This window comes from Petromyzon marinus, chromosome 51, assembly GCF_048934315.1.
Source record: "Petromyzon marinus isolate PM22_M1 ecotype Great Lakes invasive population chromosome 51, UKy_Petmar_22M1.pri1.0, whole genome shotgun sequence".
NCBI lineage: Eukaryota > Metazoa > Chordata > Hyperoartia > Petromyzontiformes > Petromyzontidae > Petromyzon > Petromyzon marinus.
The window spans coordinates 7625388-7913745 of record NC_133717.1 but is presented as its reverse complement, the minus strand read 5'-3'; the positions used below and the strand labels follow the sequence as shown (position 1 = coordinate 7913745).

The window sequence follows — 288358 nt, the reverse complement described above, 5'->3', positions numbered from 1 at the left end:
GAGCTTTAGTACCCGGCTTCGCCCGACACTTGGATTCTTGTCTTGGAGTAATCCACGGCCTACGCGGAGGTGGGGGGGGGGTGCGTGACGTCAGCAGGGACACTGCGTGACGCTGCCGCATGCGAGTGACATCACAGATGTGACGTCACCGCTCACTTGCCGTGCAAAATATATCCATTATTGCGCCCCCCCCCCCCCCCCAAAAAAATATACAAAAGTATTTTTATACTTTTTGCATTGTGTACAGTCTGGAAGCTACCCACATGCCAAATTTCAAATTTGTTGCATGTCGGGAAGTATGCTAAACATTTTGAACAGACACACACATTCACAAATGTCCATTTCATATACGGTATTTAGATACCGCAGCCACTGCCCGCTCACGTGCGCGGGATTCACGCCAGCGGTGGAGGACGAGGGGAGGGGCGGTGATGTCATCACGCACGAACCCGGCTCAACGCTGTGGGATGCGGGTGACGTCATCGCAGCGACGTCACAGACGCTCGCTTGCTCGTGCGCGTCAACCAGCCAGCCAGGAATCCAGGCAGGAATCCAGCCAGGAAACCTGTGGGGGTTTTCTTTTTCTCATACAGTATGACATGCTTCTCTTAATGCAGCCAATAAAAAAATACTTCTGGTTCAGCTTCATCATCACAAGCAGCCGTGGCCTATCAACTGCTGGATGAAATGGGAGAGGGGTGGGGGTGGTGGAGAGGGGACGTCGGGAATGGGTAACGGGGCGATGACGTGGCCGAGTAGGAGCGCGTCCACCGCTTACGTTGTACGTGTGTATGATGTATGTTGTAAGCATGTTGTATGTATGTTGAACTTATTTTGCACCATTCGCAGCCAACCGTGCTAATCGGAGGTGCGGATGAATGAAAGGAAAGGAAACACAAAAAGCAGTTCTAAAGAAATTAGTTTTCAATCGAGATGATTTAAAAGTGCAGAGCTCCCAGTGTTTTCCTAATGTTATTGCTGAATTCACGGTTCTAGTCCATGGGCCACCCTGATTAATACCGTGGGAGTATTACGCCGTCTGCTCCAGAGTGGATATCAAAGATGCCGTGACATTGATATTATTATTCTCAAGAATAAGGCCATTGAGTAAGTCACGCTCCAAATTTGGCAAATTGGAAAATATATATTTTACCCGCAAAATGACTTAATTTGGAATCTACATCGCAAGCATCGCCCCCCCCCCCCCCCGCCTACTGCAACAAAAACTTGGCAGGACCCTCCTGAAAAAGAGCCAAGAGACTCATCGAGTCTTCCCTGTGCCAACAAGTGAAATGATAAAACAATACACCAAAAAAATAATGGTGCATTGTGTGGCTCATCCATCCTCCCTCTCCAAAGACAAAGATCCCCCGCATAGCCTTGGCACACTTCTGGGGACAAGTGCTGTTAGCGAGCACTTATGAAGGCCGGCAACAGCACACGAAGGGGGTGGGTGGACAGCACCCCACGCCCGAACGCCTTTGTCTCCCGAGTGGCGATGTTTACACACGGCACCGGGTTGTTATTTGAGGCTGACTCGACCTAGAGGGAGGAAGCCCAGGACCGGTTCAGATCATCGTCACTGGTGTTTGGTGGCCGTGAGCGAGAATCGAATATCCGATCCGCTGGCCCCTAGCGCGGCGCCGCTGACTACTACACCACCGCTCCCCCGTCCTCGACACAGGCACGTTAAGCAAAAAAACAAGAGTTTGATGAAAAGTTGGACGCTGTTGTTAAAAGTTGTTCTTAAATAACCCCCCCCCGTGTAACTTTACTTTGCTCTGGGCACCCCCCTCCACGCCCCCCCCCCTCCAGCCCCCCTCCACGCCCCTCCCCCCCCGTCCACCCCCTGTGCTCACCGGAGTCAGATTTTGAAAGAAAGAAAATAAATTATGGCATTGTGAGCGTGTTACGCCGCCTATTAATCAACATTTTGCTCTTTCGGGCATTACATATATAATAGAAGCTATTAGTCTGTAATTGTCCAGATGCTGCCCATTAGAAACAAGAGGGCACTTCTTCCCAGATGCAAGTCAGGTGCTGCCTGCGTCTGGAAGGAGGGCGGTAGGGGAGGGGGTGCCGGGGGGTAGGGGAGCGGGGGGGGGTCGAGGGGCGGGGCGGCGGGGGATCGAGGGGCGGGGGATCGAGGGGCGGGGTGTGGAATCAACACAATTATTTTTTATTTGACCAAACACAGGCCGAAAAAAAAATAAACCAGCACACTGCTTTGAGCTCCGATCGGAGGAGGTCACCGTGCACGTTTCAAGTACAATGTTAATGTGCCGTTAACCCCGCCACCACCCGACACAGCCAATTATTAAGGTTTGTTGCGTAAAACATAATCGTGCCAAATTTTAGTTGCGACTTCACCACCGTCGTGTGCGTTAGAGTGTAAACCCGCGACGCTTACGATTTCAGTACCGTGACGAATCGCTGGTGTTTACAACGACCGGCTTCATCAGACGATGTGTCAGAATTTTGTTTAACGCGACAAACCTTAACTAATTGGCTGTGTCGCCTGGTTTAGCGACACATTTATATTAACGCGATCTAACCCCACCTAAAAAAAAAAACTTTTTTCCGGATAATACTGGTCGCGAAAGCCTTCTACTACTGCTACTACTTTATATATATAAAAAAAATCTCACACTACGTGACTTTACCGAAAGCACCAAAGGGTATGGATTCCTGAAGTCACGAAAGTTTCAAATTAAGATTTGCTACTACTTGTTAAACTTAAGTATGGCTTTGCCCCTCCACTTCCCCCCCCCCTTTAAGTTCCCTCTGGGCTCTCAGCATCGTGGCAACAGACGACCGATCCACTCGGAATCCCCGCCACACACCCCCCCCCCCTCCACCTCCCCCAGGGCACTTCTGAAAAAATCATTTCGGAAAAAAAATATCTATACAGCTCAGGGAGCCTTACCTGGTAATATTTAAAAAAATGTAATTGGTAATAAAAAAAATACGGCGATTCCCCCCCTCCCTGCCCCCCGAGTGATAAGCGGTTGGACCCCGTAGAAGCGGATAATCAAATATGTGAATGCCAAAAAGAAACCGAAAAAAAACACCCCCAATAATCTTCATCATCATTATCATCATCATCATCATCGTCATAACAGAATAAACAGTGCAGGCTGTGAAAAATAATCCCGCAAGTTTCTCAGACGTCAAACTAAATCTGCGTAAATAACAAAAACCCCCCCAAAAAGTGCAAAGCGCGCAAGCTGTTTTCGCATTGAGCGATAAAAGAAACCCATCAGCGCAACCGCACCAGCGTTGTCCACACGTCTGCACGGTTCGCCATCCATCAGCAGTAAACTTCTTGAGCAAATGTGACCGAGTTGACTCCACCGCTGGGCATCTCAGAGGAAAGCCATCGAGGAGACTTGGCGAGTTTGGACCGTGCCATCTCATGGCGCGTCTCCTCGTCTGTGCGGAGGGAGAAGGATGCAGGGGTGAGAGAACTGCTGAACCCGGCTTCGTCCTCCTTGCCTGCTCGTCAGCACCGTCCTGACAATCAAAGGCTCACTCACGGCCGCAAAGTCTACCTCTGGAACCCTTACACGCAGGGCCCTCACTGCCACAACGTGGAACCCATTGGCTCGGCTTATAACAACAACAACAATAATCGCATCTGTAAATGACGATAAAACCCCATGGTAGCAGAACCGGAATGGCACACGTTGCAGTGAACATTTCTACGCGTGCTCGGCAAACCGGTAACCGTTTACCAACAGCGGTTTTTTTTGTTCGTGCGGTTACCGGTTTTTGAAAAAAATTCAAACCCGTGATTTTAGGAGCGTTTCTTTTAACCCACTTTTAAAAAAAAACATTGCGAAGGCATCGCTTCTGCTCACCTGTGGGGGTGGAGGTGGGGGCAAGGTTGACGACGTCACGCCACCTGTGTGTACGTCTGGAGGAGTTGCTTCACAGTTCTTACCGACTGCCTGGTGCGGCGTCAGCCGTGGAGGCGGAGAGATGAGTGCGGCTCGTGGGGCAGAGCAATGCCAGACGGATTTGTTTGTTACATTACCACACGGCCGTGCGAAATTACCACGACTTTGGGAAGAGGCCATCACACAGCAGTGGATAGATCATGGCTGATGATTGCGATGATGATGACAGCGATTGTCGGAAAGCGGGTGCGAGAGGATGCGAGGTGCATCGATTCGCCATCTATTGAATACAGGTGTTCCCATATGCTGGGCGCAAAGAGCCGATAATGATGATTGATGATGGATAATGATGATGGATGGTGATGGCTGATGATGATGATGATGGATGGTAATGAATGATGATGGCGATGATTATGATGAATGAGCGTGATGCTTTTTCACTGCTCTGGTTGCATCTACTCATGTGAGTTTGCTCCCGCACCAACACTGAAGTCACCACGGGAAGACAACGCTGCCTTAGAGCAGTGGTCTTCACTGATGTTCAGACGCTACGGGGGGGAGGGGTTCGGCACTTTCGTCGATGAGACATCATCAGTGGGAGGGCCGCCACACATGATTTGAAACCATTGGGCAGCACGATGATGATGATGATGGGGGTGTTGTCACTCTTTGTGTATTGTCGGGAGCCGCACTAAAGGCCCCTTGCAATGAAGAACAATGGGATAGAGTGTGACGTCTTGCAATGAAGAACAATTGGATAGAGTGTGACGTTTTGCAATGAAGAACAATGGGATAGAGTGTGACGTCTTGCAATGAAGAACAATGGAATAGAGTGTTACCCCCTTGCAATGAAGAACAATGGGATAGAGTGTTACCCCTTGCAATGAAGAACAATGGGATAGAGTGTGACGTCTTGCAATGAATAACAATGGAATAGAGTGTTACCCCTTGCCATGAATAACAATGGGATAGAGTGTAACCCCTTGCCATGAAGAACAATGGGATAGAGTGTTACCCCTTGCAATGAAGAACAATGGGATAGAGTGTTACCCCTTGCAATGAAGAACAATGGGATAAAGTGTTACCCTTGCAATGTATAACAATGGGACAGAGTGTTACCCCCTTGCCATGAAGAACAATGGGACAGAGTGTTGCCCCCTTGCCATGAAGAACAATTGGATAAAATGTTACCCCTTGCAATGTAGAACAATGGGATAGAGTGTTACCCCTTGCAATGAAGAACAAGGGATAGAGTGTTAGCCCTTGCAATGTAGAACAATGGAATAGAGTGTTACCCCTTGCAATGAAGAACAGTGGGATAGAGTGTGACGTCTTGCAACGAAGAACAATGGGATAGAGTGTTACCCCTTGCAATGAAGAACAATGGGATAGAGTGTTAACCCTTGCAATGTAGAACAATGGAATAGAGTGTTACCCCTTGCAATGAAGAACAATGGGATAGAGTGTGACGTCTTGCAATGAAGAACAATGGGATAGAGTGTTACCCCTTGCCATGAAGAACAATGGGATAGAGTGTTACCCCTTGCCGTGAAGAACAATGGGATAGAGTGTTACCCCCTTGCAATGAAGAACAATGGGATAGAGTGTTACCCCTTGCAATGAAGAACAATGGGATAGAGTGTTACCCCCTTGCAATGAAGAACAATAGGATAGAGTGTTACCCCTTGAAATGTAGAACAATGGGATAGTGTTACCCCTTGCAATGTAGAACAATGGGATAGAGTGTTACCCCTTGCAATGTAGAACAATGGGAGACAGTGTTACCCCCTTGCCATGAAGAACAATGGGATAGAGTGTTACCCCCTTGCAATGAAGAACAATAGGATAGAGTGTTACCCCTTGAAATGTAGAACAATGGGATAGTGTTACCCCTTGCAATGTAGAACAATGGGATAGAGTGTTACCCCTTGCAATATAGAACAATGGGAGAGAGTGTTACCCCCTTGCCATGAAGAACAATGGGATAGAGTGTTACCCCTTGCAATGAAGAACAATTGGATAGAGTGTTACCCCTTGCAATGTAGAACAATGGGATAGAGTGTTACCCCTTGCCATGAAGAACAATGGGATAGAGTGTTACCCCTTGCAATGAAGAACAATGGGATAGTGTCACCCCCTTGCAATGTAGACACTGCGTTAGTGTCTCTCACACACGACTCTTTCCAAATCGCAAGTCACGTTTGCCATCCATAGCTAAGATGAAGGCCGGCACGGCACACGAGGGGGTGGGTGGCCAGCACCACGCCGCACCCGCTTGCATCTCCCCAGCCGCCTGAATCTCCCCAGCCACCTGAATCTCCCCAGCCACCTGAATCTCCCCACCCGCCTGAATCTCCCCAGCCACCTGAATCTCCCCACCCGCCTGTATCTCCCCACCCGCCTGTATCTCCCCAGCCACCTGAATCTCCCCAACCACCTGAATCTCCCCAGCCACCTGAATCTCCCCAGCCACCTGAATCTCCCCAGCCACCTGTATCTCCCCAGCCACCTGAATCTCCCCACCCACCTGAATCTCCCCAGCCACCTGTATCTCCCCAGCCACCTGAATCTCCCCAGCCACCTGAATCTCCCCAACCACCTGAATCTCCCCAGCCACCTGAATCTCCCCAGCCACCTGAATCTCCCCAGCCACCTGTATCTCCCCAGCCGCCTGTATCTCCCCACCCGCCTGTATCTCCCCAGCCGCCTGTATCTCCCCAGCCGCCTGAATCTCCCCACCCACCTGAATCTCCCCACCCGCCTGTAGCTCCCCAGCCGCCTGCATCTCCCCAGCCGCCTGTATCTCCCCACCCGCCTGTAGCTCCCCAGCCGCCTGCATCTCCCCAGCCGCCTGTATCTCCCCAGCGGCGATGTTTACACACCGCGCCAGGTACTCATTTCAGGCTGAGTCGACCGAGAGGGAGGAGGCCCATGACCGGTTTAGATAATCGTTGGCCGTGAGCGGGAATTGAACCCTGATCGCCGGGTTCATAGCGAAGCGCGACAACCGCTACACTACCGCTCCCCACACAAAATGTCACACACACACGCACAATCTCACAAATACACATCTCACACAATTTCACACACACACATAATCTCACACACGCAATCTCACACACACACACAATCTCACACACACACACAATCTCACACACACACACAATCTCACACACACAATCTCACACGCAATTTCACACACACACACAATCTCACACACGCAATCTCTCACACACAATCTCTCACACACACACAATCCCACACACAATCTCACACACACACACACAATCCCACACACAATCTCACACACACACACAATCTCACACACACAATCTCACACACACACACACAATCCCACACACACAATCCCACACACACACAATCTCACAAACACACATTATCTCACACGCAATTTCACACACACACGCACAATCTCACACACGCAATCTCACACACACACAATCTCACACACACACAATCTCACACACACACAATCTCACACACACACACACAATCTCACACACACAATCTCACACACACACACACAATCTGTCACACACACACACACGCAATCTCACACACACACACACAATCTCACACACACAATCTCTCACACACACACAATCCCACACACAATCCCACACACACACACACACAATCTCACACATACAATCTGTCACACACACACAATCTCACACGCACATTCCCACACACAATCTTACACCCACACAATCTCACACACACACACAATCTCTCACACACACAATCTGTCACACACACAATCTCACACACACACACACAATCTCACACACACACAATCACACAAACACACACAATCCCACACACACACACACAATCCCACACACACACACACAATCTCACACAAACACACACAATCTGACACACACACAATCTCACACACATACAATCTGTCACACACACAATCTCTCACACACACAATCTCACAAAACAAACAAAACAAAGATCCCCCATGTAGCCTTAACAGACTGTAGGGGATAGTGCTGTTAGCGAGCACCTATGAAGGCCGGAACGGTACACAAGGGGGTGGGTGGCCAGCACCACGCCCGACCGCCTTTGTCTCCCTAGTGGCAACGTTTACACACCGCACCAGGTACTCATTTGAGGCTGAGTCGACATAGGGGAGGCCCGGGACCGGTTCAGATAATCGTCACTGGTGTTGGCCGTGAGCGGGAATCGAACCCGGGTCGCCAGGTTCATAGCGCAGCGCGCTAACCGCTACAGACACACACACACACAATCTCACACACACACACAATCTCACAAACACACAATCACACCCACACAATCTCACACACACACACAATCTCACACATACACCCACACAATCTCACGCACACAAACACACACAATCTCACACACACACAATCTCACACACACACACAATCTCACACACACACACAATCTCACACCCACACAATCTCACACACACAATCTCACACACACACAATCTCACACACACACAATCTCACACACACACAATCTCACACACACACAATCTCACACACACAATCTCACGCACACAATCTCACACAATCACACACAATCTCACACACACACAATCTCACACCCACACAATCTCACACACACACAATCTCAAACACACACAATCTCACACACACACAATCTCACACACACACACAATCTCGCACACACACACACAATCTCACACCCACACAATCTCACACACACACAATCTCACACACACACAATCTCACACACACACAATCTCACACACACAATCTCACGCACACAATCTCACACAATCACACACAATCCCACACACACACAATCTCTCACACACACATTATCTCACACACACACACAATCTCACACACATACAATCTGTCACACACACAATCTCACACACACACAATCTCACACACACAATCTCACACACACGCACGCGAATCAAAATCCTCCTTTCTGCTGGGAGCTGCCCCCCAATCCGCTCGCCCCGGCCGCCGCCCGCATCTCGCCGGCTGCCCTCGACTCGTGCCCGTCGCGAGGAATGAAAACGTCGCTCGCCTGGCGCTCTCCCCGTTATTGCTCGATTCGCGGGGCCCTGCATTTGGTAAAGATTCATTAGCAAAATAATCCCTTTCACCATTGCCTCCTCACCCCCCCCTCCTCCTGCCTTCTTCTCTGCCTCCGCCGCGCCGGTCCCCGAAGCCATGTATTGGTGCAATTTATTTATTTTGGGTTGCAGTTTCTGACATTTGTCGCTTTGAATAATGTCACTAGGCTCTCTCCCCCTCTCCCCCCGTCAAACCCACTAGTTCCCCAAACTCACCCAGCCAGCAGCACCACTCCTGTCCGCCTTTGTGTCTCCCAGACGGCGGCGGCTGTGACAAAGTGAGTTGCTCAAGCGAGTTGCTGAAATTAGTTGCCGAAAGGTTTCCTTGCCACGGTAACCGTTTTAGCAGGGACATCACTGACCAATTCCGCGCTTCCAGACGCACACTTCCGCTCAGAGGGGGCACAGACGGAGAAAGAGAGAGGGAGCTTTATAGCTCATCGGATTCCTCCGATGCAAATAAATATTCAGATTCCCAACGGTGCATAGCCACTTCTCATCCGTGGGTGTTTCCATGTTGTTGTTGTTGTCACGTGCGCAGGTCACGTAACTAACTTGCTCAGAACAAGAGTTAAAAAAAAACCTCCCCCCCCCAACCACCACCACCACCAAATTCAAACTCGAGGCTCGTTACGTCTCCCCAATGCCATCGAATTCTTAAAAGCAGCTCCACCACACACGAGCATCTTCCTTCCCGTCACTCGCCTCCCAGCAGCAATCGCATCGCTACTGCCACAGTCGCCGTGAACATTGACTCCTTCGCCCCTTCAGCGAACACGCCAGTCGCCCCTTTGCAACTCCGTTACCGCCGCTGTCCAACTCCGCAACGTCGTTCGCCTAACCGTGGCGCATTATAAACGCCTCCGCCAATCGTCGCCGTGTGTGTAACTCGAGTACGGTCACCACCGCGGCCGTTTTTTTTTCCGGCAAAACTTCGCTTTTTGGTGTTTTGAACTTTGGGCCCGCGGCAGGAAAATAAACCCAGGCACGCGGACGGATCATTAAACGCTTTCCAACACGCGCTCGTGCTGCCGGAGTGCATGCAAATTTGTGTGTACGGAAGCCAGTTTGAGGAGGAGGTTCGGGCAAGACCGTAGCCATGGAGTCAACATTGTGGGGGGACCAAATCTTACAGGGGGTCCCCCCCCCCCTAAAATATGAAAAAAAATTAACTAACACATGGAATGGACTTTTTATTTATATTTTACAATAATGTCTAGCAGTGTATTGTATTACATTGCTCCGTGTTTTTCTTTTTTTACCTATTCTTGTTTCATTGTATGTAATGGCAGAGATTAGGGATAAATAAAGCACAACCATAACCACAATCATATAAACAGAACTCCATTTTATGTGTGCCCCCAAATATATATTAGAATTACGGCCTTGGGTTCGGGAACCCGGTAAGGATGCATCACCCTCCCTAGGTACACTGCCCCTGGAACTCTACCGGGCAGCAACGTCCCCACTAGGGGAAGACCCTTCGGGCCAGGCCCAGGTTACACGCTCAGCTGGCCTGGGAACGCCTTCGAATTCCCCCAGCAAGAGCTAGAGTCTGTGTATAGTAGTGTATAGTGTAGTTTATATCAGTGAAGTGTATAGTAGTGTAGCGTATAGTGTAGTGTATAGTAGTGTAGTGTATAGTGTAGTCGTGTATAGTGTAGTGTATAGTGTAGTCGTGTATAGTAGTGTAGTGCATAGTAGTGTGTAGTAGTGGATAGTGTAGTGTATAGTGTAGTCGTGTATAGTAGTGTATAGTGTAGTCGTGTATAGTAGTGTAGTGTATAGTAGTGTATAGTCGTGTATAGTAGTGTATAGTGTAGTGTATAGTGTAGTGTATAGTGTAGTGTATAGTAGTGTATAGTCGTGTATAGTAGTGTATAGTGTAGTGTATAGTGTAGTGTATAGTGTAGTCGTGTATAGTAGTGTATAGTAGTGTATAGTGTAGTGTATAGTAGTGTATAGTAGTGTATAGTGTAGTCGTGTATAGTAGTGTATAGTGAAGTGTATAGTAGTGTATAGTAGTATATAGTGTAGTGTATAGTAGTGTATAGTGAAGTGTATAGTAGTGTATAGTGTAGTCGTGTATAGAAGTGTATAGTGTAGTGTATAGTAGTGTATAGTGTAGTGTATAGTAGTGTATAGTGAAGTGTATAATAGTGTATAGTGTAGTGTATAGTGAAGTGTATAGTAGTGTATAGTGTAGTCGTGTATATAAGTGTATAGTGTAGTGTATAGTAGTGTATAGTGAAGTGTATAGTAGTGTATAGTGAAGTGTATAGTAGTGTATAGTGTAGTGTATAGTGAAGTGTATAGTAGTGTATAGTGTAGTAGTGTATAGTGTAGTGTATAGTGTAGTGTATAGTGAAGTGTATAGTAGTGTATAGTGTAGTGTATAGTAGTGTATAGTGTAGTATATAGTGTAGTATATAGTAGTGTATAGTATAGTAGTGTATATAGTAGTGTATAGTGTAGTGTATAGTAGTGTATAGTGTAGTGTATAGTAGTGTACAGTGTAGTCGTGTATAGTAGTGTATAGTGTAGTGTATAGTAGTTTATAGTGTAGTGTATAGTAGTGTATAGTGTAGTGTATAGTAGTGTATAGTGTAGTGTATGGTAGTGTATAGTGTAGTGTATAGTAGCGTTCTCTGATGCACGTTCTCTGACGTGTGTTCTGTAATGTGTTCTGTGATGTACGTTCTATAACGTGTGTTCTGTAATGTGTTGTATGATACACGTTCTTTAACGTGTGTTCTGTAATGTGTTGTATGATGTACCTTCTATAACGTGTGTTCTGTAATGTGTTCTGTGATGTACGTTCTATAACGTGTCTTCTGTAATGTGTTGTATGATACACGTTCTATAACGTGTGTTCTGTAATGTGTTGTATGATGTACGTTCTATAACGTGTGTTCTGTAATGTGTTCTGTGATGTACGTTCTATAACGTGTTCTGTAATGTGTTGTATGATACACGTTCTATAACGTGTGTTGTTCTGTAATGTCTTCTATGATCCACGTTCTATAACGTGTGTTCTGCAATGTGTTGTATGATGCAGTTCTCTCACGTGTGTTCTATATTCCACGTGTTCGTCCTCCACAGCTCTCAATGTGATTGCACACGCTTGCATCACCTGCTCAGATTGTTTCACAAAACCTCCTGCACCCCCCACCAATAAAACTATTACAAATATCCCAGACAAAAAAAAAACGATTCTACACAACAGCCGATTCTATATCGGGCTCCCAAATCCTTAGTTGACATCACGGCGGCGAGATGTTATCTACCTCGCCTGGTATACAGGACGTCGTGGGTTCGATCCCCCGACCCTGACGATGCCGGACTATCTGGAGCAAGCATTGTTCTCCCCGTGGTTGCGTGGATTTTTCTTCCGGTTTTTTTTCCCGTCCCCGCTTAGAATCAGCATCAACGCGATCCGAGTGTTTGGCTGCTATAAATTCCCACGTGATAATAAGCCACTTCGTTGAGCTCTCATTTGTGATAGCCAGAGGTCCCTTCTGTAAAACAGCCTCCTAGCTCAGTGGGCCTTACCTGGTAAAATCTAAAAGTGATAGTTGAGTGTTAGTTGTAATATCACCACGAGGCGAAGCCCTCCCTCCCTCCCCCGCGTCCCATTGCCACTGCAGGCGAATTGCACGCTAGCGCCACGTGCACGCGCAGAACGTGGAAGCGATTAGCCAGGCGCTCGCCCCCAATCACACGCTCACTCCCGCGTGGGATGAACAAACAAACACGGGGCACTGTGCTCCGGGCCTCGCGCGAGGCTTCAGACAGACTCACAGGATAGAGACCCTTGGGGCTCTGTAACTCATATCCTTACCAGGCGTTTGGGGGTAGGGGGTTGATCCAACACGTTGAGAAGGATGTAAAATCCACCCCCGGCGATGATCACGCGGCAGCGTGCGCGTGGATTCGTTGAGATATGTGGAACGCGCGCTGGTCGTGGCTTCACCGTTAGCAGCGCTTTCTTTATTTGAAACAAACTATAGATTCGCTCGGAGAATCGTCGACTCACGCTGAGACGCATAGATTCACAGGGAGAAGTAAAGACTTGCCCAACATTCTACAGACTCGCACAGAGACTCCCCGAACTGACACAGATACACACATTTACAACAGAGACTCCTCAAAACCCATACAGAGACGTGTCTGTGCCACGTGGAACACGCGCGCACTGAGACCTCAATCTTCATTCGAATGCACTCTCTATTAACGCCGGGAGCGTGCATTGGTGTGCCGCGTGGCGTGGGACGTGTTTAACAATCACCGGCGCGTGCAGCGTGGAACGAGTTCATTTGTATTCGAATGCGGTCGGGAGGGAAAAGCCTCAGCTAAACCCTCTGGCGCTCGAGAGCAGAGCAGCTGTAAGCACACGGATGATGCTGGAGGTAATCTGCAGCGAATAAAGTTTGTTAATAAATATTCGTGATCGCTTTTCATCAACGTCACCGGTTTTGTTCCGACAACAACAACAACTCCAAATGTGCACAACTTGCCTCGATTGCGTCTGCCGATTGGTGCAGGGTTATTGCTGAAAATGGTCATTACACCTACACCACCGATCTAACATAACAATAAACTAATCTTGAATCTTCTTTGGTTCTTTCAGTAAAGTCACGTAGAATGAGAATAAAATAATAAATTGATAAAATAAAATAACACAATAATATTCTCACGACGTTTCGGCCACAACACAAGCGGCCTTCATCAGGTGAAGGGGACGAAACGTCGTGAGAATATTATTGTGTTATTTTATTTTATCAATTTATTATTTTATTCTCATTCTACGTGACTTTACCGAAAGAACCAAATAAGATTAATCCTTGCAGTCACGAAAGCTTTAAATCGGAATGTAATCTTGAATCGTAACATTGATTCGTGTCAGTTGCTAAACACAGGCCGCAAAAAGCCAACCCCTCCCCGCCTCCACCCCCCCCCCCAAAAAAAAACCGCCGAGCGGCCAGTAACAAACGCCCTACCACCACCACCACCACCCCTTCCTTATTGGCAACGCTGAATCTTCACAGACTCAGAGAAGACGGCGGTTCTCATTGTTGCATTTGGACATCAGAACAAAGGGAAGGAGAAAGAGCGGAGAGGTGGGGGGTGGGGGGGTGGAGGCGATGACGACGATGCCAGACGGCTTAATCCGAAGCACAATAAACACGCAATTTAATAATAATAATAATCATCATCATCAAGAGGCGCAGGGCGCGTTCGTGACAGTCGACGTTGATTAATTCATCAGCTCCAATATCAACAAACCCACGGGCCCCGCGCTCTTCCGAGGCTCGCAGGGCACAGGGACCACGATTGCCCCTACCCGGGGAGCCTTTTAAAAGCCGGCCGCGTGCGCCGAGGAGGGGGTGGAGTGGAGCGACAGCCACGCCCGGCCGCCTTTGTCTCCTCGATGCCAAATTACACAGCACGGGGTTTTGTCGGCTATAGCTGGACACTGGGGAAGCCCGAAGGATTAACCCCCCCCCCCGTGCAGAAGAGGAGGGCGAATATACAAACATACATACAATCATACATACATACACACAAACACACAAACATGCATACATACACACAAACACACAAACATGCATACATACACACATACAAACACACAAACATACATACATACACACAAACACACAAACATACATACATACACACAAACACACAAACATGCATACATACACACAAACACACAAACATGCATACATACACACATACAAACACACAAACATACATACATACACACAAACACACAAACATACATACACACAAACACACAAACATGCATACATACACACAAACACACAAACATGCATACATGCACACATACAAACACACAAACATACATACACACAAACATACACACATACATACAAACATACATACATACATACAAACATACATACAAACATACATACATACACACAAACATACAAACATACATACACACATACAAACACACATACATACAAACACACAAACATACAAACTCCACACGCGGAAAGACGCCCGAGTCGGGTAATCGAACCCAGTTCATGGGTAACCGCGTGAGTATATGGTTCTAAGGGCGAGTTTGATCGTTCCCTGTGTGAGTACGGGAAAGGATCCTTCGAGTGAGGCTAGGGGGTGTAAGCGTGAGTAGTCTGTGGGTCTCTGTCGAGTTGTCTCGATGTGTTAGAAAGCGCTGCCCATGCAGTCGCTCGATCAGAAGCATCACAATCTGTATTTATACTGCGAGGAGGAATCCGATGAGCTATAAAGCTCTTTTTCACACGTGTTCAGTAGGGGCGGATCAGAAAGTCACAACAAACAATCTAGTTTTGAAGTTTTCGTGACTGCAAGGATCCATACTCTTTGGTTCTTTCGGTAAAGTCACTGTAGGTATCAAATGAAATGAATTAAATCACGACGTTTCGATCGCAACGCATGCAATCATCATCACGTGGGAAAACCCGCAGCAATCAAACTCTTTTGTTTACAACAAACTAGACGACACGATATGAGTGTAAAGTAAAGGAAATGTAAACAAATCACCCCTTAAATTTCGATCTAAAGCTTTCGTGACTGCAGGGATTCCTATTCTTTGGTTCTTTCGGTAAAGTCACCACGTAGAAGGGAAGCAATAAAATAATAAAAATAAATATATAAAACGATACAATTATTTTATTTTGATTTAAAGATTTCGTGACTGCAGTAATTCATATTCTTAGCTCTATCAGTAAAGTCACGTTGAAGGGAAACAATAAAATAATCAAATATATATAAAACAATAAAAAACAATATATTTTATTATTTTATTGTTTCCCTTCTACGTGACTTTACCGAAAGAACCAAGAATATAAATAACCCTGAAACAAATGTTACCAGATAAGGCGCCACCGAGCTTCAAGTTTATTTTTTGTCAGAAGCGACCTGCCCACGAATGATAGATAGCTTCAGCGACGCGGGGATCATCACGGGGACATTTACAGCAGCAACGCCTTCAGAAGGCGTACGGTGCGATGTGCACGGCACGGGGTGGCATTGCGAGCTAGGGCCGCCTTTGTCTCTCAACCAGCGCTGATGTTCGCACGCCACGTAAGGGTGCTCGTGTTAGGCCGAGTCTGATCAAGTGCGGCACCGGGCCACGTTGATACACGGAGATACTTTTACGGTGAACAAATCTTTTTTTATTTAAAGCTTTCGTGACTGCAGGGATTCGTATTCTTTGGTTCTTTCGGTAAAGTCACCACCACGTAGAAGGGAAACAATAAAATAATACAAATATAAAGCAATAAAATCTATTAAACTATTTAAAACTAATGTTTTTTTTAACCAGGTATGGGGCCCTCCATAAATGACGTCACGCGATTTTGGACGATTTTTTACCCCCCCCTCTTCGTCACACGGCGTCACAAAAAGTCAGAACCCCCCCTCAAATATGACGTCACAAAGCTCTGCTTCCCCCCCCCCAAAAAAATATATATAAAAATGCTTCAAATCGCTTTAAACTATTGTTATTGTATTGCGTATTTAATGTGGCGCTGCACTCTGATGTTGTAGGAGAGAACATTTACTAAAAAGTATATTTAATAAAGTAGAACGTGTTGTCTATATTTATTTATTAAAGTTGCGCATTTTGACGTGACGTCACATTTATCAAACCCCCCCCCCTCCCCCCCTCGTCACACATCGTCACAAATGTCTGACACCCCTACTATGTGCGTGACGTCATTTATGGACGGCCCCTTATGGCGCCACTCAGCTGTGTATCTCTTTCTTTCAGAAGCGACCTGGCCACACATTATCGCTCAGCGAAGCGGCTTATCATCACGTGGCAAAGTTACCGCTAGCCAAATACTCCAAACGCATTTTGTTGATTCTAAATGGTTGGAGGAGGGGGGGGAAAAACTCCGGACAAAAAAAAATTATCCACGCGCCCACGGTGCTGAGAGAGAGCGAGAGAGACACGCAAACTCCAAATGTACAGCAGGCATCGTCAGGCTTACCATCGAATTCCCGACCTCCAGCATATCAGGGCGAGGACCGAGAACACCAACAAATGAATCCACCTGCCCGCTGTGGTTTCATCAGCCTGACGCTGGAACACGCGGAGTGGTGGACGGGGCGGGAGGGTGCCCACGTGTATCCCCCACCCACCACCCCCCCCTGAACCCGAAGCCACGGACCGCCGCTGCCCTCACTCAATCTCGCCTCTACCCCCCACGAGGCCCCTTTGACTTGGGCCAACAGCACGGCCACGGCCTCTAGTGGGCACTAAAACACGAACACAACAATGCGCGGCCCTGCGTGGCTCGCTCTGAACGAAGTGCATCGACAAGCGCATCATCCTTCGTCGATCGTTTTAAACGCATGGTTGTCGTCGTGCCGCTTGTTTGAAACAGAAGAGGCTCAGTGTGTGCGTGACTCTTTCAATCGAGTGCTGAAGGTAGTTCACACCGCAGCAGCCGAGCGACGCGTGTCCTCTGCATGTCCATTACAAATTATTAAGGGGCCGTCCATAAATGACGTCACGCGATTTTTTGGACGATTTTTTTTACCTCCCCTCCCCCCCCCCCTTCGTCACACGGCGTCACAAAAAGTCAGACCCCCCTCCCTCAAATATGACGTCACAAAGCTCTGCCCCCCCCCCCCCCCCCACACAAAATAAAATTAAACATGCTTCAAATCGCTTTAAACTATTGTCATTGTAGTGCGTATTTAATGTGGCGCTGCACTCTGATGTTATAGGAGAAAACATTTATTAAAAAAAGTCTATTTAATTAAGTAGAACGTGTTGTCTATGTTTATTTAAAGTTGCGCATTTTGATGTGACGTCACATTTCTCCCCCCCCCACCCCCCTCCTCACACATCGTCACAAATGTCTGACCACCCCCCCCCCCCCTTAGGTGCGTGACGTCATATATGGACGGCCCCTATGTACAAATTTTGCGGCGTTATTTTTCGAACGCCGTCAACACGTGGACGGCGACACGGACACACGATGACGCGCAGTCGTTGGGAAACTGACGTCGGGGGCATCTCCCACGTGGGCCGTGAAGCACGCAGCGCGTCGCCTCGTGGCCAATACCACAGCGCGGTGTTAACCAGGGCGACCTGCCGGAGCCGAAGCGCGAACGTCGAGAGAAAGACAAAACAACAACAACAACAACAAGCGGGGAACGCGTTACCGCTGGTGCCGCGTCACGGGAGAGGTCACTCCGCCTGCGGGGTTAGGCAAGTGGTGGTGGTGGTGGTGATGCTGGTGGTGGTGATGATGCTGGTGGTGGTGATGCTGGTGGTGGTGATGCTAGTGGTGGTGCTAGTGGTGGTGGTGATGCTGGTGGTGGTGATGCTGGTGGTGGTAATGCTGGCAGTGGTGATATTGGTGGTGGTGATGTTGGTGGTGGCGGTGGTGATGCTGGTGGTGGTGATGATGGTGGTGGTGATGCTAGTGGTGGTGATGGTGGTGGTGATGCTGGTAGTGGTGATGTTGGCAGTGGTGATGTTGGTGGTGGTGATGTTGGTGGTGGCGGTGGTGATCCTGGTGGTGGTGATGCTGGTGGTGGTGATGCTAGTGGTGGTGATGGTGGTGGTGATGCTGGTAGTGGTGATGTTGGTGGTGGTGGTGGTGATGTTGGTGGTGGCGGTGGTGATCCTAGTGGTGGTGATGCTGGTGGTGGTGATGCTGGTGGTGATGCTAGTGGTGGTGATGCTGGTGGTGGTGGTGACGGACTCTTTGATGAGACCGCGGAGGTCCTGAGACTTGTTGTGAGGTCCCATTCGTGACCCAGGGGTGGGTCAATCTCCCCGTCCTCTTAAACCGAGCCCAGCGTCTCGGGGTTTCCCGGCAGCAGCACGGGAGAGTGACCGCAGGGCAGGAAAACACAGGTGAGTGAGTGAGTGACTGGGTGAGTGAGTGACTGGGTGAGTGAGTGACTGGGTGAGTGAGTGACTGGGTGAGTGAGTGACTGGGTGAGTGAGTGAGTGAGTGACTGGGTGAGTGAGTGACTGGGTGAGTGAGTGAGTGAGTGACTGGGTGAGTGAGTGAATGACTGGATGAGCGAGTGACTCGGTGAGTGAGTGAGTGAGTAACTGGGCGAGTGAGTGAGTGAGTGACTGGGTGAGTGAGTGAGTGAGTGACTGGGTGAGTGAGTGACTGGGTGAGTGAGTGGGTAACTGGGCGAGTGAGTGAGTGGGTAACTGGGCGAGTGAGTGAGTGAGTGACTGGGTGAGTGAGTAAGTGACTGGGTGAGTAATTGAGTGAGTGACTGGGTGAGTGAGTGACTGGGTGAGTGAGTGAATGACTGGGTGAGTGAGTGAGTGGGTGACTGAGTGAGTGATTGTTTTTATTACCTTCCTAGCGAAGGTAAGACTATCCGCATTGCCATTCCAGCAGAAAATCTCTGTGTGTGAAGTTGGACCACCCCAGATCTCCACCACTCTCTCTTTCTCTTTGAGTTGAAGATCCATTCTTTCTTGAGTTAAACTATAAACTAAACCATATTTTTTTTATTTTACCAGGTTAGGCCCACTGAGCCACGTAGCTCTCTTTCAGAAGCCATCTGGCCACAAGTGATAGCTCAACGAAGTGGCTTATCACGTGACGATTTATCGCAACCAAATACTCTAAACGCACGACGTTGATTCTAAATGTGGAGAGAAACCCGGAGGACCCGGAGACAAATCCACGCCACCACGGTGAGAGAGAGAGAGAGATAGAGACGCAAACTCCACATATACAGCAGCAGGCATCAGGGTCGGGATTTAACCTAGGACCTCCTCAAGCCCCCCCCCCCCCCTCCACACCACACCACCCTCCGCATTTCCACCCACCACAAATACAAGATCCCCCGTATAGCCTTAACAGACTGTTGGGGCAAGTGCTGTTAGCGAGCAGCAGCAGCAGCTACGACGGAGGCCGGCACTGTGGACACACACGAGAGAGGGGTCGGTGGCCAGGCACCCCACACACTCCACCACGTGTGTAAAGTTCCCGCTGCTATTCAGGCAATGCAGTCGTCACCATCAGCAGCAGCAGAGGGAGCAGCCTCAGCGACGTCATCAATCATCACCAATAATAATAACCTTGTGAACGCAAATAATTATAGTCAGAAGCGGCGACGATCTCACCACCTTCCTTGTCATCATAATGAGCGTCATCATCGGCAGTCACCTCGTGAACACGGACTCATCAGCAGCAGCAGCATAAGCGTCATTGTCAGAAGCAGCAGCGGTATCTGTGGCAGAGCAATCATCCTCGGTCACCTTGTGATCACACAAACTTCCAATACGTTTGTCCAGCGTGGAAAAGTAGGGTTTTTTTTCCTTCCACGTTTATAGTCAACGTGCGTTTAGCCACGTCTCGCACCCCCAGGGGATGCATGCACCCCAGGTTAAGAGTATTTGGCAGCTATACATGTCCACGTGATGATACGCCATTTCGTTGAGCTATCGTTTGCGATAGCCAGGTCGCTTCTGAAAATTGATCTTAGAGCTAGCTCAGTCAGCCGTACCTGGCAAAAAAAAATAACAAAGGAACATTTAAAAAAATAAATACCCCGTAGCAGGGAACTCTCTCGAACTACTTTGAGTGAAGGCCTTTGCACCAGCAGTGGCATGAGCAAACGTTTGGAGGGCTGCGCCTTTACCTCCGTTTATCAATTCACAGAACTTGTGGGTAACGTGCGGAAGGATAAATACAGCGACTTATGCACATTATAAGGGCCCGTGAAAATAAGCATCGGATAGTTCATTTAGGTGATGAGACACTGGGTGTCGAAACCGGCCCTAGGTCGTGCCGCTAAGATGGACTTCCCAGAAGGCCGTGCGGCCAATGTGTTGTATGATAAATTAGCAAATACTTGTATATTAAAAAAAAAATAATTCGTGGAATGATGTTGCTGTTTATTCGAGAGACAGGGTGGGAATCAGGGCAGAATGTTAAATTATTCCCTGCGGAAGAAATCTAAAATGTGGCGCTTCCAATTCTCTTTTTTTACAAATCTCACTTTCATAATACAGCTTTTGGGTTAGATCGCGTAAACAATAAACTGTATTATGATCTAACCCCCAACATTGTGTATTATGGATGATATTGGTGCAGAAAGCCTACTTGTTAAACAAACCTCACTTTTTATCATCCCCCCTCCCGCTCACTTTCCTCTCCTCGCCCTCTCCCCCCTCTCCACTCATTCCCCCTCTCCTCCCCACCCTCCCCCCTTTCCTACTCACTCCCCTCTCCTACCCCTCTCCCCCCTCTCCTACCCCTCTCCCCCTCTCCACCCTCTCCCCCTCTCTACCCTCCCCCCCTCCCTACCCTCTCCCCCTCTCCTACCTCCCCTCTCTCCTACCCCTCCCCTCCGTCCTACCCTCCCCTCTCTCCACCCTCTCCCTCTCCCTACCTCCCCCTCTCCTACCCTCTCCCCCCTCTCCTTCCTCTTACCCCCTCTCCTACCTCTCCTCCCCCTCTCCTACCCTCCCCCCTCTCCTACCCTTCCCCTTCTCCTACCCACTCCCCCCTCTCCTACCCTCCCCCCCTCTCCTATCCTCCCTCCACTCTCCTACCCTCCCCCCCTCTCCTACCCTCTCCCCCCTCTCTACCCTCTCCCCCTCTCCTAACCTCTCCCCCTCTCCTACCCTCCCCCTTCTCTACCCTCTCCCCCCTCTCCTACCCACCCCCCTCTCCTACCCTCCCCCTCTCCTACCCTCTCCCCCTCTCCACCCTCCCCCCTTCTCCTACCCTCTCCCCCCTCTCCTACCATCCCCCCTCTCCTACCCTCCCCCCTCTCCTACGCTCCCCCCTCTCCCTACCCTCCCCCCTCTCCTACCCTTCCCCTTCTCCTACCCTCTCCCCCCTCTCCTACCCTCCCCCCCCTCTCCTATCCTCCCTCCACTCTCCTACCCTCCCCCCCTCTCCTACCCTCTCCCCCCTCTCCTACCCTCTCCCCCTCTCCTAACCTCTCCCCCTCTCCTACCCTCCCCCTTCTCCTACCCTCTCCCCCTCTCCTACCCTCCCCCCTCTCCTACCCTCCCCCTCTCCTACCCTCTCCCCCCTCTCCTACCCTCCCCCCTTCTCCTACCCTCTCCCCCTCTCCTACCATCCCCCTCTCCTACCCTCCCCCCTCTCCTACGCTCTCCCCCCTCTCCTACCCTCCCCCCTCTCCTACCCTTCCCCTTCTCCTACCCTCTCCCCCCTCTCTACCCTCCCCCCCCTCTCCTATCCTCCCTCCACTCTCCTACCTCCCCCCCTCTCCTACCCTCTCCCCCCTCTCCTACCCTCCCCCCTCTCCTACCCTCTCCCCTCTCCTACCCTCTCCCCCCTCTCCTACCCTCCCCCCTTCTCCTACCCTCTCCCCCCTCTCCTACCCTCCCCCTCTCCTACCCTCCCCCTCTCCTACGCTCTCCCCCCTCTCCTACCCTCTCCCCCTCTCCTACCCTCTCCCCTCTCCTACCCTCTCTCCCCTCTCCTACCCTCTCCCCCCTCTCCTACCCTCCCCCTCTCCTACCTTCTCCCCTCTCCTACCCTCTCTCCCCTCTCCTACCCTCTTTCCCCTCTCCTACCCTCCTCTTCTCCTACCCTCCCTCCTCCTACCCTCCCCCCCCTCTCCTACCCTCCCCCCTTCTCCTACCCTCCCCCCTCTCCTACCCTCTCCCCCCTCTTCTACCCTCTCCTACCCTCCCCCCTTCTCCTACCCTCTCCCCCTTCTCCTACCCTCTCCCCCTCTCCTACCCTTCCCCCTCTCCTACCATCCCCCCTCTCCTACCCTCTCCTCCCCTCTCCCTACCCTCTCCCCCTCTCCTACCCTCCCCCCCTCTACTACTCTCCCCCCCCCTCTCTGGCCCTTCTCCTGCCACCCTCGCTGAGCGAACAGCTGCTGCTGCTGCTGCTGCACAAGAGTTTGAGCGGTGCAGGTTACTGAGGCTATTGCCCAGCACAATGCCACAAAGCCGTGTTTGTTTACAGGTGAGTGCGGTGGAGAAATGGGCCAATGTGCGTGTGTGTATACGTGTGTGTGTGTGTACGTGTGTGTGTGTACGTGTGTACATGTGTGTGTGTGCGTGTGTGTACTTGTGTGTGTGTGCGTGTGTGTGTGTACGTGTGTGTGTGTGTGTACTTGTGTGTGTGTGCGTGTGTGTGTGTGAATGTGTGTGAATGTGTGCTTACGTGTGTGTGTACTTGTGTGTGTGTGCGTGTGTGTGTACATGTGTGTGTGTGCGTGTGTGTACGTGTGTGTGTGTGAATGTGTGTGAATGTGTGCTTACGTGTGTGTGTGTACTTGTGTGTGTGTGCGTGTGTATGTGTGTGCGTGCGTGTGTGTGCGTGCGTGTGTGTACGTGCGTGTGTGTACGTGTGTGTGTGTGTGTACGTGTGTGTTTACGTGTGTGTACGTGTGTGTTTACGTATGTGTGTGAATGTGTGTTTACGTGTGTGTGCGTACGTGTGTGTGTGTGTACGTGTGGGGAGCGGTAGTGTGCCGGTTAACGCTACGCTGCGCTATAAACACTGCGACCAGAGTTTCATTCCAGCCTCACGGTCACCACCAGTGACGATTATCTGAACCGGTCCCTGGGCCTCCCCTAGGTCGAGTCAGCCTAAAATGAGTACCCCGCGCAATGTGTAAACATCGATACTGGGGAGACAAAGGCGGCCGGGCGTGGTGCTGTACACGCACCCCATCGTGTACTGTGCCAGCCTTCATAGCTGCTCGCGATCAGCACTTGCCCCAAGAGTCTGGTTAAGGTAATACGGGACATCTTTGTCTTGTGTGAGAGCGTGTGAGAGAGCACGTGCGTGTGTGTGTTTGTTTCCGCCGCAGGCAATCCAACACTCGTTCACTCCACCTTCTCAGGCTCACTTACCCACCCATTCACACACCCACTTACGAAAACAAAGATCCCTCCTATAGCCTTGTAACAGGCTGTCGGGGCAAGTGCTGTTAGAGCGAGGGGACACACGATGAAGACGGGCAGCGGTGCACCAGGCGGTGGCTGACACCACGTCCGGCCACCTTTGTCTCCCCTGTGGTGATTTTTTTTGTCTGTGATCGACTCACCCATTCACACACTCACCCACTCACACACTCACTCACTCACCCACTCACCCACATTTACCCACTCGCTCACTCACACACTCACCCACACTCACTCACCCACTCACCCACTCACCACACTCACTCACCCACTCACTTACTCACTCACTTACTCACTCACCCACTCACCCACTCACACACTCACCCACTCACTCACCCACTCACACACACACTCACACACTTACCCACTCACTCACCAGCTCACACACTCACCCACTCACACACTCACCCACTCACTCACTCCTCCCACACTCACCCACTCACTCACACACTCACCCACACTCACTCACCCAGTCACACACTCACTCACCCACTCACTCACTCACCCACTCACCCACTCACTCACTCACCCACTCACACACTCACACACTCACTCACTCACCCACTCACACACTCACTCACCCACTCACTCACTCACCCACTCACACACTCACCCACTCACTCACCCACACACTCACACACTCACGCACTCACACACTCATTCACTCACCCACTCACTCACTCACCCACTCACACACTCACTCACTCACACACTCACACACTCATTCACTCACCCACTCACATATTCATTAACTCACACACTCACCCACTAACACACTCACTCACCCACTCACTCACTCACCCACTCACACACTCACCCACTCACTCACCCACTCACTCACTCACACACTCACCCACTCACACACTCACTCACTCACACACTCACCCACACACTCACTCACCCACTCACACACCTTCTCGGCCATCCACTCGCACACCACTCACACATTCACACGTCCACACACCTATTCACACACCTACTCACCTATACTCATCCACTCACTCCGACTCACACACCCACTCACACACGCCCAAACCGACTCACACAACTACTCACCCACTCACTCCCCCACCCACACAACTACTCCCCCACCCACACAACTACTCACCCGCTCACACTCCTACTCACCCACTCACCCCCCCACCCACACAACTACTCAACCACGCACACGCCGACTCACCCACTCACGCACCAACTCACTGCTTTTTACAAATTAGCACCGCATAGGCGGTGGGCTTTGGGGGTCGGCAGTGAGGAGGGAAAATCCGCGCCCGGTCGGCTGTGAACTCTGCGGGCAACGTTCACGCGGCTCGCACCGCACTCACGGATTCCTCACGGATTCCTCTCGCGCTCAGCCTGCCTCCTTCCCCGGCTCGGACATTAACACTGAACCCCAAGACGGCCTTAGTCAGGATCTGTGAGTCTCGGACATTAACACTGAACCCCAAGACGGCCTTAGTCTGGCTCTGTGAGTCCCGGACATTAACACTGAACCCCAAGACGGCCTTAGTCTGGCTCTGTGAGTCTCAGACATTAACACTGAACCCCAAGGCAGTCTTAGCCTGGCTCTGTGAGTCTCAGACTTTAACACTGAACCCCCAGGCAGCCTTAGTCTGGCTCTGTGAGTCTCGCACATTAACACTGAACCCCAAGGCAGCCTTAGTCTGGCTCTGTGAGTCTCAGACATTAACACTGAACCCCCAGGCAGCCTTAGTCTGGCTCTGTGAGTCTCGGACATTAACACTGAACCCCAAGACGGCCTTAGTCTGGCTCTGTGAGTCTCAGACATTAACACTGAACCCCAAGGCAGTCTTTGCCTGGCTCTGTGAGTCTCAGACATTAACACTGAACCCCCAGGCAGCCTTAGTCTGGCTCTGTGAGTCTCGCACATTAACACTGAACCCCAAGGCAGCCTTAGTCTGGCTCTGTGAGTCTCAGACATTAACACTGAACCCCCAGGCAGCCTTAGTCTGGCTCTGTGAGTCTCGGACATTAACACTGAACCCCAAGACGGCCTTAGACTGGCTCTGTGAGTCTCAGACATTAACACTGAACCCCAAGACGGCCTTAGTCTGGCTCTGTGAGTCTCAGACATTAACACTGAACCCCAAGACGGCCTTAGTCTGGCTCTGTGAGTCTCAGACATTAACACTGAACCCCCAGGCAGCCTTAGTCTGGCTCTGTGAGTCTCGGACATTAACACTGAACCCCAAGACGGCCTTAGTCTGGCTCTGTGAGTCTCGGACATTAACACTGAACCCCAAGACGGCCTTAGTCTGGCTCTGTGAGTCTCGGACATTAACACTGAACCCCCAGGCAGCCTTAGTCTGGCTCTGTGAGTCTCGGATATTAACACTGAACACCCAGGCGGCCTTAGTCTGGCTCTGTGAGTCTCGGACATTAACACTGAACCCCCAGGCAGCCTTAGTCTGGCTCTGTGAGTCTCGGACATTAACACTGAACCCCAAGGCGGCCTTAGTCTGGCTCTGTGAGTCTCAGACATTAACACTGAACCCCAAGGCAGCCTTAGCCTGGCTCTGTGAGTCTCAGACATTAACACTGAACCCCAAGGCAGCCTTAGCCTGGCTCTGTGAGTCTCAGACATTAACACTGAACCCCAAGGCAGCCTTAGCCTGGCTCTGTGAGTCTCGGACATTAACACTGAACCCCAAGGCAGCCTTAGTCTGGCTCTGTGAGTGTCGGACATTAACACGAACCCCAAGACGGTCTTAGTCTGGCTCTGTGAGTCTCGGACATTAACACTGAACCCCAAGGCGGCCGGCTATCACCGGACGTTGCACTTAGAGAAATGTCACGGGTGTGAGTGGAGCCAAGTGAAGTTCAGTCTGAGAAAAGTCAAGTTTTAAATCGTGAAAGATTTACACGTTGACAAAAAAAAGAGGCGTCGGTTCAACTGACGTTGGCCGAATGGCGCTTTATCCGAGAAGGGAGTGGGGTATGACGTCCCATTGGGGCCCTAAGGGGGGCCCTGGGGGAGGATGGGGGGGGTAGAGGTCAAGGGTCGGTGGTAGGGTGCAGAGGCATGGGATGGCGTGACCCACGTCATGGTGAGAAGGTGAGCTGGTGAATCAATAGGGAGTAACGCACGCGTGACAACACACGCGTAACAACACAACGACGTTCGGCCGACTCGGCCAATATAAATAGCTGCCCCGCCACACAGCCCCCCCCCCCTCAACCACCACCACCACCAACAACAACAACCAGGATCATTAATTCAGTGTTGCTGCATGAGAGGGATTGATGCAATGCGAGTCAGAAGGCTCGGCCGAGACTGATTGAGGCCACGCGAGGTCGTACGCACATCACGCGGTTGTGCCGCCGCTGCTGCCGCTGTTGTTGTGCTGCCACGAATGAATGAGAGCACAACATGACGTAAGATTCATGAACGCACGCGGTACGCATTTAGCCCCGCGCACGCACGCACGCACGTGGTGCCGATTTAGCCCACGCACGCACGCACGCACGTGGTGCCGATTTAGCCCACGCACGCACATGCACACGTGGTGCGTATTTAGCCCACGCACGTACATACACACGTGGTGCGTATCTAGCCCACGCACGCACGCACGTGGTGCCGATTTAGCCCACGCACGCACATGCACACGTGGTGCGTATTTAGCCCACGCACGTACGCACGTGGAGCGCATTTAGCCCCACGTACATACACACGTGGTGCGCATTTAGCCCCATGTACATACACACGTGGTGCGCATTTAGCCCCGCGCACGTACACACGGGCGGTACGTATTTAGCCCTCGCACGCACATGCGCGCGTGTACACATTTAGCACCGCGCACGAACACACGAGCGGTACGCAGTTAGCCCAGCGCACGCACAAATGCGCGCGCGCGCACGCGCGCACACACAGGCGCGTGGAGACAGGAAAGAAAGTTGTTCGCGTCTGAGATGGTGACGTCGCAAATCGCGCGGGATGAGGTCAGCGGTAAAAATACGACACGGGGGCGAAAATGGAACGCGCGTGCACAAAGACAAACGTCTCCCCCGCATAGGCTCAACGGGCCGCTGGGGCAAGTGCTGCAAGCGAGCAGCACACGTGAAGGTGCCAACACGTGGCGCACGCAAGGGGGCCGCCGTGAGGCCCGACCGCCTTTGTCTCCCCGTTGCTGATTTTTTTTTGTTTATGGTTTATACCGCACTAGATATTAGTTGTTGTTTTTTTTTTAAAGGCTGAGGCTACCTAGGGGGAGGCTCAGGACCGGTTCCTATATTCGTCTATGATAGCAAGCACGTATGAAGCACCACGCCTGATCGCCTTTGTCTCCCCAGTGGCGATGTTTACACACCGCGCCAGGTGCTCGTTTGAGGCTGAGTCGACCTAGGGGAGGCTCAGGAACGGTTCAGACAATCGTCACCGGTGTTGGCCGTGAACGGGACTCGAACTCGGGTCGCCGGGTTCGTAGCGCGCGGCGCGCTAACCGCTCCACCACCGCTCCGCACTGGTTCACAGTTTACTCCGCACGCACGCGTCAAGGTAGAAATCGGTGGCAGCCACCCGCCCCATCCATCAGCACCCGAGGAATCGTGAGCCCGCTCCGCTACCCTGCGTGGAGGTGCAGCAGAGAGCGAGCGAGCGAGCGAACGAGTGGAGCGCACCACGCTAATCGCGTACACACACGGGTGCGATTACACACACGTGTACGTGCACCTGTCACGACTGATGCCTCAGATGGTATGCCATTGAGTGTCCGCGCGCGCGCGCGTGTGTGTGTGTGATGGGGAGCGGTAGCAACACCGCCGACCCGAAGTTCGAATCCCACTCGCGGCCTACACCAGTGACGATGATCTGAACCGGTCCTGGGCCTCCGCTAGGTGGACTCAGCCTCTAATGAATACCTGGTGCGGTGTGTAAGCATCGCCACCCACCCCCTCGTGTGCCGTGCCGGCCTTCATAGGTGCTGCTCGATAACAGCACTTGCCCCAAAAGTCTGTAAAAGGCTACACGGGGGGGGAGGAGGGAGGGGGGAGGAGGGAGGGGCTCTTTGTCTTTGTTGCGTGTGTAGCGGGGAGCGGTGGCGCCGTGGTTGGAGCGCTGCGCTACGAGCCCGGCGGAAGTTAATAGAGGACCGCAGAGCTTGGGGGTGGACATTGGCGTCGGCTGTCCCACTTGTCTGCAGTGCCCCCTCGCGCATCTGAATCGTCCCTCTTCCCTCTGCGAGAGTGGCGAGCGAACGCTGTGGGGTGGCGGCGGCGGCGGCGGCTCGTTAGAAAGTTGAGATCGATGATCGCGTCTGAGTTAAAAAAAGGTAAAGCGATGTTCATAATTAGGGTTTTTGGGTTAGATCGCGTTTATTTATAAATGTGTCGTAACCCTCCACCACCCGACACGGCCAATCAGCAAAAAAGTGTCACGTTGACAAAAGACAAATAATTCACTACTTTAGCCCACCGGTGTGTTGAATTATTTGTTGAAGAGTGAATCCACACCGGTGGGCTAAAGTAGTGAATTATTTGTCTTTTGTCAACGTGACACTTTTTTTGCTGATTGGCCGTGTCGGGTGGTGGAGGGTTACGACACATTTATAAATAAACGCGATCTAACCCAAAAACCTTTATTATGAATAATATTGGTCGCGAAAGCCTACGTGTTAAACTGAAAGCGATGTTATTCACCAGGTGAAACCCCACAGGGATATCGCCACCTTTTCAACGGCGACCCGGGCGCACGTGACGATAAGCTCATCATGACTGCACGTGGGAAATTGTAGCATCGGCAAAGTAATCTATTAAAGCTGTTCAAATATGTTTTAACCAGGTTCGGCACGCTGTAATATACAGCTTTTTTTTTTTCAAAAGCTGCCTGGCTATCACAAGTGATAGCTCAACGAAGTGGCTTATCACGTGGAAATGTAGAGCCACAAAATACTCCAAACGCGTAGGTGTTGATTCCAAACGTGGAGGGGAAAACTCCAAATATACAGCAGCAGGCGTCCGGTTCGGGATCGAACCCACGACCTCCTGTATACCAGGCGAGGCAGTTAACATATCCTAGCTACTGTGATGATGATGACGATGATGAGAGAACACACACACACACACTCCAAATATACAGCATCAGGCGTCCGGTTCGGGATCGAACCCACGACCTCCTGTACACCAGGCGAGGCAGTTACCAATTCGCCACCCGGGCATCTTAAACGCGAGTTGAGTCGAAATGTGTAGGAGGAGGAGGAGGAGGTCAAAAACCGGAGCAGGAACCCAGAGGACATTCCACGCTGGGACCACCACGGCGAGAGAACACTCACACTCCAACAGGCATCGGCCAGGGTCCGGCATCGAACCCGGGTGGCTCCTGCGCGCGCACCAGGCGAGTGGGTGAGATGGTCGCAGTGCGTTCTGCCATGCGGCCGAGCGTGGAGGCGGTGGGAAGTGGGCGGGGGGGCACGTGGAGGAGCAGGAGCAGGAGGAGGAGCAGGAGGGAGGAGCAGAAGGGGCATCAGCAGCATCAGCAGCGATGTGGCGGTGCTGTCACTAATTCCGCCGGCCCGTGTCGCGGTTGGCACCTGCTCAACAAGTGACCCCGCAGAGCGCGCCTCCCTCTCGAGAAGGTCACTGGGAGCCGGCGGGGGTAGGGGGTGTGCGCTGTGCAGGATAGGAGGCAGCGGGGGTTGTGTGGAGGGTGACGGATCTAGGGGGAGGGGGGTGTTGGTGAGGTGGAGGGGTGGGGGGAGCGGTGGTGCAGCGGTTGGCACGCTGCGAGACCCGCGTTCGATCCCCGCTCACGGGCAACACCGGTGACGATTATCTGAATGGTTCTGGGACTCCCCTAGGTCGACTCAGCCTCAAATGAGTAACCTGGTGCGGTGTGTAGTGAACATCGCCACGAGGTAGACAAAGGCGGCCGGGCGTGGTTCTGGCCACCCACCCCATCGTGTGCCGTGCCGGCCTTCATAGGGTGCTACTCGCTCACGGCACTTGCCCCAACAGTCTGTCGAGGCTAATGTGGGGGATTTTTGTCTTTGTGGTGGGGGAAAGGGGAGAAGGCATGGGGGGGGGGAGGAGGGACGGGGGGGAAGAGAAGGGGTGAACGAGATGGGGGAGTGATGGGGATGGATGAGAGGTTAAGGTGCGTTGAGGGTGTTGGGAGCGGTGGCGCAGTGGTTAGCGCATCGCGCTATGAACCCGGCGCACCGAGTTCGAATCCCGCTAACGGCCAACATCAGTGGCCAGCCACATGTCTGATCCTAGACCGTCCCTGCCTCGAATGACTACTGCGAACAGACATCTGTACTAGGGAGACAAAGGCGGCCGGGCGAGTCGTGGCCTGCGCAGGCTACACGGGGGAGCTTTGTCTTTGTGGCAGAGTGGGGTTGTGATGGGGTGGAAGGGGTGTGAAGGGGGGGGGTCCACCCTGGTGCTTCATGACAGCTGTGCGTTACAAATTCCCCGAGGTCGTGCGGAGGGGCGGGAGGAGGGGGGCGTGGGGGTGGGGGGCTGTGTGTGGGGGGGGGGGCTGTGTGGGGGGGGGGCTGTGTGTGGGGGGGGGCTGTGGGGGGGGTATAGACCTTGCACCAAGTTGAGTTAATTATAGGCGCACTCGGACACGTGGCCATAAATATACGCTTAAAGGTTATTATGATGGGTTGGGGTTTTTTCTTGTTTAAACATCTGCGGTGTGTGGGCCGGAGCTGCGGCGCAGTGGTTAGCGCGCCGCGCTACGAACCAGGCGGCCAGGGTCTTTGATCGCCGCTCACGGCTAACATCAGTGGCGAGTGACATCGGCGAGCTCGCTGCCGCTGAGCCCCATGTCACCCGCCACGTCTCTGGCCCGTCACCAACGACTGCAAAGAGATAAGAGAAAAAAAAGATCCTCGAGCAGCAACTACGAAGGGTGGCCAGCACCACGCCCGACCGCCTTTGTCTCCCCAGTGGCGATGTTAACACACCGCACCAGGTACTCATTTGAGGCTGAGTCGACCTAGGGGAGGCCCCAGGATCGGTTCAGATAATCGTCACAGGTGTTGGCCGTGAGCGGGAATCGAACCCGGGTCGCCAGATTCGGAGCGCAGCGCGCTAACCGCTACACTACTACTCCCCCCCCCCTCCACACACACAGACAGACAGACACACACAACCAATACAATAGTCGCAATCAAACACGTTCCAGCTCTGGGAGAACTGTAACTCAATGCCACTCTCGACGGGTCATGCGAAGAACATCCCTCTCCGTAGCAGGGTGCGCGAGAAAGCGCTGCCCCCCCCCCGCCCCCCCAAACGCCTCCGAGAGGTGACGGCGAGGGGCATCTCGGAAATAGATCTGCACTAGAAACTTCCGCGGATCTCCCTGATGGTCTCCCCATTGCGAGCGCGGCAACACCAACACGACGCTCAGAGCAGGAAGAAGCCAGGGCAAGATCGTGGCTCGGAGCAGACCGCGTGTAGCTATCGAGTGTGCAGGCGGTGCAACTGCACCGGGGACCCGCGGGTCGCTGGGTTACAGACGTAGGGATACAAAGACGGCCGGGTTTTGAGGGGTGCAATTGACAGGGCGCCAACCCCCCCCCCCCCCCACCCACCCCCGTGCTCTCCTATCCCCTGCCCCCCATTTCATTCTTTTAATTCATTGCAGCAGGACCCACGCCAACCACGCGACTCCACTGGCTAGGAACTGGGGGGAGCGGAGTAATGAAGGGGTGGGGGGTATGGGGGTGATGATAGTGGTGGTTGAGGAGGGAGCACATCGAGGAAGAGGAGGAGGAGGGAAGAGATGGAGCAGAAGGTGATGGAGGAGGAGGTGATGGAGGAGGTGATGGAGGAGGTGATGGAGGAGGAGGTGATGGAGGAGGAGGTGATAGAGAAGGAGGAGGAAGAGGAGGTGATGGTGGAGCAGGAGGTGATGGAGAAGGAGGAGGAGCAGGAGGTGATGGAGGAGGGGGAGGTGATGGAGGAGGAGGTGATAGAGAAGGAGGAGGAGGTGATGGAGGAGGAGAAGGAGGAGGAGGTGATGGAGGAGGAGGAGGAGTGCGCTCCACCGTGTCTCCCAACTCCACGACCTCGTGATGGTCTGATGGCAGTCGCCATCTCGAGCGTTACCGCTCCTTCTCCATCCCTAACAACCTCCAATCCTTCACATGGTTCCGAGTTTATTTTCTTTGCCGAGGCTCTGCTGATTTCCATTGTAATTCTCTCCATCTAATAATAATACATAATAAGCGTCATAGCACTTTTATTTATTTATTTTGAACCCAAGACCACATTTTTGACTCATCTAATGGGCTCTGACAGTCAATGCAGAGGAACCTGGTATATATATTTTTTGCTGCTTCAGCAAAATTCGTGGCATTTCTCTGTAAATATGAAACACTTGTCTTCTTAGAGAGAGAAAGACAGGAAGAGAGAGAGAGAGGAGCAATCATCGCCCTCCCAGTGTAGCTGGGATACCGTGCGAGTTGTGGTGTTGGAGCGGTGGCGAAGTGGTTGGCGCGCCACTGTACGAGCCAAGCTGAGCTCCGATTTCAAGTCACGGCTATCATCAGTGGCGAGTAAGATCCGAACAATATCTGAATCGGTTCTGCGTCCCACCACCCTTCTCCCGTCAAGCAAAGCGGACCAGCGTGGTGAAGTATGGCAAAAAGAACCCCCGCCACCTCCGATTGGCATGGTCGGCTCGGCACGGTGCGAAAGAAGTTCAACGCACACACAAAGAACCCGGATGGCCGACGTGGTGTACGGATGACTTCTGCGAGCATTGGATTGATGGAGCGATGTTAATTGATAACAAAAACATTGCAATAAGAAAAAAATAATACAAAATAAATACCGCACAATATTGCAATTTTTTTTTTCTTGAATCGAATCGCGACCAGACACGGCTTGGCAAAAACATTAAATAGCGACGGGGGTTGTTTGGCCATACTTCACCACACTGGGCAGGCACTCGTGTGAGCTCCGTGAATGTGCGGGGAAGGGTGAACTGGACCGGTTGGTGTGGATCACTCGCCACCGGTGAGAGCCCAGGCCCGAACTCGAACTCACGATGAACACCGGAGGTTAATTTGTCGCTTCTTTCCTTTGGGGGCACGATGCGCTAACCGCTGCGCCACCGCTCGCTCCACGCATTCCCGAGAACACCAGAGGGAGGGGGGGGCGGTGGTGCAGTCCCCCCCCCCCCCCACCACCACCATTCTTAAAGTAGGGCCCTATTTAGAAAACCTTTAAATGTTTAGACCGCTACCCCTCGCTTGCAAAGTTCCAATCACCACCGCCTCTGCTCATGAACATTCCGAAACCGCCTGTATGTGTGTAGTAGTAACACTCACATGCAGTTGATGAACACTCTGATACTGTCTGTATGTGTGTAGTAGTAACACTCACATGCAGCTGATGAACACTCTGATACTCTTTGTATGTGTGTAGTAGTAACACTCACATGCAGCTGATGAACACTCTGATACTCTCTGTATGTGTGTAGTAGTAACACTCACATGCAGTTGATGAACACTCTGATACAGCCTGTATGTGTGTAGTAGTAACACTCACATGCAGTTGATGAACACACTGATACTGTCTGTATGTGTGTAGTAGTAACACTCACATGCAGTTGATGAACACACTGATACTGTCTGTATGTGTGTAGTAGTAACACTCACATGCAGTTGATGCACACACTGATACTGTCTGTATGTGTGTAGTAGTAACACTCACATGCAGTTGATGAACACTCTGATACTGTCTTTATGTGTGTAGTAGTAACACTCACATGCAGTTGAAGAACACACTGATACTGTCTGTATGTGTGTAGTAGTAACACTCACATGCAGTTGATGAACACACTGATACTGCCTCATGTGTGTAGTAGTAACACTCACATACAGCTGATGAACACTCTGATACTGTCTGTATGTGTGTAGTAGTAACACTCACATACAGTTGATGAACACTCTGATACTGCCTGTATGTGTGTAGTAGTAACACTCACATGCAGTTGATGAACACACTGATACTGTCTGTATGTGTGTAGTAGTAACACTCACATACAGCTGATGAACACACTGATACTGTCTGTATGTGTGTAGTAGTAACATTCACATGCAGTTGATGAACACACTGATACTGTCTGTATGTGTGTAGTAGTAACGCTCACATGCAGCTGATGAACACACTGATACTGTCTGTATGTGTGTAGTAGTAACACTCACATGCAGCTGATGAACACACTGATACTGTCTGTATGTGTGTAGTAGTAACACTCACATGCAGTTGATGAACACACTGATACTGTCTGTATGTGTGTAGTAGTAACACTCACATGCAGCTGATGAACACACTGATACTGTCTGTATGTGTGTAGTAGTAACACTCACATGCAGTTGATGAACACTCTGATACTGTCTGTATGTGTGTAGTAGTAACACTCACATACAGCTGATGAACACACTGATACAGCCTGTATGTGTGTAGTAGTAACACTCACATGCAGCTGATGAACACTCTGATACTGTCTGTATGTGTGTAGTAGTAACACTCACATGCAGCTGATGAACACTCTGATACTGTCTGTATGTGTGTAGTAGTAACACTCACATGCAGCTGATGAACACTCTGATACTGTCTGTATGTGTGTAGTAGTAACACTCACATGCAGCTGATGAACACACTGATACTGTCTGTATGTGTGTAGTAGTAACACTCACATACAGCTGATGAACACACTGATACTGTCTGTATGTGTGTAGTAGTAACACTCACATGCAGCTGATGAACACACTGATACAGCCTGTATGTGTGTAGTAGTAACACTCACATACAGCTGATGAACACACTGATACTGTCTGTATGTGTGTAGTAGTAACACTCACATACAGCTGATGAACACTCTGATACTCTCTGTATGTGTGTAGTAGTAACACTCACATGCAGTTGATGAACACTCTGATACTGTCTGTATGTGTGTAGTAGTAACACTCACATACAGCTGATGAACACTCTGATACAGCCTGTATGTGTGTAGTAGTAACACTCACATGCAGTTGATGAACACTCTGATACTCTCTGTATGTGTGTAGTAGTAACACTCACATGCAGCTGATGAACACTCTGATACTCTCTGTATGTGTGTAGTAGTAACATTCACATGCAGTTGATGAACACTCTGATACTGTCTGTATGTGTGTAGTAGTAACACTCACATGCAGTTGATGAACAGTGATACAGCCTGTATGTGTGTAGTAGTAACACTCACATGCAGCTGATGAACACTCTGATACTGCCTGTATGTGTGTAGTAGTAACACTCACATGCAGTTGATGAACACTCTGATACTGTCTGTATGTGTGTAGTAGTAACACTCACATGCAGTTGATGAACACACTGATACTGTCTGTATGTGTGTAGTAGTAACACTCACATACAGCTGATGAACACTCTGATACTGCCTTATGTGTGTAGTAGTAACACTCACATGCAGCTGATGAATACTCTGATACTGCCTGTATGTGTGTAGTAATAACACTGACATCCAGCTGATGAACACTCTGATACTGCCTGTATGTGTCTAGTAGTAACACTTTGATGAACACTCTGATACTGTCTGTATGTGTGTAGTAGTAACACTCACATGCAGCTGAAGAACACTGATATCGCCTGTATGTGTGTAGTAGTAACACTCACATGCAGCTGATGAACACTCTGATACTGTCTGTATGTGTGTAGTAGTAACACTTTGATGAACACTCTGATACTGTCTGTATGTGTGTAGTAGTAACACTCACATGCAGCTGATGAACACTGATACCGCCTGTATGTGTGTAGTAGTAACACTCACATGCAGCTGATGAACACTGATACTGTCTGTATGTGTGTAGTAGTAACACTTTTATGAACACTCTGATACTGTCTGTATGTGTGTAGTAGTAACACTCACATGCAGCTGATGAACACTGATACTGTCTGTATGTGTGTAGTAGTAACACTTTTATGAACACTCTGATACTGTCTGTATGTGTGTAGTAGTAACACTTTGATGAACACTTTGATGCTTACCTTTCCTCTACGTTGCACTCCTACTGGAAGTCTGTTTGAAAAAAAGAGCTTCATAGCTCATCGGATTCCACCTCCAGTCTAATTAAAGATTCTGGTTCAGATCATAATCGTCACTGACGGTGGCCGCGATCGGGAATCGAACTCAGGTAGCCGGGCTCAGAACGCAGCGCGCGCCTTGACCACTACACAGCCGCTCCCCACTTCGGCAACAAAGATCCCCCGTGTATATGAGAATCGTGTTACCAATCTTGATTTGAGGCTTTCGTGACTGCAGGAATCCATAACTCTTTGGTTCTTTCGGTAAAGTCACGTAGGTAGAAAATAAAATTAAAATAAAACAAATCACTAGCGATTTGTTTTATTCACTAGAATCAAAGAGTATGAATAGGTGTTACCCTTTCAGAATAGATGTTACCCTGTCTGAATAGGAGTTACACTTTCTGAATAGGTGTTACACTTTCTGAATAGGTGTTACACTTTCTGAATAGGCGTTAAACTTTCTGAATAGGTGTTACCCTTGCTGAATAGGTGTTGCACTTTCTGAATAGGTGTTACCCTTTCTGAATAGGTGTTACACTTTCTGTATAGGCGATACACTTTCTGAATAGGTGTTAATCTTTCTGAATAGGAGTTACACTTTCTGAAGATATGTTACACTTTCTGAACAGGTGTTACACTTTTTGAATAGGTCTTACACTTTCTGAATAGTTGTTACACTTTCTGAATAGGAGTTACACTTTCTGAATAGGTGTTACCCTTTCTGAATAGGTGTTCCAATTTCTGAATAGGTGTTACCCTTTATGAATAGGTGTAACACTTTCTGAATATATGTTACACTTTCTGAATAGGTGTTACACTTTCTGAATAGGAGTTACTCTTTCTGAATAGTTGTTACACTTTCTGAATAGGCGTTACACTTTCTGAATAGGCGTTACACTTTCTGAATAGGTGTTACACTTTCTGAATAGGTGTTACACTTTCTGAATAGGCGTTACACTTTCTGAATAGGCGTTACACTTTCTGAATAGGTGTTGCACTTTCTGAATAGGTGTTACCCTTTCTGAATAGGTGTTACACTTTCTGTATAGGCGTTACACTTTCTGAATAGGTGTTAATCTTTCTGAATAGGAGTTAGACTTTCTGAAGACATGTTACACTTTCTGAACAGGTGTTACACTTTCTGAATAGGTCTAACACTTTCTGAATAGTTGTTACACTTTCTGAATAGGAGTTACACTTATTGAATAGGTGTTACTCTTTCTGAATAGGTGTTCCACTTTCTGAATAGGTGTTACCCTTTATGAATAGGTGTTACACTTTCTGAATGGTTGTTACACTTTCTGAATAGGTGTTACACTTTCTGAATAGGTGTTACACTTTCTGAATAGATGATACACTTTCTGAATAGGTGTTACCCTTTCTGAAAAGGAGTTACACTTTCTGAATAGGTGATACACTTTCTGAATAGGTGTTACACTTTCTGAATAGGTGTTACACTTTCTGAATAGATGTTACACTTTCTGAATAGTTGTTACCCTTTCTGAATAGGAGTTACACTTTCTGAATAGGAGTTACACTTTCTGAATAGGTGTTACACTTTCTGAATAGGTGTTACACTTTCTGAATAGGTGTTACACTTTTTGAATAGGTGTTACACTTCCTGAATAGGTGTTACACATTCTGAATAGATGTTACACTTTCTGAATAGGTGCTACACTTTCTGAATAGGAGTTACACTTTCTGAATGGATGTTACACTTTATGAATAGGTGTTACCCTTTCTGAATAGGAGTTACACTTTCTGAATAGGGTTGACCCTTTCTGAATAGCGTTACACTTTCTGAATAGGTGTTACCCTTTCTGAATAGGTGTTACACTTTCTGAATAGATGTTACACTTTCTGAATAGGTGTTACACTTTCTGAATAGGTGTTACACTTTCTGAATAGGAGTTACACTTTCTGGAAAGATGTTACCCTTTTGGAAAAGGTGTTACACTTTCTGAATAGGTGTTACACTTTCTGAATAGGTGTTACACTTTCTGAATAGGTGTTGCACTTTCTGAATAGGTGTTACACTTTCTGATTAGGTGTTACACTTTCGGAATAGGTGTTACACTTTCTGAATAGGTGTTACACTTTGTGAATAGATGTTACACTTTCGGAATAGGTATTACACTTTCAGAATAGGTGTTACACTTTCTGAATACGTGTTACCCTTTCTGAATAGGAGTTACACTTTCTGAATAGGTGTTACACTTTCTGAATAGGTGTTACACTTTCTGAATAGGTGTTACACTTTCTGAATAGGAGTTACACTTTCTGAATAGGTGTTAGACTTTCTGAATAGATGTTACCCTTTCTGAATAGGTTTTACACTTTCTGAATAGGTGTTGCACTTTCTGAATAGGTGTTGCACTTTCTGAATAGGTGTTACACTTTCTGAATAGGTGTTACACTGTCTGAATAGGAGTTGTACTTTCTGAATAGGTGTTACTCTTTCTAAATAGCAGTTACACTTTCTGAATAGGTGTTACACTTTCTGAATAGGTGGTACCCTTCCTGAATAGGAGTTACACTTTCTGAATAGGTGTTACCCTTTCTGAATAGGAGTTACGCTTTCTGAATAGGTGTTACCCTTCCTGAATCGGTGTTACACTTTCTGAATAGGTGGTACACTTTTTGAATAGGTGTTACCCTTTCTGAATAGGTGTTACACTTTCCTAATAGGTGTTACACTTTCTGAATAGGTGTTACACTTTCTGAATAAGTGTTACACTTTCTGAATAGGTTTTACACTTTCTGAATAGGTGTTACACTTTCTGAATAGGTGTTACCCTTTCTGAATAGATGTTACACTTTCTGAATAGATTTTACCCTTTCTGAATAGGTGTTACACTTTGTGAATAGGTGTTACACTTTGTGAATAGATGTTACACTTTCTGAATAGGTGTTACCCTTTCAGAATAGGTGTTACACTTTCTGAATAGGTGTTACCCTTTCTGAATAGGAGTTACACTTTCTGAATAGGTGTTACACTTTCTGAATAGGTCTTACACTTTCTGAATAGTTGTTACACTTTCTGAATAGGAGTTACACTTTCTGAATAGGTGTTACTCTTTCTGAATAGGTGTTACACTTTCTGAATAGGTGTTACCCTTTATGAATAGGTGTAACACTTTCTGAATATATGTTACACTTTCTGAATAGGTGTTACACTTTCGGAATAGGAGTTACTCTTTCTGAATAGTTGTTACCCTTTCTGAATAGGCGTTACACTTTCTGAATAGGTGTTACACTTTCTGAATAGGTGTTACACTTTCTGAATAGGTGTTACACTTTCTGAATAGGCGTTACACTTTCTGAATAGGTGTTATCCTTGCTGAATAGGTGTTGCACTTTCTGAATAGGTGTTACCCTTTCTGAATAGGTGTTACACTTTCTGTATAGGCGTTACACTTTCTGAATAGGTGTTAATCTTTCTGAATAAGAGTTAGAATTTCTGAAGATATGTTACACTTTCTGAATAGGTGTTACTCTTTCTGAATAGGTGTTCCACTTTCTGAATAGGTGTTACCCTTCATGAATAGGTGTTACACTTTCTGAATAGTTGTTACACTTTCTGAATAGGTGTTACACTTTCTGAATAGGTGTTACACTTTCTGAATAGATGATACACTTTCTGAATAGATGTTACCCTTTCTGAAAAGGAGTTACACTTTCTGAATAGGTGATACACTTTCTGAATAGGTGTTACACTTTCTGAATAGGTGTTACACTTTCTGAATAGATGTTACACTTTCTGAATAGTTGTTACCCTTTCTGAATAGGAGTTACGCTTTCTGAATAGGAGTTACACTTTCTGAATAGGTGTTACACTTTCTGAATAGGTGTTACACTTTCTGAATAGGTTTAACACTTTCTGAAAAGGTGTTACACTTTTTGAATAGGTGTTACACTTCCTGAATAGGTGTTACACATTCTGAATAGGTGTTACCCTTTCTGAATAGGTGTTACACTTTCTGTATAGGCGTTACACTTTCTGAATAGGTGTTAATCTTTCTGAATAGGAGTTAGACTTTCTGAAGACATGTTACACTTTCTGAACAGGTGTTACACTTTCTGAATAGGTCTAACACTTTCTGAATAGTTGTTACACTTTCTGAATAGGAGTTACACTTATTGAATAGGTGTTACTCTTTCTGAATAGGTGTTCCACTTTCTGAATAGGTGTTACCCTTTATGAATAGGTGTTACACTTTCTGAATGGTTGTTACACTTTCTGAATAGGTGTTACACTTTCTGAATAGGTGTTACACTTTCTGAATAGATGATACACTTTCTGAATAGGTGTTACCCTTTCTGAAAAGGAGTTACACTTTCTGAATAGGTGATACACTTTCTGAATAGGTGTTACACTTTCTGAATAGGTGTTACACTTTCTGAATAGATGTTACACTTTCTGAATAGTTGTTACCCTTTCTGAATAGGAGTTACACTTTCTGAATAGGAGTTACACTTTCTGAATAGGTGTTACACTTTCTGAATAGGTGTTACACTTTCTGAATAGGTGTTACACTTTTTGAATAGGTGTTACACTTCCTGAATAGGTGTTACACATTCTGAATAGATGTTACACTTTCTGAATAGGTGCTACACTTTCTGAATAGGAGTTACACTTTCTGAATGGATGTTACACTTTATGAATAGGTGTTACCCTTTCTGAATAGGAGTTACACTTTCTGAATAGGGTTGACCCTTTCTGAATAGCGTTACACTTTCTGAATAGGTGTTACCCTTTCTGAATAGGTGTTACACTTTCTGAATAGATGTTACACTTTCTGAATAGGTGTTACACTTTCTGAATAGGTGTTACACTTTATGAATAGGAGTTACACTTTCTGGAAAGATGTTACCCTTTTGGAAAAGGTGTTACACTTTCTGAATAGGTGTTACACTTTCTGAATAGGTGTTACACTTTCTGAATAGGTGTTGCACTTTCTGAATAGGTGTTACACTTTCTGATTAGGTGTTACACTTTCGGAATAGGTGTTACACTTTCTGAATAGGTGTTACACTTTGTGAATAGATGTTACACTTTCGGAATAGGTATTACACTTTCAGAATAGGTGTTACACTTTCTGAATACGTGTTACCCTTTCTGAATAGGAGTTACACTTTCTGAATAGGTGTTACACTTTCTGAATAGGTGTTACACTTTCTGAATAGGTGTTACACTTTCTGAATAGGAGTTACACTTTCTGAATAGGTGTTAGACTTTCTGAATAGATGTTACCCTTTCTGAATAGGTTTTACACTTTCTGAATAGGTGTTGCACTTTCTGAATAGGTGTTGCACTTTCTGAATAGGTGTTACACTTTCTGAATAGGTGTTACACTGTCTGAATAGGAGTTGTACTTTCTGAATAGGTGTTACTCTTTCTAAATAGCAGTTACACTTTCTGAATAGGTGTTACACTTTCTGAATAGGTGGTACCCTTCCTGAATAGGAGTTACACTTTCTGAATAGGTGTTACCCTTTCTGAATAGGAGTTACGCTTTCTGAATAGGTGTTACCCTTCCTGAATCGGTGTTACACTTTCTGAATAGGTGGTACACTTTTTGAATAGGTGTTACCCTTTCTGAATAGGTGTTACACTTTCCTAATAGGTGTTACACTTTCTGAATAGGTGTTACACTTTCTGAATAAGTGTTACACTTTCTGAATAGGTTTTACACTTTCTGAATAGGTGTTACACTTTCTGAATAGGTGTTACCCTTTCTGAATAGATGTTACACTTTGTGAATAGATTTTACCCTTTCTGAATAGGTGTTACACTTTCTGAATAGGTGTTACACTTTGTGAATAGGTGTTACACTTTGTGAATAGATGTTACACTTTCTGAATAGGTGTTACCCTTTCAGAATAGGTGTTACACTTTCTGAATAGGTGTTACCCTTTCTGAATAGGAGTTACACTTTCTGAATAGGTGTTACACTTTCTGAATAGGTCTTACACTTTCTGAATAGTTGTTACACTTTCTGAATAGGAGTTACACTTTCTGAATAGGTGTTACTCTTTCTGAATAGGTGTTACACTTTCTGAATAGGTGTTACCCTTTATGAATAGGTGTAACACTTTCTGAATATATGTTACACTTTCTGAATAGGTGTTACACTTTCGGAATAGGAGTTACTCTTTCTGAATAGTTGTTACCCTTTCTGAATAGGCGTTACACTTTCTGAATAGGTGTTACACTTTCTGAATAGGTGTTACACTTTCTGAATAGGTGTTACACTTTCTGAATAGGCGTTACACTTTCTGAATAGGTGTTATCCTTGCTGAATAGGTGTTGCACTTTCTGAATAGGTGTTACCCTTTCTGAATAGGTGTTAATCTTTCTGAATAAGAGTTAGAATTTCTGAAGATATGTTACACTTTCTGAATAGGTGTTACTCTTTCTGAATAGGTGTTCCACTTTCTGAATAGGTGTTACCCTTCATGAATAGGTGTTACACTTTCTGAATAGTTGTTACACTTTCTGAATAGGTGTTACACTTTCTGAATAGGTGTTACACTTTCTGAATAGATGATACACTTTCTGAATAGATGTTACCCTTTCTGAAAAGGAGTTACACTTTCTGAATAGGTGATACACTTTCTGAATAGGTGTTACACTTTCTGAATAGGTGTTACACTTTCTGAATAGATGTTACACTTTCTGAATAGTTGTTACCCTTTCTGAATAGGAGTTACGCTTTCTGAATAGGAGTTACACTTTCTGAATAGGTGTTACACTTTCTGAATAGGTGTTACACTTTCTGAATAGGTTTAACACTTTCTGAAAAGGTGTTACACTTTTTGAATAGGTGTTACACTTCCTGAATAGGTGTTACACATTCTGAATATATGTTACACTTTCTGAATAGGTGTTACACTTTCTGAATAGGAGTTACACTTTCTGAATGGATGTTACACTTTCTGAATAGGTGTTACCCTTTCTGAATAGGAGTTACACTTTCTGAATAGGGTTGACCCTTTCTGAATGGCGTTACACTTTCTGAATAGGTGTTACCCTTTCTGAATAGGTGTTACACTTTATGAATAGGTGTTACACTTTCTGAATAGGAGTTACACTTTCTGGAAAGATGTTACCCTTTCGGAAAAGGTGTTACACTTTCTGAATAGGTGTTACACTTTCTGAATAGGTGTTACACTTTCTGAATAGGTGTTACACTTTCTGAATAGGTGTTGTACTTTCTGAATAGGTGTTACACTTTCTGATTAGGTGTTACACTTTCGGAATAGGTGTTACACTTTCTGAATAGGTGTTACACTTTGTGAATAGATGTTACACTTTCGGAATAGGTATTACACTTTCAGAATAGGTGTTACACTTTCTGAATACGTGTTACCCTTTCTGAATAGGAGTTACACTTTCTGAATAGGTGTTACACTGTCTGAATAGGAGTTACACTTTGTGAATAGGTGTTACTCTTTCTGAATATGGAGTTACACTTTCTGAATAGGAGTTACACTTTCTGAATAGGTGTTACTATTTATGAATAGGTGTTACACTTTCTGAATATGTGTAACACTTTCTAAATAGGTGTTACACTTTCTGAATAGGTGTTACCCTTCCTGAATAGGTGTTACACTTTCTGAATAGGTGTTACACTTTCTGAATAGGTGTTACACTTTCTGAATAGGTGTTACACTTTCTGAATAGGAGTTACACTTTCTGAATAGGTTTCACACTTTCTGAATAGGTGTTACACTTTCTGAATAGGTGTTACACTTTCTGAATAGATGTTACACTTTGTGAATAGATGTTACCCTTTCTGAATAAGTGTTACACTTTCTGAATAGGTGTTACAATTTTTGAATAGGTGTTACAATTTTTGAATAGGTGTTACACTGTGTGAATAGATGTTACACTTTCTTAATAGGTGTTACCCTTTCAGAATAGGTGTTACACTTTCTGAATAGGTGTTACCCTTTCTGAATAGGAGTTACACTTTCTGAATAGGTGTTACACTTTCTGAATAGGTGTTACACTTTCTGAATAGGAGTTACACTTTCTGAATAGATGTTCTCCTTTCTGATTAGATGTTACACTTTCTGAATAGGTGTTGCACTTTCTGAAGAGGTGTTGCACTTTCTGAATAGGTGTTGCACTTTCTGAATAGGTGTTACACGTCTGAATAGGAGTTACACTTTGTGAATAGGTGTTACTCTTTCTGAATAGGAGTTACACTTTCTGAATAGGTGTTACACTTTCTGAATAGGTGTTACCCTTCCTGAATAGGAGTTACACTTTCTGAATAGGTGTTACTATTTATGAATAGGTGTTACACTTTCTGAATATGTGTAACACTTTCTAAATAGGTGTTACACTTTCTGAATAGGTGTTACCCTTCCTGAATAGGTGTTACACTTTCTGAATAGGTGTTACACTTTCTGAATAGGTGTTACACTTTCTGGATAGGTGTTACACTTTCTGAATAGGTTTTACACTTTGTGAATAGATGTTACCCTTTCTGAATAGGTGTTACACTTTCTGAATAGGTGTTACACTTTCTGAATAGGTGTTACACTTTCTGAATAGGTGTTACACTTCCTGAATAGGTGTTACACTGTCTGAATAGATGTTACACTCTCTGAATAGGTGTTACCCTTTCTGGCAATATAAAATGAGGTGTGTTAAGATGTTACAACACCAAACAGAACACTTTTGCAAGGAATAATGTCTGCATTAACCACACGCACTACTCGTGTTGAGTACGAAAACGTTTACATGCTTTGGTAATAGAGGGTCCTTCAAAAAATGTTACCACTGAAATGGGACTATCGTTTTAATGGGAAAAGAACGGATAATACACCGCAAACTTTATAACAAATGTAATGTTAATAGCTTTAGAAAGTCAAAGAGTTTGCCCCTTGTTCGCCATCATTGTCAACGCGTGCCCGGCATCTTCTCTGAGTGGTTTCCACAGCCCGCAGGCAACAGCATATTTCCTGTTGTGTTGTTGCAAATTCTCAGAAGTGTTAAAACATATATTTTTGTGAAGCACCCTGTATACGCGTTATCTTTTTATTGCCGGCGAGGGTCAAACCAGAATCTGAATATGTATTTACGCTGGAGAAATCCGATGAGCTATGAAGCTCTTTTGCACCCACGCACGCACACACGCATCTTGAGGCAGGCTCCACGAGCGAGTGTGAGAAGCTGTTCACAAACGGATGAGATAGATCGCTGGGTTGCATTTTGTCGAGGTTGTATGTATTTATTTATTCATTCATTTCAGCAGGAAGGGCCCAATGCGATGTGGGACTCGATTTGAAAAGTTATTTCTTTACGACTGCTTTGTGTGTTCTGTTTGTTGTCCATCGCCCGCACCGGCGATTGCCACGGTCGTCTACGTACGGTGCGAAAGAAGTTCAACATACATCCACTTGCCGGCGTCTTGCGATGGTTACAGATGTTATACGGTATCGCGCTCAGTTACAAATATATAGTTACAAATATATAGTCGCAAATATATAGTCGCAAATATATAGTCGCAAATATATAGTCGCAAATATATAGTCGCAAATATATAGTCACAAATATAGTCACAAATATATAGTTACAAATATATAGTCGCAAATATATAGTCGCAAATATATAGTCACAAATATATAGTTACAAATATTAAGCTACAAATATATAGTTACAAATATATAGTCGCAAATATATAGTCGCAAATATATAGTCGCAAATATATAGTCGCAAATATATAGTCGCAAATATATAGTCACAAATATATAGTCACAAATATATAGTTACAAATAAATCACACCAGGCCCCCTCCCTCCCTCCCGCCCGTCGCCCCCCACCTCACCTCATAAATCTCCCCTTTCTCTAACCCCCACCACCACAACCACCACCACAACCACCACAACCACCGCCCCCGCTCACCTAAGCTCACCTCCAAATACCGCCGGTGGCTCACACAACGAACACACCTGCGTGACGTCATGGTACAGACACGCCATGCACGGCGCGCACGTGCGTGCGCGCGTGTGTCCGCTCCTACGCACAAAGACAAAGAACCCCCCCCCCCCCAATATAGCCTCTGCAGACTTTTGTGGCAAGTGCCGTTAGCGAGTACTTACGATGGAAGTGGGTGACCAGCACCTCTCCCGGACGCTTTTGTCTCCCGAGTAGCGACGTGTACGCACCACACCAGGGACTCACTCGAGGCTGAGTCGGCTCAGATTTCGTATACGCAACGAGTGGAATCATTGCGCGTTGGTCAAGGCAGCTCTTGGGTTTGTGAGATGAAAGGGTCAGGGGCATGTTTTCGTGTCCATCGCTATGGCTCATTGATCAGGAACGGGTACATACACACACACACACGCGCGCACGCGCACGACAACAAAATGGAACGAAATCCCCCCCAAAAAACGCAGGGACATTAGCAGTTAAAAGTCAGAAACTGGTCATTGTAAAATCCAGGAGCGGATCATTGTAATATCCAGGGTCAATCACCATAAAATCCAGGCACGTATCACTTTAAAATCCAGGGACGGATCACTGTCGATTTCAGGAATGGATCATTGTAAAATCTAGGGAGGGATCACCGTAAGATGCAGGCACGGAACACTTTAAAATCCAGGCATGGACCATTGAAAAATCCGGGCACGGATCACTTTAAAATGCAGGATTGGATCCCCCACCCATGTGTGCGAGTCGTGGGACTCTTCAGTGAGTACATTCTTCACCTTCAGACATCAAACTCGGGGAACCCTAGAGATGACCTCACTCATGCCTCCCCCCCCCCCATTACACCCCCCCCCTACACTCCGCCCCCACCCCCTCTCTCATCCACCCCTGCACCCTCTCCAGAGCTCCCGTCAACCTGCACGTTTTTGCGATGCTGTCAAAAGTTTCACCTTTCAACTCCCTTCATAGCTCTGCTGCCCCCCCCACCCCACCCAATCCACCTTCCCCAGCTCAGGGGCAGCCAAAAAAACAAGAATTTTTTTTTTCTGAGCGGAGGGAGGTTTAAGGGGTAGCGGTGGTGGGGTTTTTCTTTTATTTTTAAAGAAAATTCTGGAAGAGTTGTGCGTCTTTCTGGTGCTGCACGGAGCGCTCGATGAAAATCAAAGCAATGCACGTGGGGGGGAGGGGAGGGGGGGGGTCTCCACGCCGAAAATTAAATTAAATAAAGTTCTCGATCGGTGCGTGTTGATGCCTCCTTTGAACGTAGCAGTGGACAAATACATTTTGGGTATAATTTGTTGTTGTTTTTGTTGATTTTTGATTTCGTTGAGTTTGCACTCTCCCGTCCTGCGAGGTCACTTTTGGTCGTTCGTGAAAGGAGAGCCGCTTGGTTCGCTGGGTCCTAACCACCTCCAATCGTCCGAGTCTCGATGTAGCTCTATTACTTTATATACATCTCTATGAGTCTCTATGTAACTCAATGAGTCTCTTTTTAACTCTATGGATCTCTATGTAACGCTATGAGTCTCTATGTAACTCTATGAGTCTATGTGTAACTCTATGAGTCTCTATGTAACTCTATGAGTCTCTATGTAACTCTATGAGTCTCTATGTAACGCTGATAGTCTATATGTAACTCTATGAGTCTCTATGTAACTCTATGAGTCTATATGTAACTCAGTGAGTCTCTATGTAACTCTATGGATCTCTATGTAACGCTATGAGTCTCTATGTAACTCTATGAGTCTATGTGTAACTCTATGAGTCTCTATGTAACTCTATGAGTCTCTATGTAACTCTATGAGTCTCTATGTAACGCTGATAGTCTATATGTAACTCTATGAGTCTCTATGTAACTCTATGAGTCTATATGTAACTCAATGAGTCTCTATGTAACTCTATGGATCTCGATGTAACTCTATGAGTATCTAACTCTATGCGTCTCTATGTAACGCTATGAGTCTCTATGCAACTCTATGAGTCTCTATGTAACTCTATGAGTCTCTATGTAACTCTGGATCTCGATGTAACTCTATGAGTCTCTATGTAACGCTATGAGTCTCTATGTAACTTTATGAGTCTCTATGTAACGCTATGAGTCTCTACGTAACTCTATGAGTCTCTATGTAACTCTATGAGTCTCTATGTAACTCTATGAGTCTCTATGTAACTCTATGAGTCTCTATGTAACTCTATGAGCCTCTATGTAACGCTATGAGTCTATATGTAACTCTATGAGTCTCTATGTAACTCTGGATCTCGATGTAACTCTATGAGCCTCTATGTAACGCTATGAGTCTCTACGTAACTCTATGAGTCTCTATGTAACGCTATGAGTCTCTACGTAACTCTATGAGTCTCTATGTAACTCTATGAGTCTCTATGTAACTCTATGAGCCTCTATGTAACTCTATGAGTCTCTATGTAACGCTATGGATCTCGATGTATTCACGGTGTACCTGCCGCCACTGCCGACGGCCCTCGGGCCAGTGGCCGTCTTAGGTAACCCAGCTGCCTGGCTCACGGGGGGCCTTGCCAGCTGAGATGACAACGTCCGAGTCTCGGAAACACGGGACATTGAAAACGAGAAGGAATAACAAACATTGATAACGAGCGCACAGGAGCAAGAAGATGCGCACGCGTGGGCCTTGCACTGACACAGAGAGGTGAGCACGCGCTTGAGGCTAATGTACACTAAAGACTTAACTCGTAAATTTTCTATTTTTATCAGGGTAAGACCGACGTTTCGAGAAGCGACCTGGCCACAAATGGATAGCTCAAACGGAGTGGCTTCGGCATCGTGCGGAAATGTAGAGCGGCCGTACGCTCCGAACGTGTCACGTTGATTCTAAGTGTGTAAGGGGTGGGGGGGGTGGGGGGGGTGGGGGGGGTGGGGGGTGGGGAAATTCGGAGGACCCTGGAGAAAAATCCACGCGATCACGGGGAGAGTTGAGAGTGACGCGCAAACTCCAAACAAGCACAAAAATCAGAGGGCATCGTAGCCTGGGCAAGGGCGCGTCGGGACGATGGCAGGCGGCCGAGCCCACGGATGGAACCGCAGCCAAAGGAAGGAACGCGGAAGCCGCAGAGAGACTTCCCACCGCAGAGACACGTGGAGCGATCGCATCGCCTGGAGCTGGGCGGGATGGATGAATCTCGGTAGCGCGCGGGAAGGGGGTGGCCTTGCCACGGCGGGGGGGGGGGGGGGCTGGGGGGGGGTTGCCGGCTCACGTTGGGACGGGTGGCACAAGGCCACCCATGTGCACGCCATTACCGAGCAAAAACCCGCTCGGCGACGGATAAACTCGCCGCATCCATCAAAGGGCGGCGGGAGACGATGGCCGTGGGAGCGCGGTGGTCACGCTGCACGGGAAATGGCCAAGGGGAAGGAAGTGAAGGACAGGAGGCAGGAGGGGATGGGGTTGGAGGGTGGAGCGGGGGGGGGATTGTCCGGTGGTTAGGCTCTTAGTCGCGTTTCCGCGGTTTGTTACCGCGCGATGTCCGACGTTTCGCTCCACCGTACCCGGGAGATTCTTCGGGGAAAAAAAAGAACGGAATTGCTGGCCCCGTCGGGGTTTGTAAAACGCATTGCGCTGACCACTGCGCCACCGCTCCTCATGCGACAGTGTTTTTTATATATATCCGCACGTGCGTGTGTCGGTGCATGTCAGCCCTGTACGTAGAGAGCGGTGGCGCAGCGGTTAGCGCTACGCTGCGCCACGAACCCGGCGACCCGAGTTCGATTCCCGCTCACGGCCACCAACACCGGTGACGAATTATCTGAACCGGTCCTGGGCCTCCCCTAGGTCGACTTAGCCTCAAATGAGTACCTGGTGCGATGTATAAACATCGACACTGGGAATATAAAAGCGGCCTGGCGTGGTGTTGACCACCCAAGATCCCCCGTTTAGCCTGAAATAGACTGTTGGGGAAAGTGCTACGATGTTCAGTGCAGCACACGAGGTGGTGGGTCGCCGGCCACCTTCGTCTCCCCGGTGGCGATGTTTACACACCGTACCAGGTACTCAGTTGAGGCTGAGTCCACCTAGGGGAGGCCCAGGACCGGTTAAGATAATCGTCACTGGCATTGGCCGTGAGCGGGAATCAAACTTCGGGTCGGCGGTGTTGTTTTTTGTTGATGACACAACCGATTTAAGAGCTTCTTGCCTCACAGGGCAATTCAAAATAAACTTTCACTACTAACCATTGCACTACCGCCAACTGCCCCCAACCACCCAGCCACCCAGCCAGCCACCCACCCACCCAGCCACCCAGCCAGCCACCCACCCACCCAGCCACCCACCCAGCCACCCAGCCACCCACCCACCCAGCCACGTACCCAGCCACCCAGCCACCCACCCAGCCACCCACCCAGCCACCCACCCACCCACCCAGCCACCCACCCACCCAGCCACCCAGCCACCCACCCAGCCACCCACCCACCCACCCAGCCACCCAGCCACCCACCCACCCAGCCACCCAGCCACCCACCCACCATACCGAGGGAGGGCCCCTGTAAATACATCACCGCGAATGTTGGCCGCAAGTGGGAATCGAATTCGGGTCGGCGAGATCGTGGCGCGGCGCGCTAACCGCTACGCTACCGCTCCCCATTAGTGAACAACTTTTACTGCACGCGCGCGCGGACGTGACGGTAGAAATCTGCGCAGCCACCCGCCCCATCATCACCACCCGAGGAATCGCTCGCCTCGTGAGCCGCACTCCGCTCCCCCTGCGCGGAGGAGCAGCAGAGAGCAGAGCGAGCGAGCGTCTCTGTCAACACGCGCACAACAAAAGTTGCTGCTCCCTGCTAAAAAAAACGTTCCCGCAAAAGCCCCGGGTCGGCTTAGCGAGAGATCCCACACGAGGGACATTCCTCTGTGCGCGCATACTCAGAGAAGGGGACAACGGAGCACGGCGGTGGTGGTGGTGGTGACGATGATGAGGGAACGAGGACGGGAAGGATTTAGTATGAGAGAAGACAGGTCCTGAAACTCACCTGCGTTCGTGTCATGTGCTGTATTGTGGGGAGCGGTGGCGCAGTGATTAGCGCACTGCTCGACGAACCCGGCGACCCGAGTTCTATTCCCGCCCACGGCCAATACCAGTGGAGAATACCTGAACCGGTCCTGGGACCTCGCCACGATTCTGATCTCATATTTCATCGTCAGCCAAAGGTGCCCGATAGCATTTAACAGACTGTTGAGGCAAGCGCCGGTGGCGTTCACCTATGAAGGCCGATACGGTGCGCAACGTGGGGCGGAGTGGCTAGCACCAAGCCCTGCTGCCTTTGTCTGTCCAACATCGGCGTGATGGTAGGCCGGCGCTGTGTCAGCCGTGGGCAGGGTTCGTACATGAGCAGTGCGCTAAGCACTGCGCCACCGCTCCCCCCCCCCCCGCCCGACGCGCACGCCCGAGCCCTCGCTTGCTGTTTTGTACACACGTGCCTCCATTAGCTACGAGCACGTTCAGTCGCGGCTTTCGGAAAATATTCAGGGGCTGTTGTCATTCCAGCGCGTAAATGAACACAGCATGAGTCACCGCCGCCACCTCCTCCACCACCACCACCACCACCACAAAGACGCCTCCGTCTAGCCTCAACATACTTTTGGGGCAAGTGCTGTTAGGGAGCAGCACCTGCGAAGGCCGGCAGGGCACACGAGGGGGTGGGTCGCCCAACACCACACCCGGCCGCCTTTGTCTCCCTCGTGGCGATGTTTACACACCGCACGAAGGTAGTAAGTTGAGGCTGAGTCGACCTAGGGGAGGCGCATGTAAATACTCGTCACTGGTGTTGTCCGCGAGTGGGAATCGAACTCGGGGAGTTGGTTTCGTAGCGTAGCCCAGCTACGTCTATGGGGAGTGCTGAGTCTATGGAGCAGTGTTGACTCTATGGGCAGTGCTGAGTCTATGGGCAGTGTTGAGTCTATGGGCAGTGTTGAGTCTATGGGAAGTGTTGAGTCTATGGGCAGTGCTGAGTCTATGGACAGTGCTGAGTCTATGGGCAGTGTTGACTCTATGGGCAGTGTTGAGTCTATGGGCAGTGCTGAGTCTATGGGCAGTGTTGAGTCTATTGGTAGTGTTGAGTCTATGGGCAGTGCTGAGTCTATGGGGAGTGTTGAGTCTATGGGCAGTGCTGAGTCTATGGGCAGTGTTGAGTCTCTGGGCAGTGCTGAGTCTATGGGCAGTGTTGAGTCTATGGGTAGTGCTGAGTCTATGGGTAGTGTTGAGTCTATGGGCTGTGTTGAGTCTCTGGGCAGTGTTGAGTCTATGGGTAGTGCTGAGTCTATAGGCAGTGCTGAGTCTATGGGCAGTGCTGAGTCTATGGGTAGTGCTGAGTCTCTGGGTAGTGTTGAGTCTCTGGGCAGTGTTGAGTCTATGGGCAGTGTTGAGTCTATGGGTAGTGCTGAGTCTATGGGCAGTGTTGAGTCTATGGGCTGTGTTGAGTCTCTGGGTAGTGTTGAGTCTATGGGCAGTGCTGAGTCTCTGGGCAGTGTTGAGTCTATGGGCAGTGCTGAGTTTATGGGTAGTGTTGAGTCTATGGGTAGTGTTGAGTCTATGGGCTGTGTTGAGTCTCTGGGTAGTGTTGAGTCTCTGGGCAGTGTTGAGTCTATGGGCAGTGTTGAGTCTATGGGCAGTGTTGAGTCTATGGGCAGTGTTGAGTCTATGGGCAGTGTTGAGTCTATGGGCAGTGTTGAGTCTATGGGCAGTGTTGAGTCTATGGGCAGTGTTGAGTCTATGGGCAGTGTTGAGTCTATGGGCAGTGTTGAGTCTCTGGGCAGTGTTGAGTCTATGGGCAGTGTTGAGTCTCTGGGCAGTGCTGAGTCTATGGGCAGTGCTGAGTCTATGGGCAGTGCTGAGTCTATGGGTAGTGTTGAGTCTATGGGCTGTGTTGAGTCTCTGGGTAGTGTTGAGTCTATGGGCAGTGTTGAGTCTATGGGCAGTGTTGAGTCTATGGGCAGTGTTGAGTCTATGGGCAGTGTTGAGTCTCTGGGCAGTGTTGAGTCTATGGGCAGTGTTGAGTCTATGGGAAGTGACGAGTCTATGGGCAGTGTTGAGTCTATGGGCAGTGTTGAGTCTATGGGTAGTGTTGAGTCTCTGGGCAGTGCTGAGTCTATGGGCAGTGCTGAGTCTATGGGCAGTGCTGAGTCTATGGGCAGTGTTGAGTCTATGGGCAGTGTTGAGTCTATGGGCAGTGTTGAGTCTATGGGCAGTGTTGAGTCTATGGGCAGTGTTGAGTCTCTGGGCAGTGTTGAGTCTATGGGTAGTGTTAAGTCTATGGATAGTGTTGAGTCTCTGGGCAGTGTTGAGTCTATGGGCAGTGTTGAGTCTATGGGTAGTGTTGAGTCTATGGGTAGTGTTGAGTCTCTGGGCAGTGTTGAGTCTCTGGGCAGTGCTGAGTCTCTGGGCAGTGTTGAGTCTATGGGTAGTGTTGAGTCTATGGGTAGTGTTGAGTCTATGGGGCAGTGCTGAGTCTATGGGCAGTGCTGCTCAATGTACATGGGACTTTGATTCCGATTGGAGGGGTGCAAGGAGGGAAAAGGACGAGGGCTGAACGATTAATCGATTTCAATTCCAAATTTGTAACAATGTGATTAGCAAATCGCAAAGGCTGCGATTTCTTGCGATTTGAAAAGTCATATTACTGTCTTCTTTGGTTCTTTCGGTAAAGTCACGTAGAATGAGAATAAAATAATAAAATAAAACAATAAAATTCTCACGACGCTTCAAGCTTTGTCGTCCCGACAGGTTTGTTCCTTTCACCTGAAGAAGGCCACTTGTGTTTTGGCCGAAACGTCGTGAGAATTTTATTGTGTTATTTTATTATTTTATTCTCATTCTACGTGACTTTACCGAAAGAACCAAAGAAGATGAATCCTTGCAGTCACGAAAGCTTTAAATCATATTACTTTCTTATTCGCATTGTTTTATTATTTATTATAACTTTACTTATATAACTTAATAATTTGTTCTATGTTTGATTGTTCTGTTTCCATTAAAACATTTTAATAAATACATGTTGGAAGCAAATTATATCTTTCAAGTCCTCATCCTTGCATTCGAATAGAGCAATTAATATTTTTGATGGTACCACGTGGTAATGCTCCATCACATGTTTTAAATCTATTACAGAGTGAATATTGAACTGAAACTTGACTTTAAAAAAATGTAATTGCAAATCAAATCGCAATATCTGTCAGAAAAAATTGCAATTTGACATTTTCCCCAAATCGTTCAGCCCTAAAAATGACTGCGAAACGTGATTGTGCACAGAGAGACAGAGAGAAGATTGGGGAGGAAGGTGACGAGAGAGGAAATGTAGCTCGTCACCAGATCACCTGGGACGCGCCCTAACTCGTCGAATCTCCAAAGCTAAGCAGGTTTCAGCCCGGATAGCGCATGCAAGAAACAGGTGCTATAGGCTGCGGGGGCTGTACTTGCGAGCAGAAACATTTGTTTTTGAGCTGTACGTCTAGGCTCCCCGATTTCATCAAACCGCACTGACCAGCGTGGTGAAGTATGGTCAAATGAACCCCCACGGCGTGGGGGGAGGGGTGCCCTCATCCAGCAAGTGGATTAACAGAGCTGGCAAATATTTGCACCGGTCCTGGGCCTCCCCACTACCCCCTCCCCCCCCAGGTCGACTCAGCCTTAAAACGGGTACATTGCGCGGTGTGTAATCATCAGCCATGGGAAGACAAAGGCGGAAAGGGCTTGGTGCTGGCTACCCACTTGGTCGCGTGCCGTGCCGCTGGTCTTAATAGGTGCTCGCAAACAGCACTCGCTCCGACAGTCTGTTAAGGGCATCTCGTGGAATGGGGAAATTGGCCACGTGCCTGGCTTCACTTTGGCCTGGAGGTTGTCGCCATCTGGCGGTGACGCTGGAGTTACGCAGCTCTTAATTTTTTAAAAAAAATAAACTCTCAACACAATCGTCAATAAATAATTGTATCACTATGTCTGGTCTCAAGACTGCACGTGAAACACGAGACGCAGTGGGCCCTCTTTGAGATCGCGAACACGTGCCGAGCTGTAGTCTTGTGCACCGCTGCCCAAACGCTGCAAGCAGCTTCGTCGCATTAACATCCGACGGTTCTCGAGTTATAACCTCGGGCCACCCGAGTTCGATTCCAGCCCACGGCTGATATCCGTGACTAATGATATCTGAACTGCTTCTGGGCCTTCCCTAGGTCGACTCAGCCTTAAATTCGCAAACTTTTCCATATGCGTATGCTTGGGGTGGGCAGATATGCGTCCTCGCTTGGTACCAATGGGTGCGTGGCTCCTGGGCAACCACTCCTTCGTGTGCCGTGCAGACCTTAATAGGTGATCGCTAACAGCACTTTGCCCCGACAGTCTCTAACCACAGCTGGGGTGCCGCGGTGGCGAGATGTTAACTACCTCTCCCGGTATACTGGTGGTCGTGGCTTGGACCTGCTGTATATTTGGTGTTTGCGTGTCTCCCTCCCCGTGGTCGCGTGGATTTTTCCCCGGGTTCCACCGGTTTTTCCACTCCAAGTTGAGGGTGAACGTCACGCGTTCAGAGCTTTTTGGCCGCTAGAATTTCCCACGTGGTAAGCCCACACTTCGTCTGGGCTCATCAATGTGTGATGGCCAAGTCGCTTATGAGATATAGAGCAGCATAGCTCAGCAGGTGGGGGTGGGTGGTGGGGGGGTGGCGCTTCCTTACCTGGTAAAATAAAATAAAATAGTTGAGCAGTTTTAGTTGAGCTGGCGCCGTCTTCTTTCTCACGCGCACGCGACACAACTGCTCCAAAAATGTAAACAAGGCGGTCGCGAACGTCTCAAGGCGCGACAAGGTTGAACCGCCCCGGGTCCATCAACGGAAGGGTGGAGTAGGAGCAGAGGAGAAAAGGAGGAGGAGAGGAGGGAGAGAGGAGGAGACGCCAGCCAGCCCGTGAGAACGAGGAAGGCGCGAAAGGGGGCGAACGCAGCTGACACAACAATCCTGGCTGTGTGGTTTGGCTGTGGTTTATTGCGTGCGGATACATCATCATCATCATCACCATCATCGCCACTAAAAGACAACCATTCCCCCGTAAACTCTTTGGTTCTTTCGGTAAAGTCACGTAGATCACGAAGTTTCGATCGCAACACAAGCAATCGTCATCAGGTGACACAACTACAGCAAGAAGAAAACTGCTGAAGTAGCAGGTAGAGAGAGCTTCCGTGGCACGAGGTTGTATGGCAGAGGTGGGGAACGTCCGGCCCGCGGGCCGTATGAGGCACCGCGAAATCATTTGGGTCTCTGGCCCTGCCAAGGCAACCGCAGGCGGGACTCGAAATTCAACAAATCTAGGAGAGCAAACCTGGAAAAGCAGTTGCGAGTAGCAAGCAACAGCGTCAATACCCGGCTAACATCATCAGCACGCCTCACCAAAGGCAAGCAGTTCCAGCCATCGCATTAGGGGTGAGTTCATTAAATGTTTGACCAAATATAACGGGCTGATTTTTAAGTTGATCATTTTGTATGGCCCGCGAATGATGTTGTTGTAAATATCCAAATGGCCCTTGGCAGAAAAAAGGTTCCTCACCCCCTGTTACATAGGTCTCGGCGGTAGGGGAGGGAGGAGAGAGAAAGGGGGGGGGGGAGAGAAAGGGGGGAGGGGAGAGAGAAACGGGGGGGGGGAGAGAGAAAGGGGGGGGAGAGAGAAAGGGGGGGGGGAGAGAGAAAGGGGGGGGGCAGAAAATGGGACCCCGCATCAGCACTTGGGTCACTACTTAAGTTGGTGTACGGTGCTATTTCAGGAATATTTTGATGGGGTTTTTTTCCCCAAATTTTCTGTTTGCACAAAGTCACATAGTCACTTTAAGATGTTTTCATGTTTTTGTTTGTTGGCGGTTGCACCCGATTCAAGAGCCGAATGGCTCACGGGGCTATACCAACAAAAATGGAACTAAAATGGAACCCACGTGACTTTACCGAAAGAACCAAAGAGTATGGATTGCTGCAGTCACGAAAGCTTCAAATCAAGATTGCCCCGTATCGCCCGCAAGAAAGGCTGGCGATACGGAGCGCTGATGGAAGGAAGGCACCGTGGCACACACAGAGGGGGTGGGTCGCCAGCACCACGCCCGGCCGCCTTTGTCTCCCTAGTGGCGATGTTTTTACTCAGCTCCACGTCCTCTCCAGGCCGTGCGGGTTGTTTGACCATACTTCACCACGCTGGTCAGCTGCGGGATGTTGACGACGGGGAGCATAGTCGAGTGCAGTACAACTGATTTGTTTTCTCCGCTGCCCTCTGGTGCTCCCCACGGCGTCAAAACCAGGGAAGCGCTTTTGAATTGACATTGTAAGGGGTTGCCACCCGACGTACAGAAGACCGGGACACGGTCATGGCAAGAGCGGGAAAAACCACGCCGCGCATCGAAATCCATTCTCTACGAGTGATGCACTTTTAAAGTTGAGTCCACACCAGGGCCAACCAGTTGCCGCAACCAGATCGCTTGAGAGTCTCTCTACCGTTAAAGCAACCCGTCCACTTGAAAGCGAAGAAGTTCCGATCGAGTTGGGCAGACCGGTTGCAGAGACGTGCAGGTGAAAGCGATTGCGTTGCGTGAAACGCGCAGTTGCACGCAACTCCTCTCTCGCGAGGTGGAACCGCAGTTGCGCAGCTGACAAAAAACAACTGCGGGATTTTTATGGGACCCGGGGGAAGACTGCGATAAGTTTCCCAGCACAGCAGCTGAACGCCTCGACTACAAGAGGGGGGACGACTTTGGGGAAAGCAGGCGAGGTGGCAACCCGCGCTGCCGTGTGAAGTTGAGCATCAGCAGACGCCGCGTGCATGCTCGTGGTACGTGTTGCCCGTGGTACGTGTTGCCCGTGGTACGTGTTGCCCGCGGTACGTGTTGCCCGCGGTACGTGTTGCCGGCGGTACGTGTTGCCCGTGGTACGTGTTGCCGGTGGTACGTGTTGCCCGTGGTACGTGTTGCCGGTGGTACGTGTTGCCCGTGGTACGTGTTGCCGGTGGTACGTGTTGCCCGTGGTATGTGTTAATGGTGGCACGTGTTGCTGGTGGTACGTGTTGCCCGTGGTACGTGTTGCCGGTGGTATGTGTTGCCCGTGGTACGTGTTGCCGGTGGTACGTGTTGCCCGTGGTACGTGTTGCCCGTGGTACGTGTTGCCGGTGGTACGTGTTGCCCGTGGTACGTGTTGGTGGTGGTACGTGTTGCCCGTGGTACGTGTTGCTGGTGGTACGTGTTGCCCGTGGTACGTGTTGCCCGTGGTACGTGTTGCCCGTGGTACGTGTTGCCCGTGGTACGTGTTGATGGTGGCACGTGTTGCTGGTGGTACGTGTTGCCGGCGGTACGTGTTGCTGGTGGTACGTGTTGCTCGTGGTACGTGTTGCTGGTGGTACGTGTTGCGGGTGGTACGTGTTGCCCGTGGTACGTGTTGCCGGTGGTACGTGTTGCTGGTGGTACGTGCATGTTTGTGGTACGTGTTGCTGGTGGTACGTGTTGCCCGTGGTACGTGTTGCCGGTGGTACGTGTTGCCCGTGGTACGTGTTGCTGGTGGTACGTGTTGCCGGTGGTACTTGTTGCCCGTGGTACTTGTTGCCCGTGGTACGTGTTGCCGGTGGTACGTGTTGCCCGTGGTACGTGTTACTGGTGGTACGTGCATGTTGGTGGTACGTGTTGCCGGTGGTACGTGTTGCCCGTGGTACGTGTTGCTGGTGGTACGTGTTGCCGGTGGTACGTGTTGCCCGTGGTACGTGTTGCTGGTGGTACGTGCATATTGGTGGTACGTGTTGCCGGTAATACGTGTTGCCCGTGGTACGTGTTGCTGGTGGTACGTGTTGCCGGTGGTACGTGTTGCTGGCGGTACGTGTTGCGGGTGGTACGTGTTGAGGGTGGTACGCGTTGCGGGTGGTACGTGTTGCCCGTGGTATGTGTTGCTGATGGTACGTGTTGTCAGTGGTACGTGTTGCCCGTGGTACGTGTTGCCCGTGGTACGTGTTGCTGGTGGTACGTGTTGCCCGTGGTACGTGTTGCCGGTGGTACGTGTTGCGGGTGGTACGTGTTGCGGGTGGTACGTATTGCTGGTGGTATGTATTGCCGGTGGTACGTGTTGCTGGTGGCACGTGTTGCTGGTGGCACGTGTTACCGAGGCGCTAAGGCGCAGTGGTGAGCGCACTGCGCTGTGAGCCCGGCGAACTAAGCTCCATACCGGACCACGGCCAACATCGATGCGGCTACAGATGGGATCAGCGAGCGAACCACTGCAAAATTTCTTCCCACAGTCCGCTAACCACTGCGCCACCGCTCCCCCCACACACACAGTGAGCTAACCACTGCACCACCACTCCCCACACACACAGTGAGCTAACCACTGCGCCACCGCTCCCCACGTACACATAGTGCGCTAACCACTGCGCCACCGCTCCCCACACACACACTGCGCTAACCACTGCACCACCGCTCCCCCACACACACAGTGCGCTAACCACTGCGCCACCACTCCCCACACACACACTGCGCTAACCACTGCACCACCGCTCCCACACACACACAGTGAGCGAACCACTGCGCCACCGCTCCACACACACACAGCGCGCTAACCACTGCGCCACCGCTCCACACACACTGCGCTAACCACTGCACCACCGCTCCACACACACACAGCGCGCTAACCACTGCGCCATCGCTCCACACACAGTGCGCTAACCACTGCGCCACCGCTCCCCATCCACAACTCTCCCCACGTGGTCGCACGTTCCGGCCAGAGGCGGAAGTTTCGCGCAGCCTCGAATGTGTCCGTACCACAACCGACTTCCGGCTGTCAAACTCTGAAATAATAATTCTTAAAAACTTTGCCTTGTGTATAATCGTAAAAAAAACAATGTGAGAGTATAACAAGTTAACGAACGGCACCGCTTTTTTTTACTAATTGCGATATAACTGTAATAGAATCCGAGTGTTGAATGTGCGTTGTTTTTTTTTATTCTTACGGGGACTGGCTAATTTGTTTCCACGGGGTTCCGGGTTGATGTTTTGGTTCCGGCCCACGTGCCGGGTCTGCGTGCCCGGTCGGGGTGACAGGGAGAGGGGGCGGCGAGGAGGAGGAGGGAGGCACGGCCCCGGGGTGACCTTCTACCTCTACCCTTTGGACGCTGAGACTCCTCCTCGCCTGGCGCTCATGTCGGGGAGCCGGGCACACGGGGACTGGGCGAACGAGGATCCCAGAGCCCAGGACTCGAGACTTGGCATGGATTCCCTTCCGCCTGGAGGCCTTTCTCTCTGGCACCAAGACTTTAAGACTCTCAGATCCCCTTTGACCGCTTCTTCGTAGCCACCGAGTCGCCCCAGTTGCACACAGACACACAGCTCTACACACCAACAGTTGCACACAGACACACAGCTATACACACCACAGTTGCACACACACACACAGCTAGACCCCTTCTCCACAACCACCCTGATCGCCTCGACAGTCCATTTGTTTCCAGTCTTCCCCACCACCACCCCCACTGCCCCCTACCACCCCCTACCGGCACCACCCCTTACCGGCACCACCACCACCCCCTACCAGCACCACCACCACCCCCTACCGGCACCACCACCACCCCCTACCACCACCCCGTACCCGCACCACCACCACCCCCTACCAGCAGCCCCGTCATGGCTACTGCCGTGGACAGCTTCGCGCTGCTGTGGAGGGAGCTGTGCGGGTCTCTGTCTCCCTACCAGGAGGCGCTGGCGCTGCTGGGCGCCCTCTACGCGGCCGGGCGCGCCCTGCGCGCGCTGCGCGCCCTCGGGGGCGCCCTGCGCGTGCACGCGGCGCCGCGCCTCCTGCCGCTGCTGCGGGGGGCGCCCCCCCGCTCGCTCACCGCCTCGCACGGCACCTGGGCTGTGGTCACCGGTGAGGCCGTGGTGGGGGGAGGGGTAAGAGGGGGGTGGTGGTGGTGGTGGTGCAGGTAGGGGTGGTGCTGGTGCAGGTAGGGGTGGTGGTGGTGCAGGTAGGGGTGGTGCTGGTGCAGGTAGGGGTGGTGGTGTAGGTAGGGGTGGTGCTGGTGGTGGTGCAGGTAGGGGTGCAGGTAGGGGTGGTGGTGGTGCAGGTAGGGGTGGTGGTGCAGGTAGGGGTGGTGCTGGTGGTGGTGCAGGTAGGGGTGGTGCTGGTGCAGGTAGGGGTGGTGGTGGTGCAGGTAGGGGTGGTGCTGGTGCAGGTAGGGGTGGTGGTGTAGGTAGGGGTGGTGCTGGTGGTGGTGCAGGTAGGGGTGCAGGTAGGGGTGGTGGTGGTGCAGGTAGGGGTGGTGGTGCAGGTAGGGGTGGTGCTGGTGGTGGTGCAGGTAGGGGGTGGTGGTGATGCAGGTAGGGGTGGTGGTGCAGGGGTGACGTCGGCTGCGTCCCCCCCCTCCAGTATTTTGCAAGTTAAGGGGGGGGGGGTGAGAGAAGTGGAGGGGGGGTGAAGGAAGGGGGGTGAGGAGGGAGGGGGGGACCCCATGCAAAGGTTGCTAATCCTGACCACGTGTCTGGAAGGCTCAACAGGGACGAAAGGGGGGGGGGTAAGAGTGTGGGGGGCACGAAGATGAACACTGCACCACCACCACCACCGTTCTACATGAAGGGGAGCTTGGTGACATCCAGACGCTCTCTGCGAGGCTCAACCTGGACACGTGCTAGAGCTGGCAGCGCCTCCCCCCCGCCAGCAGAATCCAATTAGTCATTTTCTATGATCAATCCACTGCTAGACGAAGGCCAGCGCGATGCCACCAGCGCGACGTCAACGATCACCCGCGCGGCCCGCCCCCTCCTGGGGCCGAGGCCGACGTGATCGAGATCGTCCCCCCTCTCTCTCTCTCTCCACTCGCTCGCTCGCCCTCGCCCCCTCTCTCTCTCTCTCTCCTCCACCAGGCCCCACGTCCGGCATTGGCCGCGCGTACGCCCGCGAGCTGGCACGCCGCGGGCTCGGCGTGGTGCTGGTGGGGCGCGACGCGGCCCGTCTGGGCGCCGCCGCAGAGGAGCTCCGTCGAGACTTCCCCGTGCGGACCCTCGAGGTCGTGGCCGACTTCGGCCGCGGCCCCGCTGCCTACGGGGATATCACGCGCGCCCTCGGTAAAACGTCGTGGGGGGTGGGGTGGGGGGGTGGGGGGTCGTCGGTTGTATTTGTCGGTCATCTCGGTCAGCCAACACCCGTGGCACCGCCTGGGGTGGGGCCGTGCCGTGACCGTCTGCCAGCGAGGCCTTCGCCACTGCACGTGGCCTCAGGTTGCCCACCGAACCCGGCACGCGAGCGCCGTGACCACCTGCGGCTATTGGTAGTGGAGGGATGCGCGGGGAGGGGTCCAGGCGTGAACTCGGGCCCCCTAATCATTTTGCAAGTTCAGGGGGTGGGGTGGGAGAGGGGTTGGGGGGGGGGCAGTGGTGAGAACCGCGCATGAGTAGCGAATGTTACCACATAGGCTCGACAGGCACGTGTGTTGAACTGGATAGAGGGGGAGCCCTGGTGAGACCCAGAGGTAGCTCAGGCTACATATCTCGGAGGCTCAACCCGGACACATGGGGGGGAGGTGGGGGTGCAGTGGGCCCGCGGATTCCCGGAGTAAACTGGCGAGGAGCGAGCGACCTGGTGCGGTGTGTGGTGACCAATCGGCACTGGCCTTAACAAAAATAAACAGTGGACGGGAGATGACTGCGCAGGCAACACATCGTTACCCACGCCACCGTTACCCACGCCACCGCTACCCACGCCACCGTTACCCACGCCACCGCTACCCACGCCACCGCTACCCACGCCACCGTTACCCACGCCACCGCTACCCACGCCACCGCTACCCACGCCACGGTTACCGACGCCACCGCTACCCACGCCACCGCTACCCACGCCACCGTTATCCACGCCACCGCTACCCACGCCACGGTTACCCACCACATCATTACCCACGCCGTCTCACCGGGAACATCTCAGCTGCCACGTGACCTCCACACACGCACTCTTTCTGGCTCCACCACCATCAGCGTGCTCGCTCTCAAATTCACTTATGGCATGAGCGCGCGCTCTCTCTTCCACATTTTAGACTCGCAACCACGCTTGCATATATTTGTGATCTATTCCCCCCCCCCCCACTACCTGCGCCCGTTCCAGAGGGGATGGACGTGGGCGTGCTGGTGAACAACGTGGGCGTGATGCCGGTGGTGCCGGGCCCCTTCCTGTCGGCCGGCGAGGAGCAGCTGTGGCAGCTGGTGAACGTGAACATGGCGGCCGCGATGCTCATGACGCGCCTGCTGCTGCCCGGCATGCTGGAGCGAGGCCGTGGGGCCGTGGTGAACGTCTCCTCGGGCAGCTGCCTCAAGCCCACGCCCTACATGGCCGCCTATGCCGCCACTAAGGTAGCCCCCCCGCTCTCTGCTGCCGGGCGAAGGCCTCCTACCCCCCCCCCCGCGCGCATCTCTCACGCCCGAGACGTATTTCGGCACTCCCATCTCCCTTAGGCTACTGCCACCCCCCCCAAAGTCGCCACCGCCACCACAGCCGTCGACCACACCGGCCCGCTTACTTCCCTTAACCCCTTCCAATTCCGATGACGTATGTGAAGAACTAAACTAAAATAACCTCATCGCTGCCGAGGCTCCCGCACGGCCGTGCGGGCGGGCGTGCGGCACAGTGTTGGCGCCTGCTGTCATAGAGTGCAGCGGTCGCCACGGTTCTCTGCGGTGAGTAACAACGTCTTTTAAAAAAAACAAACGGCGCTACTGCGCCTCTCTGAATGAAACGAACGCCGTGCCGCTCGCGCGTCCCCACATTCAGCGGCGAACGGGGGACCCAACCTCGTCTCGGGCTTTTTTCCCCGCAGGCCTTTGTGGAGAGCTGGAGCTGCTCGCTGAGCCGGGAGTGCGCCGGCAGCGGCGTCGCCGTGCAGACGCTCATCCCCTTCTACGTGGCCACGCGGATGACCGCGCCCGGCCGCTTCTTCCGCCGACCCTGGCTGTTCGTGCCCTCGGCGGAGGAGTACGCGCGTCACGCCGTCAGCACGCTGGGAGTCGCGCGACGCACCACGGGTTACTGGCCGCACACGTTGCAGGTGCGCGGTTCGATCCCGACCTCTGACCTCTGGGTTTTTGGAGTTTTTTTTTTTCTCTCTCCAGATCCTCTGGTTTCACCCCGCCCCGCACATTTAGACACGTGTGTATAGATGAGATTATTTCGCTGCTATAAATTTGCACGTGATGATAAGCCCACTTCGTTTGAGCTATCATTTGTAGCAACGTCGCTTCTGAAAAAATAACCTAGTGGCGTCATGGTGCAAATTTTATCGCCCCCTACTGACAGGCCGATGCCCCAGGTTACGACTGCAAATGAGTGCACCTCGTTAATCAACGTGAACTCGATAGTAAACTTGAAATTTCATGTGTTGCTCAACAGATGTGGATCGCTCAACTGATGCCGGAGTGGCTGTGGGCGTGGTTTGCGATGCACATCAACATCCTCCTCTGGAAGCCGTGAAGACAACGGCGGGATCCGGAACATTGACACCACCAGCACTTGGAATCAGAATCTTTCGAGTGCCCGATGGATGAGCTTTGAATGTATGATATCCACTCCGCTATTAGTCTTGGCCATATTAGTCTTGGCCTTATTCCATCACCTCTTCTAGCCGTGACGCGTCCTGCCCAAGCCCACTGACCTCTTTTTTTCCTCTTCCATACAATGTTTATTTTACAAGAACCAAACCTTGCCGTCCTTCGCAAGGGATCACTTATATTCTTGGTTCTTTCGGTAAAGTCACGTGACGATATCTTTGCTGCGCCTGTGGGCAGCGCAGCAAAGATATCGTCGTTCTGTGCTTCTATGTTACCGCGTCTCTTGCTCCTCCACCTTCACCAACCCGTGCTGACGAGCGAGAGACAGTATGGTCACATAACCCCCCATGACCAGCGGCCGTCACATGGATTGGCAAAGAAGCTGTAAATTCATAATCACTACATTATTATAAAATACTTGGAAAATGTACATCCAAACCTGCTTTTTTTTTGCGTGTAACATTGTGTTTCGTTAAGCCAGACTAATGCGTCCTTCAGGATACTTAGGATGCAATACTATTTGACGGACACTAGGCCACTGCACATTCAGTGCATTGGGGTACTCGGCAGACCGGCGACACCTGCGTAGCTGCCGTGCAGGGTGCGCCCACTAGGGGGAGCTTTGTGCAGAGTCGACCACCCAGTACATATGGAAGGGTTGGGCCACCTTTGGTGCCAACCGCATGCCCACGTTGAGTAGGTAAAGCACACATATATTCCACGACGAGTACCCCACCCGGCTGTAGATGTGTAGTTTTGTTAAGTGCGGAGACAGAGAACACTTTGAATGGAAAAGAAACGACCCATCAATCGCTCTTGCAAAGTTCACTCTAGGGCAGGGGTCGGGAACCTTTTTGACTAAGAGAGCCATGAAAGAAAAAATTTGGAAATTTATTTCAGTGAGAGCCATATAATATATTTTAAAAGTGAATTAAACTAAATGTCAGTATAATAAGCCTCTGAATTTATTCTTTTAAATAATGTTGTTATAACACTCACCATTAATGCGACTTCTGGTGCTGCATGGATTTGCTGATGTCTTTGTAGTCGGGTTGGTACTTGGTGAGGTTAAGCTTCATGCAAGCGTTGAGGCTTTCATCCGTTAAACGTGATCGTAGGTTGGACTTGATGTTTTTAAGATGTGAGAATGACTGCTCACATGCATACGTAGATCCAAACATGGTCAATACAGCAATACTCACACGCTGCAGTGTGTGGTATGTGACAGGAAGCGCGTTCCAAGTTTTGAGAATCAGCTGGTCTTCGGGTTGGAGTTTTTTCATTTCTGTCCACATGTGCTTGCTCGCCAACTCCGCTTTCTGTCGTGTGATTCTTTCCAAATCTTCATTCAGTGACTTGAACTTATTCACCCACATGTCTGAGGCCTTCAGGTCAGCCACTTCTGGTTCAAAATCTCTGACGGAGACACCAGGGATGTAATTCAGGTCGGCTGTGTTCAGTGAACACTCGTTTGGATGGGTGATGAACTTAAAAAGACGAGTGTGCTCACGAAATTCTCCAAAGCGTGCTTTGAAGGACTGTAGGAGACTGGATGTGCAGCCAGCTAGCTGGTGGAGATCAAGGTTTTGAATGGGCTCACTTGCTGTGCATGCATCTTTAAATTGGCTCAGTTTTTCAAATTGTAGTAAACGACCTGTTTCAAGATCCGTGATGAAAAGCTCCAGCTTGTTTTCAAAAGCAAATACAGCTTGTTGAAGGGATAACACTGTATTTCCAATGCCTTGCATTTTCACGTTGAGCTGGTTCAGATGTTCAGTCAGATCTACGAGATAGTAAAACTTGAGGAGCCACTCGGTGTCGGCTAGCTCAGGATGCCCGACGCCTTTCATTTCAAGGAAAGTCCGGATTTCGTTCAGGCAAGCCGCAAAACGGCTAAGCACCTTCCCTCTTGACAACCAACGCACATTGCTGTGCAAAAGCAGACCAGGATAGTTATTTACAACTTCATCCAGCAGTGTTTTAAACTGGCGATCATTTAAGGCTCGGGCAACAATAAAGTTGATCACACGAATGACCAGCGACATCACTTCGCCAAACTGCCTGTCACACATCTGAGCACAAAGTGCCTCCTGGTGTATAATGCAATGGAAACTTAGGATGGGTCTATTTTCATGTTCACGGAGAAGCGCCACAAATCCTTTGTTTTTCCCCACCATACACGGAGCACCATCAGTACACACTGAGAGAAGTTTATCCATAGGTAGACTTTTTTTCTTGAGCAAACTCCATGAAAGACTTGAATAAATCCTCACCTCTTGTGGACCCTTTTAATGGCAGAACAGCAAGACTTTCTTCGCGCAGTGTGTCACCAACAGCATATCTTGCAATCACGCTGAACTGCGACAAATGGCTCACGTCTGTTGACTCATCCAAAGCCAGAGAAAAGAACGGCGCTGCATTTATGTCCTTCACTTGCGTTTCCTCCACTTTGTTTGCCATCACGATGGTACGATCATGAACAGTTCTTGCCGACAGAGGCATGTCTTGTATCCGTTTGATTATCTTGTCTTTGTTCGGAAGATCATCAAAAAGTTCATTGGCTACATCCAGCATGAACGTTTTAGCATACTCGCCATCTGTGAATGGTTTTCCGTTCCTCACTATTGCTAAAGAACCAGCAAAGCTAGCCGAATTATAGTCACCTTGCCGGGTCCATACGCGGAGTTGCTGCTGGCTAGCTTGCACCCTGCTCAGAAGCTCTTGGCACGCTTTCTTTCTGCTGTCTCCCGCAGGGTATTTTGATGCAAAGGTAGCGTGGCGCGTGTCGAAGTGCCGCTTTACATTCGACCGTTTCAACGATGTAATTTTGTCATTGCAAATTAGACACACCGCAGAACCCGCTCTCTCCACAAAGGCGAATTCTTCGGTCCATTCGTCCTGAAATGTACGATACTCGTCGTCTTTTTTTCTTTTCGCCATCTTCTTCGTCGAAGGGTTAGCTTTGAGCTAATGACCGAGCAGACGCAGTCTCAGACTGATTCAAAAGGGGGCGTTTACCTGTTTTACCCAGCAACGGCAAACGTAGGCCAGTATCATCCAATTAAAATAATGGACAATTGCTCCTGCAGCCCTGAACAGGACATGCGCAGTGAAAAATCGATGGATGGATTAAAACAAGTGAGAATATTTTGTTTTATCTGCGAGCCATATGCAATCATCAAAAGAGCCACATCTGGCTCGCGAGCCATAGGTTCCCGACCCCTGCTCTAGGGGAACAGACTGAGACCAGGAGTCCAACTTAATTGGCTTCTCAGGGGCACTGTGGCGGGGGCGGGGGGGGGGGGGCAAGTGGCCAATCAAATTAATCCAGCACAAGTGCTGTGAATTTTGAAGGGACCCAAAAAATACATATAAAATTCCAGCTGTTCGCGATCCACAGATGGACAAAGGCAATTTTCTTTTTTAAGCCATACTTCACCGCGCCGGTCAGTGTGGGTTGAAGGGGATGGAGAGCAGGACCAATCCCAATGTTGGCCATGGCCAGGAATCGAACTTGAACCGCCGGTTTTCAAGCACAGCGCGCTAACCATGATACCACCACTCCAACACAACATCGCATGGTCATGGCAGGCACATAACAATGTAGCACTACTACTACCACTAGAGCAGAGTGGTTCTTAACATTTACTGCAGCCTTGCACCCCTCTGTTAATCGTTAAACAATGTGTGATGTTAATACACGCATAGGTTTGACGAAACAAAGTAAGTTGTACGTACGTGCCCGTGCTTGTGTTTCAATGATTTACCTTCTGAAAAAATGTGGCCGTGACTCGCACCCCCAGAAAGGGCACCCCAGGTTAAGGAGAACCACTGCTCTAGTGGTAGTAGTAGTGCCTTACGCCAAATAAGCGCTACTTCAATGCCAGCCAACGCTAGCGGCGTGGCAGAAATTATCGAGTGAGAAGTGAAGCTCTGAGCATTTGGAATCACCGGGCGTGGGTGATGGTAAAACGAGATGTTAACTACCTCGCCCGGTATACAGGAGGTCGTGGGTTCCATTCCTACCCTGACGCCTGCTGCATATTTGGAGTTTGCGTTCTCTCCCCGTGGTTCCGTGCATTTTTTTCTCCGGGTCCTCCGGTTTTCCCCTCCACATTTCGAAACATGCGTTTAGATTATTTGGCTGCAAAACGTTTTCATGTGATAAGCGACTTCGGTGAGCTATGATTTGTGGCCGGGTCGCTTCTGAAACAATAAAAAAAAAGTTTCGTTTGTATTTGTTTCAAGGTATTTGTTTACCTTTCCTATACTTTGCACTCCTGTCATGGTTTTTGTATTGTTATTGTTACGTTCTGACCTGCCCCTACTGGACATGTGAAAAAGAGCTTTATAGCTCATCGGATTCTTCCAGAGTTTACAAAGAGGACCCCCCCCCCCAAAGCTAGAACAACCCTGGGCCCCCCCATCAAACTGAGTCACACTGAAGATGTGTTAGGTGTGGGGGGTCAGGGCTTCGCATAGTTTGTTAATCGCTGACCGACACAAGATCCCGATCTGAAACTTTGCTCGCAAAGGTCAAAGTGTTTGTCTTGACGTGGGGAGTGGGTCAAAAATAACAAAACACATTCGCATTCACTTCCTGGCGAAGGGTCGCAGCACGCAGAGCGAAACGACGGACACTGTGGAACCACGCGCGCTACAGCCATCAAAGACAACGATCCTCCCTTAACAGACTGTTGGGGCAAGTGCTGTTAGCGAGCCCCTATGAAGGCCGGCACGGCACACGAGGGGGTGGGTGGCCAACACCACGCCCGGCCGCCTTTGTCTCCCCGGACAGCAATATTTTCACACACCGCACCGGGTACTCATTTGAGGCCGAGTCGACTTAGGGGCGGCCCAGGACCGGTTCAGATAATCGTCACCGGTGTTGGCCCATGAGCGGGAGTCGAACTCAGGTGGCCGGGGTTCGTAGCGCTGCGCCGCCGCTCCCCACCGGCCGCAGCCACCGCAGTCTCTCTCAGACGCAATCTCCTTCACCTCTCTCCTTCACCTCCGATAATCTCACGGAATCTTAACTACCCCCACGGGACCCTCATATCGGACAGATTCAACCGCTCGGGTTTGACGACGACGACGCCGCCGCCGCCGCCTGTGCCGGTGCAGATCGTGTCAGGGCCCAGATTCGCCACGTTGACGGAGGCTCCTTTTGGTGCCACGTTTCGGTAAAACCGTGCCAATGTTGTACGTACGCACGTTGAACTTCTTCCGCACCGTGCGTTGCCAACCGTGCTAATCGAGAGGTGCGGGGGAAGGACGACAAATTAAACACAAAGCAGTTCGAAGGAAATGAGTTTTAAATCCAGATTTTAAAGTGCCGAGCTCCCAGTGGCTTCCGAACATCCGAAGAGCAATCCAGACGGCCGCAGAGGCGCGTCTGCAAGTGTGCGATGCGGTGAAATTCTTAAAAAACAAAAAAACTATTAGATAAATTGACGATTCGATTAATTGCTGAATCAAACATTCCTTTCGAGTTGATTTGTGTTGAACCAAGTGGGACCTCAAGAGAAACCGGGTACAGCACCATTCGCAAGAAGTGATATGGGTGGGTGGGGGGGGGATACTTTATTTTAACCACGCGAGCCCATTGCTCACGTTTACAAATCGATCTAAAAAATATTGATTTCTTACACACGCACAATCACTTGACAATCACTATTCATAAATCGATACATTTTGCAACCCCACCCCACTGAACATGGCCATTAAGACTCTTGGAGACTTTCCTGTATAAGTATTTACGTATGTAGAACTTTTTTTCTCGCCGTACGTAGCCAACCGTGCTAATCGGAGGTGCGAACCACACTTAATAATAATAATAATGATTGCCCTCTTGATGAAACTGTCCCCCCACCATAGCAACGTGGAATTTCCACTATCATGGTTAGCGGGTAACCGAGTTGAGCATCGGCCCACAGTTCGTCACAGAGGGGCGGCACGGGGCGGCACGTGGGGCACTTGGGGCACGTGGGGCACGTGGGGCACGTGGGGCACGTGGGGCACGTGTTTCAGCGAGGGAACACAAGACAGCGAGTGGAGTTCGCGCTCGACAACAATATTCGTCTCGTGCCCAAAATTGTATCCCCATCGCGCCGCGAGAGAGAAGAATCCAATCGGAACTCTCGCCTCCGTGTTGGGAGAGCGGCCCACGGAAGCGCGAATATCGCAGAGCTGCCTCGGATCAATTATTCAAGACCACGCACTGTCCCATCCGCTCTGCCACAGAGAGTGATGGTTATCGTGTGACGGTCACACCAATATTTATAAATTCCCAGAGCTAGAATTTAGCCAAAGTAAGTGCAGAGACACATTTAACGCGACTTTTTCTACTTTCATCTGGTCTGTTTTGTTGTTGTTGTACGTGCATTTATAGGGTGACCGGGCTGAGACCATGGACTCGTTATACAGGGACTCTAGGTACGAACATTCAACTTGTGAACTTTCAGAGATACGAGCAAACCTGTCCGTGTGTCCAGTTGCAGCTGTTCGGATCGAGAGGCGAAAGTTCAACCGCCGCGCAATAGATGGTGGGGGTGGTGCTGTATCTACATCCGCAGAACGTGAAGAACCAGTGGCGTCTACATCTGCAGAACGTGAAGAACCAGTGGCATCTACATCTGTAGAACATGAAGAACCAGTGGCATCTACAAAACATGAAGAACCAGTGGTATCTATATCTGCAGAATGTTAAGAACCAGTGGCATCTATATCTGCAGAACATGAAGAACCAGTGGCATCTACATCTGTAGAACATGAAGAACCAGTGGCATCTATATCTGCAGAACGTGAAGAACCAGTGGCATCTACATCTGCAGAACATGAAGTACCAGTGGCATCTACATAGGCAGAACGTGAAGAACCAGTGGCATCTACATCTGCAGAACATGAAGTACCAGTGGAATCTACATATGCCGAACGTGAAGAACCAGCGCCATCTTTATCTACATGAGATTATACAACTTTTAAAGCTATTTCCCGTGTTTAGGGGCGGGGGGCCTAAAGATTCACCTCTCCACAGTCTGCCAACTGCCCCCAAAGACAAAGATCCCCCCGTATAGCCTTTACAGACTGTTGGGGCAAGTGCTGCTAGCGAGTGTCACCTATGAAGGCCGGCACGGCACACGAGGGGGTAGGTGGCGATGTTTACACACCGCACCACGTACTCATTTGAGGCTGAGTCCACCTAGCGGAGGCCCAGGACCGGTTCAGATAATCGTCACTGGTGTAGGCCGTGAGCGGGAATCGAACTTCGGGTCGGCGGTGTTGTTTTTTTGTTGATGACACCCGAATTAAGAGCTTCTTGGCTCACAGGGTAATTCAAAATATACCATTACTACTAACCGTTGCACTACCGCCAACGTCCCCAACCCACCCAGCCACCCACCCACCCACCCCCTGCCCTCCTCTACTGCCCCCTCTTCTTGACGGCGCTGCCCTTGGGGCTCCGCTTGCGCGCCGATTTGGGGCTCGGCGCCGGCTGCGGTGCTCGGAGCGCCGCTTCCCGTGCCTCCTTCTCGGCCGCGTGGAGCCGCGCCGCCTCCTCCAGCCGCTCCACGAAGATCTCGCGCGGGGCCAGCGCCCTGCACCGCGCCTCGCGCACGGCCGCCTGCGTGGTGAGGGCGGGGCGGGGGGGCAGCACTAGTGATGAGAGGGCAGAGGTGGCTCTATAGAGTACGGGGAGGCCGAGGAAGTGGCACGCGTGCTCGTGCTTTGCGGCGGATGAGCATCGGCCAGTCTACCCCCATAACACCCCAGCAGCGAGCCTCCCACGTCTCACGTGACGGCCTCAAGGCGCGGCTGACCTGGCACCGGCGCCACGTTGCCGCTGTTGGTGATGAGCGGCATTGCCGCCCCATTATTTGTGAATGATAGCGGTGTGCTAACCACTGCACACACACACACGTAGACAAAGATCCCCCCGTATAGCTTTAACACACTTGGGGCAAGTGCTTTTAGTGAGCACCTATGAAGGATGGCACGGCACACGAGGGGGTCGATCGCCAGCACCACGCCCCGGCCGCCTTTGTCTTCCCAGTGCTGACGTTTTACACACTGCAGCAGGTACTCATTTGAGGCTGGGTCGACCTAGGGGAGGCCGAGGACCTGTTCAGATAATCGTCACTGGTGTCGGCCGTGAGCGGGAATCCAATTTGGGCCGTCGGGTTCGTAGCGCAGCGCCCTGAACACTGCACTACCGCTCCCCACACACAAAGATCCCCCGTATAGCCATAGCAGACCTTTGGGGGGCAAGTGATGTTAGCGAGTAGCACCTGCACACAGACACACAGACAGGACAGGCACCTGCAGCTGCTCGTAAATCGTCGTCAGCCTAGCGGCGTCCTCTGCCCTCTCCTTCCTGCCCCTCTCCCTCCTCTCCAGCAGCTCCTCGCGTCTCTGCCGGAATTGGCGGATCTCTTCTTCGGCGCGCCTCTGCTCCTCCTCCTGCACCGTCGCCCGGTCCTTCACCGCGGCCTCCACACACGAGCCCCTGCACTCCCACCACCGCCCACCACCGCCCCCCAGAGACGATGCGTTAAGCCTGACCCAGAGCCTGGCCTGGACTCTGGCACAGCGGCGGATCCGGCGCGCGGGCGGGCGATATGGGCACAATTAAAACTATTGAGCCGAGCCACGGCTGACCCGCTCGCTCAATGGCAGCAGCTGGGTGGCGTGAGCCTGAGAGCTGAGCCATGTCAGAGGTCAAGCCAGAGGCGAGCTGCGACTCGGAATATTAACGGGCAAGATTCATCGCGGCAGACCGAGTTACCTTTACAAATTCTGGTTCAGTGTTATTGACCGAATTGTAAGATTCAAGACACGAGCCATAGCAACTGTGGCCATGCAGCCCAAACTGTGGACCACGTAGTGAACCACTGTAGTCTGTGACGATAGCTCATCATCGCAGTGGCTGATATCATCATCATCATCATCACCACACAGGGGAATTTATAGCATTAGCCAAATAATCAAAACTATTTAAACATTTTTTTTTTATTTTACCAGGTAAGGCCCACTGAGCTATTAAGATTATTTTTCAGAAGCGACCTCGCCACAAATGATAGCTCAACGAAGCGGCTTATCAACGTGGATATTTATCGTAGTCAAATGCTCAACACACGTTTCTAAATGTGGAGGGAAAAACTGGAGGACCCGGAGAAAAATCCCCAAACGACCACGGGGAGAAAGACACACAAACTCCAAATATACAGGCGTCAGTGTCGGGATAGAACTGACAACCTCCTGCACACCAGGCGAAGGAGTTAACATCGCAGCCCCACCGCACTGCCAAAAGACGTTGGACATTTCGCTTCCTGAACCACACCACTGCCATCAAGCGCAAGAACACAGCCGAATGTGATGATGCTCAAACAGAGACAGCTGGTAAAGCGCGGAAAGATGTAACCGTGGCTTGTTGTACGTATCTACGTATGTTGAACTTCTTTGGCACCGTACGTAGCCAACCGTGCTAATCGGAGGTGCAGGGGAAGGACAACACACTAAACGCAACAACAAAAAGCAGTTCTACGGAAATGAGTTTTTCAATCGAGACGATTGAAAAGTGCACGGCTCCCAGTGACTTCCTAATATCGTAAAGTGATGGAGTTTGGCAAAGAGAGTCGCTTCTGGAAAAGCCACGGACGTTGCCGAACAAAGCGCCGAACACCCGCCGCCGCCGCCGCCGCGCGTGTGGGGGGCAAGAGTCAAGCGCGCAAAAAATGGATCAGCCACTCCGCACACGTGGGGCACCGCTGGCCCCCCGGATGGTGCAGAGCTCTCGGCTGGCAACCGCTGGGATTCCATGTTCCAATCTTGGTAGCGGCCCAGGGTAAAACTGGGTTCTCAAAGCGCAGTGTGTTGGTCCCAGCCCAATCAGCAATGACTGCAAAAAAAACCCCTAAAATCCTGATCTCATACATATTAGTTTGACTGGCACGCAACGAACGTTATTTCTCGTATGCTCAGCGGGCGGGATCGTGCTGCCCCATGCTGTGTATGGGTCAGAGGTCATCTGAAGGGTTTCTCAGAGGTAGCTCTGCGATGTTCCCTTCCGCGGGCCGCGAATCATTCCGTGCGATCCTCACCTGAAGAAGGGCGAGGGGTCGAAGGTCAGGCAAAGCGGCTCGGCGCGATCCTCACCTGAAGAAGGGCGAGGGGTCGAAGGTCAGGCGAAGCGGCTCGGCAGGAGGCTCATCGCGCGGCCCGCCTGCCGCTTGCCCTCCGCTCTCGTCGGCTGAAATCACGGGACACACGCGTGCGGGAGTCACAGCTCGACGCCCTGACCCCGACTCCAACCCTAACCCGCAGAGTTGGCGCGTTAACTCCCAAGCACCGGCCCCCGGCGCGGTCAAACGGCCCAAAGGTGGCGTGAATCTGGCAAGCCGTCCTAGTTGTTACTGCGGTGGCGGTGTGTACGAACCGTACAAATACTACACGCCGTCCGCTTCGCAATGGATGTGGAAGATCCCTTGAATCTGGCAGGCTGCCCTGGTTATTACTCATTGGTGGGGACATTACCGCTTAAACGAAAACGTTTAGGTTTTCAGATGTTTCTACCTGCAAGGAAAGACGCAGGGGCTTCACGTCAGCCGGGCTTGTCTCCAAATATATTTCCGCACCCGGCACACCACATCCAGAATACCTCTAGGTATGGCTGTGACTACTTGCGGTTACGTGCCACCTACTGCAATCCATCAACCGGCACGGACAATATTCGTTGAGAAATTAATTGGCAAAAATGTGAAGCTTTTCCCCAGCTCTTCCATGAAACCCGATATAAATCAGTCGCTCAGTCACAATCGTGTGTGTGTATTAATTAGCCGAGAGTGATCGTTCTTAGAATCAGGTGACCACAACACAGGGCGCTCCAATTCCTCTCGATGGCAGGGGGGAGGGAAAACGTAAAGCAAAGCCCTGTCTCTCACGGTTAAATTTTCATGGCTCTATTTGCATAAATATTCCCCTCGCCTGACATTTCAAACATTGCGAGGGTGACATTCAGTCCAGCGATTTGACACCTCTGGTGCACACAGACAAAGGTGTCCCGCATAGCCTTTAACAGACTGTTGGGGCAAGTGCCGTCACCACCTGTGGACGCCGCCGCGGCACACGAGGGGGTGGTGTGGCCAGGGCCACCCCGTCGATCGCCTTTCTCTGTCTCCCCACACCGCACCAGGTACTCATTTAAGGCCGAGTCGACCTAGGGGAGGCCTTGGGCCGGTCCAAAAAATTCACGCCACTTCTTATTGGTCATGAGTGGGAATCGAACTCGTGTACCCCGGGTTCGCAGTTCGGTGCAGTAGTAACCACGATGCACACTCGCCCCTGTCTGCAAGCACGCAAGGCAAAGTAGAAACCAAGTGAATCCTCCATCGTGAATTATAATAAACACTGTTGATTATATAAAAAAACAAGAAGATTAAATCATAGCTCCTGAGCACGGGCCCAAAAGCTCCTATATGATGTTGCCCGCAACAAACTAGCACGATTAAAGTCTTAAGAGATCGGAGCGAATACGTTTCTTAAGTTGAGCAAAGCTGAAAGCACCTGGGAAAAGGGATGATGACCATGATGGGGAGGAGGGAATTCTAAAGTGGAGCGGAGCGAGAGGAAGAAGCCGAGAGAGGAGTCATGTGACCTGCAGTGTGGTGAGTGGGAGTTGAGTGAGTGGGAGTGGTGGCGTCGCGATTAGCGCAACGCCGCGCTATGCACCCGGCGACCCGAGTTCGATTCCCTGCTCACGCCCGACACCGGTGACGATTATTTAAACCGGTCTTGGGCCTCCCCTAGGTCGACTCAGCCTCAACTGAGTACCTGGTGCAGTATGTAAACTTCGCCGCTCGGCAGACAAAGGTGTACCGGGCGTGGTGCTGACAGCCCGCCACCTTGTGTACCGTGCCGGCCCTTCATAGCTGCTCGCGAACAGCGCTCGCCCAAACGTCCCGTTAAACGGGGGAGATCTTTGTGGTGGTGAGTTAGTCAGCTCACTGATCTACGAACCCGGCAACCTGAGTTCGATCCCCAGCCTCGGCTAACGTCAGTGGCGAGCGATATCTGACCCCGGTCCCGTGCAGCACGTATCCCCCCGCTCCCCCCCCGGTGGGTGTGGCTGCGGTTGTTTTGTTTGTACCGAGTGGCGACGGCGTCACTTCTCCCGTGGGCGGTGGGGCTGGTGTCTGAGCGGCGCGCATCTTGCTCAGGAATTCCCGCCGAGCCTTCAGCGCCTGTGGGTCGGGTGGCGGGGTGCGTGGCACGCGCGCGGCACGTGCAGTGCGAGGAGCAAGAGGGCACGCAGGGCGCTCACGTCAAGTATGGCACACACGGAACAAAGACAACGATCCCCCCCCCCCCATAGCCTTTTAATAGACTATATTCTTGGTAATAATCAAAATACAGTGAATATTCACTTTATTTTCATTATAATTGTTCTATCTACGTGACCAAAGAATATGAATTCCTGCAGTCACGAAAGTTTTAAGTCAAAATTTCGACAGACTGTTGGTGCAAGTGCTGTTAACGAGCACCTATGAAGGTCGACACATCACAGGGGGTGGGTGGCCAACACCACGCCCGGTCACCTTTGTCTCCCCAGTGCTGATATACATACCGCACCAGGTGCTCATCTGAGGCCGGGTCGGCCTAGGGGAAGCCCAGTACCGGTTCAGATAATCGTCACTTCACTGGTGTTGGCCGACGAGCGGGAATTGAACTCGGGTTGATGGGTTCGTAGCGCGACGTGCAAACCTCCACACTACCGCTCCGCACATCATCACCACCACCACCGTGCACTAAGCTTGATCCCTTGCTCACGAGCGGGAATCGAATTTGGGTAGCTGTGTTCGTAGCGTAGCGCGCTAAGTGCTCCACCACCGCTCCCGAAACACACAAGAACACGCAGCACCACACATACAACCGTGCCACGCACTCCCCCCCCCCCCGTCACCTTGGCCGCCCTCCCGGGCTCGGCGAGCTCCCATGCGAGCTTGACGTGGCGGGCGCCGTCGGCCCGGTCGGTGTCACGCCACAGCGTGAGCGGCTCCTCCGTCGCGTCGCTCAGCACGCGCAGCGTCCAGTGCGGGCGGCCCACCTCCAACGCAGGCTGGGCACCCGCGCACAAAGACAAAAGGTCCGTTAGCGAGCAGCAGCACCTACGAAGGCCGGCACTGTGGCACACGAGGGGGTGGGTGGGTGGGTGGGTGGCCGGCACCAGGCCCGGCGTACGTACGACGTACGAAGAGAGCGGTCCCCTCCGCCCCGAGCGCCCTTTCACAGGGTGTAGGGGCAAGCGGCTGGTCACAATCAATTAATGAGTAAACATTCTACGGTCACGGGCGGGTAAAGAAACCCCATCTCGGCAGCGCCGGCTCAGAGTCCACTAGCCCTCCGCGAGCCCACGACCTCCCGATGGAGAACCCGCAGACAATACACCTCCCTGCGGGTTTGGCAACGGGACACTGGACGGGAGGCTGAACGGGATGCTGGAGGAAAGGCTGGACGGGACGCTGGACGGGACGCTGGACGGGAGACTGGACGGGAGGCTAGACGGGACGCTGGACGGGAGACTGGACGGGAGGCTAGACGGGAGACTGGACGGGAGACTGGACGGGAGACTGGACGGGACGCTGGACGGGAGACTGGACGGGAGACTGGACGGGAGACTGGACGGGAGACTGGACAGGAGACTAGACGGGAGACTGGACGGGAGACTGGACGGGAGACTGGACGGGAGACTGGACAGGAGACTGGACGGGAGACTGGACAGGAGACTAGATGGGAGACTGGACGGGAGACTGGACGGGAGACTGGACGGGACGCTGGACGGGAGACTGGACGGGAGACTGGACGGGAGACTAGATGGGAGACTAGATGGGAGACTGGACGGGACGCTGGACGGGAGACTGGACGGGAGACTGGACGGGAGACTGGACGGGAGACTGGACAGGAGACTAGATGGGAGACTGGACGGGAGACTGGACGTGACGCTGGACGGGAGACTGGACGGGAGACTGGACGGGAGACTGGACGGGAGACTGGACGGGAGACTGGACGGGAGACTGGACGGGAGACTGGACGGGACGCTGGACGGGAGACTGGACGGGAGACTGGACGGGAGACTAGATGGGAGACTAGATGGGAGACTGGACGGGACGCTGGACGGGAGACTGGACGGGAGACTGGACGGGAGACTGGACGGGACGCTGGACAGGAGACTAGACGGGAGTCTAGACGGGAGACTGGACGGGACGCTGGACGGGACGCTTGACGGGAGACTGGACGGGAGACTGGACGGGAGACTAGACGGGACGCTGGACAGGAGACTAGACGGGAGTTTAGACGGGAGACTAGACGGGATGCTGGACGGGAGACTGGACGGGAGACTGGACGGGACGCTGGACGGGACGCTGGACGGGACGCTGGACGGGAGACTGGACGGGAGACTGGACAGGAGACTAGACGGGACGCTGGACAGGAGACTAGACGGGAGTCTAGACGGGAGACTAGACGGGAGACTGGACAGGAGACTGGACGGGAGACTGGACGGGACGCTGGACAGGAGACTAGATGGGAGACTGGACGGGAGACTGGACGTGACGCTGGACGGGAGACTGGACGGGAGACTGGACGGGAGACTGGACGGGAGACTGGACGGGAGACTGGACAGGAGACTGGACGGGAGACTGGACGGGAGACTGGACGGGAGACTGGACGGGACGCTGGACGGGAGACTGGACGGGAGACTGGACGGGAGACTAGATGGGAGACTAGATGGGAGACTGGACGGGACGCTGGACGGGAGACTGGACGGGAGACTGGACGGGAGACTGGACGGGACGCTGGACAGGAGACTAGACGGGAGTCTAGACGGGAGACTAGACGGGATGCTGGACGGGAGACTGGACGGGAGACTGGACGGGACGCTGGACGGGACGCTGGACGGGACGCTGGACGGGAGACTGGACGGGAGACTGGACGGGACGCTGGACGGGAGACTGGACGGGAGACTGGACGGGAGACTAGATGGGAGACTAGATGGGAGACTGGACGGGACGCTGGACGGGAGACTGGACGGGAGACTGGACGGGAGACTGGACGGGACGCTGGACAGGAGACTAGACGGGAGTCTAGACGGGAGACTAGACGGGATGCTGGACGGGAGACTGGACGGGACGCTGGATGGGACGCTGGACGGGACGCTGGACGGGAGACTAGACGGGACGCTGGACAGGAGACTAGACGGGAGTCTAGACGGGAGACAAGACGGGACGCTGGACAGGAGACTAGACGGGAGTCTAGACGGGAGACTAGACGGGAGACTGGACAGGAGACTAGACGGGAGTCTAGACGTGAGACTAGATGGGAGACTAGACGGGACACTGGACGTGACGCTGGACGGGAGGCACCGCGTGCCCACCTGTGCGTCGGCCGGCGCGCCGCCCTGCTTGCCGCGGTCCTTGTCGCCAGCCCCTTTGCCGCGCCGTGTCGTCCTCGCGGTGGAACTGCCGCCGGCACCGGCGGCGCTCCCCCGCGGGGCATCTGCCTGCGCCACCGAGGCGGGCGCCTCCTCCGTGCCCGCCGATTGCTCCTCCGGCTTCTCCACGACCACTGTAGATGAAAGCGACACGTACGGGCACGTCACGCGCGTGCCCACGTGTGGACAAAGATAAACGACAACCACCACCCCCTCAACAAAGTAGATCTTAAAGAATTCCAATGAAACTTGAATGGGTTATAAAAAAAATACACGTGGGTTATCAAGTTCATCCATAGCCCTTTAAATTGGTCAGAAGCTGCATTGCCATCTACTGTTGTACAATCCGCAGAGCAGCGCCGTCTCTAAAAGATGAAATAACGTCTCAGATGGCTGGGAGAAAGTCAGAGATGGCTGGGAAAAAGTTTCAGATGGCTGGGAGAAAGTCTCAGATGGCTGGGAGAAAGTCTGAGAGGGTTAAGAGAAAGTCTCAGATGGCTGGGAGTAAGTCTCAGGTGGCAGGGACAAAGTCTCAGATGGCTAAAATAAAGTCAGAGATGGCTGAGAGAAAGTGTCAAATGGCTGGGAGAAAGTCAGCAATGGCTGGGAAAAAGTTTCAGAGGGCTAGGAATAAGTCTCAAGAGAAAGTCTCAGATAGGTGGGAGAAAGTCTAAGATGGCTAAGACAAAGTATCAGATGGTTAAGAGAAAGTCTCAGATGGCTGGGAGGTCTCAGATGGCTAAGAGGAAGTCTCAGATGGCTGGGAGAAAGTCTCAGGTGGATAAGAGATAATCTCAGATGGCTGGGAGGAAATCTCAGATGGCTGGGAGAAAGTCTCAAAGGGCTAGGAGAAAGTCTCAGATGGGTGGGAGAAAGTCTCAGATGGGTGGGAGAAAGTCTCATATGGCTGGGAGAAAGTCTCAGATGGGTGGGAGAAAATCTCATATGGCTGGGAGAAAGTCTCAGATGGCAGGGAGGTCTCAGATGGCTAAGAGAAAGTCTCAGATGGGTGGGAGAAAGTCTCAGATGGCAGGGAGGTCTCAGATGGCTAAGAGAAAGTCTCAGATGGCTGGGAAAAAGTCTCAGATGGCAGGGAGGTCTCAGATGGCTCGGAGAAAGTCTCAGATGGCTGGGAGAAAGTCTCAGATGGCTGGGAAAAAGTCTCAGATGGCTGGGAGAAAGTCTCAGATGGCTAAGAGATAATCTCAGATGGCCGGGAGGAAATCTCAGATGGCTGGGAGAAAGTCTCAGATGGCTAAGAGATAGTCTCAGATGGCTGGGAGGTCTCAGATGGCTAAGAGGAAGTCTCAGATGGCTGGGAGAAAGTCTCAGGTGGATAAGAGATAATCTCAGATGGCTGGGAGGAAATCTCAGATGGCTGGGAGAAAGTCTCAAAGGGCTAGGAGAAAGTGTCAGATGGGTGGGAGAAAGTCTCAGATGGGTGGGAGAAAGTCTCATATGGCTGGGAGAAAGTCTCAGATGGGTGGGAGAAAATCTCATATGGCTGGGAGAAAGTCTCAGATGGCAGGGAGGTCTCAGATGGCTAAGAGAAAGTCTCATATGGCTGGGAGAAAGTCTCAGATGGGTGGGAGAAAGTCTCATATGGCTGGGAGAAAGTCTTAAAGGGCTAGCAGAAAGTCTCAGATGGGTGGAAGAAAGTCTCAGATGGCAGGGAGAAAGTCTCAGATGGGTGGGAGAAAATCTCATATGGCTGGGAGAAAGTCTCAGATGGCAGGGAGGTCTCAGATGGCTAAGAGAAAGTCTCAGATGGGTGGGAGAAAGTCTCAGATGGCAGGGAGGTCTCAGATGGCTAAGAGAAAGTCTCAGATGGCTGGGAAAAAGTCTCAGATGGCAGGGAGGTCTCAGATGGCTCGGAGAAAGTCTCAGATGGCTGGGAGAAAGTCTCAGATGGCTGGGAAAAAGTCTCAGATGGCTGGGAGAAAGTCTCAGATGGCTAAGAGATAATCTCAGATGGCCGGGAGGAAATCTCAGATGGCTGGGAGAAAGTCTCAGATGGCTAAGAGATAGTCTCAGATGGCTGGGAGGTCTCAGATGGCTAAGAGGAAGTCTCAGATGGCTGGGAGAAAGTCTCAGGTGGATAAGAGATAATCTCAGATGGCTGGGAGGAAATCTCAGATGGCTGGGAGAAAGTCTCAAAGGGCTAGGAGAAAGTCTCAGATGGGTGGGAGAAAGTCTCAGATGGGTGGGAGAAAGTCTCATATGGCTGGGAGAAAGTCTCAGATGGGTAGGAGAAAATCTCATATGGCTGGGAGAAAGTCTCAGATGGCAGGGAGGTTTCAGATGGCTAAGAGAAAGTCTCATATGGCTGGGAGAAAGTCTCAGATGGGTGGGAGAAAGTCTCATATGGCTGGGAGAAAGTCTTAAAGGGCTAGCAGAAAGTCTCAGATGGGTGGGAGAAAGTCTCAGATGGCAGGGAGAAAGTCTCAGATGGGTGGGAGAAAATCTCATATGGCTGGGAGAAAGTCTCAGATGGCAGGGAGGTCTCAGATGGCTAAGAGAAAGTCTCAGATGGGTGGGAGAAAGTCTCAGATGGCAGGGAGGTCTCAGATGGCTAAGAGAAAGTCTCAGATGGCTGGGAAAAAGTCTCAGATGGCAGGGAGGTCTCAGATGGCTCGGAGAAAGTCTCAGATGGCTGGGAGAAAGTCTCAGATGGCTGGGAAAAAGTCTCAGATGGCTGGGAAAAAGTCTCAGATGGCTGGGAGAAAGTCTCAGATGGCTAAGAGATAATCTCAGATGGCCGGGAGGAAATCTCAGATGGCTGGGAGAAAGTCTCAGATGGCTAAGAGATAGTCTCAGATGGCTGGTAAGAAGAGAAGAAAACCGAATTGGAAACACCAGGGCAGATAATAAGAGGCTGACCTAGAAACACGTGGTTCCAAGTGATATGAAGGACTGTGGTTCAGGATTATGTAGTTGATGGTCTGGTCGTTGTTTCTGCAATCACTTTCTTTGAATATCCTCTTGTGAACGTAGTTGTGTTTGTCAATGTATGTGTGTGTGTGCGAGGCTGTGTTGGCTGGATCATGTTGCCCGCATGCCCAGCCACCACGTGTCCAAGCGGCTTTTGTGTGCCTAAAGAGGACTAAATAAGTGCAGCATGGGCTGCAGATCAGATAGGCTGATGGGGTACAGGAGGATGTGGAGCTGAGTGAATTTGCCAATGATTGGTACCAGCGGTGTTAAGATCGCCCTCGATGGAGGAGGCTCGTGAAGGACACTACTGGGCAATTGAAGGCGGTCGCCCTCCAACAACAACGGAGGGCAGAGCAGCAAAGCTCACAACAACGAGCGGAGCGCCTTGCGGCTAAAGCAAAGCGAGTTGGCACAGTAGGGAGCACAGGCGGTTCATCTGTCAATCATCTGAGTCAGTCAACCCATGGCACCTGGATCAGTCGCGTGACCTCTTACCAGCAGTGAGCCTTCCAAACTTCACGTGGCCTCGAGGTGCAAAGACAAAGATGCCGTGTATAGCCTTAACAGACTGTTGGGGCAAGTGCTGTTAGCGAGCACCTATGAAAGCCAGAAATGCACCACGCCCAGCCACCTTTGTCTCCCAAGTGGCTATGTTTACGACACACCGCACCAGGTACTCATTCGACCTCGGGGAGGCCCAGAATCGCTTAAGATAATCGTCGCCAGTGTCGTCCGTGAGCGGAAAACGAACTCGTGTCGCCGTGTTCATAGCACAAGCACACGTACTGCGACGCTACCGCTCCCCATGTCATCACCACCACCACCACCATTATCATCGTCACGACCATCATCAAGGTGCACCTAGCCTGGCACACATACTCACGCTTGAGCTCGGCGCGCTCCTTCTCGCGCAGCGTCTCCGCGAACGCGTTGTCGTCGTCGCTGAGCGGCCACGAGTCGCACAGCACCCGCATCTCCAGCACGTACACGGGCGCCGGCTACACACGCACACAAAGACAAAGATCCCCCGTGTAGCCTCAACAGATTGTTGGGGCAAGTGCTGTTAGCGAGCACCTATGAAGGCCGCAACGGCACATGAAGGGGAAAACACGCCTCACCAAGTTTGACTCCCGAGTGGCGATATTTACGCATTGTACCAGGTACTCGTTTGAGGCCGAGGCGACCTAGGGGAGGACCAGGACCAGTTAAAATAATCGTCACTGGTGTTGACCGTGAGCGGGAATTGAACTCGGGTCGACGGGTTCGTAGCACAGCGCGCTAACTGCGACACTACCGCTACATCAACCGCAAATCGTCACTAAGTGGCGGTGACGTCACCACGGCGCTTGTGCCAGGCTAGGTGCACGTTGAGCCCAGGAGATCACGGGGCAGACCAAGCAGGTGGCACGGGTCGACTGACTGAGATGAGTGGCCGATGCGCCACCTGTGCACCCTACCGTGCCAACTTGCTGTGCTTTAGCCACCCGGCGCTCCGCTCATTGTTGTGAGCGTCGCTCCTCCGCCCTCCGTTGTTGTTGGAGAGCGACTGCCTCCAACTGCCCAGTAGCGTCCTTCATTAGCCTCCTCCACAGAGGCCGATCTTGACACCCCTGGTACCAGTCATCACTCCATCTCTTCTCTAGCCCGTGCCGTGCCCGTTTAGCCCCCTCTATCCAGCCGAACAAAAGTTGTTTAGGCATGCGGTCGCTTTCGAGGATTTGTGAGCTCCTCACAAATCCTCAGGATTGATCATAGGCAGGCCAGCCTAAATGTTTCTAACCGGCGAAGATGTTCCATTATGGGGGTCCACGTTTCGCAAGCGTAGAGAAGGGAGACCACGTAGCTTCCACACAGCGTTACGCAAACAAGGAAAATATAATGCCGCTCGACTGATTCGGCGTGAGATCTCTGCTGTCAAACCAGAGCAGGTCATGAGCACACACACGCACACATACACACACACGCACGCACACGCGCACACACACACACACATGGTGCACATGCATACACACATGCGGCGCGTGCACACACAACAAAGATCACCCCCCCCCACCCCCCCGTATAGCCTTTTAACAGACTGGCGGGGCAAGTGCTGTTAAAACTCAACGATAAATTATTTTTATTTTACCAGGTAAGGCTCACTGAGCTATGTGTAGATCTTTTTTTCAGAAGAGACCAGGCCGCATATGATCGCTCAACAAAGCGGCTCATCGTGTGGAAATCCAGTGCATGTATCCCCATTGATTGCGTCTACATTGTCCAGGCCATAATGCTCTTCACCAAAAAGTCCTTCGTAACCAATTTCATCCCGAGCGTTGCTATCAGTGTAATGTCACCACGTGACGGCAGCCCATCCGAGCGCTATCCAGGCTCAATCCCCGCTAAGCTTCCGAGACCGGGCGCGACCGGCCAAAGAGCCATACGCGCAAATGTCCGCGCCGAGACAGGAAGACAAGAGGTGGACTGCCAAGAGCGGTGGCGATGGTGCAATGGGAGGCCGTTATTGAAACGGGCGGTTCCATCTGCGCACGCTCTCTCCGCGGCCTCCGCGCGACCCTCTCCCGCCGCTCACCTGCTCAGGCTCAGCTCGCAGCATCTCCGGAGCCGCCAGGGTCTGAGTTCGAGCCTCCGCTTCGGACTGCGGTGGCGCGGGAGCCAGGCCGCTGGGGGGCCGCGACGTCGTCGTGGACGACGACGCTGACGACGACGACGCCGCCGTCGCCCTTCCCGTCTTGTGCCCACCGCCGGACTTCCTGACGGGCGGCGGAGCCGGGTTCATGGGGGTTGGAGACTTGGCACCGCCGTTACTGGCCGGAGCTATCACGGAAGTGGCGGCGTTGGGGGAGGGGAGATGGGGAGAGAAAAAAATTATGGGGTGGGTGATATTGCGGACCAGCGATGTCGCATTCGCCGCTTGTTGTGGAGGTTCGCGGTTGGTATATGCAAAATATTATAATGTTTTGCTGGGTAAGACCCACCGAGCTATGAAGCTCTTTTTCAGAAGCGACCTGGCCACAAATGATAGCCCAACGAAGTGGCTCATCACGTGGAAATTTATAGCGGCCGCGGGGAGAGAGACACCGCAAACTCCAAATATACAGCGGGCTTCAGGGTCGTGATCGAACCCACGACTTGCTGTAGACCGGGCGAGGTAGTTAGCATCTTGCAAACCGCGGCGCTCCTTAACAGAACAATCGTGGTCTGCCTGCTTCGCAGTGGACGTTCAAGATGTTGTGACGTAATTCGAAAAAGAGTCGGGGCATTGCGTGCCCGATGACACGGGTCAAAACATCACACCGGCAACCGCTCCAATGGGGATTACCCATGACAGCAGCGATCATCGCCCCCCCTCCTACTCGCCAACTGCTGCCACGCTTGCAGGCCAGGTGCCGCGTTTCATTTGTGTTGCACAGAGGTGGTGGGTGGGGGGGGTGTGCCCTTCGAATGTGAGATGGCGACGCGAGACGTACGGCGATTGTCGCACAAAGGAGGGCGGCTCCATCAAAAACCAAAATCATCGTCGCCGTCGTTATGACGACGACGATTATTATTCATACATCACTCGTCTCGGAGGAGCGACGCAACGAGACACGTTGCTGAGGGGGACGCCACTCGCGACCGCTCGCCGCCGATTGATTTGCCCGAGTGTTGACGGACATGACAAACAACACTATTTTAGGATTATCTTTGCAGAGCCGTGTGCTGCATCGAAAAAAACAAATGAACGAATAATAATAGTAATTTATAAGGCGGCAGAGTGTGGTGTTTGCGACCCACCCCCTCGTGTGCTGTGCATAACACTTTCCCCAACAGTCTGTTCAGGCTATACGTGGGATATTTGTCTTTGTAAGTGGGTGGAGAGCAGTGGCATAGTGGTTAGCACACTGTGCAATGAACCAACCAAAATCATTTGGAACACCGCCCACGGCTAACATCAGCGACGAGTGTTACCTGAACCCGTCCTCGGCCTCTGCGCACTTCACCAACCCGCACTGACCAGCATGGTGAAGTATGGTCAAACAACATGCATGACTGGCACCCTCTGCTGCCCATGGCGTAGCCCCACAGCCTATGACCCCCACCCAAGCATCATCCAGGTTCAACCTCGCTTAACGCCTGAGATATGACCAGGCCAGGTGCATTCTGGGCAAATTGAAAGTGCTCATCTCCTGTTTCACAACCCTTGAGCCAGTTCACCACGGAAATTCCACATTCCTATGGCAGGGGTGAATATATCCAGAGGACAAGCACCATTGACGTCTCAACAAAGTGGTATTAATTTTATCGACCCCGGGAGGGACGACGGGCTGAGTTCAAACCCCAAACAGGATTTTAACCTGCGGCCCTTCCGTTGGTGAGCCGCTCGCTCTACCGCTGCGATGCACGGCGCACGGCACCGCGCAAAGCGCGGCCTCCCATAATGCACTGGCCGGCCTGGCAAGGAGCCAGCGTGCACGGGGCGCCCGGGCCCGGCCTTTTAATTTTACAAAACCGCACAGAGTTAGGTCTCGCGATAGAGATGCTTGCAAGACAGCAGCGTTCTAATGTAAAGTAATGGGTTTAATCACTAGGAATGTTGCTTTCGTTGCCTTGGGGGGGGAAGGGGGGGCGGGGGGTAGGCTAGCTAGTGGAGACAAATGATTACGGCTTTTCTACCGGTTGGAGGAGACCTTTTAAAGAGCCGGGGATAATTGAAAATCGGTGCGGCGGGCACCCGGCAGGAATTGGCCTTTAGCGCAGCCTTGCGGGCTGGATCACTGCCGTGGGTCTCTGGGGTTGTGCCGTGCAGCTCTCCCGTGTGCGGCCAGGGGTCCTGCCGCTCGCTCTGGGTGTGTTCTGCCGCGCGACGTCCGACGTTCCGCTCCGCGTGCTGGGAGCCGCTTCCGCTCCGTTTCCGCGACACTGGAGCGGCACGGCCTGACAGCGCGTCGGAGTGCAACCGCGAGCGAGCTCGTGGAAGTCGACCGATTTGCATTTCCCTGCCCGAGCGTGAATCGGTTACTGACGGAGACCCCGGCACGTGCAGCGAAACGTCGGACTACATGCTGAAACCGGTGTAGGCTGGCTTAAATAAGGTAAAAAAAATACGCCCTCCGCTGACTCAAATCACCCGTCGACTGCGCCGATGTCATCAGATCCCGAAGGCTAAGCAATGGCTGGGCCTTGATAGCCCCTCGAATGGGGAGACCGTCATGCGTAGCAGCGTGTGATCACACACAGACGTCGTGAAGCTCACTACCCGTGAAAATCGCCCGTGCCACACACTGGCTCGCCAGGAGATGCCAGTGGACCAAACGTGGACACCTCACCCGGTCGATTCGTACGGGGACAGAGCGTTGAACCCTCACGCGCGCGGATATTCCGGCTGAAAACATCTCGATATGCAGAGGACTGCAGACCTCGGGTGAATGTTTGGTCGCGCCTTCCCACTTGTCCGTCCTCGCACCGCTCTCATCGGCAACGAGCGAAAGCTGCACGGCGGTGGCGCGTTACGACTCGAAATTAATTCATGAGGTTTTTTTTTTTGGGGGGGGTAAGATCGCATCAGTAAGTGTGTGTCGTGAACCCACCGCCACCCGACACACCCAGTTGGCGAGGTTTAATCACGTAAACAAATCGTGCCGATTAGTTACTACTTCAGCACGCCGGACGCGTTGGAGAGTAAACCCGCAACGCTTACGATTCGAGTACACCGTGACGTTTCTCCGGTGATTGCAACAACCGGCTGAAAATGAGCCTGCCACCACCCTCCTCTCACCCCCCCACCACTAGCACCCTCCCTCCCTCTCGGCGTGTCCCCACGTGCGCCGTCTCACCGCGCTGGGTGGCCGAGCGGCGCCGGGCTCCCCGCAGCGCCGCGGCGACGATGGCGGCGTCGCCGCGACCCGTGGCGCTCGCCACCGTCCTCTCGCCCTCCAGCAGCGCCAGCGAGAGGCGTGCGCTCGCCAGCGACGCGTGCACGCGCAGAGACACCAGCTGGTCCACGCTCGCTTTCATGCGGTACCTGTGTGCGTGTTCGCGAGCAAATGGTGGTGCTGCTGTCCGAGTGGTGAGCGCGCTGCGCTACGAACCCGGCTGCCCGAGTTCGATTACCGCTCACGTACGCCAGCACTGGTGGCGATTATCTGACAAGGACAAAGATTCCCCCCCGTGTAGCCTTAACAGACTGTTGGGGCAAGTGCTGTCAGCGAGCACCTTCTAAGGCCGGCACGGCACACAAGGGGGTGGGTGGCCAGCACCACGCCCGGCCGTCTTTGGTCTCCCCAGTGGCGATGTTTAGACACCGCACCAGGGACTCATTTTGAGGCTGGGTCGCCCTAGGGGAAGCCCAGGATGGGTTCAGATAATCGTCACCGCTGTTAGCGGTGTACGGGAATCGAACTCGGGTCGCCGGGTTTCGCAGCGCGCTGAACCGCTGCACGCACGCACGCAAACACACGCAAACACACGCGGGCTCGCCTCGACCTCTGACCTCATCGCGAGCCCCTGCTCGCCGGGGACGTAGTGTTCCCGAACGTCGCGGGCGGCGAAGGCGACGGCGATCGGCTCGCGCTCGGGCACGGGCAGCTGGCCGCCCGAGCCCACGATGCGCAGGCGCCAGCGCCCGCCCCCGCCCACAGGGGACTCCCCGCTCTCCGCGTCGCCCACAAACGTGTAGCCGCTCTGGTCGCAAACACGGTGGGGGGGCACGGGGGGTGGGGGGGGGGGGGGGGGAAGCAGCGCTGAGTGTTGGGGGGGGGGGGCGGGGGGTGGAGTGGGCGGCATTGGTTGCTGTCCGTGGCGCTAGGCAGGCATTGCGGGAGCGTTCAAGTGCATTTAATGCACGTGATATGCTGCGGCGTGGGAACAGGACGAAGAGAAAGATCCCCCCGTATGGCCTGAACAGACGTTCAGGGCAAGTGCCGTTAGCGAGCGCCGCCTTTGTCTCCTTTGCGGGGATGTTTACACGCCGCAGCAAGCACTAATTTAAGGCTGAGTTGACCTATGCGAGGCCCAGGACCGGTCGGTTCAGATATTCGTCACTGGTGTTGGCCGTCGCCGGGCATCAAACTCGGGTCGCCGGGTTTGTGGCACAGCGCGACGCGCAAACCCGGTTCAACGTTGTGGCACGCCCCATCCGCGCGGCGACGTCACCACCGCTCGCGCGCCAGTCAGGAAGCCAGCCAGCCAGCCAGAGAGAAACTCTTTTCCTCGTTTTCGTACGATACAGCCACAGCGTCAATCAGGGCGACCCGCTGGACTTGAACTGCGAGTATCCGTTACACGTGGCGAACACGCTGCCGCCAGGCGATGCCACGGTCCCAGCATTAGACCCCCGTGTATCCCCTACGTGTCTCCCGCCTATCCCCTCGTATCCCCTGCGTATCCTATTTATCTCCCACGTATCCCCTGCGTATACCCCGCTGCGTATCCGATGCGTATCTCCCGCGTATCCCCTGCATATCCTGTTCATCGTCCGCGTATCCCCCGCTGCGTATCCCCTGCATATCCTGTTCATCGTCCGCGTATCCCCTGCTGCGTATCCCCTGCTGCGTATCCCCCGCTGCGTATCCCCTGCTGCGTATCCCCCGCTGCGTATCCCCCGCTGCGTATCCCCCGCTGCGTATCCCCTGCTGCGTATCCCCTGCTGCGTATCCCCTGCTGCGTATCCCCTGCTGCGTATCCCCTGCTGCGTATCCCCTGCTGCGTATCCCCCGCTGCGTATCCCCTGCTGCGTATCCCCTGCTGCGTATCCCCCGCTGCGTCACCTTGTTGGGAGCGAACACGGCCGACCTGACCAGGCAGCGGGGGCCGCCACGGCCGCTGCGGTGCAGCAGTCGCCCCGTGTCATTGTCGACGATGTGGAGTGATGAGCGCGGAGCGGGCGAGTGGAGCTCCGCGGAGAGGCGAGTCTCCTCGGGCACGCGGAACACCGCCCTGCGCGCCGCGCCACACCGCACACGCCATTATCCGTGGACAATCCACTGCTGGGTGAAGGCGCGGTTGGCGATGCACATCAACAGCCGCCACTGGGCATCGTGGGGACAACGACGGGATCCAGAACAATGACACCACAAACACCACCACCGCAACTACTACCACCGCAAACACCACAACCACCACCACTACCTCCACTACCAGCATTCATTCATCACCATCAGCCATGGTCAATCCACTGCTGGACGAAGGTCTCCCCACGGCATCGCCATCTCTCACATCCTACGCTGGGAAAGAGCACCCAGCGCCTGCACACGGGCGGATTCTGTCGCTCCATCTCCACAGTGGACGAAACTAACCAGGCACGTTCCCTCGTTTGGCTGCCGCTTTCTCATCAGTCTCGACCGTCGGTACACCATCTGTCCTGACCAAGTCCACTCGCATTTCACGACACTCAGTGGGACGACATCTCTAGCTCCGTTGCTCTAGCCCACGTCTTCCTCGTTCCGTCTCTCAGTGTAACCCCAAGCGGGGTAGCTCTCTCCAAGCTTCTTTGCGCACCTGTGCTCGGTATTTTATTGTTTCTTTAATACCAACGTCCCTTATCTACGTTTTATCGTGACAAATACATAAATAAATAACTGCCGTTAGTGCTCGCTAACGGCACCTGCCCCGACAGTTTAGTCAAGGCTACCCCGGGGGGGATCTTCGTCTCTGTTGCACGGAACAAACGCGTGGGCCACCGTCCAGTAGCCCCGCTTCTCCGTAGCCCGGTGCTCAACGGGCCCCGTGGGCTCTGGTGTAAGTTGCAACGCCTGCGCACTGAAGCAGCTACACCACCGCCATCGCGTTGCATGTTGTAGCGTTGAACTTCCTTCGCGCCGTACGTAGCAAAACGTGCGCCAATGTCGCTCCCTGCGAAGCTACATCACAGCCACCGTGATCGTCGTCGTCGTCGTCGTCATCATCGGCAGCGGCAATCGCTCAACTACCTCGCCTGGTATACAGGAGGTCGTGGGATCGATCCCGACCGTTGCGCCTGCACACGCGGAGTCTGCATGTTCTCCCCGGCTCCTCCGGTTTTTCCCTCGACATTCACAAACGCGCATTTAGAGTCATTTGTCTGCAATTACGATACAGCCACTCGGTCGAGCTATCATTTGTGGCCAGGTCGATTCAGGAAAAGGGCTACTACACAGCTCAGTGGGGCCTTACCTGGTTGAGTTAAATAGCTTAGCAATCGCTCACCTGAAGAGCAGGAACCAGGAGTGGGGCGGCTGATCCGAGCAGCTGCCCGAGTAGTCGGCGAACGTCGCGCGGCTCCCCTCGTCGGCGGCGAACGGGAAGCGCCCCAGCAGTCGAGCGTCTTGCATCAGCACGTGCCTGTGGCTCGCAGGCGGGGCCACGGGCAGGCCGGTGATGGCTCGGACCACGCCTCACCGCATCTCCGATGTGTTATCGGTCGCCGGGGGTGGGGGGAGGTGGGGTTGTACCGCGCGTTTTTCGGCACGATGTCCGACGTTTCGGCGCGCGTCCGCGAAGAGCCTCTCGGCACGCCGGGCATCGTGAGCGACGGCACGTAGGCACAACCCATTCTGCGCGTGGTCATCGCCCGCCCAGGCCCTATCCAGGCTCAAGCCCGCTTAGTTTCCCACTTCTGGCTTTCGGGATCCGAGAGGATCGGGCAGATTCCGGGTGATTCGATCGGAGGCAGTGGTGGAGCTCATCAAGCGTGCAGGCGGTGAAACTGCACCACAGCCCGTGAGCCCGAGGAGGCCCAGGTACGTCTGGAACGCTCTTTCTTCCGATATTGCGAAGCCACTGGAGCAATGCACTTTTAAATCATCCCGTTTGAAAACTCATTTAATCATTACTGATTGTTGTGTTTAGTTTGTTGGCCATCACCCATACCTCCGATTAGCACGGTTGGCTACGTACGGTGCGAAAAAAGCTCAACATACATACATCTGGCCATGGTGGCGAAATGTTAACTACCTCGCCTGTTATCCAGGAGGTCGTGGGACCGATCCCAACCATTACGCCTGCATACAGTATGTGGAGTCTGCATGCTCTCCACGGGACCTACGGTTTTTCCTTCCACATTTATAAACGCGCATTTAGAGTAATTTGTCTGCAACAACGACAAGCCACTCGGTCCAGCTATCATTTGTGGCCAGGTCGATTCAGGAAAAAGAGCTAAACAGCTCAGTGGGCCTTACCTGGTTGAGTTAAACAGTTTCGCACATACAAATTCAGCCGTATATATATTAATACTGGTCCTCCAGCAATCCGAAACGAATTGCCTGCCTTAAAGGAGATCCGTCAGTAGACATTTCCACAAACGCAATTGGCAGGGCGTCCGACAATGGGTGACGGAGATGGGAGGGTGTGTGCCCGTTGACTCTCTCCACATGCAACAACAACAACAAGTGCTGCTGCTGGATGACTCTATCACCACATACAAAACAAGTGGGGCAATTGGACAGGAGCCTCCATCCACGTGTATACCATTCTCCCTCTCTCCCCCCCCCCCCATGCTACGCCACCGGTCGACGGGCCAACCGCGTCGTACGACGCGGGGGGCATTCCTGCAGGGTTTAACGCGCTCGACCAGGACCCTGCGGGATTCGCCACCGGCGCGACGCCGACGTACCGGAGCAGGGCGGCGCCGTGCCGCTCCGCGCCCGGCTCAAGCAGCGCCCACACGCGGCCCAGCGTCCCCTTGACGGTGGCGGACTCCGCCGTGCCTGCGGCGTCACACGAGGCGTCACACGAGGCGTCACACGAGGCGTCACACGAGGCGTCACACGAGGCGTCACACGAGGCGTCACACGAGACGTCGCGCCAGGGCTCGTCGCGCCAGCCTTCCGTGACGTCACACCAGCATCACACCAGCATCACGCCAGCATCATATCAGCGTCACGCCAGCTTCGTGACGTCATACCAGCGTCACGCCAGCATCACACCGGCGTCAATCCAGCGTCAACCCAGCGACGACGCAGCGTCACGCTAGCGTCACGCTGGCGTCACGCCGGCGTCACGCCGCCATCGCTGGTGTGTGCTTCGCGAGCGTTTCAGACCTGGCTTGCGAGCGTTGCACAAGCGCCGCGCGTAGTGGCCCCTCCACAGCGCCTGCACTCTGACCGCCGCCGCCGCCGCCTCCTCGCTGGTCACTACGCGGGCCCCCCCCCACGTCTCGGGCGGCACCCCCGCCCTGCCTGACGAGGGGGGGGGGGTCAAACAAAACAATGACGTATGAAGGAAATAATGAAATCTTCTCGCAATACCAGCAGAAAGGGAGCACTACGCGTGGATTTGTTGTTTTGAGTTGGGGCACGTACAACGCAAGACGGCAATAACCACGACACCTTGCCGATCTCGTCAGGGAGCATAAAACATCACCACGCAAACTCCGGTGGTCATCCTCGCGGCAGCATTCGTGGCTTTTGGCTGGCCGCCGAACAAGGACGGTGGTCACCGAATCGTGCAGCGCTTTCAGATGCGCTTCCGCGTCCGTCTGGAACGCTCTTCCTTCCGATATTAGGAAGCCACTGGAGCTACCCACTTTTAAATGATCATCTACGTCGACAAACTAATTTCTTTAGAACTGCTTTTTGTGTTTAGTTTATTGTCCTTCCCCCACACCTCCGATTAGCACGGATGGCTACGCAGGGTACATTCATACATAATCATTATTGACAAGTAGGCTTTCGCGACCAATATTACTCATAATAAAGGTTTGTCACGTAAAGAACGCGCCAATTAGTGTACTACTTCAGTGTTGGAGAGTAAACCCACAACATTTACAATTTGAGTAGTATGACGTTTCGCTGACAAACCTTACTGGCTGTGTCGGGTGGTGGAGGGTTACGACACATTTATAGTGACGCGATCTAACCCAAAAACCTTTATTACGAATAATCATTATTGTTGCCACAAAGAGTGCAAACGGACTTTTGATGTCCCAAGGCTCCTCAGTATGGCACGTGCACAGCACACGCTTGTGGCGGTGAGTGGAGAGGGAGATGGAGGTAACGATGATGGGAGCGGAGGGGAGGAGAGGGGAGGGGAGGAGAGGGAGAGGGGAGGGAGAGAGGAGGGTGGCTTGTCAGAATTGAAACAAGAGATCGCGTGATGAGTGAATGAATTAAACAAAGCTCCATTACATGATTAATGGGGTGTGGATTTCAGAGTGGGCACGGCGTGGGGTGCTGCTCGTGGCAGGGGAAAAGGCTGTCGACTCACGCGCCCCGTGACTGACGGAAGAAATTGGGTTAGCGTCAAGCACACACCGACTTTCATTTACAATTCCAATTTTTGTTGCTGCTGTTGTTGTTGTCTCGTGCTTGACCATTAATAAGGGAAATCATCAGGAAAAGTGACATCTCCAGACAGCGACACTGACAAGTGGCAGCCCCTGTGATGCATCCGTGCGGCATTCCTCCCTGCGAATTACCACCCCCTGCCTCCCCGCCACACAGTGTGGAGTGTGTGTGTGTCACTGTGTGTGTGTGTCACTGTTGTGGAGAGAGTGGAGAGTTTCCCATACCTGGGCAGTGTGCTTATGACCGGCTCCAGTTTAACAGCAGAGGTCTCACTCCGAATCAGTCGAGCGGCAATATCTTTTCATCGGTTGCGTAACGCTGTGTGGAAGCTACCCGGTCTGTCGCTCCGCACTAAGCTTCAGCTCTTCTCGGCCACGGTCATTCCCTCCCTTCTCTACGCTTGCGAAACGTGGACCCCCTTAATGGAGCATCTTCGCCGGTTAGAAACATTTAGGCTGGCCTGCCTACGATCCATCCTGGGTTTAACCAGGCTGGACCGTGTGAGGAGCTCAAAAATCCTTGAAAGATCTGGGCAAGGTCCCATCGGTGAGCTCCTCCGGCAGGCAAGGCTGCGTTGGCTGGGTCATGTGGCCCGCATGCCCAGCCACCGCATGCCGAAACAGCTTTTGTTCGGCCGGATCGAGGGGGCTAAATAGGCGCGGCACGGGCTAGAGAAGAGATGGAGTGATGTGGTACAGGAGGACGTGGAGCTGAGTGGACTTGCCGATGACTGGTACCAGCGGTGTCAAGATCGGCCTCTGTGGAGAAGGCTCGTGAAGGACGCTACTGGGCAGTTGGAGGCAGTCGCCCTCCAACAACAACGGAGGGCGGAGGAGCGACGCTCACAACAACGAGCGGAGCGCCGGGTGGTTAAAATACAGCAGGTTGGCACAGTAGGGGGCACAGGTGGTGCATCAGCCAGTCATCTCAGTCAGTCGACCCGTGGCACCTGGGTCTGCCCCGTGACCTCCTGCCAGCGGGCGTTCGACACTCCACGTGGCCTCAAGGTGCACATGGCCTGGCACAAGCGTCGTGGTGACGTCACCGCCACTTATTGGCGAATGGCGGTTGTTGTTGATGTTGTGTCACTGTGTGTGTGTGCACAGAGTTTGTGGGGAGCAGTGGTGTAGCAGTTAGCGCGCTGCGCTACGAACCCGGCGACCTGGGTTCGATTCCCGCTCACGGCCAATACCAGTGACGATTATCTGAACCGGTTCTTGGCCTCCCCATAGGTCGACTCTGCCTCAAATGAGCACCTGGTGCGGTACGTACACATCGGCACTGGGGAGTCAAAGGTGGCCGGCGTGGTTGCTGGCGACCCATCCCCTCGTGTGCCACGTCGGCCTTCACAGGTGCTCGCTAACAGCACTTGCCCCAACAGCCTGTTAAGGCTATACGAGGTATCTTTGTTTTGGAGTTTGTGTGTTCTCCCCCTGTTCTGCACAGTGTGAGTGAGTGGGTCGGTGAGTGTGTGGAGTTTGTGTGTTCTCCCCCTGTTCTGCACAGTGTGAGTGAGTGGGTGAGTGGAGTTTGTCTGTTCTCCCCCTGTTCTACAGTGTGAGTGAGTGCGTGTTTGTGTGGAGTTTGAGTGTTCTCCCACTGTTCTGCACAGTGTGAGTGAGTGGGTCGGAGAGTGTGTGGAGTTTGTGTGTTCTCCCTCTGTTCTGCACAGGGTGAGTGAGTGGGTGAGTGAGTGTGTGGAGTTTGTATGTTCTCCCCCTGTTCTCCAAAGTGTGAGTGAGTGGGTGAGTGAGTGTGTGGAGTTTGTGTGATCTCCCCATGTTCTGGACAGGGTGAGTTAGTGGGTGAGTGTGTGGCGTTTGTGTGATCTCCCCCTGTTCTACAGTGTGAGTGATTGGGTGAGTGAGTGTGTGGCGTTTGTGTGATCTCCCCCTGTTCTGCACAGGGTGAGTGAGCGGGTGAGTGAGTGTGTGGAGTTTGTGTGTTCTCCCTCTGTTCTGCACAGTGTGAGTGAGTGGGTGAGTGTGTGTGTGGAGTTTGCGTGTTCTCCCTCTATTCCGCACAGTGTGAGTGAGTGGGTGAGTGTGTGGAGTTTGTGTGATCTCCCCCTGTTCTGCACAGGGTGAGTGAGTGGGTGAGTGAGTGCAGTTTGTGTGTTCTCCCCCTGTTCTCCAAAGTGTGAGTGAGTGGGTTGGTGAGTGTGTGGAGTTCGTGTGTTCTCCCTCTGTTCTGCACAGTGTGAGTGAGTTGGTTGGTGAGTGTGTGGAGTTTGTGTGATCTCCCCCTGTTCTGCACAGGGTGAGTGAGTGGGCGAGTGAGTGGAGTTTTTCTGTTCTCCCCCTGTTCTACAGTGTGAGTGAGTGGGTGAGTGTATGGAGTTTGTGTGTTCTTCCTCTATTCTGCACAGTGTGAGTGAGTGGGTGGGTGAGTGCGTGGAGTTTGTATGTTCTCTGTTCTACAAAGTGTGAGTAAGTGAGTGTGTGGAGTTTGTGTGTTCTCCCTCTGTTCAGTAGAGAGTGAGTGAGTGAGTGTGTGGAGTTTGTGTGTTCTCCCTCTGTTCAGCAGAGTGTGAGTGAGTGTGTGAAGTTTGTGTGTTCTCCCTCTGTTCTGCACAGTGTGAGTGAGTGAGTGTGTGAAGTTTGTGTGTTCTCCCTCTGTTCTGCACAGTGTGGGTGAGTGTGTGGAGTTTGTGTGTTCTCCCTCTGTTCTGCACAGTGTGAGTGAGTGTGTGAAGTTTGTGTGTTCTCCCTCTGTTCTGCATTGGGTTCCTCCGAGTTTTCCGGATTCCTCCCATGACTGAAAACATAACTATGTAACTAGTATCAGCAGCTAATGATCCAAATTATTATCGGCTTTCCCGGATAAATAAGCACGTTTTATTATAAGCATCGTAGACTCTGCAACAGTCATAGATGCGCCGCACCTTCTGGGGCTGTGCCGGTGGTGAGGCCAGGGAGGCTGAGGTCGCCTGTGAGGGCGTGGAGGGCAAACGGAAGGTCAGAGGGCACCGCTCCGGACAGGGCGCTGGCCAGCACGTGACACAGGCTCCGCGTGACGATCTACACGCACACACGAAGACAAAGAGTCCCCCGTATAGCCGATGAAGGCTGGCACGGCACACGAGGGGGTGGGTGGCCTGCGCTCAGCCCATCATCCTTCTCGGGCCAATAATTGAAGTGCCACTTCGTGGCGAAGCCAACAGTGGCTGTCCAATGGATTAACGCTCTTATTATTATTATTGTTATTTCCACAGTCACTGGCCCAAGGCCGCGAACGGGAGATGAGCACCAATGCCTCGATGCACACTTGAGCAGGAAGTCACTTTAACTCAATCCTTGTCACTCAAATCACCCGGAAACGAGCCCGACCATCGTCCGATCTCCGCACGGTAAGTGGTGTGTCGAGCAAGGATCGCGATTGGATGGATCCCACTGGCAGCTGTGGTGGGGGGGGGGGGGGGGTAATTAGGTGATGCGCAGCAGGGCACAGTATGGCAGAGCTCACGTTGACTTGCTGTGCCCGGGACTCTACGCTCCAGCGTGCGTGTACTCGAGGCAGGACCCGGAGAAAAAAATCCACGCGACCACGGGGAGAGAGAGAGACACGCAAACTCTAGAAATAGCAGGTGTCAGGGTTGGGATCGAACCCACGACCTCCTGTATACCAGGCGAGGTAGTTAACATCTCCTAGCCACCGTGGCGCCCACTAATCTAACCTCGCACGGCACCGTGTCACTACCACTCACGTGTCAGTTGTGTCCCTGAGCCCCCCCCCCCCCCCCGGACCAAATCCTGACCCCCTCCCCCATCCTCCCCCCACCCCCTACCCCGCGAGATGAATCCAGTGTGACAACTCCCTCCGCCTCTGGCCAGCGCCGGCTATTTACGGTGGTGGCGACGGCTCCTGGTGGCGCTCCCTGCGTCCCGAGAGGGCACTGGGGACAAGCGACACGGCCGAGCGTCGAACCGCGGCCAACGCCAACGCCAACGCCGCCGCCGTAGCAGCGGCCCGCAGGTTTCGCGGTTCCAGCCCCGGCGGCCGCCCCCCGGTCGACGCGGCAGGCGCCGGGAGAACGGTGAATCGGCGCGTGCCGTCCGCTACGCGGCGGGACGTGGGAAACGAACGGAAGGGCAGGAGGCCGTGCGTGCCGCCGTCTGCGGAACGCAACGCCCGGCAGAGTCGCACCGGGAGTCACGGTTGCTCGACTCGCTCGGGAGGTGCCACCCAGGCAACATTGCCCCCCGGGGTTGCGAAACGACTGCGGACCGCACCCGACTTTCGCGACAGCCTCGTGCGATGAGACCGGCGCGTTCATGAAACGCACTCACGAGTTGGGTTGTACCGGGGAGTCTTGCTGAGAACGCGGAGAAACCCCAGGACGCGCACGAGGGGATCGCACTGCAAGCTCCACACCGCTAGATTCGAGAAGCCATTGCTGTGCAATGGATGTTCGGCCAAATCCATCTTTATTGAGCGTTTGGCTGCGTGTGGGAGGAGGAAACCGGAGAGCCACTGCTGGAGACGAGGGGGCGGCACTCGTCACAGTTGGGAGTCACGCTCTGCTCGCTCCGGTGCTTGTGGTGCTGGTTGTGGTGGTGCTGGTTGTCCTAGTTATGGTGGTGCTGGTGGTTGTGGTGTTGGTGGTGCTCGTTGTGGTGGTGCTGGTTGTGCTGGTTGTGGTGGTGCTGGTGGTTGTGGTTGTGGTGGTGCTCGTTGTGGTGGTGCTGACGGTGCTGGTGGTGGCGGTGTTGGTGGTCGTGATGGTGGTGGTGATCGTACTGGTGGTGCTAGTGCTGGTCGTGCTGGTGGTGATGGTGGTAGTGCTGGTGGTGCTGGTGGTGGTGATGGTGGGGGCAGTGGCTGTAGTCATCGCAATGCTCAATGATTTCTGTCCACTCATAGCCAGCGTTGACAAGGGAAAAATCCCACTTCGTTTGGCAAATTTTGTCACAAATCTCGTTAACAAAATTAATGCCGGACGCAACCCGCCGGGTTCCGTCAGCGGGCGTTGAGGTCTATTTTATTGCCCATTGTTTATCGTGTTTGCGATAGCAATAGAACAAAAATATGGATTTATTTGTCCACTTATTTCTTTCTTCAATCGAATTAGGGCTGCCATGAATTTTTAATGACACCCCCCCCGCCGCCGCGGAAAAATAAATAATGAAAACTTTCAAAAACCCATTCCCGTCTAATGGAAGCGAGCGCGGCGAGGGATGAGCGTTTGAAGTTGCGTGCTTCCCGCTTCCCCTCCCGCTTCTCCTCTCGCTTCTCCTCTCGCTTCTCCTCTCGCTTCTCCTCCTCCCGCTTCCTCTCCCGCTTCCCTTCCCGCTTCTCCTCCCGCTTCTCCTCCTCCCGCTTCCCCTCCTGCTTCTCCTCCCGCTTCCCCTGCTCCCGCTTCCCGCTTCCCCTCCCGCTTCTCCTCCCGCTTCTCCTCCCGCTTCTCCTCCTCCCGCTTCTCCTCCTGCTTCTCCTCCCGCTTCCCCTCCTCCCGCTTCCCGCTTCCCCTCCCGCTTCTCCTCCCGCTTCTCCTCCCGCTTCTCCTCCTCCCGCTTCTCCTCCTCCCGCTTCTCTTCGAGCTTCACGCGCGTATACATCATCATCATCAACATCATTATTGTTATGATGATGCTCGTTAACCCCCCAGAAAAGGCTCAGAGTCTCTGAACTGCTTTCAAATTTGGAACCATGACGCCCGGCGCACATCGGCCGCCGCTTGCGAAAGACGTCACCGGACCTTTTGACGTTCCAGCGTGAGGCAGACGTGCGTTGGAATGGTCGATGCACACCGTGCTATCATCGGAAACTCTATTCAGAATGCAGGAGGAATCCGACGAGCTATGAAAGCTCTCTTTTGCGCCAGATGTCCAGTATGGGCGGCTCAGCAAGTCCCAACAGCAAACTATTCGGTAAAAAAGAGAAACCCCCAATATGTCAAGAGCCCCGATGCACGTGAATACGAGACGCTTGCCCCCTCCAGTGTTAACGTCGTTAAGGGAGGCGTAGTAAGCGCCGCTGTTCTTAAGGACATTTTTACTCACCGCAGCGACACGACCACCGCCACTCTACAACAGCTGTGCCCGCTCGCCCTCCTGCATGGCCTTGTGGGAGCCTCGCTGCCCAACGGAGTTGTTTTTCTTCAGTTTTTCTTCCGATTCCGTCCCCACGACGTACACACGCACGTCATGTTGAACGCGAACGGGTTAAGAATAAATAACGCGACGAAGCAGGTCCTTGAAGAGCCGCGTGCGGCCAGTGATGAACGTACGCACGCGTGGTGAACTTCTTTCGCACCGCACGTAGCCGTGTGAAATCGGAGGTGCGGGGGGGGGGGGAAATAAAAATCGTACGACGCCCAGGGGCGGAGCCAGGATTGTCAGCCCGGGGTGACATTCAACAAATGTTAATTTCAAGAATGATTTAGAGAGAGTCGGGCTGTTGAACTAGACGCCATCGGTTGGCGACACGCTCTGACAATGCAGTTGCACGGAGTCCGCCAGACCCGAGTGTCGTACACTTACACGCAGAATGTCACCCCCCCCCTGTCACCCCCCCCCCTGTCACCCCCCCTGTCACCCCCCCTGTCACCCCCCCCCCCCCGTCACCGCCCCTGACGACGCCCACCGTAAAGGGGCCGAGCTGGCGATGGCCGACCGTCGGCCCCCCGCCCCGGCCGCCCCCCGTGGCGTGCCTCGTCTCACCTGCCGCAGCGCGCTCCTCTCGCCGGGCACGCTCGCCCCCGCCGTGTCTATTCCCAGCAGCCCGTGGGGCGTCAGGGGCGGCTGGGGAGCGGGTCCCTGAGCCCAGCCGTGCGCGACTCCCCCGAGGGCCCGCATGGTGCCCAGCGCGTGCTCCGTGAAGCGGCAGCTCTCCTGCGTGGCGGCAACGTCGATACCGTCGGCGACGACGTCATCGTCGATAACGACGTCATCGTCGTCGTCGCCACGACATCTTCAGCGTCAACAATGTCATCGCCGGCGTCATCGTCAACCTTACGGTGTCGCTATCGGCGTCGTCATCGTCAACAACGATGTCATCGTCGTCGCCGTCGTCATCATCGTCAATATCGATGGCATCGTCGACTTCGTCGTCATCGTCAACGGTGACGTCATCTTCGACGTCATCGTCGTCTTCGCCACGACATCTTCAGCGTCAACAATGTCATCATCGACGTCATCGTCAACCTACGGTGTCGCTATCGACGTCGTCATCGTCAACAACGATGTCATCGTCGCCGTCGTCATCATCGTCAATATCGATGGCATCGTCGACTTCGTCGTCATCGTCAACGGTGACGTCATCTTCGACGTCGTCTTCGCCACTACATCTTCAGCGTCAACAATGTCATCGTCGGCGTCATCGTCAACCTTACGGTGTCGCTATCGACGTCGTCATCGTCAACAACGATGTCATCGTCGTCGCCGTCGTCATCATCGTCAATATCGATGGCATCGTCGACTTCGTCGTCATCGTCAACGGTGACGTCATCTTCGACGTCGTCATCGTCAACAACGCTGTCATCGTCATCGTCAACAACAATGTCATCGTCGTCGTCATCATCGACATCACTGTCACGAAGGACGACATCATCGTCATCACCAATGTCATAATGGCCATCATGATCATCATCTTTATCGCTATCATCAGCATTATCAATGTGGTCATTGTCATCATCATTGTTATAATTGTCATCACCACCATCGTTATCACTATCATGTTCATCAACATCATCACCACCATAACTGTCACCAAAATCGTTATCGTCACCATCACCATAATCATCGCCACCATCATCATCATCATCAGCATGATGGCGATGGATGAAGAGACCCCCATGGCCATCTCTCTCACGTCCCTGCCACCACTGCCGCACATAACGTGTTCACACGTGTGTTCACGCGCGTGTCGACGTGTTCACACGTGTGTTCACGCTACGACGGCGCGTGAACACACGTGTTCACACGTGTGTTCACGCCACGACGGCGCGTGGGCCGCGAGGATGACCTTGGCGAGGTGTGGCAGCACGGAGTCCTCGTCTCCGAGCAGGAAGCGCGTGGAGCTGCATGCGTGCAGGTGCAGCCCGTGCGGCGCCATCACGCGCAGACACAGCACGTGCCTCCTGCACAAAACAGAAACATCACCCGCGGAGCCTTTAACGGACTGTTGGGGCAAGTGCACGCACGCACGGGCGTACACTTGGTCGTGTGTGTGTGTGCGCGCACGGGCGTACACACACACACACACACGCGACCGTAGACTTACACGCGTGCGTAGATCATGTTTACACATAGAATCGGAATATGTATTTATAGACTGGAGGAATCCGATGAGCTTTGAAGCTCTTTTTCACAGATGTCCAGTGAAGAAGCGCTTCGTAGCTCATCGGATTCCTCCAGGGAAATTACAGATTCTCATTCTGAGACGAAGAACTCCCGTGTAGCCTTCAACAGACTGTTGAGGTGAGCAGTGTGCACCAACGAAGGCCGTCACAGCACACCAGGGGGTGGGTGGGCAGCACCGCGCCCGACCACCTTTGTCTCCCCAGTGACGATGTTTACACACCACCCCCGGTACTCCTTTATGGCTGAGTCGACCTAGGGGACGCCCAGAACCAGTTTAGATAACCGTCACTGGTGTTGGCCGTGAGCACACACACGTACACAAAGACAAAGATCCCCCGTAAAGCATTTACAGACTGTTGGGGCAAGTGCTGTTAGCAAGCACCTATGAAGGCCGGTATAGCGCACGAGGGTGTGGGTGGCCGCCTATCTCTCCCCAGTGGCGATGTTTTACACACCGCACCAGGTACTCCTTTAAGGCTGAGTCGACCTAGGGGAGGCCCAGGACCGGTTCAGGTAATCGTCACCGGTGCTCCCTGTGAGCAGGAACGGAACTCGGCTAGCCAGGTTCGTAGTGCAGCGCAACTAACCCACACGCTACTCATACGGGGTCATTAGCGCACGCCTGGGAATCAATCGTGCACATGCACAAAGACGCTGCCAGAAGTTGTCGCTTGGGACAAAATGTTGTCCCTTGGGACAAAATGTTGTCCCTCGGAAAATCCAAAGACGCAGGAAAGGTCCCTCGGTCTACGGTGGACAGAGGGGCCGTCCATAAATGACGTCACGCACCTAGGGGTGGGGTTCAGACATTTGTGACGATGTGTGACGAGAGGGGGGGAGGGTGTTTGAGAAATGTGACGTCACGTCAAAATGCGCAACTTTAAATAAATATAGACAAACACGTTCTACTTAATTAAATAGACTTTTTGATAAATGTGTTCTCCTACAACATCAGAGTGCAGCGCCACATTAAATACGCAATACAATAACAATAGTTTAAAGCGATTTGAAGCGTGTTTTATTTTAATTTTTTTGGTGGGGGGGGGGCAGAGCTTTGTGACGTCATATTTGAGGGGGGGGGGTCTGAATTTTTGTGATGCCGTGTGACGAGGGGGGTCAAAAATCGTCCAAATTCGCGTGACGTCATTTATGGACGGCCCCAGATACTTTTTTCCCCCCGTCGAGCCCTCCAGACTCGTCCGCGAGACGTTCGTTTCGGGGTTCTCTCCGAGCCTGCGGACATCCTTCAAACTCGTCCTAAATCTTCTCAAGGCAAATGGCTTTCAAGCATTCGCTTGAAGCATTACCTCGGCATTTTGTTTGCATTCCGCCGAATGATCGTCGCCCTGAGTATCTTGGTGCTGCTGCTGCTGCGTCTGCGTCTTGTACGGCGCGCTCCATCAAACAGAACGATTGCTCCTGCTGCTGCTGCTGCCTGTGGCTGCGGAACGCTTTTATCGCCAACCAAATCGTCGAGTTCACCAGAGCCCTCGCCACGCGGTGTCGCTGCGCGTCGCACAATGGACCCTCGCACGCCACGCCCCCTCCCCTACAAACCCCGCCCCCTCCCCCCACCCCCACCCAACACACTCTTCTATGGCCAACCGCAACTGCACTTAGGCGAAAAAAGACAAAGATCCCCCGTACAGCCTTAACAGGCTGTCGAGGCAAGTGCCGTTAACGAGCACCTATGAAGGCCGGCACGGCACACGAGGCGGTGGGTGGGCAGCACCACGCCCGGCCGCCTTTGTCTCCCCAGCGGCGATGTTCGCACCCCGCACCAGGTACCCATTTGTGGTCGAGTCAACCTAGGGGAGGCCCGCGACCGGCTCAGACAATCGTCACCGGTGATGGCAGTGAGCGGTAATCGAACTCGGCTGGCCGGGCTCCGTAGCGCTAACCGCTGCGGAATCGCTCCCCACGACCGCGCCCTCCCCCCCTCTCCACCGCGCCCCGTCCCTCCCCTCCTACGCCGTGCAGAAGCTGAGCGAGCGAAGGTGCGAATGAATTCGGAAAGAATGTAAGTAAAGTCACGCAGCAGTGACCTGCAAACGAGAGGCGTTTCTGCCTCCCGCTGCCTGGGGGCGCGCGCGCGCGCGCAAACATGCGTGCGACATGCGTGCGACATGCGCGCATGCACTCACTCACGTGCGCACATGCATTACGCGTGCGGGCGTACGCGCGCAAGAATTGCGTACACACACGCGGAACACGCAGATTCAGAGATATCCACTGTGCGAGCACCACGACCGCATGAACAAAAGCACACGCATGTGCATATATAGCCACAAGGACACATGCACACACACCCACACGTGCGCCCACACATACATACAAAAACCCCCCATATCGCCCATATCGCCTTAACAGACTGTAGGGGCAAGTGCTGTTAGCGAGCACCAATGAAGGCCAGAACGGTACACGAGGGGGTGGGTCGCCAGCACCACGCCCGACCGCCTTTGTCTCTCCAGTAGCGATGTTTACACACCGCACTAGGTACTCATTTGAGGCTGAGACGACCTAGGGGAGGCCCAGGACCGGTTCAGGTAATCGTCACTGGTGTTGGCTGTGAACGGGAATCGAACCCGTGTCGCCGAGTTCATAGCGCAGCGCGCTAACCGCTACACTACCGCTCCCCACACACATACATGCACACACCCACACGTGCACACACACATACCCACACGTGCACACACACATACCCACACATGCAAATACACATACCCACACATGCACATACATGCACACACATGCAAATACACATACCCACACATGCACACACACATACCCACACATGCAAATGCACACACCCACACATGCACACACCCACATAGAAACACATATACCCACACGTGCAAACGTATATCCACACATAGACATTGCACACGCACATACACCAACACATACAAACACATGAACACGTAACTAAATATATGGTTCTATTTGCACAGACATCCACCGAGACACACGCGCACACACACGCACAGATGTGCAACCTCAAAAGATATTCACAACAGCAACCCTGATTCTGCACCCGATGCAGGGGAAGCAAACACACACACACACGTGTGAACAGCAACTATTAGATGCGGCGTACAGGCGCACAGACACACATGCACACCTACACACAGGACAACACACGCACGTGTCTATCTATGCACACACACGCGCGCGCGCGCATTTACGCCCACAATCGCGAACGCTCGCTACCCCACGCGCCCATACGCAGCAACGCACACGCACACACAGCTGTGGATCCAGACAGCCACAGGGGCGCGCAGTCACAGGCACACACACGCGCGCAGGCACACACACACACATACACGCGCAGAGGCACACGCGCACAGGCACACACACATACACGCGCACAGGCACACACACACACGCGTACAGTCACACACACACACGCGCACAGGCACACACACATACACGCGCACAGGCACACACACATACACACGCACAGTCACACACATACACGCGCACAGTCACACACACATACACGCGCACAGTCACACACACACACGCGCACAGTCACACACACACACGCGCACAGTCACACACACACGCGCACAGACACACACACGCGGACAGTCACACATACACGCGCACAGGCAAACACACATACACGCGCGCAGTCGCACACACACATACGCACAGGCACACACACACACGCGCACAGACACGCACACACGCGCACAGCAACAAACACGCGCACAGGCACACACACATACACGCGCACAGTCACACGCACAGGCACACACACACGCGCAGTCACACGCGCGCGCCAGAGCACACGCCCGTGAAGGCGCGCATCCCATCACAGATGCCCACACGCGCAAACAAGACAAAGACACACACGATCGCACGATCGGGTATGCAGGCGGTCATGCACGTGCACATACCCACCGACATACCCACCGACATACCCACCGACATACCCACACAAAAGACGAAGATCCCACTTCCCCCAACCCATAGCCTTGACGGGCTCTTGGGGCAAGTGCTGTTAGCGAGTAGCACCCTACGAAGGCCGGGACGGCGCATCAGGTGGTGGCGTGGAAAGCAACACGCCCGGCCGCCTTTGTCTCCCCAGCGGCGATGTTTACACATCGCGCCAGGTGAGCGGGAATCGAACTGGGGTGGCCGGGATCGTAGCGCAGCGCGCTCCCAACTAAACCCACTCCACTGCACCCACACACAAAAACAAAGACATAGATACCCCAGTATAGCCTTAACAGACCGTTGGGGCAAGTGCTGTTAGCGAGCACCCACACACGCACACCCACACACAAAAAAGACAAAGATCCCCCATATAGCCTGAACAGACTGGAGGAGCAAGTGCTGTTAGCGAGCACCTATAAAGGCCGGCATGGCACACGAGGGGGTGGGTGGCCAACACCACGCCCGGCCGCCTTTGTCTCCCTAGTGACGATGTTTACACATCGAACCAGGTATCTCATTTGAGGCTGAGTCGACCTAGGGGAGGCCCAGGACCGGTTCAGATAATCGCCACTGGTTTTGGCCGTGAGCGGGAATCGAATTCGGGTCGCAAGGTTCGTAGCGCAGCGCCGCTAACCGCTCCACTACCACCCACACACCACACCCACACACGCGCGCCCATCCAAACGTTCAGGCGCTTCAACTCCACCGCCAGCCAAGTGGCTCTGTCCGAGTCTCGCCGCCGCCCTGCGATCAGCGAGCCCCTCGCCTCTGCCGCGATCACGACCCTCGCTGAGGGCCGGCGCTAATCAGGCGCCTCTGAGTATCGCCGTCAAGCAGGAGGAATTCCGCACGCCGGCATTTCCACACAAAGGGGTTGTCGACCGGCAAACACTGGCAACGCTCATTTTTGCCGTCGTCCGCGGTGGCGAGACGTTATACCGCCTGCCGCCTGGTGTGAAGGAGTTCGCGGTGGCGATCCCGACCCTGACCGCCAGCTGTATATTTGGAGTTTGCGTGTCTCTCTCATAATCATCACGGTAGTTAGGAGATGTTGACTATCTCGCCTTGTATACAGGAGTTCGCGGGTTCGATCTCGACCCTGACCGCCTGCTACAGTGAGGGAAAAACGTATTTGATCCCCTGCCGATATTGTACGTTTGCCCACTGACAAAGAAATGATCAGTCTATAATTTTAATGGTAGGTTTATTTGAACAGTGAGAGACAGAATAACAACAAAATCCAGAAGAACGCATGTCAAAATTTTTATAAATTGATTTGCATTTTAATGAGGGAAATAAGTACTTGACCCCTCTGCAAAAGATGACTTAGTACTTGGTGGCAAAACCCTTGTTGGCAATCACAGAGGTCAGACGTTTCTTGTAGTTGGCCACCAGGTTTGCACACATCTCAGGAGGGATTTTGTCCCACTCCTCTTTGCAGATCTTCTCCAAGTCATTAAGGTTTCGAGGCTGACGTTTGGCAACTCGAACCTTCAGCTCCCTCCACAGATTTTCTATGGGATTAAGGTCTGGAGACTGGCTAAGCCACTCCAGGACCTTAATGTGCTTCTTCTTGAGCCACTCCTTTGTTGCCTTGGCCGTGTGTTTTGGGTCATTGTCATTCTGGAATACCCATCCACGACCCATTTTCAATGCCCTGGCTGAGGGAAGGAGGTTCTCACCCAAGATTTGACGGTACATGGCCCCGTCCATCGTCCCTTTGATGCGGTGAAGTTGTCCTGTCCCCTTAGCAGAAAAACACCCCCAAAGCATAATGTTTCCACCTCCATGTTTGACGGTGGGGATGGTGTTCTTGGGGTCATAGGCAGCATTCCTCCTCCTCTAAACACGGCGAGTTGAGTTGATGCCAAAGAGCTCCATTTTGGTCTCATCTGACCACAACACTTTCACCCGTTGTCCTCTGAATCATTCAGATGTTCATTGGTAGACTTCAAACGGGCATGTATATGTGCTTTCTTGAGCAGGGAGACCTTGCGGGCGCTGCAGGATTTCAGTCCTTCACGGCGTAGTGTGTTACCAATTGTTTTCTTGGTGACTATGGTCCCAGCTGCCTTGAGATCATTGACAAGATCCTCCCGTGTAGTTCTGCGCTGATTCCTCACCGTTCTCATGATCATTGCAACTCCACGAGGTGAGATCTTGCATGGAGCCCCAGGCCGAGGGAGATTGACAGTTCTTTTGTGTTTCTTCCATTTGCGAATAATCGCACCAACTGTTGTCACCTTCTCACCAAGCTGCTTGGCAATGGTCTTGTAGCCCATTCCAGCCTTGTGTAGGTCTACAATCTTGTCCCTGACATCCTTGGAGAGCTCTTTGGTCTTGGCCATGGTGGAGAGTTTTGAATCTGATTGATTGCTTCTGTGGACAGGTGTCTTTTATACAGGTAACAAGCTGAGATTTGGAGCACTCCCTTTAAGAGTGTGCTCCTAATCTCAGCTCGTTACCTGTATAAAAGACACCTGGTAGCCAGAAATCTTTCTGATTGAGAGGGGGTCAAATACTTATTTCCCTCATTAAAATGCAAATAAATTTATAAAAATTTTGACATGCGTTTTTCCGGATTTTTTGTTGTTGTTATTCTGTCTCTCATTGTTCAAATTAACCTACCATTCAAATTATAGCCTGATCATTTCTTTGTCAGTGGGCAAACGTACAAAATCAGCAGGGGATCAAATACTTTTTTCCCTCACTGTATGTATTTGGAGCTTGCGTGTGTGTCTCTCTCTCTCCCCCCGTGGTCGCGTGGATTTTTTTCTCCGGGTCCCTCCGTTTTTTTCCCCTCCACATTTAGAATCAACATCACGTGTTCACAGTATTTGGCTGCTGTACATTTACACGTGACGATGAGCCACTTCGTCGAGCTATCCTTTGTGACCAGGTGGCTGCTGAAAAAAATCTACGTAGCTCAGTGGCCCTTACCTGGTGAAATAAAACATAAATATGACTACTTGTACGAATAACAAATAACCGTACGGATTTGTTCGATTGGTCAACAGGTATGTGTGTGTACGTGAGCGGTAGTGCAGCGGCGAGTGCACTGCGCTCCAAAACCCAGCGACCCGAGGTCAATTCCCGCTCACGGCCAACACCAGTGACAATTATCTGAACCGGTTCTGGGCCTCCCCTAGGTCGACTCCACCTCAAATGAGTACCCGGTGTGAAGTATAAACATCGCTACCAGGGGAGACAAAGGTGGCCGGGCATGGTGCCTTCATAGTTGCTGCTGGCTAACAGCACTTGCCCCAACAGTCTGCTGAAGGCCTACACGGGTGACCTTTGTCTTTGACGGCTCGTCCTATGGATGGGATGGGGTGAACACCAATCCGTCAAAGTCAAATCATGGGAACATGTTGGTGCTTGCGCTGTTCCGATGAGAGCGCGAGGCGACCGCGAAGGGAGGCGCCGGGCCACACGCACGGGTGCAGTCGGCGGGAGTCTCGCTGTCGGGGAGCGGAGGCGCTACGTCGCTCAACCCGTCACGGGGTAAACATTTTTTTTTCCGAGCAGCTTCTTTAGCTTTCGGCAAAATTTCGCGAGCCGTGACGCCGGCGCGCGACGGCCTAACCTGCCGAACCTACTCTTTAAAAAAATAATAATAATAATTCCGACCGGAGGCCGCGGGGATCTCGAATGTTCGCTGCGGTGCACGCGGTGAATACGCGCCGCGGTTTTAAAACCGCGGAGGTTGCTCAGCGGTCGAGCGAGCGGCTCGCAAATCGGACGAGTTGTGGTGTGGGGGTGGGGGGGGGGGGGCGGTGGCGTTGATGCAGCCCCGGTGGTTGTTCTATGGCGAGACTCGCCCATGCAAATAGGAATTTGGAATTCCACCACTGCCTGCTCAGTCGCGGGTTGTTAAAGCAGCCCTGTAGACCAGGGCGGGCCGCTCCACACGGCGCTGCGACAAGCCGCGGGCTCGCTGCTGCTCGGCCGTCACCGCAGGGTCGGCCGGCAGACGCGAGAAATTGGCAGCACGAAGGAGATAGGGAAGGGGGCAGAGGCATCGGCTGGTCAGGGCAAAAAGGGCAGGCGTCGGGGGGGGGGGGGGATGCAGGGGCAGGGCGGGCGTGGGAAGGGCAGAAAGGAAGCGGTGATGTCAATGGATCGCAAGGCAAATTGAAGGCGTTGAGTCACCCGCTCACTCACAGCCAGCCTGTTCATCAATACCATTCCTGCCACAAGCTGTCACCTTAATTACACCGAACAATTATTATTTTTATCAGCCAAAAATATATAATTACGGAGAATCCATTATAATTATTATCAAGAGGGTAGGCACCTGTGTAATTATGTGCCTGTCTCGTGCCACGTGCAGATAGTTGAGCATGCGCGCAGTGACGCGGGTTTACGGACAAGACTGACTCGGTGATTATAATAGAGTGGTTGTCATGCCAATTCGTTTAACCAGAAAAGCCTCAATCAGCCTCGAGCCTCTTATTAGGCAGTAGGGTGCTGCTACATTGAGACGTTTGACAATTCCCGTTCAATAAGAGTCTGGCTTTGTATGGGGAAGCAACCGGAGCGTACGAGGAGGTGACCCGAACAGACAGCCCGATCACCCGGACAACCCTGCGATGTGTTTTTCGGACTGCACCGCCACGCGTTGTTCGGCGCGATGTCCGACGTTTTCCGCTTCAGGTGCAGGGAGCTCCTTCAGGAACTAAATTCAGGCTGCGTGGAGCGAAACGCCGGACATCGCAGCGGAGAGCCGCAACGGCAGAGCTCGCAGAAAAGCCGGCGCTAACCCTAAAGCTTTAAACTCCGCACCGATGGGATTCCAAAAGCCCACTGCTTTGCTGTTATCCGCTGGTCTCCTTTGCAGGCCGAGTTGGCCGTTCCCCGGGCAGTCTCCCGTCAAAGCAGTGACCGGGCCCGGAAAACCTGCTTAGAATTCCGATATGTCACGAGAGCCGGGTGAAATTCTGGGTGATCTGGCCGAAATAAAACAGCGGAAGGTCGCACGGTTAGATCTGGTGACGAGACTGAAGCCCAGTGGCTTGGGGGGGGGGGGTGGAGGGGGGGGGGTTCACAATGGCTGTGCAAGAGAGACACACCGAGCCAATAAGCACTCGACAACAACAACAACAACACCAACACCTGGGCTCGAATCCAGGTTTCAGCAGCCCGCGATTAAACCGATTTCTCAAGTGCAGCGGGTAGGTGGCCTACTTCAGCCCGCCAATCAATGACTGCACACAATAAAAGCCATCACCGTTAAATTGTTTTTTTCAGTTAATTTGGATTAATGCAGCTGAAAGGATTATAATTCTTGACTTGATCACCACATAACACGTGGTCTTTGCAGGTTTATAACAGGAGTGCCACTTTAGATTGGGTAAGGGAGTGTAGCAGTGGCTCTGGGATGCCACCTGAATAAAGTCATTCCAACACGAGGTGTGGTGAGGAGTGTGGTGAGGTGTGTGGTGAGGTGTGTGGTGAGGTCTCCGTGTTGCTGAGGGCGTAGTGAGTAGGGCTGAACGATTAATCGATTTCAAATCGAACCACGTATTTGAAACAACGCGATTAGCAAATCGCAAAGGATGTTATTTTTTTGCGATTTGAAAAGTCCTATTACTTTCTTATTGGAATTGTTTTAACAAATTGTTCTATGTTTGATTGTTCTATTTAAATTAAAACATTTTAATAAATACATGTTGGAAGCAATTCATATCTGCTAAGTTCTCATCCATGCATTAGAATATATAGAGCAGTTCACATGTTGATGGTATCACGTGGTAATGCTCCATCACATGTTTTAAATCTATTACACAGTGAATATTGAACTGAAGCTTGACTTTTAAAAATGTAATTGCAAATCAAATCGCAATCGCAATATCTGTCAGAAAAATCGCAATTAGATATTTTCCCCAAATCGTTCAGCCCTAGTGGTGAGGTGTGTGGTGACGTGTGTGGTGAGGTGTGTGGTGAGGTGTGGTGAGGTGTGTGGTGAGATGTCTGGTCAGGTGTGTAGTGAGGTGTGTGGTGAGATGTCTGGTGAGGTGTGTGGTGAGGTGTATGGTGAGGTGTGTGGTGAGGTGTGTGGTGAGATTTCTGGTCAGGTGTGTGGTGAGGTGCGTGGCGAGGTGTGTGGTGAGGTGTGTGGTGAGATGTCTGGTCAGGTGTGTGGTGAGGTGCGTGGCGAGGTGTGTGGTGAGGTGTGTGGTGAGCTGTCTGGTGAGGTGTGTGGTGAGGTGTGTGGTGAGCTGTCTGGTGAGCTGTCTGGTGAGGTGTCTGGTGAGGTGTGTGGTGAGATGTCTGGTGAGGTGCGTGGCGAGGTCTCCGTGTTGCCGAGTGCGCGGTGAGGTGCGGTGAGTGCGGCGAGGGGTGCTGTGCCGTGAGTTAGACTCTCACCCGGGCGGCAGGCAGAGAGCCATGGCCTTGCTGGCGGAGGTGTGGATTCTCAGGGCGGCCGAACCGTACTTCACCGGCTGAGTCCACGAGTGGTGACTGGCCACCAGCGAACCGGGCCCCGCGCTCCCACCGGCCTCCGCGTCGTCTGCACGCCGCCAGAGAGCACGCGGCACGCAGAGGTGAAGCCGCGGTGGGGGACAAAGGGGGGCTCTGTTGCCCCCCATGGTGAGATGTTAACTCCCTCGCCTGGTATACAGGAGGTCGTGGGTTCGATCCCGACCCTGACGCCTGCTGCTGTATATTTGGAGTTTGCGTGTCTCTCTCTCTCATCATCATCACGGTGGCTAGGAGATGTTAACTCCCTCGCCTGGTATACAGGAGGTCGTGGGTTTGATCCCGACCCTGACGCCTGCTGCTGTATGTTTGGAGTTTGCGTGTCTCTCTCTCTCATCATCATCACGGTGGCTAGCAGATGTTAACTCCCTCGCCTGGTATACAGGAGGTCGTGGGTTTGATCCCGACCCTGACGCCTGCTGCTGCTGTATATTTGGAGTTTGCGGTGTTTTTCTCCCTCCCCGTTGCCACGATAATTTTTTCCCCGTGTCCTCATGTTTTTCTCTCCACATTTTCTCTCCACATTTAGAATCGACGTGCATTCGGAGTATTTCGCTGTTATACAGTTACACGTAATGAGCCACTTCGTTGAGCAATCATTTGTGGCCAGGTCGCTACATTGCTCAGCGGACCCTACTTGCTGAAATAAAAATAGCATAGCTTAGAACAACTTGACAGTGAGCTAGAGACAATCACCTTCTACTAAAAATACATGTGGACTGGGTTCGGGCTAATGGTCATAATAATACTACTTATTATTGCGTCATTCATGCTAATAGCATCCCATAACGCCGTACATTAATAATATATGCAACAGCCACTACATAAGCAAATGAAAACCCTACGATCAAGCAAAATCAAAAATTAATCATACAATGGTAACAGTACAAGGTCATCATCATCGTCGTCATCATCATCGTGACTCCCATCCCATAGCCCTTGCCCCCCGTGCCTCACCTCCTCACAACCCCCCCCCACCCCCAACCGAAACGTGTTTTCCCAGCTAGCGCGTACCAAGCTGATAAATCCGACACTGCTTAAGACGTCGAAGGGTGCGCTGATCGATACGAACGGGGCCTCCGGGTTACGGCGAAAGCTGTTTACCGGGGGGCCTAAATCGGCGTCGTAAATGCTGCCGTCACCCCCCCCCCCAACACACTCGCCGTGGACGCCTTACCCCCCCCCCCCGTACCCATCCCAGCCAGGGCACAATCAGCTCCAGGGCTTTCACCCTGGGTAGGCTCGCTTGCGAACACGGCGGGGTCATCCATATTTATGATGGCGCGGTTCTTCCCGCGAAGACTCCCCCACCCCAACACCACCACCACCGATGCCCCCCCCCCCCCGGCTGAACAGACTCGTTGGGGCGAGCGCTGTTGGCGAGAAGCAGCTGTGAAGGCCGGGGCACGGGAACAACGCGCACTACTCGCACGCACGGGAAGAACTGGACCATCTGTGGTGGCGATGGTGGTCGATGTTCGAGAGGCGCACATGGACAGACACAACACGCAGAGGACATCAGACAAGGATGCCCCGTATAGCCTCAATAAACCGTCGAGGCAAGTTCTGTGAGCAAGCACCTATGAAGGCCGGCACGGCACACGAGGGGGTGGGTGGCCAGCACCACGCCCGGCCGGCTTTGTCTCCCCAGCGACGACGTTTACTACACCGCACCAAGTACTCATTTGAGGCTGAGTCGACCTAGGGGAGGTCCAGGGCCGGTTCAGATAATCGTCACTGGTGAGGGCAATGAGTGGGAATCGACCTCAAGGTCGCCGGGTTCGTAGCCGAGCACGCTCATCACTACACTACCGCTCCCCGCAGACACGCACACGCGCCGCCCACACATCATACATAATCTCCCAACCACACCAAGACAAAGATCCCCCGCATCGCCTGAACAGACTTTAGGAGCAACCACACAAAGACAAAGATCCCTCGTATAGCCTTAACAGACTGTTGGGGCAAGTGCTGTTAGCGAGCACACGAGGGGGGTGGGTGGTCAACACCACGCCCGGCCGCCTTTGTCTTCCTAGTGACGATGTTTACACACCGCACCAGGTACTCATTTGAGGCTGAATCGACCTAGGGGAGGCCCAGGATCGGTTCAGATAATAGTCACTGGTGTTGGCCGTGAGTGGGAATCGAACCCGGGTCGCCGGGTTCATAGCGCAGCGCGCTAACCGCTACACTACCACTCTCCAGATACAACCACGTGCACGCACACATACACACCGCCCACCACCCACACTCTCATCCGCCACACGCACAAACCCCCCCCCCCCTTCACTCCCCACGGCACCGGCACGTCTCTGCCGAGCCCGCCGTGGCACCAGGCAGCGAGACGCGGAGCTAGCGAGCTTCTCTGTGTAATTCCCCGCCAGCGCACGGTGGCTGTCGAGCGCCTCGCCTGGAATTGATTTTAATTGCCCTGGGCTGTCGGGGAGGAGGATCCGGTAGAAAATTTCTACTCTCAATTCTCACTCCCCCTCTCTTCTCTATTTCTCTCTCACCTACCGCTGCTCCCTTAATCATAGATCCCCTCTCCTTCCTTCCTTCCTTCCCGCCCACCTTCCATTCCTTATTCCCTACATCCCTCACCACCTTTTAAAAAAAAACACACGGGCATCACCCACACACACACACACACTTGTTCATTAACCACACACAGCTCCACCACACACACAGCTCCACCACACACACCGCCCACACACACATCTCCACCACACGTACACACATCTCCACCACACACACCACCCAGACTCATATCCACCACCCACAAACAGCTCCATCAAGCACCCACACACGTCTCCACCACAACACTCACACACACACACGTCTCCACCACACACCCCTCACCAAACACACACACACAGAGTCGCCACACACACACGCACGCGCAGTACAAGCGAGCTGCAGTTTTTTTTAATATACCAAATTTCAATCTCGACAGCCAAACCTCAATCGAGAGAGTGTGGGTTCCTATTTGGTGTTTATACCATGATATAGGGGAGCATGGCGGGAGAGGCGAGGGGGCGGGGGGGGCAGAGCTTGGATTAATCCGTCTCCCCACGGAGAGGGCGGTTGGCGGACCACAGAAACAGAGCATGTTGTGTGTGTGTGTGCGCGCGTGTGCGTCTGTGTGCGTGCACGCATCTGCGTCTGTGTGCGTGCGTGCGGTGTGTCTGGGGAGCGGCAGTGTCGCGGTCAAGGCGCTGCACTACAAACCCGGCGACCCGAGTTCGATTACTGCTCACAGCCGACACCAATGACGATTATCTGAACCGGTCCTGGGCCTCCCCTAGAGGTGCGGTGTGTAAACATTCGGGCGATAAAGGCGGCCGGGCGTGGTGACGGCGACACACCCCCCCGTGTGCCGTGCCGGCATTCATAGGTAATCGTAAATAGCACTTTCCCCAAAAATTTGTGCAGGTTATAAGGGGGGTCTTTGTCATGTGTGTGTTTGCTCGTATGTATGTTCTCATGTTAATGCATTTAGATTGGGGTGATTAGGTCGGTGAACAGGTAGGTGGTTGGGTCAGCGAGCAAGTTATCGGGCAGGGGAGCAGGTTGGTGAGTGCGTTGGTGAGCGGGAGGATGGTTGGGTGAGACAGTGAGCACATGGGTGGGTGGATGGGTAAGCGAGTAAGTGCATGGATTGGGCGAGTGGGTGAGTGAGTGGGTGGCTGGTTGGGTAAGACGGTGAGCAAGCGAGGGAGCGAGTGGTTGGGTGAGCGAGCAGGTGAGTGCGCGGGCAAGAGAGAGTGCGAGCTAACGTGGGTGAGCGGGCAGGCGAGCAGGTGGGTGGTTGAGCGAGCGAGTGAAGCAGCAAGCGAGTGGAAGGGAAAAACATCACTCGCCTACTGGGAGCACACAGCTAAGAAATGTCATCTCATTGTTTTTTTTTTACTAATTTCACACGCGGCTCCCAGCTGACTTTGACACCCCACCCCACACCGCCAGACCAGAATTAAACTAAATATGGACGTGGCCCAACGGTTTATTTCATCTTAAATGTTCCGAAAACTTCTCCCGGCTCAAAAACTGGGGCATATTGCACCCATCCAATAATACAAAATAACAGTCGAAACATTAGACAATGTGATTTGCGTAGAGGTAGGCCGAATGACTCAGGAGGTTTGGGACACTGAGCCGACCACGATGGTAGCCTGGGTTCGAATCCAGGCTTTAGCCACCCACTATTAAACTCGGTGACCGTTCGTAAATATGTAGTATGATGAACTTCTTTTGCACAGTACGTAGCCAACCGCGCTAATTGGAGCTGGTGGGGGAAGGACAACAAACGAAACACAAAAAGGAGTTCTAAAGTAATGGGTTTTCAATCTAGATTATTTAACTGTACATAGCTCCAGTGACTTTCTAATATCGGAAAGAAGAGCATTCCAGACGGACGCAAAAGCGCACCTGAAAGCGCTGTGCGATACGGTGACCGTCGTCTTTGTTCGATGTCCAGCCAAAAGCCGCTGCTGCTGCGAGTATAACCGGAGTAAGCGTGACGATGGCTTATGCTCCTTCACAAAGATCAGCAGCGAGGTATCGTGGTTCATTTGCGGCAAGCTCTTTGTGTGTGTGTGTAATGAGTGCGAGCTCATCACAATGTATTCGTTTGGCAACCGGGAGCGAATCCTGCTCGGCGACCACTGACACGGTCGGATCTTCCTTTACCCGTCACGACCTCGCGCCAAAGAATTTCGCTGTCGTTTGCTGGGTGGATTTGGCCGGGCGGTGGCGGGCGAAGATTAACAAGGCATCAGGATTAATTGTGAACAACCAAACCAATAACAGATATCCACTGTAATTCATATGAACGCTTTAACCCCCTCCCTCCCTCTGGTCCTCGCACCTGCATTGGCTCACAAGTGACGACGTAACATTTAAGCATCTGTTTAAGACCGAAACAGGAGGAGGATTTCTCCACAACTCTGGCTGTCGCCTGATTATGCTGGTTGTTGTAATCACTGGCGAAACGTCACGCTACTCGAACTGCAAATGTTGTCGTGGGTTTACTCTCCAGCACGCCCGTGTGCCGAACCAGTAACTAAATGGCACGTTTTGTGTACGTGACAAACCTTTCTAATTGGTGATTTGTGGCGGGTTTAATGACACATTTATATTTAAGCGATCTAACCCCCAAAAAAACTCTTATGGATTATACTCATCGCGAAAGCCTCCTGCTGCTACTACTACCACCACCACGTGTTAAACCACCGGGAACTAGATGCCGTTTGCTTTCAATCAGAATCGTAGCTTAGAGAAGGGGGGGCTGGTGGCTCAAGACACCAGAGCGATGAGACGGCAAACCCTTAATATCCTGGGTTTGAATCCAGGACTAAGCCACCTAAGGTGACGAGTTAATATGTCACCGATGACTGCACACGCGCACACACAAAATGTTGCGACATTAAACTTGGCTCTACACTTAATTGGGATAGATTGCAACCGAGAATGAATATATTTATCCGTGTGACAGGGGCGATTGGGAAAGTGCTGCCCGCTTCAAGATGTCACTTGAAGGGATCCCAGAGGCAGGTGGAGCGAAACGTCGGACATCATGCCGAAAAAAAACTCGCGGTCCGACCCGGAAACGCGTCGGAGAGCCGCACAGCACGATGGTCGAAATCCTACGCAGTCGTGCCAAACCTGAACACTTGAAGCTCCGCGCAGATGGATTTTATCAATTCATCGCTGGACAGGCATCTGGCCACCTTGCATCCCAAGGCTATAGACTCGGGGTATTCCCGCACAGTCTTCCATCCAAGCGCTGTCCAGGCTCCACCCGTCTTAGCTTTCAAGACAAGATGATATTTTCGTTGCATTCTGGGTGATTTGGGCTCAAGGAATAAACCGCAAGGTCACGGTTAGATTTGGTGACAAGCTTGAAGCCCTGTGGCCCGAATGTATGTGGAACTTCTTTCGCACTGTACGTAGCCAACCGTGACAATCGTAGGTGCGGCTCAGGGGTTTCACATCGGCAATCCGATGGACACTGACCCAGCACCGCTTAAAACCCGCGTTCGAATCCAGCATCTGGCCGCCGGTAATTTGACGGATCTCTCAACAAAGTGCGGCGAGTCGGACGGTCTCAGCCGCGAGGGTCCCCAACTACCCACCCTCCTCACGGCCTGGAGCCGCGGCACGATCTCCCGGCGGTGAATTTTTGACGCTACCGTTCGGCACAAAGAGACGAGTCTCGCAGGGCGGCGGCGGCGGCGACGGAGGGGCGTGGGGCTCGGTAACCGGGTGGCGAGCGGCGTCTCGCCGGCGTCGATGCGAGGGTCGGCGGCAAAACCGCTAAGCGCCGCAAGCTCTCGTTAGCGGAGGGACTCGTGATTTAAAACAAGAAACCTCGTGGCTTCGCTGCCCGCAAAGGACACCGTAGTGATGGTGAGGGAGGGTGAGTAGTGATGGTGAGGGAGGGTGAGGGAGGGTGAGGGAGGGTGAGTAGTGACGGTGAGGGAGGGTGAGTAGTGACGGTGAGGGAGGGCGAGGGAGGGTGAGGGAGGGTGAGTAGTGATGGTGAGGGAGGGTGAGGGAGGGTGAGGGAGGGTGAGTAGTGATGGTGAGGGAGGGTGAGTAGTGATGGTGAGGGAGGGTGAGTAGTGACGGTGAGGGAGGGTGAGGGAGGGTGAGTAGTGATGGTGAGGAAGGGTGAGGGAGGGTGAGGGAGGGTGAGTAGTGATGGTGAGGGAGGGTGAGTAGTGAGGGTGAGGGAGGGTGAGTAGTGATGGTGAGGGAGGGTGAGTAGTGATGGTGAGGGAGGGTGAGGGAGGGTGAGGGAGGGTGAGTAGTGATGGTGAGTGAGGGTGAGTAGTGACGGTGAGGGAGGGTGAGTAGTGATGGTGAGGGAGGGTGAGTAGTGATGGTGAGGGAGGGTGAGGGAGGGTGAGGGAGGGTGAGTAGTGATGGTGAGGGAGGGTGAGTAGTGATGGTGAGGGAGGGTGAGTAGTGATGGTGAGGAAGGGTGAGGGAGGGTGAGGGAGGGTGAGTAGTGATGGTGAGGGAGGGTGAGTAGTGATGGTGAGGGAGGGTGAGTAGTGACGGTGAGGGAGGGTGAGTAGTGATGGTGAGGGAGGGTGAGTAGTGATGGTGAGGGAGGGTGAGTAGTGATGGTGAGGGAGGGTGAGGGAGGGTGAGGGAGGGTGAGTAGTGATGGTGAGGGAGGGTGAGTAGTGATGGTGAGGGAGGGTGAGTAGTGATGGTGAGGAAGGGTGAGGGAGGGTGAGGGAGGGTGAGTAGTGATGGTGAGGGAGGGTGAGTAGTGATGGTGAGGGAGGGTGAGTAGTGACGGTGAGGGAGGGTGAGTAGTGATGGTGAGGGAGGGTGAGTAGTGATGGTGAGGGAGGGTGAGTAGTGATGGTGAGGGAGGGTGAGGGAGGGTGAGGGAGGGTGAGTAGTGATGGTGAGGGAGGGTGAGTAGTGACGGTGAGGGAGGGTGAGTAGTGATGGTGAGGGAGGGTGAGTAGTGATGATGGTGAGGGAGGGTGAGTAGTGATGGTGAGGGAGGGTGAGTAGTGACGGTGAGGGAGGGTGAGTAGTGACGGTGAGGGAGGGTGAGTAGTGATGGTGAGGGAGGGTGAGTAGTGATGGTGAGGGAGGGTGAGTAGTGATGGTGAGGGAGGGTGAGTAGTGATGGTGAGGGAGGGTGAGTAGTGATGGTGAGGGAGGGTGAGTAGTGACGGTGAGGGAGGGTGAGGGAGGGTGAGTAGTGATGGTGAGGAAGGGTGAGGGAGGGTGAGGGAGGGTGAGTAGTGATGGTGGGGGAGGGTGAGTAGTGAGGGTGAGGGAGGGTGAGTAGTGATGGTGAGGGAGGGTAAGTAGTGATGGTGAGGGAGGGTGAGGGAGGGTGAGGGAGGGTGAGTAGTGAAGGTGAGTGAGGGTGAGTAGTGACGGTGAGGGAGGGTGAGTAGTGATGGTGAGGGAGGGTGAGTAGTGATGGTGAGGGAGGGTGAGGGAGGGTGAGGGAGGGTGAGTAGTGATGGTGAGGGAGGGTGAGTAGTGATGGTGAGGGAGGGTGAGTAGTGATGGTGAGGAAGGGTGAGGGAGGGTGAGGGAGGGTGAGTAGTAATGGTGAGGGAGGGTGAGTAGTGATGGTGAGGAGGGTGAGTAGTGACGGTGAGGGAGGGTGAGTAGTGATGGTGAGGGAGGGTGAGTAGTGATGGTGAGGGAGGGTGAGTAGTGATGGTGAGGGAGGGTGAGGGAGGGTGAGGGAGGGTGAGTAGTGATGGTGAGGGAGGGTGAGTAGTGACGGTGAGGGTGAGTAGTGATGGTGAGGGAGGGTGAGTAGTGATGATGGTGAGGGAGGGTGAGTAGTGATGGTGAGGGAGGGTGAGTAGTGACGGTGAGTAGTGATGGTGAGGGAGGGTGAGTAGTGATGGTGAGGGAGGGTGAGTAGTGATGGTGAGGGAGGGTGAGTAGTGATGGTGAGGGAGGGTGAGTAGTGATGGTGAGGGAGGGTGAGAAGTGATGGTGAGGAAGGGTGAGTAGTGATGGTGAGGGAGGGTGAGTAGTGATGGTGAGGGAGGGTGAGTAGTGATGGTGAGGGAGGGTGAGTAGTGATGGTGAGGGAGGGTGAGTAGTGATGGTGAGGGAGGGTGAGAAGTGATGGTGAGGAAGGGTGAGTAGTGATGGTGAGGGAGGGTGAGTAGTGATGGTGAGGGAGGGTGAGTAGTGATGGTGAGGGAGGGTGAGTAGTGATGGTGAGGGAGGGTGAGTAGTGATGGTGAGGGAGGGTGAGTAGTGATGGTGAGGGAGGGTGAGTAGTGATGGTGAGGGAGGGTGAGTAGTGATGGTGAGGGAGGGTGAGTAGTGATGGTGAGGGAGGGTGAGTAGTGATGGTGAGGGAGGGTGAGTAGTGATGGTGAGGGAGGGTGAGTAGTGACGGTGAGGGAGGGTGAGTAGTGATGGTGAGGGAGGGTGAGTAGTGATGGTGAGGGAGGGTGAGTAGTGATGGTGAGGGAGGGTGAGTAGTGATGGTGAGGGAGGGTGAGTAGTGATGGTGAGGGAGGGTGAGTAGTGATGGTGAGGGAGGGTGAGTAGTGATGGTGAGGGAGGGTGAGTAGTGATGGTGAGGGAGGGTGAGTAGTGATGGTGAGGGAGGGTGAGTAGTGACGGTGAGGGAGGGTGAGTAGTGATGGTGAGGGAGGGTGAGTAGTGATGGTGAGGGAGGGTGAGTAGTGATGGTGAGGGAGGGTGAGTAGTGATGGTGAGGGAGGGTGAGTAGTGATGGTGAGGGAGGGTGAGTGTAATTAAACGCTCGCTCCCCTCCGCCCCCCTCGCCCGTATCTGCGCCGTTTGATCAATTGTTCAATTATTCACGTGGACGGGACAGAATTTTTAATCATTCCGTATTTTACATAAACGATTACTTGCAGCGAAAAATAACAACGTATCATCCTGACCCTCCGCGGGCACCGCCACTCCTTGTGTGGCCACGCCACCACTTGGCCTTGGTGGCAACGGGTCCGAGTCGCATACCACCAATGCACGCCTGATGAAGCTGGTTGCAATTGCTGGCGGAACGTCGTACTCTGATTGTAAATGTTGTGGATTTACTCTCCAACACACCGGTGTTGCTGAACTCGTAACGAATCGGCACATTCTGTTTAAGTGACACACCTTACAACTTGGCTGTTTCGGGTGGTGGCGGGTTTAACGACACATTTATATATTTAGGCGATCTAACCCCAAAAAAGCCTGCATTATGGACGTTGAACTTATTTAAAGCACCGTACGCAGCCAACCGTGCCCATTGGAGGGCGCGGACCTTCTCCAGTCCACCCAGCGGTCCGGAAAATATTCCGCGAGAGATGAATCCCGAGCGACCGAGTCACCGGGGGCTCCCTGCGTCAGATTTCAACTGGCGACGAAGGTGCGTCCAATCGACGCCGGCCCGGCCACAGTGAACAAGGGAGAGTGGAGGAGGTGGGTGGAGCAGGTGAGGGTGAGCAGAGGTGAGGGATGAGGATGAGGGACAGTTGAGGAGGAGAGGGTGAGAAAGACAAACAAAGACGAAGATAACCCCGTGCAGCACTGCCGAGGTCCCAGGGTTCGAGTCCAGGTTTAAGTTGCCTGAAATAAAACCGCCTTCTCCAGCATTATGTAATTCTCCCGCTGCTAGAAGTAAAACAACATTTATCCCTGTCTCAAGGAGGGTGGACGAGTGCTACCTCCGAGTGTGTGTGGGTAAGAGGTCACTTGACGAGATCTCAGAAGCAGTGATTTCGCCTCACAACTGGCGTGCAATTACTTTTATTGAACGTTGGCGACAACGGAGCGACAGCATCAGCCCGCGAGCGCTGCATCGCACTGGGTGCGTTGCGGGGACCGTGAGAGTTGGCAACGTCTCGTGGAGACCTTGGTCCATCCAGCAGTGGGTCGATCATGCAGCTCACCTTTCCGCGATTCATGCCAGCCAAACGCTCCCCAGCGGGGCAGAACGGAGAGGCAGACGATCAGCTGACTCGGGCCCACGCTGTCCATCAACAGGTAGAGTGGGGCTCTCTCCTCTACCCCAGCCTGGCACAGGAACGCACGGACAGACAAATGTACACGCGCTCACACATGCACGTACGCACACGCACGTACGCACGGACGCACGGACGACAATAGGTCGTCCCGCGGGTCACCGGGTTTGGAGCGTGGCGCGCGAACCGCTGCAACTACCGCTCACCACACAAGCAGAGATACAGACACGCACGCGGACGCAGAAACGACGGTGACCCTGTGTAGACTCAACAGACTGTTGGGGCAAGTGCTGTTGGCGAGCACCTATGGAGGCCAACGTGACACACAGCAAAATTGTTTGGGAGTGGGGTGGGTGGGTGGGTGATCACCCAGAGACCACCCGATGTCTGGATATTCTGGAAGCCAAGCAGGGCCGAGCCCGCATAACGCGTGGATGATGAGCGTCCACCGGTGTGAGAGGCTGCCGCGGGGTTTACGTCGCATAATCCACTGTTGTACTGCACTATTCTCCCGCGTCTATGCTCGCCAACTTCACCGACGCGCACTGACCACTGCGCGCACCGCGTGCGACCACGGGACGCTGCCGCCACCCATTCGCCTTAATTCATCCCCAAAGTCACACCCAACGTATCACGGTCACAGCGGTGAAATTTATGCAGGCCGCGGTATAATTTAATCAGCACCGCCGCTACCTGCGAGCAGCCTGTCTGGCAGTTATCGCGGCTCTGGCAGAATGAATTGCCCCATCCAATTGTGTTTTAACTCGCGGCACGGATAGGCCAGCCCGTGGTGTAATGTTGCCAAGCACGCGCGCGCACACACCCTCACGCACACACCCTCACGCACACACCCTCACGCACACACACGCCCTCACGCACACACACACACACACACGCACACACACACACGCGGTCTCGAGTGCACGCGAGCGCACATTAACACTGTCGCGCATGACTTGTACGCACGCTCACACTCAATTGGCACTTGCAAGATTACGCTTGCAAACTCGACTTCACGATCTAACGCATATATGTAAAAATACACTCGCACACGCATCGATACGCCGGCGTAATGATACGTAGATTCCAATGGAGTGACTTTGCGGGAAAGTTTTAGAATTCGCCAAATTTGGACCGTGACGCCGTAAGTGAAGCAGACGATGCCGAGTATCATAATCACGGTTAATTGAACCGCAGTATTAATCAGGGCGGCCGCTGGGTTCGAACCGTGAACCTCTGCAACAAGCGGCGAACACAACGCTAGCGCTGGGACACGTCACTACCCCACTGGCAAGAATACTGGCACGCACACTTGCACGCACACTGGCACACACAATTGCACGCACACTTACAACAACAACCGCCATTCGCCACTAAGTGGTGGTTACGTCACCACGATGCTTGTGCCAGGCCATGTGCACCTTGAGGCCACGTGAAGTGTCGAACACCCGCGGGCAGGAGGTCACGGGGCAGACCCAAGTGCCACGGGTCGACTGACTAAGATGACTGAGATGACTGGCTGATGCACCACCTGTGCCCCCTACTGTGCCAACCTGCTGTGCTCTAGCCACCCAGCGCTCCGCTCGTTGTTGTGAGCATCGCTCCTCCGCCCTCCGTTGTTGTTGGAGGGCGACTACCTCCAACTGCCCAGTAGCGTCCTTCACGAGCCTCCTCCACAGAGGCCAATCTTGACACCGCTGGTACCAGTCATCGGCAAGTCCACTCAGCTCCACGTCCTCCTGTACCACATCACTCCATCTCTTCTCTAACCCGTGCCGCGCCCATTTAGCCCCCTCGATCCGGCCGAACAAAAGCTGTTTCGGCATGCGGTGGCTGGGCATGCGGGCTACATGACCCAGCCAACGCAGCCTTGCCTGCCGGAGGAGCTCACCGATGGGACCTTGCCCAGATATTTCAAAGACTTGAGCTCCTCACACAATCCAGCCTGGTTAAACCCAGGATGGATCGTAGGCAGGCTAGCCTAAATGTTTCTAACTGGCGAAGATGTTCCATTAGGGGGGTCCACGTTTTGCAAGCATAGAGAAGGGAGGGAATGACCGTGGCCGAGAAGACCTGAAGCTTAGTGCGGAGCGACAGACCAGGTAGCTTCCACACAGCGTTACGCAACCGATGAAAAGATATTGCCGCTCGACTGATTCAGAGTGAGACCTCTGCTGTTAAACTGGAGCCGGTACACTTACACACACACACTGGCACACACATTTACACACACACTTACACACACACTGGTACGCATACTGGCACGCACACTTACACACACACTGGCACGCACACTTGCACGCACACTAGCACACACACTGGCACGCATTAACACTCTTGTGTACACTGGCATGCACTCATACACACCATGGCACCCACAATCAGGTGCAAAAGAAAAAAAATCCCCCGTGTAGCCTTAATAGACTGCTGGGACAAGTGCTGTTAGCGAGCACCTATGAAGGCCGGCACGCCACACGAGGGGGTGAGTGGCCATCACCTGCCCAACCGCCTTTGTCTCCCCATTGGCGATGTTTACTACACACCGCACCAGGTACTCATTTAAAGCTAAGTCGACCTAGGGGAGGACGGCCCCGGTTCAGATAATCGCCACTTTCATTACTCACGAGCCATAATCGTACTCATGTCGCCGGGTTTGTAGCGCAGCGCTCTAACAATGACACGACCAGCGGCGCTGGGATCTCGAATGTGCCAATTCCACGCAGGTGCAGGGATCTAAAAGGCGGCACGCATGTGGAAACATTACACGTCCTGCACCGTGTCACGAGGGGGGGGGCGCGGGCGGGGCGGGGGGGGCCCTAACTAGACCGGGCCCCCCCATCAGCGCTGGGCCTCTAACGAGCATCTGCCTTAATGGGTCCGGCGCACCTGTGGGGCCTTGGCGATGGTGGCGGAGAGGCTGGCGGTGGAAGAGGTCGCCGCTTTCCCTCCGGCAGCGGCGGCGGCGGCGGCGGCGGCGGCGTTCTGAAATCCACGAGGACGGGAATCAAAACGAGCGGCGCACTCCGGTGGAGAGGAGGCTGACCCAGCACCGCCGAGGGGCCCGTGTTCCAACTCGGGCTTCGGACGCGATAGGCCGCAAGCACAGCATCACCCACCCCTCCCCCCTTCCCCCCCCCCCCCCCCCCCGGGCTTACAAATACCTAGTACAGTTTTTTCGTTAATTAAAGCCACCATCTAAGCCTGGGGGAGCATCGGGTCGCTTGACATGCGATACGCGACTTGCATCGCACCGCAAATCGACACGTTTTCAAAGGGCGTCCTCAGTGGCAGCTTATCCCAATGTGGCACGAGGAGACTCCGCACTTGGCCTCCGAGCGGGCTTTAGTCTGCCGGTAGGGGGGGGCGATGAATGCTCACTGCGTGTAATCCTAAATGAGCAGCACGCGCGTCATTTTTTTTTATTGGGTCACGGGACGCGAGGGCCAAACTCGGTTCCGCACGACATCTCTGACTGTCAGTGAGGCGGACGGCGCGGAGCATTTTCTCGGTGAATACACCCGGCGGGATTGATCAGGGCGGCCTGCCAGATGCGAACCGCAAACTCCTGCAACAGGCCGCTTTGCAACTCTCCCGCCCTCCCCGCCGCCCCCACGCTTGCCATGGAATTCCCAGCGCATGACAAACGATTGCCCGGATAGTCTGTGTTTTTTAAAATGAAACCGATTGCAGCGCAAGGCTCGCCATACTCTGCCCCGACACGTATTACGTTTGATGCAAACGTGATTGCAACCCTTGTTTAATGGATGAGCAGAATAATAAATGTCACGACGTTACTTTAAAAAAAATATATATATCTGTCAAGCTTTTTTTTTATTTTACACGACCGATCGGGGCCCCACCGCAACTTCTAAGAAGTAATCATTTCAGCCGCACTGATTCAGCGCAGGCAACAACTCTCGACCGGTTTCAAGACACGGAGTCAGGCTTGCACGAAGCAACGCCGGTGAACTGCCGTTTGTCAAAGGCGAAGGAGGACCCTCGATGTTCGACACGGGTCCTAGGCCAACGCAAAATGGTACGTAGCCTAACGCAAAATATCATTCGCGTCATCGCGGAGAATAAAAATAACACAACGGACGGGCGGACAAAGACGTCCGTATCACACATCCGTCTGCACATATACAAATAAAATAACAACAGTAATTCTTTACGCAATACACCGGGCCCCACCCCCCCCCCCCCCCGCCCCCCACCCAGCGCCTTCTGGGAGTGAATAGTTTCAGCGGCATTGATTCAGCGTAAGCAAAAAAACCCTGGATCGGTTTCGACACCCCGGCGTCTCATCGCATGCACCGGCGGCTGGCTCAGCGTTGAAAGCGAGGACTCGCTGCCCCGTCCCTCGAGTTCCCCGCCATCGACCCGAACAATTTTCTTCCACCTTCGACGTCGCGTCGGGTACAGATTCTCGCGGCAATTATCTAATTTTCAAAGAGCAACTCGCGGCCAAATTCTTCCAGCGGTATTTTCAAAAGCTCGCCCCACACCCACCCCCGCCAACACCCCCCCCAACCCCCCAACCCCCAAGAGACACCCTCCGCTCAATTCCTCTTTGAAACCTAAACAGCGGAACGCGATCCGCTCGCCGCGAAAAATGTAAAGAAGAAAAAAAATTCAAGAAGAACAAAGAATGTTGCACGCAGCCGAGACCGGCGACACAGAAGGCCTTGGGGAGGCGGGAGGGGGGTGGCGGGGGAGGGGAGCAATCGTGGATGGAGACGGCGGGATGACAATGGAAGGGGGAACTCTCTCCCTGCGGTGACGCGGCCGGGCGGCAGGAGCGTTCGCTGCCTGCCGCGGTTAATCAAGATCAAGTCGTCCGGGTGGCCACGCTGCACGTGGCTGCCTGTGATCCAGCACTGTGGCGGCAGCAACGGCGAGGCTTGGTGGATCACCGCACAAATGGCAAAATGTTGCGAGACTCCCTCCTTGTACAGGTGGGCGTCGAGGAAGTGCCGTACCCCCCAGGCTCGCCGACAGAATGCGCTGCAGCAGCGAAGTGTGGGCCGATATCATCAACCGTCCCTTCTTTGTGGGATAGAGCGTTGCCCCCTCGCACGCGGGGGGGGGGTTGTCTCCGGGTGCTCCGGTTTCCTCCCGCAGGCGGCATAAACACTCACTAATTGGCTGAAAACGTCTCAGAATGTAAGGGACTGCAGAGCAAAATGTTGGTAACACCGGCTCACCGCCTAGCAGTCTTCCAGCTGCGGTTTTTCTCTCCATATTTAGAATCAGCGGCACGCGTTTAGAGTATTTGGCTGCTACTGTAAATGTCCACGTGATAAGCCACTTCGTTGAGCTATCATTTGTGTCCAGGTCGCTTCTGAAGAAAGAGCTATGCAGCTCAGTGGGCCTTACCTGGTAAAATCAATCATCAATCAATCATCAAATTAAAACGTGGACTCAAAAATTCCACGATTTTTGTCGAAAGATTTTCTTAGCTGGATCAAATCGTGCCGTGGGTGTCCATTAAAACCACATCTAACAATGTCGTGGATAATGATGAGATAAGAATAGGTTTAACCCTTTCTGGCAACAACACAGGAGGTCTTCAGATGTTCAAACACCAAATAGATACTTTTTGCGTGGCATCAATTCTGCATTAACCACACATTCTCGTGGTAAAACATGCAAACAAACATGCTCTGATAATACAGTATAAGCATTGTCTTGATTGGCCTACACCAGAGACAGCCGGGGTTGAGCAGCTATGTCTATGGGACCCTCTTTGTGGGTAATGTCTCTTCCTGGTAGCCGATGTACCCCAACGCTGGGCGATGATATTGAACCGCCATGCACTGCGTAAAAAAAGCATGCGTGGGCTCGGAGGAGGGGGCGCCACGGAGGAGAAGGGCAGCTGATTAACCCAGCACATTGAACACCTGGTGGACGAGTGGGTGGGCGAGCGGGTGGGTGGGCGGGCGGGCGGGCGAGGCGCCACGCATGCAACTGTCCCCATCGTCGTGGATATGCGGGCCCACGGTGAGTCTCGCGAGACTCACCGTGGCCTCGACAATGGCGAGATATTAGCTACCTCTCGTGGTATACAGGAGGTAGTGGGTTCGATCCCGACCCTGACGCCTGAATATTCAGCGATTGCGTGTCTCTCTCCCCGTGGTCGCGGGGATTTCTCTCCGGGTCCTCCAATTTTTTCCCGCTGCATTTAGAATCAACGTCATGCGTTTTCGAGTATTTGTCCGTAAAACATTTCCACATGATGAGCCACTTCGTTGAGTTATCATTTGTGGCCAGGTCGCTTCTGAAAAAGAGCACGTAGCTCAGTGGACTTTACCTGGTGACTAAAACAAAAATGTTATAGTTTATCTGGTTGCAATCTCATTGTGATCGCACAGCGACGTCATGGCGATCTTCCACTGATCTCGTTTTGACTTCCTGGTGAGCTCAAGGTTCACGATACCATGGTGATGTCACGCCGATGTCATCGCGATGTCACTGCGATCTCGATGATTATCTCGCAGTCGTCCGATTGTCATGTCACAAGACTCACTGTGATATCGTGATCTCAGACTGAGGGGGGGGGGGTGGGTTGGCAACACCACGCCCGGCCGCCTTTGTCTCCCCAGTAGCAATGTATTAATTTATTAGGATTTTATGAAACAACAGCACAAAATGTTTCAGAATCAGAATAATTATGTATATTGGAGGAATCCGATGAGCTATAAAGCTCTTTTTCCCAGATGTCCAGTAGGGGCGGGTAAGAACGTTACAACAACAAACAGTCCAACAACAACGCTTTAGGACCCAGTGGTGATGTTTAAACACCACGCCAGGTACTCATTTGAGGCCGAGTCGACCTAACGTAGACCCATAACCGGCTCAGATAATCGTCAACTGGTGTTGGCCGTCAGCGGGTATCGAACTCGCTCGCACGCACACACGCAGACATCCTCGCCACGCGCGCATGCACACGCACGCACACTCTTCGGAAGAAATAAAAATGCGTGCGATTGGCGGGCTTCAAAGTGGCGGTGTGACACGTGGCTGTCCGCACGCGATGCTCCCCCCTGACCCCAGTCCCCCCCCCCGCCCCCTGCCCACCTTCATGTCGCCTGTGTCGTGGTTGAACGCGTAGGTGTGGGGCTTGTGGTAGACGAGTAGGGACCTTGCAGCACAAAAGGCAAACACGGCAATTAAACGCACGGCAGTGCCGCTCACTCGCTCGCTCGTTCGCTCATTGATTTCTGTTTTCCTTTCATATTCAAGCTTTCATTTGTCAGGTTTTAGTCTTTTTAGATCGCTCGTTTTCTCTGCACTCAAAGGGAGGTTGTTATTGTATTCTTAAACGAGAGATGGGATGGTTGATTATCATCGTTAGGATGATGAATAGGATGAATAGTAAGGCGATTATGATAATGAGGAGGATGAATTGGGAAGTGTAACATGCTGATAATGATTGTAGTAGTGGTGACGGTGGTGGTAGTAGTGGTAGCGGTGGTTGTAAGGTTGGTAGTGGTGGTGGCGATGGTGGTGGTGAGACGGTGGTAATGATGATGGCGGTAGGTTGTAGTGTTGGTAGAGGTGACAGTGGTGTTGGTAATGGTGGTAATGCTGGCGATCGTGGTGATGGTGATGATAGTGGTGGTGGTTATGATGATCGCAGTGATGATGATAATGATGACGGTAGCGGTAATGACAATGATGCTTGTGGTAATGACAAAGATAATAGCGGTAGTGGTGGCGATGATTACAATGATTGGTGATGGTGATGCCGATGGAAGCCGCTCACTGAAAGGCCGTGCAGAAGTCCTCAAAGTGAATCCACGTGTCGCTCTTGTCCCTTGGGTCTCTGGTTGCTTGGGTCTCATCAGCAGGCCGGGCTTCCCCTCTCCCGTCCACGGTGCCCTGCGGCACTGGGCTCTCACCGGGACCTGTGGCGGGGGTGGTATGGGTCGTGGGGGTAGTGAGGAGGGCGATGGCGGGGTGAGGACGCGAGTACCCAGCTATGTATTCATATAAAGCTTTCGCGACTGCAGGGATTCATATTCTTGGTTCTTTCGGTAAAGCCACCACGTAGAAGGGAAACAATAAAATAATAAAAATATAAAACAATAAAATTCTCACGACGTTTCGACTGCAACACAAGCAATCGTCATCAGGTGTGAAAACCACAACAAGAAAATTTTATTATTTGATTGTTTCCCTTCTACGTGACTTTACCGAAAGAATCAAGAATATGAATATGTATTCTTAGTTTTTTCGGTAAAGTCACGTTGAAGAGAAACAACAAAATAATAAAATATATATAAAACAATAAAAAATTCTCACGACGTTTCGACCATAACTCAAACGGTCATCTTCAGGTGTGTTGGTTTGCATAATTTTTTTTATTTATGCAAACCAACACACCTGAAGATGACCGTTTGAGTTATGGTCGAAACGTCGTGAGAATTTTTTAATTGTTTTATATATATTTTATTATTTTGTTGTTTCTCTTCAACGTGACTTTACCGAAAAAACTAAGAATATGAATTACTGCAGTCACGAAAGCTTTAAATCAAAATATGAATATGTATTAATAGTTTTATGTATCACGCTTGTTTACCCAGGAAAGCAACGCCGAGTCTCATGATTTGTTTTCAAGAGGATCCTGCCAAGTTAAGTTTTTTTTATCGCTATGTATGGGGCGATGATTGCCATGTATAATCCTAACCGAGTAATTTTTATGGATTCATTTTCCAAATTTTCCAAAAAGTTGGGATCATGACGCCGGCACACAATGGGCCTGCTTGTTTCGAACGTCACAGGACCTTTAACGTCCCCTGTGAGCGAAGCGGACGGCCTGAGGTATTTTCACGTTTAGAACGCCCCCGGTATTGACCAGGGCTGCCGCCGGAGTCGAACCGTGAAGCTCTGCAACAAGGTCCAGCTCTGGTCAACCTCGCCATCTTCAAGATCCCCCACAGACACACCGTGCCCCCCCCCCCACCGACCACGTTTTTCCCCACCACCACAATCTGCCGCTCAACTAACTGCGGTGAAACCCATTTACACCACTGGATGGGCAGTGTCCATTCTTAATCGAATGGGTACCCGTGCTGTCGAGATTATTACACAGGCGGCACAGAATCACGTGTGCCGTGCCGGCCCTCGTAGGTGCCCGCAAACAGCACTCGCCCCAAAAAGTATGTGAAGGCTATAGGGGGGATCTTTGTCTTGTGTAAGAACCAATTTTTTTTTTACAGTTTAATTAAGGTCGGGCAGCCGTAACCTGGATTCTAACCCGTTCCGCTGCATCGCCGTGCACCGACATCGTATTAGAGCCCCTGAAGCCTCCGAGCCAGCGTGCGGTTACACCTCAAGTTATATTTTTAGTCTCGAGTTCAAAGTCTCCCCTCCCAGGGTTGGGTTGTGGAGGGTGGATGGGGGGGGTGGTTCTGGTGCCTGGCTGTAATCCACGGAGCAGGAGTCTTCGCTGGGAGGTTGGCCACGCGGCTCTTTCGCCTCTGCAAAATTACACCGTGCCGAATAACAACCGCCCTGATTAGGAAGGGTCACGGCGGGTCACCGTGATTAAAGCGCCTCGCCGGAGAGGGCGACACCGCTCGACGCGCGCCCGTGCACGCCGAGCGGTGCCGGTGGGGAACTTCACGTCCGCACGTTAAGCGGGCGCGCGTCGATCCGCTGCTGCATGGTGGGTTCGACCCCCCTTAACGCGCGCGAAGTGAGCAGGTTGGCTGAAAACTGTGGATTACAGGTGTGGTAGCTGCACGTATACGAGGATTTGAACATTTCAAAGGTACTAAAAAAAAAAAACGATGAAACATGTTTTTATTTCAGCGGGTTAGCCGCAATCAGATATACAGTAAACGCACGTTGATTCTAAATGTGGGGGGAAAAAAAAACGGATGACCCGGAGAAAAAAAAGGTGACCATGGGGAGCGAGAAGACGCAAACTCCAGTTCCGATTGGATTCTTCATTCCCTGATGCCGATAGCGGAACGGGGATAAAATCGGAGGGATAGATTTTAAAAGATCGCGGTCTTTGTTATAATCCAGAGAAGCGGTACAAACACGACGGTACATCTTATTATTATTATACATCTCAGAAACAAGCTCATCGCTGGGCTGTGTGGATGGATCAATGCGAGGCAGACGCCTCATTACAGACGCCGGGCTCTCACCTGCCACCACGGGGCTGGGCTCGCGCTCGGGAGGGTGAGGCTCCTGTTAAAGAGAGAGCAGAGGAGGACATAGCAGCTCAAGGGGCGTGGGCGCCAGCACACACCGAACAACACGCGGGTCTTCACGAGCAGGCTTGACATCACAAGAGGGTACTTTTTTTTGCTTTGGGATTAACCCTTTCACATTCCGATAACTTTACCGTGTCGGAGGACGTACCGAGGATCCCACAGGGCCATGCGAGAGTTTGCGCGGCGCAGTTTGGCGCCGGCTATCGTAGAGTGCAGCGGTCGCGTCGCTACGGTTCTGTGCGGCGAGTAACAATGTCTTTTTAACACGTAGGCTTTCGCGACCAATATCATCCACGAGGTTTTTTTTTCGGGGGGGTTAGATTGCGTAAATATATACACGTTCTGTTCACACGACAACCCTTACTAGTTGGCCGTGTTGGGTGGTTGCGGGTTTCATGACACATTCATATATTTACGCGATCTAACCCAAACAAAACCTCCATTGCGAACAATGTCTTTGAAAACGACGGCGCTGCTACGCCTCTCTAAATAAAATACAGCGCTGAGCCGCTTGCGCGTTCCGAGATTCAGCGGGAGATCGGGACACCGCAAAGCCTGCGACCTGCAGCCGTCTCGGAACGGGAGAGGGTTAAACGGACGGGAGATGACTTCGCAGACAACCGGGCCATCGTTACCCGCGCCATTGTTAGCCAGAGCAGTGATGCCGGACAAAAGGTCCAATTTCGTAGCTGCTCACCCCGAGCTATGAATGCAATGATGGTGAAATGTACTGTTCGCATTTTTGACGTTCTCTCGTCTGACGCTGGCGATGAGGCTAGGCCCTAAAGAAGGCTGCCGTCTCTGGTTGCAGGCGAATCGGTTTCAAAGACAATGCATACACTATGAGAGCATGTTTTATTTGCATGTTCACCACAAGTACACGTGTGGTTACTGCAGACTTGATGCCGTGCAAAAGATTTCTATTTGCTGTTTGAACATCTTAACACACCTGTTTTATTGCCAGAAAGGGTCAAACATCTTCTTATTTTATCACGCCGTGAACAAGTTGCCGTTGCCCGTACGTCGCTTGTGTATATTTTTGTTCCCTTTTAAAGGCCACACACACACACGGTGTTATTGACGAGTGCGTTGAGGTTTATTTTTGTTACTCAGCAAAGTCTCAGTGAGTCTCAAAACCACGTGTTTTAAGAGGGCCCTGCTACACTGTTATGTTTGGCCAATTCCGTGATAACGGTTGTGGTTTTTTTTTTCTCCTTTGTTAGATCGGGTGAATGTTACTGTGTCGTATGCCCACCTCCACCCGACACAGACAATTAGTAAGGTTTGTCACGTGAACAGAACGTGCCAATTCATTACCACTGCTTAAATGTCGACATTATAAGCCACTTTGTTGAGCTATCATTCGTGGCCAGGTCGTTTCTGAAAGAAAAAAAATAGTTCAGTGGGCTGTACCTGGTAAAATTATTTTTTGTTTGTTTTGTCATTTGCTTACCGTTTCTATATTTAACACTCCGATCGTGTTTTTGTATTTTTTGTTGTAATTTTTCTGACCTGTCCCTACGGGACATCCGTGAAAGAGCTTTGTAGCTCATCGGATTCCTCAAGTATAAATACACATTCTGATTCTAATTCACAACATTTACCACTGAGTACGACGTCTTGCTGGTGATTGCAACCGGCATCATCAGGCGTTTGCCAGAAGTGTGTGGGGAAGTCAACAGTGGCTGTCCTGAATAACAATGGTCGCAAAAATCATGCACGTAAAATTTGGCCAATTCCGTTCGTGAGAGTTTGGCTTCGTGTGGGAGGAGCCCAGACAGTCGCCATCACCACCATCCACGATCAATCCACGTTGCTCAGCGGCAGAGTGAGCGGCTCCCAATTGGAAAGGTCGAGAGGTCAAATCCTGGTGGGTGGTCGACTTGGCCCATCATCTCTCTGGGCTCACATTTTTTTAAAATATACACTTTGTAGGGAAGTTTACCATGTAAGGCCTACTGAGCTATATATATATATATTTTTTCACAAGCGACCTGGCTATCACAAATGAAAGCTCAACGAAGTGGCTTATCGTGTGGAAATTTAAAGCAGCCAAATACTCTAAACGCGTGTTGTAGATTTTAAATGCGGAACGAAAAAAACCCAGAGGACCCGGAGAAAATCCACACGACCACGGGGAGAGAGAGAGAGAGAGACGTGCAAACTCCAAATTAACAGCAGGCATCAGGGTTAGGATTGAACCGACAACCTCCTGTATACCAAGCGAGGTAGTTAACATCTCGCCACTGTGGCTGTCTTATGGAAAGACTCGTCCCCCGCCATAGTAATGTGGAATATTCCACCCATGGCTCAGGCAGGGGCTATAAGCAGACGTTTCTTCTCATGGTGCAAGGCGAGTATGTGTAAACTACACCTCCAGGCACGAGCGTTGTGAGCCACGTGATAACAGCTTCTACATTAGTGCCACTAGCGCTCTCCTTGGCACCGTTTTAGCAGTTTCAAAGTATGAAAAATAAGAACAGGTTTTTACCCTTTCTGGCAATAAAACATGCGTTAAGACGTCCAAATAGATACATTTTGCAAGGAATCAAAGTCTGCGCTAACCACACAGTACTTGTGGCAAAACATGCAAGGGTATCTACCGGTTTTATTGCCAGAAAGGGTAAAAACCCATTCTTATTTTTCATAACGCTACCCAGTCCGCCGGGGGACCGCAGGCCCAGTCGACCGTTGCCATCGATCGCCGCGACGTGGTGCACGGTGTGGTTCTGGTGGCCTCGGTCCCTGCACCGTGGTTGGTGAGGGGGGAGGTGGCCCCCTGCCCCCACCCGCCCACCACCACGCGTGGAAGAGAGAGGTGCCGTTCCGAGGCGGTTGATGGGAGCCGCCACGGTTTTCCGGGCGGAACAAAAAGTCGCGTGGGGAGCAGCGGGTGGGGGCCTCGATGAGCGTGTGGCTAGGAACCCCTCGGGGTTGGCGGACGGCAGCCACCGCCGAGCGTCGTCTCGCCGCGGCAACTCACGCCGTCGCTCGGGCCTTCATCGGAGCTCGTTCGCGCAAGTTGATCGCCTTGACGCCGAATCCGGCGTTGGGTGATCCCGCGATGCTTTCGTTCCCCCTCTCGTTTTCCATCCCTCGTTCCGATCTCCCCCGTCGTTTGCTCCACTAAAGGCAAAATCCCCGTCACCGGCGCTCAACGGCACCGCTCTCATCCTTCGGCTGAGAGGCAGCCAACAACGCGCTTCTCGCTCGCCGTGGGAAGTTGCGGCGGTGGCGTGCCGTGAAACTGTCCCCGCGGACACCGGCAGAGGCGAGCGGCGCTCGTAATTGTGAGCGAGAGGAAGGGGCGCTCAGCCGACGCCGCCACCATTACCCGGCGCGGTCGGTCGCTTTGGTTCCTTGGGGCCCACGGGGCCAAAAATGGCTTATCCGGTACCTGCCAGGGTGGCAAAAGCTACCAATGATTTTATTGAGCCATTTTATCTCTCGACCACGAATATCTGCGATAGCAAGGGCTGTGCGGTAGCTTTGCTCTTAAGGTGCCCAAAGAAGGGGACCGTAAAAGGTTAGGTAGAAATGTTCGTATTGGGGAAAAAGGTAATTTGATATGAAACATCTGGGGAATAAGACAACTAAGAAGTGTGTGTGTGTGTGTGTATATAACATACGCAAAGACTTCTGTTCATGTTGGACACTGCCCAAGGCAAACATGGCCCATGGTGGACACTCCTCATGGTGGAAAGTGGTAGCATTTGCCACCCCAGGTGGTACCGACAAACCCCCTTGGCTCATGGGCTACTTGTCACCGTGTGTGTGCAGTGTGTGCGTGCGTCCGTGTGTATGTGCATGTGTGTGTGCACGCACGTGTGTGCGTTTGCCTGTATGTCAGCGGGGAGTGATAGTGCAGCGGTTAGCATGCTGTGCTACGAACACGGCGACCCTAGTTCGATTCCCGCTCAAGGCCAACACCAGTGACGATTATCGGAACCTATCCTGGGCCTCCTCCCCTAGGTAGACTCAGCCTCAATTGAGTACCTGGTGCGATGTGTAAAAACTATTGCCACTGGGGAGACAAAGACGGCCGGGTGTAGTGCTGGCCATCCACCCCCTCGTGTGCAGTTCTGGCCTTCATAGGTGCTCGCTAACAGCACTTGCCTCAACAGTCTGTTGATGCTATACGGGGGATCTCTGTCTTTTTTGAATGTCAGTATGCATCGTTGGAGGAGCAGTGACAGACAGAGTGGTTAGCGTACTGAGCTCCAAACCCAGTAGCAAGCTCAGACCCATTCCTCGTAACAGCTGATATCAGTAGCCACTCATGTTTGAACCGCTCCTCCGTGTCAGCCATGTCGGCCTAAAAGGCGCTCGCTAACAGCACTTGCCTCCCTGGTCTGTGGGGCGACATGGTGGGGGGAAGGGGACGGGGAGCCAACTCCGTCTTGGATGTGCGTGTCACCCCAGTCACTGACGCGGGTCAATTCACTCAAAACAACGGCACCTGCGCCGATTCCCACTCGGCTCGCAAAAAAAAACTGCACCCAGCCTTGGCACAAGCGCCGTGGCGACGTTGCCAACGCCCGGTGCCCGGCGGGGCGTTGTGACTGATGCTGTTGTGCTTACCGTGGACAGCTGGGCAAATATTTTGGCTGTGTCGCTATCGTTTGTCTCCTGGCTTTTGTCCGCACCTCAAGCGCTTAACCCTACAGCATTCCACCGTGGGTAACGGGCAAGGTGTGAGCGGAACCCTGTCCTCCGTCTCTCGCTCTCCCCAGATGTAGACAGAAATCCGAGTGAGTCCACCAGCCTCGGTGGACTCACTGTAAACCGGTTTCAACATTCTGAGACTCATCAGCAGTGTCAGGCTGTCGGTTTTCCAGGCGTCATTGGCAAGGGCACTCTGTATGCAACTATGTGGCCCCGTTCAACGCAAAAAGCAATGTTGTGTATAAACTCACAAAGCGTCGCCGTAGAGCATTATGGGTAAAATCAAATAGAGGGGAAAAAACCTTCGAGGTATCTATCCACATATAAATAGTAATAGTGTTTAGCTCATCGGCCTATTGGCTTTTTAGACCAACACCATCAATCAGCATTACTATGTAGGACTGGGGAGTCCAAACACGCTGTTTCGAGGGCGTATCGACCAACATTCAGAGGACTGCACACCACAGCCATGGAGGAAATAAATATAGAATCAAACAGGACAGAGATAAAATATATACACGCTCAGGCGAACGACAGACGGAAACAAATATTCAGCAGAAACATAAAAGAGATAGGAGGTGTATGAGTGAAGGCCAGAGGCAGATCTGGAACCTTCCCAGAGGGGTAACAGTGATCTTCAAGTTACCCCAAGTTCTTAGCTTGTTAAATAGGGCCCTTTACGTTAATAATAAATACATTCAACATATCTTCTCTGGTAAATATGAAGAAAATACTAATGTCCATGGTCTCGACAGGTGGAGGTGGGGTGGGGGGTAGCGAGGGGGGGGGCACTAGCTCCCCCCCCTCGCCCCCCTTCTTCCATCCGCCACTGTTAAAGGTTAACCGGGGGCTTCAACAGAAGGCCATGGTTGGAGAATCGGATGTATGTACAGTGAGGGAAAAAAGTGTTTGATCACCTGCTGATTTTGTACGTTTGCCCACTGACAAAGAAATGATCAGTCTATAATTTTAATGGTAGGTTTATTTGAACAGTGAGAGACAGAATAACAACAAAAAATCCGGAAAAACGCATGTCAAAAATGTTATAAATTGATTTGCATTTTACTGAGGGAAATGAGTATTTGACCCCCTTTCAATCAGAAAGATTTCTGGCTCCCAGGTGTCTTTAATACAGGTAACGAGCTGAGATTAGGAGCACACTCTTAAAGACCAAAGAGCTCTCCAAGGATGTCAGGGACAAGATTGTAGACCTATACAAGGCTGGAATGGGCTACAAGACCATTGCCAAGCAGCTTGGTGGGAAGGTGACAACAGTTGGTGCGATTATTCGCAAATGGAAGAAACACAAGAGAACTGTCAATCTCCCTCGGCCTAGGGCTCCACACAAGATCTCACCTCGTGGTGTTGCAATGATCATGAGAATGGTGAGGAATCAGCCCAGAACTACACGGGAGGATCTTGTCAATGATCTCAAGGCAGCTGGGACCATAGTCACCAAGAAAACAATTGGTAACACACTACGCCGTGAAGGACTGAAATCCTGCAGCGCCCGCAAGGTCCCCCTGCTCAAGAAAGCACATATACATGCCCGTCTGAAGTTTGCCAATGAACATCTGAATAATTCAGAGGACAACTGGGTGAAAGTAGTGTGGTCAGATGAGACCAAAATGGAGCTCTTTGGCATCAACTTAACTCGCCGTGTTTGGAGGAGGAATGCTACTTATGATCCCAAGAACACCATCCCCACCGTCAAACATGGAGGTGGAAACATTATGCTTTGGGGGTGTTTTTCTGCTAAGGGGACAGGACAATTTCACCACATCAAAGGGACGATGGACGGGGCCATGTACCGTCAAATCTTGGGTGAGAACCTCCTTCCCTCAGCCAGGGTATTGAAAATGGGTCGTGGATGGGTATTCCAGCATGACAATGACCCAAAACACACGGCCAAGGCAACAAAGGAGTGGCTCAAGAAGAAGCACATTAAGGTCCTGGAGTAGCCTAGCCAGTCTCCAGACCTTAATCCCATAGAAAATCTGTGGAGGGAGCTGAAGGTTCGAGTTGCCAAACGTCAGCCTCGAAATCTTAATGACTTGGAGCAGATCTGCAAAGAGGAGTGGGTCAAAATCCCTCCTGAGATGTGTGCAAATCTGGTGGCCAAATACAAGAAACGTCTGACCTCTGTGATTGCCAACAAGGGTTTTGCCACCAAGTGCTAAGTCATGTTTTGCAGAGGGTCAAATACTTATTTCCTCATTAAAATGCAAATTAATTTATAACATTTTTGACATGCGTTTTTCTGGATTTTGTTGTTATTCTGTCTCTCACTGTTCAAATAAACCTACCATTAAAACTATAGACTGATCATTTCTTTGTCAGTGGGCAAACATACAAAATCAGCAGGGGATCAAATCCTTTTTTCCCTCACTGTACGTATGTATAATATTATCATTGTTAATCTGATCGTGGATACGAGTCGCATACCACCACCTATGTTGAACTTCTCATCGGAAGTGCGGGAGTGACGTCGAGTGAGCTGCAATTTTTAAAAATTAAATTTCATAAACTCATTTAGCATTCGTCGTTTTGTCATTATGTTTGTCCGCGTGCAAGTCGCTAGTGGCAGGACTGAGGTCAATGGCTGGCGACGCTCGAGAACCACGGAGGGCGGCCGAGAACCTGGACTCGAACCCAGGCTCTCAGCGGAGCCGGCTCAGTGTCTACTGAACCTCTCTGACCCGACGTGGCACACCGCTAAATAATGTCGATCGCACGCGGCTCTTGCGGCGACGTTTAAACGCACAATCTCGGCGTCCTCCGACCTCTGCGCCACCCGGCCCACCGCTCCACTTGCCAGGCTTCGCAACGGTGGCCATACGACATTCGAATGTTCACCCTCTCTCTCTCTCTCTCGTTCTCTCTCGCCTCGCTCTCTCTCGCCGCGTGTCTCTCTCGCTCTCTTCTTGCGTCGGGAAAGTGCCAAGCGGAAACAAATCCCATCTCCCCGTTCCATTCGGAGCGGGCACCTAACCCGCTCCATCAATTCTTAAGGCTCCACCAAACATCGCAAATCTAATTAAGCTGCCGAGAGTCCATCGGCGCCTCTCATTATTTTATTTTATTTCAGCGCGCCGCCATCATTACCCACTCCGCTTTCCTTGGCGGCTTTAAGCGGGCCGGCGCGTGAGATGCATTAAACATGAAAGGGGGCCGCTGCTTGAAATTAAAAAATAAACGAGCGTCTTGCTCGAGAGACTTGTGAGAGAATCGCTTAATGGACGGAGGGTCGGCCGAAAGGTCGAGTGCATGATCGAGACGAGATGCCCGTTAACCCTTAGCGGCGGCAGCGCTGCCATGGCCGTCACCATCATCGTCACCATCAACATCGCCATCAACATCACCATCGCCATTAACATCACCATCGCCATCACCATCAACATCGCCATCGCCGCCCATGGCGGAGCGTCACGCTTCGAGCCCGGCGTGCGCCCTGGGTCAACACTGCCGGTGTCAGCCCTGCAATGCCTTGTCCCGCACCACTGCTGGCGGAAGGCGGATTACCAGGGCGCGAATGGGCAGACGTCTCGTAAGGGGTGGTTGTGCCCACGCTTTACCCCACCACACACGGCCTGCCAATCAACTCACGCTGTGGGTGTATCCCATTTATACTCAAGAAGGGTGGACAGCGGTGGGGGGGGGTGCGGGGACTTGAGAAATTTGCCCCCTCCCTAATCCCTCCGTCACTTCAACTCCCGCGTCAAGAGATGGAATCGAACCGGGGTCCTCTGTGACAGCAAATCCAGTGGTGCCTCTCACTGTCACGCCGTCCGTGGTGTATCGTCCATCAGCACGCGGACGTTCACTTCACAATTGGGACGTCAACGATCCCGTGACTTCATTCACGGTGGGGACGTCAAAGACCCCGTGACTTCATTCACATTGGGGACATCAAAGACCCCGTGACTGCATTCACAGTGGGGATTGTCAAAGACCCCGTGACTTCATTCACAGTGGGGACGTCAAAGACCCCGTGACTTCATTCACAGTGGGGACGTCAAAGACCTCGTGACTTCATTCACAGTGGGGACGTCAAAGACCCCGTGATCTCATTCACAGTGGGGACGTCAAAGACCCCGTGACTTCATTCACAGTGGGGATGTCAAAGACCCCGAGTAGCGCCTATGCAGGCAAGAATGGCACACGAGGGGGTGGGTGGGTGGCAAGCACCATGGCCGGCCGCCTTTGCCTCCCTAGTGGCGATGTTTTGCACACCGCTCCAGGTACTGATTTTGAGGCTGAGTCGACCTAGCGGAGGCCCCAGGATCGGGTTCAGATAATTGTCACTGGTGTTGGCCGTGAGCGGGAATTGAACTCGGGTCACCAGGTTTTTAGTGCAGCGGGCTAACTGCTACGCCGCTGCTTCCCACGACGAACTGTGCACACACACGCACACAAACACCTGATGACTGATCGCAGCAAAGCTGCACGGTAATTTATTATTCATTCTAGTGGTGGTATTATAATTAGGGAAGATGGCAAAAGGAACGCTCGAGTTGCCGATCAACAAGCCTGTGTCGGAAGTGCTGGCGAGCAACAAAACCGGCGGACGATTCGGCTTTTAACAAGGCCATGAAGGCTGCCCGCGACCTCAATGACCCGCGGCCGGCGGCCTCCTGGCAGCAGCTGGACCGTAGCCGGAGCCACGTGTGTGTGTGTGTATGTGAGTGTACAGACATCAATCAACATGAGAGCCAGGTGGCCCGGAGGCTCAGAGGTCAACGGTGGGGAGCCATCGACATCGAACCCGGGGGTTTTTGCCGCCCGCGAGAGATTTTGCGGTACCCCAAGGAAGGCGATGGTGTATGGAGGTCCTTCATCCAGCATGACAGATCATGACTGACTGCTGCTGATGATGGACTGGTGCCTATCAAGATAAAAAAACTAGGTGGCCGGATGGCTTAGAAGCCAAAGATGCTGAGCCGGCACCGCTAATGAACCCAAGGGGTTTGAATTTTAATTTCGATCTAGAAGTTACCTGGACACTGCCCGTGTCCAACACCAAACATCTGGAGGCTTCTGATAGGCGTTGTCCATCGGCAGGCCATCGTCCTTGGGATCATCATCAGGTGGTCCGACAGAAGCCAGGAGACACAAATTGTCACCGTGAAAAGCCCACACCGAGTCTCCCCAACCCAGAGGAGCTCCTCATCCGACACCATCACCCGGGCCTATTCGGGGCACGTAGCTCGTGTTCAAGTGGACGTTCCGGCTCGGCTGGTCCTGCGGTTGAGCGTCGGCGTCAGATCTAGTGCTGCTCATGGATCATCGCGCTAGCTGATGCGGAGAACCAGACCTATCCAGGATTCCTGGCTCGGAGAGATTGATTGATCGCGACACCCAGAAGAACATTCTTCTTTCCCCTTCTTCATATTTGTGGATCGGGGCATTGCGTCATTATACGTTGTTACGGTCTGTTCTTGATGACAACAGTCGCATACTCCTGGAGAGTTTAACATTTTACTTTTTTGCATCCGGTATCCGCAACTACTACCATGGTTTGTGCAGTGGATGCAATTTAGGGTGGACCACGAGCTTTGTGGAAGATCAAACCCAGAGATCTTCTGACTTTGACCACTGATAAGGAGATAGAATTGGTGGCATCGTGGTTTTATAAGAAATGGTAACGGCGTGGAAGGGACTTCATCCACCAGCAGATAGACCATGACTTATGATGATGTTCTTCTTTGGTTCTTTCGGTAACGTCACGTAGAATAAGAATAAAATAATAAATTGAAAAAATTAAATAACACAATAATATTCTCACGACGTTTCAGCCACAACACAAGCGGCCTTCATCAGGTGAAGGGACGAGACTGTCTGGAGGAGTGTCCTCACGACATTTCGGCCACAACACAAGCGGCCTTCATCAGGTGAAGGGACGAGACTGTCTGAGAATATTATTGCGTTATTTTATTTTATCAATTTATTATTTTATTCTCATTCTACGTGACTTTACCGAAAGAACCAAAGAAGATGAATCCTTGCAGTCACGAAAGCTTTAAATCGAAATTTATGATGATGTTGATGATGATGGACTGGTCCCCATCCATCTTCCAGACAAACTCTTCTGCCGCCTCACTGAGAATTGCGTTGAGTGCGGAACAATGGGGGGAGGCCGCGGTGACATGGGGGGTGCAAGACGCTGAGCCGGCACCGCTGAGATCCTGGGTTCCAGTCCGGGTTTCAGTTGCGCAACCACCGTGATTCAACCGGGCTCTCAAGTGCAGTGGGGTGATGATCTCAGCCTGGTCACCGATGATGGCACTAAAATCCCCCAGCATATAAACTAACTAAAACTAACTAAACTATTTATTTTACCAGGTAAGGCCCACTGAGCTACAGTGAGGGAAAAAAGTATTTGATCCCCTGCTGATTTTGTACGTTTGCCCACTAACAAAGAAATTATCAGTCTATAATTTTAATGGTAGGTTTATTTGAACAGTGAGAGACAGAATAACAACAAAAAAATCCAGAAAAACGCATGTCAAAAATGTTATGAATTGATTTGCATTTTAATGAGGGAAATAAGTATTTGACCCCTCTGCAAAACATGACAGTACTTGGTGGCAAAACCCTTGTTGGCAATCACAGAGGTCAGACGTTTCTTGTAGTTGGCCACCAGGTTTGCACACATCTCAGGAGGGATTTTTGTTCCACTTCTCTTTGCAGATCTTCTCAAAGTCATGAAGGTTTCGAGGCTGACGTTTGGCAACTCGAACCTTCAGCTCCCTCCACAGATTATCTATGGGATTAAGGTCTGGAGACTGGCTAGGCCACTCCAGGACCTTAATGTGCTTCTTCTTGAGCCACTCCTTTGTTGCCTTGGCTGTGTGTTTTGGGTCATTGTCATGCTGAAATACCCATCCACGACCCATTTTCAATGCCCTGGCTGAGGGAAGGAGGTTCTCACCCAAGATTTGACGGTACATGGCCCCATCCATCGTCCCTTTGATGCGGTGAAGTTGTCCTGTCCCCTTAGCAGAAAAACACCCCCAAAGCATATTTCCACCTCCATGTTTGACGGTGGGGATGGTGTTCTTGGGGCCTGCTGTTCAGCACACCCGTGCTGGTGAGAGGCCTGCTGTTCAGCACACCCGTGCTGGTGAGAGGGGCCTGCTGTTGAGGGGCCTGCTGTTCAGCACAGCCGTGCTGGTGAGAGAGGCCTACTGTTGAGGGGACTGCTGTTCAGCACACCTGTGCTGGTGAGAGAGGCCTGCTGTTGAGGGGCCTGCTGTTCAGCACATCCGTGCTGGTGAGAGAGGCCTCCTGTTCAGCACACCCGCCCGTGTTGAGGGGCCTACTGTTCAGCACACCCGTGCTGGTGAGAGGGGCCTGCTGTTCAGCACACCCGTGCTGGTGAGAGGGGCCTGCTGTTCATCACACCCGTGTTGGTGAGAGAGGCCTGCTGTTCAGCACACCCGTGCTGGTGAGAGAGGCCTGCTGTTCATCACACCCGTGCTGGTGAGAGGGGCCTGCTGTTCATCACACCTGTGCTGGTGAGAGGGGCCTGCTGTTCAACACACCCGTGCTGGTGAGAGGGGCCTGCTGTTCATCACACCCGTGTTGGTGAGAGGGGCCTGCTGTTCAACACGCCCCTGCTGGTGAGAGGGGCCTGCTGTTCAGCACACCCGTGCTGGTGAGAGAGGCCTGCTGTTCATCACACCCGTGTTGGTGAGAGAGGCCTGCTGTTCAGCACACCCGTGCTGGTGAGAGGGGCCTGCTGTTCAGCACACCCGTGCTGGTGAGAGGGGCCTGATGTTCAGCACACCCGTGCTGGTGAGAGGGGCCTGCTGTTAATCACACCTGTGCTGGTGAGAGGAGCCTGCTGTTCAACACACCCGTGCTGGTGAGAGGGGCCTGCTGTTCATCACACCCGTGTTGGTGAGAGGGGCCTGCTGTTCAACACACCTCTGCTGGTGAGAGGGGCCTGCTGTTCAGCACACCCGTGCTGGTGAGAGAGGCCTACTGTTCATCACACCCGTGCTGGTGAGAGGGGCCTGCTGTTCATCACACCCGTGTTGGTGAGAGGGGCCTGCTGTTCAGCACACCCGTGCTGGTGAGAGGGGCCTGCTGTTCAACACACCCGTGCTGGTGAGAGAGGCCTACTGTTCATCACACCCGTGCTGGTGAGAGGGGCCTACTGTTCATCACACCAGTGCTGGTGAGAGAGTCCTGCTATTCAGCACACCCGTGCTGGTGCGAAGATGGCGCCGATGATGGTAGCCTCAGCCGGTCGGTGCGCCCTGTTTTGTCTTGTTTTGTCTGTCAGATCAGTGTTTTGCCAAGATTTTCGGAGTTCTCTAACAAGAGACGAACTTTTATATATCAGGGAAACAACTCCTGTGGATTTAATTCCTACTTTTCTGCTTCCAGCGGCAGAATTAGTAGGCATTCTAGTCAATGCCGTGCTAGGCTTTGCTCAAGCAGCGAAACGCCGCTCAAGGGGTAAACCGTCGGGGGCTCTAGTACGCCTACGCAGACGCGGGATCCGAACAGTGCTTCCAAGCTTTTTCCTCTCCAACGTACGTTCACTGTACAACAAAATGGATGAACTTCAGCTACTGATGGTAAAAAACAAAGACTTTCTTTCATCTTCTGTTTTGTGCTTCACGGAGAAATGGCTGTGTGATTTGATTCCGGACACTTCGCTACAACTAACAGGATTCCATCTTGCAAGATCGGATCGTGACATACCACTCTCCGGCAAGACGAAAGGCGGTGGTATTTGTTTTTACATTAACAGTGGCTGGTGTGTAGATGTCACAGTGATTCTGCAACATTGTTCTCCACTCCTTGAATCAATTTTTATAACCTGTAAACCGTTTTACTCGCCTCGCGAGTTCACGTCACTCATTTTGGTCGGAGTTTATTTGCCGCCTTGTCCTCAGGTTAAAGAGGCCCAACGCATGCTCGCCGATCAGATTCTGAGCGTGGAGCGAGCAAATCCAGATTCGTTGGTTATCATACTTGGCGACTTTAACAAAGGTAATCTCAGCCACGAACTCCCCAAATACATACAATTCATTAAATGCCCAACCAGAGAAGGGAACACTCTGGATCACTGCTACACTACAGTCAGTAGAGCCTACCACCCCATCCCCCGAGCAGCACTAGGACACTCTGACCATGCCATGGTCCACCTGATTCCTGCATACAGGCAGAAACTAAAACTCTGTAAACCTGCTGTGAGGACATCTAAACAGTGGACCAGTGAGGCTGTGGAAGATTTGTGGGCGTGCTTAGACTGTACTGACTGGGATATGTTCACGACTGCTACCAATAGTCTGGATGAATTCACAGAGGCTGTGGCGTCCTACATCAGCTTCTGTGAGGACTGCTGTATCCCAACACGTACCAGGGTGAACTTTAACAACAACAATCCCTGGTTCTCAGCAAACCTCAGAAGGTTGAGGTTGGAGAAGGAGGAAGCGTTTAGGAGTGGGGATAGAGACAGATTCAAGGAGTCGAAGAACAGGTTTAGCAAAGCGTGAGAGAGGCTAAACGACTGTACTCAGAGAGACTAAAACACCAGTTCTCTACTAACGACGCTGCTTCTGTCTGGAGAGGGCTCAGGCAGATCACCAACTACAAACCCAGAGCCCCCCACACCACTAACGACTCCCGCCTAGCCAACGACCTGAACGAGTTCTACTGTAGATTTGAAAGACAATTGGACTGTCCTGAACCACCCCTTCCCACCCAAGAGGCCCCATCCCCCACCCATACTACAGAGACGACTCTCTCCTTTCAGGAGGGAGAAGTTAATAGACTTTTCAAGAGGCAGAATCCACGCAAAGCAGCCGGGCCGGACTCTGTCTCTCCAGCCACCCTCAGGCACTGCGCTGACCAGCTGTCTCTGGTGTTCACCAACATCTTTAACACCTCCCTGGAGACATGCCATGTACCAGCCTATCTCAAGTCCTCCACCATCATCCCTGTGCCCAAAAAGCTAAGGCCAACAGGACTAAATGATTACAGACCGGTCGCCCTTACATCTGTGGTAATGAAGTCTTTTGAGCGCCTGGTCCTGGCACACCTCAAAGCCATCACAGACCCTCTCCTGGACCCCCTTCAGTTTGCCTACAGAGCCAACAGGTCTGTGGACGACGCAGTTAACATGGCCCTCCACTTCACCCTACAGCATCTGGACGCCCCAGCATCCTACGCCAGGATCCTGTTTGTGGACTTCAGCTCTGCCTTCAACACCATCATCCCTGCCCTGCTTCAGGACAAGCTCTTCCAGCTGAACGTGCCCTACTCCACCTGCAGGTGGATCACAGACTTCCTGTCTGACAGGAAGCAGTGCGTTAAGCTGGGAACACAAGTCTCTGACTCCAGGTCCATCAGCACCGGAACTCCTCAGGGCTGCGTCCTTTCCCCACTGCTCTTCTCCCTGTATACCAACAGCTGCACCTTCAATCATCTGTCCGTCAAACTCTTGAAGTTTGTGGACGACACCACCCTCATTGGGCTGATCTCTGGTGGGGATGAGCCTGACTATAGGTGGGAAGCTGACAACCTGGTGACCTGGTGTAGCCAGAACAACTTAGAGTTAAATGCTCTAAAGACAGTTGAGATGGTTGTGGACTTCAGGAAGAATACAGCCCCACTCACCCCCATCACCCTGTTAGACTCCCCAGTCAAAATTGTAGAGTCCTTCCGCTTCCTGGGCACTATTCTCTCCCGGGACCTCAAGTGGGAACTGAACATCAGCTCCCTCACCAATAGAGCTCAACAGAGGATGTACTTTCTACGGCAGCTGAAGAAATTCAACCTGCCAAAGACAATGATGGTGCAATTCTATACAGCGATCATTGAATCCATCCTCACCTCCTCTATAACCGTCTGGTACGCTGCTGCTACTGCCAAGGACAAGAGCAGACTGCAGCGTATCATCCACACTGCTGAGAAGGTAATTGCCTGCAATATACCAACCCTCGAGGACCTGCACACGACAAGGACCATGAGGCGAGCGAGGAAGATTGTGGCCGATTCCTCCCACCCTGGACACTCTCTGTTTCAGCTACTCCCCTCCGGCAGAAGGCTTCGGTCCATCAGGACCAAAACCTCACGCCATAAAAAGTTTCTTCCCATCTGCTGCTGGCCTGTTAAACAAGGCCAAGGGCTTACACTGATTTTAACATTTTATCTACATAATGACACCTTGCCGATATTAACTATGTTAACCTATTTGTATTTTTTATTTTTTTATTATATCTTAAAGCTATTTTATATTCGATATTTATTCAATTTTATATACTTCAGCCCCTTGGTGTTAGTTAAGACTTTTAACCCTTATTATTATAGTAAGACTTGTTTAAAACTTATTTAACATTTTAGATTCCTATATGTTGAATGTATGCACCATCCTGCCAAAGTAAATTCCGTGTCGGTGTGAACTTTCATGACGAATAAAACCCTTTCTGATTCTGATTCTGATAGGCAGCATTCCTCCTCCACCAAACACGGCGAGTTGAGTTGATTCCAAAGAGCTCCATTTTGGTCTCATCTGACCACAACACTTTCACCCAGTTGTCCTCTGAATCATTCATATGTGCATTGGCAAACTTCAGACGGGCATGTATATGTGCTTTCTTGAGCAGGGGGACCTTGCGGGCGCTGCAGGATTTCAGTCCTTCACGGCGTAGTGTGTTACCAATTGTTTTCTTGGTGACTATGGTCCCAGCTGCCTTGAGATCATTGACAAGATCCTCCCATGTAGTTCTGGGCTAATTCCTCACCATTCTCATGATCATTGCATCTCCACGAGGTGAGATCTTGCATGGAGCCCCAGGCCGAGGGAGATTGACAGTTATTTTGTGTTTCTTCCACTTGCGAATAATCGCACCAACTGTTGTCACCTTCTCACCAAGCTGCTTGGCAATGGTCTTGTAGCCCATTCCAGCCTTGTGTAGGTCTACAATATTGTCCCTGACAACCTTGGAGACCTTTTTGGTCTTTGCCATGGTGGAGAGTTTGGAATCTGATTGATTGATTGCTTCTGTGGACAGGTGTCTTTTATACAGGTAACAAGCTGAGATTAGGAGCACTCCCTTTAAGAGTGTGCTCCTAATCTCAGCTCGTTACCTGTATAAAAGACACCTGGGAGCCAGAAATTTTTCTGATTGAGAGGGGGTCAAATACTTATTTCCCTCATTAAAATGCAAATCAATTCATAACATTTTTGACATGCGTTTTTCTGGATTTTTTTGTTGTTATTCTGTCTCTCACTGTTCAAATAAACCTACCATTAAAATTATAGACTGATAATTTCTTTGTCAGTGTGCAAACGTACAAAATCAGCAGGGAATCAAATACTTTTTTCCCTCACTGTATGTAGCTCTTTCTTCAGACGCGACCTGGCCACAAATGATAGCTCAACGAAGCTGGCTTATCTTCGCGTGCAAATTTCTAGCAGTCGAATACTCTAAACGTGTGTTGATTCTAAATGTGGAAAGAAAAACCGGAGGACACCGAGAAAAATCCACGTGACCACGGGGAGAACACGCAAACTCCAAATATACATGCGTCAGGATCAAAATCGAAGCCACGACCTCCTGTATACCAGGCGAGGTAGTTAACATCTCGCCACCGTGGCGCCACCTTATACATGTGGTGCTGCATCCCTTCGACACAACCGAGCTCTGAGAAACGGAATAATGCTGGGGTTTGATATGCGCCGCGACCTCACACCTTCAGAGCAGGTCGAGCGAGCACCTGGTGTGGATAAGAGGCTTACGGGAAGCGGATGTTCGCTGAACGCCGATTGATTTAATACTCGAGTGTGGTGTGACGGTGTCCAATGTAGAGGCACATTGTGTGGCTTTATCAGAAGGGGATCGGAGGTAAACGGTTAAACGGCGCCTATATAACATTCTTTGCGTGGCACGGTGACGCATGGCATTATCGTAAGGCGCCTTGCCGGGGTGACTCTTTCACACATGGAGACGTGACGTAAATGTGTTTAATTATTCGTATTACTTTCCGTTCCGTAGTCTTCACATCGTATTGCTCATTTCATCCTCCCTTCGCGTGGCAAGACCTTTGGCTCCGATTGGCTCCCACGCAGCAGTGAACTTTCATGCGTTGTACGTAAATTCAATAGGGACAATAACGTCCCGGTACTTAGCCGCAGCCAGCCGTGTCTCCTTCCCGGAAATAAAATAATCTGAAACGGCTCTCTCATCTCGTCGCCGGGCGGCGGCGGCTACGCTGCACGTGAAGGCTGCCTGTGATCCAGCACTACTGTGTGTAGAGGCGGCGGCAGCAGCAGCAGCAGTGAGGGGTTGGTGCATCGCATGTTGATGTTGCGGAAACTCCCTTCTTTCCGTGGGCGTCCAGGAGGAGCCGTAGCCCCTGGCTCGCCAGGAGAAGGCGGCACAGGGTACGCATTTGAGGCTGAGACGACCTAGGGGAGGCCCAGGACCAGTTCAGATAACCGTCACTGGTGTTGGCCATGAGTGGGAATTGAACTCGGGTCGCCGGGTTCGCAGCACGGGAACTTCTACACTACCGTTCCACAGATATACACACATACACTCATTAATTGTCAAATACCATCTTTACATACGGAGGACCGCAAAGCTTATGGAGTGAATTTTGGGCCGGCTCAACCTGTGGCCGTGGTTCCTCCTCGCACCGCTGAGTCGTCCTCTCTCTCTTCAAGAGCGAGCGAATACTCCGCGGAAACGCGCTACAAGCTGAACTGATTATTATCTCATTTAGCTTCATTATTGGCGACGACTGAATGAGGGCCGCACGGCTATTATGCAGCAGCTTACACAGATATGGTAATCACAGCAGCGAGGCATAGTGAATTACTGGCAGCAGGTCTACCATCGTTTTGCATGTATGTGTGTATGTGGAGCTTCCTTCGTACCGTACGTAGCCAACCGCGCTAATCGGAGGTGCGGTTGGAAGGACAACAAACTAAACACTAAAAAGCAGTTTTAAAGAAATGAGTTTGTCAATCTCGATGATGATTTAAAAGTGCATAGCTCCCAGTGGCTTCCTAATATCGGAAGGAAGAGCGTTCCAGACGGCCGCAGAAGCAGCGCATCTGAGAGCGCCGCGCCATCCGGCGACCGCCGTCTTTGTTCGATGGCCAGCCAAAAAGCCGCCGATGCGAGGATGACCCCGAGTTCGCGCTATGATGGTTTACACCGTGGCTGCATTTGGTAAAATCGCAGGCTCTCTCCGCGGGTCAGCAGAGCCCATGAGCACTCGGTTCTTTAAAGTAAATAAATAACTGCACCGCCACACCGCTTTGGCGGTGGTCGAAAGTCCAAGTGACTTCCCAATCAAATAAACAGTGACGCATTGGCGCTCATCTCCTGCTTTGCAGTCCCCGATCCAGTGTTGGGAAATTCCACATTCACATGGTCGGCGGCAGCGTCTCTCTGTTGTACAACCCCTGTTGACTTCTCCACAAAGTGGTACCCATTGCATTAACCACGGAGGGATGGTGAGCCTGAGTTTAACCTCCCCAAGCCAGGGGTTGAACTCGCAAGCTTCCCCCTCGCGAGCTGTCACATCTCTCCAATGGCCTTGCTATGAAGAAGGGCTGTTGCCCCGGAAAACGTCGCATTTTATAAACATTTTTCTTATAATTATTTTCAGGGCAGTGGTATTGACGAACGTGTCAAGTTCTTTTTTTCACCGCAAAATTTATTTTAAAAGTCCACATTTTAAAATAAAATAAAAGTAATATATTTTGACTCACATCTCGCAAAGTGCTTTAAGAATACAACCGACCGGATCCTTGCCAACTCCACCGATGTAAGCTGCCGGTTGTTATTCTCCCCCTCTCTCTCTCTCACTCGCCTGTGCGTGCCAATCTTCAAACCAAACATTGCACTGAAAATGTTGTTGGGGGTTTATTTTCTCTCCCCCACTGAAAAAAAACAACAACCCAACAGAGCATTAAGATGAGTGGAGCGGCAGACAACGCGAGGGGCCGGCCACCACCATGGGAGATTGAGCGACGGAATCGGCTCACGTGCAGGGTGGATTCATTACCATCACGGGATCTGACGGCAAGAAGATTTTGAAAAAGTCGCAGCCTGTCACTCACAGTGGCAGAGTTGGCAGACTGTGGTGAAATACACTTTAAAAAAAACCTGGCAACGCGTGGCAGCCCCTGGGCTGTGATGAACGGCTGTGGCTGTGATCCCAGTGTCTGCTGCTTGGGGAGGTCTTCATCCAGCAATGGATTGACCATGGATGATGATGATGATAGCGGTGGCATAATAAGGCCTTCATCCAGCAGTGGGTTGACCATGGATGATAATGATTAGCTTTGAATAATAATTTAGAATGTTTGTTATTTGCTCAACGTAGGCTCTGTGCTTCGTGGCCGGATGGAGTGCTGCCAGTAGGGGGCGACGCCGCTCTGTGTAATCCCAACCGAGTAATTTTCGCGGTGTATTCATTTAAAATTTGCTCAACTTGGGCCTTTGACGCCCCCGGCACGCGATGGCCCGTCTATTCGTTTCGACTGACGTCACGGGGATCCTTAACGTCCGCTGCAAAGCAGACGACGCGTATGAGTGCAGCTAATACGCACCCACCGCCGCAGCAATAGCCAGGGCGGCCTGCCAGATTCCGACCGCGAGCCTCTCCAGCAACGCGGCGACCCCCGCTGGACTGTATCACCGCGCCTCCTGCCTCCGCCGTCGCCCGCAAGTTTAAGTCCGTTGGGAGAAACGATTTACCCTGGTGCTCGCTGCAGCCACCCATACCAAGCGTCGGTGAAAGAGAGCTCTACGGCTCATTGGATTACCCCTGCAGTCTAAATAGAGACCGTGATTCTGACGGTAAGGAGATTTAAATAGAGACCGTGATTCTGACGGTAAGGAGATTTAAATAGAGACTGTGATTCTGACGGTAAGGAGAGATTTAAATCGAGACTGTGATTCTGACGGTAAGGAGAGATTTAAATCGAGACTGTGATTCTGACGGTAAGGAGAGATTTAAATCGAGACTGTGATTCTGACGGTGAGGAGATTTAAATAGAGACCGTGATTCTGACGGTAAGGAGATTTAAATAGAGACCGTGATTCTGACGGTAAGGAGATTTAAATAGAGACCGTGATTCTGACGGTAAGGAGATTTAAATAGAGAATGTGATTCTGACGGTAAGGAGAGATTTAAATCGAGACTGTGATTCTGACGGTAAGGAGATTTAAATAGAGACTGTGATTCTGACGGTAAGGAGAGATTTAAATCGAGACTGTGATTCTGACGGTAAGGAGAGATTTAAATCGAGACTGTGATTCTGACGGTAAGGAGAGATTTAAATCGAGACTGTGATTCTGACGGTGAGGAGATTTAAATAGAGACCGTGATTCTGACGGTAAGGAGATTTAAATAGAGAATGTGATTCTGACGGTAAGGAGAGATTTAAATCGAGACTGTGATTCTGACGGTAAGGAGAGATTTAAATCGAGACTGTGATTCTGACGGTGAGGAGATTTAAATAGAGACCGTGATTCTGACGGTAAGGAGATTTAAATAGAGAATGTGATTCTGACGGTAAGGAGAGATTTAAATAGAGACCGTGATTCTGACGGTAAGAAGATTTAAATAGAGACCGTGATTCTGACGGTAAGGAGATTTAAATAGAGACCATGATTCTGACGGTAAGGAGATTTAAATAGAGACCGTGATTCTGACGGTAAGGAGATTTAAATAGAGACTGTGATTCTGACGGTAAGGAGAGATTTAAATCGAGACTGTGATTCTGACGGTAAGGAGATTTAAATAGAGACTGTGATTCTGACGGTAAGGAGAGATTTAAATCGAGACTGTGATTCTGACGGTAAGGAGATTTAAATAAAAAGCGGCAACCTGCCACTTGCAGCGGCAGAGTTGGCAAACTGTTGGCAAAATACACTTTAAAAAAAAACTGACTCCGTGTGGCAGCCCTCGGGACTGTGATGAACGGCTGTGGCTGTGATCCCAGTGTCTCCTGGATGTTGATTAAGGGAGTAAAGACAACAGCGGGGCAACGTGCATGGATGGTCTGAGGCGGCGCGGGGATTTTCAAGGAGCTGTCATTTGATCTCCACGGAGCCACCCTCCTTGCAGCTAAACGACTTTCGGAAACCAACTCCAAAATAAATTTCAGAGCATTGCGATCGCTGGCGACAAAAAAAGAGAGACATGCGCAACTTTATTTATTTATTTTTGCCCTTTCCCCAAAAATTTATTCGGATTGCACACATCCGTGTCACGTCCGTGGCCCTGGATTTGAATCCAGAAAGCGAGCTGCATTGCATAGAGACCCATGGCCATCACAGACACCCATAAACTCACGTGGAGACCCAAAGGCCCACAAAAAGCCGCTGCTGCTGCTGCTGCGAGGATGACCAGAGTTCGTGCGACGGTTTAAGCACCTCGACGAGATCGGCGAGGTGCCGTGGTTCAATAACGCGGAGATTCCCGAACGGGCTCCGTTTCGAGGATCATTTACTTCCATTTAAAGTTGAGCCTGCGCGCAACCTTTGGGACAATCTGTCCGCCTTGCCACTTCTGAAAACTCAAGCAAGAACCGGGCCCATCGATTTTCAACAGCGGCGGCGGCGGCGGCGGCACCACCAAGTACTTGTGGAGGACACTTGAGACCATTTGAGGGAGTGCAGGCAGAGCTCGCTGCGAGGAGTAGGGGACGTGCGGTGGTGCTGAGTGCTGGTGGATGTGACGTGTGTTTGCGGAAGGAGAGTGTGGGGGGCAGAGGTGGGGTGGGGGTGGCGGGGAGTCGTACCGGTGGAGGGGGACGTGGAGCATCCGAGGGGTTCTCTGCCGCGGGTTCCGCCGGACGCTTCTGCGACTCTTCACCCTGCTCCTCCGCCTCGACGATGCTGTGCGCGTGTGTTTGTACGCGCACACACAGTGACACGAAGATGAAGAACCCCCCCCCTCCCCACCACTACCATATACCCTTTAACAGACTGTTGGAGCAAGTGTTGTTAGCGAGCACCTATCAACGTCGGCAGGGTACACGGAGGGTGGCCAGCGCCGCACAACGTGACCGTCCCCTTGTTTACGCACCGCGACCGAGTAATTGATTTAAGGCTGAGTCGACCTAGAAGAGGCCCAGGTCCGGTCAGCGAGCGGGAATTGAACCCGGGCCGCCGGGTTTATAGCGCAGCCGGCCCGAACCGCTGCGCCACCGCTCGCCGCACCGCGCCACACCGCGCACGCATGCACGCTCACAAGCAGCGCAGACGCACACACCCCACATCCCCGGAGAACCCCCCGACCACCCCCATGTGCCCCCCTCCCCCCCCCCCCCCCCGCTGCTTTGAAATGCAAATCTCCTCCGTGCAGTTTGGGCAAGATTAGTTTAAAATACAGGCTCGGCCGTTTGACGGCCAGTTAAAAATAAATAGGATTTCTTTTCTTTTTTTTAAAAATACATTAAAATCTGCACGTTTCCTCGCTTCTCTGCCGTCCGCACGCTCGGTCTCCACCCACGACCCACGAGTTCCTCTCATTAATTTTCAACAGTTAATGTTACGTTCGCTCCCAAAGCGGCGCCGGCACGTAATGTGACCCTGCTACGGGATCCAAAAGCATTGCGCTGCCCCATCCCCGCCGACCCCCACCCTCATCTCGGTGGCTGCCCGAGTGACTTCGTGTTTTGAGCTCGCGTCTTGTTTCCCAAGGCCAAGCAGGGTCAGCGTTGGCTAAATAATCATAACAAAACAGCCTGTAACGGCGCCAGCGCAATATATCACAGGCACGTAACGATCGTGTCACTCGAAAAAAAGGAGAAGGAGACCGGGGCCTTTAGGTGACTCTTGAAAGTCGGTGTGGATTGAACGCTGCCGCTGCGAATGTTCAGCGAGATGACGACGATGATGACGACGATGATGATCAGTTTAACACGTAGGCTTTCGCGACAAATATCGTCCATAATGTCCTTTTTTGGGTTAGATCACGCGAATATAAATGTGTATTTAAGGAACGAAACAGGAGGATTTCTCCACAAATCTGGCTGTCGCCCGATGAAACTGGTTGTAATTACTGGCGAAACGTCGTTCTCAGATGGTAAATGTTGTGGAATTACTCTCCAACACACCGGTGGTGCTGTACTAGTGACGAATTGCCATGTTCCGTTCACGTGAGAAACCTCACTAATTGGCTGTGTCGGGTGGTGGTGGTGGGTTTAACGACACATTCATATTCACACACTCTAACAAAAAAAACCTATATTATGGATGATGGCGACGACGACGATGATGACGACGACACTGATGATGATGACAACGACTATGATGACGATGACGTCGACGACGATGATGACGACGACAATGATGATGATGATGAAAACGATGACTACGATGATGATAGCTGAATTGGAGAAACGACGCCTGGCAATGCCGGTCCTGGTCCTCGGTGTAGAGAGCAGGAGCTGGACGAGGAGGAGGTTGTGAGTCATGATACTGCTGCTGCTGCTGCGGAGAGTTCCGCTGCGAACTGTGGTGCAGGGTGACAGGAGCTGTGGTGCAGGGTGACAGGAGCTGTGGTGCAGGGTGACAGGGGCTGTGGTGCAGGGTGACAGGAGCTGTGGTGCAGGGTGGCAGGAGCTGTGGTGCAGGGTGACGGGAGCTGTGGTGCAGGGTGACAGGAGATGTAGTGCAGGGTGACAGGAGCTGTGGTGCAGGGTGACAGGAGCTGTGGTGCAGGGTGACAGGAGCTGTAGTGCAGGGTGACAGGAGCTGTAGTGCGGGGTGACAGGGTTGTGGTGCAGGGTGACAGGAGCTGTAGTGCAGGGTGACAGGGGCTGTGGTGCAGGGTGACAGGAGCTGTGGTGCAGGGTGACAGGAACTGTGCTGTAGGGTGACAGGGGCTGTGGTGCAGGGTGACAGGAGATGTGGTGTAGGGTAGCAGGAGATGTGGTGCAGGGTAGCAGGAGATGTGGTGCAGGGTGACAGGGTTGTGGTGCAGGGTGACAGGAGATGTGGTGCAGGGAGGCAGGAGCTGTGGTGCAGGGTGACAGGAGCTGTAGTGCGGGGTGACAGGGTTGTGGTGCAGGGTGACAGGAGCTGTAGTGCAGGGTGACAGGGGCTGTGGTGCAGGGTGACAGGAGCTGTGGTGCAGGGTGACAGGAACTGTGCTGTAGGGTGACAGGGGCTGTGGTGCAGGGTGACAGGAGATGTGGTGTAGGGTAGCAGGAGATGTGGTGCAGGGTAGCAGGAGATGTGGTGCAGGGTGACAGGGTTGTGGTGCAGGGTGACAGGAGATGTGGTGCAGGGAGGCAGGAGCTGTGGTGCAGGGTGACAGGAGCTGTGGTGCAGGGTGACAGGAGCTGTAGTGCAGGGTGACAGGGGCTGTGGTGCAGGGTGACAGGAGCTGTGGTGCAGGGTGACAGGAGCTGTGGTGCAGGGTGACAGGGGCTGTGGTGCAGGGTGACAGGAGCTGTGGTGCAGGCTGACAGGAGCTGTAGTACAGGGTGACAGGGGCTGTGGTGCAGGGTGACAGGAGCTGTAGTGCAGGGTGACAGGAACTGTGCTGCAGGGTGACAGGAGATGTGGTGCAGGGTAGCAGGAACTATCATATATATTTAAGGCCACTGTGTTATTGACGAATGTGTTGTGCACCACTACCAACGCAGTAGCAGCATCACTCTGTAATGTATGTATTGTATGTAGTCTCACACAGAGACCCATCGACTCACACGGACTCACACAGAGATGGGGCATGACCTGAACGATCAAAGAGGCTCACACAGAGACACATGGACTCCCTGCCCCCTGTTCAAACCCAGGTGTCAAGACCTTTCTTCCCCCACCCCCCCCCCCCCCCCCCCCACATATGACTGACTGCTTCTCACATCATTGAATACTCATCTTCATAATAATAACTGCATGTTATATAGCGTCATCCATGCTAACTAAATGCTACACCGCTGTACAATAATACAATACACTTGGATTTACCGATTGATTCAATACATTCCAACCCACATTGATCGCATCTAAAAAAAATCTAAAATAGGGTTTTTATGTGGCTTGGCTCTCCAACACACCGGTGTGCTGTACTAGTGACGAATTAGCACGTTCTGTTTACGTGACAACCCTTACTAGTTGGCTGTGTCGGGTGGTGGCGGGTTTAACGACACATTTATATATTTACGTGATCTAACCCCCCCCAAAAAAACGTATTGATTATATTGGTCGCGGAAGCCTACGTGGTAAACAGAAAGAAGCACCGTTTTCACCATTGCGTTGTGCCTGCAAATTGCTGAAGTTGGCATTCCACCCCTTTTTGACTACAGATCAGCTAAAATGAAACACACCAAACAGATTCTTAGTTTTTTCGGTAAAGTCACGTTGAAGAGAAACAACAAAATAAAAAAATATATATAAAACAATAAAAATTCTCACGACGTTTCGACCATAACTCAAACGGTCATCATCAGGTGTGTCGGTTTGCATAAATTTATTTTGAAAACGGCATATTTATTTTTTTTATATAAAATAACGTTTGCGTCACGCGCAACGATTGGCTGTTTGCCAGGACTAGTCCATCTATTTTTTGAAAAGAGGAGGGGGGAGACGAAATTTGTTTTTATGTATGCTGTCTGAAAGCCACTGTAAGCGTGAACAATCAATCAAGAACTGAAATGATTTATCAAATCTTTCCAATGATTGCTAAGATAGAATCCATCTTCTCGGTTGAAATTGTCTCTGTGTTTGTATATGTGGATAGCCTCATGAACGAATCTCTCATGGAAGCCAGATGGCTTACAAAGAACCTCCGTCTTGGAAAAGTCAATGGCATGTGAGCCTACTGAATTAGAACAATGATCTGCTACGGCCGAGGTGTTGGTCCTACCGTGTTTAAGGTCTGCTTTATGTTCACGAATGCGGTCCGAGATATGGCGTTTGGTTTCTCCAATGTAACTACTACCACAGAGGCAACTTAGTTTGTAGACACCAGGGTATTGTATGTCCGGAATCACATCTTTTACAGACGGAACCAGATCACGGATTTTATGTAATGTGTTGAAACGGACCTGGATCTTGTGTTTATTCAAGATTTTGGAGATCTTTTTTGTGATCCCAGCAATGTAGGGTAAAGTGATGGTTTTGAAAGGCTCCTCAAGAGGGTTCTTCTTCATGGTTTGAGTGATAGCTTTGCGGATTGTATAGTCGGAGTAACCATTAGCCCTAAGAGCTTGGTGTACGTGCTTGAGTTCACTGCTTATGTGTTCCTGGTCGGATATGCATTGGGCTCTATGATACAGAGTCTTGATGAGAGAATTCTTCTGTGATGGATGGTGGTGGGAATCCGGTTTCAGATAAGCATCCGTATGGGTAGCTTTCCTGTAGACAGAGTGGCTCATTGAACCATCAGGTCTCTTTTTAATTAGGACATCCAAAAAAGGTATCTTGCCATCTATTTCGACTTCCATGGTAAATCTGATGGCTGGGTGTATGGAATTGATGTGGTCGAAGAATTGGTCTAGAGCAGGCCGGCCATGTGGCCAGATGACAAAAGTGTCATCCACGTACCTCTTCCATAAGGTTGGGCGCAGAGTGGCAGTCTGGATGGCGTCAGTCTCAAATTTCTCCATGAAAATGTTAGCTATAACTGGAGAAAGGGGGGAGCCCATTGGGGTGCCCTCAGTTTGTTTGTAGAAAGTTCCATTCCAAGTGAAGTATGTATTGGTTAAACAGTGTCTCACCAGGGGGGGTACCTCAGTGTTTAGTCCTTGATGAACCAAGTCTTCAATGATTGCAATGGTGTCAGGTACAGGAACCTTGGTGAATAAGGAAACTACATCAAAACTGACAAGCAGGTCGTCTGGGGACAGGGAAATACCCTTGATTGTTGATACCAGGTGAGTAGAATTTTGTACCGCAGAGGTGGTCTTTCCAGTGAAAGGACGCAGGATTTCAGACAAAAAACGAGCTAGTTTGTAGGTGGGGGAGCTGATAGTAGAGACTATGGGACGAAGAGGTGTATCAACTTTATGTATTTTTGGTAAGCCGTATAATCTTGGTGGCCTGGCAGCAGAAGGTTTCAATGAAAACTGTTTAGATTGATCAATTAATGCGGTTGAATCAGAAATTATTTTGTTGGTTTGTGTGACGAGGCTGTTGGTGGGATCTCTTTTTATTTTTGTATAACTACCATCGTCGAGTAATTCTTTAATTTTGTTGTTGTATTCTATTTTATCCATGATAACAGTAGCATTGCCTTTGTCAGCTGAGAGAACTACAATATCATTCCTCTTTTTTAATTTATATAATTCAAAACGCTCATTTTTGCTGAGGTTGCTAGCTGGCATCTTAGCGTTTTTGAGGGTTGCAGCGATTTCAGATCTTGCTACGTCTGCAGCGATGTGACCCAGGCCCCTGAGAGCAACGTCTACTTGGGCAATTATATCATTAACTGGTATGTGTTTAGGTGTGACTGCAAAGTTTAGACCTTTAGCTAAAACGGATTTCAGACCATCGGAAATAGAACTGTTACTGCGATTAATTACGACTTTATTAACGTCTAACTTTTTGGTGTGTGGGTCCGGTCTTTTGTTGAATAGGAGGTTAAATTTGGAAATCAGGTTTTCCTTACATTTGGTCGACATAGTAGCAGCTGAAGAGGCAGTCATATTGTCTACATGTTCCCAATCCGATGTGGACATTATTGCCGTCAATGATAAGTGTGATTTGTAGAGTGTCTTGTCTAACTGATCTAGTTCTGTGCGTATAAGTCTGATTTTTTCTGAGATAAGAGCTAAGCTAGTTTTGAAAAGAATTCGTTTCGCATTAGAAGAAGTTACAGTAGCAGAGGTGAGTGTAAATGCGATTGGTATTACCCCAGAGTCGCGGCATCTCTTCAGGAAGGTGAGAGACTCGATCAGCTGAGCTTTCTTATCCCGGAGTTTGTTGAAGGATCTTAAAGTTATGTGAAAACCCTCCCCGTAGAGGCGATTAAATTTTGATTTAAAGCTTTCGTGACTGCAGTAATTCATATTCTTAGTTTTTTCGGTAAAGTCACGTTGAAGAGAAACAACAAAATAACAAAATATATATAAAACAATAAAAATTCTCACGACGTTTCGACCATAACTCAAACGGTCATCATCAGGTGTGTCGGTTTGCATAAATTTATTTTGAAAACGGCATATTTATTTTTTTATATAAAATAACGTTTGCGTCACGCGCAACGATTGGCTGTTTGCCAGGACTAGTCCATCTATTTTTTGAAAAGAGGAGGGGGGAGACGAAATTTGTTTTTATGTATGCTGTCTGAAAGCCACTGTAAGCGTGAACAATCAATCAAGAACTGAAATGATTTATCAAATCTTTCCAATGATTGCTAAGATAGAATCCATCTTCTCGGTTGAAATTGTCTCTGTGTTTGTATATGTGGATAGCCTCATGAACGAATCTCTCATGGAAGCCAGATGGCTTACAAAGAACCTCCGTCTTGGAAAAGTCAATGGCATGTGAGCCTACTGAATTAGAACAATGATCTGCTACGGCCGAGGTGTTGGTCCTACCGTGTTTAAGGTCTGCTTTATGTTCACGAATGCGGTCCGAGATATGGCGTTTGGTTTCTCCAATGTAACTACTACCACAGAGGCAACTTAGTTTGTAGACACCAGGGTATTGTATGTCCGGAATCACATCTTTTACAGACGGAACCAGATCACGGATTTTATGTAATGTGTTGAAACGGACCTGGATCTTGTGTTTATTCAAGATTTTGGAGATCTTTTTTGTGATCCCAGCAATGTAGGGTAAAGTGATGGTTTTGAAAGGCTCCTCAAGAGGGTTCTTCTTCATGGTTTGAGTGATAGCTTTGCGGATTGTATAGTCGGAGTAACCATTAGCCCTAAGAGCTTGGTGTACGTGCTTGAGTTCACTGCTTATGTGTTCCTGGTCGGATATGCATTGGGCTCTATGATACAGAGTCTTGATGAGAGAATTCTTCTGTGATGGATGGTGGTGGGAATCCGGTTTCAGATAAGCATCCGTATGGGTAGCTTTCCTGTAGACAGAGTGGCTCATTGAACCATCAGGTCTCTTTTTAATTAGGACATCCAAAAAAGGTATCTTGCCATCTATTTCGACTTCCATGGTAAATCTGATGGCTGGGTGTATGGAATTGATGTGGTCGAAGAATTGGTCTAGAGCAGGCCGGCCATGTGGCCAGATGACAAAAGTGTCATCCACGTACCTCTTCCATAAGGTTGGGCGCAGAGTGGCAGTCTGGATGGCGTCAGTCTCAAATTTCTCCATGAAAATGTTAGCTATAACTGGAGAAAGGGGGGAGCCCATTGGGGTGCCCTCAGTTTGTTTGTAGAAAGTTCCATTCCAAGTGAAGTATGTATTGGTTAAACAGTGTCTCACCAGGGGGGGTACCTCAGTGTTTAGTCCTTGATGAACCAAGTCTTCAATGATTGCAATGGTGTCAGGTACAGGAACCTTGGTGAATAAGGAAACTACATCAAAACTGACAAGCAGGTCGTCTGGGGACAGGGAAATACCCTTGATTGTTGATACCAGGTGAGTAGAATTTTGTACCGCAGAGGTGGTCTTTCCAGTGAAAGGACGCAGGATTTCAGACAAAAAACGAGCTAGTTTGTAGGTGGGGGAGCTGATAGTAGAGACTATGGGACGAAGAGGTGTATCAACTTTATGTATTTTTGGTAAGCCGTATAATCTTGGTGGCCTGGCAGCAGAAGGTTTCAATGAAAACTGTTTAGATTGATCAATTAATGCGGTTGAATCAGAAATTATTTTGTTGGTTTGTGTGACGAGGCTGTTGGTGGGATCTCTTTTTATTTTTGTATAACTACCATCGTCGAGTAATTCTTTAATTTTGTTGTTGTATTCTATTTTATCCATGATAACAGTAGCATTGCCTTTGTCAGCTGAGAGAACTACAATATCATTCCTCTTTTTTAATTTATATAATTCAAAACGCTCATTTTTGCTGAGGTTGCTAGCTGGCATCTTAGCGTTTTTGAGGGTTGCAGCGATTTCAGATCTTGCTACGTCTGCAGCGATGTGACCCAGGCCCCTGAGAGCAACGTCTACTTGGGCAATTATATCATTAACTGGTATGTGTTTAGGTGTGACTGCAAAGTTTAGACCTTTAGCTAAAACGGATTTCAGACCATCGGAAATAGAACTGTTACTGCGATTAATTACGACTTTATTAACGTCTAACTTTTTGGTGTGTGGGTCCGGTCTTTTGTTGAATAGGAGGTTAAATTTGGAAATCAGGTTTTCCTTACATTTGGTCGACATAGTAGCAGCTGAAGAGGCAGTCATATTGTCTACATGTTCCCAATCCGATGTGGACATTATTGCCGTCAATGATAAGTGTGATTTGTAGAGTGTCTTGTCTAACTGATCTAGTTCTGTGCGTATAAGTCTGATTTTTTCTGAGATAAGAGCTAAGCTAGTTTTGAAAAGAATTCGTTTCGCATTAGAAGAAGTTACAGTAGCAGAGGTGAGTGTAAATGCGATTGGTATTACCCCAGAGTCGCGGCATCTCTTCAGGAAGGTGAGAGACTCGATCAGCTGAGCTTTCTTATCCCGGAGTTTGTTGAAGGATCTTAAAGTTATGTGAAAACCCTCCCCGTAGAGGCGATTAAATTTTGATTTAAAGCTTTCGTGACTGCAGTAATTCATATTCTTAGTTTTTTCGGTAAAGTCACGTTGAAGAGAAACAACAAAATAACAAAATATATATAAAACAATAAAAATTCTCACGACGTTTCGACCATAACTCAAACGGTCATCATCAGGTGTGTCGGTTTGCATAAATTTATTTTGAAAACGGCATATTTATTTTTTTATATAAAATAACGTTTGCGTCACGCGCAACGATTGGCTGTTTGCCAGGACTAGTCCATCTATTTTTTGAAAAGAGGAGGGGGGAGACGAAATTTGTTTTTATGTATGCTGTCTGAAAGCCACTGTAAGCGTGAACAATCAATCAAGAACTGAAATGATTTATCAAATCTTTCCAATGATTGCTAAGATAGAATCCATCTTCTCGGTTGAAATTGTCTCTGTGTTTGTATATGTGGATAGCCTCATGAACGAATCTCTCATGGAAGCCAGATGGCTTACAAAGAACCTCCGTCTTGGAAAAGTCAATGGCATGTGAGCCTACTGAATTAGAACAATGATCTGCTACGGCCGAGGTGTTGGTCCTACCGTGTTTAAGGTCTGCTTTATGTTCACGAATGCGGTCCGAGATATGGCGTTTGGTTTCTCCAATGTAACTACTACCACAGAGGCAACTTAGTTTGTAGACACCAGGGTATTGTATGTCCGGAATCACATCTTTTACAGACGGAACCAGATCACGGATTTTATGTAATGTGTTGAAACGGACCTGGATCTTGTGTTTATTCAAGATTTTGGAGATCTTTTTTGTGATCCCAGCAATGTAGGGTAAAGTGATGGTTTTGAAAGGCTCCTCAAGAGGGTTCTTCTTCATGGTTTGAGTGATAGCTTTGCGGATTGTATAGTCGGAGTAACCATTAGCCCTAAGAGCTTGGTGTACGTGCTTGAGTTCACTGCTTATGTGTTCCTGGTCGGATATGCATTGGGCTCTATGATACAGAGTCTTGATGAGAGAATTCTTCTGTGATGGATGGTGGTGGGAATCCGGTTTCAGATAAGCATCCGTATGGGTAGCTTTCCTGTAGACAGAGTGGCTCATTGAACCATCAGGTCTCTTTTTAATTAGGACATCCAAAAAAGGTATCTTGCCATCTATTTCGACTTCCATGGTAAATCTGATGGCTGGGTGTATGGAATTGATGTGGTCGAAGAATTGGTCTAGAGCAGGCCGGCCATGTGGCCAGATGACAAAAGTGTCATCCACGTACCTCTTCCATAAGGTTGGGCGCAGAGTGGCAGTCTGGATGGCGTCAGTCTCAAATTTCTCCATGAAAATGTTAGCTATAACTGGAGAAAGGGGGGAGCCCATTGGGGTGCCCTCAGTTTGTTTGTAGAAAGTTCCATTCCAAGTGAAGTATGTATTGGTTAAACAGTGTCTCACCAGGGGGGGTACCTCAGTGTTTAGTCCTTGATGAACCAAGTCTTCAATGATTGCAATGGTGTCAGGTACAGGAACCTTGGTGAATAAGGAAACTACATCAAAACTGACAAGCAGGTCGTCTGGGGACAGGGAAATACCCTTGATTGTTGATACCAGGTGAGTAGAATTTTGTACCGCAGAGGTGGTCTTTCCAGTGAAAGGACGCAGGATTTCAGACAAAAAACGAGCTAGTTTGTAGGTGGGGGAGCTGATAGTAGAGACTATGGGACGAAGAGGTGTATCAACTTTATGTATTTTTGGTAAGCCGTATAATCTTGGTGGCCTGGCAGCAGAAGGTTTCAATGAAAACTGTTTAGATTGATCAATTAATGCGGTTGAATCAGAAATTATTTTGTTGGTTTGTGTGACGAGGCTGTTGGTGGGATCTCTTTTTATTTTTGTATAACTACCATCGTCGAGTAATTCTTTAATTTTGTTGTTGTATTCTATTTTATCCATGATAACAGTAGCATTGCCTTTGTCAGCTGAGAGAACTACAATATCATTCCTCTTTTTTAATTTATATAATTCAAAACGCTCATTTTTGCTGAGGTTGCTAGCTGGCATCTTAGCGTTTTTGAGGGTTGCAGCGATTTCAGATCTTGCTACGTCTGCAGCGATGTGACCCAGGCCCCTGAGAGCAACGTCTACTTGGGCAATTATATCATTAACTGGTATGTGTTTAGGTGTGACTGCAAAGTTTAGACCTTTAGCTAAAACGGATTTCAGACCATCGGAAATAGAACTGTTACTGCGATTAATTACGACTTTATTAACGTCTAACTTTTTGGTGTGTGGGTCCGGTCTTTTGTTGAATAGGAGGTTAAATTTGGAAATCAGGTTTTCCTTACATTTGGTCGACATAGTAGCAGCTGAAGAGGCAGTCATATTGTCTACATGTTCCCAATCCGATGTGGACATTATTGCCGTCAATGATAAGTGTGATTTGTAGAGTGTCTTGTCTAACTGATCTAGTTCTGTGCGTATAAGTCTGATTTTTTCTGAGATAAGAGCTAAGCTAGTTTTGAAAAGAATTCGTTTCGCATTAGAAGAAGTTACAGTAGCAGAGGTGAGTGTAAATGCGATTGGTATTACCCCAGAGTCGCGGCATCTCTTCAGGAAGGTGAGAGACTCGATCAGCTGAGCTTTCTTATCCCGGAGTTTGTTGAAGGATCTTAAAGTTATGTGAAAACCCTCCCCGTAGAGGCGATTAAATTTTGATTTAAAGCTTTCGTGACTGCAGTAATTCATATTCTTAGTTTTTTCGGTAAAGTCACGTTGAAGAGAAACAACAAAATAACAAAATATATATAAAACAATAAAAATTCTCACGACGTTTCGACCATAACTCAAACGGTCATCATCAGGTGTGTCGGTTTGCATAAATTTATTTTGAAAACGGCATATTTATTTTTTTATATAAAATAACGTTTGCGTCACGCGCAACGATTGGCTGTTTGCCAGGACTAGTCCATCTATTTTTTGAAAAGAGGAGGGGGGAGACGAAATTTGTTTTTATGTATGCTGTCTGAAAGCCACTGTAAGCGTGAACAATCAATCAAGAACTGAAATGATTTATCAAATCTTTCCAATGATTGCTAAGATAGAATCCATCTTCTCGGTTGAAATTGTCTCTGTGTTTGTATATGTGGATAGCCTCATGAACGAATCTCTCATGGAAGCCAGATGGCTTACAAAGAACCTCCGTCTTGGAAAAGTCAATGGCATGTGAGCCTACTGAATTAGAACAATGATCTGCTACGGCCGAGGTGTTGGTCCTACCGTGTTTAAGGTCTGCTTTATGTTCACGAATGCGGTCCGAGATATGGCGTTTGGTTTCTCCAATGTAACTACTACCACAGAGGCAACTTAGTTTGTAGACACCAGGGTATTGTATGTCCGGAATCACATCTTTTACAGACGGAACCAGATCACGGATTTTATGTAATGTGTTGAAACGGACCTGGATCTTGTGTTTATTCAAGATTTTGGAGATCTTTTTTGTGATCCCAGCAATGTAGGGTAAAGTGATGGTTTTGAAAGGCTCCTCAAGAGGGTTCTTCTTCATGGTTTGAGTGATAGCTTTGCGGATTGTATAGTCGGAGTAACCATTAGCCCTAAGAGCTTGGTGTACGTGCTTGAGTTCACTGCTTATGTGTTCCTGGTCGGATATGCATTGGGCTCTATGATACAGAGTCTTGATGAGAGAATTCTTCTGTGATGGATGGTGGTGGGAATCCGGTTTCAGATAAGCATCCGTATGGGTAGCTTTCCTGTAGACAGAGTGGCTCATTGAACCATCAGGTCTCTTTTTAATTAGGACATCCAAAAAAGGTATCTTGCCATCTATTTCGACTTCCATGGTAAATCTGATGGCTGGGTGTATGGAATTGATGTGGTCGAAGAATTGGTCTAGAGCAGGCCGGCCATGTGGCCAGATGACAAAAGTGTCATCCACGTACCTCTTCCATAAGGTTGGGCGCAGAGTGGCAGTCTGGATGGCGTCAGTCTCAAATTTCTCCATGAAAATGTTAGCTATAACTGGAGAAAGGGGGGAGCCCATTGGGGTGCCCTCAGTTTGTTTGTAGAAAGTTCCATTCCAAGTGAAGTATGTATTGGTTAAACAGTGTCTCACCAGGGGGGGTACCTCAGTGTTTAGTCCTTGATGAACCAAGTCTTCAATGATTGCAATGGTGTCAGGTACAGGAACCTTGGTGAATAAGGAAACTACATCAAAACTGACAAGCAGGTCGTCTGGGGACAGGGAAATACCCTTGATTGTTGATACCAGGTGAGTAGAATTTTGTACCGCAGAGGTGGTCTTTCCAGTGAAAGGACGCAGGATTTCAGACAAAAAACGAGCTAGTTTGTAGGTGGGGGAGCTGATAGTAGAGACTATGGGACGAAGAGGTGTATCAACTTTATGTATTTTTGGTAAGCCGTATAATCTTGGTGGCCTGGCAGCAGAAGGTTTCAATGAAAACTGTTTAGATTGATCAATTAATGCGGTTGAATCAGAAATTATTTTGTTGGTTTGTGTGACGAGGCTGTTGGTGGGATCTCTTTTTATTTTTGTATAACTACCATCGTCGAGTAATTCTTTAATTTTGTTGTTGTATTCTATTTTATCCATGATAACAGTAGCATTGCCTTTGTCAGCTGAGAGAACTACAATATCATTCCTCTTTTTTAATTTATATAATTCAAAACGCTCATTTTTGCTGAGGTTGCTAGCTGGCATCTTAGCGTTTTTGAGGGTTGCAGCGATTTCAGATCTTGCTACGTCTGCAGCGATGTGACCCAGGCCCCTGAGAGCAACGTCTACTTGGGCAATTATATCATTAACTGGTATGTGTTTAGGTGTGACTGCAAAGTTTAGACCTTTAGCTAAAACGGATTTCAGACCATCGGAAATAGAACTGTTACTGCGATTAATTACGACTTTATTAACGTCTAACTTTTTGGTGTGTGGGTCCGGTCTTTTGTTGAATAGGAGGTTAAATTTGGAAATCAGGTTTTCCTTACATTTGGTCGACATAGTAGCAGCTGAAGAGGCAGTCATATTGTCTACATGTTCCCAATCCGATGTGGACATTATTGCCGTCAATGATAAGTGTGATTTGTAGAGTGTCTTGTCTAACTGATCTAGTTCTGTGCGTATAAGTCTGATTTTTTCTGAGATAAGAGCTAAGCTAGTTTTGAAAAGAATTCGTTTCGCATTAGAAGAAGTTACAGTAGCAGAGGTGAGTGTAAATGCGATTGGTATTACCCCAGAGTCGCGGCATCTCTTCAGGAAGGTGAGAGACTCGATCAGCTGAGCTTTCTTATCCCGGAGTTTGTTGAAGGATCTTAAAGTTATGTGAAAACCCTCCCCGTAGAGGCGATTAAATTTTGATTTAAAGCTTTCGTGACTGCAGTAATTCATATTCTTAGTTTTTTCGGTAAAGTCACGTTGAAGAGAAACAACAAAATAACAAAATATATATATAACAATAAAAATTCTCACGACGTTTCGACCATAACTCAAACGGTCATCATCAGGTGTGTCGGTTTGCATAAATTTATTTTGAAAACGGCATATTTATTTTTTTATATAAAATAACGTTTGCGTCACGCGCAACGATTGGCTGTTTGCCAGGACTAGTCCATCTATTTTTTGAAAAGAGGAGGGGGGAGACGAAATTTGTTTTTATGTATGCTGTCTGAAAGCCACTGTAAGCGTGAACAATCAATCAAGAACTGAAATGATTTATCAAATCTTTCCAATGATTGCTAAGATAGAATCCATCTTCTCGGTTGAAATTGTCTCTGTGTTTGTATATGTGGATAGCCTCATGAACGAATCTCTCATGGAAGCCAGATGGCTTACAAAGAACCTCCGTCTTGGAAAAGTCAATGGCATGTGAGCCTACTGAATTAGAACAATGATCTGCTACGGCCGAGGTGTTGGTCCTACCGTGTTTAAGGTCTGCTTTATGTTCACGAATGCGGTCCGAGATATGGCGTTTGGTTTCTCCAATGTAACTACTACCACAGAGGCAACTTAGTTTGTAGACACCAGGGTATTGTATGTCCGGAATCACATCTTTTACAGACGGAACCAGATCACGGATTTTATGTAATGTGTTGAAACGGACCTGGATCTTGTGTTTATTCAAGATTTTGGAGATCTTTTTTGTGATCCCAGCAATGTAGGGTAAAGTGATGGTTTTGAAAGGCTCCTCAAGAGGGTTCTTCTTCATGGTTTGAGTGATAGCTTTGCGGATTGTATAGTCGGAGTAACCATTAGCCCTAAGAGCTTGGTGTACGTGCTTGAGTTCACTGCTTATGTGTTCCTGGTCGGATATGCATTGGGCTCTATGATACAGAGTCTTGATGAGAGAATTCTTCTGTGATGGATGGTGGTGGGAATCCGGTTTCAGATAAGCATCCGTATGGGTAGCTTTCCTGTAGACAGAGTGGCTCATTGAACCATCAGGTCTCTTTTTAATTAGGACATCCAAAAAAGGTATCTTGCCATCTATTTCGACTTCCATGGTAAATCTGATGGCTGGGTGTATGGAATTGATGTGGTCGAAGAATTGGTCTAGAGCAGGCCGGCCATGTGGCCAGATGACAAAAGTGTCATCCACGTACCTCTTCCATAAGGTTGAGTACAAACTAGCTCGTTTTTTGTCTGAAATCCTGCGTCCTTTCACTGGAAAGACCACCTCTGCGGTACAAAATTCTACTCACCTGGTATCAACAATCAAGGGTATTTCCCTGTCCCCAGACGACCTGCTTGTCAGTTTTGATGTAGTTTCCTTATTCACCAAGGTTCCTGTACCTGACACCATTGCAATCATTGAAGACTTGGTTCATCAAGGACTAAACACTGAGGTACCCCCCCTGGTGAGACACTGTTTAACCAATACATACTTCACTTGGAATGGAACTTTCTACAAACAAACTGAGGGCACCCCAATGGGCTCCCCCCTTTCTCCAGTTATAGCTAACATTTTCATGGAGAAATTTGAGACTGACGCCATCCAGACTGCCACTCTGCGCCCAACCTTATGGAAGAGGTACGTGGATGACACTTTTGTCATCTGGCCACATGGCCGGCCTGCTCTAGACCAATTCTTCGACCACATCAATTCCATACACCCAGCCATCAGATTTACCATGGAAGTCGAAATAGATGGCAAGATACCTTTTTTGGATGTCCTAATTAAAAAGAGACCTGATGGTTCAATGAGCCACTCTGTCTACAGGAAAGCTACCCATACGGATGCTTATCTGAAACCGGATTCCCACCACCATCCATCACAGAAGAATTCTCTCATCAAGACTCTGTATCATAGAGCCCAATGCATATCCGACCAGGAACACATAAGCAGTGAACTCAAGCACGTACACCAAGCTCTTAGGGCTAATGGTTACTCCGACTATACAATCCGCAAAGCTATCACTCAAACCATGAAGAAGAACCCTCTTGAGGAGCCTTTCAAAACCATCACTTTACCCTACATTGCTGGGATCACAAAAAAGATCTCCAAAATCTTGAATAAACACAAGATCCAGGTCCGTTTCAACACATTACATAAAATCCGTGATCTGGTTCCGTCTGTAAAAGATGTGATTCCGGACATACAATACCCTGGTGTCTACAAACTAAGTTGCCTCTGTGGTAGTAGTTACATTGGAGAAACCAAACGCCATATCTCGGACCGCATTCGTGAACATAAAGCAGACCTTAAACACGGTAGGACCAACACCTCGGCCGTAGCAGATCATTGTTCTAATTCAGTAGGCTCACATGCCATTGACTTTTCCAAGACGGAGGTTCTTTGTAAGCCATCTGGCTTCCATGAGAGATTCGTTCATGAGGCTATCCACATATACAAACACAGAGACAATTTCAACCGAGAAGATGGATTCTATCTTAGCAATCATTGGAAAGATTTGATAAATCATTTCAGTTCTTGATTGATTGTTCACGCTTACAGTGGCTTTCAGACAGCATACATAAAAACAAATTTCGTCTCCCCCCTCCTCTTTTCAAAAAATAGATGGACTAGTCCTGGCAAACAGCCAATCGTTGCGCGTGACGCAAACGTTATTTTATATAAAAAAATAAATATGCCGTTTTCAAAATAAATTTATGCAAACCGACACACCTGATGATGACCGTTTGAGTTATGGTCGAAACGTCGTGAGAATTTTTATTGTTTTATATATATTTTGTTATTTTGTTGTTTCTCTTCAACGTGACTTTACCGAAAAAACTAAGAATATGAATTACTGCAGTCACGAAAGCTTTAAATCAAAATTTAATCGCCTCTACGGGGAGGGTTTTCACATAACTTTAAGATCCTTCAACAAACTCCGGGATAAGAAAGCTCAGCTGATCGAGTCTCTCACCTTCCTGAAGAGATGCCGCGACTCTGGGGTAATACCAATCGCATTTACACTCACCTCTGCTACTGTAACTTCTTCTAATGCGAAACGAATTCTTTTCAAAACTAGCTTAGCTCTTATCTCAGAAAAAATCAGACTTATACGCACAGAACTAGATCAGTTAGACAAGACACTCTACAAATCACACTTATCATTGACGGCAATAATGTCCACATCGGATTGGGAACATGTAGACAATATGACTGCCTCTTCAGCTGCTACTATGTCGACCAAATGTAAGGAAAACCTGATTTCCAAATTTAACCTCCTATTCAACAAAAGACCGGACCCACACACCAAAAAGTTAGACGTTAATAAAGTCGTAATTAATCGCAGTAACAGTTCTATTTCCGATGGTCTGAAATCCGTTTTAGCTAAAGGTCTAAACTTTGCAGTCACACCTAAACACATACCAGTTAATGATATAATTGCCCAAGTAGACGTTGCTCTCAGGGGCCTGGGTCACATCGCTGCAGACGTAGCAAGATCTGAAATCGCTGCAACCCTCAAAAACGCTAAGATGCCAGCTAGCAACCTCAGCAAAAATGAGCGTTTTGAATTATATAAATTAAAAAAGAGGAATGATATTGTAGTTCTCTCAGCTGACAAAGGCAATGCTACTGTTATCATGGATAAAATAGAATACAACAACAAAATTAAAGAATTACTCGACGATGGTAGTTATACAAAAATAAAAAGAGATCCCACCAACAGCCTCGTCACACAAACCAACAAAATAATTTCTGATTCAACCGCATTAATTGATCAATCTAAACAGTTTTCATTGAAACCTTCTGCTGCCAGGCCACCAAGATTATACGGCTTACCAAAAATACATAAAGTTGATACACCTCTTCGTCCCATAGTCTCTACTATCAGCTCCCCCACCTACAAACTAGCTCGTTTTTTGTCTGAAATCCTGCGTCCTTTCACTGGAAAGACCACCTCTGCGGTACAAAATTCTACTCACCTGGTATCAACAATCAAGGGTATTTCCCTGTCCCCAGACGACCTGCTTGTCAGTTTTGATGTAGTTTCCTTATTCACCAAGGTTCCTGTACCTGACACCATTGCAATCATTGAAGACTTGGTTCATCAAGGACTAAACACTGAGGTACCCCCCCTGGTGAGACACTGTTTAACCAATACATACTTCACTTGGAATGGAACTTTCTACAAACAAACTGAGGGCACCCCAATGGGCTCCCCCCTTTCTCCAGTTATAGCTAACATTTTCATGGAGAAATTTGAGACTGACGCCATCCAGACTGCCACTCTGCGCCCAACCTTATGGAAGAGGTACGTGGATGACACTTTTGTCATCTGGCCACATGGCCGGCCTGCTCTAGACCAATTCTTCGACCACATCAATTCCATACACCCAGCCATCAGATTTACCATGGAAGTCGAAATAGATGGCAAGATACCTTTTTTGGATGTCCTAATTAAAAAGAGACCTGATGGTTCAATGAGCCACTCTGTCTACAGGAAAGCTACCCATACGGATGCTTATCTGAAACCGGATTCCCACCACCATCCATCACAGAAGAATTCTCTCATCAAGACTCTGTATCATAGAGCCCAATGCATATCCGACCAGGAACACATAAGCAGTGAACTCAAGCACGTACACCAAGCTCTTAGGGCTAATGGTTACTCCGACTATACAATCCGCAAAGCTATCACTCAAACCATGAAGAAGAACCCTCTTGAGGAGCCTTTCAAAACCATCACTTTACCCTACATTGCTGGGATCACAAAAAAGATCTCCAAAATCTTGAATAAACACAAGATCCAGGTCCGTTTCAACACATTACATAAAATCCGTGATCTGGTTCCGTCTGTAAAAGATGTGATTCCGGACATACAATACCCTGGTGTCTACAAACTAAGTTGCCTCTGTGGTAGTAGTTACATTGGAGAAACCAAACGCCATATCTCGGACCGCATTCGTGAACATAAAGCAGACCTTAAACACGGTAGGACCAACACCTCGGCCGTAGCAGATCATTGTTCTAATTCAGTAGGCTCACATGCCATTGACTTTTCCAAGACGGAGGTTCTTTGTAAGCCATCTGGCTTCCATGAGAGATTCGTTCATGAGGCTATCCACATATACAAACACAGAGACAATTTCAACCGAGAAGATGGATTCTATCTTAGCAATCATTGGAAAGATTTGATAAATCATTTCAGTTCTTGATTGATTGTTCACGCTTACAGTGGCTTTCAGACAGCATACATAAAAACAAATTTCGTCTCCCCCCTCCTCTTTTCAAAAAATAGATGGACTAGTCCTGGCAAACAGCCAATCGTTGCGCGTGACGCAAACGTTATTTTATATAAAAAAATAAATATGCCGTTTTCAAAATAAATTTATGCAAACCGACACACCTGATGATGACCGTTTGAGTTATGGTCGAAACGTCGTGAGAATTTTTATTGTTTTATATATATTTTGTTATTTTGTTGTTTCTCTTCAACGTGACTTTACCGAAAAAACTAAGAATATGAATTACTGCAGTCACGAAAGCTTTAAATCAAAATTTAATCGCCTCTACGGGGAGGGTTTTCACATAACTTTAAGATCCTTCAACAAACTCCGGGATAAGAAAGCTCAGCTGATCGAGTCTCTCACCTTCCTGAAGAGATGCCGCGACTCTGGGGTAATACCAATCGCATTTACACTCACCTCTGCTACTGTAACTTCTTCTAATGCGAAACGAATTCTTTTCAAAACTAGCTTAGCTCTTATCTCAGAAAAAATCAGACTTATACGCACAGAACTAGATCAGTTAGACAAGACACTCTACAAATCACACTTATCATTGACGGCAATAATGTCCACATCGGATTGGGAACATGTAGACAATATGACTGCCTCTTCAGCTGCTACTATGTCGACCAAATGTAAGGAAAACCTGATTTCCAAATTTAACCTCCTATTCAACAAAAGACCGGACCCACACACCAAAAAGTTAGACGTTAATAAAGTCGTAATTAATCGCAGTAACAGTTCTATTTCCGATGGTCTGAAATCCGTTTTAGCTAAAGGTCTAAACTTTGCAGTCACACCTAAACACATACCAGTTAATGATATAATTGCCCAAGTAGACGTTGCTCTCAGGGGCCTGGGTCACATCGCTGCAGACGTAGCAAGATCTGAAATCGCTGCAACCCTCAAAAACGCTAAGATGCCAGCTAGCAACCTCAGCAAAAATGAGCGTTTTGAATTATATAAATTAAAAAAGAGGAATGATATTGTAGTTCTCTCAGCTGACAAAGGCAATGCTACTGTTATCATGGATAAAATAGAATACAACAACAAAATTAAAGAATTACTCGACGATGGTAGTTATACAAAAATAAAAAGAGATCCCACCAACAGCCTCGTCACACAAACCAACAAAATAATTTCTGATTCAACCGCATTAATTGATCAATCTAAACAGTTTTCATTGAAACCTTCTGCTGCCAGGCCACCAAGATTATACGGCTTACCAAAAATACATAAAGTTGATACACCTCTTCGTCCCATAGTCTCTACTATCAGCTCCCCCACCTACAAACTAGCTCGTTTTTTGTCTGAAATCCTGCGTCCTTTCACTGGAAAGACCACCTCTGCGGTACAAAATTCTACTCACCTGGTATCAACAATCAAGGGTATTTCCCTGTCCCCAGACGACCTGCTTGTCAGTTTTGATGTAGTTTCCTTATTCACCAAGGTTCCTGTACCTGACACCATTGCAATCATTGAAGACTTGGTTCATCAAGGACTAAACACTGAGGTACCCCCCCTGGTGAGACACTGTTTAACCAATACATACTTCACTTGGAATGGAACTTTCTACAAACAAACTGAGGGCACCCCAATGGGCTCCCCCCTTTCTCCAGTTATAGCTAACATTTTCATGGAGAAATTTGAGACTGACGCCATCCAGACTGCCACTCTGCGCCCAACCTTATGGAAGAGGTACGTGGATGACACTTTTGTCATCTGGCCACATGGCCGGCCTGCTCTAGACCAATTCTTCGACCACATCAATTCCATACACCCAGCCATCAGATTTACCATGGAAGTCGAAATAGATGGCAAGATACCTTTTTTGGATGTCCTAATTAAAAAGAGACCTGATGGTTCAATGAGCCACTCTGTCTACAGGAAAGCTACCCATACGGATGCTTATCTGAAACCGGATTCCCACCACCATCCATCACAGAAGAATTCTCTCATCAAGACTCTGTATCATAGAGCCCAATGCATATCCGACCAGGAACACATAAGCAGTGAACTCAAGCACGTACACCAAGCTCTTAGGGCTAATGGTTACTCCGACTATACAATCCGCAAAGCTATCACTCAAACCATGAAGAAGAACCCTCTTGAGGAGCCTTTCAAAACCATCACTTTACCCTACATTGCTGGGATCACAAAAAAGATCTCCAAAATCTTGAATAAACACAAGATCCAGGTCCGTTTCAACACATTACATAAAATCCGTGATCTGGTTCCGTCTGTAAAAGATGTGATTCCGGACATACAATACCCTGGTGTCTACAAACTAAGTTGCCTCTGTGGTAGTAGTTACATTGGAGAAACCAAACGCCATATCTCGGACCGCATTCGTGAACATAAAGCAGACCTTAAACACGGTAGGACCAACACCTCGGCCGTAGCAGATCATTGTTCTAATTCAGTAGGCTCACATGCCATTGACTTTTCCAAGACGGAGGTTCTTTGTAAGCCATCTGGCTTCCATGAGAGATTCGTTCATGAGGCTATCCACATATACAAACACAGAGACAATTTCAACCGAGAAGATGGATTCTATCTTAGCAATCATTGGAAAGATTTGATAAATCATTTCAGTTCTTGATTGATTGTTCACGCTTACAGTGGCTTTCAGACAGCATACATAAAAACAAATTTCGTCTCCCCCCTCCTCTTTTCAAAAAATAGATGGACTAGTCCTGGCAAACAGCCAATCGTTGCGCGTGACGCAAACGTTATTTTATATAAAAAAATAAATATGCCGTTTTCAAAATAAATTTATGCAAACCGACACACCTGATGATGACCGTTTGAGTTATGGTCGAAACGTCGTGAGAATTTTTATTGTTTTATATATATTTTGTTATTTTGTTGTTTCTCTTCAACGTGACTTTACCGAAAAAACTAAGAATATGAATTACTGCAGTCACGAAAGCTTTAAATCAAAATTTACACCAAACAGACTTAACCCGCTTCATCATTCTACTCTTCGATTTGCACTGGGTGTACTATACAGGACCCATCATTGTGACCTCTACATAAATTCCAATCTTATTTTACTTGATTCAACTGGAAATCTACATTGGGCCCTGTTCATCCATAACATGGATTATTGCCGGACGCAGCCACTTTCGCAGCTGTGATTTAAAACGATGAACCCCACCCGTGTATCGATCGTTCAATGTCAAGGTGCGATTTGTTTTCTTATAAGTGGCTTTCTTCATCCTTCTCTCTCTTGCTCTAGTATCCTTTATCGCATCGTTTGTTGATGTCAGAATCAGAATGAGAAGATTTATTTATACTGGAGGAATCCGATGAGCTATGGAGCTCTTTTCACAGACGTCCAGTAATTGTCACACACGTCCAGTGGTTTTCACAGACGTCCAGTAGTTTTCACAGATGTCCAGTGGGTGTAACTTGCTGACCCCGACCCCCGACTGGACATATGAGAAAAAAACTGCGTAGATTCATCACATTCCTCCTCCTTCTCCTCCGGTCTAAATAAAGATTCTGATATAAAATAAACATGTTGCTGCTCAGGGTCTTGAGATGAGAATTGATTTAGATGCTGCGGTGTGAACTCACGTAGCATTGCATTGTCCGCGGAGTTCTAGATATGTCTCAATTTGAGCCACAGGCATGAGAACCAACACGACCGTGGGACTGACCCAGTCGTGATGTCAAAAGTCAAAGGGGGGTGGGGGGGGGGGTTGGGGGGCGTTGCAGTGATATGTTCGCTTGCTGCAAGAGATTGACGGTTCAAATCCGGCAGGGCTGCCCTGGGTAATACTGCGGGTTATATTAACCGTTATAGTAATACGCGCCTGCTTCGGAGTACACGATAAATATCCCGCGACGTCATTCGAAGTGAGTGGGGCCATCGTGTGCCGGGTGTCGCGGTTCAAGCTTTGCACATTTCCGCACTCCGATCAGCGCGGTATGATGCTACGTACGATTGCGAAAGAAGTTCAACACACACACACACATACGTACTGTTGAAAACCGCTCTATATCTCACCTCCGTGGGAGACAATTACAATATGACGAGTGTGCTCGGATCAGTTAAGAGCCTTTCAGTAATTCTGTCCTGCAGTGATCCAGGCCATTTCGCTAAAATGTTGTGAAGTAAATGGGGCACGAACCTGATATATATATACAAATTAATTGTAATTACAGCTCTTTATCAATCCACTGCGAGCTGAACGCCTCCCCACACTGTTTCAGTGCTGTGGCTTGTTAAACCATACTTCACTGTGCTTTTTCAGCGGACATGATATGGTGACGGTGGTGACGGTGGTGGGGGTGGTGGGGACCCACGGCCGACTCAGATATCGCTCGCCACCGACGTTAGCCGTGGCCGGGAATCGAACTCGGGTCACAACGCGTTCGTAATGCGGTGCGCTAACCACTCCACCACCACTCCACCCGGGCCCTGCTACTCGAAGTGCGCGCATTTAGTCCACATTTTTTTTTATTATCACATATCACGTGATAAGAGTTTACTGTGCCCTTACACAACTGCAAAGTAGAAGATGCGGAAAGCCGTTATGGGTTTTGTTGCCCTCTGATGGTGTGAATATATAAATGTTTAGATCCCAGATCTGACAACAATGGGGACCATGCGGGTGATTTGGTCACGAGCCTTTTGCTCGTGACATTAAACTTTGCTGACGAGTGATGATCGAGCCTTTGACCACACACCTCCTCGGCCACGGGGGAGCAGTTGCTTGTTTAATCTCGACTAAAAAAATATCTGTTTAAAATAGCTTTCCCTCTCTTTAGTTATTTTAAAACGTCTAACTCACTTCTTCTTTCCTTGGTTAAATGTTAAACTATTCCGCCTTTTCACGCACAGCTCTCTGAGAATGACTGTTTATGGGCGCTTTATAAATTTGAATTATTATTTACCCAGGAAGCCTCACGAGGATCCTGCCAAGTTTTCACACTAAGAGGGGGGGGGCGGGGTAGTTTTGCTGCATTGCGATGTTCGGCCAATATCAATTACATTTTGTATGGGTTTTATCATCACCATCATCACTAGTATTATTACTAAGGGAGAAAAATCGGAGAACCTGTAGGGAACCCCATGCATAACAGGTGGAGAACATAAATCTCCACACAGTGCCCGAGTTGGGAATCGAACCCAGGCCCTCCTTGGTGTGCGGCATGAGTGTCACCAGCGTGCCACCCAGCCACCAAGGAGGAAGAGGAGAGGGGGGGTCAGGATAGACTTAGAGGGAGAGGGAACTGGGCCAGAACTGGGCCAGAACTGGGCCAGAACTGGGCCAGAACTGGGCCAGAACTGGGCCATCCCGTGGCCAGCGGAGTCCGCTTCCCAGTATTCATGGAAACGAGTCGCGAGGGATTTGAAAGGATTGAGTTGGAGAGGTGATACATCCTCGAGCAAAGCCAGGCGTGCAGCCACACGCGCACGCACGCACGGGGTACGGGCGAGCAATCGACCACACAGCCGACACGCGCAAAGGAAATCATAAATCGTCTTATAAACGTACGTTAAGAGCCTTGGCGTGGGGAGGAGGCCGGGTGGCTCAGAGGTCAGAGAGCTGAGCTGGCACCGCTAACATCCTGGTTTTCAATCCGGGTTCTCAAGCTGCACAACTGCGATTGAAAACTGGCTCGGTGTGACAGCCCCCGGGCTGTGATGAACGGTCGTGGCTGTGATCCCAGTGTCTCCTGGATGTTGATTAAGACCACAGCAGGGCGACGTGTATAGGCGGTCTGAGGTGGCGCGGGGACTTTCAGGAGGTGTCATCGGATCTCCACGGAACCCCTCGCCTTGCAGCTCAGTGACTTTCGCCCACCAACTCGAAGATAATGTTCGGAACATCGTGATTGCTGGCGGTACAACACACCCGTCAGATATATATATATTTTGGTTTCCTTTTAAATTGCATTTTTTTCATCCAATTGTATTGTGATCGTGCTGTTGGTATCATGTCTGAGGCCCTGGGTTCGAATCCTGGAAGATATCTGTGATTGAAGCGGCTTTCTTGAGTGGAGTGAGTTGATGGTCTAAGTTCGGTCAACGACGACCAAATCAAATCTGGTTCTGCACTTAATTCGGCCGAGTTCCAGCTCTGAGAATTATTAAGTGAGTGGGTGGGAAGGTCCTGCCCTCTACTGCGCGTGGACCAGATGTCACTCGAAGGGATCTTCAGAGGTAGGTCTGTGATATCCACTTCTGTGGGCCGTTCTCTAACACGAAGGGTCGTGCTGCTCCGCGAGCGATCTGAACGGATTGTTCGTCTGGTGACGCAACGCTCATAGCGCAATCATGTGGCATTTCGTTAAAATATATATAAACCCATTCCAAATAGCATGCATGCAATTGGATTACGTAACGCTTTCCAACATGAGATGGTTTCTCGGACGTATTTAATTAACAGTGCGAAAGCCGACGGGTAGCTTGTCAGCTCAATTTTCATTTGCATATTTGAAAATAGTATTATTATGTTTTTCTCTGCTGTGCATCTCCCAAGTAGTTTTTTGTCTGGAATCAACTTGTTCGATTTTCTCGAGGGTATGTCCCTGAGAGCAATGCAACTTTGTACCAAAGTTTCGTTCCTACTGGATCATCTCTTCCACAGTAATCGTGGCACCCCCCCCACCCCATTACACACACACACGTCCACACACGCACAAGTCCACACACAAAGACAAAGATCCCCCGTGTAGCCTTAATAGACTGTAAGGGCAAGTGCTCTTAGTGAGCACCTATGATGGCTGGCAGAGCACACGAGGGGGTGGGTGGCCAACATCACGCCCGGTCGCCTTTGTCTCCCCCGTGGCGATGTTTACACATCACACCTGGTACTCATTTGAGGCCGAGTCGACCTAGAGGAGGCCCAGAACCGGTTCAGATAATCGTCACTGGTATTGGCCGTGAGCGGGAATCTAACCCGGGTCGCCAGGTTCGTAGCGCAGCGCGCTAAACCCTATGCTACCGCTCCCGGTTACGCAGGCACGTCCACGCACACACGCACGCGGCCAAGTGAGGAAAAGACCGCGCTGGAAAGGCAGCAGTGATTTACGCGGCTTTGAGGAGCGGGGCTGGGTGATTGTGTTGTCAAAAGAGGCTAAATAACAACAAACGGCAAAGCTAAATAAATCAGGCCCCCATTTCCCGGGAGAGCTCGGGGGCTCTGCCGCACATTAGCCACGTGGCGTTTAATGTGGCCGGCGAGCGAGTGATGGACTGAGTGGAGAGCGGAAGAGAGCGAGAGAGAGAGACACAGAGAGAGAGCGGGAGAGCGCGAGAGAGAGACACAGAGAGACACAGAGAGAGAGAGAGCGGGAGCGAGGAAGAGTGAGCGAGCAGATGAAATGGTTGTAAATGTGACCTTCCGTGGTCGCTGTGCAGCTCAGCGAAGGTGAGAGCTGGGCTGCGTGGTCTCCCCGATAGGCCGCAGCCGGCTGCCTACCTCCCCCGTAGCAGATTGCCAACAAAATTGGACAATATATCACGCGACGTTACATTAAGCGCGCGGCTTAATTTCCCGCTGACGAAAAAAATGTCCAGGTCGCTCGCCAGACTGAAGTAGATTTTGGCACGTGATGAGTAGGAGCCACGCAGCCAAACCGAGGAAAATGATGGATGTGGTGTGCCGGGTGCGGAAATATCTTCTGGGATGCCGAGCCGGTTAGATCCGGCTCCTGGTCATGGGTGTTGCTTGACCACACTCCACACGTAGTAGGGCTTTCGCGACCAATATCCGTGATAAAGTTTGTTGTTTGGGTTAGGTCACATTAATATAAATGTGTCGTTAAAACCGCAACCACCCAACACACCCAAAGGGTTCAGCTTTGTCATGTAAACAAAATTGCTCGTCCAATTCGGGCTAATTGTTCATCCAATTCGGGCTAATTGCCTGATGAGGCTGGATGTAATCACCAGCGAAACGTCGTACTCGAATTGTAAACGCCGTGGGTTTACTCTCCAACACACAACCACAGTGTGTTGGAGTAGTAACTAATTGGCACATTTTGTTCACGTGACAAACCTTACCAATTGGCTGTGTCGGTTGGTGGCGGGTTTAACGACGTATTTATATTTACACGATCTTACCTCAAAACACCTTTGTTACGGATACTTCTCCACGCTTGTCATTGCCCTGAATGTCACCAATCACATATATATTTCCCTTTTTAGAGCTATTGAAGATTGCATTTGAGCTTGTCTTGCTTTGAGCTCAGAGCACAACTGCCGACGCAGTGTCGCGTCGTTCGCTGGTCTGTGTGGAAAGAAAGATGACTTTGTTCCCGAAAAAAAGAAATAAGTGGCAATGAATATTCAGAAGGGGAAGCCATATACCAGACACCAAATAACTAGCCACACAAAATGTCCCCTTCCCACATCTATTACCCCACATAAAAAATGTTTGCAAATTTAAGTTAAAATGTTTTTTTTCTTTTTTACATGCCATCATCTACTCGACCTTGTGGTACTGTCTTCTTTGGTTCTTTCGGTAAAGTCACGTATAATGAGAATAAAATAACACAATAAAATTCTCACGACGTTTCAGCCACAACACAAGCGGCCTTCATCAGGTGAAGGGGCGAGACTGTCTGGTAGGACAGCGCTGGCGCGAAAAAGCCACGCTCAGATCGCGACCTTTAAGCTGTGTGAGAAGAAACAAAGTGCCTTGACAAAGGAATTAGCATAGAATTTAGCATTGAAATAGCTGAGTGATTAGCTTGTGACTGGTCACAGAAATGGCTATGTTAAAGTTAAAGCATACACATCCACAGAGGCACCCCTTGACAAAGGAATTAGCATAGAATTTAGCATTGAAATAGCTGAGTGATTAGCTTGTGACTGGTCACAGAAATAGCTATGTTAAAGTCAGAGCATACACATTCACAGAGGCACCTAGTACAAATCAAACAGGAGAATTTAGCATTGAAATAGCTAGGAGAATTTAGCATTGAAATAACTCGGAACAGAGGAGGGGGAGAGAGACAGCTGCGAGGCGCTGTTATACTCCATGTTGTAAACCATACCATTAACCGTGGTGTGAGAGGTATTAAGAGTCAATGCCAGCGAAAGAGCTGCAGTCTGAAGGTCATCGTAAAATACAATTAATTGTGTTATTTTATTTTATCAATTTATTATTTTATTCTCATTCTACGTGACTTTACCGAAAGAACCAAAGAAGATTAATCCTTGCAGTCACGAAAGCTTTAAATCGAAACTTGTGGTACTGCATAAGTTTCAACAGCATTAGCTCAACACAGGCAAAACTCTGGGCCGGTTTTGACATTAAAGTGTCTCATCAGCAGCAGAGTCACGCTCGTCTGAACCAATGCTGGTGAACTGCCACGGGTTCATCGGCAAGGACCCTCCCACGAACCGCCCTCTGGTTAGTCCTGGTTTGACGCAATGTCCCCAAACATCGGCTTTCTCAGACCGAACGAATATTCGGGTGAAAAGTAATTTACCTGACACAGACCCCGGCGCCGAGTAAGACTAACCCTGGGAATCTGGGACCAGGCGACCCAATCGTAAAACCGCCTCAGCATGCTTTCCAGTGGTCATGGGGACACGGCGTCAGACCCTACTATGCACTAGGTGTGACGATACGTATAAATATTTCAGCTAGCGTGCCGCTGTGAATACTAATATTCTACAGTCAAAACTCCTCCTCTGCACCGTGTGTATAAGATGCCTTGATACACCATGGCACAGTAAAGCTAAAAATGCGTTTTAGATTAAATTTCTTCAGTTGCTTGGGATTTTCAGGTCACTTTCGTATTTGATTTCGCGTATATGCATTTTTACGATTTACATCTGTGAAAAGGGAATGACTTCCATTGCTTGCGCGCTAAATGTAATCGTTGTAACGATTGTAAATATGCATAATTAAAGTAGAATTTTAAACGTGAAGCTATGGAGAGGGTAAAATCCTAGTATATAAACGCATTCCACACATACACACATATGTCCTCTCGCACAATAACATTACAATGCGCACCCGAGACATCGCACACACACGCACACAAAGACAAAGATCCCTTTATAGCCTTAACAGGCTGATGGGACAAGTGCTGTTAGCGAGCACCTGTGAAGACCGGCACGGCACGCGCGGGGGTGGGTGGCCAGTTGCACCATGCCCGGCCGCCTTTGTCTCCCCAGTCCTGATTTTTACACACGACGCCAGGTACTCAGACGCGTACACATGCATACACTTGTGCGTGTGTGTACACACAGACTTACAAGCCTGGAGCGGAGGGGATGCAACTCAGCCGCTGGTCCAGGAAGGGCGAGGAGATCTCCACAAACTGCTCGGCTCTCTTCACCTCCGGCTCTGCAGGGCGGACAGCACAAGCAGAGAGAAAGACAAAGACCAAGGTCCCCTGTATAGCCTGAATCAAGTTTGGAGGCAAGTGCTGTTAGTGAGTAGCACCTATGAAGGCCGGCACGACACATGAGGGGGTGGGTGGCCGGCACCATGCCCGGCCACCTTTGTCTCCCGAGTGACGATGTTTGCACGCCGCACCAGATACCCGTTTAAGCCGACCTAGGGGAGACGCATGACCGGTTCAGATGATCGTCACTGGTGTTGGTCGTGAGCAGGAATTGAACTCGGGTCACCGGGTTCGTAGCGCAGCGTGCTAACTGCAGCGCTACCTCTCCGCACAAACACATACACACGGACGACTCTCAAGAGATTTTTTTTTTTAAAAACAGGACACACGCACGTACGCACGTACGCACGTACGCACACATGGAACTCGGCAACGAGAGCACACTGGGCGAGACTGTGACGGGTGGGTGGAGAGACTGGCGGGGCAGGTCGATCGGATGTAGCAGTGAGGAGTGAGCAAGCGCCGAGATGATTGAGTGCTGAGTGAGTGGGAGATAGAAGAAAGGAGTGCAAGGCTTGAGTGAGCGTGGCCAACACTCACATTCGACTCATTACACCGGAAACAATGCCAACCAACGCTACGCCACCACATGCCCATAAGCATTGGCGGGCAATATACAAATGACATGTACGGTAATTTAGATATGTAATTTCATTACATGTGTAATGCGTAATTGATATCTAAATTACACACCTCAAAGCAATTGGTAATGTGTATCTGCATTACGCGAGACTAGGCTAATTGGTCATCAGTATCTACATTCCATTGCTCCAGTGATTTATAACTGCAATGTATGATTGCCGCACCTCCGATGAGCTACGTACGGTGCGAAAGAAGTTCAACGTACGTATGTACGTACATTTGCGCATATCTGCAGTGCAGTGTGCGTGCAATTGCAAGGCTGCACCTTTACCTGCGGCATTCACATTTAATGTGGGATGCTACACGATACAATTTTGCCTCGCGGCTTGCGTTCACGTGACGTTGCCTTGGGTTGACGCAACCCGTAGCATTAACCAGGGCGGCCCACGGAACCGCACCACGAACCTCCGCAAATGTGCTACCGCTCGGCCGTGTCACCACCCGCGTGAGAGGGAGGGAGGCTGGCGAAAACATCATGCGATGGAAATTCCACATCGAAACTCACTTTGCCAACATGAACTGCGCTCTTCCATAAAATCTGACACGCCGGTCTTGTCGGCGAAGACAACGAGACGACGCTGGGCTTGCGCAATCCAGAGGTTGGCCAGCGCAGTTGTATCTCGCGGCACGGCAGTCGTGACAGAGGTGCGAGTTTCTAAAATCCCTCGACCACCCTACGCCCGTGCCTCCTCCATCGCATGACATCCCCAACCCCTCTGCTCACTCGTCCTTCTCCCAGCCCTCCCACTCACCGCAAAGATCACCCCCCACAACTCACCCCCCCCCTCCCCCCCACCACGTATAGCCTTTAACAGACGATTGGGGCAAGTGCCGTGAGCGAGCAAATATGAAGGCCAACGCGGCGCACAAGGCGGTGGGGGTGTGGCTATCGCCCACACACCGGCCGCCTTTTTCTCCCCCAGTGGTGATGTTTGCACATCGACCGCGGGAAGGCCCAGGACTGGATCACCGGCGTTGGCCGGGGCGCCGGAATCGAACTCGGGCCGCCGAGCTCGTAGCACAGCGCGCGAACCGCTGCGTCACCGACACACTGGCACACACACGCACGCACACGCCCGCGGTGTTGCACCACCGCCGCCGCTCAGCTCAGCGGTGGGATTCCAAAACCGTGGCCAATGTTCCAATTATTTCGGAGGAGCTGGAACGCCGCAGATAAGAGATTAGCGGAGAGAAGAGTCGGGACACTTTGAATGGCGAGTGGATACAGAGACGACTCCCACCACCCCTTCACAGCCCGCCTGCCTGCCCCCCCCGCCAAAAACCCTGCTCCCCCATGGCTCGGAGCTCTAATGTCGCTTAATGACTTCCGGTCAGAGCTGAGACGAAAACCTCGCTCTCGACTCGCCGAGTCTTGCGCAAGGTCAAGCCGCGGTGACCCCGCGCCAAGTTGAAACCGGTCCAGGGTTTGCTGCTGGGGGGTTGGGCTTGGGGGGGGGGGGGATATTTAAGAAAAAAGTCTGGCGTCAGAAAAAACCCATCGCACAGGCGGATCCACCCAAACAGCAATACGATCCGATGCTCGTTTTCTGGAGTTTCTGAGTGCAACCGCATATCCAGACAGTGGGCATAGTTGTGTTATAGAGAACAAGGCAGTCAGTCGTAGGTCTCTATGAGAGTCTGTGGGTCTCTATGCGAGTATATGGGTCTCTGTGTGAGCCTGTGGAACTCTATGTCAACCTGCGGTTCTCTGCGTGAGCCAACGCACTGCATTGTGGGTGTCTAATTGCAACTGCATATGAAGACGCTGCACATAAACAGTGAGCATAGTTATAAGCTAGAGCAGTGATTCTTTATTTCTACTGAGGCCTTGCACCCCTTTGGTTCACAATCGTAAAAAAAGAAAATACGATTTTAATATATACATAGTGGTTCGATGAAACAAAGTAGTTGTACTTACATGACCGTGATTAATTTGTGTTTTCTAGGACTTTCCTTTCGAAATAAATCCGGCCATCTTCTTGATTCTGTCAGTAAAGTCACGTAGAATGGAAATAAAATAATAAAAATAAAACACAATAAAATAAATAATAAAATTCCCCTTTTGTTTTTTTATGTTTTATTTTTATTATTTTGTTTCCATTCTACGTGACTTTACCGAAAGAACCAAGAAGATGAATCCCTGCAGTCACGAAAGCTTTAAATCGAAATCCGGCCATGTCTCGCACTGCTGAGAAAGGGCATCTCAAGGTGAAGAACTCACCAGGTGTAGAGAAAGGCAGCCGGTCATAGAGGAGAAGAGGAAGATCTTGAGCCTGGACTAGAACAGGAGCAGGGAGAAGGCAGCCATCGGTGACTGAGGGGGAGTTCCAGACGCTGGGGGCAGAAGAGGAGAGTTGAGCAACCTCCCACTGAGCGAAGGTTGACATGGGGCTTTGACAGAAACCTTTGTGGAGCGAATGGTAGTGAGTGGTAGTGAGTGGTAGTGGTAGTGAGTGGTAGTGAGTGGTAGTGAGTGGTAGTGGTAGTGAGTGGTAGTGAGTGGTAGTGAGTGGTAGTGAGTGGTAGTGAAAGTGAGTGGTAGTGGTAGTGAGTGGTAGTGAGTGGTAGTGAGAGGTAGTGAGTGGTAGTGAGAGTGAGTGGTAGTGGTAGTGAGTGGTAGTGAGTGGTAGTGCGTGGTAGTGAGTGGTAGTGAGTGGTAGTGGTAGTGAGTGGTAATGAGTGGTAGTGAGTGGGGTGAGAGGTAGTGAGTGGTAGTAAGTGGTAGTGGTAGTGAGTGGTAGTGATAGTGAGTGGTAGTGAGTGGTAGTGAGAAGTAGTGAGAGGTAGTGAGTGGTAGTGAGTGGTAGTGAGAGTGAGTGGTAGTAGAGTGAGTGGTAGTGAGTGGTAGTGAGAGGGGTGAGTGGGGTGCGAGGTAGTGAGTGGTAGTGAGTGGTAGTGAGAGGTAGTGAGTGGTAGTGAGTGGTAGTGGTAGTGAGAGGTAGTGAGTGGTAGTGAGTGGTAGTGAGAGGTAATGAGTGGTAGTGAGTGGTAGTGAGTGGGGTGAGAGGTAGTGAGTGGTAGTGAGTGGTAGTGGTAGTGAGTGGCAGTGAGTGGTAGTGAGAGGTAGTGAGTGGCAGTGAGTGCTAGTTAGAGTGAGTGGTAGTGAGTGGTAGTTAGAGTGAGTGGTAGTGAGTGGTAGTGAGTGGTAGTGAGTGGTAGTGAGAGGGGTGAGTGGGGTGTGAGGTAGTGAGTGGGGTGCGAGGTAGTAAGTGGGGTGAGAGGTAGGCAGTGTGGAAGATGTTGAATATCGATCTGGTATTGGATCGTGTGGATTGGAAACCAGTGGAAGGATTGGATTATCGGGGCAGCTGTGTCCTCCTTTACGGAGACTGGTAAAACGCTATCGATTTATTGAAGGACGTTTGTCCTGCCACTTATAACTGAAGATCTACAGAGGAGTACAAGGATCAACAATTCACCGCGAAAGAAAAACAACAGGGAGTCACCTTTACAGGATGCAAAGTTTGTTTTGACAGAGGCCATAACCTGATCTGGAGAGCAGACAAAAACGTTTAACAGAGTCAACGGGGGCGGTTGTAATCACTCGGTAGACACGCTGATTGACCGACGGGTGAATGACAATTTATTTGATCAAATAATCATCATCAGCCATGGTTAAGCCGCTACTGGATCAAGGCATCTCCAGGCCACTCCTCACGATCCCACCCGGCACCTGCAGACCAACTGATTTCATTGCTCCATCTCTCTAGGCGGACGTCATCTCGGACGCGTTCCATTGCCCGGCTGCAACTCCGTTATCTTATTTATTTGTTTGATATTCAAAGAGCTCCTTCGCTCAAGTCGCTGAACATTGCTTAAAAAGCGCTCACAAAATCGAGCCATTTAGATGGCAGGGGCAGTGCAAGGGCCGACGAACAGGTGACCACAACAGAGGGCACCCCAACGTTCCCAGTTTTTCGGCATGATGTCTTGAGCCGCGGTCTCCGCACTTAAGACAGCGTATAAATCCAAATTGCCATTGCATCGTCGGGGCTGATCGCTGCTAATGACCGAAGTGATCAGGTCTCCACGGTGAGATGCATCTGTGCCACCGTCCCCATGACTCCTGGGCAGGCAATCTCACGAGGCCGGAGCATGGCCCGCTGGCTATGGATTTTCGCTAACAAGGCGACGTGTGAGATTTTCTCCAAAAGCGCAATTAATTTCGGCCAAGTGAGTTTCGATTGACTCCGTGGAATTTCCACGCGTAATGTTTTCGCAACCCTCCCTGCCCGCCTCCCGCGGGGTGGTGATACGGTCGAGCGGTAGCGCACTTGAGGAGGTTCCGTGGGCCCCCCTGCGGATTGCATCAACCAAAAAAAAACAACAACAACCGCGTCACGTGAACGAAAGCCATACGGCAAAATTGCGTCGCAACTAAAGGCGCAGACCCCGCAACTGAATGCCCACGCCAAGCTCCACTATAGTGAAATCTAGAGAACCCCAACCCACGAGAGGATATCTTGGGCCTACTCCTCCGAGTTGCCCGGGCTTCTACGGAAGAGCCGGGAGTTGCCCGCGCTTCCAAACGCCCCAACCGCACGCGGACATGCCGGTCGACGGTTCGAGACGGCACAGTCGCGCACATCTCCCCAGGTCATCGAGCGGTGGCGCTGGCCACAGCCGCGGGAAGCCCCTCTCCTCACCGGCAAAGGCTCGTGGCGGCCGGCGACGATGGCTCGCGAGCGTGGCAGGCCACTGAGCCCAGCCGGAGACGGGTGGCCTCATTTAATCTTGACTCATTTACGTTTGCTGCCGGCGGGTGACTTTGCACGCAACGGGCATGTCGGGGATTCACCGTCACGTCCTCGACCCTCTACTCACACTGCCTCCCCACCCCGTCAATCATGATGTAATGAATTGTCCCTAGTCGGTGGTCACGGTTAAATTCAAGAATAGATTATTTTTCTCTTTCCGCTTCGTTTGTTGCGTCTGCCGCTGTCCTCTCTCCATATGTGTCTGTTTGGACAAGCCTTGATTGCTTATTAACTCTCCACAAGGACGTTTGATGATTTTTGTTTGTGTGTTGTGTACTAGGACCCATGTCTTAGGTCCTTAACTAAAAACATCCGGCAGTCCACCAGCGCTGGTTCAAGCAAGCTGACGAGACATTGAATGTCGAAACCGGGGTCTAAGGTTAGCCAATGCTGCTAAAAAGATGCACTTCCAGGAGGCTGTGCGGCTGATGGGATGTGTGAAATATACTTTCATGTTTTGTGTGACAATACAAATATGAGAAGGTGGAATTCACTTCATTATCCAAACGGATTGACGATTGAGGCTCCTCTAGAGTGGCTTTTCTCCGGGTTTTACAGTTTGCTCCCACACAAAGCCAAACACTCATCACTAATGAATTTGGCCAAACATCCCGGCGTGGCAGGACCCTCGCAAAAAAACACGTCTCGAGACTCAGTTTTATTGGGTAAATACAAGGCATTATGATTATTCTTACCTGTGTATTCATTTCCACGAGACAAAGAATCTCGCAGAGCAGCACTACCTACCCCCTCCCCTACCCCACCGCCCCCTCATGTTGGAAAACAGCCCGTGGAAGCATATATCACAGAACTACTTCCTGGACGACTGTGAAATAGAGCCTTCAAAAGAGCTTTAAAACTCATCGGATTTGTCTCCTGCATAAGTAATTATTCAGATTCTGATACTTCTGAAGATCATTTCAAGTGACCTCTGCTAAGAGACAAGTAGGGGGGCAGCACAATTCCCCGCCACTAACTCGGGGTTTTGCCGGGAAAAAACAAGCCGCCACTCAACCGGCACCGAATGTACAGCGGAGCACGAGGGCGAGGGGGCGAGAGGGCGAGAGGCTGAGAGGGCGAGAGGCTGAGAGGGCGAGAGGCTGAGTGGGTGAGAGGCTGAGTGAGTGAGAGGCTGAGTGGGTGAGAGGCTGAGAGGGCGAGAGGGTGAGAGGCTGAGTGGGTGAGAGGCTGAGTGGGTGAGAGGCTGAGTGGGCGAGAGGGCGAGAGGCTGAGAGGGCGAGAGGGCGAGAGGCTGAAAGGGTGAGAGGCTGAGAGGGCGAGAAGCTGAGTGGGTGAGAGGCTGAGAGGGCGAGAGGCTGAGAAGGCGAGAGGCTGAGAGGGCGAGAGGGCGAGAGGCTGAGAGGGCGAGAGGCTGAGAGGGCGAGAGGGCGAGAGGGTGAGAGGGTAAGAGGGTTAGAGGGCGAGAGGGCTAGAGGTTGAGTGGGCGAGAGGCTGAGAGGGCGAGAGGCTGAGAGGGCGAGAGGTTGAGTGGGCGAGAGGGTGAGAGGGCGAGAGGGTGAGTGGGCGAGAGGCTGAGTGGGTGAGAGGCTGAGAGGGCGAGAGGCTGAGAGGCTGAGAGGGCGAGAGGGCGAGAGGGTGAGAGGGTAAGAGGGTTAGAGGGCGAGAGGGCAAGAGGCTGAGAGGCTGAGAGGGCGAGAGGGCGAGAGGGCGAGAGGGCGAGAGTAAGACATCGTCGTGGTTAGCACGAGGAAGCCACCGCCACCGCCGCCCCTCCCCTCTCCCAAATATCACGTGGAGGGAGCGACGATCTCCGGGGCAGCCGCGTCTATCTCATGCGCATCGGTGATTCGGCCCCGGTGTCCAAATCCCCCCGGAGCTCACCTGCCGGGCAATTTAACGCGTAAATGAGTGCCAGCGGGGGTTGAAATTGCACCGATTGGTTACGCGGTGAGAGCCGTGCGCCCGCCGGTGACGGACGGCTGGCGCACGGCCGAGCGACGACACGTCAGCTGCTGCTGCTGCTGCTACGTCGCAGGCAGCGGAGGCAGTGACAATTGGGGACCGTTCAGCGATTCGTCAGGGCCCGTCTCGCTGCAGGCATCCCGCCCGCTTCGCTCGCTCACCCGATCGTTCACTCGCCGGCTCATTCGTATGCACACTCGCTCGCTCACTCGCTCGCTCGCCCGCTCGCTCACACCCGCACTCGCTCGCTCGCTCACCCACTCGCACACCCACACACCCGTTCACAATCTCACTCGCACCCTCAGAGGCCCGGTCAATCACCTGCCCGTTCGCAAGCCTTAATCTAGCAGATGAGTCTGATTTTCAAGAGTAAACTGGGTCACCAAAATGCTAAAATGGGTATGGATGATGATTGCAATGGTGATGACGTTCCCTGCTATGACGCAAGGATCAGAACGTTTTCACTGACAAAGAGGGCTTTGGAAAAAAGATCCGTTGAGCGCGTCAGGAGCCAAGCCTCACTCACGTAAGATGGTGGAAAGGAAGTGGGGGATGACTGGCGAAAAGCTAGTCGAGTGAAACCCACCTCACCACAGATCTCCTTTCTCGCCTTCACAGACTCGTGGGGCAAGTGCTGTTAGCGAGCACCTACGAAAGCTGGCACAGCACACGAGGGCGTGGGTGGCCAGCACCACGCCTGGCCGCATTTTACTCCTGAATGGCGATGTTAAAACATTGTATCAGGTACTCATTTGAGGCTGAGTCAACTTAGGGGAAGACCCAGGACTGGCTAAAACGATCATCATTGGTGTTGGCCGTGATCATGTTATGACGATGTAGAAACAGGTGCCAACATGCTGTCTAGAGAGTTGGAAAATACTTTTTATATTTAACAGGAGGCCATAGAATGGGGAGGGTTCAACAGGACAGGGAGGGAGTTGAGGCACTTGATGAAGAGACGCAGAATCCCATCACCACCATGACCATCACCATCATCACCTCCACCCTCATCACCACGACCACCACGACCATCACCACCTCCGCCACCACCACCAACACCACCACGACTACCGCCATTATCACCACCTCCGCCACCAACAACCGCTGTTCGCCACTAAGTCGCCGTGACATCATCATGGCGCGTGTGCCAGGCTAGGTGCACCTCGAGACCGAACGAAGTGTTATGAGTCTGTCCCGTAACTCACCCAGAACACAGAGGTATGTCACGGGACAGACCCAGGTGTTATAGGTTGACCAACGAATGACTGACAGATGCACCACCTGTGCACCCCACCTCCACCAACACACCACCCACCACCACCTCCACCATCACCGCCGTCTAACCTTCGGGCTCGTCACGTGGCAGGGGCTTGCTCTTGCGTGGCCGCACGAGCTTCCAGGGCGGCACGGGTGGCGAACGCGGGGGCGGCACGAGCGGGGAGCTGCGAGTGCGGCTCACGTGGAGGAGGTGCGGGCACACGGGGGAGAGGCCGGCCTCCCGCAGCTTCTGGGCCGCGTCCGCCTGCTCGTTCGTGTTTGTGTGTGTGCGTGTGGAGAGCGGTAGTGTAGCGGTTAGAGCTCTGCGCTATGAACCCGGCGACCCGGGTTCGATTCCCGCTCACGGCCAACACGAGTGACGATTATCTTAACTGGTCCTGGGCCTCCCCTAGGTCGCCTCAGCCTCAAATGAGTACCTGGCGCGGTGTGTAAACATCGCCAACGGGGAGGCAAATGCGGTCGGGCGTGGTGATGGCCACCCACCCCTTTCGTGTACCGTCCCGGCCTTCATAGGTGCTCGCTAACAGCACTTGCTCCTACAGTCTGTTAAGGCCGTACGGGGATCTTTGTCTTTGTGCGTGTGGGTGGGGGGGGGAGCGGTATGTCCCGTGACCTTCCAGCGGGCATTCTTCGACATTTCACGAAAAGTTCACATAGCCTGATACAAACGCCGTGGTGACGTCACCACCACTTTGTGGCAAATGGCAGTTGTTGTTATTGTTGGGGGAGTGGTATGCCACACGAGGGGGTGGGTGGCAAACATCACACACGGCCGCATTTGTATCCCTAGTGGTGATGTTTACACACCGCACCAGGTACTTATTTGACGCTGAGTCGACCTAGGGGAGCCCCAGGACCGATCTTCACTGGTGTTAGGCATGAGCCGGAATCGAACTCGGGTTGCCGGGTTTGTAGCGCAGCGCGCTAACCGCTGCACTAACCGCTGCACTACCGCCCCCCCGCAACATACATACATACACACATACACGCACACTGACACTCACCATCCTGCCCAGCACAGAGAAACTTTCGCTGGCGCTGGCTGGACACCTGTAGCTCGCGAACACCACCACCTCCGGCTTGTCGGGCAACGTGGGAAAGTTAGCGCTCGATCTCTCTGGAGGGAAACAGTCAGTCATTCGGAGAGTCAGAAAATCAGTCGGTCAGGCAGATGGACGGATAGACAAGCCACCGGCTCGTCAGAGAGATGCGAGAGTCAGGTAATAAGTCGGTGTGAAAGTTAGATAATCCGTAAAACGGTTAGCCCGCGACACATTTAGAAACAAGCATCGAGATTATATTATTTTGCTGCTAAAAATTTCGACGTGATAAGCCACTTCGTTGAGCTATCATTTGTGGCCAGGTTGCTTCTGAAAAATAAGTTAACAGGTCAGTGGGCTTTACCTGCTAAGATGAAAAGTTTAGTTTTACTTAAGTGATTTGTTTAACATTCCTATACTTTGCACTCCTATTTTCTTTTTGTATTGTTTGTTGTTGTTGTAACGTTCATAATCGGATTCGTCCTGCAGTCTTAATAAATATTCCCATTCTGATTGAGTCAGACGTTCAGACAGGCAATGAGGCAATTCGGCAGTTAGAGAGTCGGGAAATCTGGCACGCAAATAAACTATTGTTATATTACCATGTAAGGCTCACTGAGCTATGTACTTCTTTTTCAACGGTTTTATTTAACTTTTCTAGATTTGAAGCTTTCGTGACTGCAAGGATCCATACTCTTTGGTTCTATTCGGTAAAGTCACGTAGGTAAAAAATAAAACAACAAAAATCACGACGTTTCGGCCACAACACAAGTGGCCTTCATCAGGTGAAGGGACCGGACTGTCCAGAGGACAGCGTTAACTTCACTTGTGTTTGTCGTGGTCAAATCTTGTAATCAACATTTAGTCTACTTCGCGTTGTCCAATTAATTAAAAAAATTTGCACACCTACTCAGATCCGGTGACAATGCATGCATGTATCAAAATCGGCATCACTTAATCAATTAATTGGCTCTTTTAAAGCAATTAACATTTTGTACGGACGGCTTATTAATGCAATATTTATTTCGGTGAGGTCAAAAACGCCGCGGTCCTTAAACTCTGGAATCGCCTCGCCCACGTGACTCAGGCGCCACGTGACTCAGGCGCCACGTGACTCAAGCGCCACGTGACTCAGGCGCCACGTGACTCAGGCGCCCACGTGACTCAGGCGCCACGTGACTCAAGCGCCATTGACGAACTTCTCGACCGTGAGTTAAACGAAGTTGTTAATAAAACCGTTGTTTTAAAAAAAAAAACTTTTTTAAGGAGTTTATTCAGAAGCGACATGGCCACAAATGATAGCTCAACGAAGTGGCTTATCACGTGGAAATGTACAGCAGCCAAATTCTCTAAAAGCGTGATGTCGATTCTGAATGCGGAGGGAAAAACCAGAGGACCCGTAGAAAACATCCACACGACCATGGGGAGAACATGCAAAACTGCAAATATACAGCAGGCGTCAGGGTACGTATCGAACCCATGACCTCCTGTATGCCAGGCGAGGGAGGTAACATCTCGCCACCAAGGCCTGAAGTCCCAAAACGTCGGGGTGACTCACAACAAACGGCGCTCTCACCGTTGTAAGCGACGAGAGTCGACGTGGTTTCTCGAATCAAATGGAAGAGCGGGGAGTGGCTAATGTGCGTACGCGTATTTTGCGGGACGGCGTGGTCCGATCATAGACACCCCCATTACAACAGCAGGGAGAAAAGAGAATGAAAACAGTGCTTTACGATGAATTATTATATCTCTTCGTGCCTCTCCTCTGTAAGATACGAAGCAATCGCCTTCACAATGATCAATCAGCCATTTAAAGAAATGTTAAAAAACAAGAGGGGTCATTGAGAAATCGGCGGAGTGTCTGTAAATGGATCGCCGTGTACGTACGCGTCATTTACATGCCGGCACTCCGGGGGCATGGTGCGGCGCGCGGTGCGAGAGGCACCTCTGATTAACACGGTTGGCCTCACGCATGACGATGTGAAAGAAGTTGAACGTACAACGTTAAGTATGCGAACAGGTCCATACCCTTTCTGCCAATGAAACAGGTGTTAAGATGCTTGCAAGGAAATAATGAGCGCATTAACCACACGTACTTATGGCTAAACATGCAAAACAAAGGCACGACACGAACAAGCTCCCACCTTCGACAACTGGCGACACAGATTCCGAAGGTGCAGCCCTCCTCTTTTCCTTCTCCACGTCCTTCCCTTTCCGTCGGCCGCCCTCCTTCCCATCCGTCCTGTCTGCGGAAGCGACAGCGAGCACCGGGTCACCTGGGGGGGGGGGGGGGGGGGGGTTCCCTCCGTTCTCTTCCACTACCAGAGGTTCGCGGTTTAAATCCGGCGGGCCACCCTGGTTAATACTGTGTATTAACCGTAAAGTAAAAAGTTACCGCGGTTCTCATTAAAGGTTTCCCCTGTGTCACGAATGAGCGTCGCATCCCTGACAACAACAAAAAAACTTTAAATAATACCACCCGCGCGCGGTCTCCTGCGTCAGCGGACGTTAAAAGCTCCCGCGGCGCCATCCGAAAAGAGTAGGCTTGGTGTGTGACGGCGTGATGGGCCAAATCAGCCAAATTTGAACAATTACACAGACCGCAAATTACTCAAATTGGGATAACCCGGAGCAGCAACGTCGTCCCCTGCTGTGAAACTACTCCAGACGGTGTCCGTGACACGCAGCACGTATGAATGTTAAACTTCTTTCGCGCCTTACGTAGTCAACCGTGCTAATTGGAGGAGCGGACGAAGGACAACAAACTAAACACAGCAGCGCCTTCATGCGTGATAGCACTCGAGACAGATATGCATGGCACAAAAACAGAATGCGCGTACACGTATCATTCTTTGATAAACAGCCTGTGCACAGACTGCAATTTTAAATATGATAATAAATAATAGTCTCATTGCCGCATTTCGAGATTATTTTAGAGCATTTTTTTTTTTTACTATCTGCTGAATGCACAGCCCACTGCTGCAGCGTTTTCTCTTTAAAATAAAAACTCACGTAGAATCTACAGCGCAATCATCGGCTGCGACTGGACCCTCCTGAAAAAGAGTCATGAGGCTCTGCGAGGCTGGGCAAACACGCACAATGATAACTTTCGGCTGTCACGTCCGATCCGCTGAAAATCATCGTCGCCATTCATTACTCATCCTGCGCCTCTCACGCTGCGCATCTCAGAGCAGGCAGCCCTGGGGCCCAAGATGCCAAGTGGCCAGCAGCAGAAACATTTCTTGAATCGAGATAATGACGCGCGGAACCATCGCGACGGAAGCGACCGCGGGCCGCACGCGCTCCAACTCGGAACGAAACGACGATGGCTCAGCCCCCTCCATCCCGCACCCACCGGCTGGCGTCCCACGCTCGGCGGCCTTGGGGGGCGCCTCCTTCCTGCAGTCCTTGCCGTGCGCCATCGCGGGGGGCTCGGCCGTGGGGTTGGGGGGACCGGGATCCGCCGCCGCGGCCGGCGGGGGCTCTTCGATCGCCGGCTCCGCCGGGACCCCCGGGGTCGCGTGCTCCTCTGGGCGAGCCCCCACTCCGTCCTCCGGGGGCAGGCGAAATTCGGGCAGCAGCTCCCGCAGAAGGCCCCAAACGCGGGCAGCGTGGGCTGCCCTGGGGCGGGTGGGCGGACGGGCGGGTGGGTGGGCGGGCGCGCGCAAAGGCAAGGGGCAGACTCGTTAGATGGCCCATCGGCCGGTTAGACGGACAGGCAGACAGACGGTCGGGACAGTCGGACAATGGACGATGAGAAAAATCAGCCAGCAATGCAGTAAGTCAGTTGGGCGAATGAGGCAATTAGTCACGTAAGCAATCAGTCAGACAATCAGGCACGCAGTGAGCCAGTCAGAGAGTAAGACAATTAGGCCATCAGTCAGAAAAACATTAAGTTAGTTATTCAGTCAAATAATTAGTCAATCAGTCCGTTAATTAAGGAGTCAATTATTTCACCTGAGGATTCAGCAAGCTTGGCAAATTAGTCTGTGGATAAAATAATCAAGCAGCCAGTATTGAAGTCAGTTGGTTGTTAATTTGTTAAGTCAGTCAGTTGCTGAATCAGTCAGTTAATCAGTGAGTCAACCAGTAAGATAGACATTCTATCAGTCAGTCAGCCGTTCGGTCAAATAATTCACTCACATTTCCATCACGAAAAGCACTCAGTTTGCATCATAATTGACATTCAACATCGCTTTAAATCTTTACCAGGACACGAGCCCTGTTTTTGCTGTCCTTGTTGTTGTTTTTGTGATGCTGGGCAGACACAACGTGTGCCAAGTTACACTGATTACTCCTGATTGGTGCTTGCAGGCTCCTCTGCAAGATGTAAATATAGCCTTAAATGTCAGCGCACACCACGCTCGTGAATTTGTGCCACCGTGCAAATGGCATGGGGAATTACCCAGTGAGCCCAGCCGAGAGCCATCCCATGAAAAGAGGCACAGCGCTGATTTTCAGGAGGATGTGGTCCGTTACAGACGCACAGTGTGACAGACGGATGGAGCTCAAGCGTCAACCGTTTGAACCTTGTTTGGAAGGCATTCACAGGAAGGACAAGGGGTGGCTGGGTGGCTCAAAGGTCAGAGGCACTGAGCCGGCAACGCTGAGACCCTGGGTTCGAATCCGAGTTTTGGGCCACTGCCCGTGATTGAAACCGGTTGTCCTCAAGTGTACTGAGTTGATGAGCTCAGACTGATCACCAATGACTGCGTACATTTTTTCATGTCCAGCGATGATCCTGGATCAATATAATTTTATACATTGCCCTCGATGGATGAATGAGTGAGTGGATGAGTAGCCGAGTGAGTTCAGAAGCGAATGAGTGTGTGAGGATGGGAGTGAGTAAGTGACCGAGTGAGTGGCTAGCCGAGTAAGTGGCTGAGTGAGCTAGTGAGTGAGTGAGCAAGCGAGCGAGTGAGCAAACAAGTGATTGAGCAACTGATGGTTTTAGTGAGCAGCTAAGTGAGTGAGTGGCCGTGTGTGTGGCTGAATTAGTGAGTGAGCGAATAAGTGGGGTGAGTGACGGACCCACCCACACGCAGTGTCCTGCGGCTGTCGCTCACCGTAGAGGGATGACTTCAGGGATCCAGCCGGTGAGGCAGTGCAGCACCGTGAACTCTCCCAGCTCGCCGTGGCCACTCCGCCCCACACAGCTAACACGCAGACAACGACAAAGATTGCTGCGGTGGTGAGATGTTCACTACCTCACCTGGTATACAGGAGGTCGATGGTTTAAATCCCAACCCTGACGCCTGCTGTATAGGGCAAACCACGGTGGTGAGATGTTAGCTACTTCATCCGGTATACCTCCTGTCGTTGGGGTCGATCCCGATCCTGACGTCTGCTGTGTACTGGGAGTTCGCATGTTCTCCCAATGGTCATGTGGAATTTTCTTCAGGTCCTCCGGTTTTTCCCTCCACGTTTAGAATCAACATGCGTTTAGAGCATTTGACTGCTGTGAATTTCCACATTGATAAGCCACTTGTGACTTCATTGGGCTCTCATTTGTGGCCAGGTCGCGTCTGGGCTCTCATAGCTCAGTGGGCCTACCTGGTGTAAAATTAGTTAAATAGTTAGACTGCTGTTGGCGAGCACTTATGAAGGCCGGCACGGCACATGAGGGGGTCTATGGCCAGCACCACACCACGCCAGACCGCCTTTGTCTCCCCATTGCATACATTGACACACTGCACAAGGTCCTCATTTAAGACTAAGTTGACCTAGGGGAGGCCCAGGAGTGGTTCAGATATGAAGCACAGATGTTGGCTGTGAGCGGGAATCGAACTCGGGTCACCGGGTTTGTAGCGCAGCGCGCTAACCACTGGGCCACTGCTCTTCACGTGCGCATACAAAGACAAAGATCCCGCTGTTAGCGAGCACCTATGAAGGGCAACAATGCTACACGAGGGGGTGGGTGGTAAACATCACTCAAGGCCGCATTTGAAGGTAAGTCGACCTAAGGGAGACCCAGCACCAGTGAAGATTAATCGTCACTGGTGTTGGCCGTGAGCGGGAATCGAACTTGGGTCCCCGGGTTCGTAGCGCAGCGTGCGAGCCGCTACACTACCGCTCCTCGCGTGTGCACAAAGACACTTGCACCCCCACGTGTGTACAAAGACAAAGATCCCCGTATAGCCTGAACAGACTGTAGGAGCAAGTGCTGTTAGCGAGCACCTATGAAGGCCGGCATGGCACACAAGGAGGTCGGTGGCCAGCACCACGCCCGGCCGCCTTTGTCTCCCAAGTGGCGATGTTTTACACACCGCACCAGGTACTTAATTAGAGGCTGAGTCGACCTAGGGGAGGCCCGGTACCGGTTTAGATAATCGTCACTGGTGTTGGCCGTGAGCGGGAATCGAACCCGGGTCGCCAGGTTCGCAGCGCAGCGCGCTAACCGCTACACTACCGCTACCCCACACGTGTGTACACAGACGCACCAACACGCTGGAGCGGGTTCTGTTTTGCGCCGATGAAACGAAGCTCGCTTCCCCGTATTTTTTTAAAGGGGGGAGAGAAAAGCGAAGCGTTTATTCATTGGGAAACTGCAAATGGAGCGTGAGCTTCAGAGCGATGGTTCACCAAACTTTCAGCTCTGGAGGCTGCCACTAACCTCGGATACGACCTCCTCAAGGTCACATCCCTGCACGGCGCACGTGCACACACACACACAAAGACATGCAAGCATACACGCACGCGCGTACACACGCACACACAAAGACACACGCGCACACACCCGCACACGCTCACTCACACAAGCACACGTGCACACATGCACATCCGCCGCCCGCGTGGGCTCTTTCATCATCGTTTACCTAATTTCCCACGGAACAGACAGCGCCAATTGTCTCCAGTTGCCCCGATTCAGCCTGACTTTGGGTCAGATCTCTCTCCCCCCGAATTCGAGCCGAAGGGGCGACTGGAGTTGGCTGAAATGAAAAGGGGGTGGGCGCTTCCACAACGCTCCCACGGACTAGAGCCATCAGGTGAGTCAGGGGCGGCGCTGGGCGCCACGGTGGTTCAGAGATGTTAACTACCACGCCTGGGATACAGGAAGTCGTGGGTTCGATCCCGACCCTGACGCCTGCTGTGTGTTTGGAGTTTGCGTGTCTCTCTCCCAGTGGTTGTTGTGGATTTTTCTCCGGGTCCTCCGGGTTTTCCCTCCACATTTTGAAAAATGAGTTTTAGAGTATTTGCTGCTATAAATGTCCACGTAATAAGCCACTTCGTTGAGCTATCTTTTGTGGCTACGTCGCTTCTGAAAAAGAGCTACATAACTCAGTGGGCCTTACCTGGTAAAATAAAATAATATCAGAAATGCCTGCGCACAAAATTGCAAGGCCGCCGTTCATTTAGCAACATTAAATGTAAATTATTAAATCATATTGGGCTGGATTCCTGCCTGCCTAAATTCGCATATGTGTGCAATGTCATCATGCTGTAATACATGCAAATTAAACCCGCATGAAGCTTGCAGGGCTGAATGGAGTTCAAAATAACTCACAACAAAACACATCGTGAAATACACAACGCAGAAAATCCCTTGGTTTAATCTTCCACGAAGCTCATGGTGCACACCGTATCCGGTGCACAAACCATGGCAGTAGATGCAGATACCTGACGCACAAACAGAAAATTAAAAACTCTCCAGTGTGCGACTGTGGTCATTCAAAACAGACCGCACAACGTATAACGACGTAATGCCCCGATCCACAAATACGAAGGAGACATCACAGCCATGATGATACACTTCGCTGCTCCTGACGCGGTTATCTGGCTTGACCACATGAATGTAAAATTGTAGTTGTTCCTCTGCATCCACATCAGCCATAAGAGAGAATAAAAAGAAGGTTTTCATGCCTGGGTGGCTGGCTGGAGGGAGGGGAGGAGGGGAGGCAGGGACACTTAGACTCTGGGCAAGGATGTGGGAGGGTAAATTTAACGACGGCGTTCTTCTAGTCACATGTCAAACCATGGATGTATTCTGTAAAACAAATGAGCCACGTTTCCTAAAGATAAACAAGGGAGTGATCGTGTCGGGTGACATTTTGTGCCCTCATGGCCCGCGATTCTGGCGTGGCAGGGAACTCGAGCCAGCCCGTCAAGTGAGGCCGTAGCACAAATCCACATCCCAACCGGAGTTGAGAAGAAAACAAATATTCGAAATGCACTGCAGGAACGACGACTCGAGTGGTAAAAATAAAGGTTGACCAAACTCTCGAGTCAAGTGGCCCGGAGACAACCATGCGAGTCGGAGGTGCGGGGGAGGGACAACAAACTGAACACAAAAAGTAGTTGTAGGAATAGGTTTTACCCTTTTAACTGGCACAAAAACTGACACCTTTATTCAAGGCATCATGTTTGCAATAACCGCAACACAAGCAGTTAAAATGCAAACAAAAAAGACAACTCTGATAATAATAATATGCACTGTCCTTGAATTTGATTGGTCCACACCCGAGACGGCTTTTCTTAGAGCCTAGTCTCCATTGGTGTTGGACCAGAAGACGCCAAAAGGCGTACAACTCAAAAACAGCGCACTATCAGAGTATTGAGGGCTCGGGGTGAGCATTTACATTATGAGACCTCCTTTGCCAATAACAAAACAAAAGTAGTTGTAAAGAAAGAGTTTTCAATCTAGATTATTTAAAAGTGCATAACTCCTGGGGCTTCCTAATATCGGAAGGAAGAGCGTTCCAGACGGCCGCAGATGGTCATCTGAAAGCACGCGATGCAGTGACCGTCTTTGTTCGATGGTTAGCCAAAAGCCGGTGCTGCGAGGATGACCAGAGTTTCCATCATGATTTATGCTCTTTAACAACATAAAACTGTACTTGTGCACAGGAAATAGTTGAATAGTTCTACCCCACAATTAATTCCACAAACCGTCTCTGCCTCAGATACGAATGGCGGTGAAATTCCTCCTGTTGCAATCACAGTGACTGGGCCCAGGAATCCACCAGCAGTGGGGTTACCGCCTGACATGTCTTCACAAGAGCAAACCTTCCCACAATGCACTGTGCCAGCAACATTTTCACCATTTTACTTCGAATGTAAAGGAGTTTTAGGCGCGATGCGTTTGTGATTATTGACGGGTTTGTGATTGTTAAAATGGTGTTTGCCTGTGATTAAATATATATTGTTAGATAACTGTTCATAGACCAATTTATAAAACTGAGTTATCAGAATTTTTTCTAAAAATGTAATTCTCATCAGGCTCCATGGTGTAAACCAGTGCAGTGTACAACACTTATCGTCCACTCCATCTTTCTTCTCACCTAACTATTCACGTGTTATGAAGAAGGGTCATTACCCAAAACGTTGCCTATTTTTTTTTTCATTTTAAAACCACAGTGTTGCAGAGTGTGTTGAGTTTTTAGATAGATTAGATAAATGCAGCAGTAGACAGCAGGGAGAGGGCGATGACAGCTTTCAGGATGATCCGTCCCTCCCCCTCGCACTGATGCTGCGTTTCCACCATCGTTAGAAGCCAGAAATGAGCCTTACCAGGCTCTTCCAGGAGCGCGGCTCGCTACCCGTGCCAACGTGGCTCGCTACCCGTGCCAACGCGGCTCGCTACCCGTGCCAACGCGGCTCGCCACCCGTGCCAATGCGGCTCGCCACCCGTGCCAATGGTGCGAGAGCAAAGGCGGCTCCGTGGCGTTAGAACCCTTCCCTCCGTGCCACCACCCGCTCTCCCTCTCACTCCCTCCCTTGCGCAACTCGAGAAGCAACCTCAATATGACTCGTACTTATTAACAAGGCTCACCGTATGCTTGCGTTAGGTTATGCTACCCCAAGCCAAAAACTATTATCTTTGTAATTTTCCACTATTTTATTTTTAATGAAAACACGGCACTGAATTTTGACCTATGCGAAAGACGCTATTGACCTGTGTCATTATTCCATTGACCCCGTGACAACATGACTGGTTCCAAAGGGCAGCCTGGGAAAATGCACGCGACTCCCATATGAAAGGGAGCCACGTGGCCCCTTGGAACTGGTTTCGACCGGTCGGGCTGCCAACGGGAAATCTGGGCCGAGCCCTCTTGCCCGATTCATGAACCAGGCCGGCCTCCTTTAAAGTGGTCATCGGAACGTGGCATTTTGTTTCTCTCTGCCTTCATATGCACGTTTAGCAGCACACCAACCCAACGCTGTACACTGCCACAATCGGTTAATCAATTAACACATGTTCTGTGACAGTGAAGTCACCTTGTTCGCATTTCGCCTTTGTGAATCATAATAATCAAATCTCATGGTCCTAGTTTAAAGGAAGCGAGCCGTTTTAGAAGGGAAAAAAAGCCTTTGAAATAAGAAAAATAAGGCCTGAGATTGGTCAATGATATCATTCCACAGGGACAGGGTCTGACAGCTGCCACAAAGACAAATACACCCCCATGGAACCGCCACAGATTGTTGGGACAAGTCTTGTTGGCGAGCTCCTACGAAGGCTGGCACGGTGTGGCCAGAACCACGCCCAGCCACCTTTGTCTCACCAGTGTGGATGTTTACACACTGCACCAGGCTGACTCGACCTAGGGGAGACTCAGTATCGGTTCGTATGTAATTTGTCACTGATGTTGGCCGTGGCCGGGAATTGCGCAATGCGCTAAGCACTGCGCCAACACTCCCCATACACCCTGTCACGGACAGACAGATATGTGCAAAGCCTTAACAGACTGTTAGGGCAAGTGCTGTTAGCCAGCACCTATGAAGGCTGGCACTGCACACGAGGGGAGGCCCAGGACCGGTTCAGATAATCGCCACTGATGTTGGACGTGAACGGAAATTGAACCCGGGTCGCTGGGTTCGTAGTGCAGCTTTCTCACCGCTGCAGTCATGCTCCCCACATACGTGCACAAACAAGCGTATGCACATTAACACGTGTACACATATCCCACAAGAACATAGCCAGTGGAAATGCACTAAGTGCTGTGACATCAGCAAGCCACTTTTGCCAGGCTAAGTGCACTCTGAGACCGCACTGGGTGGAAAAGGGTCACGAGACAGATATCATGGGATGCCAGGCAAAGATTCCCCGTCTAGGCCCTTACAGGCTGTTTGGCCAAGTGCTGATCACGAGCACCTACTTAATGGCGGCATAGCGCACGAGGGGGATGATGTGGCCAGCACCATGCCTGGCCACCTTTGTTTCTCCGGTGTAGATTATCACATACCATGCCAGGTACTCATTTGAGGCTTAGTCGACCTTGTGGAGGCCCAGGACCGGTTCAGATAATCGTCACGGGTGTTCGCCATGAGCGGGAATCGAAGCCGGATCGCCGGATTCATAGCGCAGCGTGCTAACCGCTACACTACCGCTCCACACATAAGCTAACACACGTACGCACGTACACATATACACATGCATGTAACAGAAGCGATGTTAAAACACCTCATGTCCCAAAAGACTCTCCCCCAATCCACACACGACCAGCACCCACCACAGACGTGCGAGCGACAAGACGCGCGTGCATGCCGGCCGCCACTCTCCTACAGACTCTGACAACAGCAGGAACAGTCTGCCCAATTCGCCGATGTGGGTGATGATACTGAGCCATGTCAAACCAGCTCAGACCATCTCATGCCACTCAAGCCATCGCAATCTCAAACCACTCACGCCATCTCAGACCATCCAATATCAGCCTCAGCTCGTACGTCTTCGAAACCAGATGTCGAATCACTGCATGGGTTCAGCTGCTCGGATTTTCTTTCTCTACGAGCTCCTATTGTCTGCCTGTATGTGTTGAACTTCTTTAGGACCATACCATACCTAGCCAAACCGTGCTAATCAGAGGTGCACCATCCTCATCAGGGGCGGAGCCAGGGGGGGTGACAGGGGGGGTGACATTCTGCGTGTAAGTGTACGACACTCGGTCTGGCGGACTCCGTGCAACTGCATTGTCAGAGTGTGTCGCCAACCGATGGCGTCTAGTTCAACAGCCTGACCATCTAATCATTCTTGAAATTAAAATTTGTTGAATGTCACCCCGGCCTGAAATCCTGGCTCCGCCCCTGATCCTCATGCACCCTCTCACCTCACCCTCGATCTGCCGCTACTCCTCCAGCCCTGTAACCGGTGGCATCTCCACAGCACGTGATTTTTGATTGGCCTTTCCTATAATCACACTTGGCCAGACCTGAGAACAGAAGGTGGCTCTTCTGGCGCATTAGCAATACTTCCTCCACCATCTATGGCATCGGCTTCCATCCAAAACGATGTCGACCGCTCACGGTCCGTTTCAGCGCTTGTCCCCATCTCACCGAGACAATACCGCGTGCCACCAACGCGGGCCTGCGGAGAACGATCGGCTGGGAGATCGTCCGTACATACATGGGGTGGTAGAGGTGGCTGCGTGCCTTTGTGGGGTGGCAGAAGACCCTGCCCAGCCAGCACCGCTGAGAGCCTTGGTTCGGATCTAGGTCTCAGCCGCCCAGATACAGCTCGCGGTTAAATGCTCGCCACGACCGTGAGTAGAATTCAGGTCCCCAGCTTTCTGTCGGAATACGCTAACCGCTATCACACTGCTTAACATTACGTTCTCTCGTTATACTTTCCCGCAGTGATATATGACAGGGACGCTGCTACCCTGGTGCAATGGTTAACCTTTAGTAGGCCAAATACCGCTCGAGAGGAGTGGGTTATCTTGGAGCTCCCCCGAGTGGAAGTTCTATCCTCCGCCAGCGGTGGCGTAAGCAAAAAAAAAATTCGGGGCTACATCTCGAGAAAAAAAAGATAACCAAATGGCTTCATTGTTACACGGCGGGAAAGGACTGAGGCTACCCGGCTGCGTGGCAGTGGCGGTGGTGCCGTGAGCGATAGATCCGTCCGGCGTTTCGGTGGAGTCGGGGGTGCCCCCCCCTTACCACCCCCCCCCCCCCCACCCCCAGGGCTCCACGTGAGTTACGCTGATGCGGGTTAAGTGATGGAGGAGGCACAGAGCGAGCGCCGTCTCTGGCAGGCTCCGCGCCGAGCGGGGCCGCAGCCGTCCATTTGTCAGCGTTCCCTCCGGGGCCGGTGCTTTTGGGGAGGAGAATGGGCACGGCGGCTCAAAGCCCCCCGGTGATGCCCGGCAGACGCGGTGAAGTTGCGTCTGAAAAAAACCTCTCCGTGCTTCTGTGCACATTTTTCGGCTCTTGTTCCATTTTCGAAGGCAGGCGACTCCCACCACCACCACCACAACCACCACCACAATCACCACCAACCACCACCACCACCACTTCAAAGGAATACCTTGACATTCCGTCGCATTTAGGTAAAAGTACAGTCCTGCAATTTCTTTCTAACGCCACTGCTGGCTGAAGGTCTTCCACTAAAAGGAGCCACTTTCGAGGTTACTTGGCCTACTCGTGCACACTGGCCAGACGTATTAGAGGAGGCAGGAGTACCCACACTTTACCCCACCGGACGCGACCTGCCAATCGACTTAGCTGTTGTGAACTCTGATTTAAAGCTTTCGTGACTGCCGTAATTCATATTCTTAGCTCTTTCAGTAAAGTCACGTTGAAGGGAAACAACAAAATAATAAAATATATATAAAACAATAAAATTTCTCACGACGTTTCGACCATAACACAAACATAACACAAACGGTGTTATGGTCGAAACGTCGTGAGAATTTTTATTGGTTTTATATATATTTTATTATTTTGTTGTTTCCCCTTCAACGTGACTTTACCGAAAGAGCTAAGAATATGTTGTGAACTCATTTACAGAGCTGGGTGGACGGGGGTGTGGGGGGGGGTGGTTGGGGCATTTGAGAAACTTGCACCATCGATTCAACTGCCGGACGGACAGGGAGATGGAATCGAACCGGCGACCTTTGGATCGTAAGTCCAGTGCGCTTTCTGAGCATTACGCCGCTGCTGCGGCAGCAGTCCCGGTTTGCAACTGAGAAGCGATATCATTCTGAATCGGATCGATTTAGCTCTGCTTCCCGTGCAGCTCGTTTCCCATTACCATGATTGGACAACTCCACCGTCCTCTGGACGCGATGTCCCTCCCCCACCCCACCCCACCGCCCTCCTTCACTGCATTTGTGCTTTTGAATGTATTCGTGTTTCATTGATTTATCGCAAAACAAAAAATATACACAAACGTGTTCGTGACCGTTTTATAATCAGAGCGGCGGCGGGGCTGCGGTGCGGGTGGTTAGCGCAACGCACTATAAATCCATTAAATCTGGGTTCGAGTCCCGGCCATGGCTAACATCGCCGGCGAGTTGTTTTATTTTGCTTGTTTATATTTAAATGCCGCGGTAGCCAAGCAGAGGCTCAAAGGCCGAAAACGCCCCGTAGACAGCAACAGACGGCGCTGGCAAAGCCGTAAAGATAACAGCGATTAACACATTTCTAGAAATGAGCAAGGTTACTGTAAGGACGTGGAAATAGGGGACAATGGGAGGGAATATCCAAAGTGGCGATTGTACGCCACTGCCAATGTGGTACCAAAAAAGACGAAAGATCCCCCGTATAGCCTTAATAGACTGTTGGGGCAAGTGCTGTTAGCGAGCACCTATGCAGGCCAGCACAACACACGAAGGGGTGGGTGGCCAGCACCACGCCTGGCCGCCTTTGTCTCCCCAGTGATGATGTTTACACACTGCGCCAGCTACTTATTTGAGGCTGAGTCGATCTAGGGGAGGCCCAGGACCGGTTCAGATAGTCTCCACTGGTGTTGTTGGACCGTGTGCAGGAATCGAACCCGGGTCGGCGGGTTTGTAGCACACAACGTGCTAACGCTACACTACCGCTCCCCTAATGTCCTATCACAAAACAACAACAGCAACAAACAGCTCGAATTTCTTTAACGAACAAGATCACAAAGGTCACTCGTTTCTCCCTCTCTCTTCATGGGAAGACCCCAGTGACCACCCGCCCGCAACCACCACACGGCCTCAATCCGCCCGAATCTGCGCGGTCAATCGTGACTGCGCCTGACAAATAATCCTTGGGCGCGGGGGGTGGGGGGGGGAGAAGGCGCGGAGGGGGGATGGGGGGGTATGGGGGTCTCCCGGCAAGGGACCGCGTGAGGAGGACGGCTCGATCGTCATGACGGAGGGGCGGCACGCCACCTCGGCCCCCGCCGCGCCCCCCGCGGGCCACGGCGCCGCTCAGCTTCGTGAATAACCGAGCGAGACCGCAGCGGCGGCGCGCGCAAAAAAAAACACAAGACGGAGAATACGTGGCGAGATGGGGCGAGATGGGACGAATGGGGGCCTGGAAGGGGAAGATGCATGCGCTAGCAACGATCTGACACACAAACGATTGGAGACCTAGATAAATGTGCGTGTGTGTGTATACGTACGAGAGGGAGATAACAACCGGCGGGCAGATGACGGATAGACGGATGGACGGATAGATGGACAATCAGGCTAACAGTCAGACTGACAGATAGCCTAATAGACGGACAAATAGGCTAACAGACAGATGGATGGACAGGTGGAAGAGCGAACAGACAAGACTTCACACAGACGGTGGAGTGTGTAGGTGGGATCGTTACCGCACGCTGGCGAGCAGACAGGCACAGACAGAACGTAGACAGACAGACGGTGGGGTGGGGTGAGTGGGGGTGGGTGTGTGCCGCTTACTGCACGCTGGCGAGCTTGACGATGGCCTTGGTGAGCAGCACGGGCCACAGCTCGGCGGGCCCGGTGCACGCGGGCAGCAGCGCGCGGTGGGCCTCGTCAAACGGGACCGTGTCGTCCACCGTCACGCGGCGCCAGCAGCCCTGACACGCGACGCACGCACAGAGCTCCCCCGTATAGCCCCCGCAAGGCCGTTGGCGAGCGCCCATCACGGCCGGCAAGGCAGACGTGCACGCGTAGGTTGCCCACGTGTGTTTAGGCAAACGCGCACATGTACACACGGACAAAGATCCCCCCCCCCAATAGCCTGTGTGCACGCTCACTCACAACGTGCGTCACACGTGACTCACAGAACAGTTATGCTTTCAACCGGGAAGTGCCCGTCTTGTACAATCCTCGGCGTCGTTTGTTGTTGTTTCGCATTATAATCGGATGCCTTTATTTTCCTCAATCGAACTCCCATTAAACATTCGCGTTTGTCGACGTGAATAACGCTGGAGAAAGCGTGCGCGTCCATGCCGTGCAGGCTCAGTGTAGCTGTTCCAATTTTGTTGCTTTTTTCTACTATTATTATTGGGAGAAGTTGTTGCATTTGTAAACACTTTCTAAATAAATGTATGGACCACAAATGTGGGCGTTGACTAGACTGAAAATATCAAATTACTGCACTCGATAACTGTTTAATCACAACTCAGTATACATAGGTATGTGGGTCTCTCTGTGAGTCTAATGGTCTCATTAGTGAACGAGCTGAGACCATCAACTCACTATACTTGAGAACTTAAGTCGATACAAATCTAGGGGTCTCGACGTGGGTCTATCTAAGCCTATGCGTCTCTATGCAAATGTATGGGTCTCTGTGTGAGTCTACCAGTCTCGACGCAAGTCGTTGGTGGCCGGGCTGACACCATCAACTCGCTCGACGCAAGTGAGAATGTGCTGTAATCGCGGTCGGGCGGCTGACATCTGGATTGGAACCTAAAGGTCTCAGTGGTGCCAGCACAGCGCTCAGACCTCGCAGCCATCCAGGCCGCCTCCTTCGTGAAAGTGGACGTTAAAGGCCCTCTGGCACCAGGTGCCAACATCTGACTCCTGAAAATTACCCGCACTGAAAGCTGTAATGGCAGGAATCGGGGTAGCTGTTCCTTCCTTGTGTGGAGAACCAAGGCTCAATGGTATGAACGAACACGAGACATTGAATGGTTGGATGGTTTATTGACTGACAAATTGACTCACTAATTGACCAATTGATTGGATGATTGATGGCCTGACTGTACTACTGACTGACGGATTGATTGGTTGATTGATTGACTGACTAATCGTCATCCTTAATGAATACCTGGGGCTGTGGTCACCTTCCCGTGGAATCTGAACATTCTGATCGGAATGTTGAGTCGGCAAAGTCCTGGTCGACTGAGCAGTCTTCCTCAGTGCTCAACGTTAGCGCTGACCTCTCCAGACAAGCAATGATGTGTGGCTGATGGGATTTGTAAGAAGAAGGGATGTGCGAAGGAGGCTAATTGTCTGCTCATTTATTTTGCTACTTATCTTTGAGATATAAGGCGGAGGAAGCCTCCCGTACATCGCGGTAACTTCTGTGTTGCTGCCCTACTGTGAAAATGGACGCTGCTCCTCCATACAGCTCACTGCTGCTCGCTGGCTCCTTCTGTACTCTCCCTCTCTACCCTCCACGTGATGATGATAAGCCACTTCGTTGAGCTATCACTTGGGGCCAGGTCGCTTCTGAAAAAATAACTAACAGCTCAGTGGGCGTTAGCTTTAGTTAATTTGTTTGTTTTTAGTCATTTGTTTACCTTTCCTATAGTTTGACACGCCAAGGTTTTTTTTTTCTTATATTGTTGTTATTGTCATTTTCTGACCCACCCCGACTGGACATCTGTGAAAACGAGCTTCATAGCTCATCGGATTTCTCCAAGATAATCAAAGATTCTGATTCTGATCATCATCACCACCCTCTCATCATCCCTCGACATCTTGGCCCGGTCATTCCCTCTCCTCCTCCTACCCTTCCTGCCCAGCACCCCCCCCTCCTTCCCTCCTTCCTGCTGCTCACGAGCCATGCCCCCTCCAGCCATCCCTTGCCCTTTTCCCGGCCGCCATGCGACCCTCGCTGCTGCCCCTTTTCCCGGAACCGACTCCAACTACGACTGCTCCCCAGCCCAAGGGCGGCGGGCGAGGTGGGCACGGGCAACAAAAAGGCTCGGCAGGCTCCCCGCGGCGACGGCGCCCATCGATTCCGTGCCGCCCTTACCATCCAGTAGAGACGCACGACGTACTTCCCGTAGCCGTTGAACTGCGGCACGTGCGGCGCCCGGCCGGCCTTGCAGAGCGAGTAGACGTGCTCCCAGGGGTTCCACGGCCGCTGACCGGGGTGCCCCCCGCCACCTGAGCCCCCCGCGGGATCGCCGGCCGCGGAACCCCCGCCCGATCGGGTCGCACGCCAAAGCGACGTGACGTCGCTGATCACGCTGCGCATCAGCTGAGCGAAACCGCGACAACGGCAAAACGAGCGCGGAGTGTTGGAGTTAATGGCCACGAGGGGTGACGCGATGTTTGGGTGAGCGCCTGTTGAGGCTGGCGTTGCATGTGATGGGGAGCGGTGTGGCCTTCAAAAGGCATACACCCAGCAAACCATGTTCGTAGGCTTCGTTATCATCAACAATATCATCATAATTGTCATCAACATCATGGTCACCAACAGTGATATACATACAAACTAGAAAAACACAAAATCCAGCAATTCTAAATCCACTTACGGATGAAGTGCTCTCCATACCATGTCAGCCTTGTGGGTTTGTGACCATACTTCAACATTCTGGTCAGTGCGGGTTAGTGAAGGGGGGGGGCAGTGGAAGGGGGGTGGAGGTCGGGACCAGTACTGACATCACTTGCCACTGATGTCAGCCGTGGCTGGGAATCAAAACACGGGTCGCCGAGTTAATATCGCAGCATGCTGACCACTGCACCAACGCTCCACCAAACACGTGACATTTACGAGGCGAAAACCATCGACTCCTGGACACACGGTGCGCTTCGTGTATGATGAGCTTAAGGAACGATGCTCATCGATCGATGACTCGCTCGATGACTGGGAGTTGAACCCAGGCCACGGGGAGTGCGGTGCACGAACATCGGGCACAGAGACGCTACTCACGGGCACAAAGCAGGGCATCTAGATGTTGACTGCCGATGTAAATTCATCCACTCGAGTGTCATGAGACGTGGAATGGCAAGGGCACTAACTCTGAGAAGAAATAAAACTTCACTTCCAAAGGGCAGGAGCTTGAGTGGTGGGTGTGTTTAACGTGTGTACTGCGTTGCGCTGCGTGTGTTGTGTACACTGTGTGTGCACGAGTGGTGCATGTACACCGTGTATGCTTCATGTGTACTGCGTGTGCTGCGTGTGTTGTGTACGGTGTGTTTCGCGTGTGTGTGTGGGGGTGCACAATGTGGGGAGTGAGAATGTTAGTGGTTAGCGCGCTGTGCTATGAACGCGGCGACCCGAGTTCGACTCCCGCTCACGACCAATAAACACTCGCGAATATTTTAAACGGTCCTAGGCCTCTTCTAGGTCGACTCAGCCATGAATTAGGACCTGGCGCGGTGTGGCGGTGTTCGTGGAAAAATAATCAGATCCTCAACAGCTCCGCGGGACACCTCCCACGTGGCCTTGCGGACCAGGGCGCAGGTTACGCTAACATTGCTCCAGACAATGCATTTACGAAATTGCTCTAAATAGGAATTTGCCCTCAATATGATTATGTACGTAATCATTGTACGGTGTGAAATGCGATTGCATGAATGACGCGATATGAAACTGAATTATTATTATTGTTATTCCACCCACCCACACCCAACCACCGCCCCCTTAAGGTAGCGTCAGATATCCGTCTGGGGTCGCACCTAAGAGTTGGCAAACCTTGCGACGGCACGGGGCGGACACCAGCGGAGAGCTGGGACATCCCGGCAAGGACCGGCTGTCTGCGTCACCGGAACCCATCTGCACAGGCTGGGGCACCCCAAGTTCCCGCGGCAAATAGCGCCGGCCACCTCGGCGCCGGCTCTCTGGCGCCGGGCGCACCTGTTTATCTGGCACACCCCTCGCGAGAGGAGTCCTCTTTCTGTTGATTAAAAAAATAAAATAACGCTTCCCAGGCCAAGGTTGAAAGTGTCAATGCATTGGCTCCTTCCGCTCCGTCCGTCTGTCCGTCCGTCTGTCCATCCGTTCTCCCGTCCGTCCGTCCATCCGTCCGTCAATGTGGGGGTCACGGTAACTCTCGTGCAGATGATCGAATAACGAACTAAAACTTTTGTGTAAAGTCGTGTTGCTCTTAGCTGAGAGAAGAACGGCGCCATTGATCCAAAAGGTTTCCCAAACCCTAGAGACATGAACGATGAAAAATAGGACTAATTGCAAACATGCAAAACGCTTTTGGCGTTACCTTACCGCTACCCATTGGCTACTGTAATGCTAGTATAAAAAAAATATGCCTTATGAGGACAAACGCAAGTTGGAGACAGCTACATAACCCATCCACATGAGTGATTTTCCGTGCCCACTGCTATTTCTGACCGTGATGTCGGCATCACGTCGCGTTCATTCGAAAATCTCATAGGGCCGCTCCCCCATCCCGCTCCATCCCCATGTTGGAAAATATCCCGTGGAAGCGCATATCACAAAACTACTTCTGATATCATTTCATTTGGCATCTCGTACAGACAAATAGGGGGCAGCACTTTCCCTCTACTGACTCGGGGCTTTCCTGGGTGGGTGGCTGGGTAGGTGGGGTGATAGGTGGGTGGGTAAGTGGGTGAGTGGGTAATTGGGTGATTGGGTGGGTGGGTGAATGAGTGGGTGGGTGATTGATTGGTTGGGTGGGTGGGCGAGCGGGTGGGTGGGCGAGCGGGTGGGTGGGCGAGCGAGTGGATGAGCGAGCGAGCGAGTGGGTGGGCGAGTGAATAGGTGAGTGGGCGAGTGAGTGAGCGAGTGAGTGGGAGAGCGAGTGGACGGGCGAACAGGCTGTCGTCATATGAGGAACGACGCAGGCACACCCAAATGTGTCAACTCAAATGTAAGAACCTATTTTGTAACGTCGGTTGATCCTTGAGCTGGAACGATCGACCCGATGGTTTCAATAATTGACGGAGTTCTGTTTTTTTTGTCAATATAAAGGGGGCGCTGGGATGCTGTGCATGATAATCATGCGTAGGAGCCGCGTGCATTATATTGTGCATGCAAGACCAATTAAGGGAGACCGGACGTTAATTGCAGAAGAGACGCCAGCTCATCCCAGGCTCCATGAAGCGTCACCGACCAAAGAAAAATTCTGAAAAATGTGCTCTTAATTAATTCTCGGGGCACGACAAAAGGAAGCTTTCTTTTATTTATTTTCACGCGAGGCATCTTGGGTTACGAGATTTTGAAAAACCCGTGTAATCAAACGACACGGCGGCAAGAGCGCCGCTAATGAGACGTCGTGGTTTCTGGCGGGTGAGCGCTGAAGCGTCGGGTGGGCCGGGCGTGGGAGGAGGGGGAAGAAGGGACGCCGCTAACGAATGTGCCGAGTGAAAAGGAAAAATCGCAATACAAATCGGATTTAAAAAGCAGCGCTAAACGCAACGGAATCGCAGGAGGTGGCCAACTCCAAGGTCTGCTCACACACCTCCCCTGCCCCCCTAAAGTTAACTTTTGCTCACCGGGAGGTCGCTCATTCCACAAAATAAACTTTTTATGTTTTACCGGGTAAGGCCCACTGAGCTCTATATAGTCCGCGGCAAGGTAAGGTGAAAAGTTAAAACAACGAGCCTACCCTTACCCCATACAAATTACCCAATTACAGGGCAATTACCGGGGTACTACACACGAAAAAGGTTTATTCGTATAGAATACTCTCGAATCGGGCGTTGAGGCTGTCCATAACCTCCTTGTCCCAGTCGTCTTGGTCGATGACGATCCCATCAACAACCTGATGAAGTTCGTCATTGCCGTCGTCCTCAGATGAACGACGGGCAATAAGATCCTGCGCAGCTCCGGCCCGGTTAGACCGGGGACCTTCAGGCAGCCGGCCGTGAACCCCGAACGACGGGCAATAAGATCCTGCGCCGCTCCGACCCGGTTAGACAGAGGACCTTCAGGTAGCCGGCCGCGATCCACGAGCGCAAGCACATGGACTGGATGAAGAGCGTCGATGACAGCGACTGGCGAACGCGCGTGAACTCCAGCCCGGCTCCGCTATTCGCGCGTTCGCAGGGAGTTGACGTCTCCAGCGCTCCCAAATAGTCACAGGCCATCTAGTAGTGGGCGGGGAGCAGCTCTTTGCGGAGAGACCACCACCGCATTACGTCAATGAAGGCGCTGGCGGTCGTGACGCCTATGCTCAGAAAACGATCGACTTCATCGCCGTCGTCGATGGAACTGCCGATGTTGCTGAACAGGGCGCTGAACAGCGACCCCTCCTCCATATGGGCAGCGACTGCCGTCGGCGGGATCGCGAGCACGTCCGAGTAGCGATGCTGCAGGACAGAGCGGACCGTGGCCTTCAGTGTAGCCAGCTCGTCTCGGTCTGCTGTTTTCGGCAGCTGTGGATTCAAGTAGGACGCCACAATGGCGGGTTCCTTAACCAGGAAGTCACGGGACCGCAACCAGCTCGGCCTTCATCCCTGTCGCGGCCAAGGACTCATCGATCGCTCTAAGAGCGGCTTCACTGCAATAGCAATGACGGATCAGGTGCTCCATCGCCACCGGCACGAGATCCAATGTCGACTTGCGGTCCGCCGACAACGAGGTCGTGACCTGGCGCGGCATTCGCAGGAATGCTGTCACGCCCTCGATGTTTGCCCACTGCAGTTCAGAGAAAGCACCGATGCCGATCACATCCTGGAAGCGCGCCATGATAATGTCCAATGGGACACGCTTCTTGATGGCGTCGTCGCCCACGTTAAACGTCGAATTCCACCTGGTCGGTGAGTCCTGGTGCGTCGGCTCCTCACTGGCGAGCTTGGCGATCTCGGCCTCGTGGCGGTACGACTGCCGGACGGCCTTGCTGCACCTGATATCGACGAGCGCCTCGCGCAGTTCGGCGTTGGTCGACTTGATCAGTTTGAGAACTTGGACGACGCCGATCTGGACCGAATGATTCGTGCAGCGAATATGGTGGCAAGCCTGCAACTGCTCATATCCGGCGTCCGCGTTGACCAGGGCGAACAACGTCTTGACAGCACTGATCGCATCGGAGCCATTGTCGCTGGTGACAGCGAGCAGCTTGGTCGAGACATTGCGCCCGAGGCTTAGGAGGTGCTCAAACAGAGCGGTGCCAATGCGCTTGCCGACACCCCTTCAGGACTGCACATCGAGGATCATCGGCAGCATGGATTTCGACGCACCAGATTTGGCGTCGATCCAGTGCGCCGTGACCATCCAAAATCCCTTCAGGTTGCGGTTCGACCACCCGTCGATGGTGAGCGAGATGGCGACGTCCAGGTTGGAGAAGAACGCCCCGACGATGGGCAGCATGATGGCGTGAAGCTCGACAATCCTGCAAATGACGGTGCGGCTCGACGGGCCCTTGTATCCCTGCGTCAATGTGTGGACCAAGGTCTTGAACTTGTCGCTGCCTGCGGCTCGCAAAGAGATTGCACTTTGGATAACAAAATCAACCACCGCGTTCTCAAATTTTACCAGGAGGCCATCCGGGATTGCTGTATCGCCTGCCTGGGGCGAGCACCTGGGGGCGAGCACGTTGTGCTTCTTGAGGTGGGCTTTCCACCCCGACGCGTTCGTGTCGAAGGAAAACCACTTGCGGAAGTGCACGCACTGCCGCTTGCCTTGCTGCACATGAGGATCACCCTCCATCCAATCGTGCGTGTGCTCCCACGGGAACGCATGCCGCTGCCTATTTCGATTGCTGTTCGCAGCGACCCCGGAAATGCTGGCATCCTGGACCTCATCCTCTACCTCAAGAACGTGGTCCGTCTCCATCTGGTCCCACATCAATGACTCCAATTTCAAATGGAGGCCACGGACTGCGCCATGGAGCTATTAGCGAGCGGTCAACCAAAGAGTACGGTTAACAAGGTATTTACCGGGTAATGCTTCGCGCTACCTTTACCCTACTGGATCATTCTTCCGTGGTACCTTTACCCTACCCTTTACCTTACCCCTTGGCATGGTCAACACCTATACCCTTTACCCTTACCCTTTTACTCGGTAAAAAGGGTCAATTACCTTACCTTGCCGAGGCCTAGCTCTATAGCTCTTTTTCAGAAGCGACCTGGCCACAAATGATAGCTCAACCAAGTGGCTTATCATCACGTGGAAATGTATCGCAGCCAAATACTCTTAAGAGCATGACGTTCATTCTAAATGTTTAGGGGAAAAACCGGAGACCCCGCAGGAATATCCACGCGACCACTGGGAGAGAGACACCGCAAACTCCAAATATACAGCAGGTATCAGGGTTGGAATCGAACCCACGACCTCCTCCATACCAAGCGAGGTAGTAAACATCTCGCATCCGTGCCACCAATTCACCTGCCCACCCCCCCATTGTCTGGAACTCCCTTCCCACAGACTCCCTGTCCACTGTTCAAGCCCAATTTAAAAATCTTTCCGTTTTAATTTTTGTTCTGTTTCTCTCTGCCCACGACTGATGGTGTCAATGCATTAAATATGTCCACTGGTTCTGAACAGAGCGGTCCTGTCGATATTATACATAACGTGTGTGTGTATATATAATATTGTCCTTCCACGCGATTCCAAATAGCTATGCAAGGTACAATGGAAGTTAAACGTACACACGTACATACGTACACGGACACGCAAATTGACCCGTGGAATCCCACGGAGACCCACAGTCCGGGCTCAAGACGTTCACTTTAAACCACCATCTATGATTTGCTGCCTCTCTTGTATAGAGTAAGCGGCGTGACCCGCCGAAGCCCACTTACCCTGCTTCACAGTCAATGTGATGTCTCTCTCTCTCTCTCTCTGACTTGCGCCTGTGTTTTATATGATCCACTCGCTCCTCTGTCCACCGGCGTGCATCTCCCCCATCCCCCTCTGCGCACTCATTTTGTTCACTCCACACACCGAAGTGACCACTCGCCCGGGAACGACACGACATCGCTCGATATCCGTGTTAAGCAAACGAATCGTCAATGCTGCTGTTGCTGCTGCTACCGGCTGCTGCATTTGCAGCAGTGCACAAGCACAGCATACCAATGGAACCCAACACATTCGTCAATAACACCGTTGGTCTAACGGAACAAGTACACCCAAGACGACGTTTTGAGCAATGGCCCTTCTTCATTGCACGTAGAGAGAGGCCAGAGAGTAAGAGTAATTTCCAGGGATTAATTTCAGCCGGGTCTGAGCCGTGGCTACGAATAGTCACACACCACCTACTCCAGTCTAGCAGCGACTCGGAAAATGCTTCTGTACCCGGCCCACCACATCCAGTATACCTCTCCCTGTAGGGCCGTGCCTTCTAAGTCACGTGCAACCCAGCGCAAGTCCAACAGTGACTTGGGGAAAATATTCGGAGAGAAAAAAAAACACAAAAAATAGGACCCCTGGTACACAATCGCGAAGGGCTCGCCGCTCCGTGGGGGGAGACGGCAGCAACTGCGGCTAACGAGATGTCGCGGCGTTTGGTGAGGAGCAGAGGAGAGGTGTGTGGGCGTGCGCGCGTGCGCGTGAGGAGCCAGCGCCGCTAACGTAAGGCTCGGAATGAATGGACGCACATTACGGAACGATCTGGCACTGTGATGGCGGGTAAAGCGTGACCGAGTCATCTCGAGCGGCTGCGCAAATGTGGGAGGAAAAACAACATGTCGGCTCGAGAGCTTGAGGTGTGGGGTCGCAGGCGCTTTCCGACTCGGGTTGAAAGCGTCAATGCACTGTGAAGCAGACGCAGAGTGTGTATTTGTACGGTCGATACGTACGGCAGGATTAACCAGGGCGGCCTGCCGGATGCGAACCGTGAACCCTCTTCAACAAGCGGCGAACGTGCTACCGCTAGTGCTGCGTCACCAACCAGGGGCGCCAAGGTAGCGAGGTGTTAATTACCTCGCCTGGTATACGGGAGGTCGTGGGTTCAATATTTAGAATCAACATGCGTTCAGAGTATTTGGCTGCTATACATTCACACGTGATAAGCCACTTCGTTGAGCTATCATTTGTGTGCCAGGTCGCTTCTGAAAAAAGAGCCGGAGAGCTCAGTGGGCCTTACCTGGTAAAATACAAATAGCACTTTCAAATTCAGATCGCTCTTCTTGCAAAACGAGACCCATCCCGGGTCCCTTGAGTCCTCCCCGCGTTGAACGCTCTCAACTCGAAACTCAAAACGCAATGCGTTGGACGCCATCGAGCTCACTGCGTAGAGTCGCTGGAAAGTGTTTAAAAACAAACAATGGGACGTGCGCGGCATTTCGGCATCACCGGGAGAGAGCTCGCGCGAGCGGCGACGGTGCAGCGGCACCAGTTGCTCGCACTTCATCTGGAACGGACAAATCTGCAGCTCACAGTCGTCTGCTCCGGCCACGGCTCACAGAGTGGGGAGGGGGATTGTGGGGGGGGGGGGGGGGAGGGGATGCCCCCCAGGCAGCGGAGACGCAAGCGGGCGGCACAAGCGCGAGACGCAAGAGGCGACGCGAGCGGGAGACGCGAAGCGGGATGCACATGGCCACGGTAACCGCGTGGGCGATCATGCGGCAAGGGCCGGTTCGTGCGATGATGAGCGGAGTAAAAAGTGCAGCGGGGCAAGCAGTGCGGCCTTGTAGCGGCCAACACCTGTGACAATTATCTGAACCGGTCCGGGCGTCCCCTAGGTCGACTCAGCCTCAAATGAGTACCTGGTGGGGGTGTGTGAACATCGCCACTGGGGAGACAAAGGCGGTCGAGTGTGGTTCTGGCCACCCACCCCCTCGTGTGCCGTGCCGGCCTTCATAGGTGCTCACAAAAAGGATTTGCCCCAACAGTTCCGTTAAGGCTATATAGAGGATCTTTGTTTATGTGTGTGTGTATGCACACACACACACATGTTTTTCTTCATAGTTTCGTGGCAATTGAGTTGCAGGTGAAGTGGTCACCAGCCCCCTGCACCCTTGCAGAGCCCCAATTGGCCACTGTGGTGGCTGTGAGTAGTGCTATGAGGGTTACAACCAATTAGTATCGGCCTCCCAGCAATGGCACTGCTCACAACCACAGCGTTACGACGCGGCAGCGCCGTGGTGATGCCACCGCCTCATAGTGGTGAATGGCAGCTGTAGGTGTTATACACACATACAAAGGTGTCCTATGTATCCTCAACAGACTGTTGGGGCATGTACTGTTAGCGAGTACCTATGAAGACCGGCACAGCACACGAGGTGGTGGGTTGCCAGCACCACAACCGGCCGCCTTTGTCTCTCCAGTGTCAATGTTTACACACCGCACCAGGTACTCAGATGAGTCGACCTAGCGGAGGCCCAGCAAGGAATGGTTCAGGTAATCGTAACTGGTGTTGACCTTGAGCGGGAATCGAACTCGGGACGCTGATGTTTACACACCGCACCAGACGTAAGCCTCTCGAGTCGACCTAAGGACCGTTTCAAATATTCGGGTCACCGTGGTTTTAAGCGGTTTGTAGCGCAGTGTGCTAACCACCCGCCACCGTTCCCCACGCACGTTGGAGACACGCGGCTGTTCAAGAGACAAGATAATAGAAGCACGCAGTTTCCTTGCAGGAAAACGAACTGGGCAAAGCCGGAGGAATAACTTTCTTTAATGCTCACCTCGCTGTGCAGGAGATGTGTGTTGGGAGTTAGCAGATCAAATCCCGTCACATCCTCCACCACCACTGGGACCTGTGGGAGATAATGGATGGCACCCTCTTCACCGCCACGTGGATATTGCTTTTCCCCTGCCTCTCCTCGCTCACTTGACGCCCTCGTTCCCTCCTGCCCGTGCCTAAGGAACGCGCGCTTCCCGTATCAACATCTTTAACTTCTTTCGCACCGTATGCAGCCAGCCGTGCTAATCGGAGGTGCGGGGGGAAGGACAACAAACTAAACACAAAAAGCAGTTCTACAGAAATGAGTTTTCAAGCTAGACTTAAAAGTGCATAGTACCCAGTGGCTTCCTAATATCGGAAGGAAGAGCGTTCCAGACGGCCGCAGAAGCGCATGTGAAAGCGCACGATGTGGTGACCACCGTCTTTGTGCTTTGTATGGGTGACTACCGCACGTAATGAAATGGATACCCCCTCGATCTAATGCCTCCCTCTCTTCCAATGCCTCGCTCTCTGATGCCTCCCTCTCTTCGTAGCCCGGTACACCTGGGTCCCTCCCCCGCACCCCCTCTGGACCGTGAATCCCTAGGCAGTTGCACCGCCCGTTATTTATTGAACTTTAACGTTATTTATATTTCGTTGCGGCAAAGAAACAGAAGACCATTCCGTCCGCCCGCCCACACCCCACCACCTCGTTTAACCTCTGGCTGCATCTCTTCTCCCCTCTCTCTACTCCTCCCCCCCCCACCCACACACGGCGTGAGAGAGCGGCGAGCGTGAATGTGCGGCAAAACAAAGATGTCCAACTCACGCGGTCAGTGATGAAGTCCTGGGGCCTCTTCCAAGCGTGCACCTTCAGCGAGGGGGGCAGCTCAATCTTGCCTTCGGGGTCCTCAAAGAAATTCTGCGAGACGGGACAACGTGGGGACTCAGGGGCCACCCGCATCCAATGGGTGCTCAACACGTTAGGTGTAGCGTCGTGCTTCACCCTGGACCGGGGGTCGACAAAACCTGCGGCTCCGGAGGCGGCTCTTTTAAGGACTGCTTCGTTATGTTATTCACATGCAGTGCAATTTATTTTTACCGAATTCGAAAACAAAAATGGCTCTTCTTGTTATTTTGGTTCGCCGACCCCTTGTTCTGGACGCTGTCGGGGCCTCGCAATGTCCGCACCTCCCGATCAGCACGGTTGGCTACGAACGGTGCGAAAGGATGTGAACATGCACGCATACGCATATTCCAGAGGTCAACGGTTCGTTCGATTCGAACTCCCGGCGCGCCAGATCAAAACAATGGGACGAGTTTCTACGTCTGTCCACTCAGCAGTGTAAATGGCTTTAGCACAGTTAAGTCGATCGGCAGGCACGTGCTACGGTGGGCTAAAGCGTGGGTACACCCACCTCTTTCCACGACGTCTTTCAAAGCATGAAAGAGCAGGTCAAATACACACAGGGATGGAGGGTGGTGGTGGTGGTGGTGGGGGGGGGGGGGGGCTCTGCTGGACATCAGCAAAAAAGAGCTTCGTAGCTCATCCGATCCCTCCGCGACAACCGAAGATTCCAAACCCCTCCGCCAGCAGTGGCGAGAGCGACACGCAGCCGGGGGGGTGGCTGCGCCTTCGACGACGGCGGCGGAAGTCGGCCGGGAGCCGTGCCGTCGTTTCGTTTATCGCCTTTTGTCTCTTTGACCTTTGAACGCCGCGACGCGACGCTCCACGTCGCCGCGGCTCATTGAGCGAGCAAGCGAGGCGCCCTTCCGCCCGGGAACGGCCGCCGCGTCCGAGACTATGAAATTAACAATATAGATTTAGCTTGAGCAAATTCATTACCGCCCGGTAATAAATTACCAGCGTGGCGATGAACAAGCATGGGGTGGGGAGGTTTGGGATGGGGAGGTTTGGAGTGGAGGGGGGGACGGAATGATCTTCTGTTTCTTTGCCGCAATGAAATATAAATGACGTTCAAGTTCACTAACTAATTGGCCTTCTGGACAGAAAATATTAGCCATGGTAATAATAAACAACAATTTTCAGGAGGCCGACGTTACGTTGCGATGTTTGGCTCTGAATTCGGTCATGCGTTAGTCAATGAGAGTTTGTCTCCGTGTTGGAGGAGGAAACGGGAGAAGCCCCGGAGACGCTCAGCACCGCCACATCCTGGCCACGACCTCGCAGCAGCCACGCGCCTACAACACCAAATAAGCCCCTGGTGGTCACCTGTCAGTACGAACCAGGCTAAAATCCGGCTTAGCGTCCCAGAGGCCATGAATACAAGGGGATAATGCTGGGGGCCGCACATATAGATGCAAGGGAAACCCTGGACAAAACCCTGCTGATGAGACTCAAGGACGATTAAACTATTCCAGCATTTTCTTCCGAACAAAATGCAGCTGAAAAACTTTTGTCGTGAAGGTTCAATAGGTTAATGGACCCAAACATGATTTTATTTGGATTGGGGGTTATCATAATAGTGCATAAATTAGCACAAAAAGTTAAGATTCATATTAAGAAAATAATCATTCTACAAGAGCCCGAGTAATCGACCACAAACAAAGTAGTCAATGACAATTCAGCAGTTGGTTAATCCATGCCATCGACTCATCGCCCCAGCTAGTCAAAAACAAGCCACGATTCACATTGACGGACAGATGGATGGACGGACAGACAGATGTACGGACACTCGGACAGATAGGTTGACGAACACATGTATTGACGAATGGATGGACAGCATAGATGGAAAGACAGATGGAAGGACAGATGGACGGACGCACGCACGGATGCACGGACAGACGCACGAATGGATGGACGGACGGACAGACGGATGGACAGACTGGACGAGAGTGCCGCACCAGGCTGGGGCTCCTGCCCTTCTCCTTGCCGCCCCCAGCACGCGGTCCATCCCACTTCTCCGCGTTGACCTCCGCGTCGCTCCACTCTGGCCAGGGCGGGAACCGTCCCGCTCGCCCCTCCACCACACCCCCGGCGGCGCCGGTGCCACCTTGGGACGTCGTCCTGCGGCAACATCATCGTCACCATCACCAATCGTGCTCTAGCCACTGCTAGATGAAGGACTCCCCAGAGCCGTCGCCATCTCCGCAATCCGACGAGCTCGTGCACGTAACTTTAAATCATCGGTCCATCTCCGCGGACGACATGCTCTCGGATGCCGGTTCATCGACAAAGAGAGCAATGGATTTATTAAAAAAAGAGACAAACTTCCATAGAGACTCACAGACTTATGTAGAGACCCATAGGTGACCTTCATTAATGGGCAAACGAAAGCCCATGAGACCAAAAGTCTCTACCTTGCTGCAGACCTGGGCTGAAATAAGGACAGCAAGACAGCACACTTATGTGGACTTAAACAGAGACCCACAGACTAAATATGGTGTCAAAGGCTTACACAAACTCACACGCTTACTGAGATACTCACAGACTTACACAGGTCCCCATAGACTAACAAAGACACCCACAGACTTACATGCGCGGCCACAGACTCGCGTATATTCACAAACTTACAAAGATGTTCAGACTTACGCAGACACCCATGGAATTGGACAGCGGTAAATAGATTGACAGACCCCGAAGTCTTCCACAGGGAAACCCAAAGACTGAGATGACCTTCATTCACGAGCAAACGAGAGCCCGTCGAGACCACAGCGCTCACAGTAGGTAAAGGTGCAGCCCTGAAATGCCGTGCTCACGCCACCGCTGGCAAAACGGCATCAGCTTGAGAGAGCTCCGGACAGCCTTTATAGAGGGTGATTTGGCCTACTCCTCCATGCTGGCCACACCACAATGTAGCCTGCTGATCGCCTGATCCTGGCGTACCCATTAATACTGCTCGGTGGACAGAGACAGAGTGGGGGGGGGGGGGGGGGGGGCGTGGGAGGTGGATTTAAGAATTGCACCGTTGACCTGGGCTTAAGGAAGCATTGCACAGCAATGTGGTGGTGCTTGCTGACGGGTTCCAGGTATTCGTGCTCTCCGTTTGCCAACTCGTTGCTGCTGGATCGATCCGTTCACCCCATTGGGTAATTGCCTCCCGTCACGCTCTTCCCCTTCCTATCTCTTTTTTTCCTTCTGTCTCGCTCTCCTTCTCTCTCTCTCTCTCGCGCGTCTTCATAATTCCGTTCCCCCTGCTCTTCTGTCTGTTCCCTAGCTCGCAAATGGGGGCCGCCAGGCGGTTTTGTCCGTCCATATCGATTACGCCAACGTCCTTCGTCCTCATCACAACTCAATTTCACACTCAGTAGGGGTAGTAGGAGGAGGCTTTCGCGACCAATCTTATTCACAGGAAAGGTTTTTTTTTATATTAGATCGCGTAAATATAACAACAAAGTTCCCCCGTACAGCCTTAACAGATTGTTGGGGCAAGTGCTGTTATCGAGTAACATCTATAAAGGCCGGCAGGGCACGCGAGCCGGTCGGTGGCCAGCATCACGTCCGACCGCCTTTGTCTCCCCAGTGGCGACGTTTACACACCGCATCAGGTGCTCATTTGAGGCTGAGTCAATCTGGGGGAGGCCCAGGACCGGTTCAGATAATCGTCACTGTTGGTGTTGGCCATGAGCGGGAATCGAACTCGGGTGGCCAGGTTCGTAGCGCAGCGCGCTAACCGGTACACTACCGCTCCCGTAAATATAAACGTGTCGTTAAACCCGCCACCACCCAATACATCCAAAGCCCAAGGTTTGTGGTTACCGCTGCATATTTATCTATTCATTTTTTAAACAATATGTATGGCGAACAGCGACAGCAGAATCTTGTAGGCACGACGCTGGGCCCGCGGGAGCAGGGAGCGCACAGCAGCCCAAGCGTTGAACCCAGCCGCACGGCCAGTTGCTTTCCTCTGCGTTCAGCATCGGCAAGTGGAGAGGCGAGCGACCTTTTCGGTGCCTCCACCGAAGCGTGCGGTGCACGGGAGGGGATGAGCTGCCGCGTGGCAGGCGCTCACTCCAACGTTCCTGCCGGGAAGGTGGCACGTAGACAACAAAGGCACCCCCCACCCCCACCCCCCCACCCCCCCCACGTCTATACCGTCCGTCGGTAACACCGTACGGTCTTGAAAAGGAATTATAAACATATTCTTTGGTGCTTTCGGTAAAGTCACCACGTAGAATGAGAATAAAATAATAAATTGATAAGATAAAATAACACGATAAAATTCTCACGACGTTTCGGCCACAACACAAGTGGCCTTCATCAGGTGAAGGGACGAGACTGTCTGGAGGACAGCACTGGAGCGAACACAGCCAAGCTCCAGCGCTGTCCTCCAGACAGTCTCGTCCCTTCACCTGATGAAGGCCGCTTGTGTTGTGGCCGAAACGTCGTGAGAATTTTATCGTGTTATTTTATTTTATCAATTTATTATTTTATTCTCATTCTACGTGGTGACTTTACCGAAAGAACCAAAGAAGATGAATCCTTGCAGTCACGAAAGCTTTAAATCGAAAATTATAAACATAATAGGCCCGTCCCGAAAGCTAGCACGTGACAATACATATATACAACTATGCATTACAGAAAGGGACCATGACCAAAAACGCCACCTATCACATATATGTAATTCATTTAACGGCCAGAGCATTGTTATTGACAAGGGTGTTGAGTTGTTTTTCTTGATTGTGCACCCCTGCCACCGAAGCAGCTGCAGCATCAATTAATCGGTTTCCTCCAAAGCGATCTTTTATTTAACAGACAGATGCACGGCACTCCTGAGAGAATTGCTCTCAGTAGCCGAGCGGGTGGGAAAGTGCTGCCCTCCGCTGCGCGTGGACAAGAGGTGTCTTAACACGCGACCAATATCATCCACAATACACTTTGTTTTTTGGGTTAGAGCTCGTAACTATATAAATGTGTCGTTCAACCCGCCACCACCCGACACAGCCAACTAGTAAGGTTTGCCACGTGAACAGAACATGCCAATTCGTTACTAGTACAGCACACCGGTGTGTTGGAGAGCAAAGCCACAACATTTACAATCTGAGCACGACGTTTCACCAGTAATTACAACTAGCGTCATCAGACAGCCAGTAACGAATCAGCACGTTCTGTTTACGTGACAAACCATACTAATTGGCTGTGTCGGGTGGTGGCGGGTTTAATGACACATTAATATATTTACGTGATCTAACCCAAAAAACATGTATTATGGAAGAGGTGACTTGAAGGGAAGTCAAAGGTACCTCTGTGATATCCTCTTCCGTGGGCGTGTTCTCTAACACGAAGACCCAGTGAGCTGCTCTGCGGGAGATCTGAACTGATTCTTTGCCCCATTACGACCAGATGCTGATCGCACAATCGGGGATACAATTGGGGGAAATATCTTTTTTTTTTAAACGTACAAAAATGAGAAAAGATGCGGTCGCACTGGGACATTCTATACATCCGAATTTTCTCTCATTCCAATCTCCCCCACAGAGCGGTGAGAGACGCAGCATGCCAGTGAAAGGCCGTGAAGGGTCAACCCTTCACAGAATCACACGGTGTCCTCAAGCCACTTCTAGCAGCCCTTTCGTGCTCACTATGGGGCCACGACGTTACGATGACCCGATTCAAAAATCAGTCACCCTGTTCTCCCTCTAAATAATAATAATGATGATGTACTTATAGCTCTCCCATGCGTGTGTTGGGTTGTACCGCTACGGGCTGTTTGGCTCGATGTCTGACGTTTCACTGCACATGCTGGTAGGCTTCTTCAGCACATGGCTCGACATGTCAGGCACGGTGCTGAACAATGGGTCTCTATGCGAGTCTACGGGTCTCTATGTGAGTCTCTGGGTCTTTTGTGTAAATCGATGGGTCTCTGTGCAAGTGGATGAGTCTCTGTGTGAGTCAATGGGTCTCTGTGCGAGTCGGATGGGTCTCTGTGTGAATCGATGGGTCTCTGTGCGAGTCGATGGGTCTCTGTGCGAGTCGACGGGGTCGGTCTGTGTGAGCGAGTGGATCTCTACGCGGGCTGGGAGCTTCTTCAGCACGTGGATTGAAAGGTCGGACATCGCGCCGAACAACACGCGGTACAACCCAACAGTAATGGTGTCCTTTACCCACAAAGCCCTCTCCGAGTCTCACCGCACTGGGTCATGGAAAGCTCCCAAGTCTCTGGGTCTCTATTCTAGTCCATGGGGCTCGATGCAAGTCTGCAGGGCTCTTGTCAGTGCCGTGATAGCATTACACATAAGAACAATAACGCACCACTGCTCCAGACGATACGTTCACACGCGCGTCCTCCCCGCTTCCGCGAAGGCAAAATATTCCTCATCTTCTTCTTCGCAAAGAGATGCCCCAGTTTTTTTGTTGTCGTAGCGGTAGAGCGAGCGGCTCGTAATCGGAAGGCCGCCGAGTTCAAGTCCCGATGACTCTTCCCATCATCCCCTCCTGGTTTGATCAAATAGGTACCACCTTGTGGGGAAATCCACAGGAGTGTTATCTTATGGACATAGCCCCCCCCCACCTCCGGCAAAAGAATGTGGAATTTCACACCACTGTCTCGGCTCTGTAAAAGGAGATGAGCAGGAGATCACTCTGCCTTGGCGGAAGGTGGCAACACAGGCTGCATCAGAATATCACTTCTCAAGGTCACGATCAAAACACCCGCTCGTTCCACATCACGGAACAATAAAAAAAGCACAACGGCACTCGCAAACTCGCAAAGCCAACCTTCATTTCCTAGGCTGCTCCTGCTGCCAATAGTTTAGTTTTTTTTTTGTTGTTGCTGCAGACCTAAGCGTACGTGACAATGCAATCTCATTTTAAACTCTTTGAAAATAATATCGCCGCGACCACGGTTGATGCTGAGGGTCGGAGGGGGAGTTGTATCTGATTCTGATTCTGTTCAGGGTCACCGATGAGAGCCGGAAGCAGCCGAGGGCTCAAAGCTTGAAACCTGGGGCCACATTCAGCGGGAATCTTTGCTCCCCGTGCCCCCTGCTCGGCTGAGCCCTGAGAAGAGTTTGCTTCGGCTCCGAGTGAATCGATGCTGCTGCTGATGAAGAGGATGATGATGATGACGCTCCTGATGATGCTGCTGCTGCCTGTTCGTGTCAGCCAAGTCATGAATCGTGGAGGTAACAAAACCGATGCATGGGAGCAAATTAGCGATGTTGATAATGAAAAGTAAAGTCGCCATGTGGCCTAAAAAAAACAATGCGCTTAATCAGCGTGCACTGCCTGCTATGACGCGTGGTTCTGATACACGGTCATTAACAAGATGCGCAGAACAAAAAATGAAAATTCGGGCAAAGAAGCGTGGAGACATGGATGGCAGGTCGCTCGTTCTCCTCTGCTGCCCCCAGTCTGGAACTGCCTTCCCCCAGCCACCCGTGCTGTGGACTCCCTGCCCTAGTTCAAGCCCAGGCTAAACACCTTTCTCATCTCATCTGCCTGTGACTGACTCTCTCTCTCTCCTACACCGCTTCTGGAGATGCAATGGCACTTCGACGTGGCTATATCAAATCCACTTTGTCCATTGCACACATCCAAGTTGTACGATGATGATTACGATGACGATTATCACGAGTCCGATGGCAGAGCGGAACATAAGAGAGCTTGACTCTGGGGTTTACTTGACTTCACATCGCACAATACCGCAATGTTAATGCTGCAAACGGCACTTAGGCACGCTTTTTGTACATGTACATACACGTGCGGTGAGCGCATGTTGACTTACACAATTATTTGTGGGCCAGCTATATTGGTTGAGTACACATGCTTTCCAAGTGCTTATTAAACAACGATAAAGGAAGACGGGAGCCACAAGCAGTTGGGCTTTGTGTTCACAGATGTGCGAATTAACATTTTAATACAGCTGCGTTCGTCATCTTTGCCCGCGGGCAGCGCAAAATCATTGCCGCCAATGTCACTGCGGTACTCCGCTGAAAAGCAACACCGCAATTTGTCTAAAGGATAACGTTTTTAAACGGCGTAAATATATATATGAGTATGAGCTGCTATGGCGTATGGATCAATGGGTTGCGCGAGTGAGTAAGGCGAGTGAGTGAGCGAGCGATTAGATTGGCGACGTTTCACTTGAAACAGCGTCGAGCAACCTCGGGACAAGATCCAGGAAGTCGGATCGAGTCACCGTGACAACTTGACTCCGGCTGCTTACAAACACGCACGTTGGTGATGAAGATTAAAACGTACAACAACAGCAATCTGGAAAGTGCGAAAGAAACACGGGAGAGTTACTGAGAGACAGAAAGAGGAACGTGGATTGGAGAGCATATGTATGTTGGTGACATCATCCAAACAATTCAGGGAAGCGAGTGGGCTCGGGCAGGAGTAGTCATGGCTGGAGGGCACGATGCACGAGGAGATGGAGCGATGAAATCATGCGAAGCGCCGGATGGCTTGTCACATCACGGGATCGTGAGAGGTGGCAGCGGCGGGCAGCTGGAGGAGGCCTTCATCCAGCAGTGGATGGACCACGGCTGATTCTGATTAAGCATTTTACTGCTGTACTGTAGTAGTAGTAATATTATGTTTTGCAGCCCCTTATGTCAAGCCACTGTTGGATGAGAGACAGGCAATGGGAACACACGAATCGGGGGAACACATACGCGGGTGAGTAACATCGCATGGACGGCTAGGAAATAGAAAGGTGGGCTTGGGCAGAACGCATCGCTGGGCAGGATGGGAGCCGGCAGGTCGAGACTAACAGCGGAGTGGCAGCGAGGGAATAAAAAATGCCCCGTGAATACGTCCTACGTGGAGATGGAGCGATTAAATCAGCTCGTTTGGCAGGTGCGAATCCGTGGACTGATACACTTGCAGGGCCACGAGCGACGGCGACGGCTTGGTGAGGCCTACATCCAGCAGTGGATCGACCAAAACTGATGACGACGATGATGATGATTGCACTAAAGAGCGTCCGTGGATTGCTCCTGTCCATGTCACCATGGCAACGCAGCGGCATTTATTTCATGGGCCACACCCTGCTGATGAGACTCATTGAAGGCGACCCAGGGGGTTTTGCCTGCCTTAAACAATCTCTGCAGGGGGGGAACATTGCTCCAACGGGCCAAACAAACATTCACTGAAGGACGTGAAAAGTTATTTTGTGTTGGCGGACGGCACAGGCACAAAATTGCCCGCGTTACGCGCTTGCTGGGCCCATCAATTCTCCCGGCTACACCACCGCAAAGCCCGAGCGAAACTCTTAACGAGAAGCCGCGTTCTGTCTGTGTCAAGACACATTGGCTCGTTCCATGGCCTTGGCAACAACAACAAAACAAGGAAGAAAAATCATGCGCACGCATCATGGATTCTATAACTCTTCACAACATGCTGTTTGCCCATGTTGAACTTCCTTCGCACCGTACAGAGCAAACCGTGCTAATCGGAGGTGCGGGATTGCCTAGATCTTGAGTTCGAATCCATGTTCTCAAGTCCAGATGAGTTGATGGTCTCAACCCGGTCGCCAATGGCTTGCATGTCAATAATGACTCGTAAAGGCAGCTATAGAGTTGCGATTAAACCGAGTTCTCAAGCGAAGCGAGCTTTGGATCGTCTTATCGGGCCTCCTCCCATTACACAGACGGGGACAGAGCCAATTGCATCGACGCTTTCAACCCACGCTGGGAAGCGTCCAAACCAAAATCCCTGTCTAGTTGGTGCGCCCCGTGACTCTTCTATCCCACCCCATTGTGTGTGGCCTCGGTGCTGCCACGGTGATAAAAACGCAGCACTCGTGGGGGGGGGGGGGGGGTGTACGGACACGGTGTGTTCGGTACAAAGGGGGCTCGCTCGTTCGCCGCCGCCGCCGCCGCTATAAAACGACGCCAACAATGGCGGAGCCAGGGCACGGACCGTCCCTTCTGTCCCCTCGCCGGCCACCACTCAAGCCTAGCCAAGTCACTCTCGGCTGGAACGACTCACCACGGCCGCCCCCCCCCCCCAAACCCCACTCTTCCTCCCATCCTCCCCGCCCTCTCCCTATAGCCATGGCAATTTCAACGGATTTTCACAATTCAATCGATGACATCTTTTTTGGCACTGTGGCGAAAGTAGCGGTCTCTCGCGGCTGCAGGGTTTGCGCCGACCAATTACATACAAGATGTAGTAATGGTCCGTAATAGACGTTCGGGGATGGGCCGCGGAATGATCTGGCCGAAATGTGTGTCGTAAGACCCCCCACCACCCTACACAGCCAAAGGTAGCAAACAGTAACGTGTCCAAGCGCACACCACGCCAATTAAGTCTCAGCTCACCGCGAGTAACCCGAAGAACAATTCTCACAACCAAATTTAACGATTAGATACATATGATAATATTAACGACGATGTGCAGCCCTCTGCTACGATTCATTAAGGAGACGAGAGATATATATGTGCGTTATGTAGCAATCATTTCAATAGATCTTGGTTAATCCACTGCTGGATGACGACCTCTCTATGACGCGTCGGGCATTGGGGTTGTTTGGCCATACTTCACCACACTGGTCAGTGCGGGTTGGTGAACGAGAGGTACTCCAATCTGGATAAGACACCACTCGCCACAGACAATGGCCGTGGTCGGGAATGGAACTCAAGTCAGCGGTGTTCACTGCGCAGTGCGCAAACCACTGCATAAATGCTTCCCCAAAATGACATAATCGTTATGTTCATCATCAGCCATGATCTATCCAATATTGGATACAACTCCACGCTCCCAAGAACCCAGCCAAACCCAGACGCAGGAGTGATACAATCCCGGTGAAAATTACAGATTTCTGGTTTGTGAGCGAGTGGGCGAGTGAGTGGGCGAGCGACGGAGCGAGCGAGCGAGTGAGCGAGAGAGAGCGAGTAAGGGAGCTAGGGAGTGGGCGAGTGAGGAGAGAGAGACTCCTGGTTTGACAGTGCGCGCTGTCCTTTGAGGGCCCTATCAGCACATCACTCGGGCAGCTGTGGTTCATTGTGCCACAGCAGCACATCATAAGCACGCCGTTGTAATTGCGTAAATGTTTATTCATCGTCGTTTTGCAGACGCCGTGTGTTGTACGCACGTGTCCATATGTTCTTGTGCGTGCGTGTGTGCCGTGCCTGCCTGCGTACACATGCCTGACAAGAGGGGGGTAAGGGGGTATTACTGATGAGCGTACCGGGCGGGCCCCAAGCCCAGATGGGCCCCCCCAAAAATTACAATAAATTTCACGTCAATTTATATGGTAGTTTGTTGAGCACATATCGCACGGATTCCGATGATAAATACTAAATGTGTATGTAACATGGCAATGTAATGTTATGGTTGATATCGCAGCCGCCTCCGCCTATTTCGCTTACAAAAAACATTTCTATCTGGTCTGTGTCCAAAAAAATAGAAAAATTGCGTGCACGCTTCGTAGAATTTATTAGGGCCAGGTGGCTCAGCGGTAGAGCAAGCGGCTCGCAATCCGAAGGTTCCGAGTTCTAATCCTCGCCCCCCGCCATAGAGATTTGGAATTTCCACCCGTGGCTCAGCAAAAAAAAAAAAATCACTTTGCCTTTGGGCAAATACTGAATGCAATCTGACATTGGGTACAACCCATGCCTGGCAAAGTTGATCCCTTTGACAACTGTAACGTAGCGGGCCTCCCTACATTCCTGCTGATGGGCCCGTGCGTGCGTGCACACACATGTGCGTGCGCGCACCGATATAATTGCAGCGTTCATAATTTATAGGTGTCTGAATAATTTTACACCGCGGCGTTATTCCGCGTCCCTATATGTAGGTCAGGCGGGCGCGTGGCGGTACATTGCTTGCAGGGTAAGACATCTCTTCCTGAAATATTGAAGGGCCAGCCAGACAAAGGTCAAGATTATATTTTCTTGTGTATGGCTTACCTCTCATGTTAGATGTGCTGCAGGGTACAATGACTGCAGCCTCCGCCAAGCCAGTGTTGAGAATATATATGTCTCTCACAGAAGCGTTGGGCTGTATGCTGTTACGACGTGCGGCGGACACACAATGGGCATGTTCTATCTCGGGCGATGAAATTGACGCAAGCTCACAAGCTGGTGTTGTATATTTTTCGGCACCAGCCGAGTGTGTAATTGGTAGGTTTATGCCCAGCCCGTCGTCATACCACCATTGTAGGAATCCCGCCCTCACCGTCGTGGAGAGTTGTTTCACCATACTTCACAAGCTCGGGTTCGTGCCGGTCGGCAAAGAGGACAGCCGAGGACTGGTTTAGATGTCACTCGCGGCTGACATGAATCGTGACCAGGAATCAAATTTAGGTCACCGGGTTTGTAGCAAAGCGCACTAGCCATTGCACCACCACACCCCCAGCACTCATACACATGTACAAGGGCAAAGATCCACCACATAGCCATACAGACTGTTGGGGTAAGTGCTGTTAGCCAGCACCTATGGCAGCCGGCATGGCACGCGAGGGGGTAGTTGGTGAGCACCATGCCTGACCGCCTTTGTCTCACCCCAATGCTGACATTTACACACGTTACCAGGTACCAATTTAAGGTTGAGTCGAGCTAGGGGAGGCTGATGAACCGGTTTAGATATTCATCGCTGATGTTGGCCATCGGCGAGAATCTAACTCGGGTCACCGGGTTCATGACTTGAACCGCAGCGCCACCGCTCCCCGCACACGCACACACGCGCACACGCGCACACGCGCACACAGCTGTAGGTTTATTGTGCCGGAGTGTGACAGCTTAGTGTAATAACTGAGGGAGACCGATTCCACTGAGATTGGTACAACCACGGAATGCCAAGCGCCGTGCAACAACAGCAGTGTGAGCTGCGCAGCGGTGGCTAGGAGATGTTAACTACCTCGCCTGGTATACAGGAAGTCGTGGGTTCGAACCCAACCGTGACTCTTGTATATTTGGAGTTTGCGTTCCTCTGGTTTTTCTCTCCACATTTAGAAACAGGCGTTTTAGAGTATTTGGCTGCAATCAATTTCCACACGATGACGATAAGCCACTTCGTTGAGCTATCACTTGTGGCCAGGTCACTCTGAAAAAGAGCTAAATAGCTTAACCTGTTAAAATAAAAAAAAATTGTTTAGTTCAGACTGCATTGGACAGGAGCAGTCTGAGATGTACTGGAGTGGGTAAATGCGCAGCATCGTGCAATTGCTCACTCGTGCCACCGCTAGAGGAATCTCTAGAGACAGCCTCTCTAAAGCGCGTATTTTACCCTAGGCCTTGGAAGAGGCCGGAGTGCCCACACTTTGCCTCACTGCACGTGACTTGCCGATCGACTTGCTGACTGTGGCTGCACCCTTTAACGCTGCCGGGTGGACGGAGGCGGTGGTGGGGGAGCTAAAAAACGCGTGCCGTCAGTTCAGCCGCCGCGCCGGGAGATACGAGTGAAACCGGTGACCTCTGGATTCCGGTCGCAGTACGCTAACCGTTACACTGCAGTAGCAGCGTCCACGTTTGAGATCAATGCACGGGTGCCCGTGCTGCAGATGTTAAATATGAAATAATATCAGTGTGTGCTATTCTAAACTATTTATTTTTATTTTACCAGGTAACGCCCAATGAGCTATACAGCTCTTTTTTTTAGAAGCGACCTAGCCGCAAGTGAGAGCTCAACGAAGTGGCTTATCGTCATGTGGAATTGTATACTTCGGGTATATTGTCGATCTACACTGAGCAACACTTAAATCCATTTCTTTTAGCACTTGTCATAGACTCTCGCTATTATTTTAACAGTTAAAACAATACACGTGTTCATAATTACAAATACTTATGTTGTCAACATTAATTACATTGGCTACTTGCCCGGTCCACTGGGGATTTAGATCTATAATTTAATTGTTTTTTTAAACCTCAACAAATTCGTGAATAACCCTGCCTTAAAAAGAGTCCAGAGAGATACCTCTCTAGGTGCTGTGAAGAAGTGGCATTGCCCAAAACGGTCACACGTTATAAACACAGTATATACTTTTTTTTCCGTTTAAGGCCGCTGTGATATAATGAACTTAAATTAGACTATTTTTTTATTTTACCAGGCAAGGCCAACTGAGCTACAGAGCTCTGTTTTTTTTTTCAGAAGAAACCTGGCCACAATTGACAGCTCAACGAAGTAGTGTTGGTGTCCACGCTAAAGGCTCTTTGTAATCGAAGAACGTATGTCAGGTATCGTTACGCATGTACACCACTGGCAAAGCAGCAGCAGCATCAGCAGATCATTTGTGTAATATAATGAAGTGATACCCTCTTATACCCCCGCCCCGCCACCTCTCCCTACCTACCGCCCCCCCCCCCCTTCTCCGACCTAGACTCTGGGGAAAGAATACAGTACTCAACTCAGGACAGGGTGAAATATTGTATATTACATGCAGGTCCCATGCCGCTAGCAGTCTGTCAATACAGCTGACGCCTGTCATTGCAGACAAGCGGGAAGATAATGCACAGACACACAGACACACGTTGAACTAATCTGTAAGCTTCAGCGATCGTTGAGCGCTCAGAGTGTAAAACACAAAATAAAATATAAACTGCAATGGCCAGGAATTAAATTTAGGTCAGTGAAGGTTCAGAGTTCGGTGTGCGAACTGCTGCACCATGACAAAATAAAACAAACTCTACACGGCTGAACATATTATTTGGTAATGCTGCTGCTGCGTTGGCAGCGGTACAACAAGGACAATTAACGAAAATAAGAAACTCAAGACGTTCGTCAATAACATCTAATAGCCGACATTTTTTTAGAATGTAATTCTCACCAGGCCCCGTAGTATTAAGTGCAGTCTCCAACCCTTATTAACTCAAATCTCTCTGGCCTCTCTGTCCATGTCAGAATCAGAATCTCCATTTATCCTGCACAAATCCGATGAGCTATATGAAGCCCTTTTTCACGGACGTCACGTGCTTTCAAGAAGGGGCATTTCCCAAAACGTTGCTTATTATGTTTTTTTTTTTATCTGAAGTCCACAGTACTCTTGATAGATGTGTTGCATTCTTTGTTTATTATAAATAGGTTTCATTGTTGTACTGCATTTGGCAGTGGTGCATAAGTACAAAGAACAAAAACTCCCAACACAGGCGTCAATATTACTACGGCACAAAAATGGCAATATATATGCGTTCCGTGACTTTTCAGGCATTGCCCATTTTTCTTAACATGCCTGGCGCTGCTAATGAGACACTGCATGTCTAAATTGCTCCAGAGTTTTCTTGTACTGAATCAATGCCGCTGAAATTATTTATCCCCAGAAAGCCCTCGGGCCAATGGGTTGCGGCAAAAATACATTTAGATTTCACGTGGAGGCACAGGTATAAGAATGAGACGTTATTGTCTGCTCATCTATTTTTTTTGCTCAGGAGCACATTGATCAGTCTGAAAGGGTATTGCGAAAACAAAGACGACGCCATGACCAGGCGGAAAAAACCAAAAGCCTTCGCCACGAATTAATAAGAGTGCGGGCCGGTAAAACCATGAGGTTCATATGATAACAAATGTGCGAACAGCACACAGCCTTTGTGGATTATGCTAAAATTATCAGAATTTACTGATTGACTGTATTGTCCTCCTCTGGTCTTTGGCATCAATCAAAGTAAATTTGAGCAAATGTAATCAACTGGCAGCAGCAGTGATAGACAACTGTGCACCGGTTTCATCCTTTATATGACTCATCACCACCATATAGTCACCAAATACTCCCTTCAGCAAAGTCTGCCTCTGGAGACCATATTATTTCCACACAGTGGGACCCATTAGCTTGACCAATACCAACAACAATTCCATCTGTGAATGACGAAATGAACCCCATAATCATCTTAACAGAATAACAGTGCAGGCTAGAAAACCATGAGGTTCAGGCATCACACAAGGGTTAGTAAAGAGCACACAGCCCTAGCCCATGTTCAAAAACCATCAGCATTTCCTGAAGAAATGCATTGTGGTCCTCTTATCTTCTGCCACCATCAGGGTAAATTTCAGCACGTACGTATGTATGTTGAACTTATTTCGCACCATAAGTAGCCAACCGTGCTAATCGGAGGTGCGGGGGAAGGACAACAAACTAAACACAAAAATAAAAATGTGACGGACTGACTGTAATGATGATGGGTTTTTCTATTTATGCACAGCCCTTTCAAGTCCACTGCTGGATGAGGGCCTCCCCAAGCCGGGAGAAGTCATCGGAGATAATTTCACCATACTTCACCACGCTGGTCAAGTGCTGGCTGTGCCACTTATTTATACAGGAGAGCCTCAAATTATTCTCAAGACACTTTTTTCAGACGTGTTCTGAGATGAATCTCCAAACATCACTTTTCACACACACTTCGACACCTCCGATTAGCATGGTTGGCTAAATACGAAAGAATTTCAACATACATACATACGCACATACACACCCACATCACCGTGGCAATCATCTCCATTACGACCACCACCACCATCATCATCGTCGTCATCATGAGCACCACCATCACCACCACCGTCATCATAATTTTCAGTATCACCATCACCGTAATCACACTGTCTTCAACTCCACCACCGCCACAACCTCATCATCATCATCACTGCGATCACCACTACCATCATTACCATGACCTTCACTATCACAACGACCACCACAACCAACACCATCACTACAACTAACACCACCATTCATTAAGTACGACTTAAAAATGAATGTTAATCGATGAACCGATGTATAATTCTACCCATCATTAACATTAAGTACGATGAAAAACATTTTATTTTAAATCTTTCTGAGAAATAAATCACAGCAAACATTCTAGCCAGCTTAACTTCAGCGTGGTGAAGTATGGTCGAATGACCCCCACGACCCCCACTACGTGGAGAGGGGCCCTCATAAAGCGTGCACTCATCTTCTATAGAAATATCAAGGCACTCCGTGGCTAAAATTATCCTCCTGTTAAAATTAAACAAATGGAATTTAAATCACCGCTACCTGAAGGATTTAACCATATGCAGCTTGCAGAGATTGAACAGACTGTGCTTTTAACAGCAGAATATAATTTGCTTGTTGAGCAAGTGGGAAAGGATTGGAAATTTCATTCAAATGATGAGTCCCGTATCATTACAACGTTAATTATTTGCCCAGGAGAAGCATCGCCCAGTCTCCAGACTTGTTTTTTTTTCGTGATGTTTGGCTATGAATACCTCGAGCAATGATTGGTTCGGATTCGTGTGGGAGGAGGCAAAGCGGAGACAACGCAAAATCCCCACCAAGCATAAGAGGGGATAGCAGTCTACACAGATGGATTCAATAATACGTTGTTATAAATTGGAATGTTTGGCCGATTCGATTTGCAATTAGAATTTGGCTTCGTGTGGGAGGAGGAAACCGGGGAACCCCGGGAGACAACCCAGGGCCTGTGCGGCCGACGAGTGGTGAGGGTGATACTCAGCAGTGCCATCTCCTGGACACCACCTGCGCATGCAACACCTGGTAAGCCCTGGTGCAGATGGTCACCCACACCGAGGCACTAACCAAGCTCAATCTTCTTCACCTCCAAGATCTGATAGGAACCAGTGGTTTGGGTTATGGATAATGTCCCTTTGATGCTGCGGTGAAGTTGTCCTGTCCCCTTAGCAGAAAAACACCCCGAAAGCATAATGTTTCCACCTCCATGTTTGACGGTGGGGATGGTGTTCTTGGGGTCATAGGCAGCATTCCTCCTCCTCCTCCAAACACGGCGAGTTGAGTTGATGCCAAAGAGCTCCATTTTGGTCTCATCTGACCACAACACTTTCACCCAGTTGTCCTCTGAATCATTCAGATGTTCATTGGTAAACTTCAGACGGGCATGTATATGTGCTTTTTTGAGCAGGGGGACCTTGCGGGCGCTGCAGGATTTCAGTCCTTCACGGCGTAATGTGTTACCAATTGTTTTCTTGGTGACTATGGTCCCAGCTGCCTTGAGATCATTGACAAGATCCTCCGGTGTAGTTCTGGGCTGATTCCTCACCGTTCTCATCATCATTGCAACTCCACGAGGTGAGATCTTGCATGGAGCCCCAGGCCGAGGGAGATTGACAGTTCTTTTGTGTTTCTTCCATTTGCGAATAATCGCACCAACTGTTGTCACCTTCTCACCAAGCTGCTTGGCAATGGTCTTGTAGCCCATTCCAGCCTTGTGTAGGTCTACAATCTTGTCCCTGACATCCTTGGAGAGCTCTTTGGTCTTGGCCATGGTGGAGAGTTTGGAATCTGATTGATTGATTGCTTCTGTGGACAGGTGTCTTTTATACAGATAACAAGCTGAGATTAGGAGCACTCCCTTTAAGAGTGTGCTCCTAATCTCAGCTCGTTACCTGTATAAAAGACACCTGGGAGCCAGAAATCTTTCTGATTGAGAGGGGGTCAAATACTTATTTCCCTCATTAAAATGCAAATCAATTTATAACATTTTTGACATGCGTTTTTCTGGATTTTGTTGTTGTTATTCTGTCTCTCACTGTTCAAATAAACCTACCATTAAAAAGATAGACTGAACATTTATTTGTCAGTGGGCAAACGTACAAAATCAGCAGCGGATCAAATACTTTTTTCCCTCACTGTACATCTCCAAACTAAATAAATACACAAACAATTCGCCCCCGTCACATATGTGGCCCTCCACAGCGAAGAATAAAGGAATATAGTACACATCCCATTAGCCACGTGACTTTTGTGGGAGTGGATAGTTCCAGCAGCATTGGTTCAATACAAGCACGCTCCGGGCCAGTTTCAACGTTGAGTGTCTCATCAGGATAGTGAGGCGTGCTTTAACCTAACTGCCAGATCAGAATCCGAATATTTATTTATGCTGGAGGATTCCTATGAGCTCTAAAGCTCTTTTTCACAAATGTCCAATAGGGGCAGGTCAGAACCTCCGATTAGCATGGTTGGCTACGTACGGTGGGAAAGAAGTTAAACTTACATACACAATGTTACAACACCAAACAATACAAAAACACGATAGGAATGCGACGTTTTGGAAAGGTAAACAAATAAACTAAACTAGCTTTATCTTTTGATTTAAAGCTTTCGTGACTGCAGTAATTCATATGCTTAGTTTTTTCGGTAAAGTCACGTTGAAGAGAAACAACAAAATAATAAAATATATAAAAAACAATAAAAAAATTCTCACGACGTTTCGACCATAACTCAAACGGTCATCTTCAGGTGTGTTGGTTCGCATAAATTTATTTTTAAACGGCGCATTTATTTATAAAAAACGTTAGCGCCACGCGCAGCGATTTGGCAGTTTACCCAGGACTAGTCCATCTATATTCTGAAAAGAGGAGGGGGGAGACAAACATTTTTTTTATAATGTATGCTGTTCACGCTTACAGTGGCTTTAGACAGCATACATTATAAAAAAAAATTGTCTCCCCCCTCCTCTTTTCAGAATATAGATGGACTAGTCCTGGGTAAACTGCCAAATCGCTGCGCGTGGCGCTAACGTTTTTTTTATAAATAAATAAATGCGCCGTTTAAAAATAAATTTACGCGAACCAACACACCTGAAGATGACCGTTTGAGTTATGGTCGAAACGTCGTGAGAATTTTTTTTATTGTTTATATATATTTTATTATTTTGTTGTTTCTCTTCAACGTGACTTTACCGAAAAAACTAAGGATATAGCTTTATCTTACCAGGTAAAGCCCACTGAGCTTCAAGTTTCTTTTTCAGAAGCGACCTGGCCACAAATGATAGCTCAATGAAGTGGCTAATCACGTGATAAATAATCTAAGTAATCTAAACACATGTTTTTAAATGTGGAGGGAAAAACCGGAGGAACCGGAGGAAAAAAAAAATCCACGCGACCACGGGGAAAACACAAACTCCAAATATACAGGAGGCGTCAGTGTCGGGATTGAACCCCCCACCTCTTGCACACCCGGCGAGGAATATAACCTCTCGCAATCGTGGCCCACGCCCCTTAAATAAATAAATAAGATGTGTTAGATATGGGTCCTAATTTGACGCAAAAGCTATATAATAACGATCTAACCACATTGATTCCATGTCCCTATCCCACACTCTCCCCTGAGAGTTGGGATATCGCGCACCACTTTACCGCATTAATGATCCGTGGCGGTGGATCATTACAAAGTGTGGGCTCAAGCATCAATGCAGAATATTTAACTTTCAAATGTTTCACCATTCCAATGCCTAACCCTAATACTGAATGTTGCATTTATTTATATATTTTAAAGTCCAAGTGATTTCCTGCTAGAATGAGCATTGAGCTGGGGTGCTTACGTCCTGTTTAAAGCCCTGAGCCAGTGAGTCGAAATTCCGCATTCTGATGGCGGGGGCGCGTATATCCATAGGACAACCATTGTTGACATCCTAACAAAGAGGTACTCATTTTATCGACCACAGAGCAACCTGGCCAGATTTTTTTTCTTGCACGTACTCTTTCAAATATTTTACGCGATAAAAATTGTTTTTTTACATTTCTGGGTTTTCTGATAGCAACGGTAAACAAAAAAAGAATCACAACGGGTGTAAACAACACACGAACAACCAGCATCAGCCAAAAAGACCCACAAAAAAGAAGTACATACCTGTCGACCCCTTATCAGTGGCTTACCTTATTACAGACCAATACAGACCTTATTGGTCACCCCGTGCCCCTTATAAATCTCAACGTTCATCCTACAAAGTCCCATCACGAGGGAGAAGCACAAACAAATAAACAAAAAATTAAAAAAAATTTGGCCCGTATTGAAACGGCTGCACTCCGTATGGACCTGAAAACTCAATTTCCCTGTACAAAAGACGGGTAAACCGTACGGGTTGACAGCTATGGAAGCTTAACAACAACAAAAATAATGCAAACGCGTGACTTTCTCACGAACTTGCTCCACACGCTTACGCGGCGCTTTTCAACGTGCGTTTGTCTTCACGAGTGCTTGTGTCGGTGCCGCTGCAATGTAAGAATGGACGTGGCGAGTGTGTGGTGTTCACGTGGCAAGAGGAGCAGGTCTATTGCCAGAATTCTTCTTATAATAGCAAACGATTTGACGAAAATGGAGCCAGCTGATAGAACAACGTTATCCTACGTCTATCCATTTTGCCTATTTAACAGATAATGAACCAATGTTACCTTTAAGTATTTAACGTAACTTTTCACTAAAGTTGAGTTCGCGTGGGATCATCTTTACGAGAGTTGTCGTCACCGTGCCCGCAAGTTTTGGGCAATAACGCTTCGATTAATGTGGTCGGTTTTTTCAAAAGGAGGGCAAGTTCCAAATAGCAACGCAACTTCACCCTACAGCTTGGTAAATATAGGGTCCCATTTACGAGCATCACCACGCTGCCGCCCCGTGACAGGCGGACAGAGGAGATGCATTGATACCTTAAACCGCGGTTGTAAAGCGTTGAAGAGACCCATAGTCGTGACCGAACGTGTCACATGCACACGGCGCTTGAGTGTTACTGGATCAGCGAACATCTCCAAACTAGTCACGTAACTATAGCCAAGACAACAGAGGACTCATCGGTCATTGCCGAACTACTGTTTCGTGATGAGCGCCAACGTGCGTGGAGACGTCAACATTGGTTGCCCTATGGAGGGATTCACCCCCACCGCGTCATAGGAATGTGAATTATATAAACTGGCTCAGGGCCGTAAAACGAGATGAGCAGAGCATGAATTATCCTTTGAGAAGGAAATCACTTTGACCATTTCACAATATTGCCACTCCTATTGTGGAGGATGAAGAGGCTATTTTAACCTGGGTCAGAATAATCTGTCCCAATCGAATTCCTAGAAAACCCAAAGAACAAATAGATAATCGCACTGCACATCGCGCACAAAGATGTGACGCAAATCAAAGGGACAAAACATTATTGAGCATTCGGCAATTTTACAGCCCGCATACACTGCAATAACCCTTGAGGGGGGAATGGTGGCGGAGCGGGTAGCAAACTGCACGGTACGCACTGTGAGTTTTCTCCGGGGTTCTCAGATTTCCTCCCAAACGGGGGGCAAACTCTCATCACGAATGGAATTCATGGCCAAACGTCCCAAAGTAGCAGCACCCTCCTGTAAAAAGAGTCTTGAGACTCAGTGAGGCTTTCCTGGATAAACAAAAGCCATTTTTCTTGTTATTTTGCAGTGGAGTGCTGGTGGAGTGGCTTGCACGCTGCGCTATCAATCCAGCAACCTGAGGGCGCCACGGTGGTGAGATGTTAACACCCTCGCCTGGTATGTAGGAGGTTGTGGGTTCGATCACGATCATGACTGCCTGCTGAAAATTTGGAGTTTGAGTGTCTCTTTCCAACGTGGTCACGTGGATTTTTCTCCAAGTCTTCCAGTTTTTCCCTCGACATTTCGAATCAACATTTGTTTAGAGTATTTGGCTGCTATAAATTTCCACATGATGATAAGCCACTTCGTTGGGCTATCATTTGCGGCCAGGTCGCTTCTAAAAAATTAGCTATATAGCTCAGTGGGCCTTACCTGGTAAAATAAAAAATACTTCAGTTTAGTATTACCTGAGCACGGCTAACATCAGTGGTGAGTGATATCCAAACGTCTCCTCCTGGCCCACCCAGCACCCTTCTTCACCACGCTACAATGACCAGCGTGGTGAAGTATGTTCAAACAACCTTAATGACGAGAAGAAGATCTAGAAACTTCTCGGTGTGGTGGGGGGGGGGTGATCCCAAAATATCAAGCTATGTAATGGGGGCTTAAAATAATATTACAAAAAATATTTCATCTCAAAAATATAAATGAAAAACTAATTTTCAGGGTCTAAAGGGGAAGGGAGTGATCGCTCCCATTGCTTCCCTTTTGGTCCCCCCCCCCCCCACTGCTCGTAATTGGCGGCATCGGCTAGGGAGGCCCTCGTCCAGCAGTGGATTGACAAAGGGCTGTACATGTTCACAATAACCTGTGCTGTCGAGCTTTAAATGTAGGCATTGGAGCTGGCATTCCCACTTAGAGAAGAGTCCCAACACCAGACAGAGGAGAAAGGGAAATGTATCTTCTATTAATCTTGGTAATTGGCTGCTAAAAGGGGTCCCCGGGTGAGTGTGTTTATGCTCGTTTGCCCTTGGATAAAGGGGAAACATTACACCAATTGGTACGCTATGTTCCTTATATTTTTAGAGTCGGGCAAGTCGCAGCCAGTGAGCGTCATTTATTTAAACCTAAGCGCTCGTCTCCTGCGCGGTGGATGTTCAATAAGCCCTGGCGTCGTTCGAAACGAGAAGGCCTTTGTGTGCCGAAATCACGGTCCAAATTTGTCAGTTCGCAAAAAAATAATTAAACGGCAAAAATTACGCGGTAACAAAATGACAAGGCAGTTAGGTTTCGCACAGCGGCACTCATCGTCTGCCACTGGCGAACTGACGCCCGCTTGAAGGCCAGCTGCTGAGTCACCTTGTGCCAACACAGAGACAGCTGCCACCGGGGGTGCCCCTCGAACGCGTTGAGATGGTTGGCACGGCGCTTGCCGCGTGCAAAGGGCTCTGCGTACGCGAGCGGAGTGAAGGGCGCTCTTTGAGTTTTATTTTTAGCCAGGAGATTTAAAAACGGTCCTCCTTCACGGCGCAAACTACCTTCTTGTCATCGGCGTGGTTGCATTTGCTGCAATCCAGCCAAACAGATATATAACAAAACCCACAACAATTACCATCTGAGTACTCAAATTGTAAATGTTGTGGCTTTGCTCTCCAACACATCGGTGTGCTGTACTCGTAACAAATTGACATGTTCTGTTTACGTGACAAACCTAATTAATTGTCTGTGTCGGGTGGTGGCGGGTTTAACGACACATTTATATATTTACGTGATCTAATCCAAAAAACCTGTATTATGAACAAGTACTGTGCTGTACTGTAGGCTGCTGCGCTGCTACGTTGCCAGCAGAAGGCAGTGCAGCAACATCGAATTGTTATGCTGCACTCCTATGCTCCCATCTTTATGTTCCCTGATTTCAACCTGCAATTACCAGAATGATTAAGTATAGTCTAACAACAACCCACAACGTTGTGGAGTGCCTGGTGGCTTCATCCAGCAGTGGATTGGCAAGGAGCTGTACGTTGTTATTTATATTTCCCCGAACATTTGGGCATGACCAGACAGCATGTTCGTATGTTTAACACGTAGGCTTTCGCGACCAATATTATTCATAAGGGTTTTTGGGTTAGATCGCGTTATTTATAAATGTGTCGTAACCCTCCACCACCCGACACGGCCAATCAGCAAAAAAGTGTCACGTTGACAAAAGGCAAATAATTCACTACTTTAGCCCACCGGTGTAAAATTAGTTAAATTATGACGTCACCCTGCTGCTCTATTTAAGACCGGGAGCAAGCGAGGGCTTTACCATTCTGGCGAATTACCCGATGATGCTGGATGTAATTACCAGCGAAACGTCGTACTCAAACTGTAAATGTTGTGGATTCACTCTTCAACACACCGGTGGGCTAAAGTAGTGAATTATTTGACTTTTGTCAACGTGACACTTTTTTTGCTTTTTGGCCATGTCGGGTGGTGGAGGGTTACGACACATTTCTAAATAACGCGATCTAACCCAAAAACCTTTATTATGAGCATGTTCGTATGTTTGTGAAAAGGAATTGGAGCTGCTGAGATGTATTACTTTAATCTATTCTTACATTTTTTCAGTTGTTCTTGTTCTTTATTGATGCACAGATCGTTTGTATGTATGTACGTACGTATTAATTTGTATTCTCACCCAGGTCTCCCTTGTAAGACTGAGTCTCGATGGGCTCTCACCTGGTTATAAATAAGGTCCATGCCTGTACCTCTCCTTCCTGTCATCACACATTCCTGACCTTTCTTAACAACCCTGGGACCTCTGGATTGCATGAGAGGTCAAGCCTATTCCCCTCTCTCACTACACACGTATGAGAATAATAATAATGGCAATTATTTACCGGGGGAAAGCCTCACAAGCCTCAAGCAGTGTCGAATATATCAAAAGTGTGCAGGCGGTGCAACTGCACCAGGACCAACAGGCCAGATCGGCCCATGCAGCGGGCAATGAAGAGGGGGGAAAGTGGACAGGAGCTCCCATTTCACTGACAGGCATTGGTGAAGTATGGTCAAACAATCCCCACAACTGACATGGCCTGGGGAGGCCTTCATCCAACAGTAGATTGACAAAGGGGTCTCTAAATTAGATTATTTTTATTATGACATATTACTTTCAACAATCTTAACCTCACCACTTTCACACGCCAAAAAATAAGTGAAGTCAGTCTCCGAATTTGTGTGTCCGTATGGTTGGGGAGGTCTTCATCTAGCAGTGGACAGATCTTGGTTATGGAATTTTAGGAGGGGCGCTGATCCAGTTATTAGCACTCTGTACTGTGAACCCGAAGACATCACTTGTGACCAATGTTAGCGAGCCATGGCCAGAGTTCACCAAGTTGATGATCGTGATGATGATCATGGCGATTCATATAAAAAATCTTAACCTCAATACCATGCTGGACCAAGCAGCCTGAAAATCGATCGCTTTGCTCACACACACACACGTGAAGAAAAAAAAACCTCGCTTTCTCTGAACAGCGCATTGATCCGTATCTCGTTTTAGTTTTGCACGGGCCCCAGTCACTTTTTCTCATCATGAGCTCCAGATATCGCTGCCATCATCAACAGGAGGTTAAATCCCCGTCTGGCCCTGCCAAGTCTCGTCTCTATTGCACCGTGAACCAATTAAGAGTGGAACTGCCAGGCTAAGAGAAGTGATCCCTGGAGGGGTTGCAATTGAAAGCGGGTCCCCCCCCCCTCACCCCCGTGCACGCCAATGGTGCCAGATCCATCCCGAAGAATCGCGATGCGCCGAGCATTCTCGCCGCGCGCGGTCCATGGGAAAGGAAGATTCGGAGAGACGTACGTTGTCCAGATTAGAGGAGGAGGCTGCTGCTGCTGAAGCGGTGTAACGGTTAGCACGCTGGGCTTTCGCAACCTCAGAGGAGCCGGTTCGATGTAGGCCAGGAATTTGAAACAATGGTGCAAGTTTATTAAAACCACCGCCTCTGTATCAATGGGTACACCTCTGCACAGTTCGTGTGGTACCCATTTGAAGACTAATTAGGGTAATGCCCCCCCCCCCCCATCAGTCTCAGCTGTCGACTCCCCGCCCCATGTTCAGGTCCAGGCTCAAAGCCTTCCTCTGCTCCTCTGGCTATGACTTTCACGTAGAGATACCCAGACTCATACAGAGAACCATAGACTCATATAGAGATCCGTAGACTCACATAGAGACCCATATACTCACGTAGAGACCCATAGTCTCACATAGAGACCCATGGTCTCACACAGACACAGACTCACATAGAGAGCCATAAACTCACAGAGACGCATAGACTCAGAAAGAGGCCCACAGACTCACACAGAGACGCATAGACTCACATAGAGACCCATGGTTTCACATAGACACATAGACTCACATAGAGAGCCATAAACTCACAGAGACGCATAGACTCACATAGAGACCCACAGACTCACTCTGATAGACCTGTGACTGACTGCCTCTTGATACAATAACTATTGCCACTGGTACTGCACAGCTTTGTTGAGATGCGATCACATCTAGACGCTGTATAAATCCACATTGCATTGGGTTATGTCAAGCGTAGGCCATCATTATTATTATTAGCTAGTCATAATCGGACATTGTCCCATTCCTTATATATGTTTTAATATATAATCCAAAATTACTGTGATGTGAAATTACATAATCATTTTTAGCCATGAGAAATCCACTGCTGGGTGAAAACCTCCCCGTGCCGTCGCAATCTGCACAGAAGATGATTTAATCGATCCGCTCCAGGCTGGGGTTCCTCCATCGGTGATCAATATTAATCAATGAATCAATATATCCTCGCATATCTATTTATATATAATTTTTTTAACCTAACGTTTATGAAGGCTATTCGTACATCGGTCACAATCGTCAACGACGCAATTCCTCATTATTTTTTTTACACGACCCACGGGAGTCGTGATTATGACGTTACATCATTATCACCACCATCATCAAACATGATCAATCCACTGCTGGATGAAAGCATCCTCCTCCCACGAGGCGGCTCCATCTCTCGCGCTCCTACGAAGCTCGCGAATTCAGACTCGCTCGCTGCACACGTAGCCCACGCTGAGCTGATGTGACACGTTGCATTCGGTCAATTTATACAAAGCCAATATCTCTGGTTCTTCATTGTGTTGTCACTGATGCGGACATCTATTGATAATTGCCTCACCGGGAGGGGGTGGGCGGGGGATACTCGCGTCTTTGTTAAACGAAGGAGACAATTGTTTCGCGAAACGGCATAGAAAATGGAAGAACAAGCTGAAAAGTGCACGGAGCCACGGGCAGAAGGAGGGAGTGCAGAACTACACTGAGAGAAAACAACGACAATATGGCATCAGATTAGTTGTTTTTTTTAAAGGCAAAGATCCCCTGTGTAGCCTGTAACAGACTGTTTGGGGCAAGTGCTGTTAGCGAGCAGCACCTGTGAAGGCCGGCACGGTACACGAAGCGATGGGGTGGCCAGAACCACGCCCGGCCGCTTTTGTCTCCCCAGTGGCGATGTTTAATACACCGCACCAGATGCCGTACCCATTTGGGGCTGAGTCGACCTCGAGGGGGCCCAAGGCACGGTGCAAGACAATGGTCGTCACTTCGTGAGATCGAACTCGGGCCGCCGGTCTCGCAGCGCAGCGAGCGTGAACCCTTCCACCTAGCCAGTGCTGGATTCAGCTAATGTGGGACCTGTACCACACGTTATAAAGGGTCCCTAAATTAAAAAAAACGTAAATATTAAAAGACAAATTTTTCATATATCACGGGACCTCCATTGCCAGTACCAAAATTTGATAATACGTTTTTTTTCCCCTTTTTTGTGGCAGCAAAACAAACAGGCGTTAAGATTTAAGAACATCAAACTGAAACCTTCTACAAGGAATCTTGTCTGCATTAACCACAATGCTTGTGGTGAGAATGCAAACAAAAAACATACTCTGATAATATATAGCTACGGGCCCCGCACTTTGAATTCCGGTTCAGTGATTTTGCACTTTCTCCATTACTATAGTACTATTCCAAGCCTTCAACTTGTAGTAGCTACTACTACATATGTAGTAGTAACTACTACTACTACATATGTATTAACCACAAGCATTGTGGTAGTAGTAGCTACTACTACATATGTAGTAGTAGCTACTAGCTACTACTACATATGTAGTAGTAGCTACTACATATGTAGTCGTTACTACTATATGTAGTAGCTACTACTACATATGTAGTGCACGGACGAGAGAATGGGATGGGTGCTGATGGTGATGGAGATGATGGTGCACGGACGAGAGAATGGGATGGGTGCTGATGATGGTGGTGGTGATGGTGATGATGGTGCACGGACGAGAGATTGGGATGGGTGCTGATGATGGTGGTGGTGATGATGGTGCACGGACGAGAGAATGGGATGGGTGCTGATGGTGGTGGTGATGGTGATGATGGTGCACAGACGAGAGATTGGGATGGGTGCTGGTGGTGATGGTGCACGGACGAGAGATTGGGATGGGTGCTGATGGTGGTGATGGTGATGATGGTGCACGGACGAGAGAATGGGATGGGTGCTGATGGGTGGTGGTGGTGATGAAACGCATCACACACGGGAACGACCACTTTTGTAGATGCAGCCGTGAAATCGAACCTCGTCTGCGTGAGGTGCAAGTGTTGATAAAAAAAACGATCCCTGCGATCATCCAGCAGTGGATTGACCGTGGCTCATCATGATGATGATAAGACAATCCGAATGGCGGGAGAAATTCGCGGAAGTTTACCTTCGTGAGGCGAACGTATATATCGGTGTGTGTGTGTGTGTTGGTGAGCGTGCATAGGTGGTGGGTAGTGGTGGTGGTGGTGGAGGGGGGGAGGATAGCTACTCACTCCTTGTTGTTGGAAGGTTGCCCAAGGCTGGGCGCATTCCCTTTTGCCGAGAGTTCTTTCTTTCTGGGAGTTTTAGACATTGTATTGCTCTGCCTTCAAGCCCACACGGAAGCTACACGGCGCCCCTAGCAACAGCTCCACTCCGTTGCTAGGGACGGAAAAGGAGCAACCCATCTTGGCTGCATTTGGCGAGGGGGTGTGCATAAACAATTATTATAGAAACACCACTCTTCTCTTACGATTTAAGTACTGCCACAAAGTTACACATATTTAAAATTATTTATAATAGTAGGCGTGTGTGTTCGGTGAATGCAATGAGCGTGTGATGAAGGTGGTAGCGACCACTCGCTACAGAATACACCCCCCCCCTCCCTCGTCAAGGCCAATGGTCTTGCCCAAATGTAAACAGTGCGGATCTCATACTCTGGTTCTTTCGGTAAAGTCACGTTGGTATAAAATAAAATAAATCACGACGTTTCGGGCGCAACACAAGCGTCCTTCATCGGGTGGGGGCAAGCTTCAAATCGAGAGTGCGGACTACGTTTTCGCGTCGATTTCATGATCTATAAATCGATATTCGATTCGAGAATCGATTACTCCGGCTGTGAATGTAGCGGCCCCTAGTGGCTGCCTGCGTCAGATGAAGAAACCATGCCATGCCATGTGCAGAATACCAATATTAAAATATCGATTGACTTGCACTTTCGATGCGTTTAGATTATCGTGCGTTTAAGGGCCGTCCATAAATGACGTCACACACCTAGGGGGGGGGAGGAGGGGGGGGTCAGACATTTGTGACGATGTGTGACGAGGGGGGGAGGGGTAGGTTTGAGAAATGTGACGTCACATCAAAATGCGCAACTTTAATAAATAAATATAAACAATATAACTGTTAGATTTTCATTATTAACTATTTGATTATTTAAATTTACCTCGGTCTCCTTTTATTTATTCCGTGAAGGAGCATTTTTGTTTCTCCATTGGAGAATGGAGAAGCTTACATTTTGGTATTTTATTTTTGAATTATTGTTATTAAACAGTTTGATTTTAATTATTCTACCAGGGCTTTTCATTCTGTGGAATGAATATGTGATTGTTATCATTGTACTCTCCGTTTTGCTTCGTTCTACTACGAAGTTTCAAGTATCGTTTTTTTATAGTTATAATTACTTTTACTATTTTATAATTATTAGAGAATTTCAATATAATATTCTGAACATCTGCAGTTTTACTTAGACGTTGAATATTTTCAAGTGAATTTTATGCAAAATTTCTGCTTTCCAACGCCTCCTTTTTAATAAATGTTTTCTCCTACAAAATCGGAATGCAGCGCCACATTAAATACGCACTACAATGACAATAGTTTGAAGTTATTTGAAGCATGTTATATTTTAAAAATAGAAATATGGTTTGGGGGGGGGGGCAGAGCTTTGTGACGTCATATTTGAGGGGGGTTTAACTTTTGGTGACGCCGTGTGACGAGGGGGGGAGGGGGGGTCAAAAATGGGCCAAAATCGCGTGACGTCATTTATGGACGGCCCCTTCGATAATTATGCATTTACATTATTTAAATTATTTGGCTGCTATAGATTGCCACGTGATGATGAGCCACTTCGTTGAGCTGTCATTTATGGCCAGGTCACTTCTGAAAGAGCTATACGGCTCAGTGGGCCTTACCTGGTAAAATAAAACCTAATTAATGATTTGAAATGTGTTGTGATGTGTTTACCTTTCCTCTACTTTGCACTCCGATCGTGTTTTTGTATTCGTTGTTACAACGTTCTGACCCGCCCCTACTGGACATCTGTGAAAAAAGAGCTTTATAGCTCATCGGATTCCTCCAGTAGAAACAAATATTTCGATTCTGATGCTGATAAATGGGGAATGCTTCCGTGGTGCAGTGGTTAGCATGATCTCCCAGCGTGGCAGTTTTAACAATTGTACAAAGTTCATAGAAACCCCTTCTCCTGCATCTGCCCATCAATCAGCAGCAGCGTATGCGCTGCAAATAAATCGCTACACCAAAATCAGAATGTTTATTTATACTGGAGGAATCCGATGAGCTATAAAGCTCTTTTTTCACAGATGTCCAGTTGGGGCAGGTGAAGTCACTTAACATATAAATAAATAAATAGACGTGTCATCTCGCCAGCTAAAACCTACTGAGCTATTAGCTTCTTTCTAGATCGGAAGTTTTCGTGACTGCAGGGGTCCATACTCTTTGGTTCTTTCGGTAAAGTCACGTAGGTATAAAAATAAAATAAAAATTAAAAAAACATTTTTATTTTTAAATAAAATACATTTTTATTTTTATAAAATAAAAATAAAATACATTTTATTTTATTTTTATACCTACGTGACTTTACCAAAAGAACCAAAGAGTACTATTACCTTCTTTTTTAGAAGCGACCTGGCCATACATTATAGCTCAACGATGTGGCTTGTCATGTGGAGATGTGTAGCAGCCAAATAATCTAGATAATCTAAACGCAAGTCTCACGTGGTGGGGCAAAGCGTGGGTAACTCCCATGTCTTCCGAGACGTCTGCCCGTCGTGGAAGAGTAGGCCAAAGTGCATACGTATCCTCGAAGGCTCCAGAGAGGCTCGCTCTCTTAGAGAGAGAGAGAGCACGCAGTGGCACGAGCAAGCAATTGCAGGGCTGCGCCTTTACATCGCAATATGAATGGGTGTAGCACCTCTTCTCGATAATAGCGTAATTCAATAGGTTTTGGCCACTCATAAATAGTGTGTTGTGTGTGCTGTATGTGTGTGTTGGGTATATGTGGGCGTAACAATACAACGTTTTGACATTCAACTTTTATCAGATGCGCCTCTGCCACAATTCTATTAAAATTATTTCTTAAACCTTATGAATACATTTTGAAAAGCGAATTAAACGTATGAAAAACACGCATTGACCTTTGGGACAATATTCACATACACACACATAACAACAACAAATACAGACCGCTCACATACACACAAGTTGGCTTAGACACAATGACACCGGCACAGACAATGACAACGATCCCCGTATAGCCTGAACAGACTGTTGGGGCAAGTGCTGTTAGCGAGCACCTATGACACCGGCACAAACAAAGACCCCCCATATAGCCTTAACAGACTATAGGGGCAAGTGCTGTTAGCGAGCACCTATGAAGGCCGGAACGGTACAAGAGGGGGTGGGTGGCCAGCACCACGCCCGATCGCCTTTGTCTCCCTAGTGGCAATGTTTACACACCGCACCAGGTACTCATTTGAGGCTGAGTCGACCTAGGGGAGGCCCGGGACCGGTTCAGATAATCGTCACTGGTGTTGGCCGTGAGCGGGAATCGAACCCGTGTCGCCGGGTTCATTGCGCAGCGCGCAAACTGCTACACTATCGCTCCCCACTATGACACCGGCACACACTCACACGAACTGGCACAGACACACTGACGCAAGTACACATGGGCATGTGCACACACACACACTCATACAGGCACACAAACACAACAAGACACGCGCACACACACACAGACACACATACACACACAGACTTGTACACACAGACACAAAACAAAGAAAACAAAACAACGTCGTACTCAGATTGTAAATGTTGTGGCTTGGCTCTCCAACAAACCCGTGTGCTGTCCTAGTGACGAATTGGCACGTTCTGTTTACGGGTGGTGGCGGGTTTAACGACAGATTTATATATTAACGCGATCTAACCGAAAAAAAACACTCTATTATGGATGATATTGGTCGCGAAAGCTTACGTGTTCAACTGTTAAAACAAAGACACACACTGATACCGACTCACAGGCACTCACAAAGACCCCCCCCCCCCCCCCCGTGTAGCCTCTAACAGACTGTTGGGGCAAGTTATGTTAGTGGAGCACCAATGAAGGCCGGCACAGCACCACGCTCGGCCGCATTTGTCTCCCCGTCGGCGATGTTTTTACACACCGCACCAAGTACTCATTTCAGGCTGAGTCGACCTAGGGAAAGCCCAGGACAGGTCCAGATATGCGTCACCGATGTTGGCCCGTGATCGGCAATCGAACTCAGGTCGCCGGGTTCGTAGCGCAGCGTGCTAACCCACAACGCCACTGCTCATCACTCGGCGCACGCACACACACACACATGCAATTCCCCATACCTGCACGTATCCCACACTCCCCTTCTCAGCGACAAAGCAGGCAGCGACAGCTCAGCCAGCTCACGTTGTCAACACTGGACTCCACGGCGGAGATTTTGGTCACAAATGGACCTTTCAGAAGCGGATGTCTGCTGCGTGTCGCAGAGTGGATTGGAGGGGGAGCACGGGGAGCCCTTCAAGAGCTCCCCTTTTTGCTCTTTAAAAAAAAAAAACCCTTCGGTGGGAAGTGGCCTGTGACAAGATCACCCTGAACATGGCAGATCTCGTGAAAACTAAGCAGGGTGGTGCTTGGGCCGGGTGACAACCACAAAGCGCTGTCCACGCTCGGGCTAACAGGGCTTCTTGACCCCACTTAATCCTATCGACCAGCTGGCGGCATCCAAACAAGGCCGACACGGTGATACCTTCCTCTCGAAGTCAGAGCTCCGCATGCAGGTTCATCTCTTTAGACGGTTCATGTCCAACAGCGACAGAGTGTCCGCGTGGGTGGACTGATGCAATCGGTTAACTTTTCTTTATACGAATGTACTCGACATTTGATCAATTTCCACTTGTGCATCCGACCTGCGCCAGCACGGCACGGGTGGTTTTCCACTGGCTCTTTAACTAATTAAAGTAAGCTCTTTTACTCTTCGGTTCTTTCGGTAAAGTCACGTAGAAATACAATAAATAAAACAGACCCACACCTCTCTCTCTGCCACCCCCCCCCCCCCTCTCTCTCTATTTAAGGCCTCGACACAGAGGCATTGGGTCTCTGTGTGTCTATGTTGTGTGTCTCGGTGTTGTCTCTCTCTGCTTGTGTGTCTGTCTGTGTGTCTCCGTGTCTGTGTTTTGTCTCTCTCTCAAATTTAGTTCTACCTGATGACGGTTGCTTGTGCTGCAATCGAAACGTCGTATTCTAGTATTTCATTTGTTTTCTTTCTACGTGACTTTAACCAAAATAACCAAAGAGTAATTCCTACAGTCACGAAAGCTTCAAATCAAGTTTGTAAACTATTGTATTATTTTACCAGGTAAGGCTCACTGAGCTATGTAGCTCTTTTTCACAAGCGACCTCGTCGCAAATGATAGCCCAACGAAGTGGCTTATCACGTGGCGATTTATAGCAGCAGCCGAATACCTCGAAACGCGTGACGTTGATTTCAAACGTGGAGGGAAAACTCAGAGGGACCCGGAGAAAAATCCACGCGACCACGGGGAGAGAGAGTGAGAGAGAGAGAGACACGCCAACTCCAGAAAGTACACGCGTCAGGGTCTGGATCGCACCCACGACCTCCTCGTGCGTACTAGACGAGTGTAGCTGACACCTAATGGACGTCTGGCCCCTCCACCCGCTTACCTCTATACTCTCTGGATCTTTCGGTAAAGTCAAATAAATAAAAGAAAACACGACGTTTCGGTCGCAACACAAGTGTCCGTCTTCAGGTGAGAAAAATGATCTGCTGTTGTGGCTTTATATAGGCACGGGAGGGGGGGGGGGGGAAGGGGGGGGGGGAGTTCGGCTGTAGGAGTTCACAGGGGAGAGGGGAGGAGGGTTTGTGGCGTGCAGGGACGGGTGGGGCTGGATAAATGAGCACGTAATTGGACTTGAAAGAGTAATCGGGCAACAAGGCACACGGGTGGGTGAGTGAAAATCATCGCAGTTAAAACTTGACGCGGCTTACCTCTTCTCCGCGCGGCTCTGCAGCAGCCTCTCCCGGAGTCTGGCGGCCTGCACGGGGCCGTGGTGCGTGCCCTTGGCGCCGCGACACGGGGTCCCCGAGGGTCCCTGGGGGGACGCTCCTCCGTCCGAGCGGGGCCGGCGTCGAGGGTTCTGCGTCGGCGCTCGCGTGCCGACGGGCGACGAGGCCGTTGCCGGCGCCTCCATCGGGGATGCCTGCGGGGCGCGCGCGTGGAGGACGCAAGGCTGCGCGTTATGGTGGAGATGCTCGAGGGGACAGGCGTAGGGGGGGAACGTCGTGGAACGAGGGCTGCGCGGCTCATCGTATTATTCCGGCGTAAATGCGTATTCCGAATATTGGGATCCTGAACGTTTCCCTGTGTGAGCTAAGACTTTGTCAAGCACCTTCGATGGGGCAGCGAACGTCAACCGCCGTCCGCCACTGATCGACGGTGACAAACAAAGATAAAGGCAAAGATCCACAACCCCCCCCCCCCCCGTATAGCCTTAACAGACTGTTGGGGCAAGTGCTGTTAGCGAGCAATTCAGGCGACGGACGTAAAGTGACCACGTGTTTGCGGAACGATGTGAAAGGGGGAGTGGTATACCGGGTTGTAACTGCGTTAAGAAATAATATTTGCAAGCCCCGGGCATCAACAAGAGCAGTGGTTCTTAACCTTGACTGCAGCCTTACACCCCTTTGGTTCTCAATCGTAAAAAAAAAATTGCACGATGTCAATAAACACATCGGTTTGATGAAACAACGCAAGTTGTGACTTACGTTCATAATACAGGTTTATTTTGGGGGTTAGATCGCGTAAATATATAAATGTGTCGTTAACCCCGCCACCACCCGACACAGCCAATTAGTAAGGTTTGTCACGTGAACGTGCCAATTCGTTATTATTACAGCACTAACCGGTGTGTTTGAGAGCAAATCCACAACATTTACAGTCTGAGCACGACGTTTCGCCAGTAATTACAACCACCTTCATCAGGCGACAGCCACATAGTTACAATTAGCCTTATGAAGCTGGTTGTAATAACTGGCGAAACGTCGTACTCAGGTTGTAAATGTCGTCGCTTTGTTCTTCAACACACCGGTGTGCTGTACTAGTATACTACCACGATACACTACACTATACACGACACAATACACTAGTGCTGTACTAGTGACGAATTGGCACGTTCTGTTTACGTGACAAACCTTGCTAATTGGCTGTGTCGGGTGGTGGCGGGTTTAACAACACATCGATATATTCACGCTATCTACCCCCCCCCCCCCATAAAAAAACTGTATCATGGATGATATTGATCGCGAAAGCCTCCTACTACGTGTTCAGTTGTACTCACGTCGTGCCCATGCTAATTTCTTGTGTTTTCGATTATTTACCTTAAAAACAAATCTCGCATGTTTTACACTCCCAGGCGGTGGTCAAGAGCCACTGAACTAGAGGGAGATCAGGCCAGCCCCTCTGGAAAATAGTTGGCCTACTCTTCCACACTGGCGAGGCAACACGCAACCTGCTGATCGACTGGCAGTGGCACACCGATGTATCCCCCCCCCCCCCCCCGCGGTGTGTCACATCTAACAGGGGAGATCCAGCATCGTAATAGATCAGACTCGGGACTTGATTTGAGCGGCTAAGGCCCATTGAGCCGAGCTGCTTCTGTTTTTTTTACAAGGACAAGCATGCGGTTCGATCGATGCTCTAATTGAAAAACGCCGTTCTTGATCAATGCGTTTCGAAGACGAACAGAGGCTGCAGGCCGCCGAGTCGCGAACCGCTGGGACTGCGGGGTGCATTGTTCGCGCTGAGACGCCTCTCACGAACATCCATCGCACGGGGATACTGCGTTGGCAGTGGCTCGCATGCTGGCAGGGAGGTCACTGGGCAGATAAAGGTGCCGTGGGTTGAATGCGATGGGCTGGCAGATGCACTGCATCGACTCCCCGCCATACCACTGTGTACACACGCGCGAGACAAAGATCCCCCCTATAGCCGTAACAGACTTTAAGGGCAAGTGCTGTTTGCGAGCACCTATGAAGGCCGCAACGACACACGAGGAGGTGGGTGGCCAGCACCACGCCCGGCCGCCTTTGTCTCCCGAGTGGCGATGTTTACGCATCGCAACCAGGCACTGATTTGAGGCTGAGTCGACCTAGGGGAGGCCAAGCACCGGTTCAGATAATCATCACTGGTGTTGGCCGTGACACGTACACACACACACGTACCCAATTCCAAAACAAATACCCTGCACCCCGTTACGCAAACACACGCACGCCTCGCTCCGTTGTTATTTACAATGCGACTCGCAGTCAAATAACAGAGACTCGTGCCCGCCTCCAGAGTTAACAAACAGCGGTCACGAAGGCACGGCCACAAATCGCTGACCTCCCTTCAACCAGCAGTGGAGAAGTCAGAGTCTGCATTGCCTCTGTATCATCATAATCATCTTTCTCAACTCACCCACTCACTCACCTATTCACTCACCCACTCACCACACTGTAGGTCACAACGACACACTCACCCACCCACTCACCCACTCACCACACTGCAGGCCACAACTACACACTCACACACTCATTTCCTTGCTGTCCATTCACCCACTCATTCACCTATTCACTCACCCACTCACCACACTGTAGGTCAACTACACACTCAACCACCCACCCACTCACCCACTCACTCACCCATTCACCCCACTGCAGGTCACAACTACACACTCACCCACCCACTCACCCACCCATCCACTCACCCACTCATCACACTGTAGGTAACAACTACACACTCACCCACCCACTCACCCACCCACTCACCCACTCATCACACTGTAGGTCACAACTACACACTCACCCACCCACTCACCCACTCACCACACTGCAGGTCATCTCACTTCTCTCTCTGCTTCTAGCCTCGCACCGCTCCACTGTGGATTTCCCTCTCATCATCATCACCACCGTGTTTTGTTCGCCCACACTCTTACGATGAATATAACTCGTATCTAATACAACGTTGACTGCGCTATTCGTGGCTGGCCGTTTGACCTTTTGAGAATGAAAAAAAACAAGTATTTGACACATCCTATCAGCCCAACGTCTCTCTTTCTGGATAGTGCATCATTTCGGCAACATTGTCTCAGCACCGCAGGTAAATTCTGTACGGGTTTCAACATTCAGCGTCTCAAGTCCAACTTGCTTCAAGCAATTATAATCTCAACATTGAGGCGCCCATCGGTCAAAATGTAATCAGCGCATTAACAATGAACATCGATACGAGCTGGTGAACTGCCCGATATCGCCATGTTGCTTTAAATACAAAGATCCCCCGTATAGCCTTCAACAGCCTGTTGGGGGCGAGTGCTGTTAGCGAATGTTATACGATGGTGGTGGGTGACCAGCACCACGCCCGGTCGCCTCTGTCTCCCCAGTGCTGAAGTTTTGTGCACACAGCACCGGGTACTTACTGAAGGCCGAGTCGACCTACGGGAGGGCCCAGGACCAGTTCAGATATTTCGCCACTGTTATGAGTCGTGAGTGGAAATCGAACTGGGGTCATGCGAGGGTGGAGGGGGTCCGCAGTGCAGTGCGCTGGCTAACCACTACAACGCCGCTCCCCCGTCCAACCCTCCATCTCTGCAACCCCATCTCTAGACACCCACCTTCTAGCTGCACGTCAGCTGTCCGTCCGTCTTTGTGTCCGCGCCGGAATGAGAGAGCCCTGCGTTTGGGCTCGCACGGGGCGTGGGTTTGTTGGTTACGGTGTTTGAGTCTCGAAGCGTCCCGATGCGAGGCGAGGGTAAATGATTTACCACGTGCGCTGGACGAATTGTTTCTCAACCCCAGTTGAGGAACCAAACAGCACGTCTATAAGCACATTTATTTTTACACAGGTAGGGCCCCACTGAGCTATGTAGCTCTTTTGAAAAGAAACGACCTGGCTATCGCAAATGATGGAAATTTATAGCAGGAGGTGAAATACTCTAAGCGCGTGATTTTTTATTCTGAATGTGGAAGGTGGGAAAAAACCGGAGCCGTAGAAAAATCCACGCGACCACGGGGAGAGAAACATGCAAACTTCAAAACATACAACAGGCATCAGGGTCGTGATCGAACCCACGACCTCCTGTATACTAGGTGAGGGAGATAACATCTCACCAACGTGGCGTCACCACGTCCAGAAAAATAAAACCTTCTGGCGGGCAACCGCACACGACGACATATAATCCGTACATAACCATAATAATAATAATGCTAATTTGTTTATTTTATCCAGGAGAGCCACACTGCCTTGTAAGACTATTTTTCACGAGTGTCCTGCTGCATTGAGTTTTTTTTTTAATCTGACGAAGTTAGCCCTGGAGGAAACCGGGGAGGTGCAACAACAATCTATCCCCGTACGGATGGAACGGACGGTATTGAGCGCACCATAGTTCCATTTAGTTCCATTTATTTGGTATAGCCCCGTGAGCCATTCGGCTCTTTAATCGGGTGCAACCGCAACAAACAAAAAAAACATGAACAAGAAAACATCTTAAAGTGATTATGTTACTGTGCAAACAGAAAATCTAGGGAAAAAAAACATCAAAATATTCCTGAAATAGCACCGTACACCAACGCTGTGTGCAAAAATCCCAGTGGGATGCAAGTCAAACAACAACAACCACAAGACAACTAAGATTTAGGTCATCAGTCTAACTCCGTACTACGATAAACAAAAACATGGCATCGCCACTACCTAGCGAGCCAGAGGCACGGCACCGACTCGTGGACTCGACACCCGTGGGAGGTGCCCTTGCAAGTGACACGAGGCGACCGAGGAAACTCAGCGTTGGTGGCAGCTCGCGAATTGCTAATACTGTGTTTGGCCTCGCGCGTAAGTCGCAGGTTCCTCAACACCCCCCTCCCCACCTCCCCCTCTGTCTGCAACGGGTGCCCCAGGGGCCTTCTTAGACGCTGCCAGCCGAGATGCCCTCCTTGAGCGGCAGACCGGGCGGGAATCCCGGGAGATTCGTTCGCATCTCGCGAAATTTTCCTCGTCCAAGGACGCAATCATTAGCGGTGCCAATTAGGGCGGGCCGGCTGTCGCGGACGAAGCCGAAGTAAGTCGTGAGCACCGTTGTAGCAGGGGCGCAGTTGGAAATAACACACAGACACACACTTGACAATCCTTGGCCACCCAGTTCTGTCTTCTGCCATCCGCATTGTCTGCTCCAGCGTGAGCCTCGTCCATGCTTTGACCTAATCCTCCCATCGTCACCCTCGGTCTTCCTGTGCCTCGCAGAATCTGCTTTTGCAAACAAGTTCCACATTTTTGTTCTCACGATGTGACCGTAGTAGGCTAAGCTCTCTTGACTTTATCACCTCGAACAGTTTTCTTTCAACGCCAGCTTCTCCAGAACCCATGCGTTCGTTTTATTTCCAGTCCACGGTACGCACAGTCACATCCGCCTGAGTCATTTCATTTCAAAGTCGTTTATTCGTGGCCTGGTCGCTCTTCTTGATTGTCCACACACACACAACAACTCAACGCATTCGTCAATAATACCATGTGTGTGTACGTCTGGCCTAGACAATAACAAATAAATGATAGGTGACGTTTCGGACAATGCCCCTTCTTTACAGCGTGTAGAGAGAGGCCAGAGAGATGGAGTGGAAATATGTTTGAGATATAAGGGCAGTGATGGTGGTGATGTCGGGTCTTTGATGAGATTACGGTGACCATAATGATGATGGTGTGTTGGTTGTGGTTGTGGTGGTGGTTGTGATGGTGAAGATAATGGTGATGGTAGTGGTGATCGTGGTGATAATGGTGATGGTGGTGGTGAGGTTGTGATCGTGGTGGAGTTGACGATGATAATGAGATTACGGTGATGGTGACATTTATGATGACGGTGGCGGCGATCGTGGTGTTAATGATGATGATGGTGGTGCTGATTATAATGGAGTTCATTGCCATGGCGACGTGGGTGTGTATGCATGTATGTTGAACTTCTTTCGCACCGTACGGAGCCAACTGTGCTAATCCGATGTGCGGGTGTGGTTATAGTGGTGAGGCTAAACTAAACTTTTATTTTTATTTTACCAGGTAAGGCCCACTGGGCTATGTAGCTCTTATCAGAAATTACCTGGCCACAAATGATAGCTCAACGAAGTGGCTTATCATGTAGAAATGTATATCGGCCAAATACAGTCCTCTAATGATAATGGTGGTGAATATAATGATGATGCTGCTAGTGTTTGATGATGGCGATCATACTGAAAACAATGATGGTGGTGGTAGTGATGATCATACAGAAAACAATGAATGTGTGATGATGCTGACGACCATGCATGAAATAATGATGATGCTAAAAAAAATTATACTGATATTAAGATAAATCCACGAGCATCGGTTCAATAAAGCAAGTCAGCGAGCCTGACTCTGCTGATGAGACACCGAATGTGGAAACCAGTCCAGAAATTCCGCCGTGTATTAAACCAAAATGCTGCTGACAATGTTCACTCCCATGCAATGCCGTGTGTGGGCTGGCTTGATGGGAGATATATATCTATTTTTTTTATTTAATGTTGGAGGGACGAATGTGGGCATTAGGCGAATTGTAGTGTTGCTGCTGATGCGTTCGCTTCCGCACGGCAATGTCTTAACACTTGCCCTCTCTCCCTCTCTCTCTCTCTCTGCCTCGCGCCCGTGATTCTATTGACGTGCCCGCATGGGTTTGTAAACAGAACCTTTGGAGCCCAAACACAATTCAATTCGTGTCGCGGTGTACAATGGGTTCAACACAGACGCGGGCGGGGGGGGGGAGGCACCTGCGTCTGTCTTTGTGTGTCTGTGCGTCTTTGTTTGTGCGCACGTGGGGATTAGGGAGCGTCGTGGATAGCGCATCGTTTGCGCTACGAACCCGGGCTATCCCCGAGTTCGATTCCCGCTCACGGCCAACACCAAGTGAAGATTAGCTACACCGGTACCGGGCCTCCCCTAGGTCGACTCAGCCTCAAATTAGTACCTGCTGCGGTGTGTAAAACATCGCCGCTAAGGAGAGAAAGGCGGCCGGGCGTGGTGCTGAAAACCCACCCCCCCCCCCTCGTGTGCCGTGGCGGCCTTCATAGGTGCTCGCTAACAGCACTTGATTTGAAGCTTTCGTGACTGCAGGAATGCATACTCTTTGGTTCTTTCGGTAAAGTCACGTAGGTAGAAAAATAGATGGTAGGAGAGGGTTTCTCCCACCTGAGTACGATTGCTTGTGTGGCGATCGAAAGGTCATGTTCTATTAGTCTGTTAACAAGGCTGTACGGGGGGATCTTTGTCTCTGCACGTATCTGGGTACACCATCGCACGCGCGCGCGTGCATGTCTTGTCGGGGTGGTGGGGAACGGTGGCGCAGCGGTTAGCGCGCACTGCACTCACCCGGCGACCCGAGTTCAATTCCCGCTCTCGACCAAAAACAGTGGCCAATGTCTAAAGCGGGTTTTGGGCCTCCCATAGGTCGACTTAAATGTGTAAACATCACTACTGGGGGGAGACAACGGCGGCCGCTGGTGCCCCAACAGCCTGCGTAGAAGACACGGGGGGGGGGGGGGGTGGGGGTCTTCGTCTCTGCTCTGTGGAGCTGGGGTGTGGTGGTTAGCGCACTGGGCTATGCAATCGGCGACCCGAAAATATGCAGCAGCAGGCGTCAGGGTCGGGATCGAACCCACGACCTCCTGTATAGCGGGCGAGGTAGTTAACATCTCCTAGCCACGTGACACCCCAATGAACAATAGAATACTGGACATGTGTGAAGAAAGAGCTTCATAGCTCATCGGATTCCTCCAGTATAAATACAGATTCCGATTCTGAGAACAATTCCGGCTCGACGGGTCGGATTGGACTATCAGAGCCCCACCGACCGGCCTGGACTTCGTATTCCGGGAAAGGCGAATCGACGGCTGAAGCAAACAAATCAATACGTAACCTGTGACGCAAACAGATACGCAACGATTTAAAGCACGCACACACACATCGATACGTTTGTCAGTAAACACCGCGTGGCCGTAACAATGGGAATGCATTATAAATGCGACGTTTCGAGCAATGGCCCCTTTTTTACGCGCTATGAAGATGGCATGTACTTTCATACTCCGTACTATAATGGATTTTTTTTTAAGTTTGACTGGCTGGCTGGACGTCACGTCCGTAATGATGTACAGACGGACGCTCACGTCCAAATGGCCTGCGCGATGCTCATTACAACAATGATGCGAACATTAATCCTGTGATTTTAACTAGAAATGCTCTGCCACTGAACAGTATTCGCTCGTCGGTTTGACTACGTGCGGCGCGAGAGACGTTCAACATGCGTAGGGCACACACATCACTCTCAAAGAGAGAGAGAGAGAGATGACAATTCAGAGGCGCGATGAGGAGCCAGGCATGGTTGGAAGGCGGCAGCAGCAGCCATGCGCAGCAGCAGCCACGCGCTGCAGAGCCAGGCGCAGCAGCAGCCACGCGCTGCAGAGCCACGCGCTGCAGCAGCCACGCGCTGCAGCAGCCACGCGCTGCAGCAGCCACGCGCTGCAGCAGCCACGCGCTGCAGCAGCCACGCGCTACCAACGATCGTCCAGGCTCTGCGGTCCTCTATGTGCGAAGGTGTTTTTAGGCCAATTTATTTACGAGTGCTTACTACATGTGGGACGAAATCGGAACCACTCGGAGAAGCCCCGCACGTGCGAGGGAGAAACACTCGATGCCATACAGCCAGGACAGGTGGGAGTCCACATTGTTGCTGCGCCGCCTTCTCCTGGCGAACCACGGGGTGCGGCTCCTCCTCCAAGACAAAGGGAATCGTGCGGTGATCCACCAACCCTAGCTGGCTGCTTCCAGCAAGCCACGTGCGTAGCCACCACCACCACCACGTGCTCTGAATAAGATACATTGGCCCAAAACGTCGTCTATAAATCGATCCCGACCCTGACACGTGATGTATTTTGGGTGTTTGCGTCTCGTCTCTCTCTCTCTCTCGCCCCGTGGTCGAGTGGATTTTTCTCTGGGTCCTCCGGCGTTTCCGTCAACATTAAGAGCCAACGTCCACGCGTTTGGAGTATTTTGGCTACTGTACATTTCCACACGACGAGAAGCCCCTTCGCTGAGCCGTCATTTGCGATAGCCAGGTCGCTTCTGAAAAAAAAGAGAGACGTATAGCTCTGCAGTTGGGGCCTTACGTGATTATTATTTGTTTAAATGTTCAGAGTTTATATGAAATAATCAACACGAAAACACAGACGCGCGTATTCCGACGGGGAGAGAGGCGAGAAGATGTGGTTGGTCGCGGAAGCTATGATCTTAGCGCATAGGCGGTCGTGACTTCTATTCATTTTCGTAGTGAAGAGGCGCCGAATACTGTGGTAGGACGCAGCGTGTGCTGAACTCTGTGTTGGCTCGTGATAACGGCAGTGAAGGCAGTCGCGTGGCACAGGAATTAGAGATGCTGAGGTCCCAGAACCGCTTGAATCCTGAGCTCGAATCCGGGTTTTAGCCACTGCCCGTGGTTGAAAATTGTGCAGTGCAGTGACTTAATCTCATCGCATGTAGATTTGTATAGCGTCTAAGAGCAAGGCGCTTTACAATAATTAGAAAATTGTACGTGAGATGAGAGCGATTAGAGATAAAGAGTGGGGTGGTGTAGTTATGGTGTTGACAGTAAGGATGACAGTCGGGAGTGGTTAATGGGGGTAGTGATAGGGGTAGTGATAGGGGTTGGGGTAGTGATAGGGGTTGGGGTAGTGATAGGGGTTGGGGTAGTGATAGGGGTTGGGGGTAGTGATAAGGGTTGGGGTAGTGATAGGGATTGGGGTAGTGATAGTGGTAGGGTAGTGATAGGGGTTGGGGTAGTGATAGGGGTTGGGGTAGTGATAGGGGCTGGGGTAGTGATAGGGGTTGGGGTAGTGATAGGGGTTGGGGTAGTGATAGGGGTTGAGGTAGTGATAGGGGTTAGGGTAGTGATAGGGGTTGGGGTAGTGATAGGGGTTGGGGTAGTGATAGGGGTTGAGGTAGTGATAGGGGTTGAGGTAGTGGTAGGGGTTGGGATAGTGATAGGGGTTGGGGTAGTGATAGGGGTTGGGGTAGTGATAGGGGTTGGGGTAGTGATAGGGGTAGTGATAGGGGTTGGGGTAGTGATAGGGGTTGGGGTAGTGATAGTGGTAGGGTAGTGATAGGGGTTGGGGTAGTGATAGGGGTTGGGGTAGTGATAGGGGTTGGGGTAGTGATAGGGGTTGAGGTAGTGATAGTGGTAAGATAGTGATAGGGGTTGGGGTAGTGATAGGGGTTGGGGTAGTGATAGGGGTTGGGGTAGTGATAGGGGTTGGGGTAGTGATAGGGGTTGGAGTAGTGATAGGGGTAGTGATAGGGGTTGGGGTAGTGATAGGGGTAGTGATAGTGTTTGGAGAAGTGATAGAGGTTGAGGTAGTGATAGGGGTTGGGGTAGTGATAGGGGTTGGGGTAGTGATAGGGGTTGGGGTAGTGATAGGAGTTGGGGTAGTGATAGGGGTCGGGGTAGTGATAGGGGTTGAGGTAGTGATAGGGGTTGGGGTAGTGATAGGAGTTCGGGTAGTGATAGGGGTCGGGGTAGTGATAGGGGTTGAGGTAGTGATAGGGGTTGGGGTAGTGATAGGAGTTGGGGTAGTGATAGGGGTTGGGGTAGTGATAGGGGTTGGGGTAGTGATAGGGGTTGGGGTAGTGATAGGAGTTGGAGTAGTGATAGGGGTTGGGGTAGTGATAGGGGTTGGGGTAGTGATAGGGGTTGGGGTAGTGATATGGGTTGGGGTAGTGATAGGGGTAGTGATAGGGGTTGGGGTAGTGATAGGAGTTGGGGTAGTGATAATGGGTAGTGATTGGTCTAGTGATATGGGTCATGATAGGGTTAGGGGTAGTGAGTATTATAGTGATGGGGTTGTGAAATGGGGTAGTGAGTGTTATAATAATATGGGTAGTGATAGTGGTAGTAATAGGGGTAGTGATATGGGTAGTTAAAGGGGTAGTGATAGGGGTTAGGTAGACCTGGTCGTAGCTGAGGGTTAGGGAGTAACAGTAGCAGGATGATGGTGGGCTAGGGTTGTTTTAAGGGAGGAACGGAAGCAGGTTAGTGAAGATGATTGCTTTAAGTAATGGTCACCAGTAACACCAGTAACTCACACAGAGACCCATAGAGTTGTGATTTAAAAACATGGTCCCTTGCAGGTCACCATTGAATTACAGAGAGACTCATAGAGTTGCATAGACTTACATACAGGTTCATAAACTTGAAGAAAGTCTCATAGGCTTAATATAAAAACCCATAAAATGTCATTGAGATGCATAGGCTTACATCGAGGCCCATAGACATGTAGACTAACACAGCAACTCACGTAATCCCACGGAGACCCACAGTCTCAAGTATATCCACAAGCACAGAGCCCCATTAGATCTGCCCTGACAGTCTCCCACAAAGTGAGTACCTGCTGCGGTGTGTAAACATCGCCACTGGGAAGACAAAGGCGGCCGGGCGTAGTGCTAAGTACCCACCCTCTCGTGTACCGCGTCGGCCTTCATAGGCACTTGCCCCAACAGTCTGCTAAGACTACACAGTGTGGGGGGGGGGGGGTCTTTGGAGTGTTAAGCCATGACATTTCACACAAATTGATTTCCGAAGTGAGGTTTTGCGAGCCGCTCTAATCAATCACGCCCTTTATTTAAGCAGGCGGTGGGGAGAGGGAGGGAGGGAGGGGGGGGAGGAATTACGCGGACGGATTGGTAAGCTCTGAGTGCAAAACGTAGCTGGCACGTGTGAAAGAAGTCCTCGTTTTGATAATAATAATAATAATGACTACATTTACAACTCGCCAGATGTTGCAGACAAGTCAAAAACTCACAGGCGCGGAAGCTGAGCTCAGGGCTGCTCGAAAGCCCTGAGACCCAGACGGAGGCATCGAGACGTTTCTTGAAAGAGGTCGGAGTGCATTTGATGTTGCGGATGTGCACAGCGATAGAGTTCCACACCGTGAGTCTGTAACAGTGTAGTGTATAGTGTAGTGTATAGTGTGGTGTACAGTTTAGTGTATAGTGTAGTGTATAGTGTAGTGCATAGTGTGGTGTACAGTTTAGTGTATAGTGTAGTGTATAGTGTAGTGCATAGTGTGGTGTACAGTTTAGTGTATAATAGTGTCGTGTATTCTAGTGTATAGTGTAGTATATAGTAGTGTAGTGTATAGTGTAGTGTATAGTGTAGTGTATCGCAGTATCGTGTATAGTGTAGTGTATAGTGTGGTGTACAGTTTAGTGTATAATAGTGTCGTGTATTCTAGTGTATAGTGTAGTATATACTAGTGTAGTGTATAGTGTAGTGTAGAGTAGTGTAGTGTATAGTGTAGTGTATCGCAGTATCGTGTATTGTGTAGTGTATATTAGTGTAGTGTATAGTAGTCTAGTGTATAATAGTTTATAGTAGTCAAGTGTATAGTGTATAGTACAGTGTAGAGTAGTGTAGTGTATAACAGTTTATAGTAGTCAAATGTATAGTAGTGTATAGTGTAGTTTATAGTAGTGTAGTGTATAGTAGTACAGGGAGGGAAAAAAGTATTTGATCCCCTACTGATTGTGTACGTTTGCCCACTGACAAAGAAATTATCAGTCTATAATTTTAATGGTAGGTTTATTTGAACAGTGAGAGACAGAATAACAACAACAAAATCCAGAAAAACGCATGTCAAAAATGTTATAAATTGATTTGCATTTTAATGAGGGAAATAAGTATTTGATCCCTCTGCAAAACATGACTTAGTACTTGGTGGCAAAACCCTTGTTGGCAAGCAATGAGGTCAGACGTTTCTTGTAGTTGGCCACCAGGTTTGCACACATCTCAGGAGGGATTTTGTCCCACTCCTCTTTGCAGATCTTCTCCAAGTCATTAAGGTTTCGAGACTAGCGTTTGGCAACTCGAACCTTCAGCTCTCTCCACAGAATTTATATGGGATTAAGGTCTGGAGACTAGCTAGGCCACTCCAGGACCTTAATGTGCTTCTTCTTGAGCCACTCCTGTGTTGCCTTGGCCGTGTGTTTTGGGTCATTGTCATTCTGGAATACCCATCCACGACCCATTTTCAATGCCCTGGCTGAGGGAAGGAGGTTCTCACCCAAGATTTGACGGTACATGGCCCCGTCCATCGTCCCTTTGATGCGGTGAAGTTGTCCTGTCCCCTTAGCAGAAAAACACCCCCAAAGCATAATGTTTCCACCTCCATGTTTGACGGTGGGGATGGTGTTCTTGGGGTCATAGGCAGCATTCCTCCTCCTCCAAACACGGCGAGTTGAGTTGATGCCAATGAGCTCCATTTTGGTCTCATCTGACCACAACACTTTCACCCAGTTGTACTCTAAATCATTCAGATGTTCATTGGCAAACTTCAGACGGGCATGTATATGTGCTTTCTTGAGCAGGGGGACCTTGAGGGCACTGCAGGATTTCAGTCCTTCACGGCGTAGTGTGTTACCAATTGTTTTCTTGGTGACTATAGTTCCAGCTGCCTTGAGATCATTGACAAGATCCTCCCGTGTAGTTCTGGGCTGATGCCTCACCGTTCTCATGATCATTGCAACTCCACGAGGTGAGATCTTGCATGGAGCTCCAGGCGGAGGGAGATTGACAGTTCTTTTGTGTTTCTTCCATTTGCGAATAATCGCACCAACTGTTGTCACCTTCTCACCAAGCTGCTTGGCAATGGTCTTGCAGCCCATTCCAGCATTGTGTAAGTCTACAATCTTGTCCCTGACATCCTTGGAGAGCTCTTTGGTCTTGGCCATGGTGGAGAGTTTGGAATCTGATTGATTGATTGCTTCTGTGGACAGGTGTCTTCTATACAGGTAACAAGCTGAGATTAGGAGCACTCCCTTTAAGAGTGTGCTCCTAATCTCAGCTCGTTACCTGTATAAAAGACACCTGGGAGCCAGAAATCTTTCTGATTGAGAGGGGGTCAAATACTTATTTCCCTCATTAAAATGCAAATCAATTTATAACATTTTTGACATGCGTTTTTCTGGATTTTTTGTTGTTATTCTGTCTCTCACTGTCCAAATAAACCTACCATTAAAATTATAGACTGATCACTTCTTTGTCAGTGGGCAAACGTACAAAATCAGCAGGGGATCAAATACGTTTTTCCCTCACTGTATATAGTGTAGTGTACAGCAGTGTAGTGTATAGTAGTGTAGTGTATAATAGTTTACAGTAGTCAAGTGTATAGTAGTGTATAGTGTAGTGTATAGTAGTATATAGTGTAGTGTACAGCAGTGTAGTGTAGAGTAACGCGAGGCTGTAACAGTTGGAGACATTGGCGTGGATCACGCCTACCACCGCCCCTGTCCGTTACGCGCGATCAAGCGTGGAAGAGGAAGCGGCCCAATTAGCCCGCAAACTCCCGCAGCTCAACGAGGCGCAACTTCAACCGTCGGTCGACGTTCGAAGCGAACTGCGACCCCCCCCCCCCCTGAAAGGAACGGCACCGCCCCCCCACCTCGCCTCGCCCCCCCCCCCCACCACCACCCTGTGACCCGTGGATCAAAGGAGCCACTCTAGACGCCGGTGTTCGGCAGCGAGAGCGGTTTAATGCGAACGCTGTCGCAAGAGGTCACGCGCGGTCTGGCGCAACCGCTTCCTTCGCTGTCCACGTGGCGATGGATGAATGAACGAGAGGCTTTCTGGAGCTCCCTCTAGCGCAGTGGTTCTTCTTCTTCTTCTGATTATTATTATTATTATTAACCTGCAGTGCACGCAACCACCTGGAGGTGCGAGATGACCTTTCTGGGGGTAGCGAGACACGGCCAGATTTTTTTTTGTTTTTAGAAGGTAGATAATCGAAAACACAAATTCAGCACGAGCATGAATGTCACGGCTTTCTTTGTTTCATCAAACCCGATGTGTTTATTGACATCGTACATTTGTAACGATTGATAACCAAAGGGGTGCAAGGCTGCAGTAAAGGTTAATAACCACTGCTCTGGTGTAATCCCTACCGTTAGCAGTGGCGTGAGTCAAAGCAATTGTAGGGCTGCGCCTTTGCCGTGTTTTTTTACTTTTGCTATTTCTGCTGTGCACACGCGACACCACGGATCTCCCCTGTAAAATATTCCGGGCAGCAATTGGCGAAAGGGAACCGTCATCCGTGTAAGAAATAAAATAAATTAACTCAATCTTAGACCGTTGTTGTTATGCTTACGGTGAGTTAAAGTGTGGGTAGCGGTAGCGTAGCGGGCGGTTAGCGCTACGCTGCGCTACGAATCCGGCGACCCGAGTTCCATTCCGGCTAACGGCCAAAACCAAGTGCCGATTTTCTGAACCGGTCCTGGGATTTCCCCCAGGTCGACTCAGCCTGAAATCAATGCCTGATGTGGTGTGTAAACATCGCCCCTAGGGAGACAAATTCAGCGTGGTGCTGCTGGGCACCCACCCCCTCCTATACCGCTCCGGACTTCAAAGGTGATCGCTGACAGCCCTTACCCCCAACAGTCTGTTGAAGGCTACACGGGGCATCTTTTGTCTTTGGGTGAGTTAAAGTGGTCGCATCCTAACCAGAGGATTCACGCGCGTCCAGCATTGCCCTGACCCTCATCATTACCCCTACCTCGGGCACTGAACCGCCTTCGATCACAATCGCCTTCGCGTGCAGCGAACGATTCGTCACGCTGTGCTAATGATGCGCAATCACCCGCAGCAAAATAATTGGCAGTGCCCATCACCATTGGCATAATCAACACCACCACCACCAAGATAAAGATGTCCCGTAGAGCCTGCAACAGAATGTTTGGGGCAAGTGTTGTTAGCGAGCATCTATAAAGGCACGGCACATCACGGGGTGGGATGTCCAGCACAACGCCCGGCCGCCTTTATCTCCCCAGTGTCAATGTTTTACACACCGCACCAGGGACTCATTTGATCGACCTAGGGGGAGGCCCAGGCAGTAATGGTTAAGATAATCCTCACTGGCGCGAATCGAACTCGGGTCACTCGGTTCGCAGGAGTGTTCAGCGTGCTAACCACTGCGCCACCGCTCTCTGCATTCGTGACCGCTAGCGCGCCGCGAGGAGTCAATGTCGCGGCCAATCAATGCGCGAGGCGCCGACGAAACGGGCTGCATTGTGAATGAGTGATAACATTTTGACTTGAGTGGGAGAGAGAGAGAGAGAGAGGAGGGGGAGAGAGGGAGATGGGGGGGGAGGTGAGAGAGTGAGAGGGAGAGAGGGGAGGCGAGAGAGCGATAGATACATTAAAGGAGAAAAAACGCTAGAGGGGAGTAGGGAGAGAAAAGGGGAGAGCTGCAGAGAGAGAGAGAGAGCGATAGAGAAATTGAAGGAGAGAAAGAGCGTCGTGTGGGGTGGGGGGTAGAGAAAAATAGAGCGCTATTGAGGGAGGGAGAGAGGGGGGGGGGAGAAGGGGAGACGGTGAATGGGGGACGGGGGAGAAAAATGGTAGAGGGAAAAAGGGAGAGCGACAGAGATCTAGAGAGTGATGGAGGGAGAGCGCGAGAGAGAGCGAGAGGGGGGGGGGTATGAAAAGGAAGCGTGAAAGAAAGAGAGAGTGATAGAGAACGGAAGAGATATAGATGAGAGGAAACAACAGAGGGAGAGAGAGACACAGAGAGAGAGAGAGAGGAATGGAGAGAGAGAGTCAGGGTGAGCAAGTGATGTGGGTGCGGCAGTGGAGCGGTTTGCGCGCTGCGCTACGAACCGGGCGATTCCCGCTCAAGGCCAACGCCGCAACATCGGTGACGATTATCTGAACCAGTCCTTCCTGGGCCTCCCCAAGGTCGATTCAGTCTCAAATGAGTACCTGTTGCGGTGTGTAAACATCGCCACTAGGGAGACAAAGGCGTCCGGGCGTGGTGCTGGCCACTCACCCCCTCGCTAACAGCGCTATACGAGGGATATTTGTCTTTGGTGCATTAAAGTGACCACATCCTAACCCCAACCCCCGCTCTCTCGTGCGCCGTGCGGGCCTTCATAGGTGCTCGCTAACAGCACTTGCCCCCAACAGTCTGCTAATGTCTATACATGGGGATCTTTGTCTTTTTATTTTGCAGGCGGATCGAGGGAGGGAGGTGAGCGAGCGAGCCGGAAACTCGAGAGTTGAAACATAATTAAGACACCGTGAGGACGAACGAGCGAGTGAGCGCCGATTAAGAATTCCGCACCAACGCCTCCACCCCCCCCCTCTCTCTCCTCGACCATGAGCCGCGCGCTTTAAACAACTGCCGGTCCGTGATTGGCACAATCCAATGTCGCGCTTAGGATGCGCGCCGAGGGACTCGCGGGAGTGGAGACAGATTTACCTTCCTCCTCCCCACTCCTCCACCACCACCACCACAACCTCGTCCCCCACTACAACCTCTCCGTCAACCACCTCCTTACCCCCTTATCTACCTCCACCACCACCACCACAACCTCGTCCCCCACTACAGCCTCTCCGTCAACCACCTCCTTACCGCCTTATCTACCTCCACCACCACAACCTCGTCCCCCACTACAGCCTCTCCGTCAACCACCTCCTTACCCCCTTATCTACCCCCACCACCACGTGGTTCTATCGCCTCCTCTCCCATCTCCATGCCGCTCCTTGGCAGTAGCCAACCCAGCAAGGCATGAATCCAGATTCTTCCTCCTCCCGTTACCCCCCCCCTCCCCCCAACGCACTCCAGCCCCCCCCCCTCCATCGCCCCCCCCCCCGCCCACCCCTCACCACTCCACGTTCCGCCGGCCACCCGCTGGTGGTCGTTGTGGTGCGACAGGAGCGCCGTGATGATGCGTGGGACGGTCCATCCCGGCAGCCCGCGGGCGTGAAAATTCGCTCCGACAGCGATGGAATGAAACGACAGCGCGTCTCCATCTCGTCACGGATGCGGCAGCGGCGCAGAGAGTAAACAGTCTCAATCAAGTTTATGTTGCATTGGCGAGCGGGGCGGTCGCGGTGGCAAGGCAGTGGGTTCGATCCCGGACCCTGGCGATGCCTGTTGATGTAGTTTTGGAGTCCGCGTGTTCTCTCTCTCCCTCTCTCCACGTGGTGGTCCCAGTGTGGATTCCTCTCCGGGTTCCTCCTGCGGTGTTGCACTCTTCCTCCCCCCTCCTCCCCCCCTCCTCCCCCCCCTCCTCCCCCTCTCCCCCCCTCCACCTCCCCCTCTCCTACCCCTCCTCCCCCTCTCCTTCTCCTCCTCTTCCCCCCTCCTCCTTCTCTCTCCCTCCTCCTCAACCCCCTCCTCGTCCTCCTCGTCCCCCTCCTCCCAACTACTCCCCCCCTCCTTCTCCTCCTCTTCCCCCCTCCCCCTCCTTCTCCCCCCTCCTCCTTCTCCCCTCTCCCTCCTCCTCAACCCCCTCCTCCTCGTCCACCTCGTCCACCTCCTCCTCCTCCCCCTCCTCCCCCTCCCTCCTCCACATTTAGACTCAACTCGCGCTAACATGATTTGGCTGCTGCTATGAATTCCCACGTGTGGTGATGATGGTGGTGATGGTGATGATGATGATATCAGCCACTGTGATGATGAGCTATCGTCTCGCGTGGCGAGGTCGCCTCTGAGACAGAGCCGACGGCTGCAGTGCGCCTCACCTGGTGAGTAAGTTTGGTTTAGCATGAACCAGGTAAGAAGAGCTCAGGAGACCAGGACGAGTCTCGTCTGCAAGAGAGTGACATGTGTGTCGCCAAGATGAGAAGAGCAAAAAAAAACCGAGCAGAAGGAAATCGAAATCAGCGCAAAAATAAGTAATATTTAACAATACGTTTTAAAACCACGCTTTAATGAAATGTACTGTACTCGTAATGGCAGAACTCTACAACTCCAGGAAGTGAACCTGAAGCTTGCCATAACGTAAGGGGGCCGTGGTGATTTACAGCCAACGTGAGTTGAGCGTGGACGATTAGACCCAAGCCGAAACATAACATATAAAAAATATTGTTAAAAAATATATTTTTTGATAGAATATAGTATTGTCATCAGTATGACATAAGTCTACCAAGTTTACAGTCGATACTACATTGGGAAGTGGGTTAAAATTGACTTACAAGATTTGAGGATACAACAGACAGTGAGTTAAATAAAAGCGTGTAACAATAATAATAATAAAAGCCAACAGCGTCGCATGAAAACTATCGCGCGACCATACATTAATTTAAGTGATAAATTAACACATTCCTGCGGAGGGAGCTGGTAGGAACGTTGGGTTGCTCGGTCAATGGCCAGGGTCAACGGGCGGCACCACCACGTGGTGTATTCAGCACAATATGCCCGACTGTGAGGGCGGGCACAAGTCGGCGTGAGTAGGTTAAACGTTGAGTTTTATAAGGGCACCACGGGGTGACCAGCCCCTCCCCACCCAGCCCCACCCCACCCACCCCCCACCCAGCCCCTCCCCACCCTCCCCTCCCCACCCAGCCTCACCCCTCCCACACCCCACCCAGCCCCTCCCCACCCAGCCCCTCCCACCCTCCCCACCCAGCCCCTCCCCACCCAGCCCCTCCCACCCTCCCCACCCAGCCCCTCCCCACCCTCCCCTCTCCACCCAGCCCCACCCCTCACATTTTTGGATGCACGACGGACGGACACAATAATCCCCTGTGGCTGCTGGTGTAACCAGGAGGTTCCTACCAGTATTATTTTCATCTGTTGTTGGTGCTGCACGGAGGCGATACTATATTTGAGCCACTGGGTTAAAATATACAAAAGGTAAATACAAAACATTTTTTTTCCAGTCGTATGACTTACTTTTTTAATGAGGGTCCTGCCGCTGCTACATTTGGGTTGCTATTGCTTAGACGTCTCAGCCACTTAATGATGACGAGCTGTGTTGTGTATTATTCACGTGGGAAGAGGAAACCGAAGCACTCGGAGAAAACTCCCACGCCTTGCGCGAGGAGGCAACGCTCGATCCCCCCACGTGCAGATGGAAGAAACGGATGGCGAACTTCAGTCCACCCGCTGTACGGTGCGAAAGAAGCTCAGCATACATACATACTGCCTTCTCCTGGCGAGGCAGGGTCATATATGGCACCCCCTAGACGCCCACTGGTAGAAGCGAGTTCCAAAAAAATCCGTGTGCGGTGACGCACTAACCCCTCGCTGCCTCTGCTGCTGCTGCTGCCTCCACAGCGCTGGATCACGGGCAGCCGCGACCACTGCCGTCTGTGCTCCTTGACTCAACAAATATCGCCTACGCACGTTGCATGCACGACGCACAGTGGTGCACACGTGCGCAGTACGCTTGCTCTATTACTATAGTACTATACTGCCTTGAACGTTTATGAACGACTGGGTGTTTAAGGTTAGCGATTTGTCGTATTATCTGGCTGTGTAGCAAATGAACAAATACAATAACTTTACTAAGCAAGTAAAAAAAAAACAATTGTGTTTTCATATTTACGTGTTTTTATTTAGGGCCCCTTTATAACATCATGCTAAAGGGCCCCCAACTTGCTTCATTCGGCACTGATGCCAATTGGGCGCGCAATCGGCGGCTGATGCACCCGTGGCGAGGGCGGCGTGGCTTGGCGGAGCCGTGCTGCTGCTTCTCGCCGTCGGTGCTATCGGTGCATGAACCATTGCCTACGAACGCGTCCCCTAGCTACACGTAGTAATGCACTCGGCCACCTCACCGCACCACCCTCGCCCCGTCTCCCGCACCCCACGAGATTTTGTTCGCAAGGTCGCGCACGGCGAAGGGAGGGGGTATATGAGCTGAATTACACCCCCACCACTAACCCCCCACCACTAACCCCCCACCACTAACCCCCCCCCCCACCACTAACCCGCCACCACTAACCCCCAACCACTAACACCACACCACTAAACCCCCACCACTAACCCCACACTACTAACCCCCAAACACTAACTCCCAACCACTAACCCCCAACCACTAACCCCCCACCACTAACCCCCAACCACTAACCCCACACCACTAACCCCCCACCACTAACCCCCAACCACTAACCCCACACCACTAACCCCCACCACTAACCCCCACCACTAACCCCCAACCACTAACCCCCACCACTAACCCCCTACCACTTACCCCCCACCACTAACCCCCCACCACTAACCCCCAACCACTAACCCCACACCACTAACCCCCACCACTAACCCCCACCACTAACCCCACACCACTAACCCCACACCACTAACCCCACACCACTAACCCCCACCACTAACCCCCACCACTAACCCCCAACCACTAACCCCCACCACTAACCCCCTACCACTAACCCCCCACCACTAACCCCCAACCACTAACCCCCAACCACTAACCCCCAACCACTAACCCCCCACCACTAACCCCCAACCACTAACGCCCCACCACTAACCCCCAACCACTAACCCCCCACCACTAACCCCCAACCACCAACCCCACAACACTAACCCCCCACCACTAACCACTAACCCCCAACCACTAACCCCCTACCACTAACCCCACAACACTAACCCCCAACCACTAACCCCCAACCACTAACCCCACACCACTAACCCCCACCACTAACCCCCAACCACTAACCCCCCACCACTAACCCCCCACCACTAACCCCCAACCACTAACCCCCAACCACTAATCCCCAACCACTAACCCCCAACCACTAACCCGCCACCACAAACCCCACAACACTAACTCCCAACCACTAACACCCCACCACTAACCCCCAACCACTAACCCCCAACCACTAACCCCCAACCACTAATCCCCAACCACTAATCCCCAACCACTAACCCCCCACCACTAACCCCCAACCACTAACCCCCAACCACTAACCCCCAACCACTAACCCGCCACCACAAACCCCACAACACTAACTCCCAACCACTAACCCCCCACCACTAACCCCCAACCACTAACCCCCAACCACTAATCCCCAACCACTAACCCCCCACCACTAACCCCCCACCACTAACCCCCAACCACTAACCCCCAACCACTAACCCCCAACCACTAACCCGCCACCACAAACCCCACAACACTAACTCCCAACCACTAACACCCCACCACTAACCCCCAACCACTAACACCCCACCACTAACCCCCAACCACTTACCACCCACCACTAACCCCCCACCACTAACCCCCCACCACTAACCCGCCAACCACTAACCCCACAACACTAACCCCCAACCACTAACCCCCCACTAATAACCCCCAACCACTAACCCGCTACAACTAACCCCACAACACTAACTCCCCACCACTAACACCCCACCACTAACCCCCAACCACTTACCCCCCACCACTAACCCCCCACCACTAACCCGCCACCACTAACCCCCAACCACTAACCCGCCACCACTAACCCCCACCCCCCCCCCCCCCCGCCACCAAATCCCTCCTTCCTTCGCGACGATTCGATTAATTGTCAAGCCACTTCCCAGCTAAGAATCGCTTTCATTTATAGTGTGTATATATATAAAATAGTTGTTGTGTGTCGTTCAAGTCGCGTTCGCACATCTGGGCGAAGTGGTTGCGCAACCACCAGATGGCTCGCGATTATTGCCGCGCAACTTTAAATCGCCGCCCGCGACTGCCTTGTCCACAACTGGGCGAAGCAGTGGCTGGCCCCGTGACTGGTGCCACTGCACATCGCCCTGGGCTGTGGTCGCCCTTGCACCAGAGCTCATTAGCTCAACGGTGACTCACTCGTAGTCTCAGAGCCTGAGTCTATGAGTCTCTATGCGACTCGACGATCATCTATGCAACTTTATGCATCTGAATCTAACTCTACGGTTACCGATGTAACTATGAGTCTCTATGCAACTTCACGATAATATATGCAATTCTATGCATCTGTTACTAACTCTACGGTCGCCTGATGCAACTCTGAGTGCCGATGCAACGCTAACATTATCTATGCAACTCGGCCAGTCATCTCAATCAGTCGACCCATGGCACCTACGCCTGCCCCGTGACCTCCGGCCAGCGGGCGTTCGACACTTCACGTGGCCTTAACGTGCACTTAGCCTGGCACAAGCGCCGTGGTGACGTCACCGCCACTTAGTGGCGAATGGCGGTTGTTGTTGTTGTCGCTTGGTCACGTTCAGCTCATGAGGCGCATCGATGCTTACATACGCGATACGATTGTTGCAGATACGACCAATGCGTCGTGAGTCGATGTCGATTCGTATTTTAATCGACAACACGTATAAGCATTCGCCGCGCCTTATTGAGGGGCTTTACGGTTCGAAACGAGCGGCCACCCTGGTTAACACTTGTGCGTGTATTAACAACCTGTACGCACCGTCTGCTTGCATTAGACGTTAAAGCTCCAGTATGCAATACGTGTACGTTGAACTTCTTTGACGGTCACGGTTTTTTTTTTATAAATTTGAAAAAATAAAAATGTGAGAACGCAAAATACTCTCCGTTGGAATTTGCAGAGCAATCCCACCACCCCCCCACCCCCCCATACTGATAACAAAAATTGCAAGACCCTCCTGAAAGTCACAGGGACTCTTAGTAATAATTACTTTAATAATAATGACAAAACAGAATGGAATCCGCTGGGTTCAGCACCACGGACAGCGCGATTTGAGAGCGCTCGGGGGAACATTTTGCCATACTTATCCGCTCTATCAATTACAATGGCGGTGCGTTTTACATTATACAGCGCGCATAAGCTGCGGAACGAAATGGAACAACATTATTGTTATCATCTGCTCTCCACGGGGCAATGACGCCAACTGGATCGGCACGCGCCTGTGCAGTGCATTATTAAAGGACAACGTTTGAATTAATTATAGAAAATTACCCAGAAAGAAATCGCACACAACGTCAGATATTTAAATCTAAAAAGCTATTTCCGAATGCTGCCTAGTGCGGGGGAAATCGTTCGCCAGGGCCGCTGCTGAGCTCTGCAATCCAGAGGTCTCCGGTTCTATCTCTCGGTCGGCGCGGCATTTGAAATAAACTGGGCACGTCTTTTTAATTTAAACTATAATACTATGAGCTGTTTATTTTTTTTATTTTACTAGCCAAGGCCCACTGAGCTATACAGATTTTTTTTTTCAAGAAGCCACCTGGCCATAAAAAAATACTATAAACGCGTGAGTTGATTGTAAATGTGGAGGAAAAAACCGGGGGACCCGGGGAAAAATCCTCGCGACCACGGGGAGAGTGACACGCAAACTCCAAATATACAGTAGCAGGCGTCAGGGTCACGATCGAACCCACGACCTCCTGCATATCAGGCGAGGTAGTTAACATCTCCTAGCCACCGTGATGATGATGAGAGAGAGAGACACGCAAACTCCAAATATACAGCAGCAGGCGTCAGGGTCACGATCAAACCCACGACCTCCTGCATACCAGACGAGGTAGTTAACATCTCCTAGCCACCGTGATGAGAGAGAGAGACACGCAAACTCCAAATATACAGCAGCAGGCGTCAGGGTCACGATCGAACCCACGACCTCCTGCATACCAGACGAGGTAGTTAACATCTCCTAGCCACCGTGATGATGATGAGAGAGAGACACGCAAACTCCAAATATACAGCAGCAGGCGTCAGGGTCACGATCGAACCCACGACCTCCTGCATACCAGGCGAGGTAGTTAACATCTCCTAGCCACCGTGATGATGATGAGAGAGAGACACGCAAACTCCAAATATACAGCAGCAGGCGTCAGGGTCACGATCGAACCCACGACCTCCTGCATACCAGGCGAGGTAGTTAACATCTCCTAGCCACCGTGATGATGATGAGAGAGAGACACGCAAACTCCAAATATACAGCAGCAGGCGTCAGGGTCACGATCGAACCCACGACCTCCTGCATACCAGACGAGGTAGTTAACATCTCCTAGCCACCGTGATGATGATGAGAGAGAGACACGCAAACTCCAAATATACAGCAGCAGGCGTCAGGGTCACGATCGAACCCACGACCTCCTGCATACCAGGCGAGGTAGTTAACATCTCCTAGCCACCGTGATGATGATGAGAGAGAGACACACAAACTCCAAATATACAGCAGCAGGCGTCAGGGTCACGATCGAACCCACGACCTCCTGCATACCAGGCGAGATAGTTAACATCTCTTCAGTTCCTAAGTTCTAACCCCCCCCCACCCAGGCCCCCCACCCAGGCCCCCCAACCCCTTCTTCGCCGCCTCTGTCCACCCAGCAGTACAAATGGGCACACTACGCATGCCACACCCGATCGTCTGGTGATGGGGTAATATGTTTGTACTCCCACCTCTTCCAAGACGTCTGGCCATCGTGTAAGAAAATACTAAAGACACCCCCTAGACTGTAGAGTAGCGTGGCGTGAGCGAGCTTTTGCAGGGCTGCGCCTTTGCATTTCAGGGTACACGTTGCGTGACAGTACACGTAGCGCACAGCCAGTATTGAGGGCCTCCCTATGCCGTGTCTCAGTTACGGGGGCTGTTTGACCGTACTTCACCGCGCCGGTCAGTGTGGGTTTGGTGAAGCAGAGTAGTGGATGGAGGGGTTGTTGAGGGACCGGTTCAGATGTCACTCACCACTGATGACATTGAACGTGGCCGGGAATCGAACTCAGCTGGACGGGGTTTGCACAGTGCACACCACGAACCCTCTACGCCACACCTCCCCATAAGCCCCCCCCCCCCCCCCCCCCCAGTTTAATTGTCGTGCTGTGCGTGATGTAAATGTAAAATTTTGTGCTCGTGTATCTTTGCACCAGGGTTAATATATATTTATATATCTACGTTTATTTTATTCGTATTTTTATTCCGGGCCAGACGGTGGCAATAACGCGGCAGCTCAATTATAATGCCCGGAGGCACCTTGCACGCGCCTGGAGGAGGGCGGCTGCACCTGCAATTACCGCGGAGGAAGGAAGGGGAATCGCGATCTGCTTCCATTGCAAACATTTTAACCCGCAGCAGTAACCGCTTGGAAGAGCGATTCAAACAACCGCGTAAATTGTAACGAAACGGCGCCGCGCAGAAGTCGCTCGCTCGCTCGCTCTCTCGCTCTCTCTCTCGGAGAGTCAGAGACAGAGAGGGGCGGCTTGGGGGAGGCATTGAAGGCCGCAGCAGCAGCAGCAGTCGCCTGCCACGCGGTGATTCCAACAATTGCCAAAACTCTGCGATCCTCTGTGTATCAAGGTGTCGTGGGCGAATTAGCGAGTGTCTACAACGTGGGGTGGGGGACGCAGCGTGCGAGTGGGCAACTTTCCCATTCCACGCGGGTGGAACAGGTGGAGTCCACGTGCTGCTGTTGCGTCTTCTGGCGAGACAGGGTTACTCAGGCCACGCGCATAGGCGAACACCGCCCGGTAATTAATCATCCGCCTCTTATGCGTGGGATCGAGTGTTGCCCCCTCGCACGCGTGGGGTTTCTCCGTGCGCTCCGTGTTCCTCCCACGTGTATAATACACCCTCGTGAATTGGCTGAAAACATCTTCGTACGCAGAGGAGCGCAGAGCGTCGGCAATTGTTGGTAGCGCCGGCTCCCCCACCGCGCGGCTGCTGCCTTCCAGCTGTGTCCGTGGTTGCGGGATGATGGTGAGAGATGCAAATTTGCACGAACGACCACGCGTTATGTACAACGAAGCATTATTACTCACACTATTGCATTCCATAACAGAAAAGAGGTTTTGATTTAAAGCTTTCGTGACTGCAGGGATTCATATTCTTGGTTCTTTCGGTAAAGTCACCGGCAACTTGGGCAAGCGGTTGGAACCGTTGTGCCAACGCCGGCCCAACATTGAACCCGAGTTGGCCCAACGTTGCACCAACGTTCATTCAGCGTTGCACCAATGTTGGCCCAACGTTGCACCAAGGTTCCTTCAGCGTTGCACAAATGTTGGCCCAACGTTGCACCAAGGTTTCTTCAGCGTTGCACCAATGATGGCCCAACGTTGCACCAAGGTTCCTTCAGCGTTGCACCAACGTTGGCCCAACTTTGCACCAACGTTGGCCCAACGTTGCACCAACGTTCCTCCAGCGTTGCATCAACATTGCCCCAACAATGCAAAAACGTTGGCCTAACGTTGCACCAACGTCAGCCCAACGTTGCACCAACGTCGGTCCTCCAGCGTTGCACTAAAGTTGGCCCAACGTTGCATATTTACCGAACAGATGTTAATGCCACCACACGCGAGTATTCACGTGCACCCTAGTGAGTTATATAACCGTGCGTAATTAAGCGAGTGGGTGCTACAAGAACGAAGATGGCATGGTTGATGAGACCCTGGAGTCTTCCTATGCCCTCCCCCCTCACCTAGACCCCCCCCCCCCCCTTACTGCCACTACTCATCCATCCTCATAAACTATTTAAAAATAAACTATTTAAAAATTTTTACCAGCTATATAGCTCTTTTTCAGAAGCCAATCTAACCACAAATTATATCGCAACGAAGTGGCTTATCGTCGTGATGATGATGAGAGAGAGACACGCAAACTTCACATGATCGAACCCACGACCTCGTGTATACCAGGCGAGGTAGTTAACATCTCATAACCACCGTGATGATGATGAGAGATACGCAAACTTCACATATACAGCAGGCGTCATGGTCGTGATCGAACCCACGACCTCGTGTATAGCAGGCGAGGTAGTTAACATCTCATAACCACCGTGATGATGATGAGAGACACGCAAACTTCACATATACAGCAGGCGTCATGGTCGTGATCGAACCCACGACCTCGTGTATACCAGGCGAGGTAGTTAACATCTCATAACCACCGTGATGATGATGAGAGACACGCAAACTTCACATATACAGCAGG

At 50.9% G+C, this 288358-nt stretch overlaps 2 protein-coding genes across 4 annotated transcripts; one reads left to right on the top strand and one right to left on the bottom strand.

The window, feature by feature from the left end:
* Positions 1 to 60685: 60685 nt before the first annotated feature.
* HSDL1 (hydroxysteroid dehydrogenase like 1) lies at positions 60686 to 69718 on the top strand. Its single transcript, XM_032973536.2, has 5 exons — positions 60686 to 61824; positions 62817 to 63017; positions 64048 to 64292; positions 64757 to 64984; positions 65326 to 69718. The coding sequence occupies exons 1-5, from the start codon at positions 61584 to 61586 to the stop codon at positions 65404 to 65406; spliced, it is 996 nt and encodes a 331-aa protein (XP_032829427.1). The 5' UTR covers positions 60686 to 61583; the 3' UTR covers positions 65407 to 69718.
* Positions 69719 to 71047: 1329 nt separating this feature from the next.
* Positions 71048 to 264380, bottom strand: ADGB (androglobin). Of its 3 annotated transcripts, none has more exons than XM_032973450.2 (37): positions 264277 to 264380; positions 260618 to 260829; positions 227817 to 227979; positions 225781 to 225873; positions 224974 to 225045; positions 215453 to 215680; positions 213184 to 213323; positions 202657 to 202746; positions 200946 to 201211; positions 199735 to 199866; positions 197555 to 197667; positions 196617 to 196794; positions 187799 to 187889; positions 158035 to 158131; positions 135516 to 135558; positions 133121 to 133262; positions 132433 to 132496; positions 128242 to 128337; positions 125284 to 125407; positions 114758 to 114902; positions 104109 to 104223; positions 102806 to 102976; positions 99028 to 99163; positions 94899 to 95036; positions 94472 to 94565; positions 93067 to 93201; positions 91650 to 91818; positions 90374 to 90564; positions 89718 to 89905; positions 86474 to 86718; positions 84785 to 84899; positions 80911 to 81101; positions 78442 to 78597; positions 77629 to 77722; positions 75639 to 75732; positions 73803 to 73989; positions 71048 to 73107 (listed from the first exon to the last, which is right to left on the bottom strand). In XM_032973450.2, exons 2-37 carry the CDS (start codon positions 260818 to 260820, stop codon positions 72907 to 72909), a joined length of 5100 nt encoding a protein of 1699 aa, XP_032829341.2. In that variant the 5' UTR covers positions 260821 to 260829; positions 264277 to 264380; the 3' UTR covers positions 71048 to 72906. The 3 variants fall into 3 exon arrangements, with proteins under 3 accessions (XP_032829341.2, XP_075931051.1, XP_032829366.2); XM_076074936.1 differs by having other exon boundaries at positions 199735 to 199836; XM_032973475.2 differs by lacking the exons at positions 260618 to 260829; positions 264277 to 264380 and adding an exon at positions 254813 to 255336.
* Positions 264381 to 288358: the final 23978 nt, after the last annotated feature.

Excerpts from the sequence above, each read along its gene's own strand:
- HSDL1 (XM_032973536.2), top strand. The coding sequence starts at position 61,584 with ATGGCTACTGCCGTGGACAGCTTCGCGCTGCTGTGGAGGGAGCTGTGC. Across the intron at positions 61,825-62,816 it reads CACCTGGGCTGTGGTCACCG|GCCCCACGTCCGGCATTGGC; the intron begins GTGAGGCCGTGG and ends CTCCTCCACCAG. Across the intron at positions 64,293-64,756 it reads CCGCCTATGCCGCCACTAAG|GCCTTTGTGGAGAGCTGGAG; the intron begins GTAGCCCCCCCG and ends TTTTCCCCGCAG.
- ADGB (XM_032973450.2), bottom strand. The coding sequence starts at position 260,820 with ATGGAGGCGCCGGCAACGGCCTCGTCGCCCGTCGGCACGCGAGCGCCG. Across the intron at positions 213,324-215,452 it reads TCGTGCGTCTCTACTGGATG|GGCTGCTGGCGCCGCGTGAC; the intron begins GTAAGGGCGGCA and ends GTCGCGTGTCAG. Across the intron at positions 132,497-133,120 it reads GACTTCTGCACGGCCTTTCA|GTCCCTACTCGTCTACCACA; the intron begins GTGAGCGGCTTC and ends TTGTGCTGCAAG.